Source organism: Alexandromys fortis, unplaced genomic scaffold (genome assembly GCF_014885135.2).
Source record: "Alexandromys fortis isolate MF-2015 unplaced genomic scaffold, M_Fortis_MF-2015_v1.1 scaffold_3, whole genome shotgun sequence".
Lineage (NCBI taxonomy): Eukaryota > Metazoa > Chordata > Mammalia > Rodentia > Cricetidae > Alexandromys > Alexandromys fortis.
The window spans coordinates 18,978,253-19,257,414 of record NW_026067909.1 but is presented as its reverse complement, the minus strand read 5'-3'; the positions used below and the strand labels follow the sequence as shown (position 1 = coordinate 19,257,414).

General features: G+C 52.8%; 9 protein-coding genes, 2 long non-coding RNA genes and 1 pseudogene across 25 annotated transcripts in view; 7 read left to right on the top strand and 5 right to left on the bottom strand.

Moving 5' to 3' along the window:
- Saxo4 (stabilizer of axonemal microtubules 4) overlaps positions 1-1,095 on the top strand; it is an 8,662-nt gene extending 7,567 nt beyond the window's left edge. Inside the window, exons 12-14 of the mRNA XM_050137518.1 lie at positions 172-336; positions 734-813; positions 1,001-1,095. Coding sequence (XP_049993475.1) covers positions 172-336; positions 734-803 — 235 coding nt within the window. The 3' untranslated portion in view covers positions 804-813; positions 1,001-1,095. The remainder of the gene's footprint in view (positions 1-171; positions 337-733; positions 814-1,000) is intronic.
- A 13,986-nt stretch (positions 1,096-15,081) lies between these two features.
- Positions 15,082-17,247, top strand: Lrrc10b (leucine rich repeat containing 10B). The gene has a single exon (XM_050137147.1). It carries the CDS (start codon positions 15,231-15,233, stop codon positions 16,107-16,109), a length of 879 nt encoding a protein of 292 aa, XP_049993104.1. The 5' UTR covers positions 15,082-15,230; the 3' UTR covers positions 16,110-17,247.
- Positions 17,248-20,732: 3,485 nt separating this feature from the next.
- Positions 20,733-72,877, bottom strand: Syt7 (synaptotagmin 7). Of its 3 annotated transcripts, XM_050137546.1 has the most exons (13): positions 72,758-72,877; positions 54,432-54,535; positions 50,147-50,226; positions 46,381-46,512; positions 45,262-45,489; positions 41,704-42,072; positions 37,924-38,046; positions 32,714-32,849; positions 28,959-29,229; positions 27,076-27,245; positions 26,579-26,693; positions 25,870-26,069; positions 20,733-23,986 (listed from the first exon to the last, which is right to left on the bottom strand). In XM_050137546.1, exons 1-13 carry the CDS (start codon positions 72,852-72,854, stop codon positions 23,882-23,884), a joined length of 2,130 nt encoding a protein of 709 aa, XP_049993503.1. In that variant the 5' UTR covers positions 72,855-72,877; the 3' UTR covers positions 20,733-23,881. The 3 variants fall into 3 exon arrangements, with proteins under 3 accessions (XP_049993503.1, XP_049993500.1, XP_049993501.1); XM_050137543.1 differs by lacking the exons at positions 37,924-38,046; positions 41,704-42,072; positions 45,262-45,489; XM_050137544.1 differs by lacking the exons at positions 37,924-38,046; positions 41,704-42,072; positions 45,262-45,489; positions 46,381-46,512.
- Positions 72,878-77,402: 4,525 nt separating this feature from the next.
- On the top strand, positions 77,403-78,537 carry LOC126498671 (proline-rich protein 36-like). The gene is made up of 2 exons (XM_050137547.1): positions 77,403-78,177; positions 78,250-78,537. Exons 1-2 carry the CDS (start codon positions 77,703-77,705, stop codon positions 78,273-78,275), a joined length of 501 nt encoding a protein of 166 aa, XP_049993504.1. The 5' UTR covers positions 77,403-77,702; the 3' UTR covers positions 78,276-78,537.
- A 54,111-nt stretch (positions 78,538-132,648) lies between these two features.
- Positions 132,649-143,824, bottom strand: LOC126498753 (uncharacterized). Of its 8 annotated transcripts, none has more exons than XR_007590892.1 (6): positions 138,371-138,554; positions 138,112-138,262; positions 136,473-137,426; positions 135,684-135,899; positions 135,438-135,550; positions 132,649-133,989 (listed from the first exon to the last, which is right to left on the bottom strand). It is a non-coding gene; the product is annotated as an uncharacterized lncRNA (long non-coding RNA). The 8 variants fall into 8 exon arrangements; XR_007590896.1 differs by lacking the exons at positions 132,649-133,989; positions 135,438-135,550; positions 135,684-135,899 and adding exons at positions 141,357-141,375; positions 141,529-142,468; positions 142,927-143,822 and having other exon boundaries at positions 135,906-137,426; positions 138,371-138,477; XR_007590895.1 differs by lacking the exons at positions 132,649-133,989; positions 135,438-135,550; positions 135,684-135,899 and adding exons at positions 141,357-141,375; positions 141,529-142,468; positions 142,927-143,822 and having other exon boundaries at positions 135,906-137,426; positions 138,371-138,474.
- On the top strand, positions 138,431-149,909 carry LOC126498754 (uncharacterized). Its single transcript, XR_007590898.1, has 2 exons — positions 138,431-138,563; positions 149,312-149,909. It is a non-coding gene; the product is annotated as an uncharacterized lncRNA (long non-coding RNA).
- A 2,184-nt stretch (positions 149,910-152,093) lies between these two features.
- Positions 152,094-215,020, top strand: Dagla (diacylglycerol lipase alpha). Of its 2 annotated transcripts, none has more exons than XM_050137134.1 (20): positions 152,094-152,405; positions 190,359-190,496; positions 191,065-191,276; positions 192,492-192,593; positions 192,974-193,112; positions 196,168-196,255; positions 198,036-198,170; positions 198,672-198,749; positions 200,452-200,576; positions 203,567-203,720; positions 204,162-204,245; positions 204,338-204,415; positions 204,801-204,881; positions 205,573-205,715; positions 206,058-206,126; positions 206,436-206,508; positions 207,618-207,817; positions 208,714-208,843; positions 209,335-209,522; positions 211,689-215,020. In XM_050137134.1, the coding sequence occupies exons 2-20, from the start codon at positions 190,402-190,404 to the stop codon at positions 212,644-212,646; spliced, it is 3,132 nt and encodes a 1,043-aa protein (XP_049993091.1). In that variant the 5' UTR covers positions 152,094-152,405; positions 190,359-190,401; the 3' UTR covers positions 212,647-215,020. The 2 variants fall into 2 exon arrangements, with proteins under 2 accessions (XP_049993091.1, XP_049993090.1); XM_050137133.1 differs by lacking the exon at positions 152,094-152,405 and adding an exon at positions 156,843-156,986.
- Positions 215,021-218,519: 3,499 nt separating this feature from the next.
- On the top strand, positions 218,520-251,085 carry Myrf (myelin regulatory factor). Of its 5 annotated transcripts, XM_050137080.1 has the most exons (27): positions 218,520-218,716; positions 230,933-231,020; positions 231,126-231,389; positions 234,748-234,809; positions 235,608-235,887; positions 236,477-236,727; positions 236,809-236,932; positions 238,592-238,787; positions 239,975-240,051; positions 240,229-240,339; positions 240,745-240,835; positions 241,185-241,385; positions 241,606-241,717; positions 242,168-242,277; positions 242,904-243,064; positions 243,146-243,218; positions 243,472-243,560; positions 243,845-243,913; positions 244,279-244,359; positions 244,540-244,628; positions 244,718-244,891; positions 245,096-245,347; positions 246,800-246,887; positions 247,095-247,169; positions 247,522-247,627; positions 248,676-248,750; positions 248,887-251,085. In XM_050137080.1, exons 1-27 carry the CDS (start codon positions 218,671-218,673, stop codon positions 248,965-248,967), a joined length of 3,426 nt encoding a protein of 1,141 aa, XP_049993037.1. In that variant the 5' UTR covers positions 218,520-218,670; the 3' UTR covers positions 248,968-251,085. The 5 variants fall into 5 exon arrangements, with proteins under 5 accessions (XP_049993037.1, XP_049993034.1, XP_049993033.1 ...); XM_050137077.1 differs by lacking the exon at positions 244,279-244,359 and having other exon boundaries at positions 218,522-218,716; positions 244,543-244,628; XM_050137076.1 differs by lacking the exon at positions 244,279-244,359 and having other exon boundaries at positions 218,522-218,716.
- A 561-nt stretch (positions 251,086-251,646) lies between these two features.
- On the bottom strand, positions 251,647-252,483 carry LOC126498707 (transmembrane protein 258). The gene is made up of 2 exons (XM_050137595.1): positions 252,184-252,483; positions 251,647-251,757 (listed from the first exon to the last, which is right to left on the bottom strand). Exon 1 carries the CDS (start codon positions 252,431-252,433, stop codon positions 252,194-252,196), a length of 240 nt encoding a protein of 79 aa, XP_049993552.1. The 5' UTR covers positions 252,434-252,483; the 3' UTR covers positions 251,647-251,757; positions 252,184-252,193.
- LOC126498706 (transmembrane protein 258-like) lies at positions 251,647-255,708 on the bottom strand (annotated as a pseudogene).
- An 83-nt stretch (positions 255,709-255,791) lies between these two features.
- Positions 255,792-261,198, top strand: Fen1 (flap structure-specific endonuclease 1). Its single transcript, XM_050137594.1, has 2 exons — positions 255,792-255,940; positions 259,258-261,198. The coding sequence occupies exon 2, from the start codon at positions 259,277-259,279 to the stop codon at positions 260,417-260,419; it is 1,143 nt and encodes a 380-aa protein (XP_049993551.1). The 5' UTR covers positions 255,792-255,940; positions 259,258-259,276; the 3' UTR covers positions 260,420-261,198.
- Positions 261,199-263,399: 2,201 nt separating this feature from the next.
- Positions 263,400-276,130, bottom strand: Fads1 (fatty acid desaturase 1). The gene is made up of 12 exons (XM_050137244.1): positions 275,779-276,130; positions 274,003-274,113; positions 273,327-273,524; positions 272,634-272,735; positions 272,240-272,368; positions 269,038-269,098; positions 267,299-267,375; positions 266,375-266,472; positions 266,100-266,196; positions 265,803-265,882; positions 265,596-265,721; positions 263,400-265,376 (listed from the first exon to the last, which is right to left on the bottom strand). The coding sequence occupies exons 1-12, from the start codon at positions 275,983-275,985 to the stop codon at positions 265,325-265,327; spliced, it is 1,338 nt and encodes a 445-aa protein (XP_049993201.1). The 5' UTR covers positions 275,986-276,130; the 3' UTR covers positions 263,400-265,324.
- Positions 276,131-279,162: the final 3,032 nt, after the last annotated feature.

Genomic DNA, 279,162 nt, shown 5'->3' with positions numbered 1-279,162 from the left:
GAGTGAGAATGTCCTTGGTGGACAAAGGCTCAGGCACGACAGGCAGAGGAGAGACATGGACAGAGGCGAGGGGACTGAAGAGGTCCAAGGCTCAAGATCTGTTGGCAATGAAGGGTGGGACGGGCCTCAGAAAGAAGTGAGCGGTGATCAAGGACCTACGCACTACCTTAGGTACTTCGAGAACATCCCCAAGGGACTGGACCGAGAAGGCTGGACTCGAGGTGGCATCCAGCCCCAGAAAGCAGGAGGCTATGCCCTCAACGAATCTATTACCCGCATGGACACCACTCCAAACCCCACAGAGACCCTGCGGCAGCTGCACCCTCATGTGGGAAGGTAGCATGCCCCCCAGCTCTGCCCCCGTGCCCTATCTCCTATCTGTTGTGCCTGTGAGGCCGTTTCCTCTGGCTGGTCTTGATTCTAGACTCTGATTCCTGGCCTCCTACCTGCCCGGATTCTTTCCTCTGCATGTCTCTCTTCCTCCATGGTGTCGGGGGGCTGTGGAAGATGGATTTAAAGATGAATGAACTGTGGGCCTGCCCCTCCTGTCCCGCTGCTCAGTTCTTCAAAGCCTCCACTTGGACAGTAAGGGCTGGTCCAGGTGGCAGGCAGAGATTGTCTGTGGTTTGGTTGCCCTTGTCTGGGCCTTGCGGGCTCTTGGGATCTCAGGGAAGGAGGCAGAGGTCACAAGCCTGGTCACCCATCCTTCTAGCAGCTTCCTTTCTTCCTACAGAACCTTGACTTCGGTTGACCCCTTCTATCGAGACACGCCTCATAGCAACCGCTACACGGCTACCAGCTGAGTCTTGAGGGGTAAGAGGACAGGATGCCCTCCTGCCCACTCCCCAGGGGAAGGCCTCACTGGCCAGCTTCTTTCCCAAGCCCTGGGCTGAGTTAGGCTTTGAGGGATGGGAGTCAGGATGGCCTTTGTTTCTTCTGGAGAGTGTTCACAATCACCCTAGGGCCCCCCTCAGACCTTGTCTTTGTTCCTTCTGCCCAGGTTTGTCGTGATGGGACAAGCTGCTTTCCCTATGCTCCCCCAACCCCCCCCCCCCAAGTTACTTTCCTAAGGAAATAAAGAACACTGAATCAGTACAGTATTGCAGTTATTGTGGGACAGGGTGGTGCTGGGCAAAGGTATTGAGCTGGGGTGTGTCTGGGTAGAGGGTTCAGGGCCAGATTTGGAGCCAGGGGACTGGTTGGAGCATCTGAGTCACAGTGGCTCCACAAACAAGATGCATCAGTGTTTCCTGCCCTGTTGAGATAAGCTCCTCAGCTAGTGCTGTCTAGGATAGTGACCAGTCAGGTCAGGGTGGAGGTGGGCTCCAGGGGAGGGGCAGAGGGCAGGTGGAATGAGGGACCAGTTACTGAATTACCTCTCTAAAACAGGACAGATTAAAGCAGGACTTTGGGGGTCCCACTGAGGGCCTCAGAAGGGAGAAATATATAGGGGTAGGCCAGGAAAATGCCAGAGATGGAAAGGTCTTTGTGATGGATGGGCAGCTAGATGCAAGCACAGATCGAGAGCTGATGGCAAAGGCTGGCTCTCCCTCCAGCCAGGCAGCCAGAGGAAAGCGCTGTCTTTTATGAGGACAAGAACAAGTTGTTTGTTAGAGGGACGCCCCACTGAGCACAGTCCCCAATGAGCAAATGTGTGGGAAGATGGGGCACCTGGGCCCCAGAGCTCCTCGCCTGCAAGGCAGAATCTAGCAGGCTCTCAGCACCCGCTGTCACTCAGCCAGATGTTTGCTCAGTGCACAACTGTGCAACTGTATGATGTGACTCTATCAGCAACAACTGCTTACCTCGGGAGCCTAGGTCCTAAAGAGGTGTGGAAGTTCTATGGGTCCTGGAGGGCAGTCACATGGTAGCAGTACAGAACTTGGGGGTGTCCTCCCAAAGCCCGGGCTGGCAGGAGGAGGGCACGGCCACTCAGAGCCCATCAGCCATTCACTACCCCTGTATGCTTTTGTGTTTCTCAGCGGGTATTTATGTTGCAGTTTTGCGGGCTCTGGAGCCCAGCTGTACCCAGTGCAGTCCTGTGTAGCAGGTCTGGGGGCTGTCCATAGCCTGGCAGGGGCTCCATGTGGGTTGTGGGAGGCTCCAGCTGGTCCCAGGGTTGGAGGAGGGGAGTCAGGGACACACAGTCTCTGGGCTCTAAACACAGCCAGAATCAGGGACCAGTAACAGGCTCACAGGCTGTGCGTGGGGACTTGCTGGTCCATGGCCTACAACATTAGGGGTGAGTCACCAACCCAAGATAGTCCTGGGTCTCAACAATGTCTTGTCATAACTTCATAGTGAGGTGAGGGCATCTACCATTCATCTAGCCCCTCCCTGCTCAGACACACACACACACACACACACACACACACACACACACACACACACACAGAGTCAGCACAAAAGCACACACAAGCAGTTAAAAAGGACACAGAGCCCTGAAGACATCCATATACACAGGCACATCTATGCCAACAAAATGCAACAGTTACACACTTGGGCACAGTGGCACGTATGTGAGGATCACTAGTGAGGTGGAAACAGGAGGATCAGGAATTTAAGACCATCCTCAGATACGCGAGCCAGCTGGACCACATGAGACCTTGCTTCAGGAAAACATTTTTAAAAAGGCAATAACAAATAATGTGGACACGTGGACAACAACCTGGAAACACAAGAGGAACATGTACACAATATATGGATGTCCACATGAGCATCTACGATGCTTATATGTGCAGATACATGCACATTTAGACACAGTGAAAACCAAAGACACGGGTATGCAGACATATGAGAATAGACATGTAAGGGGTGGGGGAGATGGCTTAGTAGACTGTTGCATAGGCATGAAGACTTGAGTTTGGATCCCCAACACCCATGGACAAAAGCAGCCATGGTGGCATGTGTCTTCGGTCCCAGTGTTGGGAAGGCAGACAGGAGATCCCTGGAGCTTCTGGAGACAGCCTGACTGAAACCATGAGCATTGGGTTTGGTGAGAGACTCTATCTTAAAAAAACAAGTTGGGGCCAGGTGGTGGTAGCACGTGCCTTTAATCCCAGCATCCAGGAGGCAGACGCAGGTGAATATCTGTGAGTTTGAGGTCAGCCTGGTCTACAGAGCAAGTTCCAAGCCAGCTAGGGCTATTAAACAGAGAAACCCTGTCTCGAAAAACCTAAAAACAAAACAAAACACAACTCCTCACATATTAAGGTAGACATTCAAGGTAAAACTCTACCCCTCCCCCAAGCATGAATGTACATGCATGTATGCACACATGCACACACACATACACAAAACTCTACCCCTCCCCCAAGCATGAATGTACATGCATGTATGCACACAGGCACACACACATACATAAAACTCTACCCCTCCCCAGGCATGAATGTACATGCATGTATGCACATATATACACACAAATAATGTGCATATACAACTTATATAGCAAACACTGACGCACATGTACACCCACACACATTCACTCCCCCAACCCTACTTTCTGACTCTCTTTCCCCATGAGTGTCACTTTACGGCTCATGTTCCCTGCTTGTTCTATTATTCCTCTACCTGGCCCAACAGGGGACCTGGTGTCGGTGTCAGAGACAGTGGAGTCTGATAGCTCTCCTTGTTCTGGGCCTGCATGCCCAGTTTCCAGGATGCATGAGGTGAGGCACCCAGTGATGATTCTTGAGTGGGGGCTGTGGATTCTGCCTCTGTGTGACCCTGAGTTTCTGTTTCTACGTACAGCGGGGACTGCAGCCGGTAGACGGTCCAGGGGTTCTTGTTCAGGAACTCTGTGAAGACAAGGTCTAGGTACTGGGAGCAGGAAGGATGTTAGGAAGGGTCAAGACTGAACCATGGTGGTGGTTGTAGGGTCCCCCCTGGGAGGCCTGAGTTGTCTCAGGTCACGTAGTCATCAGGGATGTGAGTAAGACCCACTGGTAAGGAGTGGAGTTGGAACCCTTCAGTGGCAGCTATAGCCTGGGAGGGTGACTCCACCCCAAGTCAAGCTTGCTCCCTTAGAGACCTTTGCAATGGGTCTATGGAAGCTGAGGTCTAAGAGGGCAGTGAGTGATGGGCAGAGCCTGGGCCATGGCTAGGGCCTTAGAAATGGGCACTCTGGAGAAGGCGGGCTGCTCAGATCTGAGGACCTTGCTCATGGTCCTCCATATTCATCTCCCGGTGGGTTAAGACTCAACAGGAGCCACAAATAGTATCTGTCTTGTTCACAGCTCACACACCAGAGCCCAGCACAATGCTGTCTAGAATATTTGGAAGAACGTGGTGAATATAGGTGGATGGATGGATGGATGGATGGATGGGTGGATGGATGGATGGATGGATGGGTCGGTGGGTGGAATTACACTGTCCGCCTATGGAAGTACCAGATGTGGGTTTCTGGGTGTCACCTGCCCTGACTACCGTGGGATGTTTGCTAGCAGGCCTCTACTGTGCCACCTGCCTAGCCACGTTGGCTGTGACCCTCAGGACGCCTTCCATCCTCTCTGACTGATCCTAGCCTCCCAGTTGATCCTGTTGGGGTAAGGGGACCATATATTCCAACCCAGAGGGTGAGCAGGCAGGAAGGCTGTCCCTCAGCAGGGCTGGGTCCCAGCTGTTCCTAGGGTCACACACTGTCAGACCTTTGTGACAGCTGACTACCGTAGATCTTCCATAATGCTTCCTTCCCCACACCATAGATCTCTTAGAGAAGGTTCTAGGGGTGCCATGCTCATGATTAACCTTTATTAAGCTCCCACGGCTTGCCAGGTGCTGAGAATATTCTGTGGGCCTCCCCGCTCTGAAGTTAGAGCACAGAGCGTCTCCCTGTGGGGGCACGTTGAGGACACATGTAGGCAGCGCGGTGACGGCATTGGGGTGGGGGTGCGGTGTAGGGCAAAGAGGGAGTGAAGCTGGGTCAGGCCATACCTCTGACGCACAGGGACATGTGTGAGGCTGTTGCCCGTCACAGCAGCATGGCAGCTGATGTTGACAGGTACCATCTGGCCTGGAGCACGTGATGGCACAGAACCAGCAGCTCACGGGCTTGACAGCTGGCCAGCTGGGAAAACAGGGCTCCGAGGAGAGTGGAGGGGGGAGGTGTTATTCAAAGGCATCTGCCTGTGGGAACTGGAGGCTCTGGGCGGGTTGGGGGCTGAGGATGGCGGGCATGACACATACAGGCAGATGGAGTACATGAAACTTCTCCGATTTCCTCTCTGACCATCTGGAGAGCCACCCATTCCCCAGGAATTGTTCCCCAAACAACCACACAGGCAGAAGGGAGGAATTGGAACCAGGGGCCGCCCACTCGGGGTTTCTCTTGAAGGGTCAGGGCCTCTGAGTACTTCTGGCTTCCTCCACGTGCTGCTCCAAACAGTTCTGCCAAGAAAGGAGTTTGAGGAATACATGTCCTCTCCCAGCTCCAGAGACCTTTGGAATAATGAGGTCAGCCTGAGCCGAAGAGAAACAGCCACCTGCCCAAAGTCTTGTGACTTCGTGAGCAAATACTGTCTCTGGCCCTTCTGATCAGGTCACTTATTTGGCAGCATGGGAGGGGTAGGAGCCTCGAAGCTTCTCATTTGAAGCCAGTGACAGTAAGGGCTTCTTTTATTTCTGTGCTAAGTGGAGAGGATGTGAAGATATGTGTTAGAATGTGTAAGTGTTTGTGTGTGTTTGGGTGAAGTTCGAGGTAAACAGGCAAGTCAGAGAGGCAACCACCCACATGACCTAAGCTCGAATGATGCTGAGCTGTTTTCAGCGCAGATGCTATGACCGCCAGTGTCCAGTGACCCGGTGTGAACCTAGGCAAACAGTCTTAGAACTGTCACCTTCTCCCGCCTGGGCCCTGGCACCCTAGGCGGAAGGCTCATACTGACAACCCAGGGCAAACTTACCCCTGGGCCCATAGAAACAGCATCGGGTGGTACAGGAGCTCCTCGGTTCACGGTAGAAGGTAGGTGTAGAGTGAGGGATGGGCGGAGGTGGCTCATGTGACTCCCAAAGTGATCTCAGCCTGGCTCTCAAAGTTCCTTGAAAGACACAGAAGCCAGTTTGATGACCTTATTTTATATGTTAAAATTATGCTCTATTCATTTATTTTGTGGGGGGTGGGGTGGGGCTGAGTGCGAATGTGCCACAGCTGTCCTAGGTCAGAGGTCAGCCTGAAGGAGTTGATTCTCTTTCCACCATTTGAATCCAGCTCAGGTCATCAGGCTTGGTGGCAGGTAAAATGACCCTCTGAACTCCCCTGCTGACTTGATGCCCTATTTTATTATTTTATTTTATTTATTATTTTTGGGGTCAGAGTCCCACTGCCTATCTCGGGATACTGTCAGTCCCATAACAATTTTTTTAAAACATAATATCTTATTCTTAATTTTTTTTATGTGCATTGGTGTTTTTCCTGTATGCATGCTTGAGTGAGGGTGGTCGATTCCTGGAACTGGAGTTTACACACAGCTGTGAGCCGCCATGTAGGTGCTGGGAATTGAACCCAGGTCCTCTGGAAGAGCAGCCAGTGGTCCTAACCACTGAGCCATCCCTCCAGCCCCTATGATGTCCTTTGGCCTATGACAACTTTGGGACTGCAGATAGCCATGACACTCGAAATGCAGGGCACTAGGAGTGTACAAACCCTCTCCTCCCGACCACACAGCAAAGAAACAAATATTTTTAGAGGTTTTGAACTCTCACATAATCCTCAAGTGGACACGAGGGCAAGACTTAGAGGCACACAGTCATCCTCTCTGCTCCCGAGCATCCCTGTTGCTCTGGTTATAGCCCAGGCTACTCCCCTCCATTAGGCAGGATCCTGCTTGGCTGTTCTCTCTGCTTTAAAATCCGTGCGGTACTTATTGGGGGAGACTCTGGGGACAATGTAAGTCACATACCTGTGCCCAGCTTTCGAGATATGCTGGGTGTTCTAGAGAGCTGTCTATTGTTGTGATAAAACTCCATGACCAAAATCAACCTGGGGAGGACAGGGTTAATTTCTTCTTACAGCTTGTAGTCCATCACCCAGTGAAGTGGGGGGGGGGGGAAGGGACCTCGAGGCAGGAATTGAAGCAGGGGCTCCTTGCTGACTTGTTCCTCATGGTTTGCTGAACCTGCTTTCTTATGACATGCAGAACTGTTCGCCCAGGGGTTGTACCACTCACAGTAAGCTGGGAGCCTACATCTCACTATGTAACTGAGGCGTAACTCAGTTGAGAAAGTGCTTATGTATTACACCTAAGCCCTGGTTTTGATCCCCGACACGATTTAAAGGTGGTGGTGGCAGCACACGCCTGTAATCCTAGCACTTGGAAGCACAAAAGGATCAGCAGTTCAGGGCTACCTCACATATTGCGTTCAAGTCAAGCCTGAGCTGTAGTACATGAAACACTGTCTCATGGAAGAGAAGAAGGGGAGATAGATGATGGATGGATGGTGGATGGATGGATGGTGGATGGATGAATAGATAGATAGAGGTGTTTGTGTATGTGTGTGTGTTTGTCTGTTTGTCAGGGGCATATGGAGGTCAGAGAGCAATATTGTAGAGTCATTTCTCGCCACCTTTGTAATTCTGGGATCAACCTCAGGTGGTCAGGCAAACAAGGCAACCCTTTTTTTTTTAATCCACTGAGCCGTATCCTTGGCCTGCTTTGGGCTTTCATGCATATCAGTTAGCCTCCAACTTGTTATGTCACAGAAGCTGGCCTTACCTCCTGATCCTTCTGCCATCACCTCTCAACCGATGGGATGGCAGGTGAGTGTCACCACATACGACTGTTTCCTTGGTGTCATTCATCATGACCCATCCTCCTTCAACTGCCCAGAACCACCCCTGCAGCTGGCTTATGACCTCTACTGCTCAGTCCCTTTGAGCCTGCCACCCTGTGCCTTGGCGCATCTGTACCCATCTCAGGGCTTCAGAAACGTCGGCTTTGACACTGGTGGGAAAGAATCAGAGGACAGCTAGCTCACCTCTGCCTCTGCTCCAAGGCTTCTCTGATAGGTGGGTCACATTCTCAGGCTTCAGAACTGGCTCCCCGTGTGCTGGTGACCCCCATCCAGATGGGGCTTCTTTCTTACCCTCTTGGGCATCTTGGCATCTTGGAGGTCAGGGCCCTTTTCCTCCCTCTCACCTGCAGGTCCAGCCTGGAGGTTGTTTTGGGTGGACCCTTGGCTTCTGTGATGATGCATGCTGTCCCTCTCCAGGGCTTATGGGCATCAGCTGTCTGCTCTCAAATTCAAAGGCAGGCTTTCCGACCTACAAAAATTCTTTTTCTCATCCAAACCCTGGCTGTTGTAAGACTCTGTAGTCTCAGCTCTGGATTTCAAAGCCTCTTTTGCAACTCTGAGCTGAGGATTTGCCTCTTTGTTCTGGGTCCCTTGGAGAGTAGCAGACTTGGAAGCAAACTCAGCTTATGAATGGAGAGGAACGAAGGGAAGGGAGTGTCTTCTGAGGAACCGATGGTCCTGAGTTAGAGTTAATGCCTCCCTTGACCAACCACCCAGTCCTGAGCTTCATGTAGATCCCCCAGGGCAGAGTGGTTCTGCTCCTTGTGGACTGGAGGGGGAGGGAGGAGGAGACCACACTTTAGAAAGTGCCAAAAACCAGGTTGGAAGATGGTTCAACAGGTAAGAGCACTTACTGACCAAGCATGAGGTTGTGAGTTCAAACTAGAATCGGGTGGGGGTGGGGTTGTCCATCCTGAATTATCTATCCCTAGGTATCTCAGTGGTTAAAGCACTTGCCTCACAAGTGTGGGGACCAGAGTTTGACTCCTCAGAATTGGATAAATGCTGGGTGCCCCCCCCCCGTGCCCTCCTCCCCAATTCCAGCCTCAGAAAGCAGAAACAGAATCCCCAGAAGCAGCTCTGGGCTTCTTTGAGAGCCCTTGCCTCATTGAATAAAGAGGAAGAGTAAATAAAGATGACTCCCAGCATCAGCCGTGGTCCTCTGCATGCATATACACCCCATGAACAAATACTACCCACGTGTGTGCCTTTATACCACATATCACACTCAGGGGGTAAGGGAGTGAAAGAGAGGAAGAGGGAGGGAAGGAGGGAGGAAGGGAGAGAGAGAGAGAGAGAGAGAGAGAGAGAGAGAGAGAGAGAGAGAGAGAAGAGAGTAGGGAGTACCCAGGATCTACATAAAATGGATATGGATCTATGCCTCTGGGACCCCAGAGCTGGAGTAAGGTGAGGGATGGAGACAGAGGATCTGAGGTTTGCTGACCACCAGCCTAGCTCCAGGCACAGTGACAGACCCTGTTTCAAGGGAACAAGGAAGAAAGTATTAAAATAGGACAATCAATTTCTCCTCTGGCCTTTGCACATAGATGTGTGCACCTGACACACACACCTGCATGGAAATGTCTTTACTTAGGGACAGGTTTGTGTGTGTGTGTGTGTGTGTGTGCGCGCGCGCGCGTGTGTGTGTGTGTGTGCTTGTTCACCTGTTCATGTGTATGTAGATACAAGAACACATGTGTGCACGTGTGGTTTTGGAATCCAAAGGACAACTTGAGTACTGTCCCTCAGAGGCCATCTACCTTGTTTTCTGTGACAGGGTCTCTCACTTGCTTGGAACTTGCCAATTAGATCTGGCTGACCCATGAGCCCCAGGAACCCATCTTCATCAGCCTCTCCAGTGCTGCGGTTTCAAGCACACGACACCCACCACACAGCTTTTCACAGGTGTTCTGGGGATAAGATTCAGGTCTCCATGGTTTGGGGATGAGTACCTCACCAACGAATGACCTCCTGATTCTGCGACAAGGCAAGTGCCTTCCTGTCCTACACTCGGCTCCAGCTCCTCCAGGTGTAAGGATCAAGGTTCGGAGAGGACGAGGAGCTCAAGTGGACAGGTGATCCCATGAGAACAGAAAACAGGGAGGCACCCGACTCTCCTAGAGCTCACACCCTTAACAACCTTCAGTCCAACACCCCATGACAGGGTCACCTGATCAGGAAGCCATTTTGTAGCATGGTGACCCACTAGGACCCACCGTGATAGCCTGGATCCACCATGACCATCATCACGGTCTTTGACCTCTGTTGCTGCAGCTCTGTTGTCTCTGGGGGTGGAAGGTGTAGGCCGATGGTCATGTGCTAGGGTTCCAAGGAATGTGATCCGAATGCCATGTCTGGGTTCATGTTTCGCTGGGCTGGAGGAGAGGCACTGCAGAGACTGATCCGGCCCTGTGAACTCCATTCCACGATGCATTTCAGGGCTCCGGGATAGCAGTAGGCTAGAGACTGCCTGTAATTTGCTATCAGGAAACCCTGAACCTGGGTCCTCTGGCCTTGGGAACCTCTTTGTTCTTTTGAGTCTGCTTTGGGGCTGCAAGACTCTTAGTTGCAGGATGCCTCCGTACCTCAGTTAAGCAAAAGCAGAATCCTCATGCTGTGATGGGGGGTGGGGGTTCTGTTTCTCGGCCACTCTTTGTCCTCTCCAGCTACAGCGACATCTTCATGTGGGGCACACTGGATATCTTGTTTTCAGGCAGAGAACAAGCATTTGGGCACACTGGGAGGTTTCTCTGATGTCTCCCGGCCAACTGAGTCACTGATCCAAGGTGTGAAAATTTTGACTTCATGCAGAGATGGATCTGCACCTCGGCTTTGACTCTTCCCAGCTGTGTGACCTTACTCAGGCTGCTTACCCTCTCTGAATCTGTTTCCTCACCTGTAGAGTGGGAGGTGGGGGGGGGATACAGTACCTGCCTGGTGGATCGGCAGTGAAGGATAAATTAGACAGCCCGTAGGTGCTCAGTACCTGACAACGCTCATTATCGTGTGGGAGAGAACCAGGATGAGAGGGGGATGCCGTGCAGGCGTCTTCCTGCAGCTGATGTTCAAATGTATGGTCTCTGCTGCAAGTTTCTCAGTGACCTCGTATTCAAAGTCAGCACCAAAGGCAGATGCTGCCTCCGCCCCTTCCCCCTCTGCCTCACCTGCGGCCACACCCTGGTAACTCCTGGGCTGCTCTGCCCATCCCAGACCTACTTCCACTCCCTGAGCTCCTTCAGGAAGGCGCCTCTGCACACATTTTCCTGCCTTACTCTCGCCTTCTCTTTTCCTTGCTCAATGCTCCTCTCTTATTGTATTGTAGCCTCCCTTGGTCACTGGGGTGTCCACTCACCTCTTTCCTTCCTCCTCCTCCTCCTCCTCCTCCTCCTCCTCCTCCTCCTCCTCCTCCTCCTCCTCCTCCTCCTCCTCCGTCCTTGCTTTGTTCCTCCACAACCCGACCACCACTCCTTTTCCGTTGACTCTCTCCACTGGCAGAATACAGAGGTACAGACTGCAACCTTGGTGTGTAGATTCATAGCAATCCCCAGTGCCCAGGCCTAGAAGCCGGTATTGGATGTTTTTTGAATGAATACTGTAAAGACCATGGGGAATTAAGTTCTGGCTGGTGAAGGTAAGGGAACAGCCCTGTGGCATAAAGAAGCCACCACTTTCCTTTTCCCAAGATGAGAGGATTAGACTTGATCTGTAGGAGACTAAGAACCCATGAGACTGACTATATCAGGGGGGGAGTCCCTTCTGCAGGGCTTTTGGAAGCCAGGGTCTCTAGCTTCCTGCAGATATTAAGAACATCACCCACGCCCACGAGACAATGAGCCCTCTCCTTGCCCTGACATTTCCTGATTGGTTCTAATAAGCTGGAGTCTTTGCTTTCTAAGAACCTCCAGCAATGTGACTTTCTGTGTCAAGTCTTTGCCAGCAGGCAGTAGCCCTGGCTCAGGGCAGGGAGGGTGCGGCACGCAGGAGGACCCTAGGCAGGGTTAGCAGGGGAGAGGTGCCTGCAGGGACACAGAAGGGGAGACAAAAAGCCTCCTTCTGTGTGGTCTGTCAGGTTTTCGTTCTTTTCTTTAAAAGAAAGCAGATTTAGAACAAGCATAAGAAAATGTGAACAAGTGTGAATGCCGGAGACTGGGTACAGAGACGTTTATCTCTAAGAGCACTGAGCTGCTTTTGTATTTAAAAAAAAAAAAAACTCCATATAGATTTGAGGGGTGGGATAGGATTATTATAGCTGGTGGCTGGCAATAGAGAGTCCATTTTAAACTGGGGACTTCTCCTTCAGGTATTTTTGAAGTGTGTGTGAACAGAGGGCATAACTGGGCCTGGGCTGGAACCTAGAGCTCTCAGATCCCTGGCTCCTCCTTGCAGGTCTCACTTTCCTCCACTCCTGGGAAGTGGGGAAAGGCTGAGGGGCCCCATGCTGTGGTGAAGCTAATTCATTAGTGACACCTCAACAGGGACCAGGCTCCTGCGGTGCCAGCGTGACTCATTGAGATGATTGCTTCACTGCCAATCTGCGTGGGCCCTGAGCACAGCAACACATTTTACCTTTACCCACTGAGAAGGACCTGGTGGGAGGGAAAGGTACAGGATCTACCCAGAGCAAGAAAAAGACCCAGAGGAAGCAGAAGGCTGGCCTCCGTGCTCCTAACTCCAGCAGCAATGCCTGGCTGGTACAGGAGCAGAGGCACTCACAGGGCTTCTGGGATGCCCACAGAGCCCAGGAGGGCTGCCTGGTGCTGCAGTGCCAGCCTGAGCATGTGGTGAGGGTGGGCTGACTAGGTTCCCTCCTCCACATCGAATGTCCCTTGATAAAGATGCTGAAGGGATGTAGGGGGTTGGGAGGTAGTCATGCCTGGCTCCCTGGTATGTGAGTACCCACCTTCTCTGAGAAATCCCCTCATGTAAGGAGAAGGGAGAGTATTGGGTTGGAATTTAACACACTCTAGGAACTTGAAGTTGAACCCTGCCTAGCTGGGGCTGGATCCCGTACCTTGGCTGAGGTCCCCACATAATTTTATTAGTTTTCCCAAGGGTAGAGGGTACATGGCTGTTTCCTAGTAACAGCCTGCCTCTGTCAGTGTCTCCCATTATCTGCTCACCCCAAGAAACGCCTTGCTTGAAGACCACTGTTTTTGCTCTGCCCTTCTGTTCCTTTAGCTCACAAATATCTATTAAGGATCAGAGAAGGAGAACCCAGGAGTGAAAAAAGGATTTTCTGGGTGGTTTTATCTCTAGGAAATTTAAGAGCAAGCCAAGTTTGACCCCAGTTGATAGATGTCATGATCAAAGTTGCCTCTGGGGTGTGGAAGAGGTGTGTGGGAACTTTTGGGTAATAGAAACAGGACATAAGGAGTGGGGATGTAGCTCAATTAGTAGGGCATCTTGCCCAGTATGCTCAAGGCTCTGGGTTTGATCCCCAGTACCACGTAATCAGAACTTAGTGGTGCACACCTGTAATCCCAGCGTTAGGGAGGTGGGAGGACCAGAAATCTGGAGGCTAGCCCGAGCTATGTGAAACTCACAAAGGAACAAAAGCTTAACAAAACAAAACAAAAAGCAGGTGACAACATTTGTCAAAATACACTCAATAGCACTGAAGGACACCCCCAGCCCTTCCTTCTTTATATCATTATTTTTAAATTTCCAGATAGATTCTTGCCCAGTCTGGTTAACACAGCTGGGGTGGCAGGTGTGAGTCACCCTATCCCCCTTTTATTGTCTCCATTCTGAGACAAGGGCTTGGCTATGTGTCCTGTTAGCCTTAAATCATTATATTGCTTTGGCTGACTTTGAACTTGCAAATCCTCTCCAGTTTCTGCTCTGAGAAAGTTCTGGGATTACAGGCCTTAGCCATCACACCTGGGTTCTTGCTGTGTGTTGTTGCTCAGGCTGGTTGACCAGCTTGGGCTGTAGAGGTGAACCAACGTGTCTTAACGTTGAGATTGTCGGGATGGTTTGGAGGACACTAAGGGCTGTCCCAACAGCCGGGTCAGAGAGGGCAGGGGGAGGAGGTGTGAGGTCTGTTGACTGAGTCCCATGGTGCCTCCTCTTGTCATCGCACAACCCTCTAGCAGATTTGCCTAATCCCTGGAGGCAGCTTTCCTCCTTGTCTCTATGGGATTAGTAATTCCTTTCTCCTAGTTTCAGCATTGTGAGTCAGAAACTCTGTTGAGGAAAAATCCCCTGGAGGGGTGGGGGTGGAAGGATGTGTTTTCTTTTACTGGGAAATCAGATGGTTAGGAGTTAGGACTCTTGAGTCACACTGCCTGGCTTCAAAGGCCAGTTTTGTGTTGTTGTTTTGTTTTGTTTTTGGGTTTTTTTTTGTTTGTTTGTTTTTCGGTCAACCAGCTAAAGTCCAATCTCTTAGGGCTTCACTCAGTGCCTCTATCTTTAAAATATGGGTAGTAGTTTTGCGCAAAGACCCGGGCACATGGATCATTGGCAGAGTGGAAGGTCGAGGAGGCAGGTCAAAAGGCTGTTGGTGAGAGCAGCCGAGATACAGAACCAAGGTGATTATCGTTGGTGGCACTCAAAGGTGGTCACTTGTTCCAGTCCTTCGCCCACCACAGTCACACGCAGACCTTGGGTATCCTCGGGCGGGCCTGGATAGCAGCTGCGGGTTTGGAGTGTGAGAGCACCAGCAATGGGCGGAACCAGGCGAGGGCGGAGTCAGACATAGTCCCGCAAATCCTCAGGTCTAAAAAAGGCCAGAACATAACATTGTTCGTAGTTAGTCCAAGATAGTCTTGAAGTGACCTCCCCCCCTCTCCGCCCCACTTACTGGACGACTGGTCACATGCCGCTGGATGTGAACCAAAAAGCAAATGACCTCGCCTTCCGGTCCTCCTCCAGTGTTCCTCTTCAATTTCTTCAGTCCCAGGTTTCTTCCTCCTGGGTCCACTCGCCTTATCAAGTGGCACGCTGAGGCAGGTGTAGACAGCGTCGGACGTCGGGGCTCAGCGCTAACCGGTTGTGTGCTAAGTTTGCGCTCAGCAACTGCCTTTGGCTCGGGCTAGCTCCCGGCAGGGCTAACTAGCCAGGGATCCGCTTAAGTTTCAGGACCCCATTCCCGCGGGCCGCCTTGGCCACGCCCCACCCCGCCCACTCTCTGCCTCATTGGCAGCCGCACGCGCGTCGGGGGTTGCCAAGGCGACGGGTCGCTAAGCTGCGAGTCAGCTCGAACTCGAGCCAGTCGGCCTCCGGCGGAGGCAGCGGGGGAGGCCAGAAGGCGGGCGGCCGAACGCGGTGCCGGGCGGCGGGGCCCAGGCGGGCGCCTCCTCCCGGCACGGCCCCCCTCCCGGCACACAGGCAGGCCGGGGCGGGGGGCCCCCGAGGCCGGAGCAGCCCAGGCCCCGTCGGGGCGGCCGGGGTGGGGCGATGCCGGGTGGTGACAGCGGCGGCCCGGGCTGGGGCCCGTGACCATGGGTATCGCGGAGTCCACGCCGGACGAGCTGCCGTCGGACGCCGAGGAGCAGCTGCGCAGCGGCGAGCAGCAGCTGGAGCTGAGCGGGCGGCGGCTGCGGCGGCTGCCTAGCGCCGTGTGCGCGCTGAGCCGCTTGCAGAAGCTGTATGTGAGCGGCACCGGGCTGCGCGAGCTGCCCGAGGAGATCGAGGAACTGCGCGAGTTGCGCATCCTGGCGCTCGACTTCAACAAGCTGGAGCGCCTGCCCGACGGCCTCTGTCGCCTGCCGCGCCTCACGCGTCTCTACCTGGGCGGCAATCGGCTGCTGGCGCTGCCACCCGACTTTGCACAGCTGCAGAGCCTGCGCTGCCTCTGGATCGAAGGCAACTTCCTGCGGCGCTTCCCGCGGCCGCTGCTGCGCCTGGTGGCGCTGCAATCGCTGCAGATGGGTGACAACCGGCTGCGCGCGCTGCCCGCGGAGCTGCCGCGCATGACGGGCTTGCGTGGCCTCTGGCTCTACGGCAACCGCTTCGAAGAGTTCCCGCCCGCGCTGCTGCGCATGGGCCGGCTGCACATCCTGGACCTCGACCGCAACCGCCTGGGAGGCTTCCCGGACCTGCACCCGCTGCGCGCACTGCGAGTTTTCTCCTACGACCACAACCCGGTCACTGGACCCCCGCGTGTGGCAGACACCGTCTTCTTAGTTGGCGAGGGCGCCGTCGAGCGCATGGCTGAGCGAGACGAGCCCATTCCGCGGCCGCCACCCCGGCGGCCAGTCCGGGCCTTTGAGGATGAAGAGGAAGAAGACCTGCTCATAGGAGGCACAGGACCCAGGGCCCTGGGGCCCGCCAGGGACAATCTCCGAGCCTTGGAAGCCCCTCCAGGATTGGGCACCTGAACCTCTGCCTTGAGTGATGGGCTTGGCTACTCTGGCAGGAGGGGCTCTAGGAAACCGTGGCTGTCTGGATATAGGGTGCCGCTGGGCCTCTTGGGGCAGTGAAGGAGTGGCACTGAGTGAGCTACCTGGCAAAGGCCTTAGGCTATCTTCAGAGACTTCTGGGTAGTAAGAAAGACTCCCCGGGCGGACCTCTGGGCAATTTTCAGACCAAGAAGTCTGGGATAGAGTCACTGATGGTACAACAGATGAGCGGGTTCTCACCTGGAACCAGGTCACCACTATCCACAGAGTCATCCCCACTCTGACACTGGATGCCCAGGGTGCCTATCACTTTCATCTGGGGTTCGGATTGCCTAGGCCTACTCTAGCTGTTGCTGGAGTAATTACCTCTGTGGTGAATTGTATGGAGGCAAAACTTGCCCTCTGTGTGTGTGTGTGTGTGTGTGTGTGTGTGTGTGTGTGTGTGTAAGGGGGGAGGTTCTGGCCAGAGGTAGGGCATAGGGACTGTCCAGGACAGAAGCAGGACACACCTTAGCTTCCCTCCGCTCTCCACCAGGTCCCCGATATCTGTACGGAGCACAGAAGACAGGGTCTCCACTCCACCTTTGCTTCTGATCTCTTCTCCCATCATGTGCTGAGAGATTGCTGGACAAAGAGATCTTCCCTCTCTTACAATCTGTGCCCTCAGATGTCAAGTTTGAAAAGAAGCCACTGTGCCTCTAGGGCTCCTGCCCCGAAGAGAGGGCTCTGCTCTCTAGGAGGCTGCCCGGGCCTCGCTCCTGCTCCCACTCTCCATGTCCTTACATGGGCACAGCCAGGGTGGCTGGCACGGCATGGGGCACTGGACGGGCACTATGTGCCTCCGAGGGGGTGAGGAGACAGGCTTTGCAATTCCCAGGGTCAGATCCAAGCAATAACAGGAGGAAGGGGCCAGAGGACACTCAGGGACACTGTCAGGGGCTGGAGCCCCAGAAGGTAGTGTTTTCTTTAGGAAGAAAAAAAACTGATTGCAAACATAAATTATATTTCTTGGAGAAAGAATGTGTGTTTCCCACATGTCTATTTATTTATAAGTCTGGGAGCACCAAGTTCCACTGCTGTGGGTGCACCTCCCCCACCCTTGTGCCCCGACTCTGTGTCAGAATGACCCTGGCCAACTGTTGTGTCCTTCCTGTCTGGGGAACAAGTGCGGGCTGCAGAAAGAAATGGTGTTGGCTCCCTGAAGCTGGTCTCCTGGCATCTTTGGGTGTCGCCTTCCCCATTCTGGCTCACAACCCTACCCTAGGTTGTGCGTGGGGGTCATCTGCAGCTTAGTTCTCAGGTTCTGGTTCTGGTTCTCCCACCAGCTGGAATCACACCAGTACCGGCCCCTCCCACTCTCTCTGTGACTGTGCTTGCTCCGTTCTCCTTTGCCTTTCTCAGCCTAAGTTCCCTCAGTTTTGGCCTCTATCACCATGGCAATGAGGGCTGATGTCATATGAGGCCAAATGGTCAGGCTCAGTCCAGTAGCTGGGCTCTGGGTAAGGAGGAGGCTGGGCGTGGATCTGGAGTGAGATAAGACTGTGGATAGAAAGGGGGAGAAGGTGGGGAGTATGGAAGCTTCAGCTTTTACAAAGAGTGCGGGACCCAACTGTAGGCTTTGTCTTTGTTGAGATGCTATCAGGGCCCTGGGCCTTCTTGGGGTCTGGTGACTTAGCGGTAAGGATTTGGGAGGTGAGGTTAACAGATGGGTTTGGCAAGCACCCCAGTCCACCAGGGACTGACCCCTGACCCAGAACTTGTCCGGTACAGGGAAACCCCTGTGGACCAGGTCTGGCCCCCTCCTAGTTCAGCTGTTGGTTGAGTGATCCTGATTAAGTCTTGATCTTAGTCCCCCGAGCCTCAGTTTCTCCATCTGTCCGATTCTCCAACCTAAGACTCTGCGCATCGTTTATCCACCATCCCTTGGTGTGGAACTCCAGGCTTCCTTCCTTTCTGATGTTTCTCCTCCCCTTCCCTGGCTCACCTGAGGCCAGATGGTCTGGAGAGTGCCCTACAATGGACTCCCCTGGGCCATCCTGAGGCCTTCAGATCCCTCTCCCGCCCCCTTTTTTCCTTTGTCCAGCTTGGCATCCTTATCTATAGCTGTTTACCGACCAAGTGGGAGCTACGGAAGCTGATGGAAGCACATTCTGTGTCTTCTGGAAAGTTTGGTTAGAGTTCCTGCAGATGTCTGCCGGCACTGTTAGGAAGCTCTCTGAGGAAATGAGGGCACCTGGGGAAGGAAGGTCTGTTGCCAGTTCCCCGGATACTACTTCCCTGGGTGGTGGAGAAAGCACTGTGTGAGGGGTTCCAACATCATCACCACCCTTACTTGGCCCCTGGGGAGAAGGAAGAGATGTGTGACATTTACAGCCTCATCTGTGGTCCCCACAGTCTCAGGGCAGTTAAAGGTGGGTCACATGGGGAGGGGACATGGAGGCTCTAAGGAGATGGGTGTGTGTCAGGTTGGGACAGAGGCCAAGAGGTGAGTGCAGGAGGAGAGGCCAAGGGAACACGAGAGTAGGGCAGAGGAGGCGACAGGGCAAGAAACAAGCTGAGGAGTTTGTGACCCGCCCATTGGCCTATTTGTGGACTCCGCTACCCAGTGCTCAGCTAAGGCTATGAGAGATCACCCCATCCTTGGCTGGCAGGCAAGTTGGCAAGCGAGATGGAGGAGAATTATAGCCTGTCTCCTCCCCTCTGACCCTCAAGTCTCCAGACTGGTTCCCAAGCCTGCGGACCAGCTGACCTCTTGACTGGCAGACAGGGTAGCAGATACTGGGATCTTAGCAGAGTTCTTTCCTAGTTTTGATACTGTCCCTGCAAGAGATTGGTAAAGGGGGGAAATGGGATGACTGGGAACTGGAGACCCTCCCCGAAAGCCCTTCCCCTCCTTCCACGCAGCCACAACACTGGCTTTCTTTGACATCTTTCCCAAAGCTTCCTCAAGACATCGGGGCACTGTGACTCTGAAGATGGACATTTATTACCACAGCCAGACGTGCCTCACAGGACGTGTATTCAGACAGGGAACGCTGCCCAAGGGCTCACAATCTAAGAGACACCACACTCGCACACATGTGCACATACAGACACATACACAGACACACACAGGACTCAGACACGGGGAGTGGATGACTTCACAAGAAACAGATGGGGGTGGCTCAGGATAGGGCATCAAGCATGTTCAGATTGTCCTTTGGGCTGTCTTTCTCAGAGAGGGAGAGGAGAGCCCAGAATTCAGAGAGGCCAGTGAGACCTTTGGAAGCAGTGTATCTGGGAGGGACTTACAGGAGAAAGTGGTCTCAGGCACATGAAGGGATGGATGGGTAGCTCAGAGCAGGCAGAGCAGGCGAGCCGGAGGCAGAGGCCCTGTGTCAGTGGCTAGGGTCTGACACCTCTGCTTGCTGAACCGCCTGTGCCAGAGTTGTTTCCTGGACTTACTTTCCCAAAGAAAAGCTAACCCAAACCCAGGCTGGTTTAGGGTGCCCCTGAAGCTACTTACCTGGTCCCAGGACTCCCTTCAATCCCTGGAATAGAAGCCAAAAACCTCTGCTTTTTATCCCCTTTCGTATGCCTTTGCACATCAGGCAAGCACTGTACCTGAGCCACACCCCAGCAGCACACACCTTTTAAAAGGGATGTTTGAACCATAGTGTAGGAAGTTGACAGGGCAGAAAGGCAAGGGTGGGAAAGCTTCAGAATGGGGGTACTTAGTACAGACAGAGGAGGCAGCTGCTGGCCCCGGATATGGGAGAACAAAGGGTCTGTGCCCCTTTTCACTCCAGAGTGGGGCAGGGCCCATGGAAATATGGGCTTCCCTTAGTGTCTATCTGAAGCAGATATAGTTTTCCTTCTGCAGTACCCTGAGAACTGGCAGGCCAGCTGCCCTGGACCAAGCAGGGAGTGGCTAGGAAATTATTGCTTCTTTGTGAATAGCGGACACCGAGGGCCCAGCAAAGGACATGGCTTGCCAGAACCACAGACAGGAGGGCACTGGAGTCCAATCTCACAGGCCCTCAGGTTGGAACTTGCCACTGGGGCTCTTTATATTGGAGAGGTTTTCTTCCAACCATAGAGAATCAACCTAGACAACAAGTCAGAGAAAGGCCACAGGTCCAGCAGGCCGACCTAGATCTCAGCCTATATTTCCTTCCCCCCACCACGACCTGGAAGGAGACATTGTCCCCAAGTCATAGCAGCTGAGCAGGTGACGGTGAGGTGGTAGTTAGGGTCCCACCATTGCTTTTTCTGCCTACCTGGGATGGTGTTAAGGGTCCTCTGGGAAGAGAGGGAGTGTGTGCCCAGCTAGGTGAGCTCCAAAAGAGGCCCTGTAGATCTATAGGAGAGCTGACTACATCTAAGCATGACTTAGGCCTCACCTAGGACATGCAATGCTCCCTGGTGAGCGTGGAGATGACAGTCTAGATCTGAGGGTGGGCTGGAAGCTCAGGCAGGCCCAAGCCACTGATGAAAAATCAAGTCCCAGAGGTGACAAACTGAATGGAGATACCCCCAGGCTCCCCATTCTCCCCACTCCCAGCTGCTGCTTCCCTTGGGGGAAGAGAGGGCTGGAACCCACAGAGGAAATAGCCAAGGCCCTACTTTTTCACGATTCTTTATTTATCAGAACAGGCCTTGCCACAAAAAGCAGGGCCCATTCCCACAAAAATATGATTTTGCAAAGAGGAAGATTTTGCTGGCTTAGAGGGTGCATATGGTGGAAAATGTTGTATGGTTCTTTTTCCCTTTTTTTTTTCTTCATTTCTCTTTGCTGTAATTTTTCTTTTTTTTTGTGATAGTGGATTTTTGTTTTATTTTTTATAAAACACTTGCGCTCAAGGACTCAAACACAATACAAACAGTTGCCACCAGTTCCCACCCCGGGGACCCAGCTGAGCTGGGAATCCCCTTGGCTTTTTAAAATTTTTTTTTTAATTTTTATTTTTTGTGGCTGTTTTCCTTTGTCCCTTCCCTGGCCTCTGGTGCTGGAGGGCAGGTGGAGGGGTGTGCTGGGGAAGGTGGGATTTGTATAGCAGTTACAGGGAGAAGATGGTCACAAGAAAAGATACCTAAACGACATAACAGCTAAGTCTAGGGTGCCCACAAGATGTCAGATGACACTCATAAAGGGGCTTGGGACACAGTGAAGAGACAGATTGGCTCTGGTGGTCCCTCGGAGGCTCTGTGGGGTAGGGTGGATGGGCAGGTGGGCCTTGCTTTCAGGTGTCAGGGACAACTTGGCTCTGGGTAGCACCTTCAGAGCCCTCCTGCCTCGATCCCCCGGGTCAGGTGATAGTGGCCTCACAACCTCCCCCATGAGGTAGGTGAAGTATTATTACCATCATTTTACAGATGGAGAAACTGAGGCCCAGGGAGTGTGGGTGACTTGCCCAAGACCCTAGGAGGGTGGTAGCAGAGCTCTGGTGCCCTCCCCACCCTCAGGTTCCCCCCTTCCCCGGCTCCCCAATTGCCCTAACTATCCCATACCCAGACTCCTTCTCGGCCACTGCCTCTTGTGCAAACCCACTCTGCTGAGTGCACCTTTTGGGGACCTCTTGCCGGTATCCCCCACTCCAGCTACACGTGGGGGCTGAGGAATTCCAGGTTGGGTCACCAGCGTCCCTAGGTAGGTCTCAGGGGAACCAGCTCTGTGGGTGATGCTCTCTGAGCTGATTGGCTAAGAAATGCAAGAGCGTGTCTCCCATAAACCCTGCCATTCTTACTCCCATTGGCAGGAAGTTGGTTGGGCCCCTCAGATGGTCCTGTGGGAATGCTCAGGGAACTGAGGCAGGTGGAGTAAAGGATAGCAGCAATTTCTCTCTCACTTCTAGACTCTTGAAAGTACCCTCTCCTATTTCCACACAGCCTCTGGGGTCCCTTTCTGGGGTCCCAGCTGGGAAAGGCCACTGGGGCAGATCCCACTTAAAGCAAAAGCCGCAGTATAGAAACATTTAGATTTACAAGCAAAAGGGGTAGCTATTTGTTTCACAATAGAATTATTCAGCCTAAGCCTACAAATGATTCACCTAAAACATAAGAGATTCCTCCAGGTACCAGGGGACGGGGTGTGAAATTCAATTTAAGAACATTTTGCTATGGGTAAAAGGAGACCTCGCTGCCAAGAGGAGGAAGCTGAGCGTAAAGGGAACCCCACTAAAGGAAAATGTGCCCAAATATCTATGCTTCCACTGTGCTCTAGGTGTGTAGATCCAGGACAGAGCCTCTTCTGTTCCTGTCAGGCTTGCCAGCCAGGGTAGAACTGTGGTCCCCAACTATTACCACAGATGTGGTGGTCTGGTGCCACCTGGTGGTAGGTTCTGGGAATGTCCTGTTCCAGTCTCTGAACAGGTTTTGAGGCTCTGTCACAGTGGGTCTTCTCTAAAACAGCGTAGAGGGATGGCGGAACTCAAGAGGGATCGTCCTGGAGTCTGCTGTTTCCAAAGGGAAGCCAGTTCTCCTCAGCAGAGGATGCGAGGAGAGACGGCGGCTTCTTTGGGTATGGCAACCTCAGACTCCTGGAATGTTTCCGGCTTCCTCTGTTTGCAAGGTGGGGGCAGGGCAGAAAGAGCTACTGCTCTGGGGGTGGGGGAATAAGGGAGGGTGAGGGAATGTGTCAAGTCAGCCTGGAGGTTAGGGGTAGATCAGACAATGCAAATAAAGGAGTTGGCGGTAGGTATTGGGGTAAAAAGTGGGGCTGAGGGACTGTAGCCAAGCCAGAGAGTGTGGGGCAGATGCCAACTTGGCTGGGAAGGTGGGCTGCCCCTGGGTAAGGGGTTAGGGATGCCTGATAAGGGTGGGAGTGGTGCCCTGGTGGAATGCCATGCACAGGATGAGTAGGTGCTTACAAAGCAAGAGCCCAGACCCAAGGAGTGACATTACAGTGGAATTGCTACTGGGGAATTATGGGGGTGGGGACTACAGAGACAGGCAAAGTGGTCCTGTCGGCTCCTACTCAGCTTTCCATACCCTTCCTCTTCTAGTGTCCTTGCGGCCTTAACCTCTACCTGACCCAGCCCTACCTCATCCTCTCGTCACGGAACTCCGCTACTCTCCATAGCTAGTCAGCACTGCTGGTCCCGGGGGACAGGGAGTGAGCACCCCCCTTCACACGTATGCGCACGAGCTTACACGTGCACATGTGTGCACTGTGTGGGCGTGCACACACACACACACACACATACACACACGCACGCACACGGTAGACACAACACAAATACACAGGGCCATGTCTCCAGGACCCCAGAGCACAGGCTATATACTATCCTCGGCATCCAGGGCCCAGCCGGCACCTGAAGCTGGGGATGGGCCTGAAGACCAGGCCGTGGCCAAACGCCTCGGCCTTCCTCTCTTGGGCCCCAAAAAGGGGGGCTAGGGAAGGGGTGGCTTCTCTCCACTCCAGGCACTGCCTTAAAGAAAACGGAGGGCTGCGCCCACCTGGCGGCCTCTGGAGGGAGCGGCCTCTCTGGCTCTTGAGCTTTCCCCCACTTCTTTAGTATCAGCAAATCAGGAAAGAAAGAGGCAAAGCAGGGAAATGGCTCCCAGAGCTCCCACCCCCAAGCTGGACTCATGGAGGTGGGGCTGGTACTTCCTAGAAATGGGGCCCAGTAGAGTTCCGGTACCCCTCCCTGGCTGAGCCTTCAGGGTTCTCCCCTCACCCATGGCAGGGGTCCAGGCTGGACATTGTGCATAAAGAGGTGGGGACATGATGGGAACCCAGGCCTTGGCCCTTGGGGCTCCCTCGGCCCCACTCAGGCTTTCAGCTGGTGCCACTGCGCCACAGGCTGCCGGGGGCGAGCAATCATGTCCTTCCAGTGCTTGACTTCACCTGGGCCGCTTTTCCACGACAGGTAGATCTGGGGAGGAAGAGAGCATCCATTATGGCAGGCTCTGAGGCTTGGGCCCTGTCCCACAGTAACAGCCTGTCCCCGCAGAGGCTGCCCCTTTCTCTCCTTGCCAGCCTGACCTAGTTTCCTGCCTGCGCTACCCCTCAGGGGCCTGGGCATGCCTGGGCCTTTGACATCAGATTGCAACCTGTTTTGCGGTGAAGGTCAGGACACAGGCAGTTGGCTTGGGTGACCTTCCCTGCCCTAGGAGGGGGCACGTTGTTTCTCTCTCCCATCTCCTGGTATTTCCTGCTGCCACCCACCCCAAGGCTTTGTCCTAGGGACTTGACATCCAGAGGTTGATGTATCTTTACGAACCTGACGTGTGAGAGACCACGTGATTAGCCTAAGTTTTCAGATGGGGAAACTAAGGTACAGAGTTAAGAGTCTTAACTTCTTCAGCTGGAGTTTAAATGTTCAAAATAGCGTGAGGCAGGTCTTCAGGGATCTGGATGACCAATCCTGCTCAGGCTCATGTCAGGACTCCATACATTGCATGACTAACCCAGAACCACCCTTCCCCCCCCCCCCACAAGTGTGTTCAGCTGAGCCCGGCCTGGACACTGACGGGAAAAATCGATAGTGTTGCAGGATCTCTGCCAGGGCCCCTTAAGGCCATCAAGATGACACCTTAGAAGGTGAGAAACTGTCACAGGTCAAAGAACCTGGGCAGGGGGCCTGGACAATGGAGTACAATGTGCTAGCTAGTACTGGATCCTCAGAGATGGGGCATTAGTGGAAGAACTGGCCAAAGGCAAAGGAAGTCTGGAGGGGTCACAGCGAGGTCCCACATCAGCTCCTTAAGCTGTGACAGATACAGTGTGAGGGGCTGGCAATTGAGGACACTGGGCGAGAGGGATATAGGTACTCCATGTTGTTACTTTTCTGTCAACTTAAAATTATTCACCAGGTTTAGTGTCTCATACCTAAAAACCTCACACTGAGGCAGGAGGATTACTATGAGTAGTTGGGACTTCCCTGCTCTCATGTTGAGCAGAGAAAATGAGGCTCAAAGAGGTGACAGCTGCTAAGGGGGAGTTTCAGGGCCATAGGTAGAGGTCAGTGGCAGTGTATGGCTGGGTTCCATTCCAAAGGCCACAAAACAAACAAATGAACAGCAACAAAACCAGAACCAGGCAGACTTTTGTGCCCACACTCCCAACACTGAATCACAAACACAAAAACATGCTTTTCAAAGTAGAAAAGTGGAGGGATTATGTCGCAGAACTGTGTTGCCAAAAAATTCAAATCAGCTCTGGGTCTGGCTTCTTGTTCAACATGCAATTAGAGGTCACCTTTGCTGGGCAGTGGTGGTGTACACCTTTAATCTCAGCACTCGGGAGGCAGAGGCAGGTGGATCTCTGTGAGTTTGAGGCCAGCCTGGTCTACAGAGTGAGATCCAGGGCTACACAGAGAAACTTTGTCTTGGGGGGGGGGAAGAGCCACCTTCATCTAGAGTCCCCATCTATCTCAGGTAACTCTTACCTGACTTTGGGGAGCTCTAGAGAGCTGTCATTGCTGCATTTTACAGACAAGAGCACAGAAGCTCAGAGAGGACAAGGGACTTACTCCAGGCCACACTGGAGTGCAAACCTACTAGGAGCTGAAGTCAGGTCTTTGGTTTCTGGCTAGGGCTCTGCCACAGCCCCACCCAGCCCATCCCATGAGCAAGGTAGAACCAGTCTGAGAGCCCACCCAGAAAACCTTCGGGGAACTCAAGGCATTTTCCCATCCCTTCTTTCCCTGTCTGACTGGCTCTTTCCTGGTATCCAGGCCTCTGTTTATCCTTGGCCCCTGCTGCCTCTTAAGGACAAACCCTCGTGCACCTGGCTATGCGTCCCATCTGGTCCTACCTTGCCAATGACATCATTGCGGCTGAGTTTGTCTTTATCCATGACAGTGATAATGATGGTGGTCTCCCTCAGCTTCTCCGTGGGAATGTCGAAGGCGAAAGACTCATTGAAGATGGGGTTCAGATTCCTTTTCTTTGTTACTGTCTTCTTTTTCTCTACCCGCTTGTCTTTATACATCAGCCACACCTTCACATAGGGGTCTGGAGAGGGGGGGTAGAGGAAAGGTCAGAGGAGCAGAGTGTGTGTGTCAGGAGGACTCAAGGATCTCCATGCCTTTCTAGGTTCAGAAACTTAAGCAGGAGCTGGCTACATGCTTTCTAAGAGGGTGACAAGGCCAGGCCAGTGCAAGAACGAGAGAGATTAGGGATAATCAGCAGGTAAAATGACCCTGGACACTGCCCTTATGTTCTTACGCTAACACTCCACCGAGTCTGCCCAAGGTCACATGCAAGTGGCCGTGGAGATAGAATGGGGTCTCCCCACCACAATGTTGCCTTTCTTCCGGATTCAGGGAGGCCTGGTTGCCAAGATGACAACTGATCCCGAGTGTGTCCAAAGAGTTCTCACAGGTCTAGTCAGAGGAGCTGGGACTGGTTGAGGCCAGGGTTGGGGCCCCCAAACACTTATATCCTCCATATCCAAAGTGACCCTCATGTGCCAGGAAGCCCTCCGCATCCCCTGCCCACCCTGTCGTGATGAGGCTCAGCACCTGATGTGCCCCCGATGTCCATGGCTTTGAGGTTGCGAGCTTTGATGATGTTCACGATGATGGAGTTGGCAGAGGGGTTGTAGCAGAGAGACAAGAGCAGCTCCCCTCGGCTCCCCTGTAGGGCAACAGAAGGGGTGAGGCTGGGTCACAGGGAGGGGGATGCTCCCTTTGATTTCCCTGCAGGGGTGATAGGTGTGGGAACTAGAAGGGAAGGTGTGGTTGGAGAGCTGCAGGTCCCTCTGCCCTGCCCCAGGTAGTGCCAGTCCCTCTGCCTGTCACTGCTATGGCATCTTCTCTCCTCTAGCAGGTCTGTGCTTACCCAGAGCTCCCAGTTCCACGAGCAGAGCCCTGGGCTCACTGCACAGCTCAGATAATTTGCCCCAGCTTCTGGAGCAAGTTCTCCAGGGGCTGCCACCAGTTCTCCACCTGAGTCCTACCGGCATCCTCTGCCAGCCCTGACCACACCGCTCCAGTTAGAGGAATGAAGGGGGCCTTACACTCCCATCGCTGCATGGCTTCAGATCCTTCCAGAAGGTCTGCATCTGGGTCAGGTCCACCTTGTTGAGAGGGATGGACACCTCCCCAATGGGGTCATTGCGGCTGAAACGGTCATAGTCCAGGACCTGGAGGTAGAGGACCCTCTGCACCACTTTCTCATAGGGAAAACCTGGGTAGGGGCAGACAAGCAAGGTGAGGAGGGTTATTACAGCAACCAGAAAAGACATTAGGATGGAGGGAAGGGAGGGGTGGGGAGAGGGAGGAAGGAAAGAAGGGAGCTATGGGAGGGAGAAGGAAGGCAGGCTTTGTGTCCTCTGTCAGAGCCTAGGCCAAGGGGCCGCAGCTTACTGCAGTAGCACTTTCTCAAGTGCCAGAAAGAACTTTGTCTGGTGTGACCCAACACAGATGGGGGAACAGGCTGAGATGGTTTACATGACAGTCCCAGGAGCATCAGTAAGACCACGGCCATTAATGTGCTCACTGCTTGTATGTCCATTGCTGGTCTGGGCAGTGGCCCCCTTGCTCTCTGGATCAAGTCTGGGCAAGTGGCTCTGCCTGACCTAGGAAGACTGGGGACAGGGAAACTAGAAAGGTACCCATGAGAACAGACCAGCTTCAGGGACTCTGCTTTCGTCTTCACTTCCTCCCTAGGCATAAGCCTACCTATCTGTTCCTCCCCCTAAACAGATCCCATATTGGGTACTCAAACTACCAGTAACTCTTCCCAGCAGCCACAAGAACGTCCAAATTGCCCTTCCTGCTCCCAAGCTTCTTCCCATGGTTCATTCTCAACACTGTGGCCAGATTGATTTTTTTTTAAAAATAGACAATATCCCACAGCCTGCTCCTTTTAGCATTCCAGTGTACCCAGAAGGTGCCCAATCCTTTCAAAGTGTGGCCCCAGTGACTTCCCACTGTGAGCTGGTACCCACTCTTTCCTCTGTGCCCAGGCTCCATCCCTACAGACTTTCCCCTGATCCCTTGAAATCCTGGCTCTGCCTGCATCAGGACCTAACCCACAAGCCCCTACCATACCTGCTCCAGCCAATTCCCAACTTTTACATCTAGGTTCTCTTTCCTGGTATCACAGATGGGTGGACAGTTCTGTCACTACACACCCTGTGTCCTCAGCCATGAGAGATAAAGAGTGGTTTTGGGAGCAAGGGGCACATTCAGCTCAATGCCTCTTGGAGCCAGAGGGAATGGCTCCAAGATCTTGCTCGTCTCCCATGGTGGGAAGGAGTCAAAGGCCAGCAACAAACCATATCTTCAACAAGCCACATCAGCACCTTCTGGATATCAGGGTCTGCTCTAGGTGCTTTGAAAAGTTACTAATTTGTTTAATTATAATTATTACCTCTTTTATAGCTGAAGACACCAAAGGTTGGGTGGGATCTTGCTTAATGCCACATAGCTAGTAAATGAGAAAGCCGAGATTCGAGGCCAGACAGCCTAGAGCAAGGGGGCCGATGGAGAGGAAGATGAGGATGAAGGAGAAAGTCCCCGAATATTCTGGCACTTCCACTAGATGCATAAAGGCCCTTCACATGGTTGCTCCAGAGCAATAAACCTCTGAATGCCACAAGCTGGGACTCTAGCCTGAACCAGTCTCCTTCCTCAGTCTATGGCTTGTACATTGACATTTTTCACCTCCTGGGACCAATCTCAGCTAGAAGCAAAATGCATTGGGTTAATCGGGTGTGTGTGCATGGAATTAGTGTGTGCATGCATCTTATATGCATGTGTGTACACCTGTCTGTGTGTGCTTGTACACGTGTACCAGGCATGGGTTGGTTCATGTTTCTTGCCTGTAGCCTCATGTGTGGGATCGGATTAGTGGGGGGGGGGGCAAGAGGCATGCTGGGAGTGGCACCAGCCTCACCTTCAAAGAGGAAGGTCTCGTTCCAGTGTGGGTTCAGGTTCTTCCGCTTCACCTTGGTCTCCAGTTTGTGCTTCTTGTCGGGTAGCAGGTAGATCTTGACGAAGGGGTCACTGGTGCCACTGAAATCCTTGGCCGGCAGCTCCTGGGCCTTCATGACTTTCACGGTGAGTGTAGACTCCTGGAAGTTGTAGCCAACGCTGAACTGGATGCGACCCAGGTTTTCTCGGCTGCAGCCCTCATGGGCCTCATCCTCCTCGGAGCCTGGAGAGAGCTGCAGGGGAAAAGATGGCAGGTTGGTGGGGAGTCTGTCTCCACCAGGCTCCTGGACAGCAGGACAGGGTCCATGACAGCAGGACAAGCCAACTTCTTCTGGTCACAACGTGGCTGGATACAGTAGTGGTCCATCACAGTCATGGCCCGTGGAGGACGTTCTGGCTCTGAGAGCCTGGACTTAACTACAAAGAGGGTGGGTAACAGGGCCAGAATGAGTCTGACTCCTGGAGCCCATAGCTGTGAGCAGGAGACCCAAATTCCCACCTCCCCTTGAAGCCGTAAGTCTGCTCAGTTCCAAGAGCCACCCTGAGCTGTCCTGGCCTCCCTCCCCTCCTATTTCAACACTCTGGACTCATGGGAGGCATCCCAGCTCTTACACAGGAGGCTCTCTGGGGACCATGGATGATGCAGTTTACAAGATAGTGTTCAGGAGGATGATGGGATGCTGAAAGGCTTGCCAGGCTGTCCCCAGGGAGTCTGACTGAATGAGGTTGGGGGTCCCTGGGCACTGAGGTTGTACCTCCAGGCTATGCCTGTCCCCAGTCCCCACTTCTCAGCTCAGAGGATGGGCAGTAATAGATAGTCACAAGGAGGGACTGGGAGCCATATTTTTATCTTAACTGGGAAAGAAGTGAGAAAAGCAGTTGGGATCTCCCAGTTGGATTACTGCTCACAGGAATAATGGGAGGCCTTGAGGCTCTATCTTCCTAGTCAGGGCTTGCTCCCTGGTCCACATCTCCTTTCACTAAGATGGGAGCCAAGAATGAGCCCCAGGGATTTGCAGATGTGACAAAAAGGTAGGCATCTGCCTTCTCCCCACACTCCCTCAGAAAATCCCTGGGCCTCTCAGGCTTCCTGGAGTGACAGCCCCAGCTTCTCAACACAGACTATCACAGGTGACATAAGGCAGAGAGAGGCACCTACCATGGTGAAGACACATCACCTTCTTACTGCCGGACCAGGCGGCTGTCACCCGCCTCTTGCTGAGGAGGCTCTGGCTCAAAGAGGTCAAGTCACATGTCCAAGTTCATAAAGCAGTATGGACCCTCCCTCTCTGATGTCATGCCCCACTCTTTCTACCAAGCATGCCCAAGCCCCAAGTCATAGGAAGGCCCTCCCTGCAGCCTCTGAGAGCAAAGGCCTTCCTGCACCAAGGAGAAGTGTCCAAGTCCCACTGATAATGGCAAATACTGCACACAGGCCAGTCACCTGCCGCAGGCCAACCCTACTGCTGTATGTCACCCACTTGGCATCCTTTGTGCCATCCTATATCTTAAGGCAGGCACTAGTATGTTCAAAGTTTGACTTGGAGCACAGAGATACTAGGCCACTCATCTCAAAGCCCCCTGATTGACTGACCGGTTAGAACTTGAAACCAGGTTTGTGGCCAGCAATGGTGTGGGCCTGGCTCCTGCCTGAACTTAGACCGTAGTTTGAATCTGACCTCTGGCTCCACCTAGTGGCTGAGGAGGAATTGCACCAAACTTTTTTTTTTTTAATTATATTTTTAATTTTTTATGTCTGTGTGAGCCTGAGGTTCACGTAACCCAGGCTGGTCTCTATTTCTATGTTGAAAAGATGGCCTTGAGCTTCTGATCCACCTGCCTCTGTCACCTGACTTCTGGGACATGTGCCGCCCCACCATCAAACAGTGCTTTGTGCATGTTAGGCGAGCACACTACCACCTGAGCTACATGCCTGGCCCACTGCTGATGCTCCTGTTACCCACCCCCATACTCGCTGCCCAGAGGCTCTCTCCAGGCTCATGCAGGATGTGGCTTTCCATGCAGAGAAACCTCTACCGAGCTTTTCCCTCGGCCCACAGCAGCCCTCCCCTTTCCCTGAACATTACTTTCTGAACCTGCAGGCTGGGGATCATGGAACTTAGACTGAGGGCTCCCAGGAGGGTGGCCAGGAACACGGCACAGCCCAGTTCCTGTCAGCCCAGACTACTCGAACACCAACTCCCTCTCATCTGATAGAGGCATCTTAGGCCCCCATTTTCCCTTCGCTCTTGGCGGGAGCCTGGACTGTCTGGGTGGACTTTACTTTTGAAAGGGGCAGAGCTTCTGCAACCACTTGCTTAGCTTTCTAAGGCCCAGTCCTGAGCCCTAGTAAACAAGTCATTTCCATGGCAACCAAGCTGCCTAATTTTCCCTTCCCCTGCCCCAAACCTCTGTCCCAGAAGTAACCCTTAAATGACATCAAGCTAGCCTGTGCCAGGTCCCACGTTCCCCAGTGGGGATGGTTCTGTCCACCTCTAGGTATCTGACTCCTGGTCCTCAGCTTCTACAGCCTGGGGTCTGGAGAAGACCACGGGGTGAGGACGTATTCTGTCCTGCTTATCTTTACTGTCATTGTTAACATCAGTGACCTGGCCCTGGCAGAGGGCTGGGCAATGGCCCTCCCACCTCCGGGCATCTGTGGAGTATATGGGAGGGACACCGGCTTGTACTTCCTTCCGCTGCTTGAGTCTGCCAGCCTCTCCCTGAGGGCAGCAAGGGGCCAGCCAGCCGGCTGGGAAAGGGCTGTCCCTTCTGGAAACCCGACTACCAGGAAACAGCACCAATTAAGGGGCCTGTGAGAGCAGGCAGGGTGGTCTGTGGTAACGGGCTGCACAGAGCAGAAGACAGCCAGTCTGTACAAAGTTGGAGGTAGGAAGTCACAAAGAGCCAGGCCAAGGGAAACGCAGCCTCGGGCTCCACCTCAGGCCTGATGCCTGGAAACCAGATTCCTTACCCAGGTGACCGGTGTGACTCTGTGTGCATATTGCTACTTGAAGACAGGTCAGACTGGCAGGAAATTGTGGGTCTGGGTGGGCAGGGGGGCTTGAACCCTTCCTCACAGGGAGCCAAGGAGCCCTGTTATGTCCAGTAGAAAGACAGGGCGCTGGGTTCCCACCACAACCCTCTCCAAGCCTTGGAGGAACTTCTGGTCCACCAGATCTCAACTGGTTCTTGTCTGCTAACTTGCTGTGCCTGTCCATGGGCCGCCCTCTAGGGATTAACCCGGCGTCTCTCTGGAAAGTACAGGTAGCTGTGACGTATTGTTACCACCAGGGGGTGCCGTGAGAACCGCAGCCCCAGCTGTGGAAAACAACCTAGACTGGGATCATAGGCCTGACAGCAACAAAGAGCAACTGAGGTCCCTGGTGGGCTACAGGGCAGTCTTACGTCTCTCCCCAAGGGAATGCCATTGGAGGGAAGGGACACCTGCCTCAGATCACGGCTGGACAGCCTATCCTCCCAGCATGTAAACGTCCTGTATGCGTAGGCTTCTTAATCTTTTCCTCAGTTCAGAAAAGGATCAAAGGGAGACAAATGAGGAAACGAAGGCATTTTGATGGAAGAGATGGGAAAAGAAACCAGGCCCCATTTGGTCAGCTTACAGTGAACAGCCATCGTGACAGAACTGAGTATCTAAGTCTCTGACTGAGTTGCCCACTTCTGCCCCCCTCCCAGCCCATCCCCAACCCTTCTCACCATGAGCATCTCGCTGGTCAGGGAGTTGACGAGGTCCGAGACAGAGGAACGGGGCTCCGTTCTGCGGTCAGACTCATCGTGAGGTGTCTGGCCAGGCACTGGGGCTGTGTTCACAGCCTTCCCTCCTGCAGGCAACCTAAAGGTTGGGGGTGGGGGGAGAGTTCCAATGAGCATGGCCTGCAGGTTGGTTTGGGTTGGACTCCATGGGCCTGAGTGGTCACAGGATCTTCTCTGAGAACTCAGCCCTTGTCACCTCTTGTGAGCCAGCAGGAGTGAACCCTGTTCACAGAAAGTCTGGTTTCCCTGAAGACCTGCGCTCAGGGCTCGTCTTCCTGAGCCTCTGCCTCAGGTGACTGGTTGAGCTGCACTGTGGGGGCTGTTTAGGGGAGCCTTCATTCTTCCTGTAACCTCCCCCAGACACAAGCCCCCCCCCCCAGCTCTGGCTTACATGGCTATTCTCTGAACTCCCCTGCTCAGCAGACGCCTGTTCCACCCAGTCTGGAAAGGGGGAGGCGCCAGGTGGCCTGTCCAGGTGTCTCTCCACGTCATTGCCCTCTGCAAACACTCCACAGCCTCTCTCCCAGAGCCCCACCTGTGTTTGCTCAGCCTCGACAGAGCCAAGGTGTTCTTCACCCTGTAGCCAAGGTGAGGCTGGGACCACTGTCCGCATGGCTCTGTCTGGCAGTGTCTGCTGTAACAGCAGTGATCTTTTGCTGTCTCATGCAGTACTAGTCACGTGCTTGGAATCTATACATTTGCCATGTGGCCAATGTGAAGGAGTACTGTGTGTGTGTCCGTATGTGTATAATATGCACATGTATGTGCATGTATGTGGAAGCCTTGACTGTCATTCCTCAGTTGCTGTCTCGTTTTAGATACAAGGTCTCTCATTGGTCTGTGGCTTGCAAAGTCTGGCTAGCCAGGGAGCCCCAGTAACCTGCCTGACTTCAACCCCCCCAGCACAGGGCTTACAGGCCCACCATGCCCTGCTTTTCTTTCGACATAGGTTCTAGGGGCTCGGTCCTCATGCTTGTGCGGCAAGTCTCTCCCTCACTGAGCTATCGCTCCCGTCCTGAGCATGAAAGTTTAAATCTGATTTAATGCAAGCTCTTTTACGGGCTGAAGGTGTAGCTGGATGGTAAAGGGCTTGCTTAGCCAACATCGATCAAGACCTTAGCTTCTGTTTCTAACATGACAGTAAAGAAACACACGGCGCCCATTCAGCTTGAGTAGCTATCTACGATCTACGCCCATTCAGCTTGAGTAGCCGTTTTTTTGGGTAGGCACGTGATAACCTCATGCGCCCCTGACTCCACCATGCTCTCCACTCACACAGCACATTTGATAAGACTCTTACCCTGAGTCAGAGAAAGACAGGCCACCACCTAGCCGGCAACCATGTCTACACCCAGTGCCATGCTGGTCCAGGGGGCTGGGATCTCTGGTTTAACAGCCAGGTGATGAGCCCAGGCTCCATTCAGCTGGGACTTAGGAAAAGACAACTAAGACCCTGCCCAGGGACCAGGCTGGAATGTCTCATGAGAAGGAAGAGGTGGGGACAGGCTGTGAGGAAGTAATGGCATAGGGCTTGGGGCAGGCTAAAATTAAACAGCTTTGAGAACACAGAGCCACACAGACTGGATACAAGCCACATCCCCGGGCACAGACCAGCTTGGAGTACACGGGCGGCCACAGCAGGCAGAGACAGACATGCTCAGAATATGCCAGGCCCTGGGGGAAGACACCAGGATCCAACAGCAGGGCGTGCACACACAGACACACGTACATACACATAAAAATTCACACAAGCCCAACAGACACCTAGAGCAACAGGGAGAAGACAGGCGACGGGCAGGACAGCCAGAGCCTCGGAGGTGACACACACAGCTGGAGGCACACTTAGATCCCCAAAAGGGGAGACCCAGCCATGCGAAAGTGTGCGTGTGAATTGGAACAAAAGAGAAGCAGGAAAGGCAGGGACAGCGGGTCATCAGGTGCCCTATCCACCTGCCGTGAGACCCTGGCCTTGCTCTGTAACAGCACCGCACACCCGCCCACCTGCCTGCCCTCTCCCTGGACACCCTAGAGGTGTGGACACACCAGTGCACGGAGTGGCAGGCACACACGGGGGTCCCCCCCCCACAACCACACACACGCACATGGACATGTGCTCACACAGACAGGCACGGGGAGGAAGAGGAGACTGAAATAGCTGGAGAGGTAAAGTCAGGTTAAAAATAGAGCGGGAGAGGAGAGAGCGTGAGATTGACTGCTGAAGGTATGAGAAAGTCGGAGTTATTTTGGCCACACCACAGCGTCAGCATAGCTGCAAAGCAGCCTGGGAAAAGATGGTCAGCACCCCTGAAGCTGTCGGAGGTCACAGGACAGAGAGACAGGCACAGGGAGAGGCATAGGGAGAGGCCGAGGGGCTGGTCACTGGCCCGGGGACACCCCTGTGAGGAGCAGATGGAGGAAGGAGATAGAGAAAAAGACAGAGAAGGAGAGGAAAGGCTAAGAAAGGTTAGTCAGACTTGTGGAGAGGCTGCTGGGTGGACAAGGGAACTAGGAGGAGCGTGGCGGCCGACAGGAGAGGCAGAGAGGAGGCGGGGGACACACAGAGGCAGAAGAAACATGGTGGCTTCGGAGGAGGCGAGCAATGGTGGTGGCCTGGTCCACTCTGCCCCCACTCGGGGTGGGGGTGGGGCCACGGTGGAAACCATTTGGATCCCAAGGAGCAAAGGTGAATGAAATGCTGGAAGGATGGCTGAGCACGCAGTGGGTGGCGTGGGAGCATGAGTGGACAGACACAGCAAGGGTCTCCAGCCCCACCCACTCCTTCGCTCAAGAGTACCTTGAGGGATATGCTGAGGCCCAGGGCTTGGGGCATCCTGGAAGGGAGCCTTCTGGAGCACCAAGAATTGTTGGGTGGGTTGGAAGCAGACTGTTCCTCGCAACCCCTGCAGCCTGTTGGACACCCACTTTCTTTACCTGCGCCCTGGAGTGGCTTCCCTCCTGTTGCTTAACAGACCAAGGCGGCTGAGACTCCCTCCAACAGCAGCCATGATGCCTGGTCAAGGGGTCAGCTGGGGTGGAGAAGGCATGCTTTAGAGGATGGGACAGACGGGACAGCCTGTGCCTGTAAGGCCCCAAGGTCAAATGGGTGGGTCCCTAAGGTGCCACAGTCTGGCCCGGACAGACGCACCTACGCCCCCGAGCTATGGGGGAGGGGCACTGATAGGGAGGGATCACTTGCGCCTGCAGCCCCTCGAAGCTGCCCACCACTTGGAGACACCCCAAGAGCTGTGAGAAATGAGTTTCGAATATGGGAGGGCGTGAACAGGTGGGGATGGCATGTGTCCACTCGGAAAGTGAGGCCAGGTGGTGGGGAGGGCCCAAGGCAGGCCTCCACCTCCACACCCCTTTCCTAGGCAGGCAGAGGACAAGCTGATGTCATGATCAGAAGGGATGGGTAACTAAAATATGGAGACCTGAGTGGCGAGGAGGTAAAAATAGGCTGTTGGGTGAAGATGGAACCGGTTAATTAACACATGGGTGATGTGAAATCTCGTTTCCAGCCTGCATCTGCTCCCTCACACTTCACACCCCCTGCCCCCCCCCCACCGCGAGCCCTCCCTGACAAAGGGCTTGGGTTCTTAGCAGGCTTTCAGAGGGCCCCGCATCCTCTTGTTCCTTCCTGGCCCCACCCCTCTCCTCGGGGCCCTCTGGCCTGCTTGGTGCCCATCTTTGAGACTCTGTGGCTTCTGTCAGACCCAGGTGGGTAGGGGTGGCTGGCTCTGCTGCTCCCCTAGTCCGTGCTTCACATGCAAGGGGCTCGGGGAGTGACGCCAGCTGTGCCACCAAGTGAAAGGACAGGTCTCACTCTCCCCTCCTACTCTCTAGGGACATCTGACCCACTAGACATGCAACACGGATTCTGGGTGGGAAGGGAAGAGAGGGCTGGTCTCCAGAAGCCGCTGTGAGACAGCCAGTCAGCCGTCACATACAGCCTGTATCCCCTTCCCTAAGTTACACGCCCCTGGCAGCAGCCTGGGGCAGTCCCTTCCAGTCCCCAACAGCCTCTAATGAGCATCGGGCTTGCCAGTCTAAATCTGATCTCTGTCCAGCTCACAGGGTCTGACAAGTGCCCCAGTCCTCCGGTCCATTTTCTCATTAGAAGCTTCATGTGTCCCTCAGAGGTCACCCTGCTCAATCCTTCATTTGACAGAGGCAGAGGCTGAAGCCTAGGCAGGGTCTCTGACTTGTCTGAGGTCGCAGAGTGAGGCTCTGGCTAAACCAATGCTCGCCCACGTGCCCTACCACAGACCACTGGTCTCATGGGAAGCAGAGCTGGGCACAAGCAGATGTGAATCCAGCCTAAGGCCACATCAAGGGAACAAGTAGGTAAGAACTCCACCTTTAGGAGGGCTAAGAAACCCTGCCACCTGCAACCCTCCCTTTACCTATGAGGCAGTGCCCACCCCAGTCCTCAACACAGAGGACAGCAAGAGATGCTTTCCTGAACTGCAGGAGGTGAAGGCTAGGAGGTATAGCCTGTACCTCAGCCACCTGCCTATTGTCAGTCTTCACAGGGAGCCTGGCAGAACCAGACCTTGCTGTAAATAGCTGGTCCCACTTTCCATTCCTGGAGGCTGTGCTCAGGGGTCACCCTTCTGGTTCCTTCTGGTCACCAGGCCTCTCCCATTGTTCCTCACCCCAGACCGTCCCCACCAGGGGCTCCTCTTCCATGGCTGAGTAGCACAACAGGCCCTACAGGCCAGAGGGAGGTTGAGGTGGAGAGGATGCGGAAGAACAGGCTTATGCCATTCCTCAGCATCCCCCCTCACTCACCAACCACCAGAGAAACAGGGATTTCTGGATTGGGGAAGGGGGTAGAGATGAAAGATGGAGGGGCGGCATAGGGAGGCAAGCAGGGAAATGGGGCCCAGGAGGCTGGGCTTGCTCCAGGCCAGGATAAGCATGCTTGGGGAGCAGGCTTGATCCAGAATGGTCCCAGGATGGTCCCTTCATCGACCCAAGGGACACCACTGAAGTGGTCAGGGGACCGAACACCAGCAGGAGGACTTCTCCTCCCATCTGCTGAAGACACCACCACCTCGTCCAGCAGTCGGGGCCAGGTGAGGCAGGTGGCCTCTCCGTGCCTCCTTCTCTGCCGCTGCTGCCGCCGCCGCAGACCTCGCCCGTGCTCGTACCTCTTGTCCCCCTGAGCGTTCTGGTTCTGCTGGGTTCCTGGGTTTTGCAGGTCAGGGATATTGGCAAAGTCATCCTGTTCCGAAAGCCCTAATACCAGGGATAGCACCACCATCCGGCCTTCCCTGCCCAGGATGGGCAGCCCAGCAGCCGGGGTGAAAGGAGGCGGCGCCATTGGCAGGGGCAAGGGTGAGGGGAGGAGAGAGACAGAAACAAAGAGAGAGAGGAGAAAAAGCGTAAGAAACTGGCCCTGGAGAAAAGAAACCAATCTTCAGAACTGTAAATGGTTGGAGAACGGGGCGGAGGGGAGGAGAGGGGAGGGTCCAGCTGGCCTTGGGCCAAGAGCTCTCGGGCAATGGGTAACGTGGGGAAGGGGCTAGGCACAGGCCTGAGGAGAGGACTTAGGTATCTGGGATAGTCCCCAAGGAACACACAGGCTGGAGAGTGGAGCAGAGGCCCTGGGACATGGTATCCCCAGCTGAAGTCACTCTGATTGTCTGTTCCCTGGGAGAAGGGGAGAGGCTCTCTCAGTATCTTGTACAGGGCATACTCCCTGGAGGTTCGGGCCACAGGGGAAGCACTTAGAGAAAAAAATCTGACACCCAATGGGCATTGTACACTGTGCTCAGGGATGCCCTTCATAGATCTCGGGGTCATGGTCACCAATGTCCTTGAAGCCAGCATAGCAGCTTCTTCCAGGCTTCCAGATATACAGCCCATCATTAGGAGAATTCCAATTCTGTCCCTTCTGGGATCCTAGGCATAGCAGGACTTCTCTCTTATCCACGTCCCCAGAGAGTCAGAGAATGACCGGAGGCCTCCAGGACCTGTTCAATGGAGGCCTTTCCGAGGAGAAGCAGTTCAGAGGGCGACAGGGAAAAAAGGTGGAGAGAAAGTCCAGAAACGTGGCAATGTCTGGGCACGCTTTGGCAGGGCCGCAGGGAGCCTGTGTCTGCAGTGGAGACACCGCTCTGAGGGAAGGTAGCCAAAGCAGAGTGCTGGGCAGGTATCAACAGGACGAGAGGGACTCGGAGAGGATGTGTGGGCAGCAGCTCGGTGTCTGAGGTCACACAACTCGAGTGTGGAGACCTCCCCAGGGAACCACTATGTGGAGCTTTGCTGGTGTCACAGGCACTTCCTGGAAGGAAATGCAAATTCTGGTGGCTGTTCTCCCTGAAAGCCATTGAAGTCTGAGTTGGCAGGGGCTCTGTAGAGCTTGAGAGAACCTCCGTAGAGCCCATCGGAACGAAGAGTTGAAGCATTCTCTGACGGGGCAGGCAGGAAAGCATGCCTCAAGAACAGCCAAGGGAAAGACAGGGAGACTGACAGAATGTTCCAGAAGTGGGTGGATCTTAGGTCAGGAATCTATCACTTCAGGCACTGATGGAAAGCAAGAGCTTCTGTGATTAATCCCCAGGGAGACTGTCGAAATGGGAACTCAGGCCAGACATAGCGTCTGGGGTCCGAGGGCACAAGAGTTGTGGAAAATGAGAGCCGCCCCCGGGGTCTGAGTGAGGGGAGGAAGCTAAGCCCGGAGGGGCTCTTCTTCAGAGTCTTTATCTTGGGCACAGCCACACCAAGCTGACACTAGTGCTGGCCTCTGACTTTGGGGGCTCAACTCTCCCCTTCCCTCAGGCTAGGTCCTGGCTTCTTTTGTTCCTGACTATCGCTATTGTCTGAGTTGGTAAAATTCCATTTGGCTGTTCAGGAGCTAGTTGAGCTGGGGGAAGGCGAACCCAATGAAAACACGTGTTTTTTTTTCCCCAGTTAATGCATTTTTCAGATACTGCTTTTGGTCTTCTTTAAAACGGAGCTCTTCCTCTGCATAAATACCCAGATTGTCATTCTCTGCAGCTTCGTAGGCCACGAGGGCAAGGACGAGGAGCGGAGCTGGACTTGGGGGAGACACACTGGTCTGGTCGGAAGGGGCTGAACGTATCAAGTGGGAAAGACGCACCCTGCATGCGAGGGAGGGCAAGTTCCTGCAGGGCCTGGATGGGCCTCACAAGGGGACAACGGGGCTTCTATGGGTGAAGAATCTCAGCAATAGAGCAGCTAAACTGCAAGGCAGGGGTCGGCACACCTCAGCCTGTCTTTCAGTTCTGTATAGTCCACAAGCTAGGAACAGTTTCTGTAATCTAAAAACATGAAGGGGGGGGGGGAAAGAAAGCCTTATGTGGTAGAGACTGAACGTGTCCTGCAAAGTTGAAAGTGTCCAGCTTTTACAGAGTATGTAGCCCCTTATTGTGAGGGGTAAGTAGAAGATGTGCGGAGCTTAGAGGTAGCCAGCAGGTAAGAGTACGAGAGCTGCTGTGGGGGCAGAATTGTGGGTACGTGATGCTGGCATTTAAGACATGCCGATCAGAATGCTGGTTGGTTAGGAAGGTGGTGGGCTGGGAGAGTTGGCATCTGGGTTTCTCCTGCTGCTGGGCAAACTTAGTGATTGCAAGAAGAACAGGAAGAGGGTGGGCATACTCCCTGCTAAGGTCTGGTGGGAACCAGCTGATCCTCAGTTCTGTTCAAGCCATAGCAGAACCAGATCTCTTGATCTCCTACTCCGTGGCCACAGTACCCATCCCAGAACAGTGCACTGCTAAGACAGGAGGCCTTGCTGGACATCTTCTCTGGCGCAGCACTTGATTACCTTCCCTGAGGGCAGCTGGACAGGGTGCCCTGATTTCTCAGGGGCAGCCTTGGGAAGAATGGCTGGTGGGCCATGGTACAGGCCTCCTGCAAGCAGGTGTGGGCGCCTAGTTCTTTTGGAGGACCTTTCCAAGGGTGGCTCTTGTCTGAGCTGGAAGCTCTGGTTGGGCTCTCAGATGGGGATAGAACGTGTTTTGGGAAACTTGCTTGCCTTCTGGAAGCCCTATATCTTTTCTGGTGAGCTTGGCCTTGGCCTTCTCTTCTTCCTCCCAGACTTAGTGGTGCGGCGCTATACCTAAGAGGCCTTCTAGGGAAGACCCGGGTGACGGGAATGATCTCCTCATGGCTGGAACAAAGTCACACTTCTCAGTTTCGACAGTGACTACCCCTGTGAGGGTGGGTGGTGGGGCAAGTGTCAGGGAAGCAGCTAAGGTCAGCTCTGGCTAGCATGGTATTTCTTTTCCAAGCTGGGTCCTTGAGAGAAATACCATACTTGGCATCTTTGGGGCGTGGCTCAGATTTGTCCTCGGGGGAGGGGTCATTATGATAGGGCTGCGATCAGGGATCAGGGATGGATGGACAGGGAGGTGACAGGGCGGGGATGGGGTGGGGTGGGGAGGATGCATGGGGCAGAAAGGTCAACAGAGTCCAGTTACAGACAGGAGGGGCATTGCAGGGAGGACTGCAGGACTCTGGAGATTTGGTGACAGGGATGGCTTGGGGAGGGGAGGAGGAAAGGGCGGAGTGATGCATGGCTGGCAAGGTGACAAGAGCAGCTGGGGACTGTTGATGGGGTGGGAGGGGCAGGTCTCAGGGACCCCCAGAGCTCTTAATTATGTGTTCTCACTAAACTTTAGAGGGGGGCTTCTCTTCTCAAGCCTCAGGAGCAGTTGGAGAGTTCTAGGGTCCTCCGAGTTCTGGGGGCTCTGATACAAATCCTTTCATGGTGGCGCTCCAGATATCAGCCACAAAAGTCTGGGGAGGGGGACCCCTAAACCTGCCAGCCACACTGTGGGAATATGTGTGTTCCCACATGGAGGGACAAGAGTGTCCTGCTCCAGCTGCTCCCAAGGAGATTTGGAGGGGAAAAGGCTGGGTTGGGGAAGTGGGGAGCTGGCCCGCTCAAGGGGAGGACTTACAGGAAGGATTTCATGTCCAAGCCTCGGTTTCGAATCTGCCCCACCACGTGGTCCCAGCTGCCTGGGTTGGAACGGCTGCGGCCCCCAGCTGCCCGGTACTTGGAGCCGGCCGAGGTGCCCTGCCGAGCCTGACCCCGGCCATAGGCCCGGGGGTTGGAGCCCGGTGCCGAGGCCGCATGGGCCTGCAACTGGCCCAGGCTCTGGCTGGTAGTAGGCTGGCTGGGCTGCCGGCCCCGCTGGTTCTGGCTCAGCGGCTGCTGCAGGCTCTGCTGCCGCATCAGTGTGCGGGGTCGCTGGCATTTCGGCTCTCCCGTGGAGCTGGGGATAGACTCAAGGGTAGTGGCCGTGGACAGGGTGGAGTCCTCGAAACTTGGGGCGGGTGGAGGAGAGGAGAGAAAGGAGAAGCAGGTGAAGGGATCACAGTGGAAGAGAAAGAAGCCGAGGGCCAGGGCTGGGAGGCCCCAGTGCAGGGCACGCTCGGCAGGACCTCGCCAGGCCTCCATCGGAGTTGTCACTGCTGCCGTCGCTGCCACCACCTCACCCACCCTGAGGTCCCCAGGCTGGCCCCACCCGCCCACCTTTGGACATAGCTCGCTGGTTCCCCAGTACCTGTCTGGGCCAACCTCTTTGCCGGTCTGAGTGGGCCACAGGAGCTGTGGCAGCTGCGTGGTGAAGGCAGGTCCCCAGGGCCCTATGACTGTCTGTCATGTCGGAATGGGAGGGACAGGGAGCTGCTGCCACCCCTCTGCCATCTCACTAGGGGAACACTAGGAACAGATGCCTGTGTGTTCTAGGTACTACTGTCCTTTGGAGACAGAAAGAAATCCAGGACAGCACAGAGCTGTCCTAGTAATGGCTGAGGAGGCAGGGCAGCCATTCCTCATGCTTTGTTAAAGGAAAAGAAGGCAGACTCACATATAGAAGCCTGCCCTGTGGCCGGAACAGAGCTACTGGTCCAGCCTCACCGTAATTTTGACCTACGGTGAGCGATCTTGCTTTTTACATCTAAGAGGATGTCTGCGCAATGGCCCACCAGCATCTTTAAATGGGCTGGGTGAAGCAGGGCAGGAACAGAGGGAAAACAGAACCTGGCTATGAGGCAGTGTAAAGCCAGAGAGACCTGGGTTTAAAGCTCACCTCGGCCACTTACTAACTGGGCAACTTTGAATGAGCTTTTATACCTCTTTGGGCCTTAGTTTCTCTGCTGTAGACAAGTTTACAAAAGAGCCCGTCAATGGTCTTCTTCAGAGCTGAGGTCAGGGCTGTAACACTAACTGCTACCATGCCAGGGCTTGGGGGTAAGAGCTTGTATTTTGCCTTAAGGTTTTGTGTTTCTGCCTGTTTTTTCTTTGGCTAGAGATTTAGCAATTTTCATGACAGGACTGGAGGCAAGCTGTGACTCAAGTACCAGGGAGTCAAACTAGGCACTGTCCTGAGTAAGTCCCTTCTCCCTGGGTCCCAGCCTCCTCTTCCTTTCCCAATATATCTGTCTGGAACTGGGGGAGGTGAACTCTGATCTATAAGCTGAATCTGGTCCACTGCCTGCTTTTATAAACAAAGCTTTATTGAAACTCAGATGCTGGCATTTGCTCACATCCCATTTGTGGCTGCCTTTCTGCTTCGATGGTAAGGCTAAGCAGTGTGAAAGACGTGGCCTTGGCTTGCAAAGCCTAAATATTTCCTAGACGTCACTCGGCCCTTTACTGAGAGAGCTGGTCCACTCCTGCTCTAGGACCATGGGATAGCCAAATACATCTATTGTAGTAGTCGAAGGAGGGCCCAGGGCCCTTGGGAGCCACGTTCACCACAGCAGCCAAACCTCAGCCATGCTCACCCCCTGAACTTACTCTGGGAACCAAAAGACAATAGTTAGGTGGCCCCTGTGGGCTGGGCAAATAAAGAGAGAGAGGGGAAGGGAGAGAGAAAGGAATAGAGAGAGAGAGAGAGAGAGAGAGAGAGAGAGAGAGAGAGAGAGAGAGAGGACAGAATGAGAAAAGAAAGCAAAACATGGCTGTAGCTGGGGTTCTAGGCAGGCAGCAGCCTGGCCTGACTTGGGCTTGGAATCAGGGCTCTCCCCAGGGCAGGCCTAGGTCTGTCCAGCCTTGGTAGGCCCACAGCTCAATTGGGACAGGCCAGCTGGGGGAGGGGTGCACACCGTCTTCTCTGTCTCCTTGCCGACCTCATTTCAGTTTCCTATCACATCCAAAATTAGTCCAATTTACAACCTTTCAGCCTTTCAGTCACAGGAAACTAAAGCTGGATCCTCCAGGCCTGAAGCCAGTGAGCGAATGCCAAGGAAGCCCAGTCAACCCTGAGCCTGGCGTGGGCAGCCTGGGGGCGGGGGGAGGGCGTAGCTCTCTAGTGGGGTGTGAGGCATCCATCTCTAGGAACATTCCTGAGACCATATACGAGGAGGAAATGGACTGTGTCCACTCAAGGCAATGAGCAAATGAGGTCTCAGCCTGGTACCCTCCGTGTTTCGATGTATGCGGGGGAACTTCTGAAGAGAGCCAGGAAGGCCTTGAATTGAGCTGGATAGACCAACACTAAGAAGGCATCAAGGCTGTTCACCTTCTCACGGAAGGCTCTTTCCCAGGCGGGAATGAGTCAGGGTCAACAGCTCAAAGTGGAGTCCACATTCGAATCTGTGTGGTGCTTATGGTTCAGAGGACCTGGGGATTGGAAGGGTTCTACTGTGGGACCCTGGAAGTTCTGAAAGCCAAGAGGAGAATCAGGCAGCCTTGGTGGGAAGACAGATCAGGCTTGTGCCAACTGCCCACAACAGCTTGGCAAGCCCAGGAAGCCATTAAAAAAGGGACAGGCTCTTCTGATCCCCCTTTGACATTTGAAAGTAGCTGCTTGCTGGGGCTCAACAATCTTAACCCTCAAGGACTCCTAATAGAGGGACAGCTCACTGACCAAGGCAGGGTCAGCCAGTGGGGATGGCTGCGATGGGATGGATCTGCGGCAGCCTTGTGGCTGCTCAGAGATGAAACCCTGTGGCACATGGCGTCATGGTACAAGCAAGGCTGGGACAAGCAGATGAGATCGTTCAAAATGGAACGGCTCAAGGCTGGGTCTAGAGCCATCAGCTGGCCAAAAGAGGAAAGGCCCACTGGCTGATGAGCGGTGTAAACACAGGCAGAGATGGGCCTGCTCCCCGGGTATGGGATGGTCTCACAGTGGGACAGCCAAGGACCTGTTAACCACAGAGGGATGACCTGATGGCTGAGATGGGGTGGCCAGTCAAAGAGGATGGGATGGCCCAAGGACTGGAGTGAAGCTGCTCTGGGGTCAGAGAATGGAATGAACTGGTCGCTGGCAAAGGAAGACATTCATGGGAGGCTGCCAGAGGCCTGAATGCGAGAGCATATGGCTGAGTTGGTTGTGCCTGATGGCGAGGACGATGAAAGCGTCTCGTGAAGGGATGGAATGAACCAGGGGCCGAGGACGGCACCTCTGGGGGCAGCAGCGGGCATGCCAGGGGTCCCGCTGTCCACCCTGGTGGGGGCGGGCCTGAGCTCGTGGCTCTGGCAGCCATGGGGTGCCATCACTCACTTGGACAAGTTGAGCTTCCCTGCGGCCAGGTGGCTCTGCACCATCCGCCAGCGGCCTCTCCCCGCCTTGCCACTGCTGCCCGACTCGCTGGGGGCAGCCCCGCCGCTTCTCAAGGCGTCCTCTCCGGGTGGTGGCACCGGCGCCGGCTTCTCCCCCAGCCGGCCTTCCCGCTCCACCGCCAGCCCCGCCGCCGCAGTGGCCACTTTGGCGCCTGACAGGAGGGTGCCACTGGAGGCGTGTAGGAGGCAGCCAGGCCAGAGGAGCACCGGGGGTGGCGGTGGGGGAGAGAGGGCAGGCCACACATGGGGGTGGGAGGGGGAAGAAGAGGAAAAACATCGACAGATAAAAGGAAGAAAGAGACAGTGAGAGAGGAGGAGAGAAACAGACGGACAAGAGACAGACAGAGAGAAAGAGAGACATCAGCACTGCAAATGGGTTAACAGTGGAGCCTGCAGAGGAGAGAGGGGGACCGGGCGGGCTGGGGTCAGAGAACAACGCACCACGACAATGGAGGGGGGGCCCCTCCCCACCGCCTAGGGCAGGAGCGGTGGGGGTTGGGGGAGGGCAGCCACCTCCAACTCTATCCCACAGGACAACGAAGGGTTAACGACGGAGGAAGAGCGGGCTGTCCAGGCCAGGAGGCCCCCAGGCAGGGAGAGAGAGAAAGCCGTGTTAGTCAGAGTTCATCACCACCACCACCACCATCACCGCCACCACCACGAACCACCGACCACCGACCACCGACCACCAGCAGCCACGGCCGCAGCACACAGCGGGGAGGAAAAAGCGAGCCACAACCGAGAGGGAGGGACCAAAACGGGCAACCCCATCCTGACTGCACAGAGGGTGGGGAGCCAGGGGGCGTGGCTGGGGACCAGGTGTGGCTGCGGAGGGGGCTCTCCTGCATGGGTGGCCCTGGGGGAGGTGACAGCAGAGGGACAGGCAGGCGAGGGGGGCAGGAGGGGTTGCTCGTCTCCATGGCCAGCCTGCCCATGGGCTGAATGGAGGGATAAGTGAGGGGAGAGGAGCCGGAGAGGAAGTGAGGGGGGCAGGAGAAGGGAAGGGTGGGGCGTGCGCGGATACTCAGTACATATGATCAAACCAGGTAAAGTCACTCACTTGAGGGACAGTCGAGGGTCGCCATAAGGGGCGTAGGGTGAAATGTTTAGAATAAACTCCTTGGGAGGATAGGAACTCCATTTCTGCTGCACTGTGCTTTCATTGTTATTCCAAAAGTCTCTGTCTAGGTCGCTGGAGGGGCAGAGAGAGGGGAGAAAACAGGGAGATACAAGAAGAGACCAGAACAGCAAGTCCTGCAGGGGCAGAAGGGACCAGAAGGGACAGGGGGGCCCCCTGGGGGCACACAGAGGGTAGGGCCTCGAGGGTCTGCTCCTGCAGAGGAAGAAAAGCAGGAGGGCGGCGGATGGGCATCGCAGCCTGGGCCAGGCATCCTTGCGCTCACACATCCATGGAGGCGCACACATTCATACAAACACGCGTGCACTGGAAGGCTGGCCAGGGGAAGCCACACAGGAAGGAGACAAGCTGCAGGCAGGCAGACGGGAGAGCCTCGTGCCTAGGAAGCTGGTGGGAGAGAGAAAGACCATGAGAGAGGAGGGGGTTGGGATGGGGTGGGGTGGGAGACAAGGCCCAGATGGGGCAAGGAGTACTCTGGGAGAAGGGGAAGGTACTAGTTTAATGTTAGAAGGTGTTGGAAAGTAGGGCAAATCCTGTTGCTGGTAGCTGGCCTTTTTTCTCCCTGGCCTCAGTTTCCCATCGAAGGAGAGGACTGACTTTTCTCCCTCTTCCATCTTCTCTCCAGTGGCCTAATATGTCCCCTGCCCTCTCTCTGGTGAGGCTGGAATGTGGGGTTTCCATGAGACTGGGCGAGCAGACGGCTCCACTTGAGACGAATGGGGTGAATTCGTCACTGGAATGGTTGGGTGAGCCTTCCCGATAAGGGAGGTAGCCTGGTCTCTGACCCCAGAGAGGGTATCATCAAGGATCATTAAGATCCTTTGCTCTGGGGGCCTATGCAGAGGGAGTTTGCTCTTCTGTCAGTGGGGCCAATGGGACCTGCCCACCCTTGGGCCCACAGCATATTCTTGGCCTGGCCAGCTGGGATGGTTCCCTGGGCTCCTGTTTCTAAGGTGGAGCTACTGGGTTTAGAAGGGCCCCTCACCCTAGCCCACCACCGCTCCTCCTGGTGACTTGTCCTCAGCTGACATGCTGAGAACATGTAGGAATTTCTGGGTTCCTGCAGGTCATGACGTGGAGGTTTCAGAAAGTGCGGACAGCTTGTTAGTTTCTTGGGCTCCCAAAGTGACAGGGATGGGCACTGAGAGAGCGGTAGCTCCCAGGCCACTGGACTGTTCTAGAAGGGAGCCATGCATGGGTGACAGGACTGTTACTACATTAAGAGTCTGGCCCGTGTCCACGCTTGGGCGAGATGAAGCATGGATGGGGCCCAGCATCACGGGTGCATTCTCCCCTAAGAATCAACTGTACTCAGGGGAGCTGCCTCTTGCATCCCTGAGAGTTAGATCTTGACCTTGTTGTGCTCCATCTGAGACTCAGGAACAGTTAAGAAAAAGATAAGAAGCTGGCCTGCCACCACGAGCCTGCCCGGAGGAAACGGTGGCCTTGGCTGTCCCTGATGATAGTTATTGACTGTCTAAATACACTGTGGAAATGTCTCATAGGGGAGTCCATGCACAAAGTTCAAGCCCAGGCCTTGAGCCAGCTCACAGAGATGAGGGGGGCAGTGGGGAGGGGAGGGAGGCGGGATAGTCTCCAGTAGAAAACTTCCTTTCTATGAACGATCTCATGCCGCTCAGAGATACTCATTTGGCTATGCTCCCTAGCATCCTTGCTTGGATGGAGCCTCCCCGCATCAGGTGTTAAAAGGAATGCAGCAGGTTGGCCATCTCCCTCCTCACACCCCTCCAGGTCTCCATCCAATCTAGGTCCTGGAGGGAAAAGATCCACCCAACATCATTGCCAGGCTGCCCTCCAACCCTGAGTTCTGGGGCCACTTGGATTTCTACCAAGGTACTGAAAAAGAAGCTCCCTCATGAAAGAAGGCTGGGGAAACTGGTTCCTTTCCTACAGAACGTATCAGTCTTGTGTGTCAGTGGCCACCAGTACCGCCAAAAGGGAGCTGGAGCGCGCAGTGCTTCCCAAACTCTGAAATCCCGGATGTGTTCATTGTTGCTGAGGCACGGGTGCTCCAAGGAGCAGTTTGGGAACAGCACTGCTGAAGAGTGCACTGTCCCCAAACCCCTGACAACAGGATTCCTTTGGATATGGGCCTCAGCCAGTGGGGAGCTGTGCAGTGAACTGCCCAGGATGGGGAAAACAGGAACACAGACATGAGCAGTGGCTTCTATGTCAGGGGCAGAGGGACCGACAACACACCAGATGGAAGCAGGCTCAGGCTGTGGACGGTGGGTCTTCAGGGTGTCAGAGGGGGCACTCTGCCCTCACTAAGCCCTAGAGAGCCCTCTGGACTCTGCTTGTAGCGTACTTCCTGCTCTGATGCCCTCTTTCCCCCTTGTTGGCTAGAGGAGGATCCTTTCTAGAATGTCTGCCCCGTCATGAGCACCCGTGTCTAGGAAGGTTATGATCACCTGTCTTCACTTGGGGCTTCAAATAGCCCAGACTGGAGGTAGCCCCCTGTTCCCCTCACGTGATCCTCCTCGACCCCCACTTTCAGAAAGCCCAGAGCCTGTGTTCTGCAACAGCCCCTGAGTCCCACCAGCTCCTATCTTTGAAGACGAGAGCGTGCAACCAAACTCAGCTTCAAAGACTCCCCTTGGTTTCCTTCTGAGCTTTCCACCCACCCGAGCCCTAGTTGGCCCACCCTTCTATTCATCCCCCACCTCAGACAATCCCCCATAACTTCTATGAAAGCCCCAAACAGGATCAGAGCAAGATATAAAAAAAGAGGAGGGACAGTGAGGGAGCCCTCATGAATGAACAGGGGAGCAAGGAGAAGAATGAGAGATGCAGAAGGGCCAGGGTGTGCAGGGGTGCAGGGGAAGGGGCAGTGAAAGTAGAGGGCCTAGAATTGACAGGGGAGAGGTATGGGTAGGGCTGGGGCTCAGCTTCCAGGCAAAGCCCCTTGGCCAGCAGGCTTGATCCCATCCAGATGGGCTGAACAGAGCTCCCTATGAAGGCCTGGTCTCCGTGGAGAGCAAGGTAGAAAAAGCTCCATTCTCAGAGTCTGAGCCCTAGGTAGTCAGGCAGTTCTGAACTGCCTCCCAGGGACTCTCAGCAGAGAGTTGGCCAAGGTGGTCTTGATCTATGAACTAGTCTCTTAGATCTCAGTGGGAAACCCTAGGCAGGGTACAATCAGTAGGACCTGAAGGGGGACAAGATGCATTAGGAGGGCAGAGTCTGATTCCCCCAGCTCTCAGCACTGAGGCCAGCTGGGATCCTCATGGTTTGTCCGTCACCCTTTCTAGATTGTCCTGGGAGCATGTGTGGAGAGTAAGAAAGGAAACCCAGTCTATGAGGAGGGAGTTCCAAGCCCATAATAGGGTCTTGGGGAGGAGACTGGAGGGTCCAGGGGCCTGGCTGGAGGGTGGGGACAGTGTGTGTGACATTAAGAACTGGGTGGAAGAATCAGCACGGCACATACAGGGCTATGGGTGAGAGGCAGTCTTAAGGAGGCTACAACCTCCAAAATCTCAGGGTCTGGGCATAAGCACCAAAAGGGGGCCCTGGAGTTATCCAGTGTTCTGAGACTAAGACATGGGCATGGCCTCAGGGAGTGAGGGAGATATTAAATATGTCTGTGGCCAGGTCAGAGGACTGGGAGAAGGGGCTTCTCCCATTGGGGCTATCTGTGTACCCCCCAAAAAACTGACAGCCTGGCACCTACTTGATGGCTTTCTTCTCACTGCGCCCACGCCCCGAGTCTGGCGTGCCCACCGTCTCCAAGGAGTTCTTGTAGCGTTTGCCCTGCGAAGACAGTATCAGGGTTACTTCTTGGGGGAAGATCAGGACAGTCCCCTCTCCCCAGATCAGGGGCTTCAGAGGAAATGAGAGAGACTAGAATTTAGATTATCAACAAACTCCTGAGCCAATGTGAGCAATTGCTGCCCCATGCCTGGGTACCCTGTGGGCTCTAGGACCTGCCTCTGCCCACAAGCTATCCTTCATGCCTGACCCTCAGGTATCAGGCCATCCTGTCTGCCTGTCTCCTGGGCCTCTGGCCCAGCTCCCAGAAACACAGTTCCCTCTGCCGTGGACAGACGGCTCTCAGGCGCCTGGCCACGTCACAGTGTCCACGTCACCACCCCCAGATGGTGGGGGTGGCATCCTGCAGGGCAAGGTTGGCAATGGCCAATGACGTGAGTGGTGGGGGAGGGTGCAGGCCACATGCCTGAGTCTGCCAGGGTTGTCAGTCACTGCCTGGGGTCTTGCTGGGGTCCTCATGCCCTAGGGCTAGGAGGCAGGGACAAGACCTCTGTAAGACTTCATTTTGGGAAGAGAGAGTACATCCTAACCCTGGGGGTTCCAAGGATTCCTGGCCCCTGGACAGCCCCCAGAGTTGCTTAGCCCAATGTGAGCAGAAAAGAAGCAGGGCAGGGATGGGCACCCTGGTTCCACCAGCACAAGAAAGAATAGCAACGGCTAGGCCTGCTGCTGGGAAGGTGAGCACCATTCACCTTCTCGGTTTGGGTTTCTAAATTTAGCTCATGCAGAGCCCAGCCCCATTAACATTCCTGGCTGCCACCAAGCATCCTCACGAACACCCCATGGACCTCAAGCCTGGGCCAGGCACCAGGTTGGTGCAGGCAATTCGAGAATGCAGGCTGAACAGGAGCCAGGTCTGCCCTGCCGACCCCTTTACCACTGGGTACTACTAACTGGTCCTGACCTAGCTTAACGGTGACAGACAAACGCAGACACACAGACACACATGTATGCAAGCATGCACGTGCATGCTTTGATAGTCCCTCATGTGCACCAACACCATAGCCACAACAGTCAATTATTCCATCCTTCCAAACACAGAATAAAAGCTGCCACAGCCGTGTTCCCACATGCCCCCACCAGCTGCAGCCCCTTCCTGGCCACAGGAGCCCGGGGAAACCGCAGCAAAGCTCCCATGAATATGTGGTGAGCAGAGCCCTCCATTCATTCTAGCTGCAGCACCTCTACAGCTCAGGACACCTTGATGTGGCCCTGGCGAGGTTACGGGTGCCCCCATGTCACCCTGGTCAAGCCTTCCACCCTCTCTGACCTCTCTCTCCTCCCTCCTGGAATGGTTTGCTGTCATCAGGTGGGTCCAATGGAGAAGGGGCTCCTGCTACCAGACAGCATCACTTTCTCTGTTTATTGATGTCGGTTCCTATATCCTGGCACAAAGCCACACAAAGGCAAGGCTGTTAACCCTCTAGCACCTAGAGTGACACTGGCACCTACAAGTAGTTTCCAGCACCAACTGGAAGTGCCGTCCTATTTCCTATTTCTCGGGCTCAAGTTGTTTCCCTGAGCTGAAATCTTCAAACTCAAATACAGAGGTGCCAGGCCCTTCAGGCCCACAGAGTCACCCTTCCTCACATTCTTGGTCCTTCTCATCATTCGTAAGTTAGAGGTTCAAACCCCAAATAATTCCCAACATTGACTGAGTCCATCAGTGGTGAGGCCATGCTGTGGTCACCAAAGGCTATTTTTGGAAGGACCTTAGGTAGGAGCCAGAGTCCCGCTATTCGCCAACATCTGGGCAGTACAGGGCCCTTCTGAGGGAAACCTTGGAACGTCTTCTACCTTCTCTTTTTTCCGGGTATTTGCAGGAGAGCTTGCCTTGGCTAGCACCCTCTTCCAAGGATGGCCGGCTGCCCCTTCCTCAAGGCCAGGCAGGACTGGGTTGGTGATCTTGATTGTCTTCCATCTGCAGCTCAGAGAACGTTTCTTGCTGTGACTGAGTGTGCAGCAGGAGCCAGGGTGCCATGTGGGGCAGGACCAGGGCAGGACTGGGCTGGGGCAGTGAGGATTTCACACAACAACCCAAACTAACAGAAACCCTAGGTGACGTCCCAGAGATATTGGGTGGCTTGAGAGGAGCCCCATGCCTACTTGTCAGGAAGGGGACTTGCCAGCATGATCCGGAAAAAGCCAGCTGAAGATTATGGAAGTTATTAATGTTTGGAAATGGGATCTGGGCTGTCAAGGTATCATGTCACTAGGGCTGAAGGCATAGGAAGGCAAGGAGAGCCCAGCTGCTGCCTGTGAGGACAGCATATTAAAACTCATTCTAAAGACCAAGGGAATAGCCTGGGTAAAAAGGGTCCTGTTACCCAGGATCCATGGTGCCAGGAGCGGGTGGGGGTGGGGGTGGGGGGATGCTGAGGAAGTGATGGTCTATGAGAGTTAGTCCAGGGATACAGACTGTGCTCTGGAACCCTGGGAAGGTTCCTGGCTGGAGGCTGCGGTGTGGTTGGGCCAGAGAGATTTCTGGTTCAGAACCTTCAAATGCCCAAGTTCCCAACTACAAACAAACCTGACCCATACTCTGTTCCCTTTGGAGATGAGGGCTGGTGGGATGAGGTCACTTGTACTCTGGCCTTGGAAAGGGCGTCTTCACACACAGACGCAAACCACTCAGAGTGGCACAGTGCATATGCAGGGAAGACACGGGCAGACCTCAGTTACCAAGGATCTGAGAAAATGGTACACGTCCTGCTGCTCAGCAGTATGTGCACACGCACACGTACGTGCACACACAGACATGTGCATGCACACACACATGCACACACACACGTGCACGCACACACACAGACACAGTCACCAGCTCATACAACCTTTTTCCTCTGCGTTCAAACAGACAGGCAGGGGCAGCCTAACTGGTCCTACAATAAGGCAACAAGGCACCCACCAGGCCACAGGATATGCAGAACAGCCACTTCCAAAGTCTCAGAAGACACTGGTACTCAGCTTACAAAGCCCAACTTCCTCCAGTACCTTGAAATTTTGAGGCAGATACAGTGGACCAAGGAACAACGGAGGGCAGCTAGCTTACACCCCTGCCCATAGCAGGGGACAGGTCACACTCATGCAGGGAACTGAACTTGTGGTTCTTCCCCAGTTCAATACCCCAGGGTGTAGAGGCTCACCCAAACACAAATTTGCCTTCTTGAAGGAGCCATGTTGGGTTCTCCCCATAGGTTCCTCACCAGACCTCAAACTCTTTCCTAAACTCCCTGCCCTTCTCTTCCTACATGGGAGTGGGGTATGCAGCCTCTCCCAACTCAGGGCCTGTAACTCAGCTTTCAGCTTGCCCCTATGGTCCCTCCGTATATGCTGCCCCATCATCCTATCCGGAACAGGGGTGGGGTATGGGCATGAGGGCTAGAGGAGTGCCTAATCCCTGCCTGCATTTGGGACATCTCTGGACCTCTATTGAGATCACTCCTTGTAGCCTTCTCAAGTCCTACTGCGCTACTGGGCAGGGTGGGAGGTGGGACTCAAGCTTGAAGGGCCCGGAGAGGGGGTCCTGCGGGAACAGCAGCGCTTGCCTCGCTGCAGTGTGCTGGCGGAACGGGTGGCTCTCAGCTCTCCCTCCCGGCGCCCTCGGGTGATGAATGTCCCTCCTGACAGTCTCGTTACTTATTGATAGCCTAATCCCGCTCGTTAATTCCCCAGCCCTCGTTAAAAATGAAAAGAAGCCGTTTGTGCTTGTACAAACCAGGAGAATCAGGATGGATATGCAGGCGGCTGAGGGGTGGGGCGGGGCGGGCGGCGCCTTCTCATTGGTCAGAAGGCTATGCGGATTGGTCCCTCCCACCAGAGGGGCCGTGGGGCGGGAAAGGGGGGTGCGACGAGCGGGGCCTCAATTCTCAGTCTGCGCGTGTGTGTCTGCAGTTCTTTATGCGTGAGGTGAAACATGGGAGCGCACCCGCCTGCTCGTGTAGTGCTCCACGAGTTTGTCCCCATGTGCGTGCCTCCGGGTGTAAAAAGATGTATAGGACCAAGACCCAAGCAAAGGAAGTGGGCGAGTATGTACAAGTTTGTGGTGTGAAGTTCTGTGCACTTGTTCCTGGCTGGGGGCAGGCAGGTCCTCTGCTTAGGCACACCATAGAATTCACAAGCCAGCGACTGCAGGATGGCCGGGTGCAGGGTAGGCCCAGCCCCAAAGGGTCTCCCCATAAGAGCCTCACCAGTTTGCGCTGACACCAGTGGCACAGGCCGCAGAGGACGATAGTGACGCTAAGGCTGACGGTGATGATGGCAGAGACCAGCAGGACATCGCGGGTGGGCGCCCCTGAGGAGGACATGCACAGTCAGAGCATTATGGGCCAGAGCCACTCTCCATCCCAGAGTCGCTAGAACAAGCACCCCTCCCCCTCCTTTCTGGTACTTTCCACTACCAGCTCTGCTTTTTCTGCCTGAACCTGAGAAGTCTTCCCTGCTCAGTGCCTCAGCTTCTTCCTCAGTACACACTGCATAGACACTCTGTCGTTCTCTAAACATTACGCCTTTCAAAGGGAGAGGACTTGCTGATGCCCCGTAGGTCCATCAATGGCTCTAGAGGAGCCACTGCTTCTGTGTGGCCTTCTTCTGCTTCCACATGCCACACTCAATTCTGAACAAGCAAACGGGCTCAAAGGCCATCTGCCTTCTGAGTACCTTCAGACTCTCTTAAGGGCTTGGCCAAGACTCAACAGAGACATGTGTAATCAAAGGGAATTGCTGGGATCTTCAGCCCACATTAACTCAACTTTGCTTGTGCTGGAAGCCCTCTCCTGTCAGCTCCATCCTAAGCCCCTTGGCTTGCTTCCAGCCTTCTCATCCCTGTTGGCTCCAGCCTCCTCAGCATTATTTGTAAGGTTCCAGACGCTCACAAGAGCCACCTGAAGCTTCCATCTTAAGCATTCTGCGGTCTCATATTTTAAGGGTGGAGACCCACTGTGGGAGGAAAGCCCCAGGTTTCCGCACAGATTCTGTTTCTTAACTCTGTGGTGCTGGAGCAGTCGTATGAGCACTCAGTTTTCTCCTCTGGAAATGCAGATTTAACAGCCTCCCCTGTCTTCCTCACAGGGGGCTGTAAACAGCATAAAACAAATGTACAGGATGCAAAACCTGAACCAAAAATGACCATGTGGGAGAGTGAGAGGGGAAAAGGCAACAAGGAGCATTCATGAGCTCTGAATGTGTGTGCACTGGGATGTGTCCTAAATCAAGATGTGTGCACTGGGATGTGCCCTAAATCAAGGAGATGCAGTTTATTTACAGAGGAGCCTGCATGGGCCGCTTGGTGCCAGTGATTGTGGTAATTAAGAGTTGACGATATCTGTCTGGTCCTGGTTCCTGCGGTTTTAGCTTCTGCCTCTCCTCTCCTCCGGGTCTCTCCTGCATAGATGCCTCACGGTGGTGGTCATTCTCAGCCCTCAGGGCCCCTCCCACCACTGCGGCACCCCGAGGAGCTTATTTACTCTCTATTCTTTCTAAAACGCTGCTGTTCGGGCCAAACCAACTTCCTAGACCTCCCTGGAACCATCACCCTCACACAGCCTTCACCAGCCCAACACCTGCCAGCCAATTGCTTGTTCCTACTCACAGGAAACCCCCGAGTCAATTCCTGTCAGCCGCATGTGCAGCAACCGTGAGCTCTGATCTGGCCCTGCCCTATGGCCATGGGCAAGCCCTTGCTGTCTGGGACACCAGTGTCAAACATGCGGAAGAGTTGACCCTTTCTGATTCAGAGAATGAGTCCGGAGTTCCGGGTATCTCACCTAGAGGGACGACTTCGTCCTCGTGACAACAAACGAGACAAGGACTATGCTAGTGTCGATTTGCAGACAGGGTAACTGAGGCTTAAGGGGCTGTGAGATCATGTTCAGTCGCTCAGCAAGTGGATGAGAACTGAGGTCCAAGCCCAGGCAGTCTGTTTCATGGTCCATGCTCTTTACCTTAGATATTGGTTAGTAGTGCTCAAAGTGCACCCTTTGCAACACCTAGGGTTCTCTAGACTCTCTTGGGAGCTGCAGAGGTAGATTCCGAGTAGAGAAGGCTGAAGCCCCTCTTCAGTCAATTCAGCATCATTTCCCTTGGTTTTAACATCTTGGACTTTTGAAGAAAATTACATTTGAAGAAGGAGATGCTGAGCAAAGTTGAATCCCTCTGGAACGATGGCTCTAGGGTCTCCTGCAGTGTGGATGCTATTATCTTTCAAGGAGCTGACTCCTCCCCCACAAGATCCGTCAGCCCCCTCAGCATCCTTCGCACAGCCCTTGAAGGCAGGGTGAAACAAATGCTTGCCATTACAAATTGCACTGATGTTGGGAATAAAAGTGACAAGATGTCCTTGGCTAGCATGCCCTCAAGTACTGTTACCATCAAGGGGCACAAGCGTGTTCTCGCCTGCCAGCCAGCAGGAACCATTCCTGAAGGATGGAGTCATCGTCTTCCCGGGCTTCAAGGGACCTTGAAGTCACAGAGTCAGGCCCCATGATGCATGATCCCCTCTGGACAGCCCTGGTGGTGACAGGGAGCTGTTCCTGCAGGAGACTGGCTCTCCTGCAGACACACCATTGAGGAGGCCGCTGTAGCTTGTGCCGAGTCCAATCTGTCTCCCTGTGACTCGCAGCCGCGGTCCTCAGCCTGCCCTCGGGCAGCTCTGCCACATGACAGGCCTCTGAATCCTTGCCGACAGTTCTCATGTCCCCTTCAAGTCTTCTCCAGGCAAGGCCGCCCCAGCTCTTCTATCCCTTCCTCAGATGACACGCATGGTTTCAAGTCCCCTTATCGTCAGCACATTAACATTTGAGGAAAGGAAACACGGCAGCCCTAGTCAGCCTTGGCCCAGGGCGGAGTTCCACGACCTCTCCTTGGGCAGAGGAGACATCCTGGGTCCCCAGGGGTGAGACACAGACAAGGGCAGACAGATGACATTGGGAGATCTGGGAGGCAGGGCAAACCAGGAGCTAAGCAGAACCAGCCTGCTGGGCCAATTGTAGTGGGTGTCCAGGGAGGGAGGGGTGAGCTCAGGCGTACTGCTGCCCCCTCTGCCCAGGCCTGTGCTGGGCATGTCCCGTCCTGCCCATACCACCCCCAAGCAAACCTCAAAGAAAGGAGAAGCAAAGAGGTAGCCCCTTTCCGAAGGGGGCCCAACTGCCAATACACAGAATGCTCTAGCAGGTCAGCTCTATGGGGGCGGAGATCAGCTTCTTAGGTAGCACGATCCCATCACGGAGGCTGGAACCTGGTATATAGTAGGTGCTCAATAAATACTTATTGGAAGAATAATGAGAAAGACTCCCAGGCCTCTGGGAGTAAGAATAGCCGTGGGAGGCTGCTATTTATTAGGCGCCCACTGTGTACCACACTTCCGGGCCTGCCTATGCTTCACTCACTCCGGTATCCTTGGTGACACACAAAGACGTGCTCAGTAAATATTGTTTGAATGTTCAACGCCCGCATATGGTATCTCATTTGTCACCCAAACAAGATAGAAGGGAAGAGATGGGAGAGGCACTAAGGACAGTCTCGGAGCCTTTCTCTTTCACACACACGCACACAGGCACACACAGACACACACACATACAAATCTGCCCTACAAACCCTTGAGTTGTCAGTACCCTGACGAGAGCGCCTCCATGAAGCCTCCCGTAATCTGCACAGTGAGAACTGAGGTCTTATGCTTCAGCATTCCCACGGCCCTGTGCCTGTAACCATCTTTGAGGGGTGTAGTATTTGCGTGCTGCGGCTCAGACTCTTCTAAGCCGTGTGATTTAATCCCTGCATGCCTTGGTTTCTCTACCTGTAAGCGAGCACTAATAATAGCACAGTTTTCCTTGGACCACTGGGAGACTAACAGGAATTAGCACATATAATGTGCTCAGCACAGTGCCTGACACAGAGTAAGCAATAAACGCTGGCCATTATCATAGCATTACCGCACTGTGTCCTGGACCAGAGATATCTGGGGCAGGGAGCTGGGCTCGCTGAGAGCCGAATGAAACATTGAACTGGTTCACCCTCAGTTCTCCCTAGGACAAGCAGAGGCCAAGGGTCCCATTTTACTGGGTTCTGTGCATTCTTATCCACCCCCTGCCGCAGGAAGTGCCTCTCTAGAAGCTTAACTGTGGCAGGCAGGCATCAGTGAGTGCTCCGTGAACGGAGCGGGGAGGGCTGGCTGTGGGGTAGGGGCAGCAGCTGGAAGCCAGGCTGGGCCTCAGGTGTGAACTGTAGAGACCTGGTGCAGGTTGGTAAGGCTTTGCTTCCACTGCCTCTCATCTCCTCAGCAAGCCATGATTTATGGATGAACAGAATCAAACAGGACCGCGGGCTGCTGGATGCCCTGGGGAAGCTGCTTGAGAAGCAATGGACTTCTGAAGGCAAGCTCACTGGCTGCCTGGTAGGGGGAGGGTAGGTATATGCACAAAGAACACAGATACATGCACCACAGCCCTCTCACGTACACACAACATGGAGACTCATCCCTAACACAGATATTCACACACACACACACACACACACACGCATGCATGCATGCCCATGGCCAGGGCCATGGGCAGATGTCCAGTCCACTCTATCACTCAGAAGGCCTGGGCTTTCAGACACTTCCTCTGGCTTGGAACTCTCGCTCCTGAGTGGGATGTCATTTGTCCACTCACACATTGCCTCCTCTTTCCTTTCCGGGTGGAGCACAGTAGGCGTCTTGGGAGCCCGTGACCTGGGTTCAAGCACCAGCCCCATCAACGGCCACCTGTGTAACCCAAGCAAGGCCCAGGGTGGGTCTCAGTGCTCTCCCTTCCGGTTGACGACTCCTGGTGTTGTGCTGTCAGGACTAAATGGCAGCCAACACCATTGGGGACGCCTCGTGTGGCAGATACCACACCGGGCAGTCTCTGCGTATCATTTCTAGGACCTTGGGCTATTAGGATTCCCCACTGATGGGGGAAGAAGCAGAGGTCCGGAGAGCCAAAAGGCCCTTGAGCCTGTGCTTTCAAGCATGCTACAGTGGCCTCCCTCTGGGGGGAAGGAGGTCACAAGATGTGCTACACACGGCACGGCCTAGCCACACCCACTTCACTCATTCCCACAAGCCCCTGGGCCAGTCATTTCATGCTTAGGAGGTTTTGCATGCTGTCTTAGTTAGGTTTCTATTGCGGTGATAAAGACGATGACCAAAAGTAACTTGGGGAGGAAAAGGTTTATTTCATTTTACACTTTCAGGTACTACTCCATCAGTGAGAGAAGTCAGGGCAAGAACTCAAGCAGGGCAGGAAACTGGAGGCAGAAACTGAAGCATAAGCCACGGGGGAATGCCGCTTACAGGCTTACCCCTTCTGGCTTGCTCAGTTTGCTTTCTTATACTCCAAGGACCATCTGCCCAGGAGTGGTACCACCCACAGTGGACTGGGCCCTCACACGTCAATCATTAATCAAGAAAATGCTCTATTGACTTGCCTACAGGCAATCTGGATGGAAGCATTTTCTCAAGTAAAATTACCTCTTCCTAGATATGTCTAGGTTTGTGTCAGGTTGACTGGATGGCTGTTCCTTACAGCCTTTTCTTCAAGGTACTTGACCAAATATGGTCTTTACTGCCTTCCTATGTACTGAAACTATGACAGGTCACCATTTGGGATTCATCATTAGCTCTCTATATCCCTCCACGCTGGAGTGCCTGGAGGGTTGAGACCCCGGAGCCATAATCTCTGCAGTCAAACATCCATGGAGAGGCTGCGGAGATAATTGCTAACTAAATGCATGAAATCACCCAGTTCCAGGAAAGCCCACTTCCTTCAGGAAGCCCTCCCCAAGGACACAGCAGTGTCTTCGTCCTCCAAGCTTGAACTAACTGACCTTCTGTCCCATTCCCTTTTCTTGGGCATAGATCAGTTCCCTCAACCGAAGCCATGGGGTAAAGTCCTGTATTACTGGCTCATGTTGTCCAGATCATACTAGAGGGGGGCCACTGGGCCCACCAGAAACCTATACACAGGCTTGTCCTCCCAAATTCACTCATATTTGTACTCATAGATGGTGACATGGATACTGCCTGTGCCTACTACTTCCCATCAGTCTCAGCCTGGACTGTCCCCTTTCCTGGAGGCCCCTTCTGGCATCAATCATTGTAAGCTATTGATCTCCTTACCAAATACTTTTAGCCATAGTCATCAATAGCACCAAGTCGGGTTCATACGCTTCAGCACTTCTTTGAAAGCAAATTTCTTCTTGGGGAGTATGGGTGAGGGTAAGACAGTGTCTTTACTATGCAGCCCTGGCTGTACTAGAACTCAATATGTAGACCAGGCTGCCCTCGAACTCACAGAGATCGCCTGCTTCTGCCTCCTGAGTGCTGGGACTAAAGGTGTGAGCCACTGCACTCAAATGAAAGTAGTCTCTTAGCCCATTGGACAGTGAAGGAAACTGAGGGCCAAAAGGATTCAGAACCTGCCCAGGAGCATACAGCAAGAGAGAGGTAAAAGCAGGATGGGACTTGGGGTCTTCAGGACCTATGTCCTCTAGGGATGCTGTGCCTTAAATCCCTCAGTGGCTAGAGGGAAAAGAGACTGAGTGAACACCAGATAAAGAAGGCAGTGAAAGGGCTTGTCCTAGCTAGTTTCCCCCTTTCTTTTCTTTTTTCCTTTCTTTCTTTTTCTTCCTTCCTTTTTCCTTCCTTCCTTCCTTCCTTCCTTCCTTCCTTCCTTCCTTCCTTCCTTCCTTCCTTCCTCTCTTTTTGTCAACTCGACACAGCTAGAATCATTTAAGAAGAGGGAACCTCCATGAAGAGCAAGCCAGTAAACCATGTCCCTCCATGGCTTCTGCCCCCCAGGTTCTTGCCTTGAGTTCCTGCCGTGACTTCTTTCAATGATGAATTGTGATATAGAACTGTCAGATAAAATAACCCCTTTTCCCCTCAAGTTGCTCTTGGTCACATGGGGCTTTTTTTTTTTAAATCACAGCAATAGAAACCCTAACTAAGACAGGGTTCTTTTTCAAGAACTGCCCGGAAGGAGCCAGAGCTGAGTTTCCCCAGTGTTTCAGACACTTCTCTGGCATATGTTGCCTAGGGATCATCCCTCAGATGCTAGCCTGATAAAGCACCCTCAATTGATAGAGGCTCAGACTGCTTAAGAGTCCCAGGAGAATCTGGGGGCCAGGCGCTGGAGCTGGGCTAGCTGGGAGTAGAAAGAATAGAGAATAGTCAGAGGAAGTGCAGGGGTTCCATTATTGTACTGATTAGGGCACAGCCACTATTCTACACACACACACACACACATGCAGACACAAGACACACACACACGAGAGAGAGAGAGAGAGAGAGAGAGAGAGAGAGAGAGAGAGAGAGAGAGAGAGGGAGAGAGGAGTATTGTTGGGGGTGGTTGGGTCTATATCTGCCAGCACCTTCCCATACTGAGCCTTCCTCCTCCCACCTGATTTTGCACTGTGCTGAGCTTCCCTCAGCCCTCAGGATGACGTTCAAGGTGGAAAGCAGTGAGAGCTGGCGTCACGGCTTTCCATAGGAAGCCCCCCTCCAAATGCATGCCGAGCATATGGAAATTGGGGTAGCATTTACAAGTGGACAGAGCCTACCCGCCTGGGGTAGGTAATGTGGGCATGGGAAAGGTACATTTGTGTGCTTGCGTCACCTCCATTCCTTCCCCAGCCCAGGACACATCAGAAAGCCAGGAAGTGGTGAGAAGGAAAGGCAGAAGCCCTGAGCCAAGCCCTGGAGCCCGAGCAGGCAAAGCTCCGCTGCTTGGCATTCAGTAGAATTTTCTGTCCTCTCTTCACTCCGAAACTCCTCCTTCCAGGCCACCCACCTTGGAGCCTGGCAGCTCTCTTCTTACAAGAGAAAGAGAAAAGGAGATGGGTGGGAGAAGAGAAAAGGAAAAAGGAGGGGAGAGAGCCCAGCATGCCTTTCAAAGGCAAGCTGGGTCTTGGCCCTCTCCCATGCCCTCTGGACATTGTCTCTGAATGTCCTTCGGAAAGCAGTGGAGGAGCCCGCAATACCTTGGGCCTCACCTGGGGCAAGAACAAGAGGAGGCCCGAGGGGAAGTGTTTTGGAAAGTTACAAGTAGCTGAAAATAGGGGCTTAACACAAGCAAGCTTCCTCAACCTTGACTGTAATAAAAACAGATAGTGTGTGAGCGAGCCAGGGAGAGCATGCTGGCAGGGGCCGCAGAGGCCGGCTGCATGCAGACAGTTTAGAATTCAGAGGCGATGCCAAGTGAGTAAACAGCGAATGAAGGCTTATCCGGATGGGCCAGAAGCCGGTCCAGCAAGAACTGGATAGGGACATGTCAGGATCCACAAGCACCCCGACTCCTCATCAGAAGGTGAGGCCTGGCAAGCTCCAGGGTCTTATCCATGCCTCCCCTATTTCTGCTCTCTCTTCCAGCAGAAATCACCATGGCCTAGGGAATCACGGCTCACATTTGTACTGTGAGGAACAGTTTATGAAATGCTGGACAGTTTACCGAAGGTTTTACATCCACTATCACACTTAATGGAGATCACGAGGGCATCTTTTGTCCAGTCACCTCCTCCCCACACCACAGTCACCCTCACCTCCCACAATTCCTGGCCTGGAATTGCTTTGAGTGCTGGCCTTCAGCCTCAAAAGGAAGGGAGACAGGCTATCTGTAGACTACAGAGATCTGCCGAGGCCAGAAGCCGTCAGGATCAAGGCCGTTCAGGATGGACAGGTTCAAGTGTCAGCTCCATGCAGGGTATCTGGCCAAGTTATCCAGGAACCTGCTGCTCTCCCTGCCCACCTTGTTCCCAAAGCTGATGAGATGCCTGGGTAGCCATGAAAATGATCACATCCATCAGAGCAGCAGGGACCCAAGGAAGGAGGAGCTCACAGGAAGAGCCTCTCCGGCAGGAGCGTGGAGCGGGGGCAGGATCAGGGATGTGTGATGATTAAGTACAAGCCTTGACCACTAGTTACTCCTATGAATAATGCATTGTTGTGCCTTGGCCTAAATCAGCATCTTATTGTTATTAATAATACACGGCAGCACAGAGGCTGGAGTTGGAACACTGTGCTGTATCTCATTGGAGGATCTCAGAGCACCACGCAGTTCCTCATACTGATGACTCAACGCCACCTCCCCAGGCTACAGGCTTCCTTATGGGCCAGGAAGGGCACCTGTCCTTCTCTGACTTCCTCCCACCTGAGGCTTGGAGTCACAAAGGCCACATGAGTGAGGACTCATCCATCCTGGATCTCAAGAACTCATCCAGGGTTCTGGGTGGGGGAGGGAAGGGCACTTAATCTTCGCCAGCTCAAGGGCTCTTGAAGATGCAAGATTTTGTGAAGCAGCTTCCGGAGATGTTTAAGAAGGTAAGAGGTAACTAGAGAGGGCCTCCAGACATGGGCAAGGAGGATGGAGAGACACTGGTAGGGATTTGAATCCAGCTCTGCCACTCATCAGTTGTGTGACCTTGGGCTACTCAACTCTGCTCTCTGTTCTCAGCCTTGTCGCTAGAACTTAGGGTGTCCCTCCTGTGCCTGCTAGTTCACTATGTCTTTGTCACAGGGTTAGGACCCAGCCACTGAGCGCTGCAGTGCTGTCCGTGGTCCTGAAACAGATGTAGGACCGCCCATCCCTGTCCTTGGTGCTGAACAGTCCTCGGTCCCAGAACTGTGATCTTCTCATTGTTCCTCTAGAAAAAGACTCGAGACTGGAACCTTCTCACAATTACAAAGCAGTAGCTCTACCTTCCTCTGCCGGTCCCTCCCTGACCAAGCCCCAGCTGAAGCCACAAGAAGACTCCAGAGCTCCTTTTCTTTAGATGGCCAGGCCCCAGGAAGTCACAAGTCTCTCGTCAAAAGTAAATACCACACCCTCTTCCCTCTAGGCAGTCTGCCACACTGCCTCCTGGTGGCAGTCTTGGAACTGCACTCAGAGCAGGAGCACAGAAGGTCCCCAGTGGTGGTGCAGGGTGCCGGGAAGGAGCAGCAGAAGGCCTGGCCCCCGCCGCCCCCTCACTGCTCCTAGGGCAATCTGGCACTCTGAGCTTGCATCGTTGCCCAACACATGCACGCTCTAACTCGTCCGTCCTTGTCCTAGCCTGGTTGGGCGCCTGGCTGCTCGGGTCACAGTGCAGACTGAACACAGATGACCAGAATGAACCAATCAAAACTTGCCGATTCCTTCTCCAGGTGGTGGGCGGTGTTCACTTGACAAACATCAACCCTCTCCTCCCATTGCTAGGCCAGAAAACTCCTATAATTTGCTTCCCTTAGGGCTGAGCCTCCATCCCCTTCAGTCACCTAAAAGAGGACCTCCTCACAGCCCTTCCCTAGAAAAAAGTGAGCAGCTTGGGGAGGAGGCCATACCCATGAGACACTCCTATTCTACAGGTGGGAGGTTCTTAAAGAAGCAGTTGCGCTTGGTGATGCTACAGATCTATGCTAGCCAGGCTAGCTGAAGAAACTCCCCCTAGTCACCCAAAACTAAAAGCAGGAATAAGGGGGCTGGCAACAGGGCTCATCTGGTATATATGAGTATACATATATTTATATATTGCCGCGGACCGTCCCTCTCGGAGACCACCACCCACGGGGGACCAAGGTGAAGGACAGGATAGTCAGGATACGATGCAAGGGAAATGATGTAGATATATGGTATATATATATGCACCAGGTCCTAGGCTTGGTTTCCAGCACACCATATGCTGGGAATGATGGTGCACACCTGTAATTCTGTATTCAGGACATAGAGGCAGGCAGGACTCCTGAAACCCTACCTCAGCCAAACGAACAAAAGCAAAGCAGATGAAATCACCGAAGACAATATGAACCCCAGATTTTCTGACTTTGTGGAAGGAGTGACACTAATTTCCTTTAATTGCAGTAGAGCCGTCTAGTACCATTGGCTGAGCACTTGTTACATGGTAAGCGCCATGCTAAGAGCTCTACAAACATCAGCCTTGCAAACGCCCACTGGAGGGAGTGTCACAGTCAGCCTCTTACACATGGAGAACGTGGGGACCAGAGGGCAAGAGTGAGCCCTCAGAGTGGTGCAGCTGGTTAACATGAAGGCTGGCATGGGAAACCAACTGCATGGGAAATCTTTGCACCCTTAAACTTCAGCTCTCTCCCAGCGTTCCAGAGGCCTCGCCCTCCCTCAGGTACCAGCAAGACCATTTTCTCCCTTCGTACCCTCACCTCTCAGCTGAGAGTCACATGGATGAGACAGTAGCCGTGCACTCAGCAGTGTGTGTAGCCTAAGGGTTGTCATAGCCACTGACTGAAAGTCGTGACACTGAGGGCTGAGGGCAGGCAGGGATGGCCTGGTTCTGACCTCACAGGAGTCAACACCAAGGCTCAGAGGAATAAATGGCTTGCCCTAAGTCACATTTTGAGTCAGAACTCAGTTGAAGGAGGAGGGCCTGCCAGCGCAGTACTTATTTCCCACTTGCTCAAGGCTGAGTGCTGGGTCCACAGGGCTGGAAAATCCTCAGGGCTAGGAGGCTTTCTGAGGCCCTGACCCAGGCTGCCTCCCCTCTCCTCTTCCTGCTCCCCAGAGACCACCAGCTGGCTCAGCTTTAAGTTGAAGTCTTGGAGTCTCATTCTAAATGTTTTTTTTTTTCTTCCAGGCAATTACCTCCTGCTAATTAGGAAGCAAGGCTGCCTGTCCCAGGGCCCTGGACTGACCCCTTTCTCCACCCACAGGGATGAGGGTATGTGGAGGCAGTGAGTGCCAGTACTAGTCACAAACACTTCCTGGCTCGGGGCGGTCGGGCAGTGGAGGATCGAGTAGTTTCAAGGACATGGAGAAGGGAAGTGAAGATGCTCAGAGGTGAGGGGGAAGTGAGCCAGGAGCCCAGGATTTAGAAGCAGCCTAGACACACTCATGTAGAGTAATAGAGACCTGGGCAGCAGAAGGGGCCAGAATACCTGGCATACCATAGACATGAGGAAGTTGAGAAGGAAAGAATGAAGGAAAGAGTCTAAGGAACTGACGCAGAGACAGACAGATCTCCGTTCTTCAGAGAGGAGAAAGAAGGTACCCTATAAGATGGCCAACATTACAAAAGAGAATGGCAAAGAGGGAGAAACTAGGAGACTCCAAGAGGGAGAAGGAGACAGGAAGGACAGGGAGGAAGGAGGAATCGCTGGAAGAAACCCCAGGGAGGAGTGGAGAATGAGGGAGAATGACTTGGAGTAGCAGCTCCCAGAGCCCCAAGAAGGGTTACTTCTACATTGTTGTCCTTGAGCCTCCCCAATGTCAGTACCCAGCCAGCCGGGCCTGCGTGCCTTCTTCCTACACAGCCACAGGTGTGGGCAGGCACGATGATCACCCACCGGCTAGCTCATGCCCCAGATGTTCCACATTCTGGGGACAGCCAGCTGAGTTTCCTCCATGCCAACCTGTAACCCCTTCCTGTGGGCTGAGCCAGGGGACCCTCCAGGGTCACAGTAACATGACTGGAGCATGTGGGGATGCATGCTGCAGACTCTCCGTGTCTCAGCAGGAGGAATAACACATAAGGAAGTAGTGATTGGCCAAGGTCACACAGCAAGTGGGTGAGGAAGCCAGACAGAGGACTCTAGGACTCAGTCCCAGTGGGGGGTCCCATTCTCTGCTGAGCAGCAACAGCAGATGAACGTGAAGCTGAGCTGCCAGCAAGTCAGACCTTGATGTGGTGGTGTATCACATGGAAAGAAGCAAGCGTGGCCAGGGCTTGAAAATGAGGCTAAAGAGGGAGGGGGCTGGGTAGGAGGGCTCTGCGAAGGCGATGATGGCAGCTAACACTATGGAGTAGTTACTAGGCACAGCGTGTCACTTGCTTAACACATGATGTGTGGGATCCCATTTGATCCCCATGACAACCCTATCACCCTATTCTAGTGAAGAAACTGAGATTCCGAAGAGCTAACCAGGGAAATGATTCTAATCTGGTGGCTAGCCAGCCACTGTCCAGAAGACCCCTCCACTATGGCATTCATTATCTGAGTTCCCAGCTCTGATCATTTAGGCCCCAAATGCCAATGGGGAGAAGTATCATGAGGCCCCACATTCAATAAGTCCCATTTCTAGGCACTGTAGCCTAGGTTCTAGTCTTGGCTCACCCACTCACTGTGTGACTTCAGGAAGGTCATTTGCCTTCTCTGGGGCTTGGTGCTCTCAACTCAACACCTAAGAGTAGGGGCCAGATAACAATGACGGTTCATGTACGTGGTGCCGACCGGCTGATGGACACAGTTCCAGGTGGCTTACACACCAAGATCCCCAGAGGCAGCACTGCTATCTCCCTTTCACACACAGAAACGGGAGCATTTCAAGGTTAAGCTGCCGAAGGTCACAATGTGAATCAGTACACAACAGAACCCATCACCTGTGAGTCTACCTGTGCAGATGTGTGTGTGTGTCTGTGCACGCGTGTGTGCATGTGTGCATATGCTTGTGGAGGCTAGAGAATGACCACGGATGTTGTTCCTCAGGAGCTGTCCATTCTGTTTTTTTTTTTTTAACATCTTTATTATTTATTTTGTTTAGAGAACATGCAGGTGCCATAGCATGCATGTGGAGGTCAGAGGACAGCTTGCAGCGGCTTTTCTTTCTTTCCACGATGTAGGTGCCAGGGTTGAACACATGATTATGCTTGGTGGCAGGTGCTTCCCCCATGGAGGATGGAGCTACCAGATATACCTTGTTTTTTCTTTCTTTCTTTCTTTCTTTCTTTCTTTCTTTCTTTCTTTCTTTCTTTCTTTCTTTCTTTTCTTTCTTTCTGATACAGGACCTCTCCCTGGCCTAGAGCTCACCAAGGTGGCTGGGCTGGCAAGTTCAGGAATCCTCCTGTCTCTTCCTCCCCAGTGCTAAGATTACAAGGGTATGCCACTGTGTGAGGATTTTGTTTTTAAATGTGTATTTTGGGGATTGAACTCAGGTCCTTGTGCTTTCAAGGCAAGCACTTTACCAACTGAGCCATCTCCCAGCCTAGAAACTCTTTTTGATCCAGAGCCCCAATGGTCTGCCTGCCACCCTGTACTCTCTTGGTCAATTCCTGCATGTGGCTTATCATTCTTTATCTGTTCATCTGTTCTTAATCAGTATCTGCTGGGTATAGCCATGCTGGACCACTAATGCCCACAAGCATTTCAGCACCAAGAAAAGGCCAACTCTGGTATGTGCTTATGCGTGTATACACACACACACACACACACACACCTCGGGACTCTGGTTGGTTTGTGGAGACCTTGTGCCATGCTTCAGCAGAGGAGCACAGCCACGTGGTAGTGACGTGGGCCACCACACCCTCTCTCTTCTGCTTCCCTCTAGTGCCTGGGTAGCTGGGACGTCACATCACACACCAGCCGGCACCCTCATCCCCACTGCCTTCCTTCCCTCACGCCTCTCCTCTAACAGAAGCAGGCACCTTCTCCAGGAAGGAAGCAGGCTCAGGCAGAGCCTGGCTCCCACGGCCTGAAGATGCCACCCAACTTGGGGATGGAGAGGGAGAAAGAAGCATCAGTTTGAGGCTCTGGGGGGCTTAGGGTCTATGGTTCCTACCAAAGACCAAGTCTTCCTTCAGTCTGGCTGTCATAACTCTGCTCTCACAACCTTAAGGATGCCAGCCCCCCTTAGCCATTTCCAAAAATGAGACAGATGGGGGCCATGGGAACAGAGGGTCTGGCCCTCACTCCCAATCAGGGTGATGGTACCACCAGGGCTCCTCTGGCTGAGTTTTAGCTGCACTCCTCCACCCCATCCCTGGTCCCTACGCTCTCCTCCCCCTGCCCAAACATCTCAGAGTTCTGGGTATTTTTAGGCCTCAGCTGACAGGCTGTGAAATCGCTCCCTTCGCACCTCCCCAACCAGGCGGGGGCTGGAGAGGGAGGAATGAGGTTGGGGAGGGCCACATAGACAATTTATTGGGCTCCTCCCAGGCTGGCAGGTGCCAAGTAGTGAGTGAGGGGCTCCTCCCCTTTTCCCCAGATCTTCTGGCAAGACAATCCCTCCACTTTGCTTGGAGAAGAATGAAAACAGGATAGAAAGGAACCTCTACTCCGTTCAGGGACTGGAGAATAAAGGGTTTATAGGGGACAGCCCTAAGCACTAACAAAGGTGCTGGGGACATCCTCTGAGTCTGAATCTGCAGCCAAACAGAGTCTAAGCACTGCCTTCTGAGAAATGGGCTGAGAGACAGACTGGCTGGGATCCTAGTAGGATAAGGGAAGCGCTAGGCAGCATAGCTCAGTGGTTACCACCCAGCCTATGGACTAAGAATCACTCAAATTCTTTACCCTGATTTGTGGAATAATCCAGCCAAGACCCTTTAGCTCTTTGGTCCTCAGTTTCCTCACCTATATAACCTAGAAAACAAGGGGATACAGATGCGTGCACGTGCACACACACCCACACTCATACACACACACACACACTCATATGCATGCATGGGCACATAGACCCAAATGTCAACATGTATATGTGTGCTGCCAGCCCCTTAATGTAAAGCTGTTTGCTCTGGAATGACTGCTCCCAACGGAAAGTGGAAGATATATCCAGATCCTGCTGGAAATGGGCCCCTGTACCAGGGACCATGGGCACGTGGAGGTGGTGGGAGGGTGGGGGGACTTGCCTAGTTGTCATGGAGACAGTTTAGCTCTGTTGAGACTCTGGAGCCCAGACTTGACAACGTGAGTGTAAGTTCTGTGGTTCCTGCTATGGCCTCGCCCTGGCCCAAAGTGAGAAGTGGGGTGCAGAAGTAATCAATGGCGGTATCGCCTATGTCCCTGCACCCTGGAACAGCTCACCTTGCCCCCTCCAACCTCCGAGGGGCCTTTCCTAATGACCCCAGTGCTAGAGGGCCCTCTCAGAGTCTCTTCTCATACCCATCCACACTGACTGCCCAGACACTGGTTTGCTAAGGTTAGGACCCAGGTCAGCTGGATCCTGAAAACTTAAGGCCTTGGGCTCAGCCCTGTTCAGGGGAGAGAATCAGGCAGGAAGACTGAGATGAAACCGGGCAGGTATGGTCCCTGGTGAGACTCTGACTCCATTGCCAGCCTGCCGCCAAACTTCCCATCTCCCATACTGCCACACGGTTATAGATCTGTTCAAAAGGCTTCCATGACCTTACAAAAACAAAACACAACTAGGGATGTGGCTCAGAGGGTAGAATTTTTGGCTAGCATGCACAGGGCCCTGGGTTTGATCCCTGGTACTTCATAATCTAAGTGTGGCAGTATAAACCTATAAACCCAGCACCTGGAGGGTAAAGGCAGGTAGACCAGAAACCCACGGTCATCTCTGGCTGTGGTAGAAGTTCCAGGCCAGTCTGGAATATATGGGACCGTGTTGCTCCTCCTGTCAGTAGCCCAGTTCCATTACGGAAGCCAGGCCTTTCCTAATCTGGCCCAATTTACCTTCCCAGGCCTCAATCCAGGTTACAGCTCCCTAGGATCTCCCAGCCAAGTTCAGGCAGTGCTCACTACTGTGTTGACTGGCCAAAACCCCTCAGGCCCCTGATCCCAGTGGCCAAATGCCTAGCCTGTGCTTCCTCCCGTGGCAAGGCAAAGCTCTTGGTTCCTGCAGCATGACTGGAATCCCGAGTTGACTTCTAATTGCAAGTCCTTGCCGGGGTGTGCTGATGATGGACACACTACGTGGGGACAAGAGCACCTGTCACACAGCAAGCACCCCACGAATCTCTGCTATCTCGACAGCGACAGATCACCGTGGCCTCAGTGAAATCCTCCCCAAACTCTTCTACTAATGAAGTAGCATGCACGTCCTTCCCAGAGCTTCCAGAACCCCCGTCCCACACATCAATCTCTCAGAACGGGGTAATGTTGATGACAGCTGCCCTTCCACATCACGAGTGTTTACTACGTGTGAAGACGGGGATGACAACTTTTCTTGCCTCATCTCTCCTCATCCTCCAGTCACCCAGAAAAGAAAAAGCATCATCATGCCCATTTCACAGAGGAGGAAACTGAGGCAGCAGGGGAGGAGTGAGACAGCCACAGTTACTTCTGCAGGAGCTCCCAAGGACAGCAGGTGGGTCCAGGGCTCTGGCTTCAGCAAGTCATCCCTGGTAGCACACACGTAAGGTGCCTAGCATATACTGAGGGCTCTGCAAATAAGTGCTTGGCTAATGTTAGTGGTGGGGAGGTGTTGGGTGAGCTGGGGAAGAATTCCTTAAGCTACATGCCCTGCAGAACACAACCTACCCCATTCCTGGAGGAAGAAACCAGGGGCTCAGAGGGGCCCTAGCTCTGCTACACACAGGGTAAGGGATGGGAAGGACAAGGAACCCTAATATCTCACTGGCCTCGAGACCCCGTGGGATGTTTTGATGAGCAACTCCTGTAGGGGGCTCTGGTGTACTCAGATTGGGCAGAGCATGAGAGGGCCTGCTCTGGGCTGGCCAAGCCAGCCGCAGCTCTCCGGCCCTGCTGACACTATCCCGTAGTAATGAGACGGATCCAATTTGTACCCAGAGCCCCACCGGGAGCAGCTGCCGCGGCAGGGTTTTGAAGTAATTTAATTGGACACATTAGCCACACAGCTCTCTCCTCTACTCCCCTGTTTGGGGCTTCATGCAGGCACCCCTTTCTCGCTTATCCAGCCCTGGCAGGAAGCAGGCGTGCACACCGTCGGTTAGAACAGACTCACTGGCACCCCTCTTTCCTTTTTATTGGGGTTACTGGAGGTGCAATAACCGGAGCCCCCTTTTGTTGATGCCAACAGTAGCTGTGCAAGCCTACGGAAGCCGAGACTTAGACCTCCCTTCTGTCTCCTCCAGCGGCTCTCTCCACCCAGCAGCCCCAGAAGCCCTCATCCTCCCCAACTCCAAGGACACTGAAGGAGCAGGGCCAGAAGCATAATGCCATTCTGACAATATGCTTGGCTTTGTCACCATCAGGGTAACTATTGATACAGGGGACAGTCCTTTTCTTAGGGTCTTGAGCAGGGGTGCAAACACACATGCATAGAATCAGACAGAGTCACCAACACACAGATGGGATTCGTTTAACCCAGCTAGGCATACACACACACAGAGCCATACGGCATCAAGGTAATCTTGTATCTGTAGATGGAATACCCCCACAACCATTCCTTGTCCACACCCATGCATGCTTACAGCTAGGTGAGGCCCTGCTCCCTGAAGATGGAAGCCTCAGAGGTGGCCAGGTTGGCAGGTTGAGGGTGTGGTAGGGGGCAGGCAGGATCCCTAGAGAGCCCACACCCTGCCAGGCTGAGTACAGGGCCAGGGGAGGGGCCCTCCCCAAAGCTTTCCGTCACAGTTCCCCATGCACCTCAATGCACCTCGCTATGAATACACTCATTAGCTGCTGTTTACAGCGGGCAGGGCACTCGGCATTCGGATGAGCACAGCTATTACAGCCAACCAGCTGCCGCCCGCACACGCACACACGTAGGTACACACAGTCACCAAGCTTCTACCACCACCCTGTCTTCCCCTTCCCCCTCACTTGAGCCCTGCACGCTCTGTCACGTGGATATACCATTTCCCCAAACATCCCAACCAACCACCCGGGGCGACACACCTTTCCCAAGGGTCCCTTCCAGGGAGAAGCTGACAAGCCTTTCTGAGTAGCCGACGAGCCAGCCCACCTTTCTCCCAATGGGTTGGAATGCAGGCATAGATGCTGGGCTCTCTCCAGCCCTTTCCACAGGTCCCATGCTGTCTGCCAACTCTGTTCCAACCCTTGGGAATTCTGCTGGGTGAGACAAAGCCTGGCCCTCCAGAGGCAAATTGGACAGAGCCCAGCAGGGCTACCCCCTGCTGCCTGAAGGTCAACACCTCCATGTCCATGGAACTGGCACAATTCACTTGGCACCACTGGCTGGGGTTCCCTGGCAAGGTAGAAGGGTACCCAGGCTTAGCCTGGCACAGGCTGGCTCCGGCACCTGGCCAGAGCAGTAACTGCCCCGATAGAGAAAGCTGACCTCATTGGCCATGAGGCCACCTGTGGGCACTGACCATGAAATGGGGACTACCCACAGAGGTGTCTGTGCCCACCTGGGATATCGCAGTGTCTCTGAGGAGCCCATCAAAGCAACAACTTCTCCTCCTCCTCCACTCAGGATTGAGCCTCCCAGCCAGCACATGGCCCCCTCAGCAACTACTCCCCTGCTGTTCTGGGCCTCACTCCCCTGGGGGAAGCAGTTATTGAAAACGGTCCATCAGATTCAATAAGAATTCAAAGTCCCTGAGAGAATAGAGGGGTGGGTGGAGAGTGGGGGTAGCTAGGAGGGGACCACATGCTCCTCCTTTGCCCTTCCCCCATGACATGCTTCAATATCAGGGCTTCAGGGCCCTTGCTCTGTTGCCCTTGGAGCCTGAGGGTCAGCTAGGACCAGGACCAACTGCCCAAAGACCTCTCTTTGCTTACTTGGTGTCCACCTGATCCTCTGCCTTCTAGTTTTCCTCCCGCCCCTCCCCACAACCTACCACAAGCTGGCCTGTCATTGCCACCATGAGCCAACCTTGTCTGGCACCCCAACCAGCAAGGAGAGGATTCAGGACCATCTCTTTTCTCCATCCCTGGGTTCGTAAACACCTAGCCTGAGCGTCGAGCTGTCTCCACAAAGCTCAGACCAGCACAGAACAGAGTCAGTGGAGGCCTGTCTCTACAGCAACTCTATAGCTTAGAGGGGCCCCTATACCCAAAGGTCATCCCTTCCCAGCCCAACGTTAGACCCTTTCCCTGCCATAGCTGTTGGAGGGAGTAAGTGTTCTGGAGTACTGACCTCAGCGCCAAGCCCCAGACACTGGCATGACAGCAAATGGAGCCCTGTGTACATGGGGTCAGCTAGGCGAGGAATTGGAGAGCAGTTGTCAGGGAAATTGGGGGATAGTCTGGCTTTGTTGGGTTTCTATACCCAGCCTTGGCTCTGCCGCTATCCATGGTCCTCATACCACAAACTGAATCTGTTCTTTCAGCCTTAATTCCAGCCTCACACCAACCCCTTCATCAGACTCTGCCCAGGGAGAAGATAGGTAGGTTTAGACAGTTACTTGCCACGCCAAGGCCCTCTGCCCTATATGATCTATATGTATATGTGTACATATATATGTATGTATATGTATCCCTTTGCCCCTAAGGAATGACCTGCCTGATGGAGTGTCTGTAGGGGACAGAGCCAACTAACAGGTGGGACAGATAGAGGCTTCAGGCACTGCTGTCCAGTGGGATTAACAAAGTCCCAGAAGCCTGGTGACTGAGTAAAAAGACCTCAGAACCTGACCTCTCTCTCCCAGCCCTTCTCTCTTTAGCCTTGCTCACTAGCTCACCGCAAGGTCACTTCTCCCTCCCTCCTCCTTCCCACTGCCATCCTGCCTGTCCTGCCTGCCCACTGCAACGCTGACCCCTGCAGGCCTGCTGAGGCCCTGCCCAGCTTGGGGACAGGCAGTAGAGACAGACTAAGGAGGCAGGCCAGGCCAGCTTTGGGAGGCAGAGGATGAAGGACAGGAGGGAGAGAGCAGGGGAGGCTGCAGGTAGGGCAGAGGTGGCTGGCAGTCTGGAGCGGGAGCTCATGGGTGGACACGGGAAGGAACAGGTCTGCATTCTCCATCTGGCTCCTGTTCTCTGCCACTGCTTTCTTTATAACACAGGAGTAACAGTAGTGCCTGGGGGCCAGGAACCAGGTGGGAAGGGAAGAGCAGCCATCGGGTAAAGTCTTAGTCTTAGGATGAGCCCTATGGGGACTAGCAGAGTGAGTGAGCCGAGGGAGAAAGAGTACCATAGGAACCCTCAGGAACTGGCCCGGGGCACGAGGAGCAGAAGAGGATAAGGAATCATTTATCTATCTATCTATCTATCTATCTATCTATCTATCTATCTATCTATCTATCTATCTATCTATGCGACAATGGGCCACAGGTGTTCCTGAGGAGATGGATGAGGAGACCAGGCTGTAAGAGGTACTGGCTCCTGTGGGACCAGAGGGGAGGTGAGGGACTGGTCTGAGTCACACAGGAATTAATTTGCATATCTCACTCCTACCTGGTACCAGGCAAAGGGGAATAGTGGGTGGTTAGAAATGGGGGACATAGGGCCCTAGCTGTGGGTAACAGAGTCTGGGAGACCTTGAGTAAGCTGCTAGGGATGGGAGCCTCACATGGAGCTTTGGGGGTTCTAGGAAGTGGGCAGTGATACTAAGGGTCACAAAAGGCCCCCAGAGATCCCAAAGGAGCAGGAACCAATCATACCGTACCCGCTACAACCTATTTTTAGTTCCACCAGCCCAGTGCCCACACAAGAAACAAGAAAACCTCACCAGCTTCCTTCAGTCAGAACCAACCTTGCCACAGGCATTGGTGGACCCTGCAGTTTCAAGGGGGCAAGACGGGCAAGCAGGAAGGGAAAGGTTCAGGGGCGGCCAGGCTGTCAGGAACAGCTGTGGAATCCAGGCCCTTTGCCCAGAAGATGCCAAGCACGTCAAGTTGGCCTCTGTGGAGAGGGCAGAGGTGCTTAGAGGAGTGGTAATGTCACGGTGCCAAAGTATTAGAAGGGTACTAGTGGGTGGGTGAACCCACGGCCCCAGGCCAGTGGCCTCACAGCAACGGAGACTATCCCTACTGCACTCCCTTCCATCCTCATTCCTGATCTGAGCTCTGAACTGGGCTGCTCGGAATGAACCAAGCACAAGGATGCCCCTGCCCTTGGTCCAAATGCAGGAAGCTGGCTTTTCCTGGGGGAAAATGTCAGGGTAGGTGACCTGGGTTCAGACAGATGAGGGAACAGCCCCTCAAAGGTAATGTCCCTTCAGTCCACACCTAGAGGACGTTCAGAGAAGGACATGACGCTCCAGAGGAGACTGAGTCTCAGACCCAAGTACTGGGTGAGTTCAATGTCTGCCACCCAGTAGGTCAACATCAGTGGACGTGGAGTGCCCTTTGAGAGAAAACAGCAAGTGTGGACTGGGCACAAATGGGCAAAGCCAGTGTCCACCAGCTTGCTGTGCAGAGCATTAGGGCTTGAGTCCCCTTCTGTGGACGGTTTCAGGGTTGATCTTTCTCACAGCACCTGCTTTCCCCAGAGACCACAGCAGGGAACCCAGAGACTCTTGTAGGAGTGGGTCTTAGGCTGGAGCCCCCACTCTTAGCCTTGGAGAGCAGTCCAGAAACAGAGACCCCGGAGGCCAGGAGGTTGAACTAGCAGAAGTGGGGGTAGGGGGCTTCTTCGGAGTCTGGGCTTTTTCTGGTATCCCAGGTGGGAGCTGGAACCTGGTCAAAAGCTGCAGGGGACCTGCCTACAGGTGGGCACTGCGTGGGGGAGGCGTCAGGAGCCAAGGAGGAAATGGCAGAGCAATTTCCCGAGGAAGGAGGAGAGATTCCTGGCTTGGGCTCTAAGGATGCCAGAAGGATGCTAAGCCAACAGTGGGCTCCCAGGCCACTCCCTTTCAGAAAGGCAAAGGGGTGCGGCCCCTTTCCCCTCCCTCCCTGGTAGGACTGGAGTGAGTTTGGTGTTCTTTGAGTCCCCCTCCCCAAGCCCAGGAGAACATTGCCCGGCCACCCCCATTGTCATCAGCCTCTGAGATTTCTCTTCAGGTACCCCTGCCTCCCTTTCACCGCTCCTGCGGTTCCCCACCCCCTAGAAGCCTCTATCCCCTGCCGCTGCACCAGATTCCCACTTGCCCCCTGGAGCCCTCTCAATTCACAGTTGGCACCGCAGATGACACTCCGTTCCTCTGTGCCCACAATCTTGGCCCAAAGATCCTCCTTGCCCCGAGGTCCCCCAACATTGACGTCCCCAAGGCACCGGTGCTGGGGAGCAGGGGGTACCTCTGAAGGCACTGCCCGGCTACCACGGGGACAGCAGCTCCTCGCTCCGCCACACACGTTGTCCTTGGGCTGCTGGGGGTGGGGGGGAGGTCCTTGTGGGGACACTGCGAACCCGGCCCCGGGCATCCAACCTAGCAACGTCCCGACTGCGGGGTCTGAGTCTGAGTCTTTGCCGCTAGAACCCACGCCCCCGGGGCTGGGATGACCCTGGTAGGAAGGGGTGCAATTCGTGAGGATCCAGCCGACAGCAGCCCTAGGCTGGGGCTCCGAGACGGCGACCAGGCGTTGCAGCCATCCTGCCCGCCGGTGCGGGGCGCCCCAGCCCGTGCGGGGCGCCCCAGCCCGCGCGGGGCCGCGCTTACCTGGGCTGGCCGCCTCCGGGTCCCGGTACATGGTCCCCTCGTCGCCGGCTCCCTCCGGGCTCCTCAGAGCCGCCTGCGACCGCGCGCTGCTCTACCGCCGCTGCAGGGCATGGGGCCGGGCGACCCCCGGGGGCGGGTCCGAGGGCGGGGGCCGCGCGGGCTGCACCGAGCCGCGGAGCCGGGGAGCGGGGGCCGCCCGCCAGCCCTCCCGGCTGCCCGCGGAGCACGCTGCCGCCGCCGCCGAGCCGCGCGGAGCCTCCTCCCTCTGGCCTGCGCGCCGCGTGTGCGCGCCGGAGCGTGTGTGAGTGTGTACGAGGCGGAGTGTATGTGTGTGTATGTATGTCTGTGTGTGTGCGTGAGTGTGTGAGTGTGTGTATGTGTGTGTGTGCGCCCGGGGCACCGCCGGCGCCGCCCGCCCGCCGCCGAGCGCCACGGCCACTGTCACTGCTGCGCCCACTGCCGGCCGCGCGCTGCACTGCAGCCCTGGACTGGCCGCCGCCGCCCGGAGCCGCCCCGAGGGCACGGCCGCCGCCCCGCACACCCCAAGCGCTCACGAGGCCCCGCCTGGAAGGGCCGCGGAGCTTCACGGCTAGGTTCGTCCAGACTATGGAAGACGTGACCCACTCGGCCCGTGCGCCACGGGTGGCGGTGGACTCGCAAGCCGCAGGGTCGCCCAGATGGCCACCTCCTCCGAGGTGCCCTCTTGACTCCGTTCCGAAAGGCGTGGAGATCCGCCCCGTGTTTTCCGCTCGGTGGCCACTCGAGGGCGTTAGCTCTGGACTCAGAACAGCGGAGGACCAGGGAAGAAGGGTTGGTGGGTATCAAAACCAGGAGTGGAGTATGTTGCCAGAGCTGGGCCTCGGTCTGATAGTCTTGTCTTTCTCAGAGATGGTCCGCTGCAGGAACAGATAGAACTAGAATCTCCATCTTCCGTGGAGTACTACGTATCGCAACCTTTCCCACCTCTTCGAGCTCCGTGAGAAAAGAAAGCAGCTGTTCAGCCCCTATTCATTCCTTTCTCGACCCTGTTCTCCTGGTCCTCCCCTTTCCCTTGACCCAGTGTGCCCTTAGTAGAAATTAAATCCCCTTCTGTCAACCTTGAGGATCTCTTGGAGTGCTCTCTGATATCTGCTCCCTGTATCTGTTTAACATTTTCCAAATCTGACAAACTCTGGGACAATATGATTCTGGGGCAGGGAAGAGACAGAATCGTGTCTCAAGAACTTTAAAGGCCCAGGACCGAACCATGGGGATGAGGTACCAGGCCTCTTTACACACACACACACACACACACACACACACACACACACACACACATCTTTATACGTCTCTGCCCCCAGTACCCAGAAGCATACGAACAGCCTAGCTCACAAAAAGTCACAGACCCTGCCCACCATGCAGGTCTTGCCCCTACCCTGCCCTGAAAGGGGTGCTTACAAATGGCAGCATCCCTCCTTCCATCCAGTTGACAAGTGAACCAGGCTTTCCAATACTGAAGATTTTTGCTCTCAGAAAGCCAGCTAGCTGGCTTCATACTGTGTGTGTGGCTCATACCCTACCATACCTCCAGCTCCTTTGTGGTACTGCAATCAGCATCCATTGGGACAAATCTTTGCTCCAAGTGTCCCTCACTGCATTCACACACACACACACACACACACACACACACACACACCATTCCCTGGAACTCACATGGAGATTACCCCACACACACAGACACACACACACACACAACACACATTCACCTCCTCCCACAGCTTTTCCGGTTGAGAAATAGATAAGGAAATTCCCCCAGCAAACCTTCTCCAAGATTGTTCCGGTGGAAAACAGATTTCCTGGGATTGAATATTCTAATTAAAAATGGAAGGGGAAGAAAGGCATGTGTAGGTTAGGGCCTGTAATTCTCCAGTGCCGAGAAATCTCAGCCCTCCTCCTGAGGTCAAGGGCTGTTTTGTTCCACATGCTGCAGCCACCCTCCCTCACATGCAGCCAAGAATCCAGGAGCTAGTCACAGCCTGTGTTGTGGGGGCCCTGAAACCCCTAGGAAGCCAAGCCAGTAGGCTAGGGTTCTAGGGTCTCCAGCCTTCCCTCACTGCTCCTTCCGAATCCATCTGCCTCTCAGGGCCGTGTAGAGTGAAGAGTGCACTACCCCTATCCCAGCCATCAGTGGGTACCCAGAAAGGCCCCCCCTAGGGAAATCTTCCTACTCCAGATCCCTCCCACCCTCCTAAGAGAGAGGTGTGGTGGGGAGCATAATCCCTTCTGTTGTAACTCAACATGCTTTTTCCCCCCACTGGGCATCTGGAAGCTCCCAATTTCTCAAAGCTGATGAAGAGGACATCAGGAAGATGACCCATGCCACCGCAGGTGAAAAAATGGTGAAAGTCAAGCCCCTAGAGGAGACCCAGGAGCCAAAGCTCTGAGAGCTCACAACCCAGGGTGCTGCTAGGGGGACCTGGAGAAGTCCTTGCTTTAATTCCCAGATTTTTGCCTGCGATTCTGAGATCGGTGAAAAGCTCCTTCCATTTGCTCCCATCTCAGGGCTTACAAATAAAACGTACTTCATTCTCTCTCAGCAGGCATGAGATAGCCACTGCGCCAACACAGTGGAGATGGACAGTCCCCAGACATGCTAGATAAAAACCTCAAGAGATGGCTTTGTGCAAAACAAGGCTCCAGGGCATTGTGGGTTTTGGTTTATTTCTTTTTTATTTTTATTTTTTGAGTACTGGGCACTGAGTCCAGGGCCTTGTTCTCGCTAGGGAAGTAATCTACCACTGAGCTAAATGTTGAACCCCCTAAGACTTTGAAAACCCCTTTTCTGCGGGTCTCAAGGGAAGCAGCCGCATTGGAAAGAGGATGAAATGCACATACATGTAGCTCTGCCATTCATAGCTGTAGTTAGCCTGCACAGACACATGTCTCGGGGCCTCGGTTTCTTCATTCTGCACAACGAGGCTAGCAATACTTATTTCTTTGATTACTGTAAGATTAAATGTGATACCATTAACGATACTTGAAGCATCTGATTTATTCTTGATATTGATTCCTATTTCTTTTTATTCTTAAGAGAGACGCTGTATACACTCCATTCTCATGTTTTGCTCGTTGAAGAAATCATTTCAGAAGCAGTCTAACCTCAAACCATTTTGCTGCATTTGAAGGCTCCTCTCTCCTACTGGAGCAGCCTGAGAGCCCAGCCAGCTGGGAGTTGCTGCCTTCTGAGCACTCACAGGGACTAGGCAGAGGCAGGAAATGGAGTTTACCAGAGAGCTCAGGTCCTTGGACAAAGAACCCAGGAGACTGTGAATTACCCCCACCCTGCCATCAGGTCCTGGGCCTCTGGAGGGGCCTTCAGGAGAGGCCCTTTCCTTCCATGACGCTGCTGGGTGGGCCCCTGTGTCCTGGGTTCCATGACGTGGCAAGAAACGTTCACAGTACCTAGTTCTCCAAGGACTGGCTTGCTACATGCCTTAGACCCCTCAGGCCTGTTTCCCATCTGATGCAGTCATTGAAATCAGGTGTCCTGGGTCAGCTGCATGCTGAGAGTAGGAGCAGGGAGGGACATTTCGTCCCTCTGGAGCAGATGCCAGGCCTCCACTCTCCCAAACAGGGCCCCCGAGGCCACCTGGCTGTGTTGCTAGGTCACGGCATGGAGGCAGGGCTCCTGGGTCCACCAGCTTCTTCCCTGGCATGATATCCGTACTGGCTGTTTCCCTCCAGCTCCTGTCCCCTCACCCCCACCCACCAGACTACAGGATGAATTATTAATAAAAATGCTGAGGAAGCTGCTTGTGTGTGCATGTGACAGAGCAAACATACCTCTCCCCTTGTCACCATTTATGTGGCACCAGACTCAGACTGAGCATTGGCCTGATCCAGCAGTGACAGACTGAGACCAGCTAGCACAGCTACACAGAGCCTACACATGTGCTAGGCCAGCCAAAAGCACTTGCCCCATAACCCTGTCCCCGCCCCCAGTCAGCCCCTTCCTCCTATGCAGAGGCCCAGAGTCTAGAGTGCATAAAAGTGTAGGATTAACAGATTAGCCAGGTATGGTGCTGAATGCCTGTAATCCTAGCACTTGGCAGATTGAGGTGGGAGGATCAGGAGTTCAAGTTTAGCCTGAGCTGTAAAAGATACTGTACGAAAAGAACAATAAAGAGGTGCCATCATCCTGAAGGGACAGGACACAAGGCCATGGCAGCTATCACCACACTTGTCTCACAGAAAGAGGTGTAATCCGTACTTTTGGATCTCCTACCCATGCCCAGCCCTGTGCCTCTCCTGCCTTGCAGGCCTAGTTCTAAAAAGATGGAATCCATGCCCCAAGATCAAGGAGCAAAATTTTTGTCCTGTGCGTTGCCCTGCCTCTGTGTCTCTAGCCACTGATCACTTACTGGGTATCTCTGGGCCTTGATTTCCCCATCAGGGCTAAAAATAGTACTGCAGAGATGTCAGAATACTTTGGCAAGATGTCTTTCCTGGCTCCCTAGCGGTGACCCCAAAGCATCAAGAACCCTGACCCCGGCTGATCTCTCCGTAGCTGCAGGCACTCAAGAATCCCCCAGGCTGTTGCAAGTCCAGAAGCGTTCTCTTACCAGAAGTCCCTCCTCCATATCACCTGTCCTCCCATGTGTTTCTCCCATCTTGATTCTCTCTCTCTTTTTAAATTTTTTAAAACATTTATTTTTATCTATTTGTGTGTGTGTGTGTGTGTGTGTGTGTGTGTGTGTGTGAGAGAGAGAGAGAGAGAGAGAGAGAGATATTGCACATGCCGTGGCTTGTGGGCGTAGTTCTCTTCTCCCACAGCATAAGTTCCCAGGACTGAGTTCAGCTCAAAGGGTTTGGTGGAAGGTCCCTTTGCTTGCTACCTTGTGCTCCTGTCCCTCTTTTCTTCATGTTCCTCCTGATAGCTATCCTTTCTTCACTCAGCTTTTGTAGCATCTGCCCCCAAAGCTGAAAACAGGTGGCCTTCTTCTAGTCACCTCCTCTGGGGACAGCTACAGACTTAGAGGGAAGCTTGGTCTCAGCCTCTTTGTTGATTCTTGGACTGCCCCAGGCCTCTGAGACTGGCCGAGGTCCCTTGGAAACTCCTCTGTTTGCCGATGCCAAGCTCAGGGAGCTGGGGTAAGACCCTCAATTCTTCTGAGACTCTGTTTACCATTCAGTGCCATAGGGATGCTGTTTGACCATCTTGGTAATGTCTCGGACCCTTCTGGGAATCTCATCTCCCTAGAAAAAAATGCAGACAGAGATACAACATTTTGCTCATCAGTAAGTGTGTGGTCTAAAGTTTCCAGAAAAAGCTCCCTTGTCCTGAAGCTCCACAAGGTGGCTTCCAACAGCCTTGGCCCACTTCTTTGCACGCCTTGCCCTCCCTGTGATGACTCTGGGTCATGAGAGAGGTGGGCTAGGGGGATCTATTCCTAAAGTGTTAGCCTTTGCGGCCTCTGCCTTCAGCACTGCTGTGGCTGGAGCCGGCCTGTCTGCAGCTCAGACTGATGTTTTAATCCTTCTTGGAACCCATTGAACCGGCTTCACCTGCCTTTCAAGGTATTTAAAGGTTCTTTGACCAAATGCTTTTTGATCCTCCATTGATGGGAAGCAAGCAGAGGCTCTTTCCCCAGCTGCACCAATCCCCCTACATGATTAGTCTCTAAGAGCTCTTTTTGATATTGCAGAAACTGTCTGTGGTTTGTTCAAAGCCCTAGCTCTTGCCACTACCTCCTCCAGAGAACCAAGCTGGTCAGCTCCAGCCTCTACCGCCCATCCCCAGTGATGGCCTAGTTAACAGGGGCCTCCCAGTATCAAACTCCTACCTAAACTGCTTTGGGACCCCAGCCCCAGCCGGGCTGATAGAGAATAAAGTCCCGCTCCTCCCAGGGAGCACCCTGGAGTCTGGATAGAATGGAGTGAGGAATTAGTGGCCCCTAGACTTCAGAGGACCATGCCTCTGCTTCTACCCCCTGAGGATAGACAGGCCAGAGGACCCATGGGATCTCTAGACCCCTTTTCAGGGTCTGGTTAATGAGGTATCTTAGCTTGATGATGAGAGGGGGAAACGGAGGCTCTGAGTCCCAGATTCCAAGTTCCCCATGTGAGAGGACAGAAAATAGAACATATCACCTAGTGTCTTCACCCTTCCACCTCTCCCGGCCTCCTTCAAGGCAGCGTTTAGTGTATCCCAGGTTGGCCTTGAACAAGCTGTGTAGTCAAAGATGACCGCAAACTTCTGATCCTTCTGCCTCTGTCTCTCTGATTTTCTGTCTCAGGTAACAAGCACCAGTAAGCCAGGTTTGCATAGTGCTGGGATGGAACCAGCTAGGCGAGCACTATCAGCTGAACTATATACACTCCCTGTCCCTTCCCAAGATCTCTGTGCTCCAGCAGTGGACAGGCACCCCCTCCACTGGGCCTAAATCCAAAACTGGGGAGGGTTGGGGGTTGGGGAGAGAGACCAGGTACCTTTGCTCCTAAGAGTGGAGAACCTGTAATTGCCCAGGTTGGGGCCCTGGACAGCCACTTCTCAACTGGAACCCAGAGAGGAGCATCCTTCCTCACAACTCGGACCAACCTGGTGCTGGAGTGCCAGTAGAGTCAGGGCCCTTACAGGAGAATGGAGAAGATGGCCCGTGCAGAGGGGGCATGGCGGTGCCCTCTGGGCTGACAAATTGCTATGGCCTAGAGAGGACAGGACCGTGCCCTCCCTGGAGGAGGAAGCACGCTGGAAAGAACTCAAACCTCTGCCCAACGTTCAGCCCAGCTCTAACTGAAGTTGAAGACCGCAGTGGGTGTGGGGGTCCTTCAGATCACAGATTATGCATAAGGAGACACCTGGTGTCCTGCAACAACCCTCCCCAGGCTTGGGGCTTAAGTGGAGACCAGAAGCCCATGAGGGAGCAAGTGCAGATCACCAAGGCCCCCTCCTTCTCACCAAGACCTCTAGAGAGGCTGTTGGGCACCTTAGCTGTTCCAGACCTAGCACCAGAACCCAGGCCCGGCACTGTAATAATCATAATAGCAGCAGCCAGCATTTATTGAGCTCTGAGGGCTTGGTTGGCCCGAGTGCCAAATGCATAACACGCATTATCCCACTTAATAGTCACAGCAACCAACACAGAAATTGTCTTGTGGTAATCCCCTTAGGAAGGCGAGGAGCTTGAGCCTCGGTGGTCGTGTTTCCCCCTCCCGCTTACTGCTCTGCAAGGTCGCAGCCAGAAGGAGGGGTAAGGGAACCAGTCACCTGAGTGGGTTTTGCTGCCTGTGGCTCTGTGAAGCATTGGCGGTGAAACTGGGCAGATACGGGGGCAGCCCCTCAGCCTCCTGTGGTCCTGCTCACAGAGGTGAGGGGGAGCAGAGGCCCTCCTCAGTGTGGGAGGAGGGAAAAGAAAGGGTTCTCTCTCTCCTACATCTTGGCTGCTCTGATTTCTCCCAGGTCCCCTGTCTTCCTGCTCCTCTCCCTCCCAACTGTGGGTGGCCCCCAAGGCTCTGTCCTCAGCCTTCATCTTCCGTGCTCCTCTTCTTGTGATCTCATTCACTCCCACAGGCTCAGCTCCTGCTTCAGCCCAGCTCCCAGCCCTGTCTCTGGAGCCCTGACCTCCCTTCGGAGCCTGGCATCTGCATTCCTAATGAAGCTTCTCCACCCAGGTGGAGTGAACTCATTCCCTTCCCCAGGGAAGCAGCCCCCATTAGATCACACAGCCGCCCACCCCAGAAGGCCTCATTAACTCTCCCCAGCCCCAGATCTGTTTCCCGGATCCTCCTGGAGCTCTTCCCCTTATCCAGTCAGTCTCTTTGCTCTGCAGTGCTTCTCACACCCTGTCTCTGACTCTGCAGCCACCTCCCCACGACACACTCACAGCCTCTCACCCTGTGCCCCAGCTATGGCTCCTGAGCAGTCCCTTGCCTCCCTCTGCCCCTCCCTCCCAGTGCCCTTCTTCGCTGTGGCTTTCTGACCAAGGTCTGGTCAGGCCCCTTGCTCCCCAGCTCCTGGGGATCTCCAATAGCTTCCTACTGCCAGTGGCGTTAGTTGTGAATAGCTTTGCCCTAAGAGTGTCTTCTCTGGTATGGCTTCTGTCTTCTGCCCCTTTGCTGGCCCAGTGTCCCATCTTTAGCTAAACACTCTTTCCTTTCTGAGTTTCCACCTATGAGTCCCTACCCTCTGAGGTCTGTCTGGCGATCTATTTCTTCCAGGTAGTTGTCCCTGATTGTCTTAGGAGAGCCTGAATTCTCTTCTGAAGCCCAAATGTACTTCCTTGATGGAATCACTCAATAGTATTTGACATATTTCATATTCTTTTGTTTGCTTTCCTTTCCAAAACAGGGTTTCTCTGTATAGCTCTGGCTGTCCTGGAACTCACTCTGTAGACCAGGTTGGGACTCACAGAGATCTGCCCCACCTCCACTTCTGAAGTGCTAGGATTAAAGGCCTGAGCCACCACTACTCGGCTTATTTAACATCTTTCTAAACCCACAGTGCACTGGAGATCCTTCTTTTATATATTAGATAGGGTCTCATTATGCCACCCAGGCCGACCTTAAACTCCCCCCCTCCCTGTTCCTTTACCCCTGACCTCTGAGCCTGGCAAACACCACCACATCTGGCAGTGGGAACTCTTTAAACTCAAGAATTACTTGTCACTATCCATCTCCATCTTCTTTCCTTCGCGTTTTTATTGATCCATCCAACAAACATGGGTGGAGTAGCTACTTTATGCTAAGCATTGGATATGAAGAAGTCTGACTCTGGGCTACCTCTGGGAGCCAGGCAAGCAAGTGACAGAGGGGTGTTTGAGTACATTCAGTATGATAGCCCTGCCTAATGTATGACTTTCCATCCACGAGCCCCCGGAGTGCCAGACTTTAGGTGATGGCATGCAGCTGATGCAAGACCAAGCCTTACAATGAACAGTATAGCATGCACAATTGCAGGTATGAGTCAAGTCCTCTTGGATGAATGAGAACAATACAATGACCTTAGCCCTGGGGAAATATGGAAACTTCCCAAATGCGCACGCTGTGTTGCATCAAGCACGAGTCTCATAAATCCTTGCTCAATTAAGTGGATTTGTGGCAGAAAGGGAACATAAATGGGACTAGAGAGGAAAAGAAAGGCTATAAGGGCAGAGAAGTTTCCTAACAGCTGCACGGAGTAGCCCCACCGTCTACTACAGAGGATAGATGAGATCATGGAGGTGTACGTCTCTGAACTCTAAAGAAGAAGAGAGTTAAATAAATGTATTGGTGATATTATTAGTCTGTCCCCATTAGATCAGGTAAGTCCTTCTATCGATGAAACCTCAGCTTCTCCCCACCTGAGAAAACCAGCCAGGTCCTGTGGCAGCTCCCTGCTCTCATTGGGCCTCAGTTTCTCTACCTGCCGTATAAAGATCTGAGAAGGTGTGGTCCTGAGGATCTCTGATTTTCTAGTGACGTAGTCCCAGGGTCAGTATCTGCCTAGGACGCACCTTTGTTCTCTCCTGATTGCCACTCCCTGGGCTGAGCTGACTTGTCCACACAGTCTCATCAAGGTCACTCCCTGACATATTTGTCTTTCTGGTCAAACAAGGCCACGGGGGACTTTTCATCAGTGAGTTCCCTTATAAATCCTGGGGCATGGGCTTAGAGATTTTTTTCTTTCCTTTTTATGTATCTCTGTTCACATGTGTATACCTACATATATATGCAGATATATGTACACATGTGTGTGCATGTGAAGGGCACAGTCAACGCCTTCCTCAGTTGTTCTCCATCTTATTTTTAATAAGACAGGGTCTCTCATTAAACCTAGGGCTTGCCCATTGGACTAGACTCTCTGGCCAGCAAACCCCAAGGGTGACTTTTTCTTTGCCTTCCCAGACCTGAGATTACAATTGTGCACAGATGTGTCAAGCTATTTACATAGGTGCTGGGGATCTAAAGTTGGGTCCTCTTGCTTACATAGTAATAGTAATAGTAAGCCACTTCGCTAACTGAACCACCTCCCTAGCCCCTTAGAGCCTGTTTTCTAGAAAAGCCCTTGTGTAGACTCTTCTCTTCCATCCCATGCCCACGATCTGGTTCTCTGGGGCCTTCCTACCCCAATCCACACAGGTCTTGGGTACCAGATCCCCTGGTGAAAAAATGGGGACTGCAGCAGGAGAGGGGGACTCCAGAGGACCACCGTGTCCTCCTGACCATCTCTTGACCCTGGACAGCAGACATCAACCGTCCCTCTTGCCCTCTTCTTATTTAACTGCACGTTTTACTGGTGCTGTATTTGTTACTCTTGTGTCACTATGATCAGACAATTGGCAGAAACAAGTCACGAGAAGAAAGATTTGTGTTGGCTCGTGGTTTTAGGGGATTCTAGTCTATCAGCATCCTGGTGGAGCAGCTCCACCTGCAGCAGTGAGATTTGTGTTGGCTCATGGTTTTAGGGGATTCTAGTCTATCAGCATCCTGGTGGAGCAGCTCCATCTGCAGCAGTGGGAATGTGAGAAACTGTTCAGATGGCCTTGGATCAGAAAGCAGAGAGCAGCTGAACCTAGGGACCAGATTATAACCTTTAAGGTCCCAGCCTTAGTGACCTATTTCTTTTTTTTTTTTTTTTTTTGGATTTTCGAGACAGGGTTTCTCCGTAGCTTTTTGGTTCCTGTTCTGGAACTAGCTCTTGTAGACCAGGTTGGCCTCGAACTCACAGAGATCCACCTGCCTCTGCATCCCAAGTAATGGGATTAAAGGCGTGCGCCACCACCGCCCGGCTTAGTGACCTATTTCTTCCAGTTAGGTTACACAAACTCAAATTACCACAGGGGGACAAGTACTTTAACATGAGACTGTGGGGGGCACTTCAGATTCAAAATTTAAGAAGTGATAAGTCCCCCCACAGTAACCCTCAATCCACAACCTCCCCTTGCCTTCAACCTCTGCCCTCCTCCCCTGCCCTCATCTCCTCTCCATATCCCACTGTTCTCATTCCTCTCACCCACTGCCCTCCTTCCTTCCCCCACTCCCTGCCCCCATCCCTTGCCCTCACCCCCTGCCCTCACTCCCTGCCCTCATCCCCTGCCCTTCCAAGAGGCTTGCTCAATAGTCCCCACTCAGTCTCCATCCTGACTTCCCTTTCTGCATGCTCACCTATGGCATCAAAGCATCCGCTAAGAGCCCTTCTATGAATCCTCTTTGCTTTTGAGCAAAAGCTCAGATTCCCTTCTTCACCTAACCAGACCTTTGTAAGGTTGTCAAAGGGGCCTGAAGGATATCGCTCAACTGGTAGAGCTCCTACATTTCTTAGCGTGTAGGAAGTCCTGCATTTAATACCCAATGCCGCATCAACCAGATGTAGTGGTACACATCTGTAATCCTAGCACTCAAGAGGTGACAGCAGGAGGATCAGGTGTTCAAGGTCATCCCCAACTACAAAAAGAGCTCAAGGTCAGCCTGGGCTATGTGAGAGATTGTTTTAAAAACAATCCTGCCAAAGGGCTATGGGGAGCACACTTGAGACAGTGGGTACAAAGGTAGGAACATGTGGTGGCGCCAGGGTGGGAAGAGTCGGAAACCTGAGAGGACAGGAGCCTGGGATGGGCATCAGGGCATATCGGGCACATCTGCCATGTTCTAAGTTCTCATACTGAGGATGCAGCAGGGTCTGAAATAAAGATCGCTGCCCTTGGAAAGCTGATACCCTAGCCTGGCAAGGTATCATCAGCACTAAGCGTTGGAATACAGAATAAGCTAGAAGACAGGAGCACTGTGGGAAAAAGAGATGGCTGTGGCAATATTCACCAGGTGGATGGGGCAAGTTGCCTTGAGAAAGATGAATAGACGTGAGGGAGGGGAGGGATTTGACCCTGTGGCCCAGTACGTAATGGTGGATGGGAGGATAGGCAGTAACCAGGCAAAGACCCTAAGGTGAGAGAGCAAGCCAGGGCTAGAGTGAGAGAGAGCAAGGAGACTGGGGTGGAGCAGGAGAAGAAGGGGGTGAGGTGAGCAAGGACTTGGGGAGGCAGAGGGCCACTGAGTGCTTCGTGAGGACCAAGGACAGATGGGAGCTGGCTTCCAATGGTGGGAGAGCCTCTGTAGCTGTGTGGAGGAGCTGGGCAAGCAAAGGGAGGCAAGGTGGATGCTGTTGCGATAATCCAGTAGAGGGATGATGGGGGAGGCGGATTACCGATCTATTTTGAAGGCAGAACCCAAAGGATTTCCTGATGATCGGGTGTGAGCTGTGAGGAAAAGGAGGAGGTGAGGCAGCCAGCAGGTTTGGCCTGAGTAACGGCAGGGTAGGCTTGCCAGTGGCTGACTTGGGAAGTTCTCATGCCAGCTACCCTCCTTCCAATCCTTTCTCATATCGCCCACCAAGGAAACTTTTTAGACTTTTCCCCAGTTGCTCCTCACTATGGAATTTTAATTTCAAAGTTACCATAAGTTAATACGCTTTGAGAAACCGCAAACCGGTGCACTATGTAAGATGATTTTTGTCCTGTGTAAATTCATGCATGCGTGTGTGTGTGTGTGTATGTGTGTGTGTGTGTTACCTGGAGGACTATGTGATGGATATAGTCTAAAAGGAAGAACTGAGCTCTGCTTTGCCCATGTTGGCCAGGGCTCCTTTGTACAGGGCTGGAGATGAGGATGTGGAGTCATAAGGTATAGACACTGTTTAAAGGCAAGAGAGTGCATGAGCTCACCAGGGGAGTAAATGAAGAGAGACCAAGATCAAATGCATCCATACAAGCATAGAGATGCTTCTGGTCGGGTTGTCTTCAGGGAGTAGGAAACAGGATCAACCTCTGAATGCAGGCTTGGAGGGGAGGGGAGGCCTGCATGGTGAGAACATGGACAAAGGGAGTGGCGATTGCAGCCCTGAGCCTTTCGGGGGCCCTTTCATCAGACCAGACTGCTCACCTCCAGGTCTCAAGCTCCCTGACTCTGCTGTTGGGCAGCAGGGAAAGCAGAGATTAAATTAGGCCTCATTCTTGAGGGGATGTCCACTCTGGTGAGAACCCAGATCTTGCTGATTAGGCTAAGTTGTCTGGTGATCAAGCCCAAGGGATCCACCTGCCTCCACCTCCCCAACACCGAGACTACAAAGTATTTCCTCCACATCAGGCATTTTGGTGTGGTGATTGAGGATTAAGCTTTGGTCCTTGCACTTGAATGGCAAGTACTTTAATGACTGAGCCAGTTAGTTCTCCAGGACCAAATTTTAAATTTTTAAAATGTTCATTCCTGTGACACCACCAGAAAAGGGTCCTTCTCTTTTAAATCCTAGTGACGAGTAAGGGTTGTGTAGTCAAGCGGCCAGTATTGTAAGAAATCTAACTCCCTGTGCCTTCTGGTCTGTGAAAAGAGGCAGAGGAAGGAGGCAGCACCATGCTGTTGGTGTTTTGTACCTGTGAAGGGTGAAGGTGCCGTGGATGAAGAGCAAGGGATGAGTTTGTTCTTTGCCCCTCCATGCTAAAGTAGAATGAAGAGGGTCATGCCACATCTGTGTGCCCACTGAGGGAGGACTTTGACTCCCTGAACCCCGGGACTCAACTCCGTCATGTGAGTTGAAAAATGCTCACTTGATAGCCAGGGGAAGGCAAATGCTTTAAATTCCAGCACTCGGGAGGCAGAGAGAGGAGGATCTCTGGGTTTGAGGCCAGCTTGGTCTACATAGCGAGTTCCAGAACAGTCAGGACTACATAGAGAGACTCTTGTCTTTAAAAAAAAAAAAAAAGGGAAGGAAGGAAGGAAGGAAGGAAGGAAGGAAGGAAGGAAGGAAGGAAGGAAGGACAGCATTCAGTTATGTGTGGACCCTGGGGGCAGACCCATCAGTAAGTTCAGAATAGTCAAAGGCCAGGGCCACACTGGTCACTTTCAACTTCCAACAGGGCTCACAGGGCCAGGGAGGTGAAGCCTCCTTCCCTAGGCCCTACCCTTGGACTTCCTTCCTGCCTGGCCCTTCCTGTTTGCCTCCCTGCACTCCACCTCCCCACCCCTAGACATTTCCTCCATAGGTTCAGGATAGGTGTGGCTTTCTCTCTTGAGAGCCTGGAGTTAGTCCTATGAGGGCATGTCCAGTGTGCAAGTATGTGTGGATATATGTGGCTGTACGTATAGATACATGCGTTTATGAATATGTGTGTAAGCATGTGATGTATGTATATGTGTGTATGCGTGAGTGTTTCTTTGTGGCTTTGAGTGTGAGTGTAGGGGATAGGAGGACTGAAGGAGCTGGTGTGACCTTGCTCTCTGCTCATAAAAAGACCTCAGGAAGAACAGCTGTGAGAGGGGTCTTGGGTCCTGCCTAGACACCTGCTGAGCACGTGTGCAGAGCAGAGCCTTTTGTTCCCAGCTGTTCACTCTCTACCTTCTGAAACCTGGAGGCAGCAATAAAGCCTCACCACAGGGGCCTCAGGGAGCAAGTGCTAATGGGCCAGGATGGGTTCCATGGCTTGGGAGGACAGCCGCAATGTTCCCTCCCCATGTAAAGGCCTAGTAGAGGGCTGGGCAGGAGCCACTAAGTGCCAGGTGGTGGGGAAGCTGCAGAGAAGTGGGTACAGACAAAGTGTTCTGCAGAGCCCTTGCCCTGCTTCTCACCTCTTAATGACCAGCCAGAGAATCACAAGAAGCTTTGGTCTCGGGTCTCAGCAGAGGCTGGCTCCTGCACTAATGGCTGGCAGCCCTGGCCACTCACGTAATGCAAGCAGGCAGCTAATGGAAGCTGGTTCTCAGGTGCCCCTGGCCCCTCTCCCTGCCTCCTCTACAAGAAGTAGGTCTAGGAGGATCAGTCAACAAGCTGCGGTCTTTGAGCACCATCCAGCTATGCCCACTCTGCTTGCACCACAAGGCAAACCAAACAGAAAAGCATGAGACCGGCATACAGAAGCACAGCCATCATTCCTAGGAAGCCTGCTACCTCTTTGTCCTCCTTCAGACGACTGAGACAAAAGCAATCATTTATACCCTCACTCATGGTGTCCAGCCAGAAGCAGAGTAGGACAGGATGACAATAACCACTCTTTCTTTTTACTGAGAACCTACCCTGTGCCAGGCAATGTTCTAGATGTCAGAAAGAGTGCTGAATGAGAAGCTTGAACCTGTATTGCTGAATCCAGTCCCTGTCACTGCCACCCCCAGTTTACAGAACTGAATAAGAATGAGCCCCATAGGCTCATATATTTGAATGTTCAGTCACCAGAGCGTGGCACTATTCAAAAGGATTACAAGGTTTAGGAGGTGTGCCATTGTTGGAGAGAATGTGTCATTGAGGGTGGGCTTTGGGGTTTCAGAAGTCCACAACAGGCTCAATGTCTGTCAGTTTCTCTCTTTCTCTGTCTCTCCCCCTACCAATCAGTATGTGGAGCTCTAGCATCCCACTACGCTGCCCATGATGATGATGATGATGATGATGATGGAATAACCCTCTGAAACTGTAAGCAAGGCCCCAGTTAAGTGCTTTCTTTGTAAGTCTCCTTAGTCATGGTGTCTCTTCACAGCAATAGAGCAGTGACTAAGACAGGAAGGGAAGAAGACTGGCAATGCTTCCCCAGTCCTGGTATCTCCTTTACCTTCTGTTTCTCCCCAGGCTTTGCACCCTTGGGCCCCTCTCATTGTTGAGAGGGAAACTAGAGATGTGGAAAAGATGGAGTGGACCGTGGACAGGTCCGAGTGGGTGGTGGTGAGGACTCTTGGAAGAACATGCTGAGCTGGAAAAGCATTTCTCATCGAGAACATGCCTGCCGGGTAGTGGGAAGACCTTTTCTTCCTTTGCTTTTTAAAAATCCCTAAATGACATGACTGAGAGAAAGGCTCCCAGGAAGGAAGATGAGCCAGGAGTGCACAGCTAACTTCCAGGACCTTCTCTACACCACTCAGTTACACACCCATGCCCAACCAGGCTACAGGCTACAGCTCCAGGCTGGGACAGAAATGCTAGCCCTGATCTGCTCTCATTCAGGTCAGTTATAACATTGTGTGTGTGTGTGTGTGTGTGTGTGTGAGAGAGAGAGAGAGAGAGAGAGAGAGAGAGAGAGAGAGAGAGAGAGAGAGAGAGGCTCTGCCTCATGGATTAGGCAAACCAAAACTCAGAGCAGAGAATGAATGACTGATCCTGGGGTAGGTGCCTACTTACAAGCCTCCTGGGAGTTTCCTGGACTCCTCAGGTTTATGGTGCTCACCCAACGAGAAGGGGCCAACTCTTTATTCACAGGATGGAATCAGAGAGGGACAAAGAGGGCCTGGAGAAATGACTCAGAGCTACACAGATGCTGCTCTTGCAGAGGTTCCAAGTTTAGTTCCCAGCACCTACATCCAACAGTTCACAACTGTTTGTAACCCTAGCTCCAGGAGAACTAACGTCTATTGGACTCTGCAGGCATCTGTGTGTGCACGCACACACACACAGACACACACACACGAAAAATAAAATTACTATTTTAGGAAACAGGGGGCTCTACAAACTACAGTGAGTCTCCAGAAAGCATTGTGCCTGCACTTCACCACATATGCTTCCTCTCCCGGACCTTTATCTCAAATAGCCTCCCCTGTCTAGCTAACTTCCATCTATCCTCCATGTCAGATGAGGCTCTGTCTCTGCAGGAAGCCTCCCCTGGCTTCTCTGGTATTCCTGATACACTTCCCTACCAGGGTACTAATCATCCAGAATGGCATGCATAGACATCTCTATTTTTTATTTTAAATTAATTATGTTAATTATTTTTCCAGTACTGAGGATGGGCATAACCCAGGGCCTCAGACATGCTAGAGAAGCCAACTACCACTAAGCTTCATCCCCAGACTCTCGTTCATTCATTTTAAGATTTTATTTATCTTTATTGTTTTATGAGAATTTTGCCTGCATGTGGGTATGTGTACCATGTCCATGCCCAGTGCCCATGGAAGCCAGAAGAAGGTACCAGATGCCCTGGAGCTGGCGCTATGGACCATTGTGTGCCATACTGTAGATGCTGAAAACTAGACCCAGGTCCTCTTCAAGACAACCAAGTGCACTTAAACCCTGAGCATCCTGGGCCTGTTTAGATTTTTTTATTGAGAGGCATTGATTTATTTGCTTTTATTTTATGTGCATTGGTGTTCTGCCTGCATATATGCTGTGTGAAGGCATTGGGTCCCCTGGAATTGGAACCACAGATAGTCATGAACTTCCATGTGGGTGCTGGGAATGAAACCAGGTCCTCTGGAGGAGAAGTCAGCGCTCCCAGCCACTGAGCTGTTTCTCCAGTCCCCCAGACTTTTTTGCAGTAACTTTTCTTCCTTTCTTCCCTTTCTTTCCTCTACCTTCCCTCCTTTCCTACTTCCTCCTATTCTTCCTTCTTCTTCTCCCTTTTCCCCTTCTTCCTTCCTCTCTCCTACCTTCCCTCTTTGCCCTCTCTCTTTGAGACAGGGTCTTATGTATCATAGGCTAGCCTTGAACTAGCTTTGCAGTAGGGTATGACCATTCACTGCTTGGGATTACAGGTTTGAGCCACACCCAGTTTATGTGCTACTGAGGACTGAACCGATTGGTGCATATTAAACAAGTATTATACCAATTAAGCTGTATCCCAGCCTTAGCTTTAAACATTCAGTCCTCCCATCTAAACCTCCTAAATGCTGGGATTATAGCCGGGCAATATCACACCCTGCAAAATCTACAGAGGTTAACTATATGCTGTGCCAGGTGTCCAGGGCCAAATAAGACCCAACCCAGCACTGACTCACCCAATGGCCCAGCATATGTGAAGCATGAGTTTAGGCAGATGTAGTAGAAACTCAGAGAAGGGAAGAGGGACACTGGGGTGGGATACCAGACTTCCCAGGGAAGAGGCCAGGGACCTTGAATGACAAATCACTTGGGGCAAGTATTAGGACAGAGGACCGGAGTAATGATCTGAGAGTATTTGCTTTGTTTGGGGCCCAAGACTGTATCTGAGTGGTCCAGAGGTCCAGGAAACTAAGGCATGCCATGGAGAGCCATTTCCAGGGTGTCTAGAGAGGGTAAGCAAGATGTTCAAGGTGATGCATCTGGGCTGTTGCTCTGGACCAGGGATCTGTATCTGTACTATCGTTGCCCATCTTTCCCTACCTAGCCGCCTTCTGTCTCTGGGTAAACAAGCTGCCACGGGCTCCAGGGATGCAGCATCAGAGGGAGGTGACAATAAAGGCTTATCAAACCGCTATGTAGGAGGCAGCCACAAATTGCAGCGGCTAAGTAATCTGTGTCTACTGTTGACTTAGCAAGAGCTCAGGCCTCTGAAATGTCAGTGCCACAATCTGCCTACAGCTGTCAGGGCTGTTGCTGGGGAAACTGAGTCACTAGAAGAGCATAAAGCTCTGTGTAGCAAAAGATTTCAAGGGTGGAGAGTGGGGGTTGAGGTTGGAAGATGTTTGAATGTTTGGACACTGGGCCATCAGACCCCAGCTGGCCATTTCCGGAGAGACTGGAAGTTTCACTTTGTGATATGGACAGGAGTTTAGAATCACAGCTGCTCTGGTCCAGACAGGGATTGTGCTGGGTAGTTTTATATCAGCTTGACACAAAACCTAAAGTCATCGGAGAGGAGGGAATCTCAATAAAGAAAATGCCTCCATAAGATCAGGCTGTAGGCACACCTGTACGGAATTTTCTTAATTAGTAATTGATGGGAGAGGGTCCAGCCCATTGTGGGCAGTACCATCCCTGGGCCAGTGGTCCTGAGTCTATAAAAAAGCAGGCTGAGCAAGAACAGGGCAAGCAAACCAGTAAGCAGCACCCCTCCCTGGCCTATGCAGCCGCTCCTGCCTCCAGGTTCCAACTCTGCTTGAGTTCCTGTCCTGACTTCTTTCCGTGATGAACAGCAATGTGGAAGAGGATAAGTCAAATAAACCTTTTCCTCACCAGCTTGCTTTTAGTTATGGTGTTTCATCACCTGAAATAGAAACCCTGAGTAAGACAGGGATGGACGAGGCTCAGCTGTGAGGACCTCTGCTCAGTGAATGCAGAGCCTGGCTTTACCCGTGAGCCTCTGCCACGTCACCAAGTACCTTACAACCTGTCTCACACAGGGCATAGGCAGGAAGTCTGCCTTTGTCCAGTGCCTCCCCACCCAGAGCAATAATAGTGAACTACTCGTGGGCAATGTTGAAGAGGGCAGGGCTCAGGTCCTTTCTGATTGCTAGAGAGGCCACACTCATCTTTAGCCCACACAGGTGACTTTGGGGCCTTCTTCCATCACAGCTCCTTAGGGGACCTCAAGCAAATCTTCAGTCTGTGCTGTGCCTCAGTTTCTTCCACCTGTCAAGTGAGTGGGAAGGTCTCCAAGGTCCCGCTCTTCCGTGGTGAAGGAGTCATCTTCCCTGCAACCACCCCCCACCTTCTCTGTTCTCCATGGCATAGGTTCTTGATTTCTTTTGATTTTATTTACATCTGAGATCATTTGTGCCCCCAATAATTCACGAAAGCACAGCACGTACTATAGAACACATATGCAGGTCAGAGGACAACTCGCAGGAGTCGGTTTCTCCTCTGTGCATTCTGGGGACCAAACTCAGGTCATCAGGCCTGGTGGTAAGCAGCCTTACCCACTGAGACATCTGTATGGCCCCTAGGGTCTCAGCTTCTTTCATTAAAGTCTCCCGGGGTGCCTGTTGCACAATAGGAGATTAGACATGCTACTGGCTCTGCAGCTCCCAGTGACCCTCCTCCTCCCACCCCACGTCCTCCTTCCAGGTCCCTTCTCCCAGGAAGCCTGGCTGGTACACTCCCCTACCCTCAGGTTCAGCTGGGCCCTGCAAAGCTGGCTGTATCATGGGCTCCTGTGCACGTGTTGGGATACAGATCTGGAAGCCTCCCCCTGCTTCTCTTCCACCTTCTCTTTTCCATCGGGGGTGCGTGGGCACAGTGTCTTCTTTTAGATTCCCCTCGGCACGGCTAGGATGAGTGCCAGGGCCTTGGTGGTACAGCCGGTGCTCCAGGGGGTTGTTTACAGCCTGCAGTGAATCACCCACAACAGCCCAGAGAAGGCTGGACTGGTCTAGGCTCAGGAATGGAAACAAGGAGACCATGGTATTTTTATTCTTTAGACACAGTCTCATGTAGCTCAGGCTGGCATCCAACCCGCCGCGTAGCTGAGGATGACCTTGAACTCTGGATCTTCCTGCTGACAGCACCAGAGTGCTGGGATTTCAAGTGTACAGGACCCAACCTAGTTTATGTACTCCTGGGGATTGAACTCAGGGCCCCGTGCGTGCTAAGCAAGTACTCTATCAATTAAATTGTAATTTAATGTCCAGTTTGGGAGCATGTTTTGTGGGGCTGCAGATGAAGCTCAGTTTATAGAGTACTGGGACTATAGAGGACTGGTTCTAGTGCCAGTCCTGCACAAACAGTTGTAATTCCAGCACTCTGGAGTTAGAGGCAGAAGATCAAGGTCATCCTTGGCTAAATCGTGAGTTTGAGGCCAGTCTTGGATACGTGAGACCCTGTCTTTAAAGAGGGAGGGATGGAGAGATATCTTAGTAGTTAAAATATTTCTCACACGGCAGATAGATGAGAGTTTGGGTCCCCAGAATCTACATAAATGCTAGATGGGCACTGATGGCCTGTCTGCGATATCAAGGTTCAGGAGACAGAAACAGGGTCTCCCTGGAGCAAGCTGACTAGGCAGACTAGCCATATCAGCAAGCTCTGGGTTCAACTGAGAGCCCTGCACCAGAGAAAGGTGGAGAGAACAATTGAAGACTCCGAACATCAGCCTCCAGCCTCTCCAACACGATACACACACATTCGCTCACACACACAGACACCACACACACATACATATACACACACACCCACTCACACACACATACACCATATACACATACACATACATATACACACACCCACTCATACACACATATACCATACGCACATATATATGCACACAATGCACTCACACAAACATACACCATACACACATTTATATATACACACCCACTCATACACACATGCGCCACACACTCACATCCACACCATTTATTTGGTGGCTCAGGTTTCACTGAGGCAAAAGCAACACCATATGCCAGTTGCAGAGATTGTATATCAATCACAGAGAGTGGCTGGATGCTGGCCTGACCATCTGTGTGTACCTTGGTTCCCGCTCTCCTTGGGTCTCTGTTTCCTCATTTGTAACACTGACATGGCACTTTAGGGGGTTGGGGCTGGCCTCAAATTTTTCATGGTTTTCCCCAGTAGTGAAGGGGTATTCCGCTGGGACAAGAGGTTTGAATTACCCACAGGGCAGGGACCTGGGTATTTATTAGTGAGGTCTTGGGGGCTGGGCAGGTAGGGCAAACAGGGCTGTCTGTTTAAACAAGGAGGGGAGCCTGCAATAGGACACTGCCAGCCAATAAGACCATCTCTCCAGGCCCAGTGTTTGCTGTTGGAACAAGAGCCGGGTGTGTCAACAGTAGCGAATGAGGTGGCCCTTCACTGCATACACAGCCTGTCCCTGGAGCCAGCTAACAGAGACCTATGGAGCCCATAAAGTATCCCCATGATGATGGATCGTGCCTTAGCCCTAGCATTGTGCCTCACTGTCACTTCCTGAAATGAGAGTATGGGAGATAATCTATCAGCCATTTGCCCACGGGACAATGCCTCTTCTCCCTGATGCAACCCGCAGCTGACTCTTTTGTGTACTAGTCGATGGTCAAGGTGCCAGGTGGTGGGGCCACGTGGGTAGAGCTGGCTGCCTAGCTTTGAGGCGCTTCTCCTTCTGACAGGAAGTGGCGCTGCAGAGGGTCTGGAATCACACAAAGCTGAGGTCACATCCCGATGCTACCATCGGCTAGCCACGTGGTCTTATGCATTGTACGCCATCTTTGAGCTGGGCATGATGATGATGATGGATCATGCCTTAGCCCTAGCATTGTGCCTTCTCAGGATGCTTGGAAGATGTTCAGAAAGCCTTTCCGTTATTATTGTAGCCATGATTCCTGACAACTCCCCTCAGCCATGGAAGAAAAATCTCTGACCCTAGCACGAGTAAGAGAAAGCGAATCGAATCAAGTGCCCCCAGATTGATGGGCAGCCTGGGGCTGCGTGGGACGAAGGCTCTGGGAAGCAGTGATTATGCCCCTCCCTCTTCCATTGCATCCCATCCACACCTCATTAAACTTGTAGTTCGGATGTCCTTAGAAGAACGCCCTCGGCTTGGAGAAATGGCTTAGTTTGTAAAGCGCTTGCCTTGCAAGTGTGGCAACTGGAACGCTATCCTCAGATCCCACATAAAAAGCCAGGTCCAGCAGTCTGAGTTTGTAATCCTGGTTATGGCAAGAAGGGAGGGGGTGGATACCTGGAGCTCCTTGGTCGGCTAGCCTATCCTACATACAGAGTGCAATTCTGGACCAATTATCTCAAACAAACAAACCAAAAAGGCACATGAGGAGCAACATTATCCTCTGATCTCCATGTGAATGTACATACATGCATCTGCACACACGTGTGCACTCTCCCACATGCACACATGCATGAGCACACTCAAGCCTCAGATCCCGGCTAGCTATGGTTGGTCAGAGAGGAATGAGGGCGCTAGCAAGGCAGGTTTCCTACCATGCAGGTGGAGAAACTGAGGTTCAAGCGTTAGGAGAACCAATAATTTTGACATCCCTTAGGACCCATCAAGAGCTCCCAGACTGGCCCCTGACCTCTTTATAGGCAGCAGAGTGAGGAATGAAAGCTCCACACTGGAGGTCACGTGAGCCTGAGCCCCTCCCTGCAGGTCCCCAGCGACTCCAGCACCCGCTCTGAGGAGCCTAGGTCTGGGGAAGCAGATGGTGCCAGAACCTGCCAGGTACTGGCTGCCCTGAAGCCCAGCTGTTGCACAGATGTGGGGCAGGGGAGGGTGTGTGGAGCCAGGTTCAGAAGGCAGGGACTCTTGGCAGCTCCTGCCTGAGTCACGCATCAGCTCTGGGAGTGGTAATGAGGGGATTAGGGTTATTACTGCCCAGTGACTGGGAATGTGCTCGCTCACCCAAGCAACCGCCTGCAGCAGCTTATCCCACTTAGCTGTCAAACCGCCTCACCCCTGCCCTCCTGTCCACCCTCAGTCTCTGGCCTCCACATGCCTCATTAAAGCTGTCTGGGTGTGTCTCCTAGACACATCATTTCTCCCACAGCTTTGCCTGGGCCCAGGTCTTGGGGGCCATGGGGATCATATGGGTACAGTGATACACATTTAGGGTGTGGCAGGGATACCACCACCGGGCAGACTCTGGACAATTAATGGGGCTCTGAAGTCAGTGGAGCCAGGAGCACCTCACTCTCTAGAGAGGACCGTCCCTTCTCCTGAACTGGACTTCAAGTCTTTGCTTCCGCTCCAATCAGCAGAAATCGACCCACATATTCGAGCGGCCTAGAACTGGGATATGAGACAGAGGACCAGGGTAGCAGTCAAAACAACAAATGACAGATGGCCGAACCTTAGTGTTTGCTCTATCCCAACTGCCCTGGTCTGTGTTAGGCTTGTTTTCATTTACTCTGTCCTCAAAACAGCTCTGTGGACTGGTGTATTATCATCCCCATTCTACAGGTGAAATAACTGGCCCCCAAAGGTTAAGTAAATGACCTCAGGTCACACAGCTGGTGAGCGGAGCAGCTGGGCTTTCATCCAAACATCCTGGCCCCGGAAAGCCTCTCTTTCTACCTCAACCTTCCTGGGCTTCATGACACCTGCCCCAGGGCATCTCTGCTTGAGTCAGCTCCTGCTACCATCCTTATTTTCGTGTTCCTGGGTGACAGCAGCCATCCCTTGCATCTTCCAGACTCCCCTTCGGTGTTCTAAGCTGTTCCTCCACTGTGTGCAGGTTTAGGCTCTTTCCAGGGTATCTACCTGGTTTCAAGGTCATTGCCCTGTGTGCCTGATCTGGCTCAGATACATGAGCACTCGTGAGGCAGACGGGGAGGAACATGAGGGAGACAGTGGAGAGAAAAGGACCTTGGGGTCAGTTCGGTGGCTTAGGGACATGTGAAGTGGCCACCTCCCTGAGCCTCAGTCTCTGAAAGTGGGGTGTCCTCCCAGCTTCCTTTAGGACCCACGATGCCAAGTTCCAAAGGTCCATACCTAATGGATCCATAAGCAGCCAGTATGACCAATATCATGTCCCTGTCCTCCGCCTGAGAAGTTGAGCCAGGGCCTTTTTGCCTAGTGCATCCCAAACATTCTGGCCTCAGTGTCTCTGTGCTGGAGTCCTACACTCATAGAAAAACCAGAAAAAAGAGACCACTGCTCACCAGGTAGCCCCTCATGACCTGTTATAGGGGATAACCCTCACCCTTTCTCCTGGAGCCCAGCACCGCCCTCCCCTGAGCTGGAAAGGTAGGTGGCACCCTGCCGCCTGCTTGCTGTCGTCACCACCTCCAAGAGTGAGATTCCAGGGAGACGGTCTCCTGGCAGCGGAGCTCCTGCTGCCCTGCATGGGTGTGTTTGATGCTGCCACACCCGCTGAGAGCTGACTAGACTGTAAGAGTGGGCTTAAGAATTCCATTCTGTCTGGGGCCCAGTGCAGGGAAGTAGGAGCCGATGAGATGGCCACCCTAGCTGCTGTGGCTCTTGTTTTTAGGTGAGAGGAGGCGCAGGTGCATGGCAGGTATTGGATGTGAGAGACAGCATCATCCCTCAGTGGGGTTCTTGAACTCTGACCCCCAGCAGGGTCAGAGTGCCTGGAGGAGTTGTGCCTTTGACAACGGCTGTTGAGAAAACATTTGTTCAGCCTTTGCTCAAGTGAGTGAATGTGGCAGACTCTACCCAAGACTGCCCTCTATCCATTCGTGCACGTGGACACCAGCTCCTTCTCGGGCGGTCTCAGGGTAGGTCCCTGATGCCCTTGGCACCTCTGGAAAATTCCATGGAGCCAAAACTTTGAAATTTTGTCTCAGTCGGGAAGGCCCGAAAAATGAAACAAACAAAATAATTAGAAGTTGTGTGTGTGTGGTTTAATTGTGAGGCAGGCTGTAGCTCAAAGTGGCCTTGATTTCCTGATGCCCCTGCTTCTTCCTCTCAAGTTCTAGGATTCCAGGCATGCTCCACCTTGCCCAACTTAATTTATGTTACATGCACAAGGTCCAAAATGCAAGTTTAAAAAGAAAAAAGAAACCATAGAAACAAACTGGAGATGCTGATATATGAGATCAGCACTCCAGAGGCTGAGGCAGGAGGAGGCCCGGACAAACGAGCTAACAAAAAACCTCAAACCAAGCTGGGCAGCGGTGGTGTGCCCCTTTCATTCGGGAGGCAGAGGAAGTGAATTTTTGTGGGTTTGAGGCCAGCATGGTCTACAGAGCGAGTTCCAGGAGAGACTCCAAATCTACACAGAAAAACCCTGTCTCAAAAAACCAAAAAGAAAAACAAACAAACCCTTTCCAAAACAGCAGCTACAAAATCCCAAAACAGGACCCTGAGGTAGCTCAGTTGGTAAGGGCTCTTGTCACTGAATGTGAAGACCTGGGTTTGATTCCTGGGACCCGTAATTTAGAAGGAACAAACGGACTACCCTAAGTTGTCCTCTGACCTCTACGCGTGCGCTGTGGTATGGGAGAGTACACACACACACACCAGGCAGCAAACAGTCCCACCAGCACCCCCCTCTCGTGTCCCCTCTACAAAGAGAGGAATTCTTATTTCCTGGAATATATTATGCATGAACCATAAGCTTTGTTGGTGTCCACACCCGTCGTCTTTTACCATGTGTGCACATCCTTCTGCTACCTGCCTTTCTTCCCTGACAGATGCATCTTGGTTACTGCTAGGCGTTTTTTGGAAACAGTACCCTCGTCTCTTGTTTATGGCTGTGCAGGACTTCCTTATATGGAGGGACCACGAGTTATTTAACAGATCTTACTGATGCACATTTAGTTTGTTTCCAGCCTTTGGCAATTACTTTAAATGTTGCAATAAATAATCCCCCACATGTGGCGCTTCAGTGGGGGCTTGCGAACCTGCAAGAGGAGACCCTCCCAGGGAGGTGCGGGGATCCAAGGTCCTGATTGGGTGGAAAGGGTCACAGTGGTGTCCCCAAGCTATACCAGCCCAGCCTTGTCTGCTCGCCCTGCTCCCCTGTGGCTTTGCCAGCAGGCATGTTATCAAACTGTGAGCTTTGCCAATCTGATATTTGAACAAGGCTGTGTCAGTGTAGTAAGAAACTTTAAGACAGCAATTATATAGTCGGCTGTCTGGTGAGCTGAAGGACATTGTGCTAAGCACGTGGCACACGTGACATGGTGCTCATTTCTCCTGAAGGACCACTGGATGCAGCTAGCAGTTGCCTATCCCATATGGGAAGAAATGAAGGCTAAGAGAAGTTAGGTGTTCTCTGAAGGTCCCACGGCCTCAAAGAGCAGAGTGGGATTTCCACCCAGATCTTCTGACAGAAGCAGCCCTGCAGTTCCAAGGGCCTTCTGGTGATAGGCTTCTTGTTTCCAGGCTAAGGGCACTGGGCCCACCCAGTTCCTCAACAGGGAGCGATGGACAGAGATTCAGTCCCCCACAGCCTTGCCTGATAAGGAGCCCTCCCTAACATTAGGTCCCTGAATCTCAGCTCTGTCTTCAGAACAGGCTCAGTGGGAAGCAGGCAGGTGAACAGCACCTCCCTTGGCAATTCCAGGGTTCATTTCCAAGCCCTGACTTCCTCAGCCTTCCTTGAGGACTTCCTTTGCTGCAACCATCCCCAATGCCCTCCCAAGGAGTCTATCCATATTTAGCCCAGGACCCAGGGCGTGGCCCCTCTGCTTTCTGATTTCATGCCTTCTGGACATACCTACTCTTCATCTACAGCTGACCTCATTCCCAGGGAAACCGAGGAGGTGGCCAGGAGGTTACTCCATGGAGTCATCATCTCCATTACCCCAAATGGCTTTACAGAAACTCTGAACTCTGCTCCTGGACAGCGTGGGTGGGGCAGGAGGCTCTGTCAACAGTGGGAGAAACTCGTTAAGTGAATGTCAATAGGATTAAAAGGTTTGAATGGTCCAGGAGACACCAGTGACATCACCTGACAGTAGGAAAAGACTCCCTGGGGCATGTGGGGGTGGTGGTGAGGGCAAATAGTAGCCCAGATGTAGGGAAAGAGGAAGGGAGGGAGGGAGCAAGTGAGAGGGATGACGTATGAGATGAACAAAGGAGAAAGGCGAGCCACTCAGACAGAAGGTCCAAGGAGAGAAAAAAAAAAAAGAAAGCACAGAGGGCTGGCAAGATGGCTCACTGGACAAAGGAACTTTCTGCCAAGTCTGATCACCCGAGTTCAGTTCCCGGGCCCCACACTGGAAGAAGGGGAGAACTGAACCGTGCAAGTTGTCCTCTGGCATATGTCATTAGCAGTTAAAAAAGAAAGCATGGAAACCCAAGAAATGCGAAAAAGCATTTGGGAAAAAAATGAGAGGGAGAAAGACAGCGCCCAGGACAGCAGAGAGGAAACACAGAGAAAGGGAGAGAAGCGGCGCAGAGGCTGTAGACAGAATGAGGGAATGAAGATTGAGCGACTGACTTGTCCTGGCCTGGGAGCCTCCCCAGGACACTGTGGACGGCATTCCTGGACTCTGAGTGGCAGGCTTGTCACTCAGGCAAGAATAAGATGGACTGAACACTCTCATGGTGTCAAGCTTGGCTATAGGTATCAGGGACAGGTAGGGAACTGGCAGACTGAGGGGGAGATGGCCTCTCTCCCGGGGTCTATAAGCACACAGGGAAATTGGCACGGATTGGCTCAGAAGAGCCCCTGACCCTAGAGACCCGTGATGAGGTCACATGGCAATAGCTGGGAGTAAACGTAACCCTGGGTCCTTGTCACAGTGCTTATGCTGCAGAACTCAGCACTGCACAGTCAAGGTGTGTGTGTGCGCACATGAGTGAGTCCTCGGCCTCTGACACACACGAGGAGGCCTGGCGTCTGGTGTGAGTAATGGTGGACTGTCTTTCACCTGGAGCTTCCTAGGCTGATCGCAAAGGTTGGGGGAAGAAGAGTACTGGGCAAAGACTGGGGTTCAATCCCTACAGGTAGCTGATAGGGGCCAGTCTGAGCTCCAGCTCTGCCATTGTTTGGGGTACCATCTTTTCAAGGGACCTCCTCTCTAAACTGTCTCCCGATGGAGAATGGCAGGGTTCTGAGGATTAGCAGAAAGTCCCCACACATTGAAGGACCCCACTAGTCTGACTGGCCTTGCCCCAAGTTCGTGGAAAGACCAGTAAGATCCCCTTGGTGGCCCTTGACCTTGGGTGGGAAGCTGGGAGAAGCAGAAAGGAGCTTCCTCAGTGGAGCCGGGAGAGCTGAGAGTGGGAGGCGGAGCCCAGTGGACAACTTGAATCCCTGAGGCTACATCCCACTCTTGTACAACCAGAACCACCCTCCTGAAGTGCTCAGGGCACGGGGGAATTCCTAGAGCTGCCTAGCTCCTGGTAGGGTCCAGGATTTCTGCTGTGCCTGCCAGGCCCAGGCTGCTGGTTGGCATACAGACAGGCAAGCCAGCAGGCAAGCAGGCTGGCCAGCGGGCACTGTAGGAGGGTAAATTCCACATTTGCATTTGGATGTTCCTGGCCCCAAGGGCCGCTGACCTTTACGCTGTTACTGCTGTTACTTCCGCCTCTCCTCCAGGCCCACTGGGTTCAGCGGTGCTGGCCATTCAATGCCCCAGCCTCTGGGGCCTAAGAAATGTCCTGCAGACCCCTCCTCCCCGCCGGCTTGCCCTCCCTGCCGGCTTGCCCTCCCCGCCTTATCCTATTGTGCCCAAACACAATACCAGCCACTGCACCCTCCTCGATTCCCTCACAACCCCAGCATCCTCTCTGTCCCCCACAGCGAGTCACCGTCTGATGCACAGACAGCTTGGGCCCTTGGATTAGTAATGTCAGTCGCCCCCGGCTGCTGTGACGTCTCCCCGGGGAATCCCCGTCTATGCTGATTGACAGCAGCGCTGAACACTGAGCACTGTCAGCTTTGCCGGGCTCAGCAGTCAGGCCTGCACTTCCGAGAGTGAAAATTCTTCCCAGCCCACCTGGTCCCCAAGGACTCTTGTCACGGGTGGCTTGGCTAGCCAGCTGACTGAGCAAATCCCAAAAGATTTCTAGGCTCAGTGCAGAAGACTTCCTGCTCTACAAGCATAAAGACCTGTGTTCGAATCCCCAGAACCCACATAAAAATCTGGGTGTGGTAGAGGGTGCTATAGGGAGGCAGAGACTGATAATTTAGGGAGATATCCAAGGGTAGCGGCAGAGCAGGACATCTGATGTCTTTCTCTGACCATGCACACTTGCACACACACAGTATTTTGTGTACATGGGAATTTTACCTGCATGTATATTTATGTATCACATGTGTGCCTGGTACCCTCAAATGCCAGAAGAGGGTGTTGGATACCCTGGAATTGGAGTTAGACAGTTGTGAGCTGCCATACAGGTGCTGGGAATCAAACCCAGGTCTTCTGCAAGAGCAGCAAGTACTCCAAACTGCTGAACCATGTCTCTGGCCCCCCACCTGCAAAATCTAAAAACAAAGTCCACCTCTCTGCCCTCTGGGGCAGGTTTTCTACTCAGCTCTAGGAACACAAGAACAGGACATGGTTCCTTCTTGGTGCTAAGGATTGAACTGAGGCTTTGGGAAAAGCCGGGAAAGTACTCCAGCACTGAGCTACAGCCGCCCCCCCCCATTCATTCTTTTTCAAAATAGACACTTTGTTATCTTTTGGTGTATTTACTTTGTGTGGTTGGTAACATGGTATGGCACACATGTGGAGGTCAAAGGACACCTCGCAGGAGTCGCTTCCCTCCTTTCTCCTTCTGGGTTCTGGGGGTGAGAACCTGGTTGTCAGGGTTAGCAGCAGGTGATTTTGCCATCTGAGCCATCTCCCTGCTCCTGCTCTGTTTCTTCTTCTTCTTCCTTCCACCTCTCTGGCCAGGGGTGTATGTGTGTGTGCACGTGTGTGTATGTGCATGCATGCGTGCATGTGCATACGTGTGTGCATGTGTGTCTGTGTGTGTGCACGCAGGAGTGTTCATGTGCATGCATATGTGTGTGTCTGTGCGTGTGTATGTATATGCATGCGTGTCTGTGTGTGTATGCGCATGTGTGTTCTTGTGTCTGTGTTTGTGGGGGGGTCTTGATGATTATCAAGAGTTGAATTACCTGTAGAGATATGCTGAAGTGCCTTCCCCTAGTATCTCAGAGTAGGATCACATTTGGAAATTGGCATTGATCACGCAGGCCTGCTGAGGGAGGGTGGCCCTGATTCCAATATGCCTGGCATCCTTAGGAGGAAAATTGGTAAAGATATTGACAAAAGAAGAGGTTGTCACATGTCGGCAGACACAGGCTGAAACCTCAAGGCTCCAAGTCAGGGAACAACGAGGAGGACCAGAAAAGGACAGGGAGGGGTTGTCTCCCCAGAACAAGACAGAGGGGAGGCCCCACCAGGACTTTATTGAAGATTTCAGAGCTGGGAGATAATCCATTATTGTTGAAGGTGCCCAGGTTGTCATTAGTTACGGCAGCCTAAGACAGGAATGCAACCAGGCACAAGGGCCTCAGTCTGCTGTCGCTCTAAGAGAACAAGGGAGTGATGGCAAGGATCCAGGAGGTTGGCAGGTGAGAACAGAGCAACGGGCTGGAGGTTGAGAGAGCGACCAGGCTTGCGCGTGTTTGCTCCTGCCTGGCTCTATCACAGATCTGCTTGTTTCTTCCTGTGCTGCCCAGGCCGGCTTAGAATTCCTGTGCTCCAGGTCCTCCTGACTCTACCTCCCAAGAGGCCGAGCCTGAAGAGGTGGACCACAGCACCGGCTTGGGATAGGTCTCACGGCAAAATTCACCTAATCCTACCAGTCCGATGCCAAGACTGTGATGCCATTTTATAGACGGGAAGTTGACGGGGCACACCGGTCTAAGGTAGGGGAAGACTCAAACCCAAGATTTGGACTCCACACCCCACACACTATTACTCTGTTCCCTGGATAGGAAGCAAACAAGGGGCCAACAGCTATGGGTGGGACCTACTTGGAGAAAGAACCAAGGACTCTTTCCTACACAAGCTGGTCACATATCACCTTCCTCTTGCTCAGATCTCCCAAGGCTCCCTGTCTTCCAAGTCCAAGCTTCCTCATCTGCCACACAAGAGGCCCACCCAACACACACACACACACACACACACACACACACACACACACACACACCCTACACACCTGCTTCTCACTCTGCTGCAGCTGCAGAGAAACCAGCTCAGCTCAGCTCAGAAAGGCTGAGCTGAGCTAGAATACCTGTTTTGTCCCTTATGAATGTGACTTCTGATCCTGGCACTTCATCTGTAGAGGTAGGAATGGGACCAGGGCACTATAGTTGAGGGCCTGCCCACAGGCCAACACCTGGACTTCTTTCTGTCCAGGCTAGCCGTGACCTGCTGGCGAGCCTCCCTGCAACTGCTCACCCATGCCTCTGACTAGATGTCTTTCCCAGAATCCTTTGTTGTCCTTCAAAATTCACCTTGAGGCATCCTCAGCTCTGGCTAGCCCCACCAGACCCTCTCATTGACTTCTAGCTTGGAGACTCATCTACCAGAGATGTTATATTCATTACCTCATCCTTTCCTCCTGGGATAGCAGCAAGGGCACGTAGCTTTCTTTCCTCAGTTTACCTATTTCCATGGTATAGTATGTCTGGTATAAATTCTCTACCCCTGCTCTCATTGCTTTTTGTCATTTGTCCATCTGCCCTCTAGTTGGTCTCCATGGCTCCAACTGGCTGACCTGCCACCTCCTGTCAACCATGGCCTCAGCAGGGGGTGGGGGAAGGGGCAGCCCCTGACAAGCAGATTGCAGAGCTGTCTTTCCCAGAAGACAGTGGGTGGCAAGGGTAATTATCTGCCTGCCAGCTAACCACTCTGAGGAGCTGACTGTGCCCTGGGGGTTGGTGACAACTGTGGCCAGTGTCTCCCTCCCCATTGTATGTAGTTCTGGGTCCAGGGATCCTTGCTCTAGCTCCATAGTGCACTAAAGGGGGCTGGCCAATTATGACAGCATCTCATGCTGGGGGCCTTAGAAGGCCTGGGTTCCAGTCCCACTCCTCTTCTGCTACACTCACGATTGAACCCTGGGTCTGGGTGGGGCGCAGTGGCCTGGAGGACACGATACCTGGAGATGCCCCTCCATTGTGTGTAAACTCTCCACTCCCCATAGCCTGCCCATTACCTCCCACACCACATGCTGATCACACTACAGTTTATACACGGTTGCCAGAGCCCTGGGTGGAGTGGGCTAGACTCAGTTAATTCTCTCCCTCTGTCACCCACTTACTCTTTACTCCACGGCTCACCCATGGGCATGATTGGAAGTTGGGCAAGTAGAATTCCAGAGAAACACATCTTGAAAATTTAGGGGCACACTGAGATCAGTACATTCCTTTTGGCCTGAATCTCCATTTTTTTTGCCAGGTATTATAGACATGAGGCTTGGAGGTAAAGCAGCCATTGTGCTACTGCAAGCTAGAAAGTCAACATTGGAAGCTGGCGGCATCTTGAAACCGGCACACTAGCCCTGGGCCTTTACCACTAGAGCCCTTGGTATGTGGGAGGAACACAGCTTTCAGGTTGACTTAAGATCAAATGTGTCGCCATGGAGATCCCCATTGTGCCAGGCCACTTTAGGCCTATGCTTGAGTGAGACCCCTCAACACCTATGGATGAGATCTCAGGGTGCCACGAATTCCCATCCATCTGCCCCCACAGTGGCCCTCTGGGTGGACTGTCTGCTCATTCCCGAGACCTGAGGAGAGTGTGGAGAGGAAGCCAAGGCCAGTATCCCCTGCACCTTTAGAATGTGGCCCTCACTTGCTCAGCCAGCCATATCAATATGGCCAGTGGGACGCCTGGGGTGGAAAAGCCACCAGGCCAGTAGTCCCTGTTCCTGTGGGCATACACTACTCAGAGAGAAGGAGCCCAATCCCAACATGGAGGATCAAGGGACAGCCAGAGTGGAATTGATGGAGAAGGAAGGCAAAGAGTAAAGAGGAGGCTGGAGCATAGCTCAGTAGGTAGAGTGCTTGCCTAGCATGCATGAAGCGCCAGGTTTAGCCCCCAGCACCACCTAAGCCGGACCTGATGTCCTTTCCTACATCCCAGCACTCAGAAGGTGGAGGTGGGAGGATCAGAAGTTCAAGGACATCCCCAGCAGCATAAAAATTCGGGGTCGGACTGGGATACATGAGACTGGGATAAATGTTTAAAAAACATTTAAAGCTAAAAAGGTATCTCAGAGAGAGGAACCAGGCTACAAGGAGCCTTATTAGCTCAGTGTGAGGGACAGGTGAGAGAGAAGTCAGTGGGAAGTGAGAAGCCAGCCCTGGGCCTGAACTGTATTGGGTTTTATACACAAGTGCGTGGAGGGGTAGGCAATGTTCCATCAGAGAGAAGCAGGCTGGGGTTAGAATTCCAGCATCCCTCGGCTTCTCCTGACTCAAGATTCTGCGTCTCGGAGGCTGCAGCTAAAATCCAAACTATGTAAACTGAATGTTGGGCACATGGAGATGTTCATGGGACAATGACTATGGAAGGTCTGTGGTTTCCTCTAGTACCACAGGGAGACAGGAAGTAGAGGGAAGACATCTCCCGTGTTCAAAGCCAGTCCCACACAGCTCCTGACATGGTCTCTATCTACCAACACTGTTCCGGAGACAAGGCCTCCTCTTCTCCTGTCTGGGCTTTGGACACAAAGTGTGATCTGAGAGGTGGCCATCATTGTTCATGGACTATGACACCGCCTACCTGAAGAGGGACTCTGCTTCTGAGGATGGGGGAGGGGAGCGTCTTGAGCAGCAGACATGTGTGGTAGAAGGTTGTAGTTTGGTTCCATGTATCTCCCAAAGTCCAGGGCACCAAAGATCTGTGTGTGAAAGGCTTGGTGCTCGACTTGTCATTGTTACATGGTGGAGTAGGGCATAATGGAAGGTTTTAGGCACACATTGGGGCTGTGCCCTGGAAGCAGAGAGTGGAAACCCAGCTCCCTCTTATCTCTCTTTCCTTCTGGCTACAATAAAGTGAACAGCTTACTCCACCCTTTGTTGCCTCATCACGGGGCCAAAGGCAGCCCTGACTGATGCCTCCAAAACCGTGAGCTAACGTGAGCCTTTTTTCCAGTTAATTGGCTCTGAGGTTTTGTTATAGTAACAGAAAGCTAACATGCTGAGGGGAAAAACAATTTACTGGACTTGTCTGGCCCTCTGTAGAAGACAAGAATCCTGTGTATTCTTGCAGACTCCAGTCATTTCTTAGAGGGGTCATTTCCCTGCTTTTCTTGGTACACTAGCTCTCAGTTCCCAATATTCTTATGAATTAATGCAATATCTACAATGATGCCCGCTGCAGCTGAGGGGCCTTTTGCAATGCTTAAACAATTCTTACTACTTTTATATTTGTATATATAAATTTAGACATAATGTACATGAAATATGACACTGACATTTGCTTGCTGGATGCCGATACTACAATTGCTAATTATTTTTTAAAAATGGTTAACAGGATTTTATTAAAATTTCTAAAACTGTTTAATTCAGATTTGATTTCGAATGAGGATTTCAACTATCACATTAATTATAATTTCTATTTTGCCTCTTTGTTTCAATGAATAATTCTGAATGTTAGAAAAAGTATCTTTGGGGGACAATACTTTAAATTTTCATTTGCTGGAGAGATGTCTCAGTGGTTAAAAACGCTTACTGCTTTTGCAGAGGACCTGGGTTTGGTTCCTAGCACCCATATGGTGGCTCACAACAGCCTGGAACTCTAGTTGTTGGGAATCTGACTCCCTCTTCTAGTCTTAGGTACCTGCACACATGTGCCACACAAAAACCCCTTCAGCTTCACAGACATTCACTAAATAAATCTTTACAAATTCCATTCACTATAATTTATCCTTGATTATTTTTGTGGCTATTAGAAATCGAACCCAGAACCTTCGGAACACAAGGAAAGCGCCCAGCACTGAGCCCCTCCTCCAGCCCCTCAGTTTATATTTTGGCAAAGCTCTATTTCTTTCGATTACTACCATCACTGAAATTAGTCATTTTTGGTGAAATGAAGACATGGACATTTTATAAAATAAAACAAAAATCTATGAATTATGTATCACACTATCGCTTGTCTAAACACAGGCGGCCCTGTCAGTGGGCTACCCAAACAACAGTTTCCAAGCATTTAAAAACCAAGGCCTTACACACACTCCTGTTTTGCCACTATGAAGGTGTACATGTCGAGGTAGGAGAAGAGAACATATTTTATTTAACAGCTTGTTTGGTTGGGGAATATTTAGGCATATGGTATGTGGGTCTTCATCTGCAGCCCAAAGCTTTTGGAGGCTGGTCTGGATTTAAAAAAAAAACTTTATTGATACATAATTCACACTCTATCAGGCCATCCATCTAGAGACTGGAGAGATGGCTCAGCAATTTAGAATGTGTACTGCTCTTTCAGAGGACCCAGGTTCGGATCACATCACAATACCCACATTGGGCAGCTCACAAATGCCTGTGACTCCAGCTTCAGGCGATCTGGCTATTCATTCTGATCTGCTTCAGCACCTGCACACACAGACACACACACACACAGACACACACGCGCGCGCGCACACATACACAGGCAAATAAAAGTTAAGTTTTTTTTAAGCGCTCACCCTTCTAAAGTGGACACTTTATAGTTTTAAATGTATTTCCAGCCTTGCTTTAATCACCATTAATCCCAACTCAATTTCATTGCCCTCTGTGTGCAGCTGTTCCTCGTCTCCTAGAAACCTCAAGTGTGCTTCTTACCTGTATAAATTCGACTGGGTGGTACAGATGGATCGCGTGCCATGTGGCCATTTGTCTTTTCTTTTCCTTGGCCCAATGTCTTCCAAGTTCTTCCACTCTGTAGTGTGTATCAGTGCTTTGCTCCTTTTCGTTGCTGAATAATATTCCACTGTGTGGTTGCATCCACCCATCATGTAACAGACATTTAAATTGTTTCCATTTTATTTTATGCCTAAGAACACTCCCATGCAACTCTTTGGGGGACATTTGTTTCCAGCTCTGTGGGGCATGTACCTGGGAGTGAAATTGTTGAGGCATATGGTAATTCTATAGTTTATTGTTTAAGGAACTTCCAAGTAGATTTTCCAAAGCAACCGTGCAGTCTTGCAGTCCCACCAGCGGTGCACAGAAGTTCTAATCTCTTCCCACTCTTGCCAGCACTTGCTATTGTCTGCCTTGCTTTATATTCCAGCCGTCCTAGCGGGTGTGAAGTGGCTTCTCATTGTGGCTTTGATTTGCATTTCCCTGGTGAGTTGTGCAAAGTCGCTTTGCATGTGTTTATTGGCCATTTGCAAATCTTTGGAGAAATATGAATTCAAATCCTTTGCCCATTTTTTAATTGGGTGATTCAGGTCTACCTTTAATGCTGCCAGGGATAGGCTGGCAGGAGGACCCCCAACACAGATACCTCCAGCTTGCTTTGCCAGCAGCCTGGGCCCTTTAAGATAGCCACACTTACCTGCTAGCCTTTACAGAGTCCCTTGATGTGAGCCCTTGTCTAGCATGTGTAAAGCCGCGGGTTTGATCCCCACCACCTCATGAAACATAAATAGTGATATAACCTATAACCCCTGAACTTGGGAAGTGGAAGGCAGGAGGGCTGTGAATTTAAGGCCATCTTTAGTTATATATGGAATTTGAGGCCAGCCTGGGATACCTGAGACCTTGCCTCAAAAACCACAGGGACCTGGGGAGGTTGGTTTAGTCAGTAGGTGCTTGCTGTATAAACATTAAGACCCGAGTTCTAATATCACCACCCACATCAAAAGCTGTGGTGAGTGCTTGTGATCCTAGTGCTGTGGAGGCAGACACGAGGACCACTGGGGTCTGCTGACCAAGCAGTCTGGCCAATCAGTGACCTCCATCAGTAAGAGACCCTGTACCCAAAAATAAAGTGAGGAACTGGAGAGGAGTCTTAGTACTTGCTGGGTGCTGTCTCTGTTTCTCTGTCTCTCTCTGTCTCTGTCTCTCTTTCTCACACACACAAAGAAATAAAAATAAACTTAAAAAATAAATCTTAAAGGAAACGTGCGGAGCAACTGAGGCAGATACCCAGTGCCAACCTCTAGCACGTGCTCCCCACACACAATAAGTTAATCAATTTAATTAAATTACAACACCCCACACACACAAAGGCAGCTGCTATCTCCTCTCTTCTGCCATGCTTCCTCCAGCATCCCTCTTACAGAGTGATATATAACTGTGTTGGGCCAGACTCAAAGAGGCCATGCTAAGGTCTGACCAGTTTGTGTGGTCCACACCTGTCTCCCCAGGCCTCACCTGTGCACACCTATGCAACCCAGTTTTCCCACCAACAACAGCTGGCCCCTTTCCCTGGCGCAGAGCTCTTGGGGTTACAGCGCTAGGTTAGGGGGTGTGAACAGTACTAATTGCAGGAAGCCCTTAGGGTGTTTTGTGGAAAGTTGTCCTTCTGTAACCTCTCTGCAGGGCCCCCAGGACAGTATATATAGCCCAGGCAGCCCCTCAGTCTGGACACCCCTGCCGCCAAACCCAGCTGTCCATCTGTTTCTTCCGTCTCTTCCGGGCCACCCCAGCCTCCTCCCTCTTTCCCTGAGTGGCGAGTGGCGTGTGACTGCTCAAGGGGTGTGAAGAGGCACCGGGAAAGTGACACAGCACCCCTAATTACTATCTTCCTTCTGCATCCCAGCACCTAAATTTAGCCAATAGCGCCTGGGCCCAGGGAATGAAACTCCTCCCTCCCCAGTCCCCTGTCCTTAGGGAAGGGAGAGCCAGACCCCCTCCCAGAGGGGGCCAGGACCTCTGACCAGCCTGGGCATGGGTCAGGATACAGTGGGGGCACTGAGCCCCAGGAGGAACACTCCCCCAGTGTAAATGGCAGGGGGCAGCTGGGACCACAAATCACCAGGGAACAGACTGGCACTACAACCCTGACAGGGAGCCGGGGTGGTCAGGGACGCAGGTGTCAGGGACCCAGATCCTGAATCCGAGTCAGGCTCTCAGCTTCGGTGCTGCCGCTTGACAGCTGCGTAGCCTCTGGCAAGCCAGCCAAGCCCTCTGGACAGTGCACCATCCAAGTAAAGTGGCCGTGAGGTTTCAATAAGATACACAGACGAAGCATGGAGCACCAAGCAAACACAGACGGGGTCAGTCATGATGCCCACCCAAGTTCTGTGCCAGGTTAGCCCTCCAGTGGCTCCTAGCTGTCTAGACTCTTTCTTCCTCCATGTTCATCTACGAAGCCCCACTCCTTCTTTAGTCATCCCCCTCCCCCCCCGTGTCTTTTGCCAGGCAGCCCAAGCTGGTCTCACTCACTATGCAACTTGAACTTCTGATCCTCCTGCCTCTACCTCCTGGGTGCTAGGTTTACAGGCGTGTACCTCTACGCCCATTTTAGATGGTGCTGGGGATCGAACCCAAGACTGTACGAGCACTCCACGAACTGAGGCACACCCCCATTCCTGCAGTGACTCTTGACACCTCTGCTTTACACAAGGACATTCAGGCAGAGGCCGGAGAATTGCCAGACCCTTGGTCACCAGCCAGGTGGCAGCAAATCCAGCCTCTGTTGGCAGGTGCAGGATCTTCCTGTAGTGCCTAAGGGGCGCTGCCCTTCTTGCAGGCCTGCTCAGTGCTACCCTCTCCAGGAAGCCCTCCAGCTGCCTCCACATCCGGACTGCAGGCTTCCCAGCTGCAGAAGCCTTTGTCAGTCACACATACTCCCCAGCTGCACAAATTCTAGGAAGAGACACCTTACTTTTGGCTTCTGTGAGTCACTGGGGTTCAAAGTCACCAGATCTTTGTAAAAAGAAAAAAAGAGGGGGGACAGTTGGAGGGAGCTGGGAAGAGAGTTGGAGTGAATGTGTGCCTGGCTAGCTGTGCACCCCAGGTTTGCACATTGGTTTTATCTAGCCACGGTGGGGGTCTGGTAAGGATTCTGTGATCAGACGGGCCCAACCTGCGTCTCAGGTCCTCATATGCAGGATTGGGTAGTAAAGCCAGCCTCTCAGAGCAGGAGGCAGATGGAGAGAGATAGGCCAGTAGGACCAGCTCTCCTATCCTGAGCTGTGATGAACAATAGCTTCTCTCAATGCCTAGAAAATCCATACTCAAGTGTGGCAGGAGCTGGGACACAATCATCCCCATGTAGGAACTGCTGGGTGCCAGCCTTCAGGGACATCCATTGGCAAGGCTGGGAAGCTCCTGCCCATCACTGCTCTGGTCCCAGAGGTATCCCTTGCCACCAACTCCAGGCTGTCACCAACCACATGAAGTCGAATTTAAACCTGTAGGCGGGCACTTGCATCCGTCTGTCTCATAACCAAAGGAATCAGGGCACATATTTAAGCAGATCTCAGATTCAGCCTGGACAGAGTCTGTGCTCCAAACCCCTGGCTGCCTCTGACCCTGAGCAGGATGCAGACATCCCCCTTGAGCTAGCGTCACCAAGTCCCTCTCGGGAGTGGGAGGTGATCCATCAGGAGAGGGCTCTTTACAAGGCAGGAAGTGAGAAGCCACATCCCCTCCTGGTCGTGTCTTTCTTGAAGAGGCCTGTGAGTTTTATTAGTGACGTGAAGTCACTCCTCCGCGGTGGCGTGTTCATGATGCTGATGACATCCAGGCAGCTCATGGGTTGTGGGCAGGTTTCAGGCACCACACACTGTCCTAAAACTTGACACATGTTGAGTCACCTCTTGCTCACAATGCCTCAGGAGATGTGCTTGTGAACAGGAGACATGGCCAGGTCAAAGCCCTGGAGCTCTCAGGACTGGTGGGAAAGCGGGGCGCCCATCCAGGCAGACGGAATCCATTTGTTTGTCCCCCCTGCACCCCTTCACTTCTAACCATGTTCCCTCTGCCTCACCTCTGTGACCTGTTCCCCCAGGCCTGGGATGTGCTGCCTGTTGGACGGTGGATGTTGGGAAGGGAAGTGTGAGCACAGTCTCTGTAGCCCCCTGAGAATGTCCTTACCAGCTCCCCATCCCTCCTTGAAGGTCCTGTGACCTCAACAAAAGTATACATAAGAGTCAGAGGGGCGGCCCAAACTGCAGGGAAATGCTTTCTCAACTGCCTCATGCTCCTCCTCTTGCTCACCATCCAGTGAGCCCGATGCATAGAGAGATGTGCTGGCCTTGAACTACTGGAGACACAGTGAAAAGTTGTTCCTTTAATGACAGAATCTAGGTTTCCATCCTAGCCAAGGGGAAGAGACATGTTCACAGTCCCCTCATGGAAATCTGGGTACTGCAAGGGGTGCCCAGGGGTCTTCATTACATGCTGGCTTCCATGGTTAGTATTGTCATAGAGTGACCATTCCACCCACCCACTCAGGGAGGGACCAAAGGAACCAGCAAGGGTGTGGGGGGATAACTCAGGGAGCGAATGCACTTGCTGTCCAAGACTGATGACCCTGAGTTTCGTCCTTGGGATCTATGTAAGACCTTGGATGTGGTGGCTCAAAGTTGTAATCCTAGCAGAGATAGATGGCAGAGACAGGAGCATCGGCTGGCAGCTCATGGCCAGCTAGCCTGGAATACAGTTCCAGGAACCCTGATGATCCCAGGGTGCTAACTTTTGCAGTAGGAAGACAAGGCTGTCTGGAAAAAGGATTGCCCCAGCACAGAGTTCTCTCCATACCAACTATGCCACATGGTCAGGTGTTCCACTGATACTTCCCGAGGGAAGATTCTGGAAAGGATCAACACCTGCTAATACCTCGTGTGGGATCACATAGCATGCCCGTGGTGCTGATTAGGTGCGAAGTGGCCTAGGAACAGAATCTCCATATATTAGATCTCCTGAGAGTGTCATGAATGACCTATGTGTACTCAGGATATGTTCATCTAAAGGAGATAGAGAAACCCCAAAGCAACAGGAGGGAAAATACCGTGTGACTTTTTTTTTTCTCCCAAGTAAATAAAATTTGGAGGTTTCTGCATCGGGGCTGGCATGGTAGGCCCACGAGTGGAACCGACATCATCACTTGTTTCTTGGTTAGTCATCTTACGTATGGCTTCTACCTCACAGTCACAAATGGCTGCTCCAGCTCCAATAAGTACATACATATTACAACCAGCAAGGAAGAGACAAAAGGAGCTCTTTACCCCACAGAAGAACCATAGATATCTTAAGAGGAAATCTGGGATATGCAGTCTTCGTTTCAGGAGACTTTGTGCCCAGCTAGGCATCAGGAGTTCCGTGGGAAACATGCTTGGAGACAGCTGGCAACCTCTGGAATCCCATAATCTGCTTCTGTTCCACAGGAAGGCTGGCTGCGTGTTTCTTGGCACTGTGCCCCCAGCGGCCTTGAATCACTCACTCTTTGTTCTTACGCCTTTCTTGTTCTTGGACGTTAGTCCAGTTCTCCAGCACGACGCCAGACTGCTGTAAGAGCAAGACTGCGTGCAACACTAAGCCTCCCTCTGGCTTCTGAAGCCCTTGGCCTTTGGGACTTGTCGTCTACCACGGCTCTGCACACCTCTGCCCCACTCTCTGGGCCAAGACTCCCCTCTCACCACTCTGCAGGACTCCAGGCTGCCCTTGAAGGCCCACTGCAGGAGAATGCTTCGCATGTGTCGTGTGTCTTCCTCAGTCTCTAGGGAGAATGACTCCCTTTCTCTGGCCTCCCCTGGGCTTCCGGCGCCTTCCGTCATCTCTCTATTTATAGTTAGAGTCAGGTGGCTCTGGCCTCCACGTTGCTGGGCCCGGCTAGGAGAGCGAGTTCTGTCACCTGCCTGGGAAAGCTGGGATTTTCCAAGGCAGTCCTGTGTCCCCCTCACCATGCCAATCCCCCTGGAGAGAGGCACTCACGCCAGGGAGACCCTTTCCTTGCTCACCCTGCTAGCTGCTTGGCCCTTGCTTTGTCATATGGGTCCCTCTGTCATCTCTGAGAGACTGCAGGAGCACCCTGTACAGGACTTCATCTTTCTGTCGTTACCCTGGCTGGTAGGCCTGGGGACCAGCACCTCCTGGCCCTGCAGGTCAAAACCCCAAAGTCCTTCTCTGTGACCTCGAATGAGTTACCAGTCTTTTCTGAGCTTCTGTCATTTATAGATGACTCTAATCTAACACATTGGGATTCCCAAGAGACCCCAGGGCAGGGATCATAGGCCCCCCCCAGGTTCCTGTGGATTTTATATCCTCTTCCCCTGACCCTCGGAAGTAGAAGGAAAAGACTGTTGTGCCTCTGGACCTAGTCCCAAGGGCTGGCAGTGCCCAGCCCACCTAGCTTAGAGACCACGGAAAGCCACTTTTGACTGAGGGTCCTAAAGGCATTGGTACCAGCAAAGGGAATCGATATGGGGCGCCTCCTAGTGGACACCAAGAAAACATCTTCCTAGCCATCCTGTGGTCCAAATTAGGATGACTCTGAGCCTAAAATTGGGTTCATGCTGAGCCTATCGCTCACTTCCAGCTTGGACAAATCTCATCTCATTCAGCAAACCTCAGTTTCTGCAATCTCCCAAACAGAGAATATACCCCCCCACACACACAGCATCACCCCAAGGCTTCCATCGGGAGACTCGGGAGACCAGCCCTACCCAGTGGTATTTCCCAGGTTCCCAGGGGCAGGGACTTATTAGGGACCACAGGGAGCTGGTAGTGAGGAGGTAACGAGACAGGGCTTCTGAGCTGTCACGGAGTGCTTGCTGGGTACTGTTTCAATGTGACCTTGGACTCTGGTATATTAATCTTACCCTCCAGCTCTGGGCATTCTCAGAAGTTTTAGCTTCTTATTAACATACCTGTCCCAGGAACAAGCTTACAACTGTATCCAATTAACCTTCCTGCCAACAACGATTCGATATGAGTTCTTTGTCAGTGTTCACAGGGATATCGCTGCCTTCCCTAATCCTGAAAAACAGAAGTATTGCATACGAGCTACACCGTGATGGCCCTGTGGCTGGGGTCACAAGACACTGGCCTCTGGGAGAACTCGAGATCTTCAGGAGCTGTGGCTGTTAGGCTGACTGGACTTCGGTGAGAAGCTGTGTGGTTGGATGTGGGCAGGGAGAAGAGGCCTCCCTGTAGGTGCCGGTGGTTGTCAAAGAGGTTTGATACCTCTGGGTGGAAGGGAACTTTCTGAAATGCATGCTGGGTATGGAAACAGTTTTGGATTCTTCTGTGCTGTTGAAGCTGATGGTGGGTGATGCAGCCCAGGGGCTTCTGACTGGACCTGCTGCGGAGGTTGCCCGGGAGCTCGTGGTATTAGGCTATGTGTTCCTTTGAGGGTGGCTGGAGATGACACTGTGACTGTAGTTCTCCTCCTTAGGATGGGTCTTTCTTACAGTGACCCCTGAACTCACCTCTGATGTCCTAGGGAGATCCAGTGGCCCTGGTGGAGGTGGGGTTTGAGGATATGCAGGGGATGCTCTCTTAGACAGATGCACACTATAGCCCGTCAGCTTTCACCAAACACCTATTAGGATTGCCTATAAGCTTATAGACAGGCAGTCTGGCTGGAGAGTGGAGAGGAGGCATGATCCATAGGCTAGCAGGAGAGAAACAGAGCCTCAGTGAAGAGGGCTGAGACTAGGCTAGGTGTGGGCCAGGTAGCCAGCAACAAGATCCCAGGCCTGCTGCCACCCTGGGACTGGACAAACAGAGGCAGCCCTGAGCCAAACTGGCTTTTCATCGTCTTTAAGCTCTCCCTCCCACTCCTTCTGCCCTTACCAGTGCAACTCTCCTGCTTGTCACCGGTGAGGTGCACCTCTGTGTCCTTGCCCCACTGTTCCTTACCCTGGGTCCTACCTCCTCTGCCTCCCCCTCTGGCCAACCTCCTTTGCCAAGGCTCAGCTCCAAACACCTCTGTCCTTTGTGCACATCTCTCAGCCCAGTTCTGTTCTGTCTTCTGGGCTGGGACCCTGGTGAGACCTCTGCCCATACCAAAGGTTCCCTGACCCAGCATGTTGCCATCCCTCCCTGAACAGGCTTTGTTGAAGTTGCTTCTTCTATTTCACAAAAGACAGCAGGAGGCTGGTACAGTTTTCATGGAGCCGCAGAGCTGCGCGCCTGCATGGGATCTGTGCTTCAGAAGTTCACCAGGGTGACTGGCAGAGGCAGGGGGAGGGCTTAGGGCTTCTGTGATTGCTAGGCAGGGAGGCTGCAAGGGGAGCAGGAGGGAAGGACAGCCTTTGCTTCTCCCGGTACAGCCTTTGCTTGATCAGAAGTCTCTGAGCCTGGCCCTGCACTAAAGTCATGTGTCTGACTCCCCACCTCCCACGACCAACCAGGCGAATAAAAATCAGATTCCTTAGATGTGTGTAATAGGCTCTCATGTGCCAGGGGCAGGATTTTAAAGAATTTCTTTAGAGCACAAAAAAAGTCATAATGTGAAATTTATCATCTTAGCCCCACTCCTCTCTTTAGAGTCAAGGCCTTGCTCTGTAGCCCAGGCTGGCCTTGAGTAAGAGATCTTCCCAAGGGCTGGAACTACAAACCTGAACCCCTATGTCTTGGGTTCACACTGATTTTTTTTTTAAGATCTTATTTGCTCAGGCTGCCTTTGTATTCACCGCGCATCCAAGGATGACCTTGAACTTCTTGCTTCTCCACCTCCTGAGTGCTGGGTCCAGACATGCACCACTATACTTGATTTATGCAATATATTGATTTATGCAATGCCGGGGATTGAACCTAGGCCCTTGTGCATGACAGGCACGCATTCTACCCCTGAGTCATATCCCCAGCCTCAATTTCAACTGCTTTTTGTTTGTTTGTTTTTGAGACAGGGTCTCACTGTGTTGTTGCCTCGGCTGGCTGCAAACTCACAGAGACCCATTGCCTCTGCCTCGCCAGTACCGGGATTAAGGTGTGCGCTGTCACACCCACCAGCTGCTTTGCAGACATCTATTTATTCGTGCATGGAGTGGGTGGGCGTATGAACGTACGGGGCACACGCGTGCCGTGGTGGGTATAAAGGCTAGAGAACAGCTTTTAGGGGCTGGTTCTTTCCTTCCTCCACATGGGTTCCAGGATTGAGCTGCAGTTACAATCGGTGATCTTGACATTTGTTCAGCCTTGTTTTTGTGTTCAGTTCGCCATAAAACATTCAGTCGTGCAGCAGGTCTCTGGAGCTTTCCTGTGGCACAAGGCTGAACCTCTGCACCTGCTGCACAGAGCCTCCCATCTCCTCACCCCCTGTCCTACCTTTGGCCCCCACCCTTATGCTTCTCTGTCTATGAGAAACTGCTTTCTGCCTCCTCTAAGGGAATCCTACGCTATCTGTCTTTTGTGACTCCAAGTCTATACATTTTAATTGTCACGTAGTTCTGAAGAGTTTGGTGTACGGGCTCACGTTTGGGAACCAGTGACTTGTCACCCAAGCTGACGGTACCCTCACCCTATTTCTTGCCCTTATGAGTAAAACAAAATCCTGAGCCTTGAGTGAGGATTCTCCATGACCTCTGTGGGCATTTTTCTCTCAGAGAGGCCATCAAAGTCTACTCTAGTCAGATCAGGCTAGGAACCCAAAATTACAAATTAGGATTAATTTTCAAGACCTACATTTCTGTGATGCTTTGGATGCTGACTACTCAGAGTGTGGCCCCGCATCCCTTGGAGCTGGTTAGAAACGTCCTCCCAGGCCCCACCTCCATTGCAGCATCTCAATGAGTGTATTAGGCAGCCCCTTGGGGACTCGTGAGCATGGTAAGTGGGGGGTGGGAGCTGGGTCAGTGGAGAAGAGGGGACTTGCCAAGAGTTGGGGACAGAGGCCTGGTACCAGAGCCCCACCCATTACCCCCACACCAGGAGGGTAGAGAAGCTGGTGGAGGACCTAGGTTGATGAGGAGCTTGACCTACTCCATGCCTGCAACTGCCTTAGAATAAACTGTTTCCGTATGCCTGCCAAAAGCCTCCTGGCACCTTAGCTCCCGGTCCTCAGTCACAAGCCTGGTGTCCAGCCACCCTAAGCCTCAACTCCTAATTCCCAGAACTGTGGGAACATGGCCTTGAACTCGGCCTTCTCTTGAGCCATCTGCCCTGTCCATAACCCTCCCAGCATGGCACCTAACCTGCTGAGGCGGTGGGAGCCGTCCTAGTCAGTCATGATTATCGTAGTGGCTTCCGGAGCGCCAGGGAAGGGGTTCACAGTCGTCAGATTGCTCGGTCCCCATCAAGTCCTAGGAGGTTGGCACTGGATGGGTCTTAGAATGGCCAAAGACTACTAGTACAATGCCGCACTTGTGGTGAGTGCCCAAGTTGCCATTCGAACTTGAGGTTCTCTGTCAGGGCTGAGGACCTCATCCAGGCCCCTGTGTTTCTGCTCTTTTGTCTTTCCCAGAGGACAGCACTGTATGACTATTAGGTGCTGGACCTAGGACTTGAACTCGGGCTTTATGCCTGCCCAGATTCTGAATTCTTAATTGCTGAGCCCAGTCTCTTCACCCTATTTTCAGACAAGAAGCTGCACGACCCGGCCTGAGCGTGCGAGGATCCCTGTGGACTGTAGCTCAGCCACCCTGAGTCCCCCGGGGAGTGTCACCTCAGCAGTAGCCAGCACTGATGAACCCGGTCCCCGGCGGCGGCGGTGCAGCTGTAGTCGCATGAGCTCAGGCACCGCGAACAGAGATGGAAAGTGACACCTTAGTCCCGAGGCTCTGTGCTGGGGCGAGCTGGTGCTGGTGCAGATTGGACACCTGAGCCTGGGAGGTGGCCTGGTGCAGCAGCTGTCACACCAGGAGGTGACAGGAACGGAAACTGACAGCGTGGGTGGAGGTATTTGCCCTCCCTCCCAGGCACTGTGGGGGGCCCATCCCAGCCAGGATGGAGGCTGAGGCAGGGCAGGTAGGGGTGCAGAGCACGTGGAACAGCCCCCTGGCTGGCCAGGCAGGGCCCGTGCACAGGAGTGACAGGCGATGATTGAAATACAGCACCAGAACCCTCCCTAGCTGCAAACTTCTCCTGAACTTGAGTTCCCGACTCTCATGGAGGTGGTAATGGCACCCCTTCCCCTGCTGAGAGCCTTTGGGGCACCAGCATACAGGAAGGACCTGGTGCCTGGCACGCCTTCTCATGTGGGTTGGCTGAGTTGAAGAGAAGCAATTTACACCTGGCTGCTGTGAGGGGCAGGTGAATTACATACGGGAGGAAAAAATACATGGTGCCAAGCGTACAGCAAGCTCTGTCAGTAATTGGTATCATTATTAGGAACAGACCAGCTACATAATTTGCAGAGTTCAATGCAAAAGGAAATGTGGGCTCTCACAGGTAACTGATTAAAAGCTCCAAAACTGCGGGGCCAGTGAGGCTGGCATAGTAGGTAAAGAGCTTGCCACCAATTGGATCCCCAGGATACATATGGTGGAAAGAGAGCACTGACCCCTACAAGTTATTCTCTACATACGCACTGTGGCAGGTGCTCTCTCTCTCTCTCTCTCTCTCTCTCTCTCTCTCTCTCTCTCTCTCTCACACACACACACACACACACACACACACACACACGCACAATTTTTTAAGTGTAAACTAATAATAATAATAATAAAAACTGCAAGACCACGGCTGCAGAGTCATGGCTGAGAGCAGGGTCTGTCTGGGCATACATATCTGCAGAGTCCACAGCTGGCTTTGGTGAAAAGACAAGATACCCAGGTTCTTTTTTTCTTTTTCAGTTTTTCAAGACTGGGTTTCTCTGTGTAGCCATGGGTGTCCTGGAATTCACTCTGTTGATCAGGATGGCCTCGAACTCACAGAGATCCACCTGCCTCTGCCTCCCAAGTGCTGGGATTAAAGGCGTGCACCACTGCTGCCCAGCTGATACCCAGGTTCATTTACTGGCTTCCTCTGGGCTAAGTTAAGGATTCCCCAGCTCTGTCTCCTGGTCTCCAGATTATTCCAGTAAAATTTCGTGTGTAGTAAGAGCCTCTGGCCTTCCCTTCCCTCTCAACAGTCTACCCCAAATCCATCACTCAGCATGACCGAGCAGACTCCTTGAGGTTAAGGCACATGACCCTGCTGCATGAGCTTCCCCCAGACAGAGATGAGCAAACAGCTACTCACCCCAGATAGGTCGCCAATGACTGATCAAAGTAACGACCCAAGGGTGAACTTATTAGGGTTACTTGTATGAATGTGGGTGACACCCCCTGAACAGTCACATCACTGAAAAGTCTCATCAGCACAAAGTAAGCCATGCCCCTTCCATAACCTCTGCAGCACTTCCTGAGCCCACTAGACCACATGCAATTCAGGCAGAATTACCTGCAGCAGGTGGGAGGCTCAGGATGGCTTAGCTGCGATTTCAAGTGGGTGGGGTCTAATGACTCTCCCCACCTCTTCTGTGAGGAATGTCTGGGGGCCCAATCTTTTCTTTTATTTTCTTTTGGCTGTGTGTGCACATGTGTGCATGCACGTGGAGGCTGGAGGTCAATATCCCCGCCTTATTTTTAATTTTACGTATTATTAGTGTGTGTGCATGTGTGGCGTGTATGTCAGTGCAGGCACGTGCACACTGTGACATGCGGAGGGCAGAGGACATCTCTCAGGTGTTGGCTCACTCCTTCCACTGTAGTAGCTGGGACTCGAACTCAAATCGTTAGACTTGTGTGGCAAACGCCTGTCCTCACTGAGTATCTCACCAGACCCTTTACACCTTATTTTCTGAGACTGGGTCTCCCACTGGAGCTCACTGACTGCCTAGGCTTGCCAGTAAGCTCTGGGGATCTTCCTGTCTCTCTGCCTCTGAGGGCTGTGGTTCCAGATGTGTGCTGCCACACCTGGCTTTTTATATGACTGCTGGGGACCCAAACTCAGGAACTTGTGCTCATGCAGAAAGTGCTTTACCCACTGAGCCGGCTCCCCAGTCTCAACAGAGCCAATCCCGAAAGTCTCTTGTGAGCAGTCATGGCTGCTTTGACGAGTATGCTCAGGGGACAGTGTTCCACAACAGAGCTTGTGAAATCATCCTATGTCCACCCCAAGAGGGCAAGCCCAACGGGACATAGGACCCTGTCATAGGGCACTACGATGTCCCAGAACTCCCTTAGACAGGACAGGGACTCCTGTGGTAGCAGAGGGTGTGCAGAGGAGGAAAGGGAGGGAAGGGCAGCGTACACGTGTTAGCCTGGGCTGTCCCTGGGGGTGGGTATGGGGGTGGTTCTGTTCTCTTGGTGTCTCTGTGTTTTCTCCAAAGGCAGGAATTGCTTTTGTAATAGCAGGCAAAACCCATAAACAAGCCTCTATTCAAGAAAAAGCACTGCTCTCATAGGAACCAGGCAGATAGTCTCCTGACGCAAAGTACGTTCAAGAAGGAGAAAATAAAAGCCATGAAAATGGTTAGATTAGAATAACTCATCTACACTAATCCTTCATAGCTCACCCCCTCCATGAAAGCCTGGTGTGAGAGGCTAGGATTGAGTTCTACTGGGCTGTTGGGCTATGTGTGTGTGTGTGTGTGTGTGCGTGTGCATGTGTGTGTGTGTACCTAAGTGTGACAGTGTCTGTGAGTGACTGAGTGTGGGAGGTGGGGGACAGTTGGTCTTTTCAGGAGCTGGTTCCAAAGTGTCTTCTGTGATGCTGAGTGGCAGGATGACCCAGAAAGAGCATAGGCTTTAAAACAGGACAGAATGGTATCAGAATCCCAACCCCACCAAACCTGTCCCAGTGCTTCCCCAAGCAGCTGCTCCCTAGTGTGTAAAAGAGAGAACTCAGCATGTAAATTGCGGGATTATGTTCTGACAATGAAAGAAAACCAACAGTCCCCAGTGCCCAGTTCATATTCAACTACTAGAGACTCCTCCATCCCCTCCCTGACACATCTTAACGTTACACTGAACTTTGACATCTTCAGAGGCTGGACCTGTAACCTGTGAATAGGAGGGAGGACTGATGGCACCCTGGGGGGCCGGGGTCTGGAGTCCCTGGTCCACACCTGTCACCATCTAGCGCCGTGCTCCAAGACAGCTGGGAGTCAAGCCCTTGATAGGACCCTGGAAGGAGTCATTTGGTGGAGCGTGGAGACCCCTAGTGGTCTTTTCAGAGACTGCACTGCTACGACTGAAACCTTCCACCTTCCCTTGGAGGCTCTGCAAGCGTCTTGAACAAGTCCTGGACGTATGGGTGGCACTGTATATGCAGATGGGAGAGGATTATCAGTACTAGGAATCTATTGCCAGATGCATCAGAATCCGGGCCACTCTTTTTCTACTTCTTGCCCCTATGAACATTCATATTGAAAAGGGGCTTGGGCAAGACACACTTCCAGGCCTGTGGGAATAATGTTCTACAGGGCACCTATGGAATGTGCAGGAATCTGAACATTCATATAATTTTCAAAGACCTAACTTGGCCAATAAATTGAGGTCGCCTTCCCTTCCTCCTCCGTCGACATGATGAAAATCCCTAGACTCATGGTCACACAGGCAGGTGCTTGTGGTGTGCAAGCTACTGGGAGAAACCCTTTGTGTATGGCGTCTCTTTCCATTCCCCACAGAGCAGAGACCAAGACCTGTGCTTAGCGAGCAGCCCATGCTCCAGGTGTGGCTGTCTGGAACACCTATAGAGTGTAGAGTGGAGATTTGAATCCAGGACCCCTGGGCTCCAGAGCTCAAGCTCTTGTTCATGAATCAATACGTCTGCCTAACAGGGACTCACAAAGCATAGTTATTAGTAACTCTGGGTCTCAGAGTCCTCCTTGGCCAAGCTAGATAGTCTGCTTTGTTCTTTGGTCACTGCTTCAGAGGCCCCTGAGGGTGCTGGTTCCCAGGCCAGGCTGGACTTTGGACATATTATCTGGGTTCTCTGTGTCTGGGCTTTCAAAAGGCTTCCTAGGTTATTCTAATGAGGATCGGAACTCAAAATGAACACACGTGCCTCAAAACAAGCAGACGGCACTGGTCTGATCAGTGGAAAAAGTGGTGTATGTCTGCAATCCCAGTACTTGGGAGGCAGAGGCAGGAGGAGCCATAGTTCAAGACCAGCCTTGGCTAAACAAGAGCCTGTCTCAAAAACTGCCTTTCCAAAGCTTGTGTGGCCCCCAGCAAGGTCTTTCCAACTACCTCATAACTGAAATACACACCTTTAATGTGTACAACTGGAGGCAGCTCAGCAAAACTCCAAGGTTTTGCAAATGTTACTAAGGTTTTGCAAATGTTACTAGCAATGGACAAATGTTCTCTTCCCCTCCCCACCCCAAGAAGCCCTGCATCCATTAGCAGGAGCTCCCCACTTCCCACCTCCTCCTAGCCCCATGTCTGTTAGCAGGTACTCCCCACTTCCCACCACCGCCTAGCCGTGCAACTTAAATCTACTTCCTGTGTCTACAGACTTGTGTCTATGGAGCCATAAAAGACATGGCCTTTGAAAAATTGTATTTGTGGGGCTGAGGAGATGGCTCAGTGGTTAGGAGCACTGTGTGCTGCAAAGAACCCAAGTTCAGTTCCCAGCACTAATGTCAGCTGGCTACTGCCTGTAACTCCAGCTTCAGGGGATCAGATACCCTCTCTGGCTTCTTTGGGAACCAGCACACACGTGTGGTATATACTCACACAGACAATACACATACACTAAGATAAATCACGTGTGTGTCTGTATGACAGAGAGAGAGAGAGAGAGAGAGAGAGAGAGAGAGAGAGAGAGAGAGAGAGAGAGAGAGAGAGAGAGAGAGAGAGAGAGAGATACATATGTGAAGCTCAGAGGACAACTTTGTGAAGTCAGTTCTCTCCTTCCAAATTTACGTGGGTTCTGGGGATTGAACTTAGGTTCCCAGACACATAGTAAGCGTTTGGGAGGCACTTGCTTAGTGAATCGCCCTCCCTGCCTGGTTATTTTACTCCTTAGATGGTAAGCCTCTTAACCCATCCAGATCTGCCCTGGTAGCTTTAAGCTTGGAGCGGCTAGTGAGTGGGCCATATTACTTTAATCAGATAATCAGATTATTCCCCTCCTTGGCATCTGGCAGAGATCAGAGTATTAGGCAAAGGGAAATGAAGGCATAAAGCGCCCATCCCACTGGGCAGATATTTAACAAGTGCCTGCTATACATTGGCCACAGGCCCAAGCTCTACAATGCAGAGCCCCTGGGGCTTCCTCAGCACAGTGAAGCCTTATTCACCTGCTCTCCCCGCCCTGTCCTCGTAGCTCGCATCTATCAACACGAAGTGCCATGTTGAGCACTGCACATGGAATCTCTCACTTGACCCTGATGACAGCAGGTATAGGAAGTGCCTTATTAGTTTGACAGGTGCCGTAAGAGGTGAGTTTGTCGGCTCACATATGGAAGGTTGGTAGACTTCAGTGGTGGTGTGATCAAGGCTCCCCTGTTTCTCTGCTTTCCTCTGCATCCCATGGCTTCCTCGGTGGCACCAGGCAGAATGCTTTCTTATTCTTGTTCAGCACATGAGAGATGCTGCTTTCCAGGGTAAGCTTTCAACAATGAGGATGCTCTCACCCAGACCATAAACAAGTCTCGTCTTAGACTTCATTAGCCCAGATCGACTTAGACCTACCCATCCGCTGATCAATGGTCCTCCACTCTGACTGATAGAACATCAAAATCATCCTGTGAGTTTTGGAGAAAATAAAAAATATTGACACTGAGGGCCATGTTAAGGACCATCTCCCTACTAAGTTAGGACTCTGGGGTGACCCCAGGCACCAAGGTTTTAAGAAAGCATCCTAAGTATGTCTAGCACATAAGGCTTTGGGGTTAGAAGTTGGGCACCATTTCTAAAGGAGGTCGTTGCCCTGGGATGAGGACCCTGGCCAGAATAAATCATCAGAAAACATCATACCCATGGCCTCTTGCTAGACCCCACTGCCCAGGGTATACAAGTAAGTAATAACTTTTAAAATCCTGTAATTTTCTTGTGAATAGCATAATTATATTGCTTGGCAATTTGCGTGTGTGCTAAGAGCATTAATTTGCTAAATGTAAACATCTAAATCTATGCCGCAATTATTGTAAACTGTGTTAGCATGCTTTGATTTTTAATATCCAAGGAGCTTCTCCCATTATAAGGTGTCCAGGAGCTGGGAATATGGCTCAGTCAACAAAACACTTACCTTACAAGCACGAGGGCCTGAATTTCACCTCTAGAAGCTACATGTTTGAAAAAAAAAAAAAAAAGCAGACAGGCATGGTGGCACAAAGCATTTTCTTAGTGCTTATGAAGCAGAAGCAGGCATATCTCTGGGCTCATCTGCCGGCCAGACTAGCCTACTCGGTGAGTTCCAGGACACGGAGAGACATTGCCAAAAACCAAGGTAGCTAGTACTTGAGGAATGACATCTGAGGTTGTCACACACACACACACACACACACACACACACACACACACGCACACACACGAAGGGTCCTAAGACTTCTTCAACCAGAGATTCCATGCCTGATGTTCAGCCACAGACTGAGCTGTACAGCCCTAAACACATCCCTACTGGGGAAGTTTTTAGGCTTGATCCCAAGTCTCCACTGCCCTGGAGTGCCATTGCACCTACTCCCTTGGCCGTGGCTTTGTAGTAGGTTAGAAGTGCCCTCAGCCCCTGACTATGACCTTATTATGCAGTTTGTACTGAGCAGTGAGCTAAGAGGTGGAAAGAGGCTAAACAGGCCTCAAATTACTGCTGCCCATCAGCCTGAGCTGGGATGGTTCATCGTATGGGTGCACTGGACTGGACTAAGGGATGCCCAGATAACTGATAGACACCGATGGTAGGTGTGCCTGGAAGGGCGCCTCTGGAAAAGACAAGCACCAAACTCTCTAGGCGACCATCTTTAGTAGTTACTTGTCTCCTTGACAAAACACCAAACAAAAGCAACTTAAGAAGGGAGGGCTTAGTCTGGCTCACGGTTTGAGGGTGCAGACCATCATGGGGGAGAAGTTGTGGGGTAGGAAGTGTAAAGGGGCTGCTCACATTGCATCTGGAGTTAGGACGCAGAGGGAGACGGGGACACTGGTGTTCTGTTCACGGTCACCCTTCTACTCAGTCCAGGCCCCCAGCCACCCGCATTCAGGGTGTGTCCTCCCACCTAATGTCCCTGATCTGGAAACTCCCTCACAGACATGCTCAGAGGCCTGTCTCCATGGTGACTCCAAGTCAACTGATAACCACAACTGACCATCATGCCACCCTCCCAGAAGGGATGGGTAGCAGCCAGTACCCCAAGGGCCTAGACTGAAGGAAAGGGGAGGCAGGGTGAGCGCTCTCTTCAGCCAGGCTGACCCTGTGTCCTGCTCTTGGGTATCCGCGCTCCTCATTCTCGTCCCTCTGCTCGCAGACTAGAGCTTCTCTGGAGTAGCAGCTTGCAGGGGACACATTGTGGGACGCTTTGGCCTCCAGAGTCACGTGAGCCGGTCTCCCCAGTAAGTTTGTGCATGTACAGGTGCACACTACTGACTGATACAGGGCCGCAGGGAGAGACGGATGGGACATTGTGCTGTGCCTGATGCCGTGGCGACCTGAGAAGCTCTGAGAGGACTACTCAGCACACTTCTGGATGCATCTGGAAGGGGGTTTCAGATTGGCTAACTAAGGGGATGCCCGCTTCAGAGGTGAGTGGTACAATATGATAGGCTGGAAAGGATGAAGAGGAAAGCTCCTGCCTCGGGCGGGCGTTCTCTTCCTGTCTCCTAGAGGTGAACAGCGGCGTCTTCCTCACTCCCCCACGGCCGTATTGTTCGAAATCTTCCAGCCATCCCAAAACAGTAAATCCGGCCAGCGATGGGTCAAAAAATAAACTTCCCTCCTTTCAGGCATTTTTTCACAAAAATGAAAAATTGATCAACACTTCTGCTTCCTGGAGCAGAGCCACAAAGTCAAACGAGACTATGCGATAGAGGGTGAGAATACCGGATGGTTGTTTTGAATCACTTAGCTTTGGGATGTTGGTTACACAGCATCATTGCAGCATTAGCTGCCTAATACACATTCTTAGAGTAGGCTGGAGGTAGACTTCAGCCTGAAAGATTTCTGACCTCAGGGGAAGTCAGAGGCCTAGCCCAAGGGCAAAGAGTGACTGAACAGAGAGGCTTTCCCTGTTGGTGCCCAGGGATCACATCTAGCATTTTGAGGGTGTGGCCAATATTTCAAAGTTAAGCAACCTAGCTCCATCTCATCTTCTATGTGGCCTTGGATAGGGCCTCAGTTTCCTCATCTGTAGAAGGGGACACTAATAACAATGGCTGCCTATGCTGTGCGGATTAAAAATCTCTTTATAAGCAGCACAGAACAGGGTGTAACCATCAGAGAAGCAGGAGGCATTCTACCACATAATTCTCTTAATAAACCAGCCAGGGTTTCATCATCCTTTTTTAATATTTATTTATTAATTAATGTATGAGTGCTCTATTTGCACGTACACCTTTATGCCAGAAGAGGGCATCAGATCCCACATTAGATGATTGTGAGGTACCATGTGGTTACTGGAAACTGAACCCAGGTCCTCTGGAAAGCAGCCAGCGCTCTTAACCCTGAGCCATCTTTCCAGCCCTAGATCCTATCATTCTTAGGAACTGAAGTAATGTGAGATCTACTGACCAATATTCTGTCTCCGCTACTGTGGTGGATTGAATGAGAAAGGTCCTTCATGGTCTTGGGCATTTGGACACTTGATCCCCAGTTGGTGGCACTGTTTGGGAGGCATAGGAGGTGCAGCCTTGTTGGGGGGGGGGGGAGACCACAGCATCACCGGGGATGCCTTGCAAGTTAAAATCCTGTCAACATGTCCAGTTTACTCTGTTTTCAGTTCTGTCCCCGCCACCACGTCTGCACTCCGTTGCTGGGTTTCCACTGTGCCATCGTGGACTCTGATTTCTCTGGCACCATATTCCTAATAAACTTTTCTATAAATTGACTTGTCACTGTGTTTTATCACAGCAGTAGAAAAGGAACTAATACAAACGCTCACTTTTATTATTGTGTGTGTATGTGTGCACGCGCGTGTGCGCATGTGCATGTGTAGGCACGCGTGTGCTCATGTGACCTGTGTGTAGCAGTCAGAGGACAACCTCAGCTATAGTTCTTCAAGTACCATTCACCAATTTTTTGTTTGTTTGTTTGAGCCAGGATCTTTCACTAGCCCCGGGCTCACCAATCAGGTTTGTCTGTGTGATGTGGGAGTGATTTCTTATTAATAAAGAAACTGCCTAGGCCCCTTGATAGGCCCACCCTTAGGTGGGTGGAGAAAACAGAAGAGAATTCTGGGAGAAAGAAGCTTAGTGAGGGAGTCACCATGATTCTCCCGTTCTAGACAGACGCAGGTTAAGATCCTCCCTGGTAAGCCAGCTCGTGGGCTACACAGAATATTAGAAATGGGTTAGAACAATATGTAAGAGCTATCCAATAAGAATCTGGATCTAGCCGGGCCAGGCAGTGTTTGAAAGAATACAGTTTCCGTGTAATTATTTCGGGCATAAGCTAGCCATGCGGGCAGCCGGGTGCCGGGGACGCAGCCCCGCCGCTCATATTTCAACATCTGTGTGGCCATCCAGCCCCGGAGACCTTCCTGTCTCTACCTCCCCAGTGTTGGGATTACAAGTAAGCCTTGTTGGCCTGGCGGTGGAGGCACACATCTTTAATCACAGTACTCAGGAGTCAGAGGCAGGAGAATCTCTGTGAATTCAAGATCAGGCTGGTCTACAAGAGCTAGTTCCAGGACAGCCAGGACTGTTACACAGAGAAACCCTGTCTTGAAAAACAAAAACAAAAAAAAGAGACAAGTAAGCATTGCTATGTCTGGCCTTTTTAAAAATAAGTCCTGGGATTTGAACTTGGGTCCATACACTTTACTGACTGAACCATCTCTCCATGTTTTACTCACACAGACAACCACAGGGTAGCTGAATGTAGGAATAGCATGGTCGGGTGGAAGCAGGCTAAACTGTGAGCAGAGTTCTTTAGCTAGTGCCCCTTTGTGTAATGTGGCTTTGAACTGGGCTGAGGACTGGTTGGTCCATGGGGACCTCCCTGAGATTGGTCGGGTGGAGAAGGAGCAAGTTCCCTAGGTTGGCATATGTGTCCTGGAATGGCCTTCTAGACTCTGAGACTCAGTTTACTCCAAAGGGAAAAGGGGATGCTGCTGGGAAGTGGGGTCAGAGTCTCCTGCCCAGGGTCTTCTGCTGCTTGTAACAAGGCCCTGTCTTCCCAGCGGGAACCTGAACTCTGTTAAGCTGGCAGAGCCTGGGGGCCCTGACATCTGTGTCCACAACCCCATGCCAGTACAAAACCAGTCTCTAAAATACAAGGATAGGTACAGGGCTTTCTCTGGATAGAAGTGTGCCTGTGGCCTGAACTACAGGCTAGGTCCAGAGGGCCCCAAAGCTGTATGCTCAGGGACATCTGCTGATGGAGAAGGTTGGCAGAGCCCTGAGGCAAGGCTCAAGGGAAGCAGAGAATGTCTCAACTCTGGTCACTCTGCTCTGAGAGTCTGTCTCCTTGAAACGAGACTCAAATTCTCATGCATCTTGGACCTGTAGATGTTCCCTACAGTGTTGGAGTGGGGAGAAAAGACCCTTGCTAAGCTGCAAGGATTCACGGGCCCAGAGGCGGCTCTTGGGTCTTCAGTTCCTGTGCTGGAAAACCCAGGCACAATTGGGGCGTGCCTCTACCCAGTCCTGCTTGACACTGTCTCTCCAACTCTGCCTCACCCAGGAATGTGACATGTGGATGGGAGACATCACCAATCCTGTGTGTATGTGTGTGTGTGTGTGTGTGTATGTGTGTGTGTGTTTAGTTTATGGTGTTATTTGTCCTCCAGTACTAGGGACGGACGCCTCACCTTTACACCCTATCACTAAGCTACATTCACAGATCTCTTTTTTCCATTTTATTTATAGACAGGGGCTTGTTTAGTTTCTCAGGCCAGTCTTGAACCTGTGCCCCTCTTGCTCAGCCTCTCAGGTAGCCAGAATAACATCCCTATGCCTGTATCTGAAACTAAAATGTTTTCTTACAGGCTGACATTTTGAGTGGTCAGGTTTTGGAGCCCTTAGGAAGTGGGGCCTGGCTGACAGAAGTGAACCACTAGGGGTGGCCTTTGAAACTTGCACCCCTCCCTCCATTTCCCATCTAGCTCTCTCTGTTTCCTGGTCTGTCCCATGTCAACCGTCATGGTCATGCACTCTGGGTGCCACAAACCTGCTGTGCCTCGAGATAAACTGGACCCTCCAAAACCACGAGCCCAAATCAACCTCTCTTCCCTTAAATTGTGTCAGATTTGTTGTCATAGTGACGCATGCGCCAGCTCGAGCCTGGAAATGTAGGAGACAAGGAGTGAGATGAACGGAACGACAGGGCACCACCAAGAGAAGTCAGTCCCAGAGCGAGACTGCCTTAACTTCATTTCCCCATCACTGATTACAATGCTCCAACAAAGCGACTTACGTGAGCACAGGTTTGTCTTGGCTCGTGGTTCCAAGTACAGTTCTCCATGGTGGAGAAACCAAGGCAGAAAGAATGATCCTGCCACGGCAAAAGGGGTCTTCCCACATCAGTTAACATAATCACAGCAGCCCCTCACAGGCAAGTCCAGACGCCCTTTTTCCAGGTGATTCCAGAGTCTATGACCCAGCTGGCTCAGTCCTTCCAGATCTCTATAATCTAGGGACGGGAGAAGCTGACACTTGAGGGCACCTAGCTGGAGGCCTAGTGATGCTAAGAGGGCCCATATGCCAAGCAATTGGTGTGAGGGATATTCGGGGGCTGTGGGAGGCCTTGAATATGGCCTGTGGCATGGAAAGATGCAGAAGAGGCTTAGAGATGTGGCTCAGCAATTAAGAGGGCTTCAGTGTTCCTGTTCCCCGCACCACACCAGCTGTCTTACAACTGTCTTGCAAGTCCAGTTTCAGGGGCTTTTTGTAGCCTCCAGGACCTATCTGGCCTGGGGGCGGGGATTCTGTCTGGCCTGGGGGAATCTGTCTGGCCTCCAGGGAATCTGTCTGGCCTCCATGGCATCTGAGCACATGTGACTCTCATATATGAAGACATGAACACACAAACGCATTAAAGTTTTTTAAATCAAACAAATACTTTTTTAAAGAAGAAAGATATTGTCCCGTTGGCAGGAAGAGGCCGAAGCTGTTACTGACAGCAGACAGTAGGATCTCATGTTGATTAAAGCCCTCACATTCATAAGAAGAGGCCAGACAATAAGATGTTTACAGTGAGACTCACCAGGGACACAGAATGACAGCTTTGTTTCCTCATGTTTTTGATCTTCTCCATGTTTAACTTCCAGGATAACAAAAGTTTGTTAATTGTATTTTGAAACAAGATCTCAAAGACTTAGACTCAAGCAATCCTGTCTTGGCCTCCTGCATAGCTGACACTCGGACTTTGTTACCATGCCAGGTTCTTGGCTTTATTTTTTGTTATTGGAGACAAATGTTCTGCCGCTGAGTGACAGCCCCAGCCCTTAAAAGGTTATTTTATTTATCAGTTGGAGGTATAACTTGATTGGCAAGAACACTCACCTAATATACCCAAAGCCCTGGGTTTGATTTCCAGCTCTGCTGGGATAAACTACCTGGCCTCGGGCAAGGAATTGCTTCCGGAGGCTTCAGTTAACACTACATCCCATGCTGTTGCTTTTTGTGGTGTTGGTGGGAATCAAACATAGGGCTTTGGACTTGCTAAGCAAGAGTTCTACCTTTGAGCTATATCACCAGTCTGTTAATGTCCCCATTATAAATGATGTTGAGTGCAGGCCCTGATTGCCAGGGCTCCCTGGAGGCCCTGTGAGTTAATAGCAGGTCCCGGTGCCCAGTGACTAAGAAGAATGAATGTCATTTTTACTGACCCTTCTCTAGGTACGTAACTGACTGCGGATGGTGTGAAGAATGGGAGGGGGTCACAGCCCAGCTTCCAAACCCCTCACAGAACAGGGACTTGTCCTGTCAGCTTGCTTTGCAGATCCCATCTCAGGGAAGGTCTCAGTCGCCAGAGAGCCCCAGTTAGCTCCGGTCTGATGCCATGTTCCTGGGCCCACTCACCAGATCTTCTGATCCCTTTCCCAGCTCTCAGAAGTTGGCCCCTGTGCTCTGCTTTCTGTGGCTGTCACCGCACATGTGGCTTGAATGAGCATCAACAATGGTGCTGAATGAGCGCCGGGCGGCTCCTCTGGGAGATCTGCAAGGACATCTTTTTGGTCACAATAGCTGTGTGCATCTGTGTGTGCATGAGTATGACCTGTTTATATATAAACACGAAGCAATCTTTCATGCTTCTTATATACACAATGAATTTTCTGAGAACGAGACTATTGTGTATGGGGGAGAAGATTGTCCTTTGTTTTGTTTGGCATCTTTCCAGGACTTGGTGCCTAATCCATGTCACTGGCAACAGGGCGGCTCGTGGTGTCTGAGTCAGCCTCACAGCCACCTGTGCCCACTGTCTTAGTGGCTGCTATGGCCGTCACGGTCACATCTCTAGGAGCAAACAGGGGGCCATGAAATCCCTGCTACAGCCAGTTTGCACCCTGCACCCTGAAATTTATAGTATTTTATTATGGATTACTTCTCATTTTTCCCTCATAGTACAGTTAGGACAGAACATTGATTTTTTTCCCCCCACTTGTTTAAAAGCATACGGGCACACAGGTTAGATTATTTATGAATTTCATTTCCCCTCAGTAAAGAGAGCATTAGGAAATATTTGTCATCCACATTGGAGCCAGGCATGACCAGCCTGCAAACCACTAGTCAAGGGCCCACATTTGTGTAATTCGGGAGACCCACATCTGAGCTGGTCTGGGCATCAACCATCAGTTGCCATCGGGGAGAAACTTGCTGAGGTAAAATGCCCAATCACTCACGTGCCTCTGGGGTGTGGAGTCCGCCTCCATTGCTGTTCTGTTAAATGGAGCCTTCCCCCTCTCCTCTGAGGAATAGTCTGGATTTGCAACTCCATGACTGGTCTCCTCATAGCCTCCTGTCAATCAGTGTCTTTTCCAGACGTTCCCGAGCCTGGGAAAAAGCACATGCTTGGCTTGACCAGCCTGTCCCCTTCTATGCTGCCGCCCAGCCTCCTTGCCTCAGCCCCAAGGCCTCTTCTCTGGCTCTCATCCTCCTCACCTCCACGTGGCTGTATCCATAACTTCCAGTTCTGTTCTGACCTCTGCAAGACACTTCTAGAAAACTGCTCCTGTCCAGGTCTGGAACTGGCCAGAGAAAAGCAGCTGCTGGGAAAGAGGAGCCAGATGTTACATCTGAGAGGTCCCGCAAGAACCCCTTCCAACCCAAGACTGAACCAACTGGGAGGTGGAGGGTAAGTTATTTCCCTACCTCTGTGATTTTGTACCCCAGCCAAGTGGACTTTGGGTGTCCCCATCCTTGAACCTAACATTCATCTATGAAATTACCCAGTCTCTGGCTCAGTGGGAATACTATAGGTTGCCGTCAGACAGATCAGTAGACACTTTACACAAAGACGGGGCCCAGCGTGCCCAGAAGCTCCTCCCACAGATGGCTATCAACTAAGTCACTTCTCTGCAGAGGAGGACTGGGCATCCCTGGGACCCAATGGATCCTGGGAGGGAGGGCAGAGAGGCTGACCTGGCACTGGTGCCCAGCTTAGTACTGATGTTCTCTCCTGCTATGTATGGCCCAGAATTGAACTTGGGAAATCAGATTTGGTGGCAAGAGCCCTTAACCCCCTGAGCCATCTCACCAGCCCACTAGTGAAATTTTGATACATTTGTTGGCTCTGAAAACAGTACGAAAGCTGTGCGGCGGTGGCACATGCCTTTAATCCCAGCACTCAGGAGGCAGAAGCAGGCGGATCTCTCTGAGTTCGAGACCAGCCTAGCTCTACAAGAGCTAGATCCAGGGCAGGCTCCAAAGCTACAGAGAAACCCTGTCTAAACCCCTCCCCTCAAAGAAAAGAAAAGGAAAGAGACAGACAGACAGACAGATAGATAGATAGATAGATAGATAGATAGATAGATAGATAGATAGATAGATTTGACTGCAAGTTCTGGAATGCTTTTCAGGGAATGGATGGTATTAATCACTAGGGCACACGCATACACTTGAGAGCCTTTGTGATGTAGAAGCCAAATGCTCTCCAGTGAGGCTGCCTATGAGGCACAGGTGGGAAGTAGAAAACACACAAGAGGGACAATTGATGCCTCAGCCCCACAATTCCCCCAGGTTCCAGGTCATCCCACTGAGGAGAATCTGGGTCCCCACTGCAGTCCTGATGCCACTAACTCCTTGATGGTGCAGGATCTGAAGACAGACTTTGACTGAATCAAGCTACAGTTTGGACAGGGTTTGAATGTGTCCCCTGTGGAGTCCTCACTTATTAGAGGATGGAAACAATCTGACCATGTGTCCAAAGATGTGGCCCCTGGGAGATGAGAGTTAGATGAGGTCATTAGGTGATGACCCATGATGGAATCCTACTGGCTTTATAAGAAGAAAGAGAGAGAGGAACTCTCTCTCTCTCTCTCTCTCTCTCTCTCTCTCTCTCTCTCTCTCTCTCTCCCTCCCTCCCTCCCTCTCTCCCTCCCTCCCTCCCTTCTGATCATAAGAAGTTCTGTGTCATCCAGGATGCCGCCAGCAAGAAGGCCATTGCCTGATGTGGGATTCCCCTCTATATGCTGTGAATATATTTTATTATCATTGGCTAATAAAGAAGCTACTTTGGCCTATGACAGGGTAAAATAAAGCCAGGTGGGAAATCCAAACAGAGATATATAGAGAAAGTAGGCAGAGTCAGAGAGATGCCATGTAGCTGCTGAAGGAGACAGATTTCAGAGCTTACTGGCAAGGCACAGTCTCATGCAGATACACAGATTAATAGAAATGGGTTAATGTAAGATGTAAGAGTTACGTAGGAATATGCCTAAGCTGTTGGCCAAACAGTGTTGTAATTAATACAGTTTCTGTGTGATTATTCGGGTTTGGGTGGCCAGGAAACCAATGAGCAGTCTCAGACTACAGTTTTCAGTTGCAGACACTTGATCTTGGTTGAACTTTCAGAACTGTGAGTCAAAGTAAGTCTGCCTCCTGGCTAGCTGGCTTCCTCTCTTTCTTTTTTAAAAGTCTATGTGTCTGATTGTTTTGCCTGCACATAGTATGAGCATCATGTGCATGCAGTGCCCAAGGAGGCCAGAAACCTGTATTCGATCCCGTGGAAATGGAATTACACACTGCTGTGAACTGCCGTGTGAGTGTTAGGAACTGAACCTGGATCCTCTGCAAGAGCAGGAAGTATGCTATGTCTCTAGCCCTAAGTCACCTTCCCTCATAACTTCCCCCAATCTATAGTCCTGTGTGACTTACAATAGAAACAGACTAACATGGGAGGCCTTGGTGCCACTCATGAACAAGTCACTCCCTAGGCTTTATAGGCAGAGAGCACCCTCAGGAGAGGTGAACTCTTCAATCCGTAGAGCAGTGCCTTCAGGTTGGACCAGGACAATCAGCTGTGACCAGTTTCAGTGGGTGGGTAAATGAGCAGACTAGGGCCATATCCCCCAAAAGGCGCCTACAAATTTGGCTAAGGCTGAAAAGATTTCTGGCAAGAATATGAAGAGACCAGAATTATCTTATGTAATTGGTGGGAATAAAATGAGAATATCGCTTTGAAAAACAGGGCACATGGATCACAATACACCTCAAATATCTACCCCTAGGAATATACTTAACAAAAATGAAGCATATCTGAAAAAAAAAAGATGAAGAGGAAGAAGAGGATAAGGAAAGGGGGAAGCAAAGGGGCGAGAAGGGGGAAAGAGAAAGAATGAGGGGGAGGAAGAGGAAGGAGAAGAGAAAGGAGGAAGAAGGAAGAGGAAGGAGAAGGTGAAGAGAGAGGAGGAAGAGAAAGAAGTGGAGAAGGGGAGGGAGAAGAAGGGAAGCAGGAAGAGGGGATAGAGGAGGAGGTAGAGGAGGAGAAAGGAAGAGACCATCTTGAGATAGAAGCCAGTTTCCCCTAGTCAGCAAGGGCAGGGCCGTGATGGGCCAGGTTGTCCTGCTGCCGCTTCCCCCAGGGGACAAATAACTCTCGGGTTAGGTTGGGCCAAGGGCACATGTGCAGTGCATGTGGATTCCTTACTGGCTCAGTCTGAGATTTCCTAAAAAAGAAAAAAGAAAGAAAGACCAATCTCAGTAAAGATGATCTCAGTCTCACCCACTTTCCGCCATAAGATGTATAAAACCCTGCCAGGCAGTGCAACCTGGTGGTTCCTCCCTCGGAGCCCCGCCCACTCGCCAAAGATGTTTCTCACTTTCCCTCATAAGACCACGTTCACTCTGTTCACTTCTCATCCGTGATTCCTTAATCTTCTCCGGCAGGAGACAGTGAACTCGGAAGTCACTGGCTAGGGTGGCTTTGGTTGCTGCTGGTTGTCCAGCAACCTAGCTCCCTGAGTTAAGTAGCCCTTCGGTATCAGACACTTGGGTATCGGTGAGGTCTGCTATCTTTGGTGGTTTGAGCGCACCATCCATGGACACTGAGGGGCTGCTCTCCTGAGGGACAGGTGTCAGAGGTCTGAGACTGGCCCCAAGGTCTCCTGGAGCCATGGTCTGAGACACCCCACCAGACACCCGCTTTCTGTGCCGTGGGGTTCAAAGGTGTGCTCACTTTCCCTCTTAACTCTGATCCCAAAAGGCAGGAAAGCCCCGTGAAAGGCTCCAGGCCTGTTGGGACCCATTCCAAGGTCATTGTTCTTCATGTTACCTGAAAAGTTACCTCTGGCTGCCACGTCAGCAGGGATGGACGACAGTTCAAGGTCTGGTCCTAGTGGTCATGAGAGAGCTTCCAAACCCAGGGCAAGGCAATGATGGGCTACTTGCCATGTACCAAGGACCATGCCGAGATACCACACTGACACTCAAAGCTGATATTGGTAAAGCCACTTTCCAGACATGGAAATGGAGTTCTAAGAGGGTCCCCAACAGGGAGAAAGACTTCGGAGCTGGATTCTCTTGACTCTGAACTGCTATTAAAATTGTGCCTGCCTGGGGTTATTCTTTTCTTAGATATAAGAGGAGGCAGAAAAGAGGGGCAAAGTCTGTGATTATTGGTATGGCTCTTTGCTCCCGCACCAAACATGGCAAGGGCTGGTTACCCAGAAGTCAGCTTGGTAGAGGAGGCTGATAGTTGCTGGAGTAACTTCCTGCATCTCCTTCCTCTTTGCAAGCCAACCCTTTCCCAGAAAGGAAACTCTGAAATGAGAAACAGGAAAGGGGTCCTGGTGGAGAGAGCTCGTCTTGAATGGCTCTGAGCAGGGCTCTGGGGAAGGGGCACACCTAGTGCACTGAGTGAAAGGAACCCTGGAGTGGGGGTCAGCTTTCAGTTTGGGTCCTGAGTCCGTCTCCACCATGCGGTGCAGCCTAAGGTACCTTTCCCTCTCTGTGCCTCAGCTCCCTTAACTGTACAACGTAGGAATTGATGCTCATATTAAGCTTATCAGGGCTCATCCACAGATTACACAAATGTTAACTGATCTGCTCCTTCAGTCACCAACCAAGCACTGGGGACAGAGCACAAGTTAGGACTGGCCCTGGCTCCTGGAGTGGAGTCTGGGCCATGAAGACTGCTCTGGGGGAGAAGTTGCCCCCAGTCCACAGACTCTAGCCAGTATGAGATTGGCTCAAAGAGTAAAGAACAAACCTGCACTCACCTGGGCATTACCCAGGAGCCCTCAAACATGTTCCTGTTCTCCCTGTGCTCCAGGCATCCGCTTTTGGGGGCGTTCTCACCCCCATTTCCTGATGAACCTGAGGAAAAGGCATAAAGTGTCCTTCTCGAAATCCAGCCGGAAGGGTAGATGACACTGGAGATAAATTTGTAAACAGGTGACCCAGCCAGAGGCTGGAATCTGTGCAGAGGCCAAGGGGGAAGGAGGCCAAACAGGTCAGAGGTGGCTTGTTTGTCCAGGGACAGACAGGCTGGATTCTGGACAGCGTGGGGCTCTGGAAAGGTAACAGAACAGAGGTTAACCCCAGCCTTCATGTCAAGCCCTACAGTAACCCCAGATGAAATGAAGATGCCTGGTTAAATGGGAGCTTCATATGTACCACAAATAATATTTTAGTATAAATACATCTTGGCAGTCTTTGGACTATACTGATATTTTAAACAATTGTTTGCTGTCAACTGATATTTGTTTGCTGTTGAGCTGAGATTCAACTGATTTTTTTTTTAAAGAAACAGAATCTTAGGTAGCTCAGCCTTCGTTTGGTTTAAACGTTTCATGTAGTGGTGGATGGCCTTGAGCTCCTGGCTTTCTTGTCTTCAGTTTCCAATTCTACATCACTGCCATGTTTTCAAAGTGGCTAAAATAGACACCCTGACCACCTCAAACGTACACTGAGTTCCAAAACAAGAGTTCCACATTTGAATCCCAGCTCCCATTCCAACAGGTTGGCCTTACCGACTCACTGACTGGCTCTCCTATGTACGATCTCCTCCTCCCTAAGTGTGGAGTAACTGTTTGCACGTCAGTGAACAAGAGCCATAGAGCCCTGGGCTGTGCCGAGCTGACCTATGGGAACATTGGTTTCTCTCATAAAAAAAGACCACCTTTCAGCCTGAGTTAAATTACATGGGTAGATGGCTCTCTCTCTCTCTCTCTCTCTCTCTCTCTCTCTCTCTCTCTCTCTCTCTCTCTCTCTGTGTGTGTGTGTGTGTGTGCGCGCGCGCGTGCACACACGCATGTGCATGTATGTATGCTTGGCCATGCACACCCTTAAGTGGATGACAAAGGACAACTTTCAAGAATCAATTCTTAGGCTGGAGGAGTTGGTTCAGTGGTTAAGAGCATTGGCTACTCTTCTAGAGGACCTGGGTTCAATTCCCAGCACTCACATGACAGCTCACAACTGTCTGCAACTCAAGTTCCAGGGGATCTGACACCCTCATACATACCGGCAATGTACACCAATGTACAGAAAAGAAGAAGGGGAGGAAGGAAGGAAGGAAGGAAGGAAGGAAGGAAGGAAGGAAGGAAGGAAGGAAGGAAGGGAAAATCATTTTTTTCTTCCACCATGTAGACCACAGCTTAAACTCAGGCTTGGTGGGAAGTACAGCTTACCTGCTGAGCCATCCCACGAGCCCATGTGGATGGTTTTCAAACCCTGGGTGATGAAAAGGAAATCTGAGGCCAGCCCCTGGACCATGGTGGCTCCCAGGATGTATTTGTGGGTCCAATTTGTGCTGTGACTCATGCTTTTTACGAAAGGAAGGTGCCTTGCCAAATTACTTTCACTTTGTGTATTTCTTTATACAGTACTGGGAAAATTTGTTTCTAATAATGTAATTGAATTTTGTTTCTCATAGTTCCGAATGCGGCAAAGTCTGAGCTCAAGAGTCAGCAGGTTCAGAGTCTGGAAAGGCTGGCCTCTGATTTCAAGTCTGAGATCAAGAGTCAGTGATTCTGGAAAGGCTGCCCTCTGATTTCAAGCCTGAGATCAAGAGTCAGTGATTCTGGAAAGGCTGGCCTCTGATTTCAAGCCTGAGATCAAGAGTCAGTGATTCTGGAAAGGCTGGCCTCTGATTTCAAGTCTGAGATCAATCAGTCATTGTTGTCATGTTTGAGACAAAACACCTTACCAAAGCAATTCCCTGAAGGCAGGTTCGTCTTCGCTCACGGTTTCAGGGGAGGTAGTCCATTATGGTTGTAAGGCATGGCAATGGGAACACGAGGGACATAGTCACCCTGCATCCGCTGTCAAGAAAGAGAGAGATGAGATCTGATTTTAGTTCACTGTGGTGGTTGGATGGGGATGGCTCCCATAGGCTCATATATTTGAAGACTTGGTCCCCACTTAGTGAAACTGTTTGGGAAGGGTTAGGCCTTGTTGGAGGAGGTGTGTCATTGGGAGTGGTGTTTGTGCTCTAAAAGCCCACACACCATCCCCAGTTATCTCTCTCCTGGATGGTTGTTTTCTCCATATGTAAAGTCTCAGCTAGCGCACCATGAAGCTCCAGCCCCATGCCTGCCTCTTGCTATACTTCCTGCCATGGCAGTCATGAATCCACTACACTCTGGAATCGTGAACCCCAAGTTAAACGCTTTCTTTCATGAGTTGCCCTGCTTTGTCGTAGCAGTAGCAATGTACCTAAGACAGAAGTTGGTACCAGGCACTCTGACTTGTCACTGTGACCTGCCTGAATGTATGTTTTGGAGGAATGTAGACACTTTGGAATTTTGAAATAGAAAAGTGGTTGAATACTGTAAGTGGGGCTTAATGGGCCATGGTAGTAGAAGTTCAGAAGATAGTGCTGCAGACAGTGTGGACTATGGGTGCCTAGTTCAGGGGTTTGCGGGAGGGAAACAAGCTTAGCAACTGGGTAAGAGATCATTCTCGTGGTATTTTTGGAAAGAATAGTGCTATTTTTTTTTTACCTTGGCCTAAAACTCTGCCTGAGGCTAAACTGAAAATGTTTGGACCAATTTCACGGACAGAGGTGATTCTACGACAGCCTAGTACTGACTTTGTCGTGTGATAATTGGGGATCACTCTTAACGCAGACCTACAAGGAAAAAGAGCATGCAGGGCAAAGAGAAATCCAAAATGTACAATCTGAAGAGAAAGAGAACACAAGGAAATTTCCTGTTGGAGCCTTGGTTTATGCTCAAAGAGACAAGAGAAAAAATGGAATAAAGGGAGTGGTGCCTTCGGGTCAAGACACCACTCAGCTAATCTTGAAACTCTGAAAGGAAAAAGCCTCAGGGATTTCCTCTGTCTCAAAGCAACTGTACTGGAAATCTTATGCAAATGCAAATCAAGGAGGCAGCCAGGTTTCAGCCCAAGCAGCCTGCAGAATTTGGCAGTTTTGGGCCTGTGGTTCTGGCTTTAGGATCTTGAAGAATACAGGAGGAAAGGAATCTTCCTCTGAAGTAAAGGAAAGCCACTGAGGCTAAGCTTGTGGCAGAGGAGTACCTGCATGGAGGCCTTGGGAGAGCATTGTGAAAAGCTGTGAAGGTGGAGCCTGGATTGTTTAGAGACCCCAGGCTGTTAGAGTCCAGAGCCAAGGAATACCTGCCAAGGAGAGCAGCACAAAGGGAGTGGAGTCTGTCCAAGAGAAAAGTGTGCTGCAGGGAACATAGCTGGAGGCCAGAGCCGTCTAAGCCTTTGATACCAGACGTAGAGCTACAGGATTAGGAGCTTGCTCTGCTGGGTTTTAGTCTTGTTTTGGTCCAGTATTTCCTCACTACTATGATAGGATGCAAGATAAATCTTGGCAGATGTGTAGGAGACAGAGATTTATTAGAGAAAGGGAAGGGATGGAGGGGAGAGATAAAGGGAGCACAGAGCTTCATGGGAAGAGAGAAAGAAAAGGAGAGAGACAGAGAGACAAACAGAGAGAGAGAGACAGAGATGCAGAGAGAGGAAGAAGAGGAAGGAGTAGGTGGATCTATTTGCCGTTTAAAGGGACAGGGCAAGGCCACACGGTAGGCCAGGGTACGGCCTGCCATGCACACAGGGGTGACACACTCTGCCAGGTCCCCAAGGTGCGGGGCTAGGTGTGCGTGGATGCTAACACTCACTATGCCCCATTCCTTCCTTTTGGAATAGTAATGGATATTCTGTGCCATTGTATTACGTAATTCATTTTTTAAAATTTTATAGGTTGTCATAATTAAGACATTGCCTTGAGTCTCAGAAGAGACTTTGGACTTTTATACTCCATTGAGGCTGTGAAAGCCTATGGGGACTTGTGAGGTTGGACTATGTGTATTTTCATTATGCTATGGCTACGAGCCTATGAGAACCAGGGAGTGGAATGTGATGGTTTGAATGAGAATGGCCCCACAGAAGCCTTCCACGTCTCTTATCCTCAGTTACGAGTCAACAGTCATCAGTGCCACTGCAAAAGAAGTTTCCTTGCCCAGAGCAACCAGTGGCAGGCAACTTGGATCATGGACATCCACATGGTTTCTGGCAGCAGCACAGACCCTGGATGTTAACATGGCTTCTGGTTGCAGCATGGATCACAACCATCAACATGGCCTGTGGTGGATCATGGGTACCAACACGGCCTCCAGTGGTAGCATGAACCCGAAAGTCTCTCGGAGGAGACCCAATCCAGAAGATGAATTGTTTGTCTCAGACATCTTGTTGCTCACAGTCAGGATGATTGTGCAGCTGAGCGGCAGTGTCTGGGGCAGGACCCTTGAGAGCTTCAGGCTGTTGTACACTGTAGTAGGAGGCCGTTTGTTGGTTCCTGGCTGCTCAACCCCAATAACCACATAGAAACTGTATTAATTAAATCACTGGCCCATTAGCTCTAGCTTCTTATTGGCTAGCTCTTCTATCTTTTTTTGTTGTTGTTTTGTTTTTTTGTTTTGTTTTTTGTTTTTCGAGACAGGGTTTCTCTGTGGTTTTGGAGCCTGTCCTGGAACTAGCTCTTGTAGACCAGGCTGGTCTCGAACTCACAGAGATCCACCTGCCTCTGCCTCCCAAGTGCTAGGATTAAAGGCGTGTGCCATCACCGCCCGGCTAACTCTTCTATCTTAATTTAACTCATTTCTATTAATTTGTGTATCACCACAAGGCTGTGGCTTACCAGGTAAAGTTCCAGCATCTATCTCTGGTGGGGATACATGGCTTCTCTCTGACTCTGCCTCCTTTCTCCCCAGCAGAGTTTTCCCTGCCTAGCTAAGTTCTCCCTTGCTATAGGCCAAAACAGTTTCTTTATTCATTAACCAATAAAAGCAACACATAGACAGAAGGACCTCCCACACCAGTACACCACCTTACCTTTGGCACTGGGCACCCCACTGATATCCCAGGCATGATCATTGTGTTTGCAACCCAGGCATACTGCTATTACCCTCTAAGTCCCCAGCAGGGGAAGAGGAGCCATGCTGCTCCCTGGCTGAGTGGTGGCACTGGCTCAGCAGACTGCTACAGGTTGAGGTAGGCCAGTGGTGGTCCAAGTCTCTCAGAGGCCCAAGGACTGGCCTTACTTGACAATGACCTTCTCCTTTGTCTGCAACAGCCATACTCCCATACCTGTTGCCACCGTGTCCCTCAGGCCCCACATCTTAATACTATCATCTTGGGGGTTAAAGGCCAACATAGGAATTTTGCTGGAATGCAAACTTTTAAAGCATAGCAGGTCTATTAAGTGGGAAAAAAAACCCTTATTAATTATCAGGAGCAGACTACATTAGCAAGTTATGTATATGCATCTAATGACAATTGGATAGCAATGAAAAAGAATAAACTACTTCTACAGGGACCCAAAGAGATCGTTCGGCCATGCTGTGCCAGCATGAAGGTCTAAGTCTGCATCTCCAGCATCCACATAAACAGTCAAGCTTGGGGGGTGCCTATAATTTCAGTTCTGAGGAAGATGAGACTAGCAGATGGCAGGTACTCACTGGCCAGTCAGCTGAGTCAAATGGGTGAGTTCTGGGTTAAGTGAAAGACACTGTCTCAAAAGTAAGGTGGAGCCGTGAATGGCGGTGTCCATCTTTAATCCCAGACCCCAGGAAGCAGAAGCAGGCATTATCCATGTAGTGAGGTTCAGGCCAACCAAGACTGTACAGTGAGACCCTATCTAAAAATAACGAAATGTGGGTGAGAGATTGAGAAAGGTATCTGACTTTAGTATTTGGACTTCACACACACACACAACTCCCACACACATACAAAGGCAAAACTATTGATCTATGTGAAAACCAATTCATGGATGTACGGCATAGAGATAAAATTTGAGCAAAATTAACCAAATATGGAACTATAATGTATTAGTCAGGGTTCTCCAGAGGAATACACATACACACACACACACACACACACACGTAAAGGGGGGCAGTATTAGGTTGTCTTACAGGCTGTGGTTCAGCTAGTATAACGATGGCTGCCTACCAATGGAAGGTGCAAGAATCCAGTAGTTCTTCAGTCCACAAGGTTAGATGTCTCAGATGGTCTTCAGTATACACAGAATCCAAAAGATGTAGGGTCTAATGCCAGTGTAGGAATGGACTTGCTAGCAAGAACAAGAGCGAGCAGGCAAAGAGAATAAGCTTCCTTCTTCTTTTTACTTTATAGGCTGCAAGTAGAAGGTTGGGCCCAGATTAAAGGCCCACCACAGACGATCCAGAACAGAAGTGGCTCTTCCTACTTCAAATGATTTGAGTAAGAAAAAAAAAATCTCTTGCCAAGTGGTGGTGGCTCATGCCTCTAATTCCAGAACTCGGGAGGCAGAAGCAGGTGAATCTCTGAGTTTGAGACTAGTCTGGTTTACAGAGTAAGCTCCAGGTCAGCCGAGGCTGCACAGAGAAATCCTGTCTCTAAAAATAAACAAATAAACCAACCAACAAATGAAAGAAAGAAGGAAGAAAGAAAGAAAGATTCCTCAAAACAAAATAAAAACCTGGGCAGTGGTGGTGCACACCTTTAATCCCAGCATTAAAGGTGGAAGGATGCAGAGGAAGGTGGATCTTTGAGTTTGAGCCCAGCCTGGTCTACATAGCAATTTCCTGGACAGCCGGGTCTACACAGAGAATCCTTATCTCATAAAACCAAAAAAGACTGTTTTCCCTGGTATGCCACTGAAGTTCCCATTGTCATCATAGGCCACCACTCCACCTGGTGTTACCGATGTTGTAAGAACAAGTGTATTAAAGTCTTCTTGAGACATCCCTGATGCCAAGATCTGCATCTTTGATTTAGGATGGAAGAGGCAGAAGTTGGTGAATTCCACTTTTTGGCCACTTGGTGTCAGATGAATATGAGCAATCTCTTCCCCGGTGGCTGCCGGTATTTGTGCCAATAAACACATGGTAAAGGGCTGTGGCAAGGATGGCTTTCATATTCGAGGGAGGCTCCACTATTTTCATGTCATCCAAATCAACAAGATGTTGTCCTGTACTGAAGCTGACAGGCTCCAGAGAGTATGTGTGGTGTCTTTGGTACGCTCCAGGGCATAATGGCCAGGGTTAGCATTGGCTAGGGCATCGTATCCATCCACACCAGGCTGCAGAACTAGGAACACGATTGAGGCTCAAGTTCTGGCTGTCAGAGGATCCACATCTCAAAGACATGGCTTCACCAAGCTTAACGCAGATGAGTTTAAAGATGCTGGTTGCTGAGAAGTGACTCAACTCTAACGGCTGTGGGGTCAGGTATATCCCAAATCGCAGTCCCCTGGACAAGTGGAGGGCCCTGCATTCCTGAGGGTTCCCCTGCACCCCGCCAAATCACGTTCAGTAGTAAATCTCACATCCAGTCTGAAAAAAGAAAGACCAAAAGGAAAAAGAAAAAAAAATCCCCTCATTGGTGTGCCCAGCCATTTGGGTTTTAGTTAATTCCAGATGTAGTCAAGTTGACAACTAACAACAGCCGTCACAAATACCTACTATGTGATTGCATTAGTAGGAAGTTTACTGGCAGATAGAACCTATCTACAGAACAGAAGTCCAAATAATGGGTACTGATAGGGAGTCAGATTCAAATTGGAGAGGACACAAGGAGCTGGAAATGTTCTGAGTCTTCACTAGATAGTGGGTAAGTAGGTGTGGTAGCAGGTGAGCTGAGGTAGTAGGTAAGTAGTTGTGGTAGTAGGTAAGTTGTTGTGGTAGCAGGCGACCTGAGGTAGTAGGTAAGTACATACACAGACATTTGTCAAGGTACAGATTTTACTGGGTTTGAGTCATATCCAAGAAAAAAATGGAGTCTATATTTTAAGAGCAATGGGAAGCCATGGCTGGGGTTTAAGCAGTGACTTGACATAATTTGTTGTTCATTTATAAAAGGTCACTCAGCTGGGTGAAAAATGGATGAGAGGTGAGAGCCACTGCAGTTTCTCCGAGACAGGCAAAGGCACCCTGTTAGGCGATACTGCTAAAAATGGGCAGACATGGAGTTTTTAAGGATATTTAGAAGGGGACCAGAGAGATGGCTTGGTGGGTAAGGGTGTTTGCTGCCAAACCTGATGACTTGAGTTCAATTTTTGCAGCTCATGTAGTGGAGTGTTAGAACCAGTGAGCACAAGGTGTCTACTGATCGCCACATATTCTCTGCACAACCATGTGCACACATGCTCATGCACACGCACGTGCACACACACATATAAAAAAGGAAACACATTTGGAAGGAAGAACTGAGAAGGTATTTCAGATGTAGATAGATGGACAGATGATAAAGGTGGGGATTAATGAATGGAAGAAAGACGAGATGGAAGGATTCTGAGTGGATAGATACACAGAGGGCGAGTGGATGGGTAAATGGGTAGGTCTGTGGAAGGAAGAAATGACAGACAGATGAGTGTGTGTATGGGTTTGTGGATACAAAGAATATGGATGGGTTTGTGGCTGGGTGAATGGGTGGGTGGGTGGGTGGGTGGGAAGTGACACAATGGGTGGATGGCAGATGAATAGATGTGTTGGTGGCGGGATGATGAGTGGGTGAACAGGTAGACGGAAGAACTCCCTTCAGCGGTCAGGCTTTCTACTCTGGCTTTTGGTGTCCAGAGGGTAGAGATGAATCATCCTATCTGTGAGCACACTGACTTTCCCCTGAGACATCTGTGTTTACACTCTCGTCATTCCCCAGTGCCCCAAAGAGAAAAACTAGTTACTACGATGCCCACCAAGGAGCAGACACTTACAAATAGGCTGTCTTAATGAGATGAAAGGATCTCCCAGTCCTCTGGGCATTTGGGGGAAGGTTCTGGTGATGCCCATGTGAATAGGGTGAAGCTAGAGTGGAGAAACTTCCTAGGCCTTCCCTCGGGAGTCATGAAGTTGCGTGGTCCCTTCTATCATTCCCAGCAGCAAACCACCACCAGGAGGGCCTCTTCCATTGCCCCCCTTGCTGAGACACTCTCATAAGCCACTGAACTGTTACTAGTAAACTAAGTTAGTTTAGGCCAAAGATTTGGGCTTGTGGCTCCTTCTTGGTGGGAGAGTGATGTGGGAGTGTCATATATCAATCTGTTGATTTCATTGGTTAAGTTATAATAAACCAGCTGCTTGGCCTCATGGCTTGGAACATAGATGGGAGGAGTAAACAGAATAGAATTCTGGGCGGAAGAGGAAGTGAGGTCAGACACTGCGCTGCTTCCAGAGGGACCGGACAGCCGCCATGCTCTGCTTTCCCAGGCAGCTGCAACCCTCGATGGACTTAGGCTAGAATCTTCCCGGTAAGCGCACCTTGGGGTGCTTACACACATCATTAGAAATGGGCTAGTCCAGGTGCGAGAATTAGCCTGTAAGGGCTAGAGTTCATGGGCCAAGCAGCAGTTAAATGAATACAGTTTGTGTGTTGTTATTTCGGGCATGAGCTAGCCAAGCGGCCGGGGTGTTGGGGACGCAGCCCCGCCGCTCCTATTTCAACAGGAGAGAAGAACTCACCCCTTACATAAGCCCTCAGTACATTTCGATGATGGCTGACCTTCCAGCCCTTTCAGATGCCAGCTAAGTCATGTGGCCCGGGCACCACCACTTCCAATCAGTTGGTCCCTGTGATTTATCCCTGTTACTTCATAATAGTAGGGCAAGGGAAGACAAAGAGGGCAAAGGTTTGGTAGTGCAGGGACAGTGGCTGTTTGCAGAGGCAGGAAGGTCTGAAATCCTAACTGGAAATGACTAAGACGATCCAGAGACATGCTGGCTCCAGGTGCCCCTACGACATGCCTTTCCCAGACTTTGTGACTGGCTAATCTCTCTCCCTGTGGGAGTCTGACAGCTCAGCCTCCAGAGCTTTCTCTCCTCTCCCCAGGCTGGCTGAGTTTGTGCTATTTGGATAAACAACATTCCCCTCTTGGGATGCCAGCAACAGACTTATTTACCTGGTGGCAACCAACCAATTCCTTCCCACCTACCCCCATCTGAGATGCCAGGATACAGGGCAGGAGCTGGCACCTTGTAATACTCATGGATGGAAGACCTGGTCCCCGAGGGTGGTCAAAGTTCTCACACCAGCTACAGGGATCCAGGGCTAGGTACCACAAAGTCACTGTGCCCAGACCTGTGATTTCAACCAGTAATTCAATATCTTACATTCAAGTAAAGATGTAGCTGTGCTATTTCCCTCTATGCCCCAGTCATGATCAGACCCTTTATACTTTTAAACCCTGTGTGTGTGTGTGTGTGTGTGTGTGTGTGTGTGTAGTGGGTGAGATTACTTACTCAGTCCAGGCCTCCAAGAGGCAATACAGCCGAAAAACAAAAACAAAAACACAGGGGTAGTGTCCAGCTCAGGAATTTTGCAGTCACAGGCTGAACCATCCCTGTCTATGGCTGCTGTGAGAGTCTGGGGCAGGGTACAGTTGTACCAGCTGTTGGAGACAAATTATACTATGCAGCTCAGCCGTGAGTCACATTCCAGCACAGGGGAAATGTGCAAAAGTTATACGCCGTCTTTGGGGGGTGCCAAAAAAATCATCTTGGTTTTGTCTTGCAAGATGTTCAGCTTGCAGAATGTGGGGCAGACGGAGGGAGGGGGTGGGGAGGACACAAAGGGGAGCAGATCTGTCTCCAGCCGACTTTGCCTGTCACACACCCTCCATCGCTTCTAATAACAACACCCAGCATTTAATCAGCCCCTTTGTGGAAACAGGCGATGTCACACTCATTAATTAGTTAATCCACACAGCCCCCTGGGAGGAGGAGCCATGTTATTATCTCCACTGGGACCCAGAGGGAAACTGAGGCCAGAGTGAGGATTTGGCACAGAGCTCAGGGAGCTCAGTTAGGCGGCTGGACCAGGACCAGTCTATAACTTGTCATTGGTTCTGGGGCCCTCATTTTGTCCTCCTCTGTTTGTCCATTCACAACCCTGCTGATTGTCTCCAGTGACACCTGCCAGACTAGGCCAGAAGATACTCTGAGGAAAAGACAAGCGTGGTAGTAAAGCCACACCAGGACAAGTCCCAGAGTGTGTGTTCAGAGTTAGCCACCTTGCATGACTTCTCTTGGCCAAGGATCTCAGAAGTAGGGATAGAAGGACTGGAGAGATGGCGCATTTGCCAAGTGCTTGTTTAGCAAGCATGTAGGCCCGAGTTTAGATTCCCTAGGACTCACCTAAAAAGCTGGAGATGAGCCAGGCGTGGTGGTGCACGCCTTTAATCTTAGCACTCAGGAAGTAGAGGCAGGAGGATCTCTGTGAGTTAATGCCGGCTTGCTCTACATTGAGTTCCTGGACACTCAGCTTACACACACACACACACACACACACACACACACCACCCCACATACACATATACAGCACACACACGCACGCAGGCACACATGCATGCACATGCACACGGGAACCCCAGAGACCCTGTGGAGGACACTGAAAGCCTTGAAAGGATAAAGACTTAGGTCAGCCTGTCAGCCAAATGAGACATGGACAGGAGGCAAGGAAGGGGTAAGGAGTCAGAGGAAGGAAGTCATAAATTCCTTCCGGGAGTTCAAAACCAGTTGCAAAAATAATGCCTGAAGCCTTTACCTGTGTTCCCTTGTTTCTGACTCACATTGCTGAATCCTAAATAATTAACTAATACGTTTTGTCTCTTTTGGAGCTGGTGATTGCACCCAGGACCTCATGCATGCTAAGCACAGAACCTTCCCAGACTCTGTCTTTTCAAAGGGGATGATCACAATCCAAAGCATCCCCTTCCCTTTCCCTTTCCTCTTTCCCCCAGTTGCGCAACGACAGTTTCTTAAACTTTCACTTGTACACAGATCCTCTGAGCATTTTGTAATCAGGCTAAGATCTTGGGTTAGAGGGTCAGAATTTCTAGTAAGCTTCCCTATGGAGCGTCCATGTCACTTACCCAGCTGAAAGAGTTCGAAGGCTATGTCACTGGCGATGACTGTACCTTTCAGTCCTGCTGTGGGACGCCCTACCTGGGAGTCTGTGAAGCAGCGACTCGGTGAGCAGGACATCACCTTGAGGATCCCCTGTATTAGCCTCCCACATTCTGGACTGTCAGAACCGGTTTGGCGAGAGTCGCATGAATGGGAAGGATGATGTGTGAGTGTGTGCTGGACAGCTAAGGGGTGGACTGTAGTAAAACATCTTGGGAAGGCCCCACAGCCATGCTTTCTCCATTGGGAACTTCTGTGAGTAAGGAGGAGGGCCAGTATTGCAGAGGACTTTCTGCCTGGCCATAGGTGATCCACCGTGGTCCCCAGGACCAGTACAATTCTTTCTTCCAGGGGTCTGGAACTTTGAAGCAAGAGGTATTATCTCTGGCTGTCTGTGATTTGTTTTTCTTTGTTTTTTTTTTTTTGTTTGTTTGTTTGTTTTTTTTTGTTCATAGGTTTTTGGTTTTGGTTTTTCAAGACAGGGTTTCTCAGTAGCTATGGAGCCAGTCCTGGAACTCACTCTGTAGACCAGGCTAGCCTTGAACTCACGAACTCACAGAGATCCAGCTGCCTCTGCCTCCTGAATGCCGGGATTAAAAGCCTATGCCACCACCAGACTGACGGAGTGATTTGAATGAATCATGACAATCTAGAAATAGGTCCTTGACCTGCAACCAAGGTCTCCCCCAAATCCTTGTATTTCCTGAATTCCTTGAGGTGTTTGTTCCCACTTCCCATTTTCTTTACCTAAATCAGAGCTTGCCTTTGAAATAGCCATAAGTAATTCTGAATCACCTGGTGAGGGGCGGAACCCCTACAACAAAGGGAAGTCTGTCCTGACCGCAGGGTTTCACTTTCAGCCAGATGTCCACTCAATCACCCTGATTTCACCGGATGACGACTGGGCCCAGGAAACATTTGAGAGACTTTTCTGTGTTAGTCCCCTTTCACCTCTCATGACTTTCTGCTGGACCTTTGGGACCTGGTTGACTGCATCATCATGACCTCTAGATCCACTCATACCCTTGACCCTCTGAGCAGGTGCAGCTCTCAACTTAGGCCCCATGTGCAACGTTGATTCTCTCATGTGCCTCCCGCAGCGACCCGAGATCCTTAAGGGCAGGCCGGCACCCACCCACTCCTTAGACTCAACCGAGCACACCAGTATAGCTGTGCCCCTGCTAAAAAGCAGCTTTCAGGAAGGCGTGTTGAGCGACTTGCAGCGTGAATGAATGGGCGTGTGTGAAGGAGAACAGGAGGGGCGATATTTTTCATTTACCAGAAAATCAAAATTGATCAAACTCCCCTTTGGCTGTCAGGCACGATGCTGGGCGTTGAGGAGGGTGGGGGTAGAAGGGAGGACATAGATAAAGATGTGTATCCCAACTCTTCAAGACGCTGCTAGGTCCCTTGAAGGAGGTGGAACCAGTCTCTCTCCTTTCCTCCCCCCAAACGAACCAGTTCTCCGGTGATCTTACTTGCTATTTTTCCTCTCCCACGCTAAACCCTGTCACGCGGGGCCCGGAGGAGGGGGAACCCAAGCAGCCCCCATGCCCCTGTACAGTGCCTGTGGTCCAACCCCTCTTGTCTGCCCACGGAGCCCTGGTGGAGGCCTCAGTCCCGCGCCCACCGCCCCCACGCGCGGGGAGCCGGGCTCCCGCAAAGGCTCCGCCAGCTCCGGCCTGAGCGCCGCTCCCCTCCCTGGCACTAGGGGGCGCTGCCGCCCCACGACCGTCGCCATGGTCACCGCTGGCGGCGGAGTGGGGTTTACGTAAAGGACGCAGCGTCCCCCGGGGGGCGGAGGCGGCCTTCGCGCCGGCGCCGGCGCCCTGCGGAAGCAGCGTTAGTGAATAGGGGCCTTGGGGAGCCCAGGATGGAGGTGGCGGTCGCAGCGGCCGCGGCGGGCCGAGCCCTGCGGCGGGCGGGAGGTAAGGGTGCCCGGGCCCTGGGCACGGGCGCGGTGCGAACGGCGGGGCGGGCTGGGCAGTGTCCACTGCGCGTGGTGGCCCGTCCGACGGGTCCGCGGGCGGAGGTGCGGCTGCCACGCGCGCCTGTGGCAGGTGTGAGGTCCGCGGAGCCCCGGGCCACCGGCATGAGAATGATGACACGCATGGCACGGGCGTGGACAACGTGGATCCAGCACGGGCAGCGTGATTTTTCCCGGCAAGGGTGTCAGAAGACTCACCCCCGCCTTGGTGTGGCCGTGGCCGCCCAGGTGTGAGGAGGGTGCACCCTCTGTATTGGAGAGTGATGCACGCAGCTGGTGCGGGGTGGGTGGCTAGCTAGTTCTGGGCCATGGTGCTGAGGTGGGCATGGGTGTGAGGAAGTGCTGCCATTGCCTGGATGTTGGGATGGTTCTGGCCTTGGGCTTGACATGGTTTGGAGCGATGATCCTGGGGGCTTGAAGAATCAGTGTCCTGGGCATGACCAGTGGTTCTGGCCCAGCTGTGAGAAATGGTTTTGGCTTAGCACAGTGCCCTGGAATGACTAGCACTGTGAGGGGAGACTTGGTGGCCCTCAGACCCTGATAGATAGGAGGGTAAACACCCGTCTTGATAGAGAGATCGGGAGGGGCAATGCCTCTGTTATGGGGCTCAGTTTTAATGCCTGTTGGGTATGCTGGCCTTGGGGGCAGAAGACTAGAAGAAGGTTGGTGTTTTTTGTAATGGACAAGAATGAGAGACACCATGAGCTTAGTCTACCATTAGATTCTTGATTGCAGCCCTAGGTCGAGCTCTGCCTGGTTATGAACCTGTACTGGGCTCAGGAATCCTCCCCACTTTGTGGAAGATGGGAGGACTAGGTCGTTCTCACTGGGGGTCCTTGCTTCTGACCGGATGCGAATCAGCAAGGTGCAGAGAAGTGGCTCGTGTCTGCAGGTCATGCAGCCATGCGGCTCACTATCTATCTAGCTTTCATTCCTGGACCCTTTCTTTTCACTGAGTTGATGGGGCTGCTACTGGGTTTCTGGGAGTTGTCTCTTTGGGTTTCAGAGGACCTTTTGAGGGCTGCGGGGAAGATGATTCTGTGGGCACTGGGAGTGTTTTGGGTTTGCATCTGTCCTTACCAAATCTTCTGAGAAGCTTGAAGAGAGCTTCCTCCCTCTCTCTTCCTCCCTCCCTCCCTCTCTGCCTGCCTCTCAGTGCCACATGCTACTTCACAGAGTTTGCAGCTCCCCCCCCCCCAACCTCCCAGAGAAGTCTTGGGATGTTGGAGAAGACTTCAGGATGCTATGGGTTTCTTGGGGAGAAGGCATGGGGCAGAAGCAAAGAGCTGAGCTTTTCATGGAGAGGGTGTTTCTTTGCCAATAGGGGTGCTTGGAGAAGCCTCCCTCACCTGCAGGAACTGAGCTGAGTTCCCTAAAGTTGGAGTATGGTTCGAATTCCAGTCTTGGCTGGGTGACCTTGGGCAGCTGTTGTTACCTCTGAGTGTCACTTCACACTGTGGTCCCAGTGGTCACAATGGCACGAGATGTTGCACAGGGAGGCTTCCATAAGCAGTGAAAGGCTGTACAAAGGTCAGGGGTTCTCATCAGGCAAAGAGACCAGGGCAAGAGACCAGGGCGGTCAGAAATGGATGGAGTGTAGTTGGTGAGGAAGGGAGCTGAAGGCCGAGGGCTTGTCCTAGGGAATTCGAGGCCCAGAGTAGACACACTCCTGGTGGGGGGGATGTGGGGTCTGTTGACACTGTGAGTCAGCTGCTGAGCTGGAACCAGGCCCCAGGTCTCCTGAGGACGGTTCTGGTTCTGGACATGGCCATGGCAATTTCAGAGTTCTGCCGAAGTGGCCCGAACGGGAGGAAGACACACCTCTTTATCTGGGAAGGTCTGGGAGGTGCCTGTGGCTGACAGATCTAGGGTACCTGTGTGGGAGGGAGACTCGGAAAGTGTGTTTTCTCTTGAGAATTTCCCTTGTTTCTGAGAATGGGAGTGGGGAGCATTATGTCAGCATTCTGGAAGCCATGGCCTAAAGAAAATGAACTAGGTCAGGGTGCTAAGTGGGCTCAGGGCAGGTGGTCCTGTGGGGGAGGTTGAAGCTGTATGGCTGGGGGATGGGGGACAGTGAATGGTGGAGGAGGAAAAGAGTCTGAGCATCCTTAAGGGGTACTCCAAGGCTGGATAAAGATGGTAAGAAGTCCCAAGGTATCTATCCTGATATGATCCACTTCTGACTGAACACCCTTTCCAGGTGGGGAAGGTGAGGGAGGCTGTAAATTGCTTTGTTTTTGGCCTTTTTCTATCCCTCTGAGTGTCTGCCGTGGCCAACAATTCATTGCAAAAACTTGCTCCCTGAGGCACAGCTTTGCCTCCTGTCCAGGCTGCAGTGCTGAACCACAGGTAAAAGGTGTGGTGAGCTGACTTTTCCATGTTGGAGGATTCACTCTGTCCCGATGGCTGCCACATAGACATAGCCTGATGTGGCGAGTGTTTTCCTGGCAGTTCCCAGGTTGGCGTGGGGGGCGTCCCAGGCCATCCACATGCTCTCTGCAGTGCCTTTCTACCTCCCAGGAGGAAGTGCTTGGCACTTCACCTCCTGCCTGGAAAGCGCCCTGTAAAACAGATCCATTAAGGAGGAAGCCTCCAGCCTCTCTGCTGTGAATATTCAACCCTTAGGTCCCCTCAGCTCACCCTCCACACCTCCACCCGTGTGTTCTGATTTGTGGCTCAGCCTTATGGTCTAGTGCTCCAGGGCCCTTTCCAGCCACCCCTTGCCATCTGCTTGGGATCCTGGGACTCTGCACAGTGGAGCTGGGCAGCAGGTGGGGTAAATCAGAAGATGCTGAGAGGAGGAGTTGGCCTCTGTTCCCCCAAAGCAGAGCTGAGTTCTCTGTGTGTCCCCAGGGTTTGAAAAAAGTAGGGAGGTTAGCCAGGTAACCAGCTTGGTCATTGTGCAGGGAAGCTGGCTTTTGACCGATTCAGCAGAGGCAGGGGTCTGGTAACAGAAGCAGATGTTGAGGGCAGGCTAACCTCTGGAACTGAGGTTTTTAGCTCTAGCCTTCAGTTTACCCCCATTTTCTCTGTCCGTGTTTCTGTAAAAGTTGCTTTACTCAGCTCCTGGCATCCTTCCTTCCTTGGCTGCTCCGTAAGTCACAATGCCCAACTGCTTGGCCTGAGGGGTGCTAGGGAATCCAGCCTTACTGACCAGAGATTATTGACCAGAGGAAGGATCCCCGAGTGAGCCCGCTGCAGCTGAAGGTTTGGCCTGCTTCAGGAAGACACTCTGCCCCTCATCTTCTCCCTCTTTCCAGGATAGAGTAGGGAACTTCTGCATTCATCACCTGTTGGGTCAGCACTCCATCTGAGTTCAATTTCTCACCAGAATAGCTTAACATTACACTCCAGCAGACTGGGCAACTAGCGCTTGGGGAAGTATCAATGAGTGTGTGGTCAGGGGAAGATAAATCTTTCTGAACCGCGGAGTCTAGGACATCTGAGGATGTGGTTACCAGCGGGCAGGGCTGAAAAATGTTTATCTTGATACTCTTTTTCCTTACTGATACCTCTTTGAGCTGGGTTGAATGGGGACATGTCTGGGTATGCATGGCTTTCCTGGACAGGGAGCTGACTTTTGGTGGGGTCCACTTTGCTGCTTAGGAACCTATGAGAGATAATGTAGTGGGCACCAATGCAGCTGAGGGTGAAGGTGTGGTTTCCATGAGGTGTTTAGCAGATTGTGGTTGAGGAAAGCCGGGCAGGACTGTTTCCACCACAGGGCTGCTCAGAGAGTACACATGTGTGGAGCCACGTGTGCCTGCAAGTGTGTCTGTGGGAAGTGAGGGCTGAGGGGGTGTGAGCGGCTGGGGCGTGGGAATTGTGGGCTCTGGTGTCTGGCTGGCCTGGTGTCAGTGGGTGTGTGGAATGGGGTTTTGCAGAAGGAGGGAGCAGTGAAACCCGAAGGGGAGGATGAGGGGGGTGGTCTTCATGCTTCCTGTGATGGTGTCTGCTGAGGAACCTTTCTGCTTCCCCAGTATTCTTTAGAAAGAGCCTGGCTCTCAAAGTCATATGCACGTGACCTGGGAGTTTGGGGGGTGATTCACACCTGCCTCCCACCTCTTCCTCCAGCACCTGGAAGTCCAATGGGGACAGTTCAGCTAGTATCATAGCCTGAGGATACTCTGACTTCAGATGCTGAGGGCAGATCTAGATTTCTGTACTGGTACTTTTCCACACCTCAGTTTTCTTATCTGTAAGATAGGGACAGCGAACCTCTCACTAAGTAGAACTGTAAGAATTTTACCCTTTAGTGTCGGTGGAGCAGAGATCAAAACAGGAGCCATGGAGCTCTAGTCAGAATCTATTCCACCAAAAAGTATGACATCCTGATCTGAATAGATTAGAAGGAGACTAGAGGGAGAGCTGGTTCCGATACTTGATAAGAAGATGGCAGGGCCATCCTGCCCTGGAAGAGCCTCTTAGTAGCATCACCTTTAGAGATGCCTCTGTTGGACACAGTGGTAGTTACTTCTTGAGAACCAGCTGTGGGTTAGGGTCAAAGAGGGGCATGAAGACAAGTTGGGCACTCTAGAGAAGAAGGTGTAGATTCTGCCCCCAAGGGGTTCAAATTTCCAGAAGTGGTGCTTCAGGAGGTTAAATGAGGGGAAGTAATTTGAATGTTGTGATTAAAGGAGATTTGTATGGTCTTGGCTCTTAACCCAGGCCCTTAGGACTAGTGGGAGGATAAACCACAATAGTGGATGTGGCTGAAGGCCAGCACAGTGCACAAGTAAGAAGCAACTAAAAGCAGCGGAAGTCATGATTGGAAAGGTCGGGAAGAGCTGGGTCCCCTGGACCACGAGGGTAGGGGCAGAGGTTGGATTTCCATCTATGTAAAACATGGCCATCACTGAAATGTCCTGAGTAAGGATCTAGGCCTGGGGCCACCACCCTGGAAGAGGCATCTGGAAGAGGTACCCGGGCTACTGATGAACAGGAACATGGAAGGTTCAGAGCAGAAACCTGGAGCAAGGTCGTGACTTCCCCGAGAAGCTCAGTGTGAAGAGACGAAGCAGATGTGTAGCTATATGGAAAATGGAGGAGACAGAGGCCACAAACTTTGTGAGTTTGGTCTCCAGAAGATGGGCATGAAGAAGGGACAGGAGAACCTGCACGGGGCTTGGAGTCTCTTTCCCTTGTGACTTTGAGATGTTGGGTCCCAGCAGAGTGACACCAGGCCTGAGTGTTATCTAAAGGCTCTCAAGGATCCCCATGAGGTTGTTGACACAGGCCTCAAGGTTGTCCTTGTCTCTGAGGCCCATGGAGGGCTTCGGTTATTCCTAGTACTTAATTTCTAGGCATTTTTTTAAAAATAATTTTCTCACCAAATTACCCCTTGAAATTTCGCCTGCCTGAGTTCAGCCCAGGAGGTTACTATTCTGGGAAGTTTCATCAAAACCCTTTCAGCGTTGGAGAGTTCTCCGAGCTGGGGGCTGGGTGGGAAGAGAACAGGGCTTGTCTGCACTTGTGTTAGGGGGGAGGCTGTTTCTAAGAAGTATCCCCTCACCTGGAGGTCTTCCCAGCCAAGGAGCTGCTATGTCTCTTTGGGGCCTGGAGAAGCCGAGATAAGAGTCCCGTGTTAATTTGTCCCCAGTAGGCTCTTGTCGTGGTCTCTCATGGAGTCATTTAATTAATTTATGATTGATGTTCCTGGACTCACTTGTGATTAATTCATTATTGATGGTCCTTCATTATGTACTATATACCCTGTACCTCCCTGTCGTGGCTGCCCTGATGGACAGGCCGTATCAGGGATGGGCTCCGTGGACTGCATTTTTTTCCCCCTCTGGGGACAGGACCCTCCACTTGCCGTTTTCCAATCCTTGTATATTTGAGGTCCTAGAGGATTCTAGTGTGTGTGTGCAGGCGGCTTTGCTATGCCACAAAATAACAGTAAGGAGTTGAGTGTGGTGATCCACAGCTGCAGTCTCAGCATTTAGGAGGCAGAGGCAGGAGGATCATTGCAAGTTTGAGATGAGCTGGTCTACATGGCAAGATTTAAGGTAGCTGGGGTTATGTAGATAGACCCTACTTCAAAGCAACAGCATCAATGGTACCAATAATATTAACTTTCATCTTGTGAATGCCAGCTTGAGAAAGAGAGGATCTTGTTTGTTGCTTGAAAGGTACCCCTTTCACTCCTCCATCCCTGTAAGGCTCCATCTTACTAAAGGCTTGAAGAGGTTGAGTCACCAGCTCAGGAATACACTGACAACCAGATCAGGAACCAGGATTTGAACAGGTTGAGTTCATTGTCATGTCTCTTCCAGGCTCTACACAAGCCTCTTCCTACAGGAAGCCTTTCTTCATGCTCTTTTGAACTGTACTCTATCTAGACAGCCCTAAGAGTGTATCTGGCTCCTCTTGGTCACCCTTGCTTTCTGAAGAGTGAGGAACTAGTGATATAACATTTGCTGAGCAGAGATGCCAGCACCAGGCTAAGCATTCCCTGTTCCCTAGTTCATTTCGCCCTCAGCAACCCAGGGGCAGGTGACCTGAACCCTTTTTATGGATGATGTTTAGAAACTTGCTGAAGTTTCAGCTGCTGGATTTGAGGGTATTTAAGTCTCTTTGGGACTTCTCTACCCCATCAGCCAACTATGTTGTATTTATCAAATAGCACACCCCTATGTCCTGTCTGACCTGTGCATGAGTTACTTGTCAGTTCCGAGCTTCAGTTTCCCTGTTTTCAGGCCAGCAGAAAGGATATTTGTCCTGGATGTCTTATGTTTAAAGGTGAAGCTGGGTGAGAAGGGCCCTTGGGAAGACAGTGTGCTAAACAAAGGTTAGGATTGCCTGTGAGGTCCCCAGTATGCATACCAATATGCTTAAGGCTGGACACCGAAACTCAAGCTGAAGCGTGTATACCTCCCTCCAAACTACCCAGACAGGCTTTGAGAGAATCTTGCCAGCTGCCGGAAACTTCAGAACCCTGTGGTGCCAGGAAAGGGGCAGGAAGTCCTGAGAGAGTCATTAGCCCTGGCCTAGGTTTAGTGGTTTCCTGAGAAGTACCTGGGCCCTGGTTGTGTGACGTGAGAGGACTCTCCAGGATTCTGGGCCCTGTTTCCCCTCGGTTTCCATGTGCATCCTAACTAGGTCAATTCAGGCTGGGTTTAGTAAGGAAGAGAGATAGTTTGCTAAACCGCCACCTAGATCTCTTCCACCCCACCCCCTAAAACATGCAGAAGCCTAGGAAAGAGGTGAGCTTTGCATCCCGGAAGCAGGACACCACCGGACTCTGCATGGCAGGGTTCCCAGGGCATCAGCTAGGAATCCTCGGCTTTCTCGTCATGTCAACGCCTGGCAGGGGCTCCCTCAGGAAGGCCTCAGGGCTCTGCACGGTTCTGCACTGATCCTCTCAGGGCCCCAGAGTAGAGGACAGAGCAGAGGACTGACTTGTGGGTGGGGGCGAGGCAGGCCTGGCCCAGATCGCTGGAAATCTGCTGCTGCGCAGCCTGCCCTTCCCAAGTTTCCGCCTTCTGCACGCTGGGATTACATCAGGCTCCCCGGGCACGCCCTGCAGCCCTACCCCCGCTCTCATAGCTTCTTCTACTGTCCTGGGACAGCTGCCCTGCTGCAGTTTCTCTGCAGGCTACAGAGTGGCTGGGCAGCCTTGGACTGGTAGCTGAGGGGACAGTTCCAGCCTTTTCAGCCTCAGCTGCTGCAGGGACCTGGACCCCTCAGTACCCTGTCTGCTTCATCTTCTTCAGAGACTTCCAGTCACTAAGAGTATGCCACCCCTGAGTACCTCGGACTGTCTGCCTCTGGTTCAGCCTCTCGGCTTTTAAATAATGTAGCCTTCAGACATGGGCTCCACTTTACAACAGAGTTTCACTGTAACGCACCACTACTTGGGCAGGTCACGTGACCTTTTGGTTTCCTCTGCAACATAGGGGGAATCTACCGGAAGGTGGCATATTGGTATATAGAACAACACCGTGTAGGAATTCCTGCCAGGGCCTAGGATGACAGGTGCCCAATGGTGGTTAGGTGTTGTCAGTAACTTTCGTGATCTTTCTCTATTGTTCTAGTAGCCAAGGCCAGTGCCAAGACCCTCTTTTTCCCAGTGCTGTGCCTCCTCTGAAGCTAGATGACCCAAACCCTTCCTCAGTGCAAGGCCACGCCTCTTGGGCATCCCTCCCTGCCAGCATCTGGACCTCTTCTCCAAATTGGCACTGTTTTGCTGGTCCCCCTCTGGCGTCTCACCCTGTTCACGTCCCAGCCTGCTCTGAGGCTGGCCTTCCCAACCCCCAGCTCCTTTTGGTTCCTCTCCTATTTTGGTTTGCTTCCCTCTGGCACCCCTTCCATCCGGCTCTTGCCTTTGTCTAACAATCCTCTCCTGAGGCCTTTGGGGAAGCCAGTTTCTCTCGGCTCCTGTAAGCAAGGCTATGTGGCCCTCCCGCCACCTTGGGGCTGGGTGATGATGGATGATGGACTTGCAAGCCAGACTGGGCTCCACAGCATAGCTATAGCCTGGCTGTGACAGCCTCTACAGTGGCTGGAGACACCACAGCCTGCCCCTTGAGGTCCCAGTAGAAAGATGTGAAGAGAAGGTCAGGAGAGCCAGATAGACCTGGGAACACCAGCCATGGAGTTTCTTCCCTGTTGCTGAGCCAAGGAATTCTTCTCAAGGTTCCTTTCCGTTTTGATCAGACTGTTGATAAAAAGGTTGTCATCGAACTAGCCCGAGCCCCTACTGTGTGGTGGACTACTGTGTGGAGCTAGGAGGCATATGAGGAAACCAGATTCTTCCTGGTTCCTTTAGTGGCTGACACATGACATTATAGCTTTAATAGCAGCTACAGCACATGCTCCCTGATGTGTCCTTCTAGAACCAGTTCAAAGGACTCCAAGCTCAGGGTCACATTTAATGCAGAGTATTAGCAGCTTCTGTGGTCTGGACCCTTATCCATCCCCTTTGCACTCAAGGTTGTCGCATGGCGCCTAGGAGGAGCTCTTGGTGTTCCACAGCTGAGGCTAGGGTAGAACCTCAGCATCCCTGGATGGTCCAGGAAACCTGTTGGGAGCCACAGCTCTGCTGCTCCTGTCTATCTGGCCCCTGCTTTCAGGGCGTTGATCTCCCCCTGGGGACTTTGTCAACCAGGGACTAGCCGTCCCCCTTTTGTATCCCCCATTGCTGAGAAGACCTATCTCCGTCACCCTCAGGAAGCCCTAGGTCTGTTCCCCATGTAGAGGCTGAGTTGTCATCTGTAGCTGCCTTGTTGCTGAGCGTTCCAGCCCTGTCCTCCTCAGACCCCACACCTCCCTGGCCCTGGCAACGCCTTTCAGGCTCACACAGGATGGTCCCTCTCACCCCGCATGCCCCCTGCCAGTGCTGTTGAGCTGTTCCAGATTGTTCTCCCTGCTGCCTGCCTGCTCTACTATGCAGTTTAATAAACAGGCTAATGGAGGCTCTGGGCACCTCAGGAGCCGCCTTCTCTGCTTCTTGGCCCCTTTAGAGAGCCTGCCCCCTCCCTTCCCCAGGTGAACCCCATTCAGCAGACTTCTGGGAGCGGTAACTAAGCTGGGCGCCCAGCCCACCACCTGCTCAGTACTTTATAAAAGTTTAACCTTAATGGTGTAATGAACTCCCATCATAAAGCAGCTGGAGCAGTGCATCCTGGGATGTATAAATTATAGGAGCCCTCTGAAGTTGTAATTGGAAATGGCAGCAACTGGAATGTTGAAAGAAGCCGGCCTCGCTGGGCTGAGCACAGCTATTCTCTACTTCCTTTCAAAAGGCACACAGAACTGGGTCTGACTGCGAAGAAAGAATGTCCTTAGACCAAACTGAGCTCCTGGTTCCTCTGCCCCAGATCCTACTTCCTGTCCCCAGCTGTGTCTGCAGAGACTGAAAGCTTTGGAGGCAGGACATCCACCCTGGCTCCGAGCTGCAGACTGCAGGCACAGTGGGCCAGGAGGAAACAGGGCTCCAGACAGACAGCGGGGGTCAGCTCCAGCTCCACTGTCCGCTGTCCGCTGTCCAGGGAAGGCTGCAGAGCCATTGATTTGACTTCCCCTCTGCTGCTGTGACCCTGGTTTATAGCTGGGCCGCAGCAGTGGGAGAAGTGGGACTGGAGCTCGCTGGGGAGTAGCGAGTGCTCTGATGTGGGGTTCCTCCTGCAGCTTCTGGGTCCTTAACCAAGTCATTTAGCCTTAGCTGAAGTTCCTGCCTGAAGAATGGGCATGATTGAACCTCTGAGAACACTAGGAGGGGAACACGGGATGCACTCTCTGGCTGCTTGTCCAGGACTGGGTATGGTGCTGTTGGGACACTCACATGTCATGCGGCGAGCTTGCTGATGTAGGCTCTGGCTCAGGCTCTGTATTTCTAATAAGCTGAGTTTCTAACTTGCGGTGGGCTGTGGCTGCTCCATGGACAGTGGTTTGGGTGGTAAAGGCACAGTGTGTGACCCTTAGGGAGGGTGATGATCGGTCTCGACCCTGCCTGGTATTTTCACAAGTACTTGCATCGGTACTTCTCAGTGCTCCTGAGTGTGGCCCCACCGTGGAACAAGCAAGAGAGTAGACTGTTACTTGGCACCCCCACCTGACGTCTCTGAGATGGAACCCAGAATCTAGCAGGGCCCAACAATGGATGTTTAGTTTCTGCCTGCTTAGATGGCAGCCCTGTTGGGGCCCATTCTCTAAATCAGGGCTCCTCTAAACACAGTCATGGGCCCCACTTTCAACTCACTGATTCAGAATTGCTGGGTGGGGAAGTGGGAGAGGCTGGGGATTTGCATTTATCAGTCAGCTCTGCTATTCCCCTCTGCACATCTCTGGGAGACACCCACTACCCAAGAGCTGGGTGAGGGGCAGAACCCTGGCTCCTCAAGCTCAAGAGAGCAGGAAAACTTCACCTGTCAAAAAGACACGATCTGGCCCTGTCCTGCCGTCAAAGCCTGGAGCCCAGAGGTATATTCCCTAGGCTTGCTTCAGAGGTTTCCTCGCAGCAAGAAGAGGGGAACTGAGGGACTGGGTGAATAGGCTCCAAAAATCCTGCTGTGTGGAGGAGAGGGGGTGAACAACCATTTGCTGAGCAGAGTTCACTTTCTCTACTTCCCTGAAGAGGAGTGGCAGATGCAGTGGCCCCATGCATTGCTTCTTTAAAATACTGGACAAAGACGTCTCAGGGAAGGAAGAGTTTATTCTGACTCATCATTCCAGTCCGTATGTCAGGGAAGTCGTGGCCGCAAAAGCCTGAGGCAGCTGGTACATGGTATCCAAAGTCAGGAAGCAGAGAGAGACTGATGCTGGTGTTCCACTTACTGTCTCCTTAGTCTGTGCCGCCAGCCCATGGAACAGTGCCACCCCCAGTTAGAGCGGCCTTCCCACCTCAGGTGCCGAGTCTCCAAACTCTCTCGCAGGCACGCCCAGAGGTTTGCCTCCTGGCTGACTCTAGATTCTGCCAGCAGAAACCATCACACACTATATCTGGACAGAGAAAACAAAGGACTAGATGGTTGTTCATAGTTAATTTTCCTAGTGGGATTGGGGGCGACTTCTGGTTCTCTTATTGTTAGTGGTGGTGGTTTCTGTTTTTCCATAGAGAACATGATTTCATAGTAAGGAGGAAAATGTGACATAAACATGTTTGGTCCGGGGTCTCTGGGACACAGAAGACTCACCCAGCATGAGACAAGGGGCCTCCTTGACTAGTGGAAGATTCGTATGCCAGGAATGTGGTGCTCTGGCCGAGGTAACCTCATCCAGCCCTCACCTTCTCCAGGTCCTAGCGCTCCCTGTCCATCACGCGGATCTCTTTCCTGCTCCTCTCTGTTTCTGTTTCCTCTGGCGATGGTAAAGACACCTGTCTGCTATACAAGAGGAAAGTGTGAGGAGAGACAACCAAAAGCCCCCTTACACGGTACAGTTCATTTTCCATCAGGACGTGCCATCTGGGCGCCCAAACATAAACCCCAGAATCTAGGCTCATAGAGCATTCTAAGGTTGAAAGATGAGACTTCAGTGGCATTTCTGACGGGGCAGAACCCACAGTTGTGTGTCCCTGGGCTTCAGGCCCCTCTCTGTAGATTGTGAGGACGGAGAGGCCTGAACTGTGCCTGACACGCATAGCTCTGCTCTGCTCTGTGGTGAATTGCGGGGAACTGCTTGTCTGCCCATTCCTACTCCACTGTCTGGTCTTTCCTGACTGGTCCAGCTGCCAGGTTTGTATGGTCCCCTAGATAGACAAGGACTTGATCAGGGCTGTCTGTCTCTGGTATATAGGCCTCCATGCCTGTGACCGTAGGGATATGGTGAGTGGTGGGAGACCTTGTAGACCCACTGAGAGACCCAGGGTACCTGAGTGATCCTGGCCCTGAGGTTGGCCTTCTGGATCTCGTGGGTGGGGTCTGCCCTGCCTTCTCTCTTTAGTTCCTGGTCTGAGCTGCTTTATAAGCGCTCCAGTGGTCAGCTGTGTTTCTAAGACCTCACTTCCAGCAGCCCAATAACCCTGAGACTCAGTGCTTTGAACTACTATTTTCCATCAAGTGGCTCAGTTCATGGTGTGTATGTGTGTGTGTGTGTGTGGCGCGCGGGCATGGGATAGGAGAAAGCCATTCATGACATTTGAGTAACTCAGGAGATTTATATGGCCACATGTTTTCAGTCTTCTTTCAACGCAGTGGATGGTTTCTGGATCTCTCCCACCACCCACTTCCCTGCCCCAGAAGTACAAGAGGCCCAACTTTAGGAAGAACCAAGAAAGGGGAAGCCCAGCAGGAGCTGAAGATCAAGCCCAGCTAGCAAAGGCTGGAGAAGCCTAAATGGGAGCTTTCCCAGCTACCTATCATAGCCCATAGCCCATGGACAGGGTCTCTAATACCTGCCCAGGCAACAGCCAGCATGCATGTGATCTCAAGAAGCTGGAGGAGCAGCCCCTGGGCCTCTGTGTCTTCTCCAGTGCACTGGAGCCCAGAAGAGCTGCTTTAGCATGTGACTCAGAAGGTTGTGGGGAACTAACGGAGATGCTCAGCTCTGGGGCCTCCTGGCTGTTGTGGCAGAGAGTGGGCCCCATGCAAGGTGTATCTCCCGTTTGGTCCTGGGGTGGAATGAGGGGAGGAAGTATGAGCCAGACAGACATCTTCCCTCTTGGATGCCTCTTCTGCCTCCTGACTGAGCACTGACCCCATTCGGAGGTCTCTTGCTTTGTAACTAACTCAGTGGCCTACCTTGGCTTTCTTTGTCACTCTTACCAGAGAACTCCTGGAGGTTGGACTGTGGCATCTTCTGAGGTCCTGCAGAGTGTGGCCAATGCCTCCTGGTGTGGGAGGGAGCTCCTCAGCCATATTTTCCAATGCTCTCCTGCCCTGGGTCTTGAGCTACCCAAGACTGTGGGTGGAGCATGCTCAGAACATCGTCCCTACCCCACTTCTCTTACCTAGGCAGAGGTAGTGGTCCCTCCCTATGTGAGTGCCAGACCAGAAAAGGGTAGAGGTGGGGGGAAGGGACGTCTTGAGGCCAGATGTTACAGCTGCAAAAGGCAGCAATCTCTATAGCACTGTCAAGCAAGCCGCGGGAGGTAGCCAGTGACCTCCAGCACCAACTGGTCTAGCAGGTTTATAGGCCTGGCCATCTTTCTGTTTCTTTCTAAGCAAGACTTCTTGCTGGCTCTGCCTGGTTCTCTCCTGGCCTTGTTTTCTGCTTGGCCTCTGTCTCATCTCCTGGAAAGGGGATGGGGTGGCCCTCTGGTCTGGACCTTAGTCCTCCCTCCATCCTGATGTGACAGTGAGGAGGCCCCTGAAGAACGAGGTAGTGTGTCCATCCCATCATCTTCTGGAACCATACAGGTGCCAAAACCTGCAAAGCAGGGTCCTCAGAGGCCAGGGTACCAGCACTGAGGAGCCACCAAGGACTCGGCTCTACTAATGTGCCAAGCCTGAGGGGCTAGAGGCTCTAGGAGGGCAGCCATATGCCCTACCTTTTGGAGCAGTGTGCAGTGTGACGACTTTCTCCTGCCCCTCCTGCCTGTCTCTCAGGGAGCAGGAATGGGGTGAGGGAGCCCGGGTGTTCCTCTCACCCTGTGTGGGAGGGGCTGGATACCCCACTCATAGGTGTCAGCGGAGCCTCTCCAGGGGTGGGTGCTGATGCTGGGACTCCCCTGGCTGACTCACCCAGGCCTGGCTGTGCCTCCGCTGAGACAGGAGTTGTGAAGGTGTCTGGGTGGTGACAGCAACTCACACTTAGTCCCGGGATGGGGTGAGGGGAATAGTCAGTACAACATTCCAGAGCTGCCAAAGAGCCCATCACCCCTGCCTCCCATCATGAAACAAATTAAGCTCAGGTCTTGAGCATTGCTGCTCCTGAAAATTCCTAGGCCAAAGGCCTTCCTAGCCCTGGCCCTGAGAAGAGACCAGGGAATAGGGAAGCCATTGATTCAGGGCCCTTTCCAGACACAGACAGGGCTGCCAGGCTGAGGACTGTGAGAGACAGGAAGTGGGGTCAGCCCAGTGACCTAGCTGTGGCCACGGACCCCTGGGAGAAAGGAGAACACTGTTGTCTTCCCCTACCCCCGCCAGAACCCCACAGGTCCTGTGTATTTGGTTCTCAGACACCCAGAGTTCATCCTCAGGCCTCCTTCAGCAGGCAGTAGGACAGAGGTGTCGCAATCACAGTGTGGGGAGGGGCGGGGGAGGACTGAGCAGACAGCACTGGAGTGCATGGCTTACTAGCAGGCCTGTGGGGGCGGTGGCAGCAGTGCTGCGTGGGGTGAGCTGGGGGGTGGGTTGGGGGAATGTGCAGTTCTGGGTAACTAGCCCCAGAATCCCTGTCTTCCTGTTACCAATGGGGGAGGGTGCTGCCCCCTGACTCCCTAACATAGCTGTGGAGATGGCTGCCTCTAGGAGTGAGAGTTGGGACCCTGGCATGCTTCAGTCATGGCACCCATCCATCCAGCCGTGTGAAAAGGTAGTGTTGTTGGTCAGGTGCCAGAGCCAGCACCTCTGACAAGCAGGTATCTGAACGTCCATTGCACATCTGGGCCAAAGGTTGCTGATTCCTTGAGGACCGGCACAGTGGTGAGGCGTCCCAGACAGGATTGAGGCTGGCAAGCCCAGGGTTGATCAGCTTTAAGCCTAACCTGGTACTCAGCTTGGCCCACAACTGGGGAAGGGAGCACCGAGGCTAAGCCAGCTGTGACCTAAGCAGACCACATACTTGGGTGACATGAAGGAGAATCAGGTCCCAGCTGGGACGGTTCTCCCCAGTGAGTGAGCAGTGTCAAGCTGCTTGCATGGAGGCAGGGTAGCCCTCTGTGGTAAGTTAGGCAGCGCTGAGGATGGGAAGGTGAGGCCAGTCCTGTACCAGGGTGGGGCAAGGCTGTAGGAACCTGGGGAGCAGGCAGGGGTCTGGATTTGCTTCTTTTCCTGCTGCTGAGCAGATGCGGCCTGTGACAGGTGTTCAGTGGCCCAGGAGGCTCCTTTCTGTCAAGGTGTTTTGTTTATTGCTTCCCGGGCTTTAAAGAGTAGTCAAGGGGCAGGGTGGTGGCGGTGCACACCTTTAATCCCAGCAATCCTTAGGCAGAGGCAGGCAGATCTCTGTGAGTTCGAAGTCAAGGACCCCAGAAATTTGTTTGGGTAGGTCCTAGTTAGCCAAGTTCCACTACAGGGAGGAGCAGGGACTGGTCACAGTGTGTCCTTCTCCTGTGGGAGTGACTGGAAGAGAGGCAGACAAGCACCTGTGCTTTCATTCGCATCAGCTGATACTGTGATACTTATTGCCCTTACGTTTAAGTTACCATTGTCATAGTGTAGAATTGACTCCCCAAAGCCCATAGCATCCTGGCCCCCATATGTTCAAGAACCAGAAAGTCAGGCAGGTGTGGCTACAGAGTTTGGATGGGTAGGACTGGCCCTAGCTAGCACCCCTCAGTGGCTTCTCAGGTCTTGGCTGAGCTGCCTGCTCCCATCTGCAGAGGGGCCACCCCACCCTCCCAAGTTGGCTGGGAGACCTCAGAGCTAGGAGCGCATGTTCTCCAAACATCTTGCTCACAGCAGATGGCAGCCACAACTGCCTTTCCCCCTGCAGTTCCGGTGCACCTCCCTTGCTCACCCCCTGTTAACTTTGGTTTCTGCTTTTGGAGATGGGGAGGCAGCTTTCGCGTCCCCAGAGCTGCCTGTGATGGTGGGTGAGGCTCGATGCATGCAAGGTGGGCACTTTCCGAAGGAGCAGAAGCCTCAAACTCCCCAGCTCAGGGACACAGTCGCGTCCTGCTAGCCGACTTTGAATCTTCTTGGCCAAGTGTGCTGGCAGCGTGATCTGAGAGGAGCAAGGAGCCGAGCTGGGGCCTTGCTTGACATTTCTTGAGCAGCTGCTAGGCACCAGGCTCTGTACTAGATGCCAAGGACATGGAGATGCAGGGCGTGCAGCCCTGTCCTGTAGCAGCCCCCAGCCTTCAGGGAGTGCAGGGTGGAGGAGCATCCGTTGTTCCACCTAAGGGGTTGGTGGGTCCCAACACAGTGTCTTCGAGGGGATGGTGAGGTTGAATCTGGGAAACCTGAAGAACTCTGTAGACAGGAAGATTGGAGAAAGCATTGTGAGCTGAAAATAGAAGACTTGAAGAACCCTGCCTGCAGCACACCCAGCTGAGGCACATGGAGCAAAAGAAGACCTTGTTGCCTCTACTGAACCATTAGAATATGGCCTGCTCTCTGTTTGCATGTAGGTTGGGGTCAGCCTCAAGTCAAAGCTCCAAAAGGGAGTGGCAGGAATTTCTCTCCGTTCTAGGGGTTCTGCCCAGGGTTTGAGGCCAGCAAGAGCAGCCTCTGACACTGGAGTAGATATGGCCTATCCTTTCCTCCTGCCTAGCCCTACAGCCACAGGTCAGTGGTCAGGTGTTGGCACTGTCTGCCCATGGGGTCCAAGAACAGCTGGGTGAGCATGCTAGACCTCTGCAGCACTACCCCTCATTCTGAACCTGCTCCCAGTCCACCCACTCCCACAGGCAGCTCTAGGCTGAGCATCCACATAGTGAGTGACTTGTGTGTGCTGAACTCTTTGTCTGTTATTGGAGTTGTTAGGGTCAAAGCCTGAGCTCTGGCAGACCCAACAAGCTAGATTGACCATCTGTTCCCTGTTGGCCAGTTAGAGACAAGTAGTAATGAAAAGGAGAACTCAACGTAGCCATACGGAGAGGAAGAAGAGAAAAGGGTCCAGTGTCTCCTCCACGTGTGTCTCCAGGGTCTTGTGGGGAGGCATAGGTTTAAATAGAAGGCAAGAGCATGCCTAACTAAACAGTTCTGATCAGGGTGTGGCCCTGATGGTCATTGGCTCTGCTTCTGCAAGATGGTCAGAATTGTGTGAAATCTCTTCCCAGGAAGCAAGTTTCTTCTCTGGCTGACACCAGGCTTCCGCCTTTCTCTTCCCCCAGCACAAGATTCCTAGGGGCATTTTTTTTAATTCTTTGGGGACTATTGTTCCTATAGCCTGATAGCCAAAGGGTGGGGCACAGTGTCTCTCTTTAGAGTATCTCTCCTGCCAGCCACATGCCAAGGACTCATCCAATTAACTTGGAAAGTTCTGAGTGGTGGGCATCACTGGCCCCAAGGCCCTATAACTTGTTCAAAGTCCTTCAGCAGACTCCCAAGCCCAGGTGAGCCTGCCCCTCTCCAGCATATCTCTCGTGGAGTCACTTACCCTGTCCCCTAGACAAAGCTTGAGGGGGATGTGTGGCGGCCTAGGTGGGTGGCAAGCAGCTGTCATAGCCTAGTTTGGAGGCCCCAGGCCCTGCCCATTCTTCCTGTTGCTGCCTCCCCACCTCCATAGTCAGGCCCTCTGGGGGAGTGCACAGCAGGGAGGCAACGAATCTGCTCTTTAAGACTCTCCAAACACCACAGGCCAAGTGTTAGTGGCCTCTACAGGCAGGGCCAGCAGAACACAGTCCTCAAGGCAGAGCGGAGGCTTTGCTGTTTGCTTTTTCCTGCCCCGCCTTTTGCTTTGCCTCTTGCACCTGTCTCACTGTTTGCCCAAGGATTTGCCCGTCTGGAAGATGGGCGGGACCGAGCAGGGGAGGCAGGCAGGTGGCAATGCCCCTTGGCACCCTGTGCTGCATATGAACACATACCTTCCTGTGCTCCCTGACACTCTCCTAGCCAGTGCATGGCCTCGCCCGCGCAGAGCATGTGACTTCATATTGCCCAGGCCTGGCATGCCTGGCATGCCTGGACAGCAGTAGCGGCAGCAGCAACAGCTGGATTGTCAGCTAGGAGCAGGAGAGGCCCCCAGAGCCCTGTGCTGGGGCACTGACCCCTGGACGCGGGGGTGAGGGGCAGTATCAATGGGACTTTTGTGTGCCTGGGACAGAGAAACACATGGCCAGAGCCAGGAGCCCTGTGCAGACACATCTGCTCCTTTTTGTCCTGGAATGGCCAGTCTGCAGGCCTGTACCCTTCCTCCTAGCAGGAGAGCTTGTCTTGGCTCAAGCCATCTTATCACTGACCTTCCCTTCACCCCTTTTAGTTGAATCTACTTCAGCAGCTTGAACTTGAATTTCTCCCGTGCTGTTTTGCCCCCTTAAGGTCTACCCTTCCAGCATCCTCCCTGGCCTGATGGAGCTTATCCACTCTGGCTTCTTGAGACTGTGAACTGGACCCTCTGGGTCAAAGGGAACAGGTTAAGTAAATAGTAACTAGATCCAAGGATGAGGAACCCCCTTTCTCCCTTAGCTGGCAGCCCAGGATGGGGCTTACATTAGCTGGGCAAGTAGCCAGGTGCCTCACTTCCTGTAGTTTTGCCTATGGCCAGCCTTGCCGAGTGGTTTCCGTCCTGTAAGATAGGAACTCTAAGCACCGTCTTTGAGTTTCCATTCTGCTTTGCAGTCACCTTTAACAAAATCAATGCTGTGACCTGTAACCTCTGTATTACTAGATACCTGCCCATATGAGCCATGAGGACCAGCAGGCAGTCGCCAAGAGGCTGTTACCTCCCGAGAGTGGAGAGCTCTGTAAACCAAGGGAGGCTGGGAGAGCACATTCGCTCAGACTTGATAACAGCCTTTCCAGGTGGGCACAGCAGCAGTAGGTTGCCTGGTCACATTCAGACTGGCCTGGGAGAGTTCACCACATGGTAAGGGTGAGAAGGCAGCTTGCCACAACAGCGATAACCTTTGGCTCCTAGCTGTGGGGATCCCAGGTGCCCAGGACTAAGCAGGATGGATGAGAAAGAGAGAGCTATTTCTCTGATTCCAGGATGGGCATGGGGGAGTTGTGTCAGTGTGCTGGTAACAAGCACAGTTGGCTAGCCTTGGGAGGGGGGACACTACAGAGACGCCCTGGGGACTTTCTTCCTCTGCCTTGTCCTCCAGGGTGGAAGGAATGCCCACTAGTTACCATTTTCATGCACCTTGGTGCCAGGTGCCTTCCATCACTCCTCCCCATGAGCAGCCCTGTGGTCTGTGCCTCTTGGCATTCCCATCTACAGGTAAGGAAATGTCTGAATCACTCTTTCACCAGCATCCCGCAGCTATTATTCCTCTTCTCCAGGCATGGGCCTCCAGGAGGCTGCACCTTGCCCATATCTGTTCAGTGACCAGGCGCAGTTGTAACTCACGCTGACTGACCCCAAGTCCCCTGTGTGTGTTTCCCACTCTGCCCCTGCAGTCAAAGAAGCACTAATAAAATAAACACATTAATACATAATTAATCCTACCTCTGTCCCTCCGGCCTTTTCTCTCTGAGCACTTCCCAGACGTGATCTCATGCATCCTGTCAAAGCCCCAGAAGAACTATGAGGGGGCTCTGTGCAGATGATGGGGAAAGGCTGGCACCTACGAACCACAGGGCCTCAAACCAGCTGTTACCCAACATTAGCTCCAGCACCAACCTATTGACCTCTCTCAGCTCTTAGCCTCCAAGGAAGAGGTTATTAGGGTGAAAACTCCTCCGAACCCTTCCTCTGGTCTCTTTGGGATTGTGCTGGAGTAAGCGGGAAGAAGAGAAGCTAAGGTGTACCCTATCACTCCATGTCAGGGTGTGTCTTGTGTGCATTCACAGGAATAATGGGGTGTGGCCGTTGTAACACTTCCTTGTAGCAAGCTGGCAGAGGGCAAGTGAGAGTCCCAGGGAAGGAGGTAGAATGGGTAAGCATCCTGAGAGAGCTCGGGCTCTTCCTTCTTTTCCCAGTGGCTAAGGATACAGTGACTGCTTCTGTCTTCATCATATGAAGAGGAGCCCAGGCTGAGAGCCTTGCCTGGATCACACGGACTCATAGGTGTTAGGCTTGAATAGGCTTGTTCTGTCAGACTTCACAAATGGAGGCCCTGTAGAGTTAGTAATTCCATTTACAATACCCAAGGCATGGCAGGGGCCCTGAGAAAGGCAGCAGCAGGCTTGAGCTCCCTATCTCCCGGGGTCTTTGTTCTTGAAGCTAAGGCTGAAGACGGTGGAAACTGAGGGTGCCAGGGAAGAAGAGAACCCAGAGACAGTCTTCCCCAGGTCCTGTCCTTTGCTTACAGGCGGGCTACCATTGCATCCTTGTCACGCCTGCCATTGGAAGAGGGCTTGATTGTCTTTGTCCTGAGGTCACAGGCCTCAGGACTCTTCTCTGAGTTCCTCCTTTCTTCTCCCCTAGATACCTAGCAAAGGTGGCACAAGTCACACTGCCCAGGAAGATCTCAGGCTCAGATATGAGAGATGAGGGGGTGCCAGACATATCACTGTTGGGGAGCCCCTCAGGCAACAGAACCTCACCACAAGCAGACCACTCAACCTTCCTTTCCTGCCACAAGCTTCTCCCATAGGATGAAGATACTGTATTATTCCTGCCCTGCCCAAAGCACACTTGCTGAGTGCCAGTATGAGCTCCTGTATAGTTCCTGCTGCAGAGCCATTTGGGCTTGGGCTTTGGCGTCCTGGCAAAGAAAGAGCTCAAGCCTGGCCATCAGAGCCCTGGGCTCAGCTCTACACTGGCTCCTGTACATCATCTCTCTGTGTCTCTCAGAAATGGTTCTTCCTTCAGGCAGCAGAGCCTTGGTGAGCCCCTTCCATCTGCCAGGCCATTTTCTGGATGCAGGGAGAACAGGAGAGGCCTTTTCCCCTTGGGAGCCACACCCCGGTAGGAGAGCCACATGGAAAACTAGGGACACACAATGCTGAGAGGGAAATGCAACAGACCTGTGTGATGGGAAGGACTATCTGAGACAGGGCAGGCAGCCCAAGGGGAGGGCCCCTGAGCTAGGAACAGAATGACACAAGAGAGGCAGGCATTCAGGGATGGGGTTGGGGAATAAGTGAAGACATAAGGGCAGGGTTGGAAGGACAGAGTAAAGGCTTGTGTTTAGGAAAGAGATGAAACAGCATGAGAGGAGGTGAATGTAGGCAGGACCAGCAGCCCTGCATGAGGCAAGAACGCTTTCTAGTGTGATGGACATTGTGAAATGAGGAATAGGAGGAATATAGTGGAATAAAGGATGTATAGTTGAATGCTTAAGTTAGTTGATGGATGATGTATTAGGTAGGTGGGTGGATGGATGCTTGAGTGAATGGATGGGTGGGTGGGTGGGTGGATGGATGGATGGTAGATGCTTGAGTGAATGGATAGATGGATGAATGGATGGATGCTTGAGTGAATGGCTGGATGGGTGGATGGATGGAAAGATGCTTGAGTGAATGGGTGGGTGGATGGATGGATAGATGCTTGAGTGAATGGGTGGGTGGATGGATGGATAGATGCTTGAGTGAATGGGTGGGTGGGTGGATGGATGGATGGATGCTTGAGTGAATGGCTGGATAGGTGGATGGATGGAAAGATGCTTGAGTGAATGGGTGGGTGGATGGATGGATGGATGGATAGATGCTTGAGTGAATGGGTGGGTGGGTGGATGGATGGATGGATGCTTGAGTGTATGTATATATGCATGGATGAGTTAATGCATGGGTGAATGGGTAGATGCATGTATGTTTTAGTGAATGGATAATTGGGTGGATTGATTGGTGGATGGTTGACTTCAGATAGATCTGCTCTCCGTTCCCCTCCCTGTGTGGAGTTTACATTAGCTGAGTCTTTCTCCTGAGTTGAGCTTCCCTGCTTGGTTATTATCATGGTCAGGCCTGGGTGGCAAAAGTAAGGAATTGACCAGTCAGGGGAAATGTCTCAAACTCTGGGCATACTTTGGGAATGGAACCCTGTGACCACACCTGAGTGGCACCTGCCATGAGCATGTTCTGGCATACTTGTACAGAAATTCACCTGAATCAGGACTGGGCTGAACCAGAACTTTAGAAATATAGTGCTTTTGTGTGGGGCTAGGTAGCTGCAGGCCTGCAATTTATTTTGTATGCAGTGTTCTGCCTGTATATATGACTGCAGGTCAGAAGAGGGTACCAGATCTCATAGATGGTTTTGAGCCACCATATGGGTGCTGGGAATTGAACTCAGGACCTTTGGAAGATCAGGCAGTGCTCTTAACCTCTGAGCCATCTCTCCAGCCCCCAGGCCTGCAATTTAAAGGCACCCCTGCAGGACCTGCTGTCCATTGCCCAGCCTGGTGCCTGCCTATCCCTGTTTTGTGCACTGACTCTGAACCTGGAACATACATGTTCTTTCGCCTCACATCTGCCTCAGCCGAAGTCCCACAAGGCCCTGCCATGCTGTCCCACCAGTCTGCCCCTTCAGCCTCCTTTCTGTCCCTGCCCTGCTGGCCTGGTCTTGGCCCCACCCTGTTTCCTGACATGCAGCCTGTGTAGAGGTGTGTGCTCTGTGCTTGTCCCTTCCTGCCCTCTCCTGTGGTCTCTCTGTCTTGCTTGACCCAGTTCCACCTCCATGTTCTCTGGGCAGCCACACTCAGATCTGTGTGACCTCTCTGTCTCCTGGCCATATGTGAATATTAGCTTGGGTCCCCTTTTTCTTTCCTGACTGTAGGTGCCATGGGAAGCTGGCCCCACTTCATCCCATCTCGGCCTTTCTTTCTTGCCACATAGGTCCTTGGCTGTGGTGGGCACTCTGATTGTCCAGTGGATAGAGGATGGCTATAAGAAAGAATCGTTTGGACAGATCACATCTGTGTTCGTACTGCCCTGGGCCTTCCCAGTCAGCTGTTCCTTGTCTTCTCTTGAAGCCTGCCCTGTCCCAAGCTAGGAAACTTGGAACCAAACCCTACCCTGTGACAATTGGTGTCATTACTCTTCCATGCCCGGGGACCACCTTCTTTTCTGGGCTTCTAAGAGTGAAGATCTCCCTCAGAGGCAGGCTGCCAGGTAGGAGGAAGAAGCCTGTCTTAACAATGGCTAAACACTCCAAAGGTCCCTTACAGAGTGGAGGATGTCCCAAAGAGGATCTCAGGGTAATGACATGTCTGGAATCCAGTTTGAACCAAAACACCAGAGAGAGGCTGTGTGATCGAGAAGGTCAAGAAGATGGCTTAGGATCCAGTGACTTTGGAGCTTTCCACTGAGTGGGGCTCGAGAGAGCCCAAGGCCAGGGTGGGGCAGTGGTACAAGCGGCAGCAGATCTCAAGTGTCTCGTGTTCTTGGTCCTGTCTCTTTGGTATCGCTTGGCCTGGTATCCTTAGTATCTAGCCTGTGAAAAGGGTCGGAGTCAAAGTACTGTTCTTTGGGGTTTGGGGTTTCCCATGGCTGGCTAAGGCATTGCTCGGGTCTTGCCCCTGCTTCAGGTAGGGAGCTGACTCTCCAGCTGCAAGGATGTTCTGGTCAGACAGGCTTCATCCGAAATGAGCAGGGAGGGGGCCCCAGGAGGCCTCCCAGCCCACGATTCTAGGTCATCGCCTGCAGCATCCAGAGAATGGAGAGGTATTTATAGCTGCCAGCGGCCACTGAGGGTGGAGAAGCCAGCACGAGCTATGACGCAGGCCCGACCCCCCCCCCCCACTGCCATCCCCCACTCCAGAGCCTTCCTGGGATGTGCAGGAAAGGACTGTGCCTGCTGAGGAAGCAGGCTTTATCACATTGCCACCCTGAGTCCTGGAGGAAATGAGGTACTAGTCTCGGCCTGACAGGAGCCTTAGCCTCTCTGGTCTCACCATGACCTTGTCTGGTCTGAAGACACCAGATTGGCATTCCATTAGTACCCTCCTGCCCTGCCAGTCCTTCCCGCACATTGCCACCTGCTCGGTCCTTTAAAGGTTTGCTCCCTCAAGATCGGGTCCACTGACCTCTCTCAGCCAGTAAGGGCCAGCACAGAGGTCTGCCTCATCCCTCCACAGTGGGCAGTGGCCCCAGGTTGACTGAAGCAGGGCCTGCCAAACCCCCGCTACTGCTCTGATCTTGCCAAGTGTCAGCAGAGGGCCCAGCTCCACCTTCTGATGCACCAAGGGAGTTGAACCACAGAAGTGACAGTGTGGCAGGGCTGGGCACCTGGCTATCAAGGGCAAGGCCTCTGGGAAGTAAGGTAACACCAGACAGGCTGGGCCCTGTTTCTGTCCAGCCTACTCCAAACCAAGTGGGCCGTGGGTTCTATCCAGGTCCCACATAGGCAGCTTCGACTTGGAAGCATGCACCCTACTGCCCAGTGCCTCTTATTTTCAGCCTCCTGGTTGCTCAGAGTGCTGGGTCCTATCCCCCAGACCAGGACAGAAACAGGCAGAAGCCAGTTTTCTCCCTAGAAACTTGCCATGTAATAGAGGATGTGAAATTGACACACCAGAAATCTGCAGAAAGTGGGCCACAGGCTGACCCACTACCAGGGCTGGAGCTTGGGGACAGGCACCCAAACATCTCCAGACCCTCCACAGCAGAAGCACGTGAAGCAAGGGGGACAGGAGAGGACAAAGTCTCTGGCCAGGTGCAGTTGGTAGGAACCATGGACAGGAGCAGGACCTGAAAGAACACAGGAAAGAGTTGGGCTATAGAGGAGGGTCTTGGTGATCGTGGCAGGATGCAGGACTGTTGGTAGACAGCTTTAGAGCCAGTGCCTGAGAGCTTTAATTTTATTGAAAGGCCATTTAGGAATCATGATCACTTTAAACAAACGAAAGATGTTATTGGTGTGTATGTGATGCGGGAGGGCAAGCATGCACTCCATAGCATTGCCGTGGAGTCTGAGGACAGCCTTGTGGAGTTGGTTCTGCCTGTGAGTTCCAGCAAGCTCAGGTTATCAGGTTTGTGTGGCAAGTGCCGTTACCTGCTGAGCATCTCACTGGCTCCATGGTAGGCTTGCGAGGAAGAGGATGGTTCCTAAAGTGATGTGTGTGTGTGTGTGTGTGTGTGTGTGTGTGTGTGTGTAGTTTAAGCACCCTGTCAGTGTCAGAGCCTGCTCACTCTCTCTCTCCTTTATTAATTTATTTATTTATTTTACATCCCGACCGCAACCTCCCCTCCCTCCTCTCCTCCCACTCCTTTCTCCCACCTCCCCCAGAGCCTGCTCTCAACATTCTACAACTTAGAATTGGCTTTGTCTCGCCACCCCCAGCCCACGAGGGAAGCCGCTGTCATCAGTGTCAGCCGTTTGCTGTTGGGGAAATGGTTGTTGACTCATCGTAGGAAGTGGCTGGCCCCTGCATTGCACTCTGAAGTCTTCGCCCAGTGGATGGCTGAGAAACAGAGTCCTTAGGATCAGTGCCAGGCCCAGCCTGTGCTCCACCCAACAGTAGGGGCCTCCCAGGCACTACCCCTTCTCGGAAGCCTGTGTAGCTTGTGATGAGTCCAGCTCTGTCCTACTGAGAGGTAGGAGGGAAGAGGGAGAGAGAGGATGAAGGAAGCTGTGGCCTGAGGGCAAGAGTTTCCTCCCGGAGACCCTTCTTCCCTGCTAGCTCTGGCAAGGGGAGAGTCGTGTGCTATGGTCTTATGAGTCCAGGCAGGAGTAGCAACCCCAAGGCTCTCCCTAAATGCCAGAATTGACCAGAGGGCTCCTCCATCTCATGGTTTTCAGACATTTTGGAGCATTTAGTTCAAAGCTTGGGGTGCATAGGGCAGCTGAAGCCTGCTCTAAGTGACCTGGAGTGCCAGGCTCCAGAGACCTGCCGGCCATGGTCACCTCCCTTCATCTGGGGTTCCCTCAGTTGGTACAGGAAGAAGGAGAGACAATCAGATGACCGAGTGGGCCATAGCTTGTGCTGACGATGGTCCCGTATTCCACAGTTGGGGGGTAGGGGTGGGTGTTGGCTCTTCAAGTCACCAGAGCTCTGTAGAGCAGCTCCCTGGGGAAGGAGCTCTGCTTGCTGTCATTCGATCCGGCTGGCTTTGAAGATGACTGGGGAGTGGCTGAAACCCCAGAGCCTGAGCCTCTGGCCTGTGCCCTGGATGGCTATAATACCCAGGAGGTGGTGGCCTTCTGAGGTACACACAGCTCATCTGGAGGCCTTCTCTCACCTTTGAACAGCATGCAGCCAAGCAGACCAGATCCAGGGACTGGCCTACTGCCTGAGGAGGTGGGGCTGAACGTGGCTCAGGGTAGGCTGGGCCCAGGGGGTGGGGGGTCCCCAGAGGGGAGGTGTCATGCTTGGTGTGCCCACTTAACACCTCATTAACGACCTCATTAGGGATCCCTTAAGGATGTAGAAGTGCTGATTCCTCTCTGAAGTGTCACCCGCACCAGAGACTGACAGTTTCCTCTGGAGGAAGTTCTGAGGAGCAGGGAATGGGATACAGCTGAGATCTGGTGAACCTCCCTGCAGGGGGCCATCTGGGAAGCCAAGCATGTGGCCGCAGCGAAAGGGAAACTTTGTGGGAGGACCAGTGTGGTGGGAGGAACACTGGGCTGGGCAGGGAGATGAGGGGATCTCTGTCCCCAGGGCATGTTGAGTTTGGGTGGGAAGAGGTCTGCAGCACGCCTGAAACTTGGTTGCACAGACAGACAGGCATATAGCTTTCTTACAGGGTTGTGGATTTGGAGTGTTCTACAGCCTTGTGGCCTTGGACGAGAGCTCAATAGTCCAAGCTGTCTGTAATAGAAAGATGGCATTCCCACCTCACTGACTTGTGAATTCAAGGAGTCAGTACCTTGGTGGTTTTCTCAAAGATGCCATCAAGCTTACCTGAGATCGCTCAAACAGGATTGGGACAGGTACAGGTCTGCCTGCCCCTGAGAATAGAGGGCAGCAGGCTTGGTGCAGAGGTAAAGGTGCTGTGCACGCTGGGGAAAGCAGGTGAATGACCCAGCTCTGTGGTGTCCTCACCTGCCCGTCACAGCCCCTCCAAGAAGTGGGGACTGCATTGTCTCATTTTGTACACAAGGAAACTGAGGCTCAGAGAAGTGTTGAATACAGACCAATAGAAGTTACAGAGCCAGGATCCAGCACCACGTCAGCCCTGATGCAGATGTGATGCAAGGAGGCAGAGGGAAGGTGGGACTGCTCTTGGAGCAGCCTCCGGGTCTGTGTGCTTGAGGGGGGAGTGGTCAGGAGATCCACCTGCCTGCTCCAGCCCAGCAGCTCCCAGGGGAAGAATGCCACCTGAGGCCAGCGTGGCTTGCCTGTTTATGTCCCTGCAGGCCACCTCTGCCCAGAGAACTAGAACGAGCTTGAGAGGCCTGTGGGGAGGAGAAGAAATGATCTCTGAGAACAAACTCAGAAACAAAGCCTGGCTTGCTCAGACCTAGAGGGATCCTCCACCTTCGGGAAACCCTGCTGCCCAGGACAGACTGTGGGAAGTCAGGTCCAGGCTGCCAAGGAGAGGGTCCTGCCACTCTTTCTGGCCCTCCCTCCCTCATTCCTTAGCAGCCAGCAGCCCTCCCAGAACAGCCAGCAGGAAGCAAAAGGCCCCAATTGATTCCTGGGGAGTTGGCTGGTGTCAGTGGCAGGGCCTGGTGGCAGATGGCAAATTCTTTTCATTGAAGAGTGGAAAATAATTAGCGTGAGAACTGGAAGTGAAGCCTGGTGATAAATGGAGTCTGGTAAGGGCTGGTGGGGAGGGGCCAGCAGGGCCAAGCAGAGGCTCTAGAGCCTTGTGCCTGACTCCAGTGTTTACTGAACTGAGTGACCTTGGTCAGGTTATGTTAACCTCTCTGAGCCTCGGTTTCCTTATCTATAAAATGGGGAGAAAATAGCAGTTCGTAGTGTTTGGAGTATTAAAAAGGGATTCTGTGGCTGCTTGCTACCATATCTAGCAACAGCAAACACTACATAATTCAAAATAAACATGCGACTGAGTAATTGTTGGGAGTATGGTGTTCAGAGCAGGTGGGTTGGTTCAACCTCACCCCCCATTCCTGTAAGTCCATGCTTGACACCTAGGTGGCGCTTTTATAGGAAATGGTCTCTGGTCACCAGCCCATTGATGCTTTCCCAGCAGAACAACAGCACTGACTTCACAGCCTGACTTTGACCCTTGCCATGTTACTAACTTCGTGGCACCTCAGTTTCCCCATCTGTGAGATGGAAACAGGCAGACTAACCTGGAGGGATGTAGTGAGAAGCCCTATAATGGTGAGGGGCAGAGGAAGTGAAACTCTGCCCTTCAAGGCCATGGGGTGGGGGTGAGGATGTGACAAGTGTCTGTTAGTCTTAGACCCTGACTTTCCTCTCCTGGCCCAGCTGCCACAGGCATACTGTCTATGCTCCATGGGGCCAGGCATTTGAGGACCCCTCTGCTGTTGAAATTCTGCCCCGGCCCTGGGCAGACTCAGTTCTGCCTTCTGCTCCAGCACAGCTGATGTGTGAAAAGCAACAGCTTTCCGGCCCCTAACTTGGGTTGCACACACCCGGGCACAGGCTGGTGGCGCACGCGGCCCTCAGCCCACGCGACTTTCTGTCACCTCCTCTGCCACCATATCCCTTCCTGTGCTTTCAAAGGCCAGCCCCTCGGCCACCCTTCCCAGATGGGCTGCAGGCCTGGAAAGGAGAAAGACAGGGCAGACTCCTCAGGGATTCTGGAGTGGTGGCCCTGGTGTGTATGTGCCTGCGATGCCAGGCTGACAGACAACACAGGCTGCCGGGGTCCTCGCCATGGGATCTTCAGGACAAGGCTTTCAGTGTGTCTGTCCTTTGGTCCCTGGCAGTTCTAGGTCGTCAGTAGACCTGAGGGTTCTCCTGCAATGCCCACCTCAGGCCCATGGCAGCCCTGTAGGGTTGATACCTACCCATTGTCACTGCAGCCCATTTTACCAAGGCAGGAACCACCTAGCACTGTTCAGATGGTTGCAGGGGGCGCCACTGAGCTATCTAGGGGCACTGGCTGGCAAGCAGAGTGGGTATAAGCTGAGAAGGGGCTGCTGTTTACTTCCTGACCAGGACATAGCTGTTCCTGGCAGCCTTGGCAATATGGTGGTGGTTTGGGGTGATGCCACCAGGCCTTGTATGGATATTGAAGCCCTAACCCCCAAGACTCTCATTTGAGCCCAGGCAATAACAGCAGTAAATTAAAAAAGTAACTGCAGGGCCTGTCTGGGTCAGGCTGGGTTTGAGGGGGCTACAGCCCCCATAAAGGAGTGGTCACTGAGGCCTCTGCAGAAAGTAGCAAACTTGGGGCATATGGGGGACACGTCAGAAAGGGAATGTGGGACTGTGAGGGGTTGGAGAGTCTCCCTAACTAGAAGGTTCCTGCCCCCCAAGGGCAAACTGTGTGCCCCTGAACCCTTTTGGCCTAGAAGTAGAGAAAGTTCCCAGGTTTGATCTGTAATACCACATAAAACCAGGGGTGGGGCACATTACCTGTAATTCCAGCACCCTGGAGGCAGAGGCAGGAGAATCAGAAATTCAAATACAGGGTCTAAATACAGGTTTTGAGACCAGCTTGAGATACAGAGACCCAATAATAATAATAATAATAATAATAATAATAATAATAATAATAATAATAAAATAATCAACGGAGAAGACAACATGCGCATTTAAGAAAGTAGTTTGTATTTTTAGAAAGAGGAACTTGCAGAATGTTCAATATTTAACCCAGAGGCCTAAATCATCACCTGGAAAATTGGGTCATGGTAAGGGAGAGGGCAGAGGAAGAGGCCCCTTAGGGCTACAACTTTAAGTCATTCCATGCACACAAAGGGTTCTCTTGGCTTCCCTTCACACCTTCCTGGGTCCTGTACCCCTTCACACCCACCTGGGTCCTGTACCCCTTCACACCTGCCTGGGTCCTGTACCCCTTCACACCCACCTGGGTCCTGGTACCCCTTTGCCCCACCTGGGTCCTAGAACCCCTTCACACCCACCTGGGTCCTAGTACCTCTTCACACCTGCCTGGGTCCTTGTACCCCTTCACACCTTTCTGGGTCTTGTACCCCTTCACACCTGCCTGGGTCCTTGTACTCCTTCACACCTTCCTGGGTCCTGTATCCCTTCACACCCACCTGGGTCCTGTACTCCTTCACACCCGCCTGGGTCCTGTACTCCTTCACACCTGCCTGGGTCCTTGTACTCCTTCACACCCGCCTGGGTCCTGTACTCCTTCACACCTGCCTGGGTCCTGTACCCCTTCACACCCACCTGGGTCCTGTACTCCTTCACACCTGCCTGGGTCCTGGTACATCTTCACACCCACCTGTGTCCTAGTATATCTTCGCACCTGCCTGGGTCCTAGTACCCCCTTAACACCTGCCAAGGCAGGGACAACAGAACTCCTGCTGGAGAGGGTGTGGCCTGCCTTGGAAGTCCTCAGGACCTGGGAGGCAGAGTCCTGACCCCACCACAGTTTAGTCATTAGAGGCCACTTGGGGTGGAGAGGGGGAGACTGAGGAGGTACTCTGTAGCTGCCCCAGGCCAGGAAGTGGCCAGGCCCTCCCCCTCCTAAGACATTTCCTCCAGATGAAATCACAGCCCAGCAGGGGAACAGGCCCCCATTGTGATGGGCTGGGGTCTCCAGAGAAAGGACTCCTTTCAGGCCCATAAAAATAGAAGCCTTAGGATTTATGAATCTGTACAGGGATGCCCCCTGCCTCCCCCATCCTGTGACCTGGTGGTGACCAGCTGAAGATTCTACTGCCTGGCCTGGGAGGGCAGCTGGGCTGCCAGGGGTTCACACGCACTCCCTCGGCCCCTCCATGCCCACTGATGTGCTCTGGCATTTGTCCAGCGTTGTGAGGGTTCTGCAGACCTTCTCTCTTGGGATCCTGCCTGGAACTTTAAGAGGGAAGCATAATCGGCATTTCACAGATGAGGAAATTGAGGCACAACTAGTAAGTTACACAGTTGGGTGGTAGATGCTGGGCTTATAGCTCCTGGACCTGGACTCCCACCTACTGAATCTAGGACCTTGTTAGGTTAGCTGCCTGGGGCAGAAGCTGGAGGGGATCTTGGAGGGGTAAAGACCCCCAAGCTAGTAACAGGACATGTGTGGGGCCAGCCCCTCAAAACTCTACCGTGTGGTAGAAAGGCCCTGGTTCTGACCACAGTTGTTAGCCACAGCATGGCCACCTCCTCGCCCCCAGAGCAGAAGCTGCTCTTGCCCTATTATTCCTATCACTGATGGTCCTACAGTCATGGCTATAAGATCTGGGGCCAGTCTTGGCTCACTTCTCTAATCTGGGAGCTAGAGAGAACACTGCAGGGCAGGGCCCTCCCTGACCAACCTCTGTAGGCAAGCATGGCACTGGCTCTCCCCTGGCCTGATGAGGGTACAGTGCAGGGCCTCAGAAGGTGGTGACTTGGTACCAGCTGCACCTCACTGGGTTCATTGAGAGAGTGTGGGGGGGGGGCGGTGTCCCACCTTCAGCTTCCCACTCTGTGAGCCACCTGCAGACAGGGAACAGGTACACCAGCTGTTGGCAGCTCTTATGTCCCAGCCTTGCTACCACCCATGATGCCTCAGCTCACTCCCATCCCATTCCTCCAAGCTCTAAGCCCTGTCCTGGACTACTTGTCCCAGATTTCGCTCCAGTCCTGGTTCTCTGTCCACAGTGGACCTCCCCATACCTGAGCCACCCAGCGCAGCTGCATCTTCTTCCCTCCCCATCCTTCTCCTGCTTCCCACAATCGGCTTGACTCCTCCTTGAGAATGGGATGATGTCACTTCCTGAGGGGGGAGTAGGCACGACGACCCCAGCAGGCTAGCCCAGCCTACTGCTCAGGCAGCAGCCAGCTCTGCTTCTGGGCTCCCTCCTGAGAGCTTGCACTGTCTGCTCCTGGAAGATAAGCCCAGCAGTGGAGCCTGGCCCAACGTGACATGCTGCCCAGCCACCTGGCCCCATGTCCCCTTGTTCACTGTCAGGGCTGTGGTCACTGTTCTCAGAAGGCTTGCCTGGTCCCTTCCCTGGTGAGTCCGATCTCTGCATACATACATTTTCCTTGGAGCTGTCATTAGGAAAAGGAGGACCTGCTGCCCGCCCTGGACCAGGTGCCACGTAAGCTTCTGCTGGCTTTGCAGGGTAGGTGCCCTCTAGCAGTGTGCCCAGCCCTCTAGGGTAGGAGTTCCTCTCCGCATAGGGCAGCCACTACCCTGGAGCAAGCCTGGGTCTCTGCTCAGACCAGCATTCCACTTTTTTCTCCCAGTTTCAAAGGAGGCCCCCAGCTCCTGGCCACCACTCCGGGGCTCACTGGTGACTGGTTTGTATCCAGCTACTTGAGAGAAATAGGCACCAAGCAGTGAGAGCATTCAGGCTAGCAGTGAGTGTGTTAGAACGGCTGCTATCCTCCCAGTGAGGGGCAGATGTCCACAGTCTAAACCCTGGCTTCCACAACAGCCCCTCCTACCCAGAACCGTGGCAGTGTGACAGTGGCTCAAAGTTTTGTCAGAGGGGTGCAAAACAAAGTGAAACCAAGTCAAACCACACTCAGCAGCTCAGTGGGCTCCAGCAAACAAGAAGCCAAAGACCTCACTGTGCAAAGGCTTACCAAGATCTACTGTATGCTGGGCATCGTCACCCTTGGTGTTCGTTAGTCCCAGCCGCCACCACTCATATACTCCTCTCGTGCCTTCAGCATTCCTGCCGCTCTACGGGGCTCTGTGCTAAGGGTTGCTTGTTCTTGATTTTGGAAGCCTTGGCCCAGAACTGTGAGTACTGGTCAGAGTTTCCTGTGGAAAGACAGTGAGGGCTCCAGGGACTGAGTCTTCCATCGATCCCATGTAGGGGGAAAGAGAGAATGAATTTAGGGTCTTTTTGTCGCTTTTTTGAGATGGAGACTGACCTCAAAATCATGCTTCTCCTGCCTTAATCTCCCAAGTGCTGGGATTTTAGGCAGGCCAAACAGGACCTAGGTCTTCAGTGGAGCTGAGTAGTTACTATGGGAATGATGTTAGGCAGTGGCAATCTGGTGGTGGGTAGGAGTGACCTCAAGGGTCACTGCTGAGATTGGTGTCCTATTGCTAAGGCTTTTATTGTTATGAGGCTCGAGAGGGCAGGGGCAGCTTCTTTATCTCTGGTGCCTGGAGGCCCATGAGGCATGGATGGGGGTTGGTGCCAATACCCAAGATGCGTGTGCTGCTGACTACACCTGGTAGGAGCCCAAACAGCTCCAGGGTTCTCTTCTTGCTTTCAGGAGGTGAGCACCAGGCCCGCTGAACCTCCCAGAGCTGCCAGCCATGCCCGGGATCGTGGTGTTCCGGAGGCGCTGGTCTGTGGGCAGCGATGACCTCGTCCTGCCAGCCATCTTCCTCTTCCTCCTGCACACCACCTGGTGAGTCTCAGAGCTGAGGCCACAGTCCTGGGTTTGAGGAGAAAAGTATGGAGGGAAGCTTTCTGACTACCTGTTCCTCCATGCCAGGCCCAAACCTGACTGCCCTGCTCCCAGGCACTCCTCTAGGTTTGCCCACAGGAGTCAGAACCCCTCCAGACCAGCAATCCTCCTGACTTTGGCAGTGGGCATAGTAGCTGCCACCACCTCCCCATGATGACAACAGGGCACCTCAGAGGCACCCAAATCTAGGTGGACAATGTTTTTTTTCTTTTCTTTTTTTTTTTTTTTAATTTTTTGAGGGAGGATTTCTCTGTAGCTTTTGGAGTCTGTCCTAGAACTAGCTCTGTAGACCAGGCTGGCCTCGAATTCACAGGGATCCATCTGTCTCAGTCTCCTGAGTGCTGGGATTAAAGGCATGCGCCACCACCATCCAGCCTAGGTGGATGATGTTATTGTTGGGCAGATACCTGCCTCCCTTTCCTCCTTCTGAGCTACACTGGCTCTGCCAGCCGTGGGCAGCACAAGGCACAGAGGTAGCCCTCCCTTGCTCACCCGTGCCCTTCTGCAGGTTTGTGATCCTGTCCGTGGTGCTCTTCGGCCTGGTCTATAACCCACACGAGGCCTGCTCCCTAAACCTGGTAGACCACGGCCGCGGCTACCTGGGCATCCTTCTGAGCTGCATGATCGCCGAGATGGCCATCATCTGGCTGAGCATGCGTGGCGGCATCCTCTACACGGAACCCCGGGACTCCATGCAGTACGTGCTCTACGTGCGCCTGGGTAAGGGACCCCTTGCTGGGGGCTGGGGAAGTCCTAGAGCCCCACACCCTTCTGCACTTCCTCTGGTTTTGATTGCTAACACAAACTAAGACCCAAACCTTGGGGAGCATGAGGTGCCTTACTGGACTGACTGACATTCTAGACCCAAGGGCCCAGTCCATCCCCATGGCTGTTTTGTGAATCTTTTCATTGGGGAACATACCCCACTTATTTTTGTGTCGTTTCTTCTGCTTTGGTAGCATAGCAATAGAGCTGAGAAACAGCTTTTCTGACTAGATGATCATGGAGTCTAAAATGTTTGCCCTCTTGGCCCTTCATAGACAAACTTAGCTGACCCCTATTTGAAACTGTGAGATTGCCTGAAAAGTGCACTGGTAATTCTTCTGAAATAGATGGGGAAAATCCTGAGGCCAGGACACGCCAGCTCCCCTGAGAACCAGCCTGTATCTCTTTTGGACCATGTCCCAGCAGCCTCTGGGGTATTCCTAGGGGGCATTTCTCTCAAATGTCTCTACAGCTCCTGGAGATGAAAATGTCAGTTTTGTTTTGTAGATGAGGAAACTGCAGCCCAAGAAGACTCATGAGCTCTTTCAAGGTCTCACAACTCAGTCAGGATGCAAGCGTCAGAGCTGGGATTTGAACCCATGCTTCTATCTGGCTCCATAGTCTAGGCTCTTAGTTACTATATGTTGCTGGCCCTGCCAGGCTGTCATAGTTCCCTCCCACTCCCACTGGGGCTCTGGGCTTAGAACACTGAGCACATGGGGCACCATGGGTTGTCTCCTGGGACTCCTCTCTCCTCCCCCTTACCCCACCAAACCCAAGTTCCTAAGTCTGCCAAGAAGCAATAGTTTTTGTGAGTTCCAGCCTTCAGTGTTCTGTGGTGAAGTTATTGGCACTCTCAAATATGGATGAGGAAATGGAGGCTCCGAGAGATTAGGTAGCTTGCCTAAAATGAGTCTGATTCCGGAACCCATGCATGAAATCATAAAAGCCTCAGAAGCTGGGAGCACTTCTCCCTTGTTCACCTGTCCAGTGACAGTCTCGGGGAGGCCCTGAGAACTTGGGAGCATACTGCCAGGGACCAGGCTAGGGCTCTGTGCACCCCTGCTGTAAGATGGCTGGAGGCCTGGCAGCAGGAGCCAGGCTTAGGCTCGCGGGTCCTTCCCTAGTGGCGGACAGTGGCCCTTAGTCAGAACCTGCCTCTTCTTGCAGCCATTTTGGTGATCGAGTTCATCTACGCTATCGTGGGCATCGTCTGGCTCACGCAGTATTACACCTCCTGCAATGACCTCACTGCTAAGAATGTCACCCTCGGTATGCACCCCATCTGCCCCATCAGCTGAAGCCAGCCCTAGGGGTGGTAATAGGACCCAGCTTGCAGAGGATGGGGCCCAGGCACCACTATAGAGAGACACCCAAGCATGGATGCGTCCTCACCCTGGGTTCTGCTATCTCACATGGGGCCCTCGCCAGGGTGAGCAGCAGCCAACACAGAACTGTCCAGGCAGCATTAGGGCTTTTCAACACCTTCTCAAAAGCCCACAGAGCTGCCTATGGGCCTTGGAGATCAAAGACTCCTGAGTGTCCTTTTAGGTCTTAGAAGCAGCTGGGGACACAGAGGCTACAGTGTCCCTTTGTTCAGAGCTCATGTCCCAGGAAGCCGAACCGACACCTCTCATTGCTGCTGCCCACAGGAATGGTTGTCTGCAACTGGGTGGTCATCCTCAGCGTCTGCATCACTGTCCTCTGTGTCTTTGACCCCACGGGCCGCACTTTCGTCAAGCTGAGAGCCACCAAGAGAAGGCAGCGAAATCTGCGGACTTACAACCTTCGGTCAGTTGACTGAGTAGGCGGGTGGTGCCCTAGTTTGCTTTGTAGACTGGTGGGCAGAGGAGGGTCCTGTTCCCTCCCACATCACAGGTCAGCATCATGTGAGCCAAGGCTCTTTGTGAAAGCCTCGCCCTCTCACTGCCTCAATTCCTTTGTTGAAAAGGCAAGAATAGGGTGAGCATGGTGGCAAATACCTTTAGTCCTAGCACTCAGAACTAATGAGGCAGAGGCATTTGGGATCAGTTCAAGGCCATCCTAGTCTACATAGTGAGTTTGAGGCCAGCCAGAGCTATACAGTGAGATCCTATTTTTAAGAAAAGTAAGAATAACAGTTCTCGGCTCAGGACTGGCTCAGGATGTCACTGTGAGATTCAAGTGGGATAATATATGCCAGCGGTTAACACTGTGGGCTGAGTTAATGGGAAGTTGCTGTCGACAGCAGCAACAGGACTCATAGTCTCAACTATGCTAACAGCAGAAGACACAACATTGTTCAGAGCCAGTTACAACCTGTGTCCTCCCTCTAATGGGAGTGGAGAAACCAAGGGACAAAGGTTATGCGATTGCTTGGTTATGCGGTGAGACTGCGAACTAGCTCTCAGCCTAATCCAGAGCCCTTGCTTAATTATGATGTTCCCGCTAGGTCTCAGAGGTTGTGAGAAGTTAAACAAGGAAGGCTTCCTGGAGGAGATTTCACCAGGCATTTTAAAGAAGTGGCATGGCAGAGACTGAGAGAGGGTGTTCATCATGGCCATTAGTGACTCTTAATTGAACACAAGGGGCTCCCGGGATGAGTCACAGTACAGTACAGTAGCCCCCGTAAGCAGGCTTCTCCAATAAGCTTAGCCCTTCATGGTTAATCCAGCTAGTTCTTTTGCGATCCCAGAGCAGCTGTAAGACCCCTGCGATAGATGAGGATCTGAGTCATTGCCCCAAGCCACAAGGGAGCAGGCTGCCAAGACCCCTGCCCAGCAGGCCTGCCCCCCACTCCCACTCATGCCTCAGACCTTCCACATCAGCCCGTCAGCTTGTCACTGCCTCCAGCACCACACCCATGCCTGGTCTGGCCACCTCCCAGCCTGAAATGTCAGGCCTTGGAGCCAGGGCTTGAGAACCCATTTTTCCCTCCCAGTGTAGCTGGCCACCGCCCCCTGTCCCACTTGCTTGCCCTGAGCACATGCTGCAGCCGACCTGTTTCTGGGCTCCTGGGCCCTGGAGAAAACTCCCTTCCCTTTCTGACTCTGGGTGATTGGCTTTGGGGCTCCAGGCAGTAGAAGCCTGTACTGCAAGGCCTGGTGCTTGCTGTCATTTTAATTAGGAAGCTCCCTGTGGTTTCCAGGCCCTGTCAGAGCCATAGCTCACAGGCCTGTGACCTGCTGTGGTTTCTCCAGGTCTCCTGCAAGGCTGGAGAGCTCAGTCTGGCTGTGGGGCTCTGTCAAACTGACCGCCTGCCTGAGTGTCCTCCACTGGCTCTAAAACTAACAGCATTTCTAACAGGGACATTTTTCAGGCTATCAACTCCCAAGGGCAGGGACATGCACACCCCGTCTGCCGCATGGTTAAGTTATTTCGGTTTCTGAAAACCAGGGTTGTGTCTAAGTTTTTGGTCCTTTCTCTTTCCAGTGAAATCTGGTGGGGCCTGGGGGAGTGTGTTAGTCCCGCTGTTTCCCAGGAGGCTTGACCTTGGGTTTTTGTAGAAGGAATGTCTCCCCCCTTTCACATAATGAGTCTCCCAACAGGCCTGTTGGGGTCTGTGAACTTTCTGTCCAGACTTGGTATGTGGTCTTCCCAAGCGTGGTCTGTAGACTGCACTTGGCCAAACCTGTCTGCTTCTCACGCATTCCTGCGATCATCTGCCCCCTGGTGTTCATGAGAGGTATTCCAGTGGGGTGAGCACTTCTACCCAGCCAGAGGCTGGAGAAGAAATTTCACATCCTATATTTGAAAGCCCGGTTGGATCAGAAAGCAAAACGTATGTGATGCCCTGAGAACCTAGTGTGGCCAGCTTCATGCTGTCTTTGTCAAAGGTGGTGAGGTATGGGTTTGGGATGCAAGGCAGCTTCATTTCCTAGGGACTGCAGGTCCCCCAGACAGCTGGTCTCTTACATCACTCCTAGCCCCTCCTGCTGCCTTCCTTTTGGTCAGCTGCCTATGTAGTCAGGGTTAAAGGGATGGGGAGCAGTTCTTGGCTGCAGAGCTGAGCCAAGAAGCTCATTGAGAGACAGTCCTTCATTCCTGGTGACTGTAAAGTGCCCTGAATGCATCTGAGTGCCACCTTGCCTCCCTTTCCCACCCCCACCATCCTGTGACAGGCTTTTAAAGGGGCAGCACATTACTCAAACCCAGCCAGCCTTTTCTGGCCTAGTTTGGAGGGTTTGGAGATCAACATGGTTTATGTCACCGATTTCCTGGGTGCCCAGCACGATGTTATTTTTATAGGGAAGTAGCCTGTTGTTCTGCCTCTGCTCACTGACTTCTGAGCGCCCCAGCTCCCCACCTGAGCTGAAGAGGGAGAAGAAAATGGATGGGGCGACCATGCAGGCAGTGCGTGCGCCCTACCCAGACAGCAGCTGTGCGGAACTGGGAAATGCCAGGGCCTCGTCCAAGCCCCAGCTCTCCTCTAAGTACTCAGTACATGAGTTTCTGAAGTCCTCTGCTGGGAAAGGCAGAGGACAGCAAGGCCACACTGCCTGGCACCCCTACTGCCCTTCAGTTGAGCCTTTAGTTACCTGGCTGCAGGGTAGCCCCTACTTTGGATTCCCAGCTCTCAAGTCCCCAGGTCACGCCTGTGGGTCAGTCTACTAAAAGTCAGAGACTACGCCAGCCCACAACAACTCACCAGGGTGACCAGCAAGAGTCTCCAGGGAATACCCTGGCTGGCTGATATCTAGGTCACTGGCCACCCAGCTATAGCTAGCCTGCTGCCTACCCCCACCCAGGCCCTCTGGGGAGCTCTTTGGTGTGTCCTGGGAACAGAGCGTCCTATTTCCGTAACATCTGGCCCAGCTCCTCTGGTCCAGTCCCCTGACTTCAACATGTTAACTGTCTACCTTCACAGGCACCGGTTAGAGGAGGGTCAGGCCACCAGCTGGTCCCGCCGTCTTAAAGTGTTCCTCTGTTGCACCCGGACAAAGGATTCCCAGTCAGTAAGTACCCAAGTCCCTGGGGTTGCTTGCCTTTCCCTGCCATGCAGGTGCCTTTCACTCCTCTGGTATTGTTAGGTGAGTGGCTGGTAGGAGGCGGGGCTTTAGTTGTGAGCAGAGTGGCAGCTTGCTCATTGGACAGTGGTTCTGTCACTGATAGACTGCTCCACACTGTAAAGCAGCCATTCCCTGTTTTGTTGGAAACAGAAAGGCATGAAGACTGACTTGGTGCCCCCTTGGGAGCCCCTTGCAGCACAGTTTAATTTACGAGAAGAGTAGCACGTGGCCAGCAGTGGGTGGGTCTGGGGGTCTGTTGAATGCTTAGCCTGGGGTGGGGTGGCACACAGTCAGCCTTCATCTCTGAAGCTCTGAGGAGCAAGCCCAGCAAAAGGGAGGAGGACCCCCTTAGTGTAAGGCCAGGAGGTTAGAGGTCATCCAGCCCCACCCCTCATTTTGTAGATTAGAGAGCTGAGACCCAGAGAGATGGAATGGTTTGTTCAGTATCCCACAGCTGGTTGGTAGCAGAGCTAGAAGAGACCACTCCTTCCTGGGTTGGGCAGCGAAGTGCCCACCTCAGATGTCCCCAGGAAGCCTGGCATGGCCCCTCCTAACAACGCCCCCCCCCCAGGGACCTTAGAGTAACCTAGTAGAAGAAAGCCCCAGCGTTCCCTGGCAGGAGGTGAGTCCCTCATGGGGCATCTAGGGATGCCTGTGAGATCCTAGATCCTGGCTGCAGGTGTGCCATGCCGAAGGCAGAGTGGAGCCCTGGCAGTGGAAACTAGGCTTGCCTGGGCTGTGAAGGGCATAGTCCTCTCCTGCACACATCACTTCAGGGCCATTGTGAGAAGCTGGTGTAAAGGTCGCATGTCCCCAGAGCATGGTCCTGTTAGATACAGACAGCCCAGGGGCAGAGCCCATCAGAGTGATTTTCATCAGCTTTTATGTTGTTGCTAAAGAACTAGACTTAATCAGTCTTTGAAAAAAAAAATAGCATTTACATAAATGCCTGTATGTCCAAATCTGGCACCTTAGGCTGGGCAGCTGGGACTGAACAGTATCAGGCTCTGTGTGGCCCCTTAGAGGTTTGAGCTTGCAGCCATTGGCTTGCCAGGCACTCAAGGGTAAGACCCAGTGAGGCAGATTCAGTTGCCGTGAGTTTGTTTCCACTCCACTCTCTCCTGACAGGTTCCAGGCAGCAAAAGGCAGGGGAGACCCAGGACCTACACCTGGCAGGACTTGCCTCTGTCCTTTGCCTCCTGCCCAAGGCCCAGGGCCAGCTCGAAGCCAGAGAGGTCACCGACTATGAAATTGTACTTCTTCTCAAGCACATTCCAGGGCCCACTGAGCTGAGGCTCCTGGGGAGCAGGGGGAGCTTGAAACCTGGGAGGCAGCTCTTAGCAGGACTTCCTGGGTCACAGCAGGTGGGACAGGGGCAGCCAGTGCTTTGTGTGGCTTCTCTGCTGGAGAAGGGTTGCCTGGGCCTTGATTCTGGGTATCTAGAGAAAGAAAAGAGGTAAGGGCTCAGGTTGGCACTTGTGACCAAAGGGTAGCATGAACTGTAGGACCTCAGTGGAGAGAAGAGATTTGGATGGAGGAGGAAGGATCAACAGCTAAGATGGTAATGGCCCAGAACCCAGAACAGGGTCCCCAGGTTCCAGCGGCACAGAGCCGTTGCGTGAGGGCCAAGTTGACCAGTATAATGGAGGTTCCTGGTGACCCTGCCCCGGGGATTCACTCATGCCCTTTCCTCTCTCCTCCCGCCTTCCTGGGCCTTGCTTGACAGGATGCCTACTCAGAAATTGCCTACCTCTTTGCTGAATTTTTCCGTGACCTCGACATCGTGCCCTCCGACATCATTGCTGGCCTGGTGCTGCTTAGACAGCGGCAGCGAGCCAAACGCAATGCGGTGCTGGATGAGGTGAGTGCCTCTAGCTACCTGTGGGCCCTGCTGCTGATCCCATGGCCTCCTCTCCCCCACGCGCCCTCCACTGTCCTAGCCAAAACCTTGAGACAGCCTTTCTACTGACTCCCGATAGGGTGGCATGTTCTCTGGATCACATGCGGCTGCTTCTGAGGCCAGCCTCCAAGGACATGCTAGTCACTGGGGTTAGATGACCAATGTCAGCTCAAGTGCTTCAGCCTTCTGTCTGAAGTTTGCCCTGCCTTCCTGTCCTTACCAGCACACCAGTGCTGGTCTCTATACATCTAACACAAAATCCTTTCCCTTTGGAGTGGCTCCGGACCATCCCCTGGGAGTTGAAGGTCTGGGGAGGATGGGGAAACTAGAAATACAGGGAGGTATGATTTTGGAAAACTGCAAACCTCACACTCCCTCAGACCTCTGAAGCAGGCTGAAACTGAACTCCCTCCTCATCTTCGTGTCTGGACCACTGTCCATCTTACCATGCCTGTTTTCCAGGCAAACAATGACATCTTGGCTTTTCTGTCTGGGATGCCAGTGACCCGAAACACCAAGTACCTCGACCTCAAGAACTCGGTGAGTTGGAAATCTCTTCCTCTCCCCGTGCTTCTTCCTACCACCTCCCCACAACTCCATAGTATGAGCCAACCCCACCACTCTTGCACAACTGTCCAGGGAATTTCTTCTCAGATCAGGCCCTCAAGAGCCCCCACATTGTGCCGTGCCTATAAGTAGGACCATGAATCTGCTAACCGAGCTCCAAAACGTTAGACCCTGTCTTCTAGAGAGTGCTTCACAGTATAAGCTGTGACATTATTGCTGCTGCCGCCCTCATGATAGGCAGGGTGTCATCGTCACTTTCAAGCCTTTTTAGCAGTAGAAACTTTCCTCAAGCACCTTAAGTAGAAAGCCCATGTGTTACAGGGAAAGTGGGTCCCACCGTCTGAAGGCCGAACCCAGGCCAGCATGGTTGAGGGTGGAAGCACAGCTGGTAGCAGGAGCAGTCACCCTGGCCCAGGGAAAGCAAACTGATGTAGGTGCATCCCTGTTCCATGGCTGCTCTCTGTGACCTGGAGCAAGTCAGTCGTCCTCAAAGCCTTAGGACAGACGTGAAATGCCCTAGGCACACCTCACACCCAGAGCTGGAGTCGGAGGAAGTGGCCCATCCTAAATCCAGTCCAGCAAGGTGCTAGAAACTCAGGGGCCAATCAAGACAGGTCTGGAGAAGCTTCAGCCCTTGGGCCCTTTCCTTTAGAAAAGCCCCAGGCATCTTGCCTCCCCAAATCTGACATTATTTCATTTCACCAGCCACATACATACACAGGTGGTTTCCCTACTCAGATGCCTGCCAATCACTAGGGCCTTGCCTGGCTAGCTCTTACCACCCCCTGGGGGGAGGTGCAGAGTCTGCACCTGCCGCCTGGCAGAGGCTGCCAGTGCCCCGCCCTCCCTGTCCTATCACCCAGGGTAATTGCCTCTGCAGCTACTGGCTCCTTCCTGAGTTCCTGAAGAGCAGGCAGAGGGGTGCTGATTGAGGCCTACCTGGTTCACGGCACAAGATGACTAATCACCCTCCTTAAGTTTTACAAGGTGACTAATTCCCTCTAAGTGCCACAGTCCTGGTGCCCAGGGGCTGGGGACTGACTGACAGGCTTTCCTGGGACACTGCCACCCTGCCTCTGGACAGCTTGGAGCACTGATAGCGACCACAGCACCAAGAGCAGTTGTTGGGCAGCAGACTCCTGGGTTTCACGGTGGCGCCTTTCTCTAGCGAGATCCCAATCTCAGGGAGACAGCTTCCCCCAACCTCAGGACCCTGGGACTCCATGAGTCAGACTGGAGAGCCAGGGGCATTTGGTGACATGTTTCCATGCCCAGCATGGCTTGTCTTGTTGCCCATGGCAAGACACAGCTGCAGGCCCCAGGGCTTTGCAGGGTTAAGTTCCCCAGGGCCTGATTGCTGAGGCGGGGCAACTGCCACTCACATCCCACACTCCCTTCCTTCTTGGGTAAACAAGCCAGTGCTCCGAGTGATTTTCTGTCTCCAAATCATGAATTCTAAGACTCTTGTGATACCATAGGTCTCATGAGTATTCTGGCCTGGGTACAGGGAGATAATTGGGCAAGTGCAATCAGTATGTGAAGGGGCTGCCCCTCCCCCACCAACAGCTGTCCCCCACTGGAGCAGGTAGGCAGGCTCCTACTTCAGGGACTAGTGGTGGCTGAGGTAGCAGGCAAGAGGGGCAGAGGTTACCGCCCTCTGAATCCTGTCTTTCAGCACGAGATGCTACGCTACAAAGAAGTCTGCTACTACATGCTCTTCGCCCTGGCTGCCTATGGCTGGCCCATGTACCTGATGCGCAAGCCGACCTGCGGCCTCTGCCAGCTGGCTCGGTCCTGCTCGTGAGTACACTGTCAGTCCCCAGACACACTAGATTGGGTGGAGGGAGGGGATACAATGGTGTGCTGGTACCTACTTCCCCTAGGGCTTCGAGACTGCTACCCACCCCCACCTCCTCTGGCCCTAAGCAGCTTCTCTCCCATAAGGTCACTGGGCCTTTCTCCTGCTTCCTTCCCGGACTAGAATTACATGGTTCTGGATTCGAATGCAGGCTTTCGGTTGCAGCCCTGGGCAAGGCAGTGCACATCTGTGACCCTTACTTTCTGCATCTGTAGGTGGGGTGTGATAATATCCATTTTTAAGATGTCATACTGCTGTGTCTACACTGCTGGTTTTTCTTTCTTCTTTGGGCCTTCCTCTACCCCCACCCCGCAGCCATTCCCTCTGACCACATCTCCCTTCTCTTGGCTCCCCTCCTGTGCTCTGCCTTTCAAGAAGAAAGAACTTTCTTGGGAATTAGGCCCACACCATGGAGGCTCTAGAAACGCACCAAGAAGCTTTACCAGGCTCTGAGCTGAGAAAGATCCGGCCCCCAAATCTGACCTGAATTGTCTCTGCCCTCAACCCCACCCAGAGCCAGGGCCCTGTGCTTCTAAGTGGGCCAGAGAAGGGCTTTGGAAGGACCCTGTCCTTCTGTGGTGTCTCCACCCCCAGCCCATGACAGGCAGAAGCGGGACAGTTCCCCTGGCTCCTGTTCCAGAAAAGCTGACCTGATAGACCAGTACCCCTGTCCTCCATGCCTTGTCCTGGGGGATGACAGCATCCTCACCTACTTGAGAAAGGCTGGTGGCTCTTGGGACCTTGCTCTTACCACCCCCAGCAGCTGATCAGAGAAGTCCAGGTCACTGCATGCTCCTCCCATCTCTGCCAAATGTACATGCCTGTCATTTTCCCCTGCATCCCTGGAGATGAACACGGGCCAGGGGCCCCAAGGCCTCCCACCAAGCAGGTGGACCTGCTCCACTTGTCGGGGGCCTGTTTCCCTGGTTCTAGCAGGCGCTATCAGCCCATAGGACAGTTCAGAATTGCGAGCCCCTGGTAGTGGGGCTCTTAATGCTCATAGAACAGTGAGAGTATATAAGCAACTGTGTGAAATGGCAGAGGACGATTCCTCAGCCTCAGTGGAACACAGTCAGGTCCCCTCCTGGGAGAATGAGCTGAGGGTAAAGTGGAGAGGAAGGCCGAAGTACAGGGATGCTGGGAGAGAGAAGGCTGTGCACCCGTCTTAGGGTCAACTGTCTGCCTGCTGTTATCACTTCCGCTAGCTCTCAGGCCCTGCCGAGGTTGTCTGCCCCGGCAGGTGAGACATCACCACTTTGTCAGGGCCTATTGTGTGTGGGTGGAGCAGGACAAGGGACATAAACCAAGGGACAGGCTGGGTCTAGTAGCTTTGGGAAGCAGCAGTCAGTGAGGGCTCTGCCAGGAAGGAAGTTGAGGCTTAGCTGGACTTTGGCTGCAGAATCAGGAAGTTACACACCAGGAAGGATTTGAACCTAAGTTCTGACTCTCCTCTACCTCATTAAAGCCTCCTGCTCAGCTGAGGAAAGAGGGGAGCTTCCTGAAGGCTTGAAGGTAGGAGCTCAGACCCTGGGCCAAGCCTGCCACCACTTGGCCCGGTGGTAGGGTGACTTCTCCAGGCTCAACTCTGGGATGTGTATCCTGTGTATCGGGCAGTCCCACTCCCAAGCTCAGGCATTTCCGGGTCTTGGCTTGACGCTGGGGTTTCTCAGTGAGGCTCCTCCCTGTTGGGAAGTCGCAGTTCCACAGGCTGCTCTGAGAAGACAAACACCTCACACTGAATGTCAACTCGACACAGCTGGCAGTCCTGTCACGCTCGGCCCAGCTCATGGCACCCAATCTGTTGGGTGCTGGCTCCCCCTGGTGGCCCGAGAGGCAGATGCATTTCTCCCCACCCCCTCCCTAACTGAGTGACCAGTTCAGCCCTGGCTTATCTACCCCTGGAGCCTCCTGTGTGCACTAGGCTTGGCGCTAGGGGAAACATCTGTGACTAGCACAGAGCAGCCCTTCCCTGTGTAGCTCCTACCAAGACAGGACAGGACAGGACATACCAGGAATGGGGGACACTTGAGCAGCTCACAGCGTGTGGGTACTTTGGAAGGACTGACTGCTGGACTGGGGTCATGTCAGGACTCGCCCTGTTTGAGAGGTAGCTGGGCCGACCTCACTGCAGGGTCACCTTGGGATGGACACTAACGGGTATAGGGGGATAAGGTGCACAGAATCCGGTGAGGGAGCTGAGGGAGAAGAAGGAAAGGCAAGAGTGGTATAGATGAGGAGTCAGGGAGTCAGTTAGACAAGGCCAGATGGCGTGGAGCCCAGAAAAGACTCGGGCCTTCATGCTGAAGGTGGGCACGTGTTCCTATGGGGTCCTAAGAGGAAATGCGGTAGTGGCTTGATGTGTCTTCAAAGGGTCCCCGTGTTCCGGGGTTGATAGTGCAGGGGCAAGAGTGGACAGGGAGAAGAAGTTAGTCTCATGGGAAAGGACAGGAGGTGGGTTTGGTTTTGTATGTGAAGACAAAGTGGACCGGTGTGGACTGAGAGCAGCTGCTATGGTCAGGGAGTAGGGCGAGGACCTGGAGGGCTGACAGTAGGGTTTAGGGGAGACGCCACGTAGGAGTCCAGTACGGTGCCTTTGGAGGTCTGCAGTGGGTCTCCTGGGGTCCAGGGTGGGCTGATGGCGAGCGCGTGAAGCAGGCTGCTAGAGGGGAGGGCAAGCTCAGTCTGGGAAGAAAGACGGAGATCTCCAGCCAAATAGGAAGGGAGGGAATCATGAGTCAGGTGTTGCCTGGAAACTGTGGTGAACTGGTCCAGGGTTTGACCACAAAGAGGTCACCAGGGCTTAGCAGGAGTGAGTCAGGAGACATAAAGAGGGTGAAGCTGAAGCCCCAGGAGACACTTCCAGAGAGGGTGGAAGGGGGAAAACCATCCCATTGGTGCTGACTAGCCCTGAGCTCTCTGCCACCCCTCCCAGGTGCTGTCTTTGTCCTGCACGACCCCGATTCGCCCCTGGTGTCACCATCGAGGAAGACAACTGCTGTGGTTGCAATGCGATTGCCATCCGCCGTCACTTCCTGGATGAGAACATGACCGCAGTGGACATCGTCTACACCTCCTGTCACGATGCGGTGAGGGGCCAGGCTGGGGACCCGGGCCACCAAAGCAATCCCTTTGGCCAGTGAAGCCAGCTGTAGCTTCCAGATCATCTCCAATATGTAGTCCAGAGACGGCCTCCTCCATTTTGGTCGCCCAGACCCACACTGCCTCAATCTAGGTGGGAGAATGAAACGTCAGTCCCATTCAGTTTTAGGGCCTCCAGCCTCAGCCTTAAGGAAATGGAAGACACCCAAGATACTGGGGAGAGGCAGTGAGCCATTTGGAATGAGCCCAGGGCTGCCTGAGGCAGAGTGGAATGGGAGGGGCCAGGGACCAAAGAAGCCTCAGCGACCTCCAGGAGCCCTGGATTTGGCAGGGATTCAGGACCCTGTGGCCAGTGGGGAGTTTCATTGACACGCCCTAAGTCTGGCCTCATTCTGGGGTCACTTAGGCTCATGAGACGGTACTCCTAGGTCTATGAAACTCCCTTCTACGTAGCTGTGGACCATGACAAGAAGAAAGTGGTGATCAGTATCCGGGGAACCCTGTCCCCCAAGGTAGGCTACCATGACTCCCGCATAGGCACGAGTACTGTGGCCCTTGCCTGTCCTCCTCAGCCACCCTTAAGTGACTTTCTTCTTTCCCCAAGGATGCCCTGACTGACCTGACTGGAGATGCTGAGCGACTCCCTGTGGAGGGACATCGAGGCACTTGGTTGGGTCACAAGGTATCAGCCTCCACATCCTGAGGTGCCCTCACCTTTGCTCCCAACCCCAGACAGCACTCAGGCACCTGTGTTTGGCAGGCTCTTTCCTCCCAGAGAGCAGACAGGAGGCTGTGGTCTCGTCGGCCTGCCCAGCCTGAGGCCCGGGTGTTCAGGGGCTGTCCATTGAAGCTCCAGGGCAGGCAGTGGGGAGATGTCACACCTGTTTCTGCCAGACTCTCTCTGAACCTCCATTTTCTCACTTGGAAAATGCAATTCAAAATGGGACCACAGAAGGACCCACAGGCTCCAGAGCCTGTTTTCTGAGGGCGGCTGGAAGGGAGTACTGCATGAGGTCCTGCTGGTCCCTGAGGCTGCCGATCAGCCCTGCTCTGTTCCTCTCTTCCAGGGCATGGTGCTCTCAGCTGAGTACATCAAGAAGAAGCTGGAGCAGGAGATGGTCCTGTCCCAGGCCTTTGGGCGAGACCTGGTGAGGGGTTTTCCATGCCATCCTGTCCTGGAGAGGAAGGGTGAATGATGCCACCCCTCACCCAACACTAGCTCCTGTCTGTCCCTCCCACATGTCCAGCTCCACCCGGCTCCACCCCACCTCCCAGGCTCCCTCTTCTCAAAGTGTCCTTGCTTAGCACACTGTACCGCGGTTCCCAGATGTGTGCTCTGCTAGCCTCAGAGTCAGGAACACTTGTTGCAACAAATTTTACAGAACCCGGTGACAAAAACAGCCACAGAGCAGGGAGAAGGCTGCACCTCATCTGGGTGGCAGCCTGGGTAGCTCCTGAGGATGCTGCCAGCACCCATTCCCAGGTCTCACAGACTCTAGGCTATTGGTCAGGGAGGAGGGATGAGGTAATGAAACAATTATAACTGATCCCCAGAGTGGTCAAAGAACAAGTGCAATGCCTAGGAGGGAGGGAGCTGTTGCTGATAAATCAGGGAGGGCTTCCTCGAGGAGGCAATTTCTGAGCAAGGCTCTAGAGGATGAGTAGGAGTGTGTGAAAAATCTCACTAGGCCTTTTCCCTATGAGGATCCAGCTTGGCTCTACCTCAGCCCTAGCATCCATGCAGGACAGCATGATCCCAGGACTCTGAGAAGAGCCCTCATCCTCCCAGTGTCCACTGGGAAACTGATGCAGGGCTCTCAGGCATCTCTTGGTCCCCAGGGCCGTGGAACCAAACACTATGGCCTAATTGTGGTAGGCCACTCCTTGGGCGCTGGCACAGCTGCCATCCTCTCCTTCCTCCTGCGCCCTCAGTACCCGACCCTCAAGTGCTTCGCCTACTCCCCGCCAGGAGGCCTGCTGAGGTAAGAAGCTTGAGGCCTTAGAGCTAACTGGAGCAGCTAGGACACCTGATCCAAGGGCTCACTTGGGCTGGCCAGGACTGAGAGCTGGTGGCTGGACTGGGCAGCACGGCTTCTGAACACTGGAGGCCTGGGAATGGCACCGGACAGGTCTCGGGTGGTAGGATGAGGGTTTATAACCTGCCCAGTGGACTCCCCTCCCCCAAAGGCCTGTGATAAAGCACAGGGAGGAAGGGCAGAGGTTAAAGCCCAGCCTGGCATTATAAGCCCCCTGGAAAGCATCGCCCCCAGGTGCAGAGTGGAGCTGCTCTGGATCTGAGCCCTTTTCCTTGACTTCTCCTGCAGTGAGGATGCTATGGAGTACTCCAAAGAGTTTGTTACTGCTGTGGTTCTGGGCAAAGACCTTGTTCCCAGGTAAGTCCCTCTCCCTTGCTGTGGTCCCCTAGCAAGGCCTCACCCCACTCTGCAGCACTCACATCTCCTTCAGGCCCCCTCCCTTACCCTCTTCCTAAGGACTCTAGTGTCCCTTCCCACTCTTGGTGGCCCTGTGGTGAAAGACAGTGTAGGTCCCGCACTCTCCTGAGTGGCCTCTCTGACCTGGCTTGTCTCTACATCATGACCCAGCTGGACTTGTCTTCTGGAGGCCAGGGGCCCCCACCACCCCCTCTCCTGCCCCTCTCCAGCCCTTGATTGGGCCAGGCTGATGCTCGTTTCTTTCCACAGGATTGGCCTTTCCCAGCTGGAGGGTTTCCGCCGACAGCTTCTGGACGTCCTTCAGCGAAGCACCAAGCCCAAAGTGAGCCCCCACCAGCTCCCTGACCACTGGGAAGTCCTGGCTGTCCCTCTTGTTGCTCCCCACTGATCCCAGAGACAAAGCACAAGAGGTCACAGCTGTGTGTGGACACTTGAGGCAATCAGACCCTTAGTGTCCAAGCTCCGCCCATCCAATCGCTGCCATTGGTGAGGAGACAGGTCCAGTGTGGAAGGGACTTTGCTCATATAGTAAGCTGTCATGGCATCAGAACTGGAAGTGCTCCTGCACAGAGCTCCCTGACATGAGAAGGGCGGTCCCCGAAGGACACTGGGCAGGCAGAGGAAGGCCTGTTGAGGTTGCCCAGGCTCAGGAAAGGCTGTTGCTCCATGTGGAGGGTTTGAACCCAGCCTCATTCACTATTCTGCTGGGGCTGGGAGAGAGCCAGCTGATTCTAGCACATCCCAGGTCATGGACGATCCTGAAGGCCCTTTCTATGCAGGTGGGGTGGAGCATCCTGGGGTAGGAGGCCCTCCTCAATCAGAGGGTGCTCTATGAGATAGCTGCCCACCCCTAGTTGCTCGCCCTCTTTCTGCTGCCTGTCTGCAGCCTCCCTAGCCTTGGTGCCCATGACCTTCCCGCAATTGGGATCCTGGGTCAGGTGCTAGACCATGGGTCAGCATAGGCTCATGTGTCTGTCTCCCTGAAGGAGCCTAGTCCTTGTAAGCAATGTCTGCTCTTCACAGAGCCAGGCACAGGCATTCCTCAGATCTAGGACCTGATCTAGCAGGCCCTGCTGGCTCAGACTGAGGCCTGTCCCACAGTGCCTTAACCAGTGACCCAAAGCAGATCCCTCCCTTACCAGGTGTGTTCCCTACTCACCAGATGAGGGCTTGGCTAGTCTTCCAGGCCCTTGCCAGCCCTGAAATGCAACAATTCTATGCTATCTGTCCTTGGCATCTTATTGGGCACCTGGCAACCGTACACCTCAGCCACTGCCTCTTAAGGTGGGCACAGAACATTAAATGTTCCGGCTACTGCCTCCATCACCAGCCCTCTCCTCTCATCTGTTGAGCCCCTCCTTGAAAGCACTCTTGATCCTACCCACCTAGTTCCTCAGCTCTCTCTCTCTCCCTCTCCCTGGATCTATACAGTGGCGGATCATTGTGGGGGCCACGAAATGTATCCCCAAGTCAGAGCTGCCTGAGGATCAAGTAGAGGTGACCACTCTGGCCAGCACACGGCTCTGGACCCACCCCAGTGATTTGACCATCGCCCTTTCAGCTAGCACCCCACTCTACCCACCTGGCCGCATCATCCACGTGGTCCATAACCACCCTGCAGAGCAGTGCTGGTAGGTGCTAATGGGGATCTGGGCCACTCCTGTAGGTGCGGGTCCAGGGCAGGGGCTGCTGAAGACTGGACCGGCCACTGGTCACTTAACCACTCACAACTGAAGCAGAGATAGAGACAGTAGTCCAGAATCCCTACAGAGGGGTTCCTCCGGCTGCTAGCCATGGAAAGGGAGCTAAAAACCCAGCCCACGTCCATATCCAACAGGGACTTATGATTCTGTGTCTCTCTGAAGGAGCCAAGCCCTTGGAAGCAGTGTCTACCCCTCACAGGGCCAGGGCCAAGCCTAGGCATTTATCAGATCTAGAAGCAGGTATCAGGGACCTGACCCAAAGGTGGCAGTCCAGCTGGGCCAAACTGAGGCCTCTCCCACCTCTGCCTTGCACCCCTGCCAGGCCTTGACTGGTGTCTTCCAAGGCAGCTCTTCCTAAGCCTGATGTATTTAGGAGTGGATGACCTATGGCAGCCACCAGGCTCTTAGCCAGCTCATCCCTCAGTGTCCCTGCATTAGTGACAGACACACGTGGGCAAGACTGTGGCCGAGGCATATGCAAGAACAGTGTACCAGTAGGTAGGCTCTCCTGCCATACTCTCAGAGCCCTGGGCCCTGAGCTCTCTTAACACAGACTGACCCCCAACCCCCGACAAAAAGCTGGAGAGCTGAGCCCTGCCCAGGGGTAGCAGATGGAGTCTAGACCAAAAGCAAACTGGAGGCCTTGTAGGGACTGCAACTGAGGCTCCAGGTCAGCCTTTTTAGGCTACGGGCAAAGTAGCCTGGAAGGGAGCACTGACCTGCAGCCCAGGGTAGACAGGGGCCTCCAAATCCAGCCTAGTCCCTAAGCAAGTGCCCAAAGCAGAGCCCCAGACCCCTTTCTTCCCTACCTGTGTCCCTCTCAGCTGCTGTGAGCAGGAGGAGCCCACATACTTCGCCATCTGGGGTGACAACAAAGCCTTTAACGAGGTGATCATCTCACCAGCCATGCTGCATGAGCACCTGCCCTATGTGGTCATGGAGGGGCTCAACAAGGTGAGTGCAGGCAGAGCCCATGGCTGTCCTAGCGGCTGGGTCCCCATATCCCTCCTGTAAGACAGGGTCCTGAGACAGGCCAGCCACAGTCCCCAGCAGGGCCCTGACAGTCAGAAAGACCTGCAACCTTTCCACTCTACACTCGTGGCTCTTTCCACACACCACGTGGCCCATGGTAGGGAAGAGAGAATTCAGAAGATTCCTAGGGGTCCATCCCAGAGAAAGGCGGAAGTAGAGGCCCTGAAAGCAAGTTGGCCGTTACCACTTATGTAGCTAAGTGGGACAGCATTTAACTTCATGGGCCACTGAAGGACTAGAAAGAGAAGAGTACTCCAGCTTGGCTGTTCTAGGGACAAGCATCCCATGGCTAGTCCCAGGCCATCCACAAAGAAAGGGGCCCCACTGAACCATCAGGCTATTTGCTCTGGGAAGCCACAGCACTGGGCTGGCCACCCCTCTACCATCAGCCCCACCCCCCATCCTTTCCTCAGGTGCTGGAGAATTACAACAAGGGAAAGACAGCACTGCTTTCTGCTGCTAAGGTCATGGTGAGCCCCACTGAGGTAGACCTCACTCCTGAGCTAATCTTCCAACAGCAGCCGCTGCCCACGGGGCCACCTCTGCCCACCGGCCTGGCCCTGGAGCTGCCTGCTGCAGACCATCGTAACAGCAGTGTCAAGTAAGTCTCCCATCCCCACTCCGCCCCCAGGGAGTGTGGGTCCAGAGTCTGCATAGCTGTGTACATGAACATCCATGCATTCTGTGTGCCTGTTGGCCTGTGCATATCCCCAAAGCCATGTCCATATGCTCAGTGTGGGAGTTAAACACTACTCAGTCTTGCTCTCTCTTCTGTAGCTGTCTCTCACCTTGCCATCAGTGTCTGGGGAGGGAGGCATGGTTCCAGGAAGTATGAGAGGTTTCAAGGCACACACAGACCCATATACACCAGACCTAAACACCAATTTGCCCATTCCTAATTAGATCCGTGTACTTACATAGCTATGCATATACATTGGGGCTTATGACAAGCGTTCCTCATAAGAAATACTCCACACAGGACACATACCAAGGCAGGCAGAACACACATGGTTATGGGCACACTTGGACAGGTAGACATGTAAAAGTATGGCTGTATTGTGCCACACCCATAGCACACAGGTACGTATGATCCAGCTGCATACAGGCACCAAGGCATACACATGCTCTCACAGATGTGCACACACATCATGGCGAGTTCTAGAGTGGCACTCCTTCTAGGGGAAGGTTGTCCTGCCTTTCTGGGACCCTGACTCCCAGGCCTTGCATCCTTTCTTATAAATCTGGCTGCTGAGAAGTAAGATGTCACTGCTTCCTGGTCTTTGGTAGGGACACACCTCAGACATCCTTCCTTGTGTGTTTCTTGTGGTGGTTACATATCTCCATGAAGAACTCAGTCTGCCCTTGGCCACTATACGGGAGGCAACCACCCATTTCCCAGTTCCTCCTTCCTTCCCAACGGAGCAAGGTAGCTGCAGAGTTTGCTGCCCCTCTCCAGCATAGGAGGTGTGGGGGAACCCCAGGGTGAGGAAGGGATAGAAGAGGTGCTGGTCTGAAAGTTGGGGGGCAGAATCCCTCTCCCCTTCCTCCCTGCTCTCTGTCCTTCCCTCTGTGTCTCCCATTTACTGTAGCCTCATGAGTGAGCCAGAGCAGCCAATCTCTTCATGTCCTAGTAGGTTAGTACCATAATGGGTATGGATGCATAGAACCCAGACTCCTCCAGAAATCTTAATGCTGTTGGTGGGGTCTTAGGCCTTTTGGGGATCCCACTCCTGTCTACCTAGCATCAGCCTTTTGTTTTCTATCTTAGCTTCTTATGAATTGGGTTTATCTCATTTTATTTTAGATTTATTTTTATTATTTATCTGTGTGTATGTGAGCATATGTACACATATGTGTGGGTGCCCATGGAGACCAGAAGAGGGCGCTGAATTCCCTGGAGCAAGAGTTACTGGGGGTTGTGAGTGGCCTGATAGGGGTGGTAGGATCCGAAGCCATGTCTCACGACTGGGCAGAAGCACTTGTAACCTCTGGGGCATATCTCCAGCCCTATGAATTGGCTTTTTTTTAATTAATTAATTTTGGTTTTTCAAAACAGGGTTTCTCTGTGTAACTTTGAAACCTGTCCTGGAACTTGCTCTGTAGCCCAGGCTGGCCTTGAACTCACAGAGATCTGCCTGTCTCTGCTTCCTGAGCTCTGGGATTAAAGGTGTGCGCCACCACCACCTGACTTTAATTTATTTTTTTTTTATGTGTGTGGGCATTTTGCCTGCAGGTATGCCTGTGTACCATGTCTGGTGCCCTTGTAGGTCAGAAGAGGGTGTTGGATCTCCTGGAACTGGAGTTACAGATGGTTGTAAGCCACCATGTAGGTTTTGGGAATCAAATTCAAGTCCTCTGGAAGAACAGCCAGTGCTTTTTTTTTTTTTTTTTAGATTTATTTATTTGTTTATTAAGTATACAGTGTTCCGCCTGCATGAATGCCTGCAGGCCAGAAGAGGGCACCAGATCTCATTACAGACGGTATGAGCCACCATGTAGTTGCTGGGAATTGAACTCAGAACCTCTGGAAGAACAACCTCTTAATCTCTGAGCCATCTCTCCAGCCCCAGCCAGTGCATTCACAGCACTGAGCCATCTCTCCAGACACTATGAGTTGGTTTTCAAAAGTCAGGATTCCCTGCCTCCAAACCATTCAACAAGGACTGAATTAATTCTGTCCTTGTCCCCCCACCACTTCCTTCTAGCCTGGGAAGTAGGGGTCTCCTCAGTCCTTCTGAGTCTCGTCCCTTATGCTCTTCCCCTGCAGAAGCAAGTCTCAGTCTGAGATGAGCCTGGAGGGCTTCTCTGAGGGGCGGCTGCTGTCCCCAGTGGCTGCTGCATCAGCAGCCCGCCAAGACCCTGTAGAGCTGTTACTGCTGACCACCCAGGAGCGGCTGGCGGCAGAGCTACAGTCCCGGCGGGCACCGCTGGCCACCATGGAGAGCCTCTCAGACACTGAATCGCTGTACAGCTTTGACTCACGCCGTTCCTCGGGCTTCCGCAGCATCCGAGGCTCACCCAGCCTCCACGCGGTACTGGAGCGTGATGAGGGCCACCTCTTTTACATCGATCCGGCCATTCCAGAGGAGAACCCATCCCTCAGCTCGCGCACAGAGCTTCTGGCAGCCGACAGCCTGTCCAAGCACTCGCAGGATACCCAACCCCTGGAGGCAGCTCTGGGCAGTGGGGGTGTCACTCCTGAGCGACCCCCAAGTGCAACCAATGAAGAAGAGGAGGCAGCAGGCGGCGAGGGTGGTGGGGTGGCCCCCCGAGGAGATCTGGCACTGCACAATGGGCGCCTGGGGGACTCACCCAGCCCTCAGGTGCTAGAATTTGCTGAGTTCATCGACAGCCTCTTCAACCTGGACAGCAAGAGCAGCTCCTTCCAGGACCTCTACTGCATGGTGGTGCCCGAGAGCCCCACTAGTGACTATGTTGAGGGCCCCAAGTCCCCCAGCCAACAGGAAATCTTGCTTCGGGCCCAATTTGAGCCCAATCTGGTACCCAAGCCCCCAAGGCTCTTTGCAGGATCTGCTGACCCCTCCTCTGGCATCTCACTCTCACCCTCTTTCCCACTCAGCTCCTCCGGGGAGCTCATGGACCTGACACCCACGGGCCTCAGCAGCCAGGAGTGTCTGGCCACAGACAAGATCCGGACTTCCACCCCCACGGGCCACGGGGCCAGCCCTACCAAGCAAGATGATTTGGGCATCTCAGCACGCTAGCACCTGGCAGTGGCTGCTAGCTCCTCCCCAACCAGAACTCAAGGCTCTATGGGTACCTAATGGCCACTTGGGGCCCAGTAGCTTTGAGGAGAGGCTCCCAGAGGCCAAGTGGCCTCAGGCCCTGGAGCGTTGCTGCTGAGCAGGGGGTCCACATCCCTACCTCAGCCTAGGACCCTCAGAACCAAGATGTCTGGGAAAAACCGGGGTGGGTTTGGTACAGGGAGGAGACTTGAGGTTGGATGGTCAATCCTCAGCCCTCAGCCTGACTCCCCTGTGTGGGCAGCCTGGTATCTCTGTTCTGGGAATGGGACTAGGCAAGCTAGCTTCCTGTCACTGCCCTTCAGCTCCTCTCCCAGAGCCGAGGCAGAAAGCAGCCCCCTCTCCACACACTCTCATACGTCGTTCACGTTGGCACCTGCCCTGGTCCCTATCCCCCAGATCTGGTGCCTGCTGGCCAGCCCCCTGGGGTGATCCCCGCCAAGGTGGCCCACAGTGCTGTATATGTTTACAGAATCTGCTGGGCTTTGCTCAGGTTGTTTCCTGGGCTTGCAAGCCCCACCCCTAATCATGTGTTCATTGTCCCCTGAGGACCAGAGGGGCCTGGAGGTGAGTGGGGTCAGGGCCACCCCTTCTCTGCCTGGTGGCCCTTATCTTCATGGGTCCTGGCCACTGGGTCTGCCTGCCTACCTGCCACTCCCTGGCTTCCTGGCTCACCGTCTCCCTCCCCCACCCCCAGGACTCTGGCCAATCAAAGGGTGGTGGACACTCCTGTGACATCATCCCTGGCTGCAGAGTCAGGGCCCTGGGAAGAACAAAGGCATCCAAAGCCCCATCTCCTGGGTATCCTGCCTGACCCCTTTATGTTACCCCACCATGCCTAGGCAGCTCTGGGCTCTGGGGTCTGAAACCAAACATGCCTCTGCCCACTTGCTCTCCTGGCTACTTAGCTCCTTTCTGGGTCTGGGCTCCACCTCCCATTATGTTCTGCCCGCAAGAAGAAGGGCCAAGAGTAGGGTATCTTGAATCCTGGCTGGAAACCCCTGCCCACTGTTGAGGGGAGGGGCCAGTTACTAGGGCTGTCCCAGGGTAGCCTGAGGCCTTCGTGGCTTCCCTACGGTTTGGAGAAGCAGTCCAGGAGGTAGGAACCTAGCCTTTTCCCCATGCTGGGGTGGGGAGGTTGTGCATGCTAGTGTCAGGCGTGTGTGTGCATGTGCATGAATGTGCACCACTCCTGAGGAAAGGGGCTGCAGAGGGCTGCCCGCCTTCCCCACCTTGCCTGCCTCCTGATGCTCCTAACCTGCCAAGAATATAGCCTGTGAAGTGAAGCCTTGGGACAAACCAGTTACAGGGGTGTGCAGGCAAGCAACTGCCCACTCGAGCCCTCGTCTCCTTGGAAACATAGTCCCTACCACTCTAGCCCCACTCACAGCTTCTCTGGGCTACCTAGGCTCCCCTGACCACCTCATGGTCACTGGTATCTGGGCCCCAGCCCCAACTCTCATCCCCACAGCTGGGGTGGCCTGGATAGCTATCTGCCCTAACAGATGAAGACAGAGAGCTGGGAGCTGGGCCTCCCCTTGCTCTGTGACCCCCCACCTCACCAGACTCTTGGCCACTCTGCCCCCTGCCAAGGCAGTGCCTCAGCCTAGCACAGAAGTAAAATAAAAATCAGTGGTTATTAGAATTCAAACGTTAGACAGAATTTTAAATCAGAGAAACAACCCAACAAGCACCCAGCCAGCAGCAAGGAGAGTTGTGGATCTGGCCTTTTAACTCTTCCTCTGCCAGGGTAGGTGTGGGGGGCTCCTCTAGGGTGTGCCCCTGTGCCTAGGACTGAGCCATCAGGGACATACCCCCCACCCCCAAGGCTGCAGCCATACTGTGTTACAGGCTTGGGGCTGGGGCAGGCTTGGACTCAGCCCTAGACACCCAGGGCCAGCCCACCCCTTCCCTGTCCTCTCCCTGCTGACCCCAGAAGGGTGGGCGTGCTGCACGTTCCTGTCACTCCATGCCACATCTGGGGGGTCTGAGCCACCCCCTTCATCCCAGTTCAGATTGACCCCCACACTGCCCCCAGACCCACAGCACAAGCTCTCCCAGCCATGCGCTGGCCTGTCCTCCCAGGGATCTGGGGGACTTGCATATGCAAATAGTAGCGAGCAGGCAGGCCCTCACAACCCTCTGCACTCCGTGTGCCATTCTCCCGTGACTTTTTTGTACTTAATGTATGAAAGATCTACACTAATATTGCTGTAAAAAGGAGAGACATTAATATAGCTTATTCTATAAATATATCTGTATATAAAGTTTTCTGTATATTGTATAGAGCTGTGTATAAACTGGATGTAGAAGCACACCTCTGCCTCCTGTGATCGTCTTTTCATCAGGCGGGAATGGAGGCAGTGTGGGGACATGCTGCCAAGATCACAGCTACCAGGGAATGAGGACCTCTGAGACCATTCCCTAGAGGAGCCAGAAAGCCGGAGGGGAAAACCTGAGGATTCTTGGGACCAAGCCTTTTGTGCCCCCAAAGACAGAAGGCATGTAGGAAGGTGCAAGAACAGCCCAGCGGGTTAGAACTGTGGGGCTTGAGGTTGATACAGTTCCCATGGTTTTGTTAAAATTACGTGCTAAGCCAGCAAGATGGCTCAGTAGGTAGGTCAAGGCACTTGTCCCTAAGCTGGACCACCTGAGTTTGCTTCCCAGGAATCATGGTAAGAAATGCCTGCCACCAAACTGTCCTCTGATCTCCACAGGCATGCACACCTCCCCCAAAATAAATGCACAAACATAATAGAAACTTAAAAACAATATACAGATACGGTTTGCTGCGCTAGGGAGAGCCCTGTATTTTCCCCTGGCTTCCTGCCATGTCAGTGCCCAGGCCCAGGACAGCGCTGAGTTACATCAAGCAGGTGGAAGTCCCCTTGAATCCTGAGCGCTTGAGACCAGTCACTTGTTGAGTCCTGCCTAAGCAAGCTATACTGGGGGAAGGGTTAGTATCTGTCACATAATACACTTGAAGCATGTTGTCCCTCCCAGAGAGCACTGAGACTCAGGAGTAGGTGAACTGCCCCAGATGGAGAACCAGCAATTGGAATCCCAGGCTGGTTCCACCAGGCCTGCCCACCCCTTGCCTTTCACCCCGTGCTGTGAGCTGTAGCGGGAATGGCAATCCCAGAGAGGTAGCACTGAAGTGTTGAAGCCACTAGAAGCTTAGCTGAGGGCTTCTCTGGGGGAGTGTAAACACCTGGGAAGCCACAGGGACACAGCCTAACCTGGATCCAGAGCACCGAGGCTGGGGAATAGCAGGAGGAGCGCAGGGTAAAGAGGCAGTGCTGATCATCTTGCCAGCCTCAAGCCCTGAAACCTCCACACAGCAGAGGGCGCTGTTTCTCCAACTGGTCTCAGTGTGGCCCGCAGAGCTTGGTGTAGCCACCCTTGGCCCAGCCAAGCTTCGACTCCACCTCCTTCCCACTCAGACTGCCTCCCAAGTCCAGTATGACCCCACTTGATGGAGCTAGACAACAGCAGAAACAGCCTGCTCTGGGTCACACAAGAGGTACAGACAGACGTAGGACCAAATCCAGAGGCTTGTCCTAGCCTAGGACCCTCCTCTCATGGTGGTTTCCCCTCTTACTATACTGCAAATGATACTGAGCCTGATGGGGCAGAAGCAGAGCAAATGGCCAGAGAGGTACTGTGGCTTGCTCAGGGTCACACAGCAGATGGCAGCCATCTCTACAGATGACAAAGTCTGGTACAAAAGTCTCCCTAGGCTCTTACTAGCCCCAGCATCACCCTGCTTTGGGGTAGGCCCTCCTGCACTTGGACTTCAACTTCATCACGGTGTCTAAGCCTCCGCCTTCACTCCAGCCCAGACATGGGAGGCCCTGGGGTGTGGCTGCACTTTTGCTCCGTGGCCCTAGTGGAATAGGGGGGTGGCAGGGCCCCGCTCCCATGAAATTAAAAGGGGCCTTCTTCCTGCCTGGTCTAACCTCAGGTCTACCCTGGATTTGAGAGCATTCACAGTGGGTCACCCCATCCTCAGCCCTTAAGGACCTGACAAGATCAGTACTGAAGTCACCAGCCCACCCTGAGACAGACATTTAAACATAGAATTTATGGGTAGAGTACGCAGGAATGATCTTCGGGTAGTTGGCGTTTCAAAGGGGTGTTATTTCTCTAGTTGTCCCAGGCAACTCAGGAAATAAATTCATCTTTCAGAGTTGCAAGGCATGACGGGGTGTTCACTTTGTCTACAAGCAGGCCTGACCCTGGTTGGAGGAGGGGCCAGAGTGCAGAATAACAATTGTCTTAGGGGAGTCTGCAGAGGAGACAAACCTCTGGGTACATGAGTTGGAAAAGAATGGGCCGCTCAGTGTGGCCCCCTCCCCCCTCGGTGGGGGCCGCGGCTGGGAAGAGGGAGCTGTGGTCAGTGCCCACAGCTGGGCCTCCAGCAAAATCCCACTCTATATACCTAAGAGAGGCGGCTCTGAGAACCGCCCCCAGAGGGACAAAACCTCATTGTGAAGCACCCGCCGGCCTGGGCACCCCCTCCCCCACGCCCTCCTCGGAGGGCCCCCACTAGCCTGCTGACTGGGCCACATCTGGAGCTCAGGCTCTGGCTGCCCTTCCCCCATGCTGGCCACTGAGAAAGAGGGAGGCAGAAGGGAATTAGACGAGCTCATGGGGTCACTACCTGCAGAACTGGGCTAGCATGCCCCCTTAGTGCAGCGGCCACCGCCAGGAGGAGGCAAGAGTTCTAGGCTGACTGCGTTAGTATCTTGATTAGATAGCAAGTTCTCCCACCCTTCTGGGCTGTTACTGGTGTGTGTGTGTGTGTGTGTGTGTGTGTGTGTGTGTGTGTGTGTGTGTGTTATGTGGGTTGAGACAGGGCCTCACTTAGTAGCCCCCACTGACTTTGCACTTGCGATCCTCCTGCCTCCCCTCAACCAGGGGAAACCACTGTTTTGTTTTTTTTTTTTTATCAAAAGTGTGGTGTGATCTGGTTTCTACTTTATGAACAATGGTTTTGGGGGGGGCAATAGTGCAGGAGAGATGCTGTGGAGAGGATGAGAAGGGGGTGAGAGTGAAAACAGGGGGAGTTGGCTTCACCCTACACGATTTCAGGCCAAGCTCTCAAGTCTCTCTTCACCAGGGCAGTGGTCCCCTGTCCACTGCCACTATGATCCCACATGACTAACTAAGCTCCAAAAGAAAATCCAGCTGAAAAGTCTTACCGACCAGGACCACATTTCAGGTGTTCAGCTGCCACTGTGGCTCATGACAACACCTAGAGTATTTCCAGCAATCTAGAAAGCTCTTTGTAGAAGCATTTCTTTAGACGGGGCCCTTATGAAAATTATAATTCCTTCCAGCTGGGTGTAGTGATGAAGGCCTTTAGTCCCTACACTCGGGAGGTACAAGAAGGCGAATCGTAGTGAGCGCCATAACAGCCAGAACTACATAGTTCCTGTCTCGGTGGGGAGGGGGGGAGTTTCTCTGTGGTAAAGACTCACCCCAATTATCTGAGGCGACACACTTGTAGAGTGCTCTGTGCTGACCTTAAACATTACAAACATTCCTTTGGTGCATGCACGTTGCTTTCACTGGGATAAGGTGGGTAGCAAAAAGAATAGGAGCCATCTCTGAGATCTGTTTCTGAAAAACTTTAGACTCGTAACCTGGAACCTTACCCATTCAAGGAGAGCTTGAAAAGCGGCCGATGCCTTAACTTCAATGCGAGGGTACCCGTCGAGCGCCCCCTGCAAGCGGCGGGGCGTCCTGCTACCCGAGACTGCGGCTCAGGTCTACCGCCAGAGGGCGCGGCGGGCAGCGGGCGGGGCGCGGGGCAGGCGGAGTCCGGGCTAGGGCTGCGGGTAGCGAGCGTGAGGCGAGCCTGGAGGGACTGTAGCGGGAGCCCAGCCGGGACTGTCGCGCGGGCCGCGCCGGCGATGCCGCGCCCCCGGGCCACGCTGTAGCGGGGCTGCGGCCGGAGCGCACACGCCGGGCAGGCGGGCCATGGAGGTGGTGGACGAGACCGAAGCGCTGCAGCGCTTCTTCGAAGGTGAGAGACCGTGGGGATGGCTGGGCGACCAACCTCATACAGTGGGATATGCCAGCCGATCTCCCAGAGGACAGGACTCCCATGGGGTCCCCACCATGCAAGGACCCCCAGAAGGCCTCCTTTGGGTAGGGACTCTACTCCAGACTGGCAACAGAGAGGTAAATGGCTTCGAGATTGGTAGTCTCCAGGAGGTATCTGCCCATGTTCGCTGGACTTGGGCTTCCCGTCTGCCTTCAATACTCAGCTTCTTTAGGGGTGGGTTACCTTCCGTGCTAAGCCCTCCTTGGAGACTTGAAGTCCTGTAGTCCCACTGAATGGTGACACTCCAATCCTCAGCACACTTCTCCAGCCTGGAGATCCTGTATCCGCTTCCCTGTTACTCCATCCATGCCAGGCTCCAACTCCATCTATTGTGGACTTCCCGTAGCCCTTAAGACTGGGAACCCAGAGCCTAGCCTACCCCCTGGAAGCTGGGACCTCCTGACTGTGATTCCTGGAGGCTGAGACACCCTTGGAGATTGGGATGCCCTTTGGGACTGTCACCTGTCTTGGGCAATGCTGCTTCCTCCCCTAAGACTGAATTTCTCTTTTAAGCAGCCACTGCTTCCCTCCCTTTAGTGTGCTTACCTAGTATGGAACTCCCTTGAAGCTGGCATCTCTGCCACCAGCTACCTCTGCTCGTGGAGACCTTCACAGTGCTGTAAATGGCACCCACCCCACCAGCGCCACGAGGCTCCTCAGGGCTGGATCCCTCACACCTGACACAGGAGTAATGTTTCCCTGCACCAGGAGTGACCTGGTCCCCCTCACCTTGACCTGAAAAGACCCTTCTCCAGGGGATCCATGCACGCCCCACTAATTTTTTTCCTCACTCCTGCATTGATTTTAGAGTCTGTTCCTTGTCTAAATACCGCCTGGGCTTTTTCTGGGCAGCTCCTGACCCTCTTCCAGGACTGCCCCTCCCCCCTGAGAGCTGGGTTCAGGAGGGAAGGGACTGGTGTGGGAGGGGGAGGGGAGGTGCAGGCTGACGTCTCCCAGCCTGCTTGGTTTCTCAGACCCTTGCTGCAGGGTGAGACCAAGCACTTGAGCCCCTTCTGTATCTATGCCCGCTGTGCTGGGGACCTAGTTCCTGCCGTACCCTTTTGCTAGCCCCTAAGCTAACAGCTTGCTCCTAAGTACAGGAAGAACCTTCCTGGGGCAGAACCTGTTGCCCTGGACATTCCAGGCTAGAACTGAGTTGCGGGATAGAAATCAAGACCCAAGTTTAAAGCTCAGTGCCTACTCCTCGAGAGATTTCCCCAGGGCTAGAGACCTTCCCCTGTCTCTCTTTCTGTGACTTGGAGAACCACAGAATGGACGTTTGTCCACTCCTCCTTGCTGAGCAGCCCAGGAGAGGACAGCCCCACGTCTCAGCCACCTTCACTCCAGGGTTCTGAACACCCAGGCAGAACAAGTCCTAAGAGGTCCCCAAAATGTTAGGTTTGGACTAGATTCAGTCATCAATAGCTGACGCAGCTGGGCCATTTGAGGGTTCCAGGCAGCACCCCTCAATCCCGGGAGCTCTCTTCCCTATGCTGTGCATAGGTTAGGAGTGCTCAGGGACCCTAGAAGAGGGGAGAAGTCAGCGGTCCTTGTGGGGCACAGGTACTGACTGGGGGTGTCTTGTGCCTGTTCGGTGCTCTCATGACCTATGAGCGGGGACCCCTTGGTTGCTGAAGATATCCCCAAACTTCCTTCCCCACCCTACCCCCACCTGGCTCTGGGCATAGGGGCGGGCCTAATTGGCCTGGGCTCTACACTTCTGAGCCAAACTTTCCCTCCTGGCCTGGGGAGGGGGGTGGGAGGCTGACGCCACAGCTTAGCCATGCGGCCGCCTGGCAGGGAGGCTGTGCTGCTCCCTCCAGAGAGATAAGAGGAGACTCAAGAATGTCTGTGGGGAGCAGGCGGGGTGTGGGGCCTGCTCAGGAGGGCCAGGCTTCAGAAGTCTCCCAGAGCCTGGGAATAGGTGGGTGGGCACCTGGTTCAAGTCCTCTAGGGCTATCTGAGAGGGGAAGGCCTTGGCAGAGGACCCATTGGGTGGTGAGATGGAGGGAAAGGGCCTGGGGGAGCAAGCACAGAGCTTTGGTGTGCTCACAAGTGTGAGTGAAGCCCATCTAGGACATGTAAAGCCTCATTTTATAGATGCTGATATGTCATTGTTGGTGCTGGTGTATGCTCTCACACTCAAATGGGGACCCTGGAGGCCTCATCCAGATTCCCACATGGCCTCAGTCATTTCCTCTGGATAGTGGGCAGAGATTTCTATGGTTTGGGTTCTGGGCTGAGAGACAGAACATCTCTTGCTTGAAGGGGCAATCTTGAAGAGTCCTCCTCCTCCTAGGGCTCCCACTAGCTCAGCACACAGGGGCATGTCCTGCCCTGCTCTGGGCCGGTGGTAAGACTGGGGGCTAAGGCGCTTTGGGCCTTTGGTGGGAGGCTGGGATAGAGCGTCCCCCTCGAGGCTGGTACAGCTGGGTCCCCGTGACTGCCCAGTTAATCCCCTAGAGATAGGCACCAGCAGTTCAGAGTGGAGGGCACAAGGCTTGTAAAGAGTGGACCCTCCGGGCAGGATGCATTGGCTCCCAGCAGGTAACTGGGTATAGGGATGGTGTGTTTCTCTTCATCTGGTTAGTGAGGGCCCTGACCTCTTAGAGTCCAGGGGTGGAGGAGGACCATGTTCAGAGGACTTGATAAAGATTTCAAAGGACTAATTCATAGTGGGCCACTGAGAGCTGTGTGACCCTAGGCAGAGCCTTTCACCTCTCTGGGATCTTTTTCCTCACCTGGAACATAGGGGTCAGTGGCAGAGGTCTCCATGGTGCCCTCAGCTCTGATGAACTCTCTGTCCCAGTCCTGGGAGGGAGGGACACTTTAGAGTATGAACAGGAGATTCTGGGTAGAGGCGGTGCTAGTGGTGATACTAGGGGCTCCTGTTGTATTTGATGTCCCACAAAGCATGGCGGGGGGGGGGGGTTGGATAATGAAGGGAATTGGGTCTCTAGCAGGTTTTGATCAGACCACTGAGAGTTTGGAGGCTGGTATTGGCCTTTGGAGCCTCCCGAGTCTCACCTTCCCTGAGCCAGAGGGTGAGCCTAAACGGATACTGTCCTCTCTGGCTTGCTTTCCTGCTAGGATAAGTTAGTCGAACCAGAGTAGAAGCTTCTAATGGGATCATTTTTAGACACCCAACAAACCCAAACTCATGGTGTCTGATGGGAAGAAGAAGGTCGACTACAGAGTGCTTGGTGGGAGGAGGGAGGCGCAGAATTAACCCATTTCCCAGGGGTCAGAATTGAGGCTCTGTGACACAAGGTTAGCTGGGTAGTCTAGGCTGAGTTTAGTCCCCAGCTTTCTCTGTCATCAATGCCTCGTGGGAAGGGCAACCAGTTGGGGACAACATCCTTGCATCCCCTCCAGAGGGCAGGAGTCAGGTGGAGGCTACCTGGCAACTCAGGAGGGAGGCCACAACTCAACATCTGCTAGTTGGGCTGTGAGATGGGGGTGGCTGTATGGCCTGTGTCACCTCTCTGTCACTGGTGATGCACCCAGGAGCAGGTGGATAGGGAGACACCAGATGCAAGATCTCCTTAATCCCTCAGATTCTCCTTCCTGAGGAGGAGACACAAGGCCTCCTGGGCCCACCTGGAACCCACTCCCAGCCCCACTCAGGGGGGGGACTTATGTCCCAGCCCCAGTATGTAGTGAACTGATGTCTGGGCCCACCCTTCAGGCCCTGAGCCAGGTAGGAGGGAAGAGAGAATAGATGGGGGGTCTGACGCATCCCTCTGTCCCACACCTATCACAGATCCACACAACACAGGGCAGGCAGGAAGTGCTCGCTGCCAGTGGACGCCGTGATCGATCGGTCCATCTATATGCAACAGGAGCCTTGGGTGGGGATGTGTCATGGAAAGCCACTCTCTGGGAGTGGCTGGGGTTATATCTGGGGGTTGGGAGAGGTGGATACCAACCCCTTGGTCCTGAACCCTTCCTCAGTGTAGGGGTGCTGAGCAGGTACTCCTTGAGGTCTTAGGCAGAGCCAAGAAGGCTATCTGGGGACAGACCACTCTGGGTAGAGTGGCATCTCCCTGAGAGACCTGCTCAGGCAAAGGGTTACCGCTCTGGGGGGGCCTGGCAGCAGAGGCTACTGGGTAACCACCAAGCTAGGCTGCTGATTGGCTGTTGCCCTTGGACTTTGCCCTCCCTGATAAGGACAAAGCAGAAATCATTAACTGAATTATTAACTGGGGTGACCCCGCCCTAAGTAGGCAGCCTGCCTTTCCCTTCCTCCTCCTCACAGCCTAGGCCTCAGGCATTCCCCTGAGCCTCAGTTTCTCTCACTTGGGATGGCTCCTCTCCCAACTCCAGGACTTCAGCCGTTACCACTGGGTGTGGATGGCTGGGAGAGTTGATGCACGGATTTTGTGTGCTCACTAGTGGGCACTGGGGACTGCAGCTAGCCCTGTAGTCCTCATGGCTCTCCTCTTGGGTTTGTCTCTACAGCTGGCTGGGCTCTATTGTCTCAGCTGTCAAAAGGCAGCAGTTAATGGTCGCCTCCCAGAGCTTCTGTGGGGTTGCGTAAGATAGTGCATAGGAAGGGCCTAGGGACAGTGGCCGGGCTTTATACCAGCCCTACTTAACTACATCCCATGGGCTCACACAGCCCCTTTGCATGGCCTGGGGTAGATGCCATATACCCACCCTCAGGATTGTTGATCCACCAGTGTAGTAATCGATGCCTCAGACTTGGGCTCAGGTTTTACAGATGGTGCTATGTGCTTTGGGAGAGGCCATCACCCTCTCTGAGACCCTTACTCCAAGATGAGGGCAGTCATCATCTATTGGGTGTATTCTGTGTGCAGGCAACGGTGCTGTGATCGGCCTGCCTTTGCCTTGTCTGGTGTCGGGTCTTGGTCCTGCCACACCAGTGAAGTCTGTCTCTTCCTTAATTAACCTCAGAGATGTGGAGCCTGTTCTGTGATACAGAAAGGAACTTGATCGTTGCCTGTGGGGCATCTGGGCTAGAGAACTCTGCTGCTGTCCTTGACACGGGGGCGGGGAGGGAGGAGAGGGGGGGAGATGGTTTGTAAGGCCGCTTTCCCAAGAGTGACGGAGCTGAAGGTGATGTCCCCTGCTCATGCAGGGTAGCCACAAAAACAGGAATGGGATTCTGGACCACAGTTGGAGCTCTCCTAGGGTAGATGGGAAGCGGATCTCATTGCACACTGAGGGCCTTGACCTGCTAGTTGCCGTGATAAATGATGTACATCCAGCCTTCCTGGACTATACAGCCTTCACTCACATGGTCAAGGCTTCAGAGTGTGAGCAGGGAGACCCAAAGAGTGCTGAGGTCAGAGGGGGAGTGAGAAAAGTGTGGGGTGAGGGGGAGCAGAAGAGGAAAGCGCCTGGGTGGGACGCCGCCCGTTGGCTCCAGAGCCCCTACTGGCTTATAGGATGCTGGCCCTGCCCTTATCCCTGCTATCCTGCCTTCCCTTTACCTCTAGGCAGGGTTTGTGGCCTCTAAACCACCCACTGAGTGAGGCTGGTTTAGAGGCAAGGTGTTGCCTTTCTGGGGGACTTGGGCCAGTGGCACGATTTGCTCAGCCCCATCTGACTGCAGCTGCAGCTGGTGGAAGGGTCTGACTTTGGACCGTGGGGATAGACTAGGAGGAAAGAAAACGGGAGAAGCTTGTGTTGGGGGACCCTGGCCCAGGAATATGAAACCGTGTCTTGGGAGGCGTGGCAGCGGAGCCTGCTGTAGACCAGGCTTATTTGTGTGCTCATTGTGCTTGAAACACACCTTGGAAGGATGCTGACATGTAAACTTGGGCCAACAAGCTTGTACCTCACAGACTTTGTTACTACTGCCTTGCACCCTTGCAGCTACAAAGAAAGCACTGGGGATGCAGCTTGGCTGGTGGAACGCTTACCTGGCACGCCCAGAGCACGAACCGTCCCACCAGATCCTTAAGTCTAAGCCACAGTTGCCTGTGGTCCCTCCCAGTTTCATACCAGAAAGAGAAGAGTCCCCACCCTCACCCTCCCAGCTTGCCTTCAGAGGCTCTGCTCTTCCAGGGGATCCAGAATCTCAGCTACCCTTGGGCTACAGCTACATCTTCCCCTAGTCCCCACCCAGCCATCACCTTATGCCCAGGATAACACAATCTGAACTCGGCACCAAGATGCTCCTGAAGCCAGCCAATCTGTAGCCAGTTCTTAGGAAACCCATACTGGCTGTTCCCAGAAACTTGCACTTCACTTTGGCAGCACAAGGCTCTAACTCTAGGGGCAAAGAGAGCCCCACCCACTGCCTTTGACTCTTTTTCACAGGAACCAGGGTGGACCTGCCACACATCCCGTGGGAGGATCCTGCAGCATGGAGAGCTTGGCTCTCCATCAAGTCCTCCTGTTGATCTGTGTTAACACAGCAGCATGACCCCTAGGGGTGCACTCCAAGAGATCTGCAGCGTACACCTGCATGTTCTACATGGGGCCCCTTCATTTGTTCAGGAAGGTTTCTTCAGGTCCCCACTGTGTGTCAAGCACAGTGCTAGGCTTTAGAGATAAAAGAGACTTATACCAGCCGGGCGGTGGTGGCGCACGCCTTTAATCCCAGCACTCGGGAGGCAGAGGCAGGCAGATCTCTGTGAGTTCGAGACCAGCCTGGTCTGCAGAGCTAGTTCCAGGACAGGCTCCAAAGCCACAGAGAAACCCTGTCTCGAAAAACAAAACAAAACAAAAAAAAAATTGTCTTTTCTTTTGACACCATCTTGCTCTCAGCATTTATTGGTTGCCTGTGGGTCTTTGTGAAGGGTTGTCCTCATAGTCTTTACCCCATTCATTATAAGAAGTTTATCATTGTTCTCCTTGTTCAGCTCATGTTTAGGTAGTCATTGGTGAGATTTTTATGGGTGTAGTTCCTGACATTCTTAAGGAATGCAGTAAAGTCCCTGTTCCACTGGCTCTGACANCGAAAAACCAAAAAAAAAAAAAAAAAAAAAAAAAGAGAGAGAGAGACTTATACCCCCTGCCATATGCATTTGACGTTCTAAGGTTCAAAGTCAATTGACAAATTAATTCAGCCACCCCTCCCCCCCATATATGGTCTCTTGTAGCTCAGGCTGGTCTTGAACTTGGTATGTATCTGGGCATGACCTTGAACTTATGATTCTCTTGCCTCTACTTCTGAGTGTTAGGTTTACAGTCATGCTCCACCACAGCCAGTTATTTGGTGCTGAGGATCAAACGTCACTGCAAGCAGGCTATGGTGGGGGGCACACGGGCAGCTGTGACTTAGGCTTAAGGATTTGCTGGGTCTAGAACAGCACTGCTGTCAGGTGTGACCACTGGGTTCCAAGGGAGTGAAAATCGGGTGCATCCGTACAATGAGCTGCGTGCACAGCCAAGTACCCAAGCTGCAGGCATTTGATCGAGAAGAGTTCTCATCTCAACTGGGAGCTTGAACGGGGCCAGAAAGCAGTTCTGGGTATTAACGGAGACAGAAAGTCCAGGTCCGGCGATTGCTGACAACTCACTGGGCCTTGCTTCCATGTGGACTGGTTGGAGCTTGTAGCTCAGTCCACACTGGGAGACGGGCCATGGCCCTGGGGGTCCTCTGTGGCTGGGTGCCTGCAGAGGGACTGCCTGGGTAGGCTGGGGGGAAGACACAGAAGGCATCCCTACTGGGGTGCTGGAGAAGTAGTGTAGTACTGGTCACATACCTGGATTCGGGGGCAGACATGGGCCCTCAGAAACCCAAAGGTACAGGAAAGCTGCACTACATGGGCAGAGGCAGGAGGGCAGGAGCGGAGTAGGGACACTTGAAAGTGAGGAAAAGAGCAGCCAGGCTGACTGAGGGATAGCTTCCTGGGGTGCCTGACCACGCATGCGCACTTGGTGGAGAAGGGTGGTCAGGAAGTCACTCTGCAATTAAGCTGAGGCCCATGTTGGTAGCGAGGCCTCTCAGAGGACCACAAGGACGTCAAGGAAGGAAGCATCTGACCCAAGTCACTGCTGGAATCAGGATGCCCTTAGATTCCAACACCTGAGGTTGACACACAGGGATTCGATCCCTGATGCCCTGGCTACCCTGAGTTCAGATCAGCCCACCCTGCCCATGGCCACGTGGCTGACGGGATTTCCGCCATGTTTGAGGCATGAATTGACAAGTGCTCCATTGACGGGGCAGGGGAGGGGGTAGGCAGGGCACAAGACTCCCACTGTGCTGCGTCCCCACCCTCCCCACCCCCCAGGACAATGGCCAAGACTCAGCCAGCAGCCACAGCTGGTGGGGGGGAGGCTTGAGAAGGGGGACAGGGAGGGTCCAGGGTGGAGGGACCACCTGGGTCCCTGCCTGCTCGCCTCCTGCACCTGGCTTGGGTGTTCTCATCCCTTGTGCCCAGATGAGTCATCTTAGAAGGAGGAGGAGAAAGGGGGACAGGCTGTTTTCCCACAGCCGGGACCCTGGCCTGCCTGGGGAAGAATGGCATCTGGGTCTGGCTCTTGTTTCAAGCAGGTAATAAAGGGCCTAATTAGTGTGGAGCTCCTGGGGTACAGCTCTGCGGGATAATGTGGGACACGGAGAGGCCCTGTCTAACCCTTGCCTCTCAGTCTTACAGGGCTTGCCCAAGGTCGCCAGGCCCAGCCAGGCCACCTCTAGTCTCTGGTTCACCATCATTCTGTGGCTATTAATCTTGCCTGCTGTATACAGGGATTCTTACATGGCAGAGACACACAGGAGCCGTAGTCCAGTTCCTGCCCTGGTCTCTTCCTCTGTACAACAGAGGACAGCGGCCTCATGGGAGAGATATTCCTTGGAATGTGGAAGTCAGATTGTGGGGCACTCACTCACCTTTTCCAGGGAGGTGTGAGGCAGCTGAGTGAGCAGGTAGACAACCTGACTTGAAAGGAGAAGAGGGGCAAAAGGAAGAGTCATGGAGGCCACGTGGGTTGGGATTTTGGATAATAAAAACCTGCAAAAGAATGGGAATTGGCTTTCTCTGGTAGAGGCAACCGCATATGCAAAGGCCCTGTGGGAGGTCCCTGACAGGAAGGAAGCAGGAACTGGGCTTCAGAGAATGGCAGAGAGGAGGAAGCTGAGGTACGAGCAGAAGGCAGACAGTGCCAGGCTTTGGACAGCCGAGGGGCTCTGGGTTTATAATTTGCTGGGCACATTTGTTGGAGGGTTTGAGGAGGGAAAGGACATATACTGACAGCTGACATTGGGGTACCACTTTCTGAATGGCCTGTGGCAGGGCAGGGCTCACTTTCCAGGTGGTCTTGAGAACTGGGGAAGGGATGAGGAAGGGCGGCATGCTGTCTTGAGTCTCCAGCCCTGCAGGCATTCCTCACCGGGATCCAGTGTTTCATGGTTCTCTTGGCACTAGGGCAGTACTCCTTGAGTGTACCTTGAGGACTATGTCCTCTCCTGGGCCCCTAGGGGGCCCTGTTCCAGCCTCAAGAGCCCCAGGCTCCACAGGCCTCCTTAACAACAGAGATCTGTGGGCTAGGCTGGGACCCTTGCACAGTATCTGGGCAGTATGGGGAGAAGACAGGCTTGTAGGGAGCAGGAAGTGGGGGGGGGTCCCGCATGCCTCAGGAAGCCTCAGCTTCTCCCCCTCCAGAGCCCGAGACCCACCTCACTCTGCCATCAGCCTCCTCCTCCCACCTCGGTCCTCCCGGACCCTGGCACGAGAGGGTCCCTCCTCCCCTAGCCACATCTGGTTCTTGTTAGGGTCTCCCAGGATGCCTGGGCCTGAGGCCCCCATCTCCCGGGGGAGGTGGACAGGAGGATTAGGGGGCGATTAGGAGTGCTCCTGGCCAGGGGAGGAGGGGCCCAAGAGGAGGGGCTAGAATGGTTATAAACAGCAGCCCATGACCGAATCAGCCCATCACTCACCCAAGGTGCCAAGTTCAGTCTCAAAAACCTGCAGCTTCAGCAGCTGGGGCAGAGTGGGGGTGGGGCCTTAGGTTCTCCCTGCTTCACAAACCCTTCCGCAATGCTGTGGGGCAGGGACCAGGCTGGGAGAAGATGCAGACACCTTTCTCCCTGGGGTCAGATGGACTCATCTTGCTGTGTGGCTTTGGGGGTGAGGAGGGATCTTTATGAGACGTAGTGACACCAGATTCGTGGAAGTGACCGCGGGGTAAACTGCAATGTTTTAAATACTTTAAATAGTGCCTGACCAGAGAGCATGAGCTTCCATTATTGTCATCACATAGTATGAATTCAGGACTGGTAGTCTCCACCATGAGCTGCCGTCACCAGCAATGTCGCTTTCCTCCTTGTTATGAGGGGTTGGTAGGATTTAGCGACACGTTGCCCGTAAAGCTGGCAGACCGCCTCATATAAACTCGGCAATGGGGCATACAGTAGGCACTCAACTATTGGGAGCTGTGGCTGCCAGAAATGAGGGAGGTGAAGTTGGAACATGGGCAGATAGACAGGCCATGTACATACAGCCCCATAGGTCAGCGATGAATGGTGGGTGGGTGCCCTCTGTTCCCGGCTGGGGTGAGCCTGGGTGGGGGTCAGTCAGAGGCCCTGGTCTGTCACAGGCAGCGTGTGACTCCTAGGAAGGCTTAGCGGCTCATGCTCATTAATTCATTAATCACCTAAGCGGGGCTCTGCATTCTTCAAATGCCAGCAGGGGACAGGGAGGGGCCTGGGATGGGGGCTCAGAGACCCCAGGGTTCTGGGGTTTGGGAGGTGAAGACAGCTGCCCCCCATTTGCAGGGCTCCCGCCCTGTGCAGTGCACTTCAGGATCTGTGTGTTTACAACTTTACAGCCAGCACAGTCGCTCCAAGAAACCGCGATATTCATTCCCCATCTTCCTAGGAAGGATACTAAGGCCCCAAGAGGGTACGGCCTCCTTGAGGGCACATAGCAGGCTGAATTAGACGCGGTTTGTCCTGATCAGCCTGAGCCCTGTTCCCAGGACTCTCCTGAGGAAGGGACTCAAGGTGCCAACCCAGAACTTGAGGCTCTAGATCAATGATTCTTAACCTACCTAACGCTGCGACCCTTTAATGCGGTTTCTCATGTTGTGGTGGCCCCACCCATAAAATTATTTCGTTGCTACTTCATAACTGTAGTCTTGTTACTGTTATGGATCGTAATGTAAATATCTGATCTGCAGGATATCTGATATGTGGCCTCTGTGGAAAGTTATTCAACACCCTCAGGGGTTGTGACCCACAGGTGGAGAACCACTGCTCCAGAGGGTCGTTCCTGCCTCAGTGGAGCCAGCCAGCCAAATCTTCAGTGTGGGTGGGGTGTCCTCTATTATCGGGATTGACGCATCTCTCACGTCAGCCCCCTTATCACTCCTCCCTTTGGCTGCCCCCCTCCTCGCCCCACAAGGTGACCCTGGGAGAGGAAAGGCCATCGCCACCCCCTCTCTTTCCTTGCCATGCTCAGGAGCCCTGGACTGCATTTCTTTGTCCTTCCCCTTCATGGGCCTGAGGCCAGGGGAGGATAGCAGGCAGGCAAGCAGGTGAAGGGTAGCGGAGCAGAGCTCTGGCCACTGTCCCTCCCTGGGTGAGGCCAGGACAGACTGCCCCTCTCATCCTCTGTCTCCTCTGGGGAGTTGGGTCTGAGCTCCCAACTCAATGGGCAGTGGGCCTCGCCACCAGAGATGGGCCACGCTGGCACTACTGATCTTGGTTTTCAGCTTTCCCTGAAGCTGGAGCCTGGGGCTCAGTGGTTCCTTGAGTTCCTGGATGTGTGTTTTGCCCTGCCAGACCTCATGCCTCCAGGTGCTCAAATCTGGGTCTCCTGGAAGGACAGGGCAGGAAAGTCCTTCTGGGTCTGAGCCACTGGCATGGTAGGGCCTTGCTTGTTCCTCAGAGCACTCTGTAAGATAGAGGGACAGATGAGAGGGACAGAGATGATCCTGTCACATAGCCAGAAAAAGGATGTGGAAAGACAGGAGCGCTTCTCTGTCCCCAATCCCGTACATTAGGCTTTTGACCTCCTGGCAAATGGGGTATCCTTGAGGGTGTGGGCAGGCATTATTTTTAGAGGGGCCTTGGGTGGACAGTGAAAGACCATGCGCAGAGGGGAGACAGGGAGATAGGTCATACGTTTCAGAGAGCCTAGCCTGAAGAGGGCTGGTAGGACCTAGGCCGGGGGTCTTCGGGGAGCTATCTCAAACCCAGCTGCTCCTGCTTTGCAGGCCATGACATCAGCGGTGCCCTGGAGCCCTCCAATATAGACACCAGTATCCTGGAGGAGTACATTGGCAAGGAGGACGCCTCTGATCTGTGAGTCACCTTAGCTGAGACTTCTGGGCAGTTCCCTGCGGGAGGGGATGGAACTTCCCCTCAGGCCTGGGGACCTGGGGGCTGAGCCTCCTCCATTCCCCACAGCTGCTTCCCTGACATCTCTGCACCAGCCAGCACAGCCTCCTTCCCCCACGGGCCACCAGCCATTCCCGGCTCCAGCGGGCTCCACCATCTGAGCCCCCCTGGGAGTGGACCATCCCCTGGGCGCCATGGTCCCCTCCCACCCCCGACCTACGGCACCCCACTCAACTGCAACAACAACAACGGCATGGGCACCGCCCCCAAGCCCTTCCTGGGGGGCTCTGGGCCTCCCATCAAGGCAGAGCCCAAGGCTCCCTATGCCCCAGGGTGAGTGGGGCCAGGGAGTGGGTGGGGACAGAGTACAGGGGCACAGTTGGCCACTGTCCAGCAGATGTTGGCCTGTGGACTCACAGTGGGTAGGGTTAAATGACAGACTCCCTATGGGTAGGTTCCAAAAGGGGTGATAGGAGACTTAAGTGCTTTTTTTCTGAGGCCATGAAAAGGCACGAGGGTTCTAAGAACAGTGAGGAGGGTAGTGCTAAGAAACATCTCAAAGCAAAGTTGGGACAGAAGCAGAAAGTCCCAGGACCCCAACCAACATCCAGGAACCCAAGCACAGTGCCAGGCCCCACCCATTAAGCCTTTAGCTGACATTTTCTGTGTCCTGAGAGTTGCCAGTGCCTCAGGTTGGCCTCTTACCTTGTGGAGCCAAGGGCAGTTACATCCTGAGGGGGCCTTCGCTCTGCCAGCCTCCCCCATCTCTCTCCAACCTACCATACTGATGTCCTGACTCAGGACTGACCTTGTGCCTGGTTTGACCACCTGCAGTCATAGCCCAGCCAGCCTCCAGACCCTGTGGTTCTCAGCCTTCCTAATGCTGTGACCCTTTAATACAGTTCCTCGTGTTGTGGTGACCCTCAACTGTATAATTCTTCTCATTGCTACTTCATAACTGTGATTTTGTTACTGCTATGAATTATAATGTAAATATCTGATACGCCGAAAATCTGATGTGTGACCCCTGTCAAAGGGTCATTTGACCCCCTCAGGGGTCACAACCCAAAGGCTGAGAACCACTGCTCCTGAGCATGCTCAAAGGGAAATGTCCACCAGGCTCTCCACGAGACCTCAGTGAAGCAGGGCAGAGGTCTTGTCTTTAAGTAGAAGGCTACAGGGGGCATAGATGATTCGGTGCCCGGCAGACTGGCACCAGCCCTGTTCTTCCATTTGTCAGCTTCTGGGTTTGGTGACCCATGACCTCTGCCAGCGGTTAGGTTTCCTCACCTTTAACCTGAGCCCCACATTCATGGTGAACACTAAGGGGAGGAAAGCAGAGTGGAAACATTGGATAGATACATCTGACACATTGTCAACAGGGACTCCTGAGGACTGGCTTAGGGGGACTGCAGTGGCGACCAGGCACACAGTGCCAGGGACAAAGCTTGGTTGCTTGAGGGTGACTCTAAGCCTAAGCTGCCTGAGGGTGGAGGGGAAAGAGCTAAGCTTTAGCAGGCACAAGTGAGCTTCTTGGCCTTCCCCTGAACCAGCTGTAGGTGGCCCCTGAAGAGTTTCTTTTTTTTTTTAAGTGGAACCACTCCACCACCAATTTTTTCAATTTATTTATTTATTTATTATGTATACAAATATTCTGTCTGTGTGTATGTCTACAGCCAGAAGAGGGCACCAGACCTCTTTACAGATGGTTGTGAGCCACCATGTGGTTGCCGGGAATTGAACTCAGGACCTTTGGAAGAGCAGGCAATGCTCTTAACTACTGAGCCATCTCTCCAGCCCCCCTGAAGAGTTTCTTGAGAGGCATGTGGGCATCCTGGTGTAGGCTTTTTCTAAGCACTAAACAAGACAGATGTGTGCCCCATAATAGGGGGTGAGTGAGGTACGGAGGGTGCTGCTCAGTGTTGGGGTACTTTCTCGTATGTGCAAGACCCTGGCTTCCCTCTCCAGCACTATAAAAATAAAATAATACACCGCGAAAGAGGAAATCATAAGTGAGACTGCAAAAGAATGCAGGTCAGGCCGGGCGGTGGTGGCGCACGCCTTTAATCCCAGCACTCGGGAGGCAGAGGCAGGCGGATCTCTGTGAGTTCGAGGCCAGCCTGGTCTACAAGAGCTAGTGCCAGGACAGGCTCCAAAGCTACAGAGAAACCCTGTCTCAAAGAAAGAAAACAAAACAAAACAAAACAAAAAAGAATGCAAGTCATGGGAGCTAGAACATTCGATGGATGGGAGACTGGGTGTGAAAGATAGTGGAGGAGCCGAAGATCACTGTCAGGAGGGACAGGGGGACAGGGGGAAGATCACTGTCAGGAGGGACAGGGGGCAGGGGGAAGATCACTGTCAGGAGGGACAGGGGACCAGGGGGAAGATCACTGTCGGGGGACAGGAGGAAGATCACCATCAGGAGGTATGGGAGGACAGGGGGAAGATCACTGTCAGGAGGTTAGAGGGCTGATGGACTTGGAGTGGGACAGAGCTAGATCAGCACACAGACTGAGGCCATAGTGAGGGGTGTGGGGCCCTGCCCTGTCTGCTTTTCCATGTTTCCCACAGGAAATCTTGTTTTGGGGTTCACATTTTTTATTTGAGGTTCTTGGTTTTGAACTCAGGAGCTCTTCAAGCATGCTAGGCAAGTGCTTAACCAGTGAGCTACATCCTGGACCCCATTTTTTCACTTTTTGAGACAGGGTCTCACTAAGTTGTCCAAATTGGCCTTAAACTCATTCTGTAGCCCTGTCAGGTCTTGACTTTGTGATCCTCCGCCTTGAGCCTCCTCAGTAACTTGGGGTACATATCTGCATCAGATTCAGGATCTTTATTCTTGAGCTGATTTCAGAGATGTAATGAGGCCTTTACAAGCTGGGGGGCAGGGAAGAAGTGGGCATGGCTTTTACCACAGGGATGTGGTAAAACTCTACAGCCAGAGCAGGAATGTGTTCACAAAGACTCTGAAGCCTATCTGGTAGTCCCTGGGCATCGTGGAAGGGAGTCTGTCCAGATGTGGGAATGAGAGTTGACTAAAAAAATGTCAGATCCCTGGGCAGCCACAGTCTCTCTCTCTCTCTGGGCGAGTACATGGTTTGTACAGGACATGTTGACCTCTGGGCTTGAGTTTGTTCTTTTGCCTGAACCACTGATAAAATAAAACTTGCAGGGAGAAAAAAAAAAAGCTTAGGCCCAGAAAATCTGGCTCCCTGCCCAGTTCACACCCCAGTTCACACCTGCCTCTGGCAACTCCTGGGTAACCCACTGAACCACCTCAGATCCAGCCCAGGGGTCCTAGGATTTCCAGGAAGCTGGAGGCTTCAGTGGGTACCGAAGGGAAGTGGAGACCTGGCCCCTCACTCTGAGGAGCGGGGGTCCTTCAATCCCTGTGCCACCATCAGACACCTGGCCACTGACCCACAAATAACCTTTATTAGGTCTGGAGATCCAGGGCAGAATACAGAAGTCCTTCACCCGCAATATAGCCCTGGATCCTTCCAGAGCTCTAGGAAAGACAGAGATACCCTGAGGCATCTGTGAGGAGATCTCAATGGCCTCAGTCTCTGGCGAAGGTGGAGGGGGGTGCCTTTGCAACCCTGCCCACAGAGGAGCTGCCTGGCTTGAGGGTTGGGTTTGGGGGTTCAGCTGCTGGCCCAACAGTCTCCCTCCTCCGGCCCCCCTGCAGCACTCTGCCAGACTCGCCCCCAGACTCAGGCTCTGAGGCCTACTCCCCTCAGCAGGTGAATGGTGAGTCCAGCGGGCAGTGCCAACCTCCCCCTCTGGGTTTGGGCAAATGGTTGGTGCAGCCTTATCAGGGAGAGAGGGAGGAGGGAGGGAGGGGGCCAGCGGCTGCCCAATGGGTCAGATTATCGCTGGTCAAATACTCCTCGGCGCTGGCTATTGTTCCCCCATGGGCGGGTGGGAAGCCTGGTCCTGCCTCAGAGCAAGTGTCCCTGCTGGCGATGCCACCGTCTGGCCCCCTGCGCCATCATGGACGCGCCCTTTGGCGGTAAGTGGACAGCTGAGGAAGGCTGCTGCTGGGCCCACCTTTCCAGGGTGCTGAGGGCACAGTGGCCCCCATGTGGCCAAGAGTAGAATGATCATGGACAGACTGAAGAGGGGTCAAGAGTTCTGTTTATCCTACCAAAACATCCCTGGAATGCTTCCTGAGGAACAAAGGGAGCTGCAGCCCCCTCAGGCTGGGGGACTGGCCCCTGGAACTGGGAGTGGGGCTGCTGGAGGGAGGAGGCTGGGTGGGGAACTGGGCTGGGGTCTCCGGGAGACTTTTTCTTCAGGCTTCAAAGAAGTTAGAGCCTGGGATCTCCTGAGGGGCTTGGCCTGGACAGCCTGGGGGAGAGAGATGGTTAGGATGGGAGCCACCCTTGCCCAGTCTGACTTCCCTGCTCAAGCTCTCTAGCTGGCTTTCCAGTCTCCCCACCCAGCCTCTGGCATGGCTCAGGAGGGCACGGAAGCAAGAGAAGAGACCGTGCCTAGGGAGAATGGGTGAGGTGGATTTCTGACTCCTGTCCCCCATCTCTTCCCCAGACCCCCATCTACTGCGCACCATAACCCCAGAGACTCTGTGCCACGTGGGAGTTCCTTCCCGACTGGAGCACCCGCCCCCACCTCCAGCCCACTTGCCAGGCCCACCACCACCCCCGCCACCCCCACCTCACTACCCTGTCATTCAACGGGACCTCTACATGAAGGCTGAGCCCCCTGTACCCCCCTATGCTGCCATGGGGCCAAGTCTGGTGCCCCCTGAACTCCACCACCCCCAGCAGACTCAGGTGCTACACCAGCTGCTGCAGCAGCACGGAGCTGAGTAAGGCTTGGGTAGAGCCTCCACGGCAGGAAGGTGGGGTGGGAGTCAGGGCATCAAGAGTAGGCTAGGCAGGGTGGCTCTGGGGAAACACAGACGCCCTACAGGACTGATGCTTGGAGGGCCTACAGCCATAGCTGATTGGTGACAGCTACACCATTCACAGATGGGTAAACTGAGGCTCTAAGAAAAGAACATAGTCTCCCTCAGGCCATGGACTAGGAAAAGGCAGAGCCAAGACTTGAAACTGAAACGGAATTCTTAATCCAGACCCTAGTGCCTTTCTGCCCACTTACTGAAACCCTCGGGTTTCTGAGAGTGGCCATGTGTGTAGGATGCTCTGTGTGATGCAGATGCTCAGACCCCTGCCCTCCTGGATTCCACGGGGGTAGGGGTGAGACTGTAGCAAAGGCAGAGAATGGGAACACTGAGTGACAGGCTGGGAAGGCGCCTGAGGGCTTCCTGTAGGACGTGTCTTCCTGGCTGGGTATTGCCTGCTGAAATGGTGCCCAGAGCAGAGGGGTGGGCACTGCACAGGAGAAGGCTCAGGGAGAGAGAGCCAGCCCCCATGCCAGTCACCTCTGCTCCCCAGGCTCCCTCCACACCCCTCCAAGAAGAGGAAGCACTCTGAATCACCCCCTAACACCCTCAATGGCCAGATGCTGAACGGAATGATCAAGCAGGAACCTGGGACTGTGACAGCCCTGCCCCCACACCCCGCCAGAGCTCCATCCCCTCCATGGCCTCCCCAGGGCCCCCTCTCACCTGGCACCAGCTCCTTGCCCCTCAGCATTGCCCGAGTCCAGACTCCACCTTGGCACCCACCAGGTGCACCCTCCCCAGGTAGGTGACTGACAGGCAGGCCATTGATGTTGGGGAGTGGGAGCCCTGGGCTTAGGTCTAACCTGCTATCCCTCCCTCCAGGCCTCCTGCAGGACAGTGATAGCCTCAGTGGCTCCTACCTGGACCCCAACTACCAATCCATCAAGTGGCAGCCGCATCAGCAGAACAAGTGGGCCACCCTGTATGACGCCAACTACAAGGAGCTGTGAGTGACCTGTGCCACCTAGCCACCTTGTCTTGGTGGCTTAGCACCCCCCTGAGGTCCTAAGGACCTGGGAGTGCTCTGGGTATAAAAGAATCACATGTGATGGACAGAAGAGCCAACAAGCTCAGGGAAGAATTAGGCCCAGCCCTGGTCTCTCCCAAGGTAGTGGTGTCGACCAGGGAGGGGCCTTGGGAGCCAAGTCAGGAAGAAGTGGGCGGGCACACGTCTTCTGGCCCCTCCTCTAGGTTTTCTTCCTACATTCCAGGAAGGTAGCCTTAAACTTAGCATAAACCTGGCCCTTACAGCACCCCTTCCGGTGGAGGGAGGAGGGGTAAGGGGGGGACTAGGGGTGCAGCTGCCCAGGGAGGTCCTGTTCCTTCCTCAACACTATGAGGATCTAGCTTACCAGGCCCCAGGCCAAGAGCCCAGTGGGGACCACCCTCCTTCCTCCCCTAAAAGGCCAGTGGGTACATCAGAGGGTGACGCCCCCTTGGTATACTTCGGACTTAGCCAAACAGGAGCCAGATGACTGGGGCCCTCTCGTCAGAATGGTGGCTGAGACCGGCTTCCTGGAGTGGGTGCCCTGAGCTGGGCAGTTTCTGTCCTTACCTCCCAGGGCTGGGCAGGGTGGGATGCCCAGTTGTGATGGCTGCTGAAGTGAGCTAGGTGGCATTCATGGAGTCCGGTCCCTATGGCCTGGAGAGAAATCCCTCTATTCACACTTCCATACCCCTTGGGCACTTTGCTACTTCCACGTCTAGGCCCCAAGGCCAGAGAGCTAGCCGCAGAGGTCCCCAGTGTGGCCCCAGGTACTTTCTAAGGTAGTCGCTTCGGCCAGACAGATGGGTGAACCCTGTAAGGGAAGAAAAGATGAGACCAGGCCTTCCCTTGGAACTCGCTCATGAGTGGGGAGGCATTCTCCTTGTCCAGCTTCCTGTAGGTGTCCAGCAGGGTACCTCTAATGCGTGGTAATTCCGGGAAGGGTGAGTCAAGTCCTAAGTCAACAAGTGTTCTCGTTACTGCCCCTGGAGGTGCCCTAAAGACTCCAGACACTGTTCCGGCGACAGATGGCAAGCTTCAGTTGTTTCTGAGGGGGAGTTCAGGACCAGAAGTACTCCCTCTTTCTGGGGCAGTTGTGGGAGTCAGAATGAGGGCACTGGGGGCCTTGAGAGAGGGGGTGGGCCAGGGTGGGCCAGGGTGGGGCAGGGTGGGCCCAAGGCAGAGCTGGCTCCTGGTTCCACCGTTTCCATGGCAACCAGCTGTCAGGCACAGTGAGACTCTGCAGATGCAGCCCCTCTCATCCCATCTCCCACAAGGGAGGGGGCTTCAGGCAATGTGTGGGAAATGGTTAAGTGTGCTGAAGGGTGGCTAAGGCCTTCCTCTAGAGTCCCCTCACTTCCGGTGGGCCTTGCCTTGCTTCCTTCATCCCAGCATGGGACAGTGGGTGGCCCCAGGCATGTAACACAAACCTGCGCGGCTTCTCTTGGGGGCTTAGTCTCCAGGCTAGAATGGGACTGACCTCTTGGTGGTTTGAAGGATCTTGGAGGATACAGACTAAGTAATGGCATTGGATTATGGGCCTGTAGGAGGAAGCAATACTCCATGTTTAGCTTGGGGAACTACTGATGAGTCTCTGTCCCTTCCCCCTCTCACCTCTAGGCCTATGCTCACCTATCGTGTGGACGCTGACAAGGGCTTTAACTTTTCGGTGGGTGATGATGCCTTTGTGTGCCAGAAGAAGAACCACTTCCAGGTGACCGTGTACATCGGCATGCTGGGCGAGCCCAAGTATGTGAAGACGCCTGAAGGCCTCAAGCCGCTGGACTGCTTCTATCTGAAGCTGCACGGAGTGAAGGCAGGTTTGGGGTTCGCCTAGGAAGGGAGAACAGGAGGGCCAGGAAGCTCCAAGATGCAAGCGACAAGGAAACACCCCACAGCTATATCCCACCGCTGCCCCACCCCTCCACCTCCTAGTGCCCGCCACCTAGATGTGGGGCTGCACGGACTTCACCATCTCCCTTATGCCTTGCTTCCTTCCCCACTCCACACCCCAACTCTTTATCTCTCAACTCTCAGAACCAAACCAAATGTCACTTGTCCCTGTCCCGTGCTCCACCTCAGGATCCTGGATCCTCAAGCTATATATCCTAGGGACGCTCTTACCCTCAGCTTGTCATACACGGTTCTGGGGTAGCCCTTGCCTCCTCCCTTTGCTCCCCTTGACCTGAGTCACCCCCATCCCATATCTGAATACCCAATCAGCGTCTACTCTGCCCTCAATCCCCAATGACATGTGATTGCCATATATCCTTCTTTCCCAAGACTTCAGTGTCTTCCCACTGTCTTCAAAGCTGCGCCCACAGGGCTTTAGAAATCCACCCCTGTGTGTGCTGTGCCCCACATTTGCCCTCCTAGAATCCCATCCCAGCTCTCTTTCCCATTGCTCTTGGCAGATTTCATTCTGATGCCCCTCAGGGAAACCTGCCCTGAGGCCCTTTGTGACTGGGGGATTCCATAGCCTAGCCATTGGAGCCCTGAGCTCCCTGGGGACAGGACAAGGTGTGTCAGATTCTGTCACAAGGTGGGCCTGGCTGGTTGGCACGGCTCAGCCACTGTTTCTGAAGAGACGAGAGTCTGTGGCTATGTGAGAGTGGCTGGGGTGTGCTCTGTGTGTGGGGGGCGGGGGCCGGCTGCAGGGGAGAAGAAGGTGCAGGTATGGGTCATAAGGCTAACTGGAAAACACGTGGGCATGCATGGAGACGTTCGGGAGTCAGATGGCACACGGTGATGGGTCGCCATCCTGGAGGTAACCATTCATCACCATCCAGAAGTAGGGGAAGTAATGAACTGTGAGCCGATGTGAAAGCTATGTCAATCATTGAAATGGCTTGGGAGTGTGGGGTGTGGATGTGGAGGCCCCCAAGTTTATGAGAAAGTGAGGTGAAGGCAGGATTCTGCCACCGGCCAGAGTGAGGAGGTGAAGGAGGAAAAGACCAGGTGGCGAACCTTGTCCTGAGGTGCCCTGGTCCCATTGCTCTCCAGCTGGAGGCCCTGAACCAGTCTATCAACATTGAGCAGTCTCAGTCAGACAGAAGCAAGAGGCCCTTCAACCCTGTCACGTGAGTATCCAGCCCTGTGTGGGTGGAGCCTGGAAGGGCCCATCTTAGAACTGGCTAGAGAGACAGGCAGACGCTTTGCCTGCGGTTGCGCGTTTGCCTGTGGTTGCGCGGCTGCGCTGCAGCACGGCTCCTCGCAGACTCTTTCTGTCCCCTGAGCTCTCTGCCCATCCTCTGCAGGGTCAATCTTCCCCCTGAGCAGGTCACAAAGGTGACCGTGGGGCGGCTCCATTTCAGTGAGACCACTGCCAACAACATGAGAAAGAAGGGCAAGCCCAACCCTGACCAGAGGTGAGCAAGCCAACCTGGCCACCGGAGCCCCTCCCGAGGAGCAGGGTCAAAAAGGGGCCTCCGTGGAGCATGCCAGGCGCAGGTCCACAATGGCCTGTTTCCCAGAGGAGGAACTTGAGGTTAAAAATATTTGGCAGATTTATGACTCCGGCTCACAAGACTGGCTTTTGAGTTCAGAAACAGTTCTGGGGCTCCTAGTGGTGGGCCCAGAGAGAAATTTTGCCCCCTAGTGGAGGCTCATGTTTCACCACTGTGGGATACTGTGGGATACTGTGATAACGCTACCTCCCGGAGTGCGGGGTGATGGGGGAGGATGACGGAGTGGGGCTGTGTATCCAGGCATCTGGCCCAGGGAGGATGGTTAGGGGCATTGCTGAGTGTTACTGAGTCCCCGGTGTATCCCAGGTATTTCATGCTGGTGGTGGCCCTCCAGGCACATGCACAGAACCAGAACTACACACTGGCAGCCCAGATCTCAGAGCGCATCATTGTGCGGGTGAGAGTCATCTCCCCCAGGGCTGGAAGAAATAGCATCAGGAAAATACTATGGGATGGGGTTGGGTTGACGCGCAGCTCTTGTTGGGCACCGGCTGTGTGATCTTGGGCTTTGTCGCCCTATCTAGGCCTCGGGGCTTTCTTCACTGTAAAGCGTGAAGGTGGATCACACCTAGTAGTCTCGTGGGTCCCACAAGTGACAATGTTGTCACAATGAACTGGGTGGTTGATTGGACATGGGGGGGCGGCAAAGAGACTTGACTAGGAAGGGTGTTCCTGGGGGTTCCCCTTTTCTCAGGGCCCTGAAGTTCCCCTAACTCCAAGACTGATACAGACCCAACTTGCCATAGGCCTCTAATCCAGGCCAGTTTGAGAGTGACAGTGACGTTCTGTGGCAACGGGCACAGCTGCCAGACACCGTCTTCCACCATGGCCGCGTCGGCATCAACACAGACCGGCCCGATGAGGCTCTGGTTGTGCATGGCAATGTCAAGGTCATGGGATCTCTTATGCACCCTTCCGACTTGCGGGCCAAGGAGCATGTGCAGGAGGTAGGGACAAGTTCAAAGGTGAGGGACGGTGCTGTGGGTGATGAGAAGGACCAGTGGGGAGGACCAGGATGCCAGGGTAGAGGTGGGGAGGACCAGGATGCCAGGGTAGGGGTGGGAAGGACCAGGATGCCAGGGTAGGGGTGGGGCAGCTGACCTGAGGCCTACTCTGGATGGCAGCAGGAGGGGAGGAGGGTTCAGGGTCAGCTCTGTCCCCTGGCAGGTGGACACCACTGAGCAGCTGAAGAGGATCTCGCGCATGCGGCTTGTGCACTACAGATACAAGCCCGAGTTCGCTGCCAGTGCGGGCATCGAGGCCACTACACCAGAGACAGGTAGAGACGTACCTGTGTCCCCAAGCTCTGGTCAGTCTGTCCTTGTCTCTCGGAACCTGTTCTCAGGAACCCCTGCACTGACCTTTGGTATTGCACACTCTGAAATCTTGACCCCTCTGCTACTGGAATATCATGCCTCCCAGGTCTTTGGATCCCTGCCCTTGGACTCATCATCCTAGGAGTCACCACCTGGCCTGAGATCTTTGTCACACAGCACTCAGAGATTCTGCATCCTCTGAGAACCCCACCTCCTTCCCCTAAAATGCCACTAGGATCCTACCTAATCCACAAATCCCACATCTTGAGCCTGGGAACTTCTAGGCTGTGAACAGTTGACTGACGGAGCCCCTGCTCCAGGGCTCCTCAAAACTCAATCTCAGATACTTCTCCAGAAAGCTATGAGCAGCTACGGGCGGGACCCCCAGCCACACACCCTTGGCTTGTCCCCAGGTGTCATCGCACAGGAAGTGAAGGAGATTTTGCCTGAGGCTGTGAAGGACACAGGAGATGTAGTCTTTGCCAATGGGAAAACCATAGAGAACTTCCTGGTGGTGAACAAGGTCAGTTATGGGGACTGGAGGGAGAACTGGGACAGAGGGGCTGACCAGTAGCGGGCACTGACTGGGAGAGGGAGGAAGGAAGAGTTTTCCTCCTAGTACCTTCAGAGTCCCTGCCCACAACTCAGGAAGGGGCCAGTGTTCAAGATGGAGGGGCAAGTTAACCATGGGAGGCCGTCTGACAGAGGGCAAGGTGAATCCCACTGAGGTTTCACTCCCCCGACCCCCATCAATTAAAAAGAGGGTCACACAATGCATCACCTCTTGTCTCGAGGATCAGATGTGTGGTTTATTATGAAAGTAACTCTTGCACTTAGTGACATGAACCTTGTGTACATGTTCTTAGAGAAAGACACACGGCACGTTTTATCTACCTGAGGGAGTAGGTCCAAGGGTTGGAGCTCTGATTTGAGAGAGGCAAGGTTGTGTAGCCTAGCCTAGACAGGGGCAGCAGACATGCTGCGTGAACCAGGGCTTGGATGCGGCAGAGGCCTCCTCCAGGCAGGGATATTTCTAGGGCCTCTGTGGGCTGTGGAGAGTGGGGATTCTGTTCCTGCCCCTATCCAGCCTGCAGCTTGGGGACTTCTTGGGCCAATGGTGCCCCCAATGCTGTTGTTGCCCCGGGGCAGGAGCGAATCTTCATGGAGAATGTGGGGGCTGTGAAGGAGTTATGCAAGCTGACAGACAACCTGGAGACTCGCATTGATGAGCTGGAGCGCTGGAGCCACAAGCTGGCCAAACTGCGGCGCCTTGACAGCCTCAAGTCAACCGGCAGCTCCAGCGCTTTCAGGTGGGGGTGCTGGGTGGGGCTGGGGCAAGCAGGAGAGACCTTGTTCTGGAAAACATCCTGACCATTGTCCTCTTACTGCAGCCATGCAGGGAGCCAGTTTAGCCGGGCAGGCAGTGTCCCCCACAAGAAGAGGCCCCCTAAGGTGGCCAGTAAGGTGAGGCTGTGCAGGGTTGGGAGGCTCAAAGGGCCAGGACTTTCCCATCTCCATGGCCTCTCCTTTCCAGCTTACACCACTCCAGCCTCATCAATTCCACTTCTAACCCCTCTGCTCTTGACCTTGTAGCCCTTCCAACCCTTTTCTGCTTCCTCTCCCTCTGGCCATGAAGAACGGGGTTGGGGAGACTGGGCAAGGAAGTAAGTTCCTAAGTCCCCCATCTTCTGCTGTGTTCTTTCCTCTTGGTCCCCAGTCATCACCAGTGGTCCCAGACCAGGCCTGCATCAGCCAGCGCTTCCTGCAGGGAACTATCATTGCTTTGGTGGTGGTCATGGCCTTCAGGTGACTTGTCCCTTAGGGACTGGGGAGGCTGGCTTAGAGAGCAGAGCTACCTACCTAGTGGGTCGGATGTGCCCGGGTCCAGGCCCTGGAGTTGAGGAGGACCATGGACTGGGAGTAAAGCAACTGAGGTCAGGGAAGGTGGGCTGCCTAGCCTGTCTCCTCCTCCAGGGTCTAGGAAGGCCTGTGTGCAGACATCACCTGGGAAGACCACAGAGTGTGCCATAGAGAGACAGTGTTGGGTGGTGGCTTGCGTTCAGACAGTGACCCTTTTCTGTGGCTCCCAGCGTGGTGTCTATGTCCACACTGTATGTGCTGAGCCTGCGCTCCGAAGAGGACCTGGTGGATGCTGATGGGTATGTCCCTAGGGATCGGGCTTCTGCTAATGGAGAGTGACCTGGGTCAGAGGCATCTCCCTCTAATGGGGTTCAACCTTAGGCTTAGCCTGCCAGAGCCTGTTGGGGTGGGAAGGGGAGGTCTCCTGTACAGTGGGTACTTTCTACAGTCCCCGTCGGGCCTAGTCAGTATTCCTTCAGGAAGGCCACCTTGTGTCTTCTGGAAGACACTTGTAGGGAGAGGGAGTGCTGGGAGGGAAGGCCAGAGCAGGACCTTGGGCTCTGTCTGTCACTGTCATGCCCCAGCTCCTGGGGCTACCTCTGACTGTGTCTTTTCTCTCTCCTCCCGTGTCCATCTCCCTCCTGGTCTCTCTGTTGTTTCTTAGCTCTCTTGCCGTGTCTACTTCCTGTCTCCTGGCCCTGCTCCGGCCCCAGCATCCTGGGGGGAGTGAGGCCATGTGCCCATGGTATGTGTCTGACCGAGCACCCCTCCCTCCTCTGGCTCCTGCTACCCTTCTTCCTGCTTCTGCTTCATATATTCCCTCTCCACCACCTCCTGCCCATCCCTGCTTCTCTGGGACTCCCAGCCCCTCAACCCCACCTCAAGGCTCTCCCAGTGCCCCTGAGATCACCCCACTCTTCCTTAGCAGGTCCAGCCAAAGCCTCGGGACCACACAGCTCCGACAGTCCTCTGTGACCACTGGAATGCCGGGCACACAGCCCTCTTTGCTGCTGGGTGTGTGTCTGGGGGATGGGGTGGGGCAGGTGACTGTGTGGGGGGCTTCAGTGTCCTCCTCCAGCTCATACAGCTTCTGGTTTCCTCAGTTACCAGTTCAGCCTCAGGTCCAGCTCTCCGTACTTTGGACCTGTGCTCCAGCCAGCCCTGCCCCATTGTCTGCTGCTCCATTCCCACCTCCAATCCTGCTACAGATCCTAGTGTTGACCCCACTGCTACCCCTGCTCCAAGCCCCAGGCCCAGCCCCAGGCCCAGCCACTCAGGTATGGATGTTTTAGGGGCCCGACCAAGGTTGGCAGGGCTGTTTGGTATTATTTGCATCCAGAGGGAAGGTGGGAGGGATTCCTGGATTGAAGGTTGGGCGGTAACCCCCATGGGAACCAGAAAACACAAGAGGGTTCACAGAAGCTCAGGACAGGAGGCAGCTGGTTCCCCTTTTCTCAGCTTATCCTTGCTTCTGTCTATAGGCCCCAGCCAGATGGCCCCTCTGCCAGCCACCAACATCAGAGCCAAATCCTGGGGCATTTCAGCTAATGGCATCAGCTACTCCAAGCACCCCAAGAGCCTGGAACCTCTAGCCAGTCCTGTGGTCCCCTTTCCTGGGGGTCAGAGCAAGACCAAGAACAGTCCCAGCCTCAGTCTCCACAGTCGCACCCGCAGAGGGGCCCCTCAACTCAGCACAAGCCCTGCCCAACTCGCTCAGACCCAGGACCAGCTAGGTACTTGCTGCTTTCAACACTTCATAGCCGGCCGAGCCACAAGGCTGCCTGGGCACAGAACTGTCAGTCAGCAGACATTAGTGATGGGGCCAGAAGCTCATGTAGGTCGTATCATTTTTAATCCTCACAACTTGAATGGGGAGAGAACTAGTAGGCAAAGCCCTTGCTTTGACAGCATAAAGACCAGGGTTTGATCCCTAGAGTGTACAGGTGTGATGGCACATACCTGTAATCCCAGTGATGACAAGATGAAGGCAGAGACAGGCAGATCCCTGGACCTCACTGGACAGCTAGCCTAGCCTATTTGATGAAGTTCCAGCTAATGAGAGACCTTAGGAGGAAGGCACTGTTGCCATGGTTCAGAGAGGAACTGGAGACTTAGGTGAAGGGACATATATCGCCCATCAGTAGTCCGGCTAAAATCTGTCTCCACTGTGCCGAATTCCAGATGTTTATTTTGTCTCTGTGCCAGGGTGAAGAGGGTGAGGTACTAGGACCTCAACCTCAAATCTTTGGTTTTAACCCAGACAGAACTCCTTTTTGCACCCAAGTGTTCTTTCAGGCTGACTTGTATGTGTTTTCTGGGCTCCTGCTAGCCTTAACCGGGGTCTCTACACTGAGATATGGGCTTTGTGGCTTAGCAAACAGAAACCTAGACACTGTGGTCTGTGCAGAGACAGATGTTCAAAGTGGTGGGGGCAACCCCAAGGGTGGGAAGCTCACCTCAGCTTCGTGGGTGCTCGAGACACACATGACTCTGCCTGAGGACCCAGGAGGGCAGCGACCAGAGAAGGCTTCCCTAGAGGAGGTGACATTGAGCCATCTTTGAAAGACATCTGGGGTTTGCCTAAGAGGAAAGCCATTTTGTCTGTATCAGGTGACATCATGGTATTGTGGGTGCTGCTGGAGACCTTGGGTTTATACCTTAAAGAACTGAAGATGTACCAGGTCAAGCAAAGGTTCAGAGGCCAGTGACCATAGCGTCCCACGTCTGGGGTAAAGGACAAGGCAATAGTCAAATGAACGCACAGCCTCAGCTCCCCACTGCACATTAATGGGTTTGCTCAATGAGGGTGACATGCTACCTGCTCCCCCCCCATTGTGTGGACTACTCTTCTGCCCTTCCATGGCTGGTTTCTGGCTGCCAGGGTGACCACCGCTGAGCCCAGGGCTGGGAAGAGTATGGAGCAGAGGCCTGAGGAATGGGTTCCTGTACATGGCTGGTCGGGGAGAAAGACCGCTACAGGCTTCTGGGTATCTTAGCTCTGTGAAGGCTCATGGGAACTAGCTGGTTCTAGGGCAGCTGGGAAAAGGGTGTGGTATAAGCCTCCTGTGAGGGTCTGGACAGAATTCCGGCTCACACTGGGGTGTGAGTGAAAGTCCCAGTGTGTTCCTGCTTGCATTCTTCCTCATCCCCTCCTCACCGTGGCCCAATGGCCTCTCTTCTTACAGACCCAGTGCCATCCCTGACCTCCATCCAGCTGCTGGAGAATTCCATGCCTATCACTTCCCAGTACTGTGTGCCAGAGGATGGCTGCAGGTAGGCTGGGCTCCCTCCTGTCACCCCAAAGGGAGCCCCTCGGGGGCCATGAGTCCAATCAGTTTGGATGCTCAGATCTCGGCCCTTCAGGAAGGAACTTTTCCCACAAGTTCTGGCAGCCCCTTTCTAGGTTTTGAGGGCTTCAGTACGGAAGGAGAGGGAGACTGGCAAAGTGGCCTGGCTGAGGTACCGTCTTTGTCCCTTTAGGCTTGGAAACTTCACCTACCATATCCCTGTCAGCAGCAGCACCCCGCTACACCTCAGCCTGACCCTACAGATGAAGTGAGTGCTGGTGTTGGGGAGGGAGGGAACCACTAGAGCCTCAGAAAAGTCAAAGCTGAGTGTTCACTACATTCCTCATGGCGGGGGCGGGGGCAGGGGCGGGGGCGGGGGCGGGTGTGTGTGTGCCCGGCTGCTTGGGGAAGGGCTGCAGAGGGGCACTGCTGCCGGGGTTACGTGGCTGTAAGACCCTGCCTCTCTGGGACTACATGGGATGGTGGGAGAGGTTTCCTCCATCCCAAGCTGTGGACTACTCTGCGTGGTTCTCAGGCTCTGTGAAGATACGGCTTGTCTTGGGTGGGCCTGGGCTACTCAGATGGGAACCCCATTCCACTAACCCACTTATATTCCCTAGTTCCTCCGTCCCTGTGTCTGTGGTATTGTGCAGTCTGACATCAAAGGAGGAGCCCTGTGAGGAGGGGGGCTTTTTGCAGAGACTCCACCCCCACCAGGACACCCAGGTAGGGGAAGGTGGGAAGCTGGGGGCTGGCCAGGTCGCAGACCTTCCTCTTCCCTGGATAGTGATCACCAAATGTCTCCGGGAACAACGGCAGCTGGGATCCTGTGTCTGCAGGAGGGGCGTGCTTGTCAGTCCTCATTCCTCCGTTCTCTGTTGGGGATCTCCGTCTCCTAGGACAGTGGCCGGGGGAGGAGAGTGTTTCTAGGGACTGATCTGGGATGAGCATGAGCATATAGTGCCCACTGCAGGCAGAGCTGAGCTCCCCACCTCACTCCCCGGGAAGGCAAGTATGCAGTCCACAGCCCCATGCTCAGGGCAGGGCAATGACTGACTGAGGTTAGACGAGCTCTGGGCTCAAGGGGGAAGGCTGCCTTGAGGTCCTGCTGCAGCCCAGCTCATGGCGAGTTTTGCTTACTTGTGTTTATTCAACAAGTATTTATTAAGGCCCCTCTCATCTCCTCCCCTGTGCTTCTATGAACCCGCTCTCCAGGGAGGGAGAAAGGACATGCATTTTAATGTATTTATACCGTGAGCTGAGGAGGGAATAGATGAGGATCCCAAGGGAGGAGATCCCGGGCCTTACAGAGAAGGACACTTAAGGGTAGAGGGACAGCCAGTGAGTCACTTTTAGCAGTGGGGCTCTGGCCTAAATTTACCCAACAGAGGCCAAGTCAAAGCCTTAGGTAAGACAGGTAATCTGTTCGTGGCTGCTGCCCATCCCCTCCCTGCGCCATATTGTGAGTTAATCACAAAGCCTGGGGCTGAACCCAGCTCTGTCATGTGTGCATCTCAAAGGAGGCAAGGGACTGTTTCCTGTCTGTGAGCTGCAGGTGTGGGCAGGGTTAATGAGAGGCTCGCACAAGCATAGAGCACCAGGAGCTACAAGATGGGAGCTACAAGGGAGGCCAGGGCCAGGGAAGGCAGGCTGGGAGGTTGGCTGCCCCTGCTCTCTAAGAGGAATGGGCTCCTCCTGGGCTGTGATGGCCGTGGTGGGAGGAAAGCTGGTTAGGACAAGGCTGTCCTGCCCTTTCTCTCCCTTCTCTCTCTAGGGCACCTCTCATCGGTGGCCAGTAACCATCCTGTCCTTCCGTGAATTCACATACCACTTCCGTGTGGCACCGCTGGTGAGCACATAGGCCCACCTGCCCACAGAGGCAGAGGGTGTGTCTATGCAGTATGGGGCTTGGGAGAAGAATAAGGGCTTTGCAAAGTATGGTAGGGCTTGGCAACCACCTCACCCATCACTTCCCTTCCACACAGGGTCAGGCCAACTGCAGCTCAGAGGCCGTCAGCCAGCCAGCCACAGACTATTACTTCCACTTCTACCGCCGGTGTGACTGAGCTGCCTCCTGGGGCAGCGCCATAGCTGGGACTGGGTCCCTGGGCCCTCAACACTGGATGCAAAGGTGTTACACTGGAGCCTGCTGCAGGCCAGCTCTCTGCTCTTTACTGCCTCCCTTTGACTGAGGAGACTGGAAATCTTCACACTGGAGCTGCTGGGCAAGCTGGTTACCCTCACACAGTATAGAGGGGGCTAGAGTGACCAGCATCCTGGGCCTTCCTTCTGGCCACCTCTTCTTGGCAGCATAGGACCAATTCATGGCTGTCTAGATATGGTTGCTGGAGGGCTCAGTGCGGGGCCCTGTAGACAAGGGGAAGCTATGGCCCTGACTTGTCCACTCCAACTCTCCTTGCCTTCCCTTCTGAGCTGTGGTGGAGAGAAGACCCATGGGGGTTGGACCCAGACCTGTAACACCTAGCTGGACCCCATGAGTTCATAGAGAGTTGAGAACTCTCACTATGCTGTTCCCAGGAGGGACAGCTCGGTAGTACTTTTTGGGGCTTGACTGTTACACTACACCTGGATTTCTAAGCTTTAATGTGGTTGGTTCAGGAGAGTTCTCCCTGGGAGAGCTTAGCTCCTAAGAATTCCTGAGGCAGTTGGGGCCAGCCCTGGATGGCTGGAGAAGCTGACTTTGTGCCTTAAGTCTACTGGTGTCTGTCTGATGGAGTCACCCTCACAGACCTGAACCAGTGGGGCCGATAGGCCAGGTAAGCCTTGGACCCCTGAATCTGGAGTATCCTGGAAGGGAAGGTGCCCTGTGAGCTCCCAAGATCTGTGTTCCTGGGAGCTTCCCAAGCTCATGATGGAGTTGGTGACAAGATTATTCTCTGAGCAGAGGAGCAGGAATCCCTGCAAGCAGTAGGCCAGTTTCCACTGGGAAGTGGATGCAGATAATGTTATTAATGATGTCACTACTAAATGCACTTAAACCAGGACAACATGGATAGGAAGGAGCTGGAAAGCTGAGTGGGCTTCAGCATGGAAGGACCCTGGTCCCCCCAGATCAAAGTTCCTCCAGGCATACATCTATGATTGGTGGGCCCCATCTCTGCCTCTTCCACCCCCAGGAGACGAGTGGTGGGTTTGGGCTGAGATTTTACTCGAGTGACACGGCAGCATTTCTTAGCAGCACCCACAGCATCCTGGAAGGAGCGCTGCAATCATTAGTTGTCAGCAGTGGGAGAGGGAACTGCTCAGACCTTGAGGACACCAGACCTTGCCTTTTCCAATCTCCCATTCTCAGCTCTAAACAGGCGGCCTATCGATAGCAAAGTGGAGTCTGAGAAGTCCTGCTATGGATCGCAAAGCACTTATCCTCAGGATAGGGAAACAGCAGGGATACCTTGCCCCCAAGCTTTCCACCCAACTTGGCTCCATTCCTTTATTCTGCCATAGGAATCATGGCCTATGCCTTAAACCACTCTGTTCTGCCCTCCCGCAGGGTAGTCCTTCCTGCAGTGCCTTAAGACTGCCCAGCCCCACTGCTTTAGTAGCATGCTGGAGCTCCCTCATGAGGGGCAAGTGTTCTTGGACTGTGGCCCCTCAGTCCTTAACTGGAAAGTGACCCTCCACTACCCCCTGGAGTCCATCTGGACACAGCCAAGCTACGCCCACTGGCAGCTGCCTGTTTGCATGCCTGGGGAGGGGTCCTCAATGTGAGTTGGGGCCAAACTTGGGCTCCAAGCTGCTTGAGGGGGTCAACTTCGGACCAAAGTCGCCTTAAGCCCCAAGTATGAAAGGGCTTAGGGGAAGGTGAAAGGGCCACAGGTTGGAAGCTGACAGCCTGGCATGCCCTCCCTCTCCCTTCTGGTGTGTTCCTATAGCCACTGGGCTAATCTCTCTCTTGCTTTAAGCTGTACATAGGGCCCCCAGCACAGACCCCTGCCCATGATGTACCCCTTAGTGGCCTGTGTGTTCATAGAGCGTCTCCCTTCCTGTTAACTCCCCATCTTCTCCTTAAGCTCTGACTCCTATTTATCATGTACTCACTCTGACTCTGAGGAAGGCAGAGGGAAGCTACTGGGCCTACTTGCTTCCTGTCCCCAAACTATCCTTTTCTTCTCAAGTAAATATACATATATAAATAAATGTATAAATACTGCTTTGTATCTGAACTTGCCTCCTGGTGTCTTCTTGGGATTCTTCTGGTGGAAGGGAAGCCATCTGAGGCCAGGCTGGCTAGAATCCAGTTTCTGAGGGGCCTAGAATATCCTGGTTCCCACACCAGAGGACCAGAAAGTCACTTCGTATCGTTATGCCTCCCATTCTTGGATTTGAGGTTGGCTACATACACCTCCAGCAAACCTTCTTCATGAACCTGCCCCTCCCCACCTTGAAAAAATCCACCTAAGGGAAGAAGACAGGTTGAGCCTAGACGACCACAGCCCAAAGTGGGGCTGAGTTCAGAGAAGACTGGCCCAGGGCAAAACTGATGGCTGCTGGGCCCTGGAGAAGTCCGTCCAAATCCACAGAAACAGGTCTGGGTCCTTCCTGCTCACAGGTGAGCCTCACAGCAATGACAAGATGACACTGCCTTGCCCCGGGGGAGACAATGCAAACCTCAGCAACAGGTACTGGTGAAAGGCAGAAAAGTGTGGGAAAACAGTCACGGATACTCCAGGAGATTCCCGTACCTCCACACCCCACTCCCCCACCCCCATGGAATGGACATGAGGCTGGCTAGTCACACATCTGCCTTTATTGTAAACAGCAGTTGGGACACTTGTAGCAATGGTAAAAAATTAATTTACAAAAGCAGGGACTTGGTGAAGCTGCCTGGTGGGTACCTGGAAGAGGAAAGCAGAATTAAGAATGAGACCAATGACCTCCCCCCCCCTCCCCCCCAGCGGTAGCCCTGTGTTCCTTGAGCAAGGGCTATGCAAGGGTCACCAGAACTATCTTTCAGTCACCTGTTTGGTGCTCATCTCTTACTTCCCACATCCTTTCTAAGTCATCAGTATAACTTGAAAGAACACAGATGTAAAAACACAGGTAGCCCTCACCCGCATGCCTACCAAGTGCAGCCCAAGCTTGAGTGAGGCCTTGAGTAATATGGAGAACTCAGAACTGACACACCAGATCACACTGAGGACTAGGGAGAGTGTGATGTAGCCCAGTGTTTCTGTCTCCATGAATCAGGAAAGAGAGGACCCACTGATATGGCTGGAGGAGGCTTCTTCAGGCATGTACCATCTTGTTACTACAGCTCTTACCCTTGGGGACTCATACGTAGATGCCGACCCAGAGCAGGAGGAAGAGGACTCCAAAGCCCATGAAGAGTGACGCCACCAAGGAGATGAGGAGCTCTTTGTAAATGTCACGAGTGTACTTGGTGGAGGTGACCTCATAAACGAAGAACCAGGCGGTGAAGAACATGCCGATGGCCAGAAGTACCACAGTCAGGTGTGGGAAGACGGCTGGGTTGACAGGGCTGGTGTACCTACTCATGGCCTCGAGCTCCATTTTGCCCCGCACACGATAAACCACCGGTCCACCACCGTAAGAACACGTCAGCAGAAGCCTCCTCCTCCTTTTTTTTTTTTTTTTTTCACACATCCGCCTTTCTTGTAAACCAAAGTTGGGACACTTGTAGCAAGGGAAAAAAATTAATTTACAAAAGCAGGGACTTGGTGATTTACTACAGCTCTTACCCTTGGGGACTCATACGTAGATGCCGACCCAGAGCAGGAGGAAGAGGACTCCAAAGCCCATGAAGAGTGACGCCACCAAGGAGATGAGGAGCTCTTTGTAAATGTCACGAGTGTACTTGGTGGAGGTGACCTCATAAACGAAGAACCAGGCGGTGAAGAACATGCCGATGGCCAGAAGTACCACAGTCAGGTGTGGGAAGACGGCTGGGTTGACAGGGCTGGTGTACCTACTCATGGCCTCGAGCTCCTAAGGAAGAAAGGAGATCAATCTTAGTTTCAATCTGGGCAGACCCTGGAGCAGCCATGCACTGCGGAAGACTGTTAGAGGCACACCTCAGCCTCGGAAATGCAGAACTCCTTCAAGTGACTCACTATGGGAATGGAAATTACAATAATTTTGTATGTGTGTATGCTTGTGTCTATACACATATATATGTATATATGTGTGTGCATTTAACATTTTTATATTACATTTATCTACTCTGCATGTGTGTGGTGCAGGTTATCATCGAGCATATGGGGAGGTCAGAGGACAATGTGCAAAACTTGGTTTTCTCCTTCTGCTATGAGGATCCCAGGGACTGACCTCAAGTCACCAGGCTTGACAGCAGGTGTATTAACCTGCTGAACCATTTTGCAGATCAGCCTCCCTACTCACTTTCTTTTCAAATTTGTGGAGGTCAAAGGACAACTTTCCGAGAGTCACCTTCTGCTGTGTTTGAGGCGAGGCCTCTCTCATTTCTGTTTTCTGGGTCACTGTGACATGCACTCCAGGTCAGTTGGCCCTCAGGCTTCTGAGCAGGTTTCCTGCTTCCATTTTCCACCTTGCTATATGAGTCCTGGAATTACCACACCTGGCTTTAAAACTAATATGGATTCTAGGATCCACACTCAGGTTGTTAGACTTGTATACCAAACCCTCTTACCCACTGAGCCATCTCTCCAGCTTTACAATCACAAGTAGGGACGTGGCAGACTTTGTGGTAGAGCATTTGCATAGTGTGTATCAAGTCTTGGGTATGAGCCCCAGGACTGAGAAAACAAACAAACAAACAAAATAACAAAAAAGCAGAGGCTACAGCTTTTCTTTCAGCGAGATAAGAAGAGCAGCTGAGGGGCTGGAGAGATGGCTCAGTGGTTAAGAGCACTGGCTACTCTTCCAGAGAATCATGGTTCAATTCCCAGTTACCACATGACAGCTCACCACTGTCCACAACTCCAAGAGCCAACATCCTCACAGAGACATACATGCAGGTAAAATGCTGATGCACATAAAATGAAAATAAGAAAGAAGAAGAAGAAGAAGAAGAAGAAGAAGAAGAAGAAGAAGAAGAAGAAGAAGAAGAAGAAGAAGAAGAAGAAGAAGAGAAGAAGAAATGCAACTGAGCTAGGGGCTCAGGTATACAAAGGGATAGAGACTCTTACGACTTTCTAGACAGTGATCACTAAGACAATCATGGATCTGTCTGAGAAAAAACACATAAAGAAAACACATGTTGGGTTGGAGAGATGGCTCAGAGGTTAAGAGCACTGGCTGCTTTTTCAGAGGGCCTGAGTTCAATTCCCAGCAACCACAGGGTTGCTTACAACCACCTGTAATGAGATCTGGTGCCCTCTTCTGGTGTGCTGGCATACATGCAGACAGAACACTGTATACATAATACATATACATAACTTAAAAGAAATACATACGTAAACTTAAAAGAAAAAAACAAACAAAAAAAGAAAGAAAAAGCTTGCCCACAATTTCCATTGCTTTTGGACTTGTATCCAGACTCTAAAGCACTAATCTGTGCAGGAAGCCAAAACCTAGACCACCACACAGATATCAAGCTCTAATTCAGGAGCACTTTTTTCACCACATTAGGAGGGAACCACAGGGATCTCCTGGCAGAAGATAACTGGTGATAACAGCTTTACTGAATCACTGGGGTTTGAGTTAAGTAGTTACACCAGTATTTGTTTCATAGGTCTGATGCGTAATTGGAGAAAGACTTATGATAAATGTTGACACATCTGGTTTACTGCCCCGCATAGAGTAACTGCTCAATAGGTATTTGTTTCCTTCCTAAGACTGCAGAGAAGCTCATGAGATAATGCCCGTGAAAGGGATATAAACGTAAAGTTCTGTACAGATGTTAACTTCCATTGTCACTTGCCAGCCAATGCTTCTAAAGTCCAGAACATAACAACTCCAGAGGAGTAAACTGAACCCATTGTTCTAAGAGACACAGGAATTCAATTCAGTAAACAATTATGTCCCCCGTGCCCCCCTAAAAAAAGTCAAAGACAATTGCTGCCATTTATGGAGCCTCCAATTGCAGGCCCAGTGTTTGACAACAGGAATACAAAGATGAATAGATATTATCCCAGAACTAAATGCACGTCAGACGGTGGTCACTAGGAGGCGTGGCAGATAAAAGAGAAGTCCATGAAACGTGGCAGGAGGTGTACAGAGACTGTGAGAGCTCCCAGAAGACAGACAAGTGCCTATGAGGATTTCAAGTGTTTCACCAGGTAATGACATACATCCAAGGGCCTTGCGAGATGAGTTCGGCAAGGGAAACTTTCCAGATAGAGATAACTGATCAGAAGAAAGAGAAATAAAAGCGCGAAGGTATTCAAAGTGCACCCTACGCCCCTCAGCCTTATAATCAACAATATCATAAGCCCATTGTGATGGAACCCTCTGTCTGAGAAATCCATGGCAAGGGGCTTGCTGTCCCCGTCCCCAACTCAAACACGGCTCCAGCAGCGACCCACCCTCGAGTCACGGAATGCTAAGGACTCCGCGAAAGAACGCGATGTGGACCGGGCACCCAGGGATCCTGGCCCACAGCCCTGTCAGCAGCTCCCACCATCTCACCATTTTGCCCCGCACACGATAAACCACCGGTCCACCACCGGAAGAACACGTCGGCAGAAGCAAGCGCGTTAAGCAAAAGGAAAAGGATGTGGTCCCTCGCGCGTGGCATTGTGGGACTTGTAGTCCCGCGGTTTCGGGTGTAGAGGTGACTGGGACTATGAGGACTTGGATCGAGGGCCTGCGGTCGGACTATGGGAGAGGGTAGTGCAGGGTCTCTGTTTTAATCCATTTTTCCCGGAAATAAGGCCCACTATGAAAGCTGCTGTCGGAAGTGACGGAGCCAGTACTACATTTCCCAGAAGGTTGTTCGCGGCGGGCGGGTCACGTGATTGGAGCGCGGGCTTTGGAAGGCGAAACGACTTCGCCTCAACATCAGAAGAAGGGGTCGTGACTGTCCTGAGTACGGTGGGGTCGCCGGACCACCGCTAGCTGCAGAGGCCTCGTGCGGTCAAGGTAGGGTGAGGCATCACGGAAGCGGCTCTGAGAGCTGCGAGGACCGCGGGTGCAGCAGTAGGCGGCCCCGGCCTTGGACCAGTCGCGCTGCCCCGAGTCTCTCTCTCTGCAGCGCTACGAAGATGGTGATAACCTTTCCCTATGAGGACCAAGGCTCTGTACCAAAAACACTAGAAACGACTTGTTCAGTAGTCCCCTTTCGTGCCTGCGTCTGCGGGGTACTGCGAGAGGAAGACGGCTACCAAGGTTATTACTAGGTTTGGGGGAGAAATGGGATTCGAGAGAGGCGACGAGTTTGTTAGCTTGCAGTTCGGAGGGGAACTCTGAAGCAGAACTTCAGTCCACCGGAGAGACCACAGCCTGTTTCTCTGAGGGCCCTTGTGACGAGTATGGAGCTCCGGGGAGGTTTTGTACCACTAAGGAAATGACATCAAGAAACCCTGCTTTTTCTTGTTGTTGTTTATAGACCAGGCTGGTTTCTTTTTTGTTATTTTATGTTCATTGATGTTTTGCCTGCATGTGTGAGGGCGTCAGAAGTCCTGGAACTGGAGTTAAAGACAGGTATGAGCTGCCGCATGGGTGCTGGGAATTGAACCCGTCTCTGGTAGAGCAGCCAGTGTTCTTAACCATTGAGCCGTCTTTCCAGCCCCTGAGATACTGCTTTCTTTTATTTCTGGCCGTGGGAGGTGTGGTAAGGACATTTCTGGAGAAGGGAAGTCTGAAAGAGTCATTTCATTTAAGGCTTTGCTATCTGGACAGAACAGGTTCCCCTCTGACACGATGGGGACCGTCTGGTACTCATTCTAGCAAAGCAGTAAGTGAGGCGTGAAGCAGAGAATTGAATGGGGGAACATCAGCACAGCATCTGGTGATGTGTGCTTCCATCCAGTGTGTCAGTTGATTGGTTCTGCAAGGCAGAAATGGTTCTTATTTTACAACTCAGACCACAGAATAAGTGATTTAATTGTGTTTCACAGAGCTGAAGATGTGGCGCAGTGTAGCATTGTTTTGATTTTGTTTTAAATTTAACTTTATTTTATGTATTTTATGTGCATTGGTGTGAAGGTGTCAGATCCCCTGGAAGTGGAGTTAGGGACAGTTGTGAGCTGCCATGTGGGTGCTGGGAATTGAACCCGGGTCCTCTGGAAGAGCAGCCAGTGCTCTTAACCACTGAGATATCTCTCCAGACCCTAGTTCCCATTGTTACACAAGCTCAACACACCAAGTGGTTTCACGGGTGGTGGCCGGATTCGAAGTTGGGCTTTGTTTTGTTTTTTGAGACAAGTTTCTTTGTGTAGCTTTGGAGCCTGTACTGGAACTTTCTTTTGTAGAACAGGCTAGCCTGGAACTCACAGAGATCCGCCTCACTCCCAAATGCTGGGATTAAAGGCGTGCATCGCCACTACTCGACCCAAAGCTGGGCTTTTTATTTGATTTCTGGGGATTCAGTCTGGATTTTCATCCTTGCTAGGCAAAGCTGCTGTTCCAGTGAGCTACATTCCTCAGCCCTAAGGCTGAACTTTTGCTGCTTGTATTCACAGGGGAACCGCAATAATACAAGCCAGGAAGAAGTGAGAAAGGTTGGCAGGAGGAAGACACAGCTGAACAAAAGAGAGAGGCTGGGCTTTCAATTAGGCTTCCATACTCTACAGGTGCTATGCCTGCTGAGATGTTTGCATCCAGGAGGGGGAGTATAAGTGTCACTTAGGTTTCAGGAAGACACCATGAAGTAAGGTTGGGAACAATTAGAAGAATTGATAGGATTTTCCTATTGTATGGCAGTACTATCATTGTACAAGCATGATGGTGTTAGTAAATTACCTCTTAGAAAATTCTTTTATTATACATTTAACACATTAAAATATGACTACTGATACATGCAGATTTCCCCTCCCTCCCAAGATAGGGTTTCTCTGTGTGTATTCCCAGCTGTCCTGGCTCTCACTTTGTAGACTAGGCTGGCCTCGAGATCCTGCCTTTGCCTCCCAAGTGCTGGAATTAAAGGTGTGCACCACCACCCGACACATAGCAAATATTTTTGCTTAAGTTGGATTCTCTTTCCCAACTTAAGTTTTGTTTGTTTTTTGAGACGTGGTCTTACTGTAACCCTGGCTAGCCTGGGACTTGTTATATTGACTAGGCTGGCTTGAACTCAAATTCTCTGCCTTCCAAATGCTGGGATTAAAGGTGTAAGTCACTAGTGCCTCAGGAGGCAGAGATAGTCGTATCTGAGTTTGAGGTCAATCTGGTCTATAGAGCATATTTCAGGACAGCCAGAGAGCTGTTACACAGAGAAACCGTGTCTCAAAACAAGAAAAATCTTTAAAAGCCAGGCATAGTGATACACATCTTTAATCCCAGCACTCAGGAGACAGAAGCAGACAGATCTCTGAGTTCAAAGCCAGCCTGGTCTACAGAGCTCATTTGAGGACATCTGAGGCTACATATAGAAGCCCTGACACCCCCCCCCTCAAAGGCATGTGTTATCACTCATAACTGGCCCCCCTTTTCTTTTATTTAAAGTCCATTTAAAGAAAAATATTAGATGAAGGAAAATTCTATTTCAATTGGAAGGGGAAAAATTGTGAGGATAGTTTTGAAAACACTGCCCTAGGAGCAATCTGATGGAAATTTTGAACTACAGAATTGTATAGTATTGGGCTCTGACTACAGCTTGCCAGCTCTTAATTCAGGACATGTTGGAGGAGTCATGAGGTTCATGGTTCAGACTTAGTGTTGGAAGAAAGTACAAACAGGAGGGCTTCAAACTCCTCCAGCATCTTGCTAAAAACAAACTCTTAGGTGCTGAGGGAGATGCTGAAGGGAGGGCTAGAGCATGTGAGATGGCCGCTTGGTCCTCATTCAGAAGTGTTGCATCAGTTAGACATCTGTAGGGAAATAATAAATCAGACGTAGCCAGTTTGCATAGCTGGTATTTACCTGCTCTTGAGGGCTCACTTCTGCCGTTATGATCCTTGATGCTGATGAAAGTTGAAGTCATTCTTTGCATGACAGATTGTGCTGTTGTTATTTGGAGGCCTTAAGTTATCCAAGAACATCCATGGTCTCAGTTCCCGAAGCACCCAGATCAGCCCCTGATGCTTAGGAGGCCTGCTTGTTAATTGGGTGCGCTGTAGATCTTGAATGATGCATCCTGTTCACCCTTGCATCTTCTGCTCTGCTGGCTTGAATGAAGTCCTGTTGTGGTGTTTCATGTTAAATTTGATTAAACGTGAATTTGGTGACTGCTGCCAGGTATAGTCTTTGTTCCTTTTGTCCTCCAAGATCCCCTTCTTATTTGTCTTTCTTTGTTTTAGCCATTGTTCCTGTGTTACCATGGGAATTCAAGGCCTTGCCAAACTGATTGCTGATGTGGCTCCCAGTGCCATCCGGGAGAATGACATCAAGAGCTACTTTGGTCGCAAGGTGGCCATTGATGCCTCTATGAGCATTTACCAGTTCCTGATTGCTGTTCGTCAGGGCGGGGATGTGCTGCAGAATGAGGAGGGGGAGACCACCAGCCACCTGATGGGCATGTTCTACCGTACCATCCGCATGATGGAGAATGGCATCAAGCCTGTGTATGTCTTTGATGGCAAACCACCACAGCTGAAGTCAGGTGAGCTGGCCAAACGCAGTGAGAGGCGCGCCGAGGCCGAGAAGCAGCTGCAGCAGGCTCAGGAGGCTGGGGTAGAGGAGGAGGTGGAAAAGCTCACAAAGCGGCTGGTGAAGGTTACCAAGCAACACAATGATGAGTGCAAACACCTGCTGAGTCTCATGGGCATCCCATACCTTGATGCACCCAGTGAGGCAGAGGCTAGCTGCGCTGCCCTGGTGAAGGCTGGCAAAGTCTATGCTGCAGCCACCGAGGACATGGACTGCCTCACTTTTGGCAGCCCTGTACTAATGCGACATCTGACTGCCAGTGAGGCCAAGAAGCTGCCCATCCAGGAGTTCCACCTGAGCCGAGTCCTGCAGGAGCTGGGTCTGAACCAGGAGCAGTTTGTGGATCTCTGCATCCTGCTGGGAAGTGACTACTGTGAGAGCATCCGGGGCATCGGGCCCAAGCGGGCTGTGGACCTCATCCAGAAGCATAAGAGCATCGAGGAGATCGTGCGGCGGCTGGACCCCAACAAGTACCCCATTCCAGAGAACTGGCTCCACAAAGAAGCGCAGCAGCTCTTCCTGGAGCCTGAGGTGCTGGACCCAGAGTCTGTGGAGCTGAAGTGGAGCGAGCCGAATGAAGAAGAGTTGGTCAAATTCATGTGTGGTGAAAAGCAGTTTTCTGAGGAGCGAATTCGCAGTGGGGTCAAGCGGCTGAGTAAGAGCCGCCAGGGCAGCACCCAGGGCCGTCTCGATGATTTCTTCAAGGTGACTGGCTCTCTCTCCTCCGCCAAGCGCAAGGAGCCCGAGTCCAAGGGACCCGCTAAGAAGAAAGCAAAGACTGGGGGAGCTGGGAAGTTTAAAAGGGGAAAATAAATGTGTTCTCCCCCTCCACTGTCCCCCGACCCCAGGATGTCTGCTTTGTACCCTCAGCTAGAACACCCTTCTTTTGGAATGGAGTCTACTTCTTCCCAGAACTACCCTCCAGAACCTTTCTTGATCTTGTGGCAGGAAGGCCACAGCTTCACTTTTCCTCATTTTTAGCTCAGCTCAGGAATGACATCAGACTCAACGTCAGACTCAAACCACTTCTCAGGCAGCAGGTTAGTGGACACTGCAGCCATTGTTTGGTGAAACTGAAGCAAAGCGGCACATTTTAAAGGAAGGAGGAGAGAAAGGTGGTTTGGGGTGGGAGTGTGTGGAGGAGAGAATATCCCGGCTGGCCAGCTGGTGGATGGGAGGTGACTGTAGACTACCCTGAAAGACAGCCTCAGCCCAGGCTTAGCTGATGGAAGGGGCAGATGGAGAGGGGTCTTGACTGACAGTGGTTTTGATGACTGACTGGCTGTCTTGTGGGCAGAAACTTGAACTTGGGGCTGGTGGGTCTACAGTAGTATCTCAGGGGGTAAAAAGGCAGTGTTTTAGCGTTTGGTTTGTAGTTTTGTTTAGTCCCATTCTCTCCAGTGCTGGACATTGAACCCAGGGCAAGGCAAGCAAGCATACCTGACCTGTAGCCCCAACAGACACTGTTCTGATGGCCTTTCTGAGGCAATCAATTGAATTGAAGCTTTGGGGGAGAAGCAGCTGTTGTTCATGTGCTATTTCTAGTTTAAAAGATGTGAAGAGAAAAAAAATCAATAAAATTATAAAAGTGACCAGAATGTGGTGTCCTTTGAGGATGTTTGAAAACGGACTTGGGATTGCCCTGGTAATAAGTGGTTTGTTTGAGAGTGACCACAAGGTGGTGCCATACCCCATGTAATGTGGCCTCAGCAGCTATGGTGGCACCAGCCTTTTGTACTTGGGAGCTTGCATAGCTTGAATGGATTTCACATGCTCCATCTACTCTCTGAAGTAAAGGAGTCTCTTTGAGCAGTCTTTGCAATTTAGATCAGCTTTCTCATAATGTCCAGGCATGAGCAGCTGCCGTTTAGAAACCTTGTTCCTATTACATTTCAGGTTCTTAGGATGAATGTTTGAAAGCTTTAGAGTGCAGGTGCCTTAGTGTTCTCTAGAGAAATAACGGAACGGATAGAATGAGTTATATGTATTGAAAGGGGTTCAGTAGAGGGTCTTACAAGGCTATGGTCTAGGTAGTCTAACAATGGATGTCTGACAAAAAGGCCAAGAACTCAATAGTCCTGTCCACAGGGATGTTTCAGCTGGTCCTCAGTCTTCATGAAGACTACTAAAGAAATAGGTTCTTGGGCTTGAGAGATGGCTCAGCAGTTAAGAGCATTGCCTGCTCTTCCAAAGGTCCGGAGTTCAATTCCCGGCAACCACATGGTGGCTCACAACCATCTGTAATGAGGTCTGGTGCCCTATTCTGGCCTGCAGATATACACACAGACAGACTATTGTATATATAATAAATATAAAATATATATATATATATTTTAAGAAATGCTTCCTTCCATGCCCTTTGTGTGGGCTGCCACTAGAAGGTGTGGCCCACATTTAGGGTAGGTCTTCTTATCTAAAATCCTAGCCCAGCTGCTTGGGTTTTTAGTTTATTTTAGATTGACAACCATGGTCAGCCATTGCAGCTGGTAAAACTTAGTGGGGAGCTAGCCTTTAGTTCTGATCTTAACAATTCTGTAATAGCACACAGCTTTAAGCTGAAATTGTCCCGACAGATTGAGTAGAAGATAGATACTATTGGTTTTCAAGTCATTTAATATTGTTATATGGTGGGGACAGGTGTGTGGGGGCACATGTGGAGGTCAAGACAGATTTCTGGGATCTCCCTCACTGCATCTTAAGGAAGATTGAACCAAGTTGTCAGGGCTTTTTCACCTTCTGTGCCATTGCACAATGGTTTCAGTGTCCTCCCTAGTGCCCCACCCCCCACCCCCACTACAGCACATACACACACAGGGTCTCGCTGTGTAGCCCTGGCTGGCCTGGAACTCAAGTAGACCAGGCAAGCCTTGAATTAATATTTTCTAGCTGAAGTCTTCGGTGAAGGTAAACACTATAAAATTGTATCCTGAAGGCATAGAGAACTGGCTTTGCCAGAGTAAAGCTGCACTAATTTGATTCTAGACCTGCAGTGGCCGTGAGCTAAGGAACTGCCAAGACTGCATTCACTACACAGCACAATGGCTTTTAGGAGCTTGTACCCTGTGGCCCGCAAACATTTAGAGTTCTGGCTTGCTTCTTTAGATTTGAACTGCTTAGCCTTTCCTCAGAGTGTGGTGCTCTGTGCTTAGACTTGTGAATGCTCTGATGTTTTCGCTGTTTAAGCACAGTGGAGCGTTTCAGAGGCATTGCTCCAGTCTGAGGCAGCGTTGGTGAAGAGATAGGCAAACAGGACTTACAGGCATAACCACTTCAAAATCAGAAACAGGCGTCAGTGGAAAGTTGAAGGACGAGAGGGTGAGGACATCGAATGGTGACATCCATGGGGTCTGACAGGAGTACCGCAGCGAGTGGGTATCACGGGGGAACCTGGCTCTGTCAGCCCATCCTTGCATGGTTAATCATGGTCCTCTGCTCAGGTTATACAAGGGAACTGGCAGTGGTATGTGTTCCAGCAGCAGCACCAGGGAATAGTGTCTGTCTTGATATGTGTTTATGTACCTGTATGTTTGAATGTCAAAGGCCAGAGGTCGGTATCAAGTGTCCGCCTTAGTCACTCCATCTTACTTTTAGCTAGCAAACTCCAAGGATACGGCTTCCCCTATGCTGGGTTGTAGACCTCCGCATCTGGCTTTTACATGGGTTCTGGGGAATCTGTCCTCGTGACTGGACAGAAAGTGCTTCACCAGCTGAGCCAGCTCTCCTGCTCTGCACCAGGGAACCTGTTGTGCACGTGCGGACAAGCAGTGTGAATTTTAAATGAATAACAACATCCTTTGGTCCAAATTAATTTTTATTTTTTAGTTTAATCAGGATTTAGTAATGACATTGGCACACACATATGCTGGCATTAGGCCCAAGTAAAGGAAATGCCTTCGGCCAGGAAGTAGAAAGATAAAGGTAATAAAGATAAACATGGATGCTGGAGTTAACGGAGTTACGGTGAAATGTTTTGCCACTATCTACATACGCAAAAGTGACATTCCCTCAGCCCTACTTTCTTATCTCAGCAGTGGAGTTGAGGCACCTCACTTGACCACTGCAACATGGAGTCCTATCACTCCACGTCCCTTGTGCCTGCCTATGCAAAGGCCACAGTGAAGGCTGAGGAAGGCCGGTCTGGTACAACTGAGCTCAGCCTGGCAGCTAAAGGCTCAAAGCCAGTGGGCCTGACAGGCTGGTAGTGTCACATCCTTGCCCCAGGTGGCTGGGAGCAGGGATGGGAAGGGACAGCACCCATTCTGGAGGGAGGGAGCCTGCTTCAGACAGGTTTTCCAGCAGGGCCAGCCCCTGGGAAAGATCTGAGCTTCTTTCTACAACCTCCCCTCCCTGGGCATTGTCATAGAAAACATGGAACCCTACTACACCCCCACAGAAAACTTAAGGACTCCTGCTGGTCACCATACCACACCCCAACATCTTTAACACAAACACCCTCATTTTGACCATCTGCCATTTCTCCACAAACGTGCTTTTTGCTTTGTCTTCTGCTTGAGGTTCTCTAATTCCAGACAGACAGTTAATACTGTTGAACAGGCAATGAAATAATGCCCGTCCGTGGGTTTGGGGAACGGGAGCACGCATGTGGATGCACAGGAGTTCAACTTCCCTGGGCACACTCCTATGTTCTCTGGGAGAGTGAGTTTAATTTTCTTACCTTTTATAAAACCAGATTACAAAACCCTATTTCACTGTTAGACTGACAGGCTTTGTCAGAAGTTACCTAAATTCTTGGCTGGCCTCCAGAAGAATAAGACACTTGAACAGGCAGAGGAGCTGCCTTGCTGGAGCAGCGGTGGCATGCATAGACCTCACTGGTACTAACTTCACGGTTTGTGACATGGGATCGTGCTACACAATGCTGGAACGTGACACGGGGAACATGGAGGGACATGTCTGCTTACAGCGCTGACACTTTCGTGATGAAAACCTCGGCCACTTGTGCTGATGGCTGTTTTCTTTAACTCAGAATTACAGGCTGTGACATAAAAGGAAACTGCAGGTATGGGAGCCTAATTTGTCTAGGAGGAGGGAAGCCCCTTCCTTGCTTGTGTATTCCTTGGGAACTGGTTAAAAGAGGTGAATCAACAGATTTTTAAAGGCCATCCTTTTTGTCAAGAGCTAGGATCTCATGTTCTCTCTGAAACCTGGATGGAACAGGAAACCAGAATTACTCATGCCAGGATCCTCCAGGGCCAAATACCTCTCAAACCACAGCCCTGGCCTTTGCCCTGCCAACAGCTTCTCCCAGCAGTCAGAGGCAGACATGGTCACACACAGCTCTCAGCAGCAAGCTAAACTGGGCAGGGAACTGTGCCAGGTTTCAGGATGCTGTGCATGAATGCCCCCTTTCTAAATCTTGTTCAAAGGCCAAGAGACTAATGGAGAGAGTAGAGAGTCAGAGACAGCCTAGTGAGATAAGAGGGGATTCTAGGGTGAGGTTCCTGCTTCGTGCTGGGTTCCATTGGGCCACCATTTACCTCTGCCAAAGTACAAGAAACAACGGAACATCTTTATATCCCTACCTCAGCAGTTCTCCCCTCAAGTTTGGTACTCAGGAGGCAAAGGAGGCAGGTATGAACACAAACATCTACATTCCCTAACCCCTTGAACATTCGATTCATAATGGCATTGTTCCTCCAGCTCCGACTGCTTTGACTCCAGCTGTCCTCTTCTCTCCTGGATGGAGGACTGCTGCTGCTATTGGTGAAGATACGCCTCCAACCAGAGCTGCCCCGACTCCTTCAGTGAGCTGGAGGGAGGTGGGGGCTGAGTCATCCACCTGCAGACATGTCCTCTTCCCCTCACGTGCCCCCCCACCCCGAAGAAGCTAGCCTAGTCACAGACCAATAACCACCCTGCCGCTGCCATGGTGATGCCACTGCAGATGACCAGGAACCCCCCGCCCCCACTGCATGCCACACCACCCTCTGTTCCCTGCTGCCAATTCATTCCCCAGGTTCATACTCACTAAATAATGTCAGCGAAGGCTGAGAGCAGGGTCTTGGACTTGTACTCGATGCCGTGCTTGGTGCACAGGGATTGCACCAGAGGTGCCACTTTGTAGTAGTTGTGTCTCGGCATCGTGGGGAAGAGGCTTCAGGGACAGCAGGGTAGTTAGTGGCTTCTGCTCCTCTGCCCCTCCCCCACCCTCTGCTTCCCAGGTCTCCCCACTCACTGGTGCTCGATCTGGAAATTGAGGTGGCCACAGAACCAGTCGTTGAAGGCTGACTGCTCAACATTACAGGTTGCCTGCACCTGGGAGAGAGTCAAGGGATGGTGGTTTCCATGTCACTGTGCCGTCTTCCCTAGGGAGGCTGTCTGAAACTGTCCCTACCTCTGGTCACCTCCTTCAGTGGGAGATAGCTCCAGCCAACAAGGCAGTGCTGTCTGAGGAGACTAGTTTTGGCTATCCCTGTTCACCACCCACCCTTTTCAGAGGCATGTCCAGGTCCTCCAAGTGACTGTCCCTTACCTGGGTGGAGACCCAGTCCACATTCTGGTCATGATCGATATGCATGGGGATATGGTTCATCTGTGTCACCCACACAAACCAGAGGCTCTCCAGGAACCTGTTGAGTATGACACACAGCCACAAATAGTATAAGCAGAGCACTGAGTTCTTATTCCCCAGTAGCAACACCAGCCCGTGACTCTCCCAAGGCCCCACTCCCAAGACCCCAGCATGGCCCCCAGACCCATCAGCTCCTGCACTCTCCCTGCCAACTGCTACATTCCATCAGACACTACCTGACAAGGACGAAAAGCCCCAGGAAGCCTTTCAGCCCCACCAGGGGCAGGTAAGTGACGAGGAAGCGGACATAGAAGCTGAGCATCCAAGCCAAGTCCTGCAGGGCAAACAGGAGGGTGGCACTGTCCCAGTAGCTGCTGCTCCCTTCTCCCCCTCCCCATTTATCTGCTGCAGTCACCACCTCTCCTGGTGTGTGTGATGGCACTCAGTGATCCTTCTCTTGGACACTTGTCCTGAAACTTCTAATGGCACTGCTTCTTCTGTTCCTGGTGGTCATCCAGTCCCCTATCTGTCCCTTCACAGGGGCCCCCAGTCTCTCTGGGTACAGCACCTCCCCACGCTGTCTAAATGTTGCCAGATAGATGTCTCAAGACCCCACTGTCTGCCACTGTGCTGATGGAGTGGAAGCTCCAGGTCCTTTTCTGCAGTGAACCAAGCCCCATACTCTTCCCATGACACTGGGCCCTCTGCACTGTGTTCAGCATCCAAGCTCACACCTCGGGTCCCAGCTTGTCTGCTCAGAGCCTGTCTTTCCCACATCCTACGTCTGCGAGCCAGCCAGACCCCTTTGGGGATCCCAGAGCCCCTTCTGCCTGCATGTTTTCCCTCGGGTCTACTACTTTCAGCTCCATCCTACATTCCCCGAGAGCAGGGACCACCCCCCTTTGTTTTCCACACAGTTCGTGGAGTGCTGTGCGGCTAGGGAACCCCAGGAGACTGGCCTCGTGAAGCCTGACATGGGGAGGCAGGCCACACATGAGCCCAAGCCACTTAATCTCATCTAGAGAGGAGAATCTTCACCTGATTCTACTCTGCTCCTGGTTGGGCTTGGAGACAGTCTCTGTGCCCCACAGGGCACACCTTTTCCCGGACAGGGTACTGGAAAACCTGGCGTGTGGGGTTTGCGGGCCGGGGACACTCACCATCCATTTCTTCCGCATAAAAACAAAATAGAAAATATACCACTGGAAGTAGAGAGGCACCAAGGCTGGGGGGCCAACTGGGGAGGAAAAGGAGACAGGGAGGAGGTGTGAGCAACTGGGGTGAGAGGACTGCCATGGCAAGATGAACCACCTCCCCCCAACCCCGGCATAGAACCTCCTGTCATCCCTCCTCACCGCCTTAATGCTCCTCAATTAACTGCAAGCCATGGGCGTTGAGGGTGGGCACAAGCCTAGAGAACGCCACCTCTGCAAGAGGATGCCAGGGAGGCCGATGGCTGGGAGCAATATCCCTTCCTCGTGGAGGAGGGCACGGGGAAGCTTAAGCCTCAGCATGGCATGTACTCTACTGCGGTCCACAGTGCCTGGACCACAGCCCTGCCCCTGCCGTCCTGTCACGTTCCTGCTGTTCCACCAAGCAGGTCAAAGGGCAGGGGAGGAACTCCGCTGACCCTTCACAGTCTGAGGCATACCTGATGCTCCTCCACCCACGGCATGGCAATCTCCATCCATAGCTTCTTCAGCTTGATATGCCAGACTCTAAACTTCCTTTCCCCCCTCCCTCCTCCCTTCCTGCTATGTGTCCAATTGTGTGTGTGTGAGTGTGGGCCAGGGCACACATGTTGAGGTCGGAGGACACACACACACTGGGGCAGAGGTGGTGACTGTGTACATTGATCCTCCTTCCACTGTGAATTTCAGGTATCAAGTTTATCAGCTAAGTGATCTCACTGATCTTCTATCTTCATTTTTTTGAGACAGGGTCTCTCACTAAATATGAAGCTATTCTGATTGACCCATACCCAGTGCTGGGATTACAGGCAGGTGCCACCACCCCTGGATTTTATGTTGTGTTCTAGAGATCCAAATTCGGGTCCTCATGTTTGCACAGTAAGCCCCAGGCCTAAAATAATAATAATTATTATTATTATTTTAAAGACAGGGTTTCTCTGTATAGCCACAGCTGTCCTCGAACTCAGAGATCTACCTGCTTCTGCCTTCCTATTGCTGGAATTAAAGGTGTGCACCACCATTGCCCAGACTAAAATTATTTTTATGGAAGTCTTTATTCAACCCTGTAACACATCCAGCTTTCTCTAGAAGAGACAGCCGGCAATAAGCAGTTCAAATAAATTCCTTAAATTCTTCCCCTCTCTTGCTTTAAAAACCTGGAGCCCTTGCAGGTGTGGTGTCTTATGCCTGTATAGCAAGTTTGAAGCCAGCCTGAGCTACATAAGACCCTCTCAAACAAAGCCAAAACAAAACAACAAAACCTATAAAAGTACCCCCTGGTTCCTAAAACTTGAAGTCTTAAAGGAGTTTTAAACCCAATTTGGGGCATTTTGCAGCAGGCTTTCAAAGCAGGGAATAAATGAGCAAAACTTCTGCTCGGTTCCAGTATTCCTTCTTAGTTGCCACCGCCCGGAGAGTCATCCTAAGTGGCCCCACCTTTGTGTGATGAAGTTTAAGACAAGGCCTAAAACCAAATCAGGAGTCCCTTGCTGACTACTCAGTTTCTCCCTGGAAGCCAGGGTGAGACTGGAGGACTAAGTTTGTCCCCCAACACAAATGACCAACCAAGCATTAGCCCATTGACTTTACTCAGTGGGCAAGGGCATCTCCTCGCAGGGGGGGAATATCAGCAGGCTGAACTTTCTCCTAGGCCCACCCTGGGGAGCCTGCTCCTGCCCTGGGCCCCCCTCCCTGTGGCTGACACTCACTCAGGAAGAAGTACTTGTGCTGATGGTTGTATGGCATGTACTTCTTCTTTTGTTTCCCAAGCTGTGAAGGAACAAACACAAGTCAGCAGCTAGACATCCATGTCCCTCCCCACACAGAGCCCTCCCCACACTGAGCCCGCCCCATATGGAGCCCTCCCCACACTGAGCCCCTCCCCACATTGAGACCCCAGCTTTCCCTGCTTAGACGCTAAGACATGCTTCGGAACCTTCAGCTAGCTGCTGCCATTGAGAGGCTCTGGCAGGCCCAGCGCCTAAAGCAAGTGGCCTTGGATAGTGACCTATGAATGTACCGTGACAAAGAACACACAGGAGTGTACAGGATGCTAGGCTACAGGGTTCCTGGTGGCTATCTAAAGTCTCTGCCGCATGGTTTCCAGGTTCAATCCCCTCCTGCTTCTAGTACTCTTTGGACTTCAGTGTTTCTATGGAAAACTACTTTTGTCCCTGTATGGGTCTTTTCACCATGATCTTTTGGACTCCTTGTCTTTTTCTTAAATTTTATTTTAGTGGGCTGGAGAGATGGCTCAGCGGTTAAGAGCATTGCCTGTTCTTCCAAAGGTCCTGATTTCAATTCCCAGCAACCACATGGTGGCTCACAACCATCTGAAATGAGATCTGATGCCCTCTGCTGGCCTGGAGGCAGACACACAGACAGAATATTGTATACATAATAAATAAATAAATATTTAAAAAAATTTATTTTAGTGTATGGGTGTTTTGCCTGCCTGTGCACCACTTGCATGCAATGTCTGTGGCGGCCAGAAGTGGGCAGCAGACCACCTGGAAGTGGAATTACAGATGGTGGTGAGCTCCAGATTGAGTCCCGGGACTCAAACTCAGGTCCTCTAGAAAAGCAGCCAGTACTCTTAACCACTGAGCTATCTCTTGACCCTCTCTTGGACTCTTAACTTCAACCTGAACTTCATCCTCCCCCCTCTTAAAAGTTTATTAACATCTATATGTAGAAAGGTTACCTGGAACAATCTGGCAGTCTGAAGGTTCTGGCAAAGCTTTGCTCACTGGGTAGGTTATTTTTTTTAAGCCTAAACAGACTGGCTGGGAGCCACCAGGCCACTCAGTCAGTCCAGAGCCCCTCACATAGGTTCACATATGCCCTGCTGTCTCACTCCATGGTTCTGGCATTTCTTGCCCCAATTAGTTTTGGTGACCTCAACCCAGAGCACAGTCTGGCTTTCACATATCCACAAACAAGTCATGAAAACTGTGCTCTTCTCAAGGCGCTCTGGCTAGATGAAGCAATCTTCCCTCAGTCATGGCATCATTCAGCAAGCCCTGGAGGTGTGGGGACAGCAGTCTCCCAGCCACCGTTTGACGTGCCAACAGCAGAGGGAACAGTAAGTATCAAGTTCTCGTCTACACACATCTTATAATCTGTGGATATCAAACTAGTGATACCTTTGTAAGCAGAGTTCAAGATAATTTACAGATTACAGACAGGAGAGCAGGCCTGGTTTCCTTTGGGGCCTGGTACCTGAACAAAGAGAAGTATCAGGAGTGCAAAAATCCAAAGACAAGTGTCCAAAGCACAGGGCACAGCCAGAACCCTTAGGCTAGGTTACCCAGGTCCTCAGAAAGCCCTGGTAAAGTCGAAGGTGTGTGTAATCTGCTCTGTAGCCCAGGCAGGCAGGCTCTGAACTCACTTGTAGATGGTCTGCTTGGTGTTTGGTGGTTTTGTCCAGGGGTGGGAAGTGAACTGCGGATGTAGTTACAGAGGCAAATGAGGCAGAGATGGGCCAGGAGTGGTGTGATGTGCTCCCCAGGGGACTATGCTGCATGCATGGTCACCAATGCAGTGATGCCAGGAGGTGCAGCCTGCTGGGAGTCAATGAAATCACCCCATCCTCCGCACCCCCCCCACAAGGGACTCATGTGAGTCCCAGGGGACCCTAGTGAGTTTCCCGTTTCCCGTCGAGAGTGAACTGTTTTAAAGACAGCGAGAAAATCTGCTTCTTATCTTCACCCAACTGCTTTCACAGCCACTCCCAGCCAAAGTCCCCCATCTGTCACAAGGCTCTTCCTTCCCAGGGGTCAAATTGATAGGGCTGCTCCATCTTGAACTTTCAGTCTCCCAAAACAGTGAGCTAGACAGGTATCTTTTCTTTACAAAGTCCCCAACCCCAGGTATTTTATTATAGCAACAGAAAGAGGACAAATTACAAGATAAAGAAGATGCTGGAGAACTTGATATAGGATGTAAGATATTTGATACAGGAATTAGGATATAGTCTGGAGACAGGTACGCAAACCACGCGGTATTATTAACCAAGGAGATCCCATAGAAGAAAAGCACCCCTCTTGGTTGGTGGGGCAAATGGGAAATTGCTGTAGAAAGGAACCCTGTCCACGGCTGCTCCCTCAGTCAGTGACCAAGTGCCACTATGATCTGCCCCACTGTGCTTAGACTCTCAAGAGTTCTGAGGGCTACAGGGCAAGTGTCCCCATGTACCTCCTTGTTCTACAGGAGTGCTAGGAGGCAGAAGTCACTAAACCAGGGCATTACTATCTAGTTAAGCTGTCCCAAGAGACCAAATCAAGCCCACACTCATCCATTTTCATATCTCTCTCTCTCTCTCTCTCTCTCTCTCTCTCTCTCTCTCTCTCTCTCTCGGTGAGGGCGGGGCAGGAGGCAACAGGGAGGTGTACAGGAAGGAGGATGAGAGGTGGTGAGCGCAGGTGTAGGGGGAGTGGTGGCTCTCTACCTTGTTATTATTCGTGTTTCCTAATCAATCTTTGATATCCTTATATTTTGGGCTCTCGTGGATTCACATAAGGTTGCCTACAGCAGGGTATCCAATATAAGCGACAGAAACACCAAGTGAAAGGGGGTGGCTTTTCTAGAGAAGGGGTGTCAAGCAGCACCCTGATGAGGTGCCTAGTTATGTCCAAAGATGAGCAGGGCCTTGCAAAGAATGTCCTGTCACCCACTGAATCCTTTGCAGAATGGGGTACCTTCATGTAGTAACTGTTTGCTGACTGATTCTGTCCTGGGCAGAAACGGTTTACAGCCTCTTATCCTCTTATCCTCCACAGCTTCCAGAAAGCAAGAGCCCTAGAGCCCAGTCCCTGCTCCTCCCTTCGCTGACAACACCGAGCAAGCACTTTCCCTATGTCTGCAGAGCAGGCCACTCTCCGTGCCCCTCTGCGCGGATACCCAGCTCACCTCCACAGAAAGGACCTTCCCCAAGGCGAAGAAGAGGGGATGCATCTTGATATCTGGGTCTTTGCCGAAGCAGTTGGGCTTGGCGTGGTGCTGAAAATGCATGTGGTTCCACCAGCTGGCGGGAGCCCCCTACAGAGAACCGCAGATGTGAGTGAGAACCCAGCAGAGGATCCTGGGTCAATTCTTAGCCCTCACATGGCAGCTCACAACTGTCTGTGACTCTAGTCCCAGGGATCTGATGCTCTCCTCATGTGTGACATACAGACATACATGCAAGCAGGGTACCCGTACACATATAACAAACAATTTTTAAAGAGAAAGAAAACCCAGGGTCACAGGCACTTCTCCCACCGTGAATTACTGGAGTTTGGGGGAGCCCCATCAGGTCACTGACCTTCAGGTGGCCAATCACGAAATGATGTAGCAGGTGGTTCCATGTAGAAGTGCTGAAGACTGAGAGGTGCCCAAAGTCATGCTGTAGCCAACCTGCCTGGGCCTGAAAGAGAAAGGTTAGCGCCCACAACAGGCTGCACCTAGGGCCCCTTCACAAACCTCAGCAGCCCCTTCAGCCTCTCCATACTGGATTGGCGCACAACCTCAAGGGAGCACACTGGTATAAGCCATGGAATCTGGGTCCCAATTCCCTCTTGTCCACTGGGTCACATGTAAGTGGAGGCAGACCACAGTCCCTTCTTCCCTCTGAAATGCCATGACTTAGGATAGACTAGCATCCAGAATACAGACTGCTAGTCCAAACCCTGGGGCTGGACCATGACAGGCATGCTGGGTGATACCAGTGGTGGGAAAGGAGCCAAACGTTGGTTCTTAGCATACACGGAGTGTGGCAGAACCAGAACCTGAGATTTCAGAGAATAAACTTCCCAGGAAGAAGGGGACCTGGGAAGAGAAACTGGAGGGACTGTGAGCACACCAGAACCCGTGCGTGACTAAAGAGCAGATAAATGTCACACACAACAGAATGTGTGTTCTCTCCCTGGGCCAACTCTCCTGTGTATCTTCAGATCCCAGGCAGGATTCTTGCCCTGATGTTTTCCCTAGGAATCCCAGGAATGCCAAAGGCACTCACCTGAACTGTACTGAGCAGCACTGCACAGAGGAAGAAGGGCACCAAGGATGTCCCAAAGATCCAAAGAATGAGCCAGGCAGCCACATCCAGGAGTAGGATGTGGAGCAGGCTGAGCAGGAAGAAGAGTCGGTTGGCCTTCAGGAGGCCCATGCGTTCCACCGTGGCCCGCAGCTCCCTGAACTCATCAGTCAGCGCTTTCTGTGGGAGAGTGGGGCATTCATTCTTCCCAGCAGCACCCCAACCCTCACAGAGAACCTCTCTAGGAGGTGTCTGTGGGAAGTTCACAGTCTTTGACAAACCCTGATGGGGAAGGATCATCTGACAGAAGCAGCTACTATGAACTCTATCACGTCCAGCTGCTAAGCAGACTTCATTTGGGTCCCCATTATGTGGTCTGTGGCTCTGGAGCTTAAACTCTCTGAGCCTCTATTTTCTCATGTATACATATGTGAAGATTATTATATTAGTTTACACTGGCACATGGTACTCAGTAAATAGGTCTGCTGTTGGTGATGGCAGCATTCGAAGAAACATAGGTTCCTGCTCCAGTGGGCTTATCACCCTAAAAGGCTCTTTGAGATTCCCAAGAACTGTCACTTGTGGTCCTATGCAGGCACCTGCCCCCCTCTCCCTCCACAACCAAGTCTCCAAACAGCAAACAGGGCCTCTCACTCACATTCTTGGTTGGTTCAGGGCTGGGCTGCTCCGGAGCCAGTTCTCCGATCAGAAGAGAGTCCATATACTTTCTTACAAGGTCCTTGTTGATGTGGAACGCCATAAAAGGATCCTGCAAGGGTGAGGAGAAGTCCATGAGGACCCTCCCAGCCCTCCAGGCTCCTAAGGGCCTCACACCAAAGGCCACCTCCCTCTGGCTACTGTACTGTCTGCTAGCCCCAGATCACCCAGCATGTAGGTTCCCACTGAAAGGGCGCTACAGCAAAGAATGGGATGCCTCCCCTGGATGCCATGCGAAAGACCTGCCCAGACTGGCCTTCACGTCTACAGACACTTGGTGCAGGAGAGAAGCAGCCTACAGGAATAAGCGGGGTTATGAGGCTTTTAGTCCTATAGTACTTTCAACAAGTCCTTTTCTTTCTTAGCTTCTCTATTACATAATAAACAGTGATGAAGAATGAGGAAGACTCCTTATGCCAGAGCTGGGAAGCTGTTTCTATTTCTTTCTCTTTGACCACTCACTGCTCCAGGGTTAATATGGGTTATACAAGGTGGGTGGGAGGACCTTAGGCCTCAGGGAAAGAAGCTGCAAGTGGAGGCGGAGCCGTGGGCAGTGGCACCACACATTGAGACCAATCCCTGTCTTTGCCTGGGCTCCCAAATTATACTGAATGGGAAGCCTAGACAGGGCACATAGACTCCACAGCCGTAGGAGTCGGTGTAGGACTGCGCTTTGGCCGCCTGGACTCTGTAGTGGTCACTACTCTATCTAGGCTCTATCTAGCCTGGTCTCTAAGGCTGTGTGGGGTTTTGTTTTATCAGACTGACCTCCACCTCTCAGCATCTAACTTCAAGGGCGACTTAATAGGAACCCTGTCACCCCGAAGCACGTTAGACTGGCATCGAAGGAATAAAGGGAGACTGGGTTAAGGACTTTAAAGACAGATGGACCCCAAGGTAGGAATCCAACAGTTGGCAATCCCTGCCACAGAGCACTCTGCTCTAACCTTAGAGTCCCAAGGAGTAAGTCCCTCCTAGTTCCACTCTCGGCTCTGAGGAAGAAGATGGTCCATAAAGAGAACAAGCAGGGCCACCAGATAGAGGCTGGGGGTGCACACCTACTTGCCAGGCAGTAAGCTCCAAGGGAAAAGGGACACTATCCTGAAAGTGTCTCATCACCGGGGGGGGGGGGGGGGCGGGAGTGTCCTCTTGCCGGAAAAAGTTGAAGACCTCCCTAGCCTACTGCCACGTGACCTCGCACTAAGGATCCGAGGACAGTTCTGGGATTCCAACCAGATGCAGATTACCCCCCACTATAACACTTCGGTTACGCACAGTGACTGATCCCCGCAGGCTTTCTTGGACGGGAGCAGGTTGGGACCCTACCCTCCGGGCTTCATAACGAATAGAGGGTGCCAAACCACAGGGTTCTCAGTGTCATCCCTATTGCGAGGGGTCCTCCCGGGCTCCCTAGGTCAGACAAAGTTGCGTTCACCCTCCCAACCCTGAAGACAGGACATGCCCTCCCCCCTCGGCAGCACCGCGGTTCGGGGTGTCCAGCAAGCCCGCTCCCTTCTCGCCCAGCTCAGGAAACAACCCACGCCTGAGACTCCAGATGCCAAAGCACGGACGCTCAGCCAGTCCTTTGTTTGAGTGTGCTTGTCGCGGGCCTCCATTCCCAGTCTGGTCTCTCCCGCGCTTGCATCCAAGGTCCGAAGGTTTCTCTTCCCGCCATTGTCTCCCCTGGGGTGCAGACGCGCCCAGTGCCCGCGCTCACCGTGGCATCCTGACCCGCGTAGTGGTAGAGGACACGATGGCCTCCCGGGTGGCGGCGGGTGAAGTCGCTGATGTTGTACACCTTCCGATCGATCACGAGCCACGGCTCCTTCTCGGAGTGCTGAGCCACCTCCTCCCAAGTAAAATAGCGCGGTTGGTGGAGCTGGGCCGAGGCCGGGACCGGGGTCGGAACCGGGTCGGGAGCCATAGCCGGCCGAGCAAAGGCAGCCAAAGCAGGAGAGGCGCGCGCTCGGGGCCGCGGGACAGCGCACGCCGGCCTAGCGAGTTAGGGGAGCGTCAGGATGCCGAGAGCGCGCCCGGACCCCGCTGTCTGCGCGCAGGCTTTTCAGGACCCTGGGCGCAGGGCAGCGGCGCGCGCCCCCATTGGTTGAGCCGAATGGCGTGGGGGTGCCAGCTCCGCCTCTCTCGGACCAGCAAGGACCGACTCCCCCAGAGGGATTTCTCCGCCTTTTAGCGGCCGATCCGCGCCCCCTCGCGGATGCCTGAAAGTGATCACCAGGCGTTTCCACGTCTGACTCCGGTTTGGCTGAGCATTGTAGAAACTGAAAGGATAACGGTTCCTGTGGGTGCGCCACAGCTTCCTGCAGCTGAGGCAGAGGCCCCAAGTGTGCGTAGGAGAGCGTGGTGAGGGCATATGAAAAAGAAAATAGTTTGGAGACAGGTTCTTGTGTAGCCCAGGTTGGCCTCAAACTCGCTACCTAGCTGAGAATGACCTTGAACTTTGGATCCCTCTGAGTTCTGAGTTTACAGGCACTCTGTTTTATGAAGCGCTGGAGATTAACCTGTACATTGTTTATGCTAAGGCAAACATTGCATCAATCTCCGGCCTCAAGGAAACACTTGACAAATTAAATACAGCGCTCTGAGCAACGAAAGAACAGCCTGACCCAGTAAGACGTTCAGAGACCCTTTCCTAGGAAGGTGGGTAGGTAGTATGTGTGGACAGAAGAGGGGATCGACATAAAGAAATAGCCTGGTTGGCTATAGTTCCAAGCATTTGTCTTATGTGGATTTAGATGGGTTTGAGCACTCTGCAACCGAGGCTACCAGAAGTCTTGTCAGCTATTATTGGCCAACACTTTTGACTTAAAGAATGGATTGTTTAGAAACCAGATGGGTCAGCGTGATAAAGGTCCTTGATACCAAACCTGAAGACCTGAGTTTCATTCCAGAGACTCTCCTGGTAGAAGGAGAAAAACAGCTCCCACAGGTGTCCTCTGACCTCCAAGCGCTCTCACAGACCGACGAAGTGGAGGAAGGGGACTTAGGAAAGCAAGAAATGGAGAGAGAAGAAAGCTTTCTTGATGACAAAGTGTCTCGGGGAGAGCTGACTGGGACTGTTGCTTCAGGAGGCAAGTCCTTGATCATCTTAATTCAGTGGTATAAAGGGGATACTTCAGGAGTCTGGAGACCCCCACCCCATGTGCAGTTTGGAGAGCGCCACCGTGTGTGTGTGTGTGTGTGTGTGTGTGTGTGTCTGTGTGTGTCTGTGTGTGTGTGTGTGTGTGTTCCCATGCTCACGCACAGGTATGCAAGTATGTGTGGAGGCCAGAAGACAACCTCAGGAATGCCATCTACCTCCTTTGAGACAAGATCTCGGACTGGCTTGAAGCTCACCAGTTTGGCTAGACATGCTTGGCCATTGATACCCAAGGAACCTCCTACCTCCGCCTCCCCAGTGCTGAGATCCAAGCACTTTGCCAATGTGTCTACCGTTTTACATGGGTTCTTCAGATCACACTCAGGTCCTCACCTTTTTAAAGGGAAATTCAAGTGCTTTATCAAGTGAGCCATCTTCCCTGCCCTAAAAAATCCCTTGGAATAGAGAAATATGGACCCAAAATTTCAGGCTCTGAAGTTTTGCTGCATGGAAGTTCCTTCTGATGGAAGTCAGCCTTTCTCTGATGTTGTTTTCAAAAAGACCCTGGTTCTGGATTGTGCATGGTCTGGTTGCCATCAGTTGCTGGCTTGTACTTGGTAAAAATATGCTGTGGCGTTGACATCATATGACCCATGTTGTAGTTTATAGCAATTTTGCTTATCAGGGTGATGGCTCTCTGCCCATATTACATAAAGAGTTGTGTTTTCCCGTGGGACCTGAAGTGATTGCCGTCAGCAGGATAATCCAGTTGACTTGGTTAGCTTCGCCTGGTGCCTGGTGTTCGTGATACCATAGCCATTGGCAGCCTGCTCGGTGAAAGTGAGTCTTGCTCATTTGCTGTGACCAGTGTCACCAGGAATGCTCCATAAGGGAAATAGTATTTCCAACAACTTTTGAATAAAGAAGAAAAATAAGGGTTGGTGAGCTGGTTCTGTCAGTAACGACACTCTGGGAGCTACATGGTGGAAGGAGAAGACCGACTCTTGTCGCTTATTTTCTGACCTCCACATGTGAATCTTGTCCTCCCCCAACTAAAATGTAATAATAATAATAAAAAGAAAAGCTAGCTCCATGGCTCAGGAAGTAAAAGTGCCTGCTGCAAAACTAGATGACCTGAATTGGATCCCTGGGACTCACATCATGGAAGGAGGGAACTGACCTCCACAAGTTTGTCTTCTGACCCACACATGTAATTCATGACACACTTATGCATGTGCACGTGCACACAGGCACAGACAGACAGACAGACAGACAGACAGACACACACACACACTATGGTGGTTTGAAAGAAAATGGACCCAAAAGGAAGTGGCACTATGAGGTGTGGCCTTATTGAAGTAGCCATGGTCTTGCTGGAGAAAGTGTGTCACTATGAAGGCAGCTTTTGTAGTCTCTTATATGCTCAAGCCACACCCACTTAGTCAGTTTACTTCTTGCTGTCTGAAATTCAAGATGTAGTACACTTGGCCCCTTCTCCAGCACCATATCTGCCTGTGCATCATCTTGTGGCACCGTGATGGTAACAGACTGATCCTCTGAATTGTAAGCCGCCCCAGTTAAATGTTCTCCTTTATAAGCATTGCCATGGTCATGGTGTCTCTTCATAACAATAGAAACCTTAACTAAGACACACACCACACACACATAAATGTAATTTAAGTTTTTTAAATAAGAGATAAAAATTAAGAAAGGCCAGCCTTGGCTTCTTTGTATACTTGCATATAGTTTTAACATTCATTGTTTCTAGTAATTTTAGTTACATATTGTTTTGCTGTTTTGTTCTGGGGCAGGGTCTCTGTAGGTAGCCCTGGCTGACCTGGAACTCACTATGATAAACGTCTCTACATTGTAACAGTCACTCTGCTTCCACCTCCCAAGCCCTGGAACTGTAGGCAGGCACCACAGTGCTTCACTAGTTTATTAACTGCAATTATCCAGTCTTGGTGGCCTTAATTTTCAGGAGAAATTGTGAGCTTCAGATCA

Bases quoted from the DNA above. Each gene is read 5' to 3' on its own strand.
- Lrrc10b (XM_050137147.1), top strand. From the start codon at position 15,231: ATGGGTATCGCGGAGTCCACGCCGGACGAGCTGCCGTCGGACGCCGAG.
- Syt7 (XM_050137546.1), bottom strand. From the start codon at position 72,854: ATGCCTGCATTCCAACCCATTGGGAGAAAGGTGGGCTGGCTCGTCGGC. The intron at 46,513-50,146 runs GTAGGTGCCAGG...CTGCCCCTCCAG, and splicing joins AGTGAGAAGAAAGCCATCAA to CGACCTAGACAGAGACTTTT. The intron at 29,230-32,713 runs GTGAGAAGGGTT...TTTCCCCTGCAG, and splicing joins TGACCAGCGAGATGCTCATG to CTCTCTCCAGGCTCCGAGGA.
- LOC126498671 (XM_050137547.1), top strand. From the start codon at position 77,703: ATGTCTGTGTGTGTGCGTGAGTGTGTGAGTGTGTGTATGTGTGTGTGT. The intron at 78,178-78,249 runs GTGGGTATCAAA...TGTCTTTCTCAG, and splicing joins GGACCAGGGAAGAAGGGTTG to AGATGGTCCGCTGCAGGAAC.
- Dagla (XM_050137134.1), top strand. From the start codon at position 190,402: ATGCCCGGGATCGTGGTGTTCCGGAGGCGCTGGTCTGTGGGCAGCGAT. The intron at 196,256-198,035 runs GTAAGTACCCAA...CTTGCTTGACAG, and splicing joins GGACAAAGGATTCCCAGTCA to GATGCCTACTCAGAAATTGC. The intron at 207,818-208,713 runs GTAGGTGCTAAT...TGTCCCTCTCAG, and splicing joins CACCCTGCAGAGCAGTGCTG to CTGCTGTGAGCAGGAGGAGC.
- Myrf (XM_050137080.1), top strand. From the start codon at position 218,671: ATGGAGGTGGTGGACGAGACCGAAGCGCTGCAGCGCTTCTTCGAAG. The intron at 240,836-241,184 runs GTGAGAGTCATC...AACTTGCCATAG, and splicing joins CAGAGCGCATCATTGTGCGG to GCCTCTAATCCAGGCCAGTT. The intron at 247,628-248,675 runs GTAGGGGAAGGT...TTCTCTCTCTAG, and splicing joins ACCCCCACCAGGACACCCAG to GGCACCTCTCATCGGTGGCC.
- LOC126498707 (XM_050137595.1), bottom strand. From the start codon at position 252,433: ATGGAGCTCGAGGCCATGAGTAGGTACACCAGCCCTGTCAACCCAGCC.
- Fen1 (XM_050137594.1), top strand. From the start codon at position 259,277: ATGGGAATTCAAGGCCTTGCCAAACTGATTGCTGATGTGGCTCCCAGT.
- Fads1 (XM_050137244.1), bottom strand. From the start codon at position 275,985: ATGGCTCCCGACCCGGTTCCGACCCCGGTCCCGGCCTCGGCCCAGCTC. The intron at 273,525-274,002 runs GTGAGTGAGAGG...ACTCTCCCACAG, and splicing joins GCCCTGAACCAACCAAGAAT to AAAGCGCTGACTGATGAGTT. The intron at 265,722-265,802 runs GTGAGTGGGGAG...CTGTCCCTGAAG, and splicing joins AATTTCCAGATCGAGCACCA to CCTCTTCCCCACGATGCCGA.